This window comes from Anguilla anguilla, chromosome 9, assembly GCF_013347855.1.
Source record: "Anguilla anguilla isolate fAngAng1 chromosome 9, fAngAng1.pri, whole genome shotgun sequence".
NCBI classification, from domain to species: Eukaryota; Metazoa; Chordata; class Actinopteri; order Anguilliformes; family Anguillidae; genus Anguilla; species Anguilla anguilla.
In genome coordinates, this window is record NC_049209.1 from 18,024,887 (window position 1) to 18,244,576 (window position 219,690).

Here is a 219,690-nt window from a genome sequence, read left to right on the forward strand (position 1 = left end):
TAGGTCGGCCACTTCGGAAGTCTCTTCCATGAGACCCCTTTCATCCGATTGGTTTCTTGCCTATAGTTATTGAGGGGCTCTCTCAAAGGGGCACCCATGAGGACTGTGCTGCCTATTCAGCTGAAAGCCGCTTTGTTAATTAAACAGCAAGGAGTGGGTCAGCCTCACCTTGTCTGTGTTACCTTTGTCTGGAGAAAGATGCATAAATATACTAATGATTTGATGGCAATGTACTGCTCAATGTTAACCCATGATGGCTAGACAGGTAGACCTGTGAATACCCATGTGTATAACTGAAGATTGGGCAAATTACACCTAGATTTTTGTGTTTAGGTGTTTGCAGCATTGCTAGTCTGAATCATGCCTTTCCCCCCATTCCACATGTGCAAGCTTGTTGGCTTGTAAATATTATCAGGCATTGGGATCGGCAGCATATTGCGTAAACACAAGCTTTGAGATGTCTATCATTTTTATAGATGATATTTTACCTCAGAGGCAGAGGTTGAGTCCTTTCTACCAGGTGCCAGTGCAGAGAGGAGGGGGGCTCCAATTACTTTGTATCCTGAAAATACCTCTATTGGCAAAAATACTGTCGTTCTAGAGTTTCTCTGTTCAGATTAGGCAACAGATTGCATCTGCCCATGTTTGGTTGTGAATGGGGATCAAGATTTTTACAGATTAAAGGCCTCAGATGTATTTGTAGAAATGTTGAATACTAACCAGCTATGAAATACACCAGACTCAGTGAATTCTTACGTCAGACACCTATGTCACGCACCAAATCCTATCCGGTAAGAAAATACAAACCTGCCCTCAGATCGGTGCTCAGGGACCTACACCCATGAGCAGAAGCAGCCGAAGTTTACATTCTCACAAGAGCAACACAAGTAGGAGGATACTTTCAGGCACTCCAAGCATTCAATAGATTGCTGGGCAACTTCATTTCAGCTTTTTAAGCTGCTGATGTATTAAACCCATATATCTATCCTCAATGACTAATATGGCTATGGACATTTACAAAATGCCCAAGGTAGTGTTGGTACTATGTTTAGGGTCTACAGTATATGGGTGGTAGGAAAATACAATACAATGGATTGTAGGGCTTTTTCCCAGCAATGCTGGCTAAAACTGATTAAACTGTCTTTAAAATACAATGAGACCAACAACAAAAGAAGACGTGACACGACTTTACACAGCATTTTTTTAAAAATATAATTGCTATAAGTTACATGACATGCAGAATGCCAAGGTGCATTAAAGATGCTGTAATGAAACCAAGATACTGAAGCAAACATACAAAAGCCATTTTTTCTGAACCAAGAAAAACTGTCATTACAAGTAAACTCCTCAAACTTCTCAAACCTGCACGGCATGATAACTCTGCTGAAACAAAGTGTTCATCCTGGCTCCCAGGGCACAGTTAAGATGGATAAATAGAAAAGCAACATTTTTAGTGAACCCCATTCCCAACCCATTGTACATGTAAATCACAAAACCACTACACTACCCATAATTCAGATTTGCCTAGCCTTCCACAAACAAAACTTTATACAGTTTATGAAAGAAATTAAAGAAAAATGATAAAAAGGACATTATCCTCAAACACCCAAAAAACTGCAGATAAGCAAGCAATATCTTCCAGGACTAACATGTCAGAACAGATATCCGACATACAGATGAAGGCAGGCAAGTTCTCCACAGAACCGAGTGCTTCACTTTGGGTGCAGCCCAATGCAAAGCCTGCCAATGCCCATGGTGCACTGTCCTGTATAAGAGGGTCTTCCCAAAATAAAATAAAGCATGAAGTCTGCAAATGTGCCATGGGACAGGATCACCCAGCGTATTCCACATCTGATACTTCTCTCCTTCCTCTATGACTCTACAGAGAAGAGAAAGAGCACATGAACATAAAAACAATCCAAATAGACAATGACCTCACAGAGGCCACGTAATTCTCAAGTTGCTAAGAGGCAACTTTAGAATGGTGTGTGCATGTATTCCACTTGAGTAAGTGTGAGTATGTGTGTGAGCTGGTCAGTGTGCATGTGTCCTGTTTGAGTGAGTGAGTGTTAGTGGGTGTGAGTGAGCTGGTCAGTCTACATGCGTTCCGTTTGAGTGCGTGTTAGTGGATGTGTGTGAGCTCGTCAGTGTATGCGTGTTCTCTTAGAGTCAGTGAGTGAGTGAAGTTGTGTGAGCTTGACAGTGTACTGTATGTGTGAGCCATTTGAGTAAGTGTGAGTGTTAGTGGATGCGTGTGAGCTGGTCAATGTACATGTGTTCCGTTTGAGTGCGTGCGATTGGTGGAGTGTGAGCTGGTCAGTGTATGTGTGGAGTGAAGGTGTGTGTGAGCTGGTCAGTGTGTGTGGAGTGAAGGTGTGTGAGAGCTGGTCAGTGTATGTGTGGAGTGAAGGTGTGTGAGAGCTGGTCAGTGTATGTGTGGAGTGAGGGTGTGAGAGCTGGTCAGTGTATGTGTGGAGTGAAGGTGTGTGTGAGCTGGTCAGTGTATGTGTGGAGTGAAGGTGTGTGTGAGCTGGTCAGTGTATGTGTGGCGTGAGGGTGTGTGTGAGCTGGTCAGTGTATGTGTGGAGTGAGGGTGTGTGTGAGCTGGTCAGTGTATGTGTGGAGTGAGGGTGTGCTTGAGTTTGATTCGCGCGTATGAGGCCGAGCGGCGCACTCACAGCGGCGGTACGCGGGCCCTCGGTGGCGCAGCACCTGCAGGTGGCGGTACTTGGACATGATGCTCTGGCTCTTCCTGAACATCGGCTTCTGCTGGAAGGGAGGGCGTGGCACAAAGTTGGCCTGGTTTGGGGAGAGAGCACTTGTGAACACCACACCACAAGCAAATACAGCGCACCCAAGAACAGCAGTCTCCAGCTCTGATTCACACGGCAGCCGGGGCCGCGGCAAACGCGTACCATCAGCGGCCTCTTGAAGTATCCAAACCTCCCGAAATGTCCTGGGGGCTCCGTGAAGGGTCTACGCAGGAAGTACGGCGGTTTCCGACCGGGACTGGAGGGGCGGAAGCTGGGTCGCTATAATGAAGAGACACGAGTTAGCCTTCACTCAATCTACACGGGGTCACCATTGAATAACTAACAACCCTCTGTATAGAAGCCCATCCCATGAATGAGCAGTTTTGGCGTCGTCTTTGTTTAATGTAATGAAGCGTTTACTCTCTGTACTGCATGCACGGCACTGATGGCTTCTCACTCACTGTCCAAGCTCAAACATACATATAAGGTGCACTTCTTTACCTGGGGTGGTCCCATTATCTTGATTGGTTTGAAAGTCTTCTGGCTCAGCAAGGGCATATCAACCTGTCTAAAAAAATCAAACAAGCAAGACTGTGAAAGAGCAGTTGTCACATTGGAGTGTTCATATACAAACACACATGCAACTACATGACTGAGTCTCTGTGATATGTTAGGAATATGAACCACAAATGAAGAAATAAGACTACAGTACCCATACTAAAGGCAAATGTGTTCCCAGCTGTGGAGCCACATGCTGAGTACACAAGCAATGCAACAACTTACACAAGTGACTCATATTTTATATTCAATACATATTTCATATTCAGGTAGTAATATGCGTTTATGTATTAATTACCAGGTGAAAAGCAGTGCTGCCTGAAAGAGAAGCTTTAAACTATTAACTGCAAATCTGTAAACATCAAGGGTCTGATGGAAACACCCCTTTATCTGAGCATGAGTTTTCAGATAAAAGCAGGAGAGCTTTTATCTAAATTATGCATGCGTACATGAACAGAGCATTTGTGCAAATATGTGCAAGTTACTGTGAAAGCATACGAGTGAATGTCTTCTGACTGAGTGCCTAAATGCAGGCCTATATAATGCAGATGTGATGGTGAGAGCCAGAGTGAAAGCCTCGAAATAGAGCATACCTTGTCAGACCACTGTACCGACCACTCAGGTCACGTGATGAAGAGCAGGAGTTCTGCAGTTTTGAGAAGCGTTCGTTCAGCGTGAGGTTTCCGTGGGAACTAAAAAAGCTCTCTGGAGGACAGAAGAGAATTACAGTTCAATGGTTAAACTCATAAGCTATTGCATTTGGAGGAATGGTAAGATTGCTTTACTTGATTACAATGACATTACATAAACAAAGTTCTTCCACACAATAACTGTTACAGGAAATAAATGATAGAGGAAGACAAGGAAAAGCAATGTAATTCAGAGATGAAACACCACTGAAACACATAGTAGCACTGAGCCAAGGTAGGACCACATGCACTGAGAAAAATACAAAATGACATCATTTAGACACCATGTACAAATATTTGAATGTGAGTACATTGACTGCATTGAAGGTACTTTGTTCTGAACAACTTATCCTTCCTTATTAAGCACGCAAACCATGCAAACAAACACACCTTTCTCAATTTCGGAGCACAAACCTTTGACTTGGTGGACTAACGTGACGAGTTCCGGGCCAAAATCACCTGTTTGAGACTTTGTGTTTCCGTCCCTCCAGGGGGCACTGTTTGTTTCTTCCGGCCTGGAGCCCAGGCCCCGCCGGGACACCGTGACCAGATCCCGGGAGAGCTGCCGATCCGAGGGGGAGGAACTATGGCAAGGGCAGGGGTGTGGCAGAACACGACGGACAGATGAGATAACGCTTGCTAGATTTGGGTGAAGCGAAACAGGTATCCTATCCAGTTTTCTTTTTGCATAAATGACAGTGCTACAGACATGTTGGAATGAAGCATCTAACAGAGAAAACGCTTCTGAACTGTGTTCGCCTAAAGTTACAAGTAAGACAAAAAGGTAAATTTGTTTGCGCAGATCAAAAATTACATCAGACAGCGAACAAAGACAAAATGAACATTCTGGGCGTACTTACGAAGAGGTTCTATTGTCTCCATGCCTCTGTAAGTAACACGCAGCATTTCACACATAGCGGGCTGAAGGAGAGCAGTGGACCTCTTTCCTCTACTGTGGCTTTTGAGATATGCCAGCACGAGTAAACGACGAAGCCAGGAGTGAAATCATCGATTTGCGTTCAGGCGTCCAACACTGCACCAGGTCTGCGCTCTGCGCTTAAATGGTGTAGGACTGTAAGGCTATCCAGCATCTCCAATTTACTGGTGGACAATTTGACTGTGGTGTATGGAGCCAGAAAAACACTCACTTGATGCGCATTCTCATCTCATTTTGCATTGTCAATGACATTACAGAGGTCCTCCGAAAGAAATTCTTATCCTGAATGGATTGTGCCTCAGGTGAAGATTTAGAGATCTGCTGCAGTCAAATTTGATAATCCAAATTCCTTGGTACACTTAAGATATGTTAATGTGTTAATGACCTTTTGACTGCAATCCCGACAAATTCCCAAGACTATTTTTTAATAAGATTGACTCGATTCCTCAGTAGACATCTATAAAGGCACTTTTCTTCAACAGATTCAGTTAGATCTTCAGAATTATCCAACAAATTCCCAATTCTTCAGACAGTTCACAATTATCCAGTAAATTCCCAATTTGTTCTCGTCCTCATTCACGGACACCCACTTTAGTCACTTCGGTCAATAATTGAGATGCCTACTTGACACTGGCCTCAGGGGAGCAATAGTCCAGAGAACACTGACAGCAGCATGTGGCTTTGCAATTCACCCCCTGGTTCCTGTGTTAGGGGGCACGTAGGTGCTGTGTACTATATGGCAACTGGACAGCTGCTGTTCATCTTCTGCTAACGGAGAGTATCCAACGTCCAAACCGGTTCCAACTGGTCAGCAGTAAATTCTGAGTCAGCTGCTGCTGTCCTTGATATACACCATCTTCCATGTCTAAAGGACAAAAGCTTCACAGCTTGGCTGCTTTTAATGCCTTGACCTCCTGAGTGACTACACAGTTGAAAAAAATAAAACTGATCTTGGACAAATAAGACTGCTGCGCCAATCTCTTCAGCGATTCTCATCGAAAAATCTGGTCTGACGGGTTCAGCCATGCAGACAATCATCCACTGCGTTTTACAGGGCAGCACAGTCATGCTCTTTGTCATCCATTGCACATTTGGGCCCTTGTCAGGCTGATGAGCAGCCTGACATAGCTATAGGTCCTCATGCTACTGGGCACTTGAATCACATGCAAGCAGCTTTGTTCTCCTTCACTATGCTCATCCAGGGTAAGATATATTGATTTATGTTTCTTTAAATGGGTACTGTATGTTTTGTATGGCCATTTCTCTTTTCCCTGTTGTCCTATGCACCCTTGCTGTTGTCCTCAAATCTTTACTATAGCAGGAAGACCTGGATCTCAGAAAGGAAGGAGGATTCTGTTCCTCTTGATTCGTTTTCCCTGTTCCACACGGGAGTGTTCATCCAGTCAGTTTCTCTCACTGAGAAAGAAAAGCTCAAGCCTGCAGTCTTATTGTACTCTTCCTCTCCTCCTGGCTCAGGGTTCACATTCCCCCCCCCCTCAAAGTTTTGTTATTTTCCCCCAAAGAAAGAAAGTTTTCAATCTAAGTCTGTAGAGTGGCCTCCTTTTCATTTTAAAGCGGTTTTCTGAAGCAGAGGGCGAGGGTCGAAAGATCAAAGCACTTCTTTAACTGGGCTATGGGTCTTCCAGTACATTTCTCTCTGACGCTTAACGGACAAAAAAAACAAAAACTAACCCAATGGGATTAACATATTTATGCTGACTTGACCCCTCTTCCTTGTTTATAGCAATCACTTTTGCTGTAAAGCATGATGATGACTGGAATTTTTTTATCCCGCCTTGAGAGAGGGCTTGCACCATCTTCCTTTTTCTGGACACATCAAATAACGCAACAGGAAAAAGCTTGAGTTTCCTCAAGCCAGCCTCATGCCCCGTCCCCAACGCTATGGGAAATACCGTACCTGTGTGTGCTCAGGGTGTGGCGTGTGTCCACCTTGATGGTGAGTGTCTCCATCTCTCTGGGCGAACCAGCCGTGGAGTCCGGAGAACAGGATGTCTTGAGGGGCACCCTCTTCGGGTTGGTCTTCTTCAGGGCCCGGGCCTTAGCCGCATCGGGCTGCTCTGTCTGGAGCGTGACGGTCGACCGGGTTTTTCTGACGGACGGACACGGCTTCTCCTCCTCCTCCTCCTCCTCCTGCTCCTGCTCCTGCTCGTTCTCCTTCGGCGGCTGTATCTTGGGGTGCTTCGGCTTCAGGGCGAGCGCGGGCTTTTGCTCGTCCCCTGTTTCCGACGAAGCCCTCAGCTTCCTCCCTTTCAACAGGCGGCTCTTGTCTTTGAGCGAGAGGCCGCGGCCTCCGAAGCCCCGGGATCTGTGGAAGCGCTGGGGCGTCTCCCCCCGTGCCCGCTTGGCGCAATGCTCGAACCCAGGGCCCGCGGGCAGTGGCCTGCCTTCTGGGTGCTTCCTCTTCACTGGTCGCCTGGTGGGTCTCTCCTGGGGGTGGTGATGCTGGTGGAATCTGGGAGAGGAGGAGGGTGAACCTGCTTTCCATTTGGGGGATCTGTACGAGTGGTGGGGGCTGTTCTCCTCCCCCCACTCCATGCTCCTTCTGCTCCCCTCCATCTCCCTCTCACTCTCACTGTGCCTTCTGGCCTCTCGTTCAGTGGACAACCTACACATCCATCACAGAGAACACAAACATCTTGTTACACTGCAGCTCTGGCAGCCTGAGGACGTGCCACAGGGGGATATGCCCGTGCTAGCTCCTCCCCTTTCCCAAACATGCCAGAACATACTCCTCCCATGTATTGTACTGGCAGACCAGTAGGGTTTATCCCTTTATTAAGAACTCCCCAAAGCAGCAGGTAACTACTACACTGAGCTGCTGTGCACACTTTACCCACTCTTAAAGGTACTGCAACTGTAGCAGTAGACACTCTGCCCCCCGTGTGTGAAGCCTAGATGTCTGCCCTGTTCAGGTTTTGCTGTTTTTAATTTATTTTTCTTTTATTTTTACCCAGCCTGCACTGCAGCTTCACTCCTGTACCTCTCTGGATAGGAGCCCCTTCTGTGAAATTCTTGGGACTTCCTCTGGGGAGAGTTTGAGAACCTGCGCTCCCCAGATAGGGATCGAGGGAAGCCCCCGTTCCAGCGCTCTCCCCGTGGCAGCCGGTCAAAGAGCCTCTCTCCAGGGCTGTGGTCCCTGCAAGGGCCACGGTCCCGGCTCCTGTCCTCTCCTGTGGGTCCTGGACGCCGGTGAGGACCCCTGTAAGGACCATGGTGGGGTACAGGAGACAGCTGCCTCATGCTGCCGTGGAAGTGGTGAGGCGAGGGGGGTCTGTGCCCAGGGTGGGGCCCATGGAGGGGCAATCGTGGGGAAAGCCTCTTGTAGATTGGGGGTCCATTCCCAGGGGTATGCATGGGCAAACGGCGATGAGGTGGTGGGGAGTGGCTCGACCTGGGGGGAGATGACCTCCTGTGGGCACGGTGGGGTTCCGGGGAGAAGTGGTCAGGCTGGGAGGCATATCCATGGAAACGCCCCTGTGCTTGGGGACGCCACTGACCAGCGGGGCGATGGAAGTGATGCGCCGGATCTCTCCACTCATCCATAAGCCGCGGACCCTTGTTGAAATGGGGGGGCCTGCCCCGCATTGGGCCTCCGCCCCTGGGCTCCCTCCACTGCGGAGCTTTCATTTCACGGAACTCCCTCTGATCCCTGGAATGTGAACCATAGTGATCCGCACGCTGCAATCTTCCATGAGGCTCGTGGGACCCATAGGACTGGGAAAACAGCCTGCGCATCAAAAACAGACATCATTGAAAACACATCAACCTGAAACATCATTTACAGTTTAAAGTACAACTGTCCGCAACATGTTACAGTTGCTTGAAGTTATAAGCCTTAAGAACAGCACTCTTCTAGGAATATTTTAAGACAAGGGAGGGAGAAAATAAAAAAAGTTTAAAAAAAAACTTACGCCTTGTGTCAGTGTATAAGTTATAGTTGCATTATACTTTTAAAGAATGCTTGCTTGAGCAAAGCGCTGCCCACGACTATCAGGAACCATTTGTGATATTCAGTAACCAAGTGCTATCTTAGAATGAAATAGTGTCTGCACACTAAAAAAAAAGGTGCTAGAAATGCAAAGTAAGACTAGCTAACATAGGTTTGACGTGGTATTAAAAATAAGGTGCATATAATCAGGTGCAGCGCCTGATATATAACTTGCCATATATAACTTGCCTGATATATAACTTGCCAAAGCATCCTGGTACATTGTACCTTGCACGACATACTAATTTTTTGAGTTTCCATATTCATTTTGTGGCTTAACTTGTCATTTGAAAAGTATTCTTGAGAAACCTGTATTTCTGAATGCATTTAAATAAGTTTGCAAATAACCTGAACCTGTAGTAACCAGGTCTTACATAAAAACCATCAAAAGAAATACAACGGAGAAGCATGTCTGCATCAGATGAACAAATAATCGCTAAGTGATAACAGGCATTTAATATAGTTTTGTTCCAAATGCTTCATAACATGTTTCAAAAACTCACATTTCCATAAATACTGGGTACACCCTAAATTTCAAAGCAAGTGTGGTATGTCAACCCTAAAGCCTAACAATTCCATAGTATCCATCTTGCACACAGGCACAATTACTGTACTTAATTTTTTTTAAACCCACACTAGGCTTCAGAAATAATATGTACTAGAAGAGTTTGAAAAAGCTGTACTTGGTAACATACCTGATGAAATATGCTACAATTTGTCACACCAGCAAAAATGCCCTTCCACGCAGCCAAACTGAAATTGTATTATCACCAACAAGACTATTTCTGCTAGATGTCCACACGTTCTTAGGCAAATCTTGCTGTGGAACAATTCAACAATGCCACTCAGTATATCTGCACTTTCATCCTTTAATAACTAATAACTGAAAAAACAGACTGGCTACCCCCACGAATGAAAACAAAAAACATCCCCAAAGCCTACAGGTTTGCCATATATCATTGTTATACTGTAATAAAGATATCATTTACATATGGTTGTGACTTTCCAATAAAACTGTACTGATTATTTTATCTGGGCATGTAATTTGAATGCTACAGCCAATTGGTCCAATTGCAATTGTTCAAATGTCACTTTAAATGCTTAAAACCGCACTATGACGGTTTAGAATGAATTTTGCCATTTGTGATATAGGTGAAATGGCCTTCCATTAGATATTTCCGTATTAATACATTTTATGTTTTAAAGAAATAGTTACAATTAAACAACAAAAAAAGGAAATACTGATACTCAACATAGCCATTAACCCGATTTTTTATTTTTATTTTTTTAACCTAAGTGCTTGAGCAGCATCTTTAAGGTTGATGGTATAAGGTAGGTATTTAGCGACTAATTCTTGACGCACCAATTTTTAAATAAACGTAATATAGGCTAACATGCCATTTAGATTTTGAGATCCAAAAAGCAATTGACCTATTTCTGAGCATTAAACATTTTTTTAAAAGTTGCTGCTATTCAGAATAAATTATTGTTTTCATTCTATTGACAATTGCATTCAACCGATTGCTATTTGTATACGTTTTTCAATCACTTACCGAAGGGGTTAATTAGACGGGGTCAGAAGGGCTCTAGATTTTTTTCGAAGGACCACATGTGCTCTAAAGTTGAAAAATTTAGGAGCGCACTAACGCAGTGTAGAGCCCTGGCCGTAGCATTGATGTAAAGTTAACATCCTTAAGTGCCGCCCTGAAAAAATCTCACTCCCAGTCCGTCTCCTAAGCACACACACAACACATTGACTTACCGGTGTTTTAGGCGAGGAGATCCAGAATAAGGCCTGACCATCTTCGGCATTTGGCGAAAACCTATTCTAGGAGGGCGAAATGGTCAAACCGGTAACGGTTATGTTTTCAAAAACATTCAGAACTGACGTTGACGAATGTACTTGGCACTGCGTGCAACTTGATCAAAGCAAATACTAAAACGGTCTAGATGTGGAATTTGTCGAGTTTCCAAATCAACTCACAGTAGATTAAAAATAGATACCAACACACTCAAGTCAGAAGTGAACTAACGCGAGTTTTATCTATGTTTATCAGTTTCTCCAACGTTGCGGTCAACTGTAATAAAATTGGCGAGCGATCTTGGTTACCTAGCCTAACTCTGGAATTGTTTGAAAGCGACGGTAGCTAACGTTACTGCTAGTTGCCAAATAAACTCTAGGTGCTGGCTAGACTACCTAGCTAGTAACGTTACATTCAAAACAAACTCACTTCCTATCCAGAAGCTATCGATTAACTTAACGTCAATTAACAATTACCGACTACTCACAAATCGTGCGGCACAATTGAGTCAGTCAGTACTGCTTTGCCTGCCATCATCACCAGAAAACGAGCAAACTAGCTGGCAGTAGTTTTTATTATTAGCCAGCAAATCTGGCTAAACTAACAAACGCTTCGATTAACGTTAATTCAACTACACTGGAGACTACCGAACTCTATCTCTCTATCTACTCGTCTGATACGTTAGTCAATGTTGCAATAAAGACGTCAAAAATGCAAATAAACAGAACAAGTAAATCGTTACAAATTTCTAACCGAACGAACGTTACATAGCGAAGTCTCCATGTTGCAACAGAACAATCAACATTTCACGTTGGCCTACAAAATGTCTCCTTGGCTTAGCTACTGCGAGCAGGCCTCAAAATGCTATCACACGTAGCTGGTTAGCTTGGTTCCCCGTTTCGTCACAGCAAATATTTTCTAGCGAGATTATTTCAAACTAACGTAGTAATGTTCCTTCAAATTAAAATCACATGAAGTAACATCGCCTTACCTCAACACATCTAAAACATTCTCAAATACTGTAGATACGCAGGTTATTAGAATACTGAACAACAAATGGATATGTTAACGTTGTTACGAACTCGTCCAGCCAACACCTTCGGACCTGACCGGTAGAAGAAATAGCACACGTCCTGACGTATGTCGGGTTGGTAGCTGCTTCTTCTTCTTTGGTGTTTGATGGCAGTTTAAATCCTTTGTAGTTGCATTACCGCCTCCTTCTGGATCTAATCATGCATTGCTGTCTGGTTCTCTGTCCTTTTACTTATACCAGTTGTCCTCAAAAAAACTAAATATCCTCTTCTTTCCCTCCACCGTGTCCCCACATTCAAGCAGATCTGTAAACCTTGCCTCCACTTCTAGTCTCTGTAATACTGTAAACATTACCCTTCCGTCTTGATCATACTTCCTGCATTCAATCAGGACATGCTCCACTGTTTCTAACTCATGGCACTGATCGCATTAGCCAGTTGGATGTTTTCCTATAATAAATAGTATGCTATTCAAGTTGCTGTGACCAATTCTTAATCTACTCATGATTACTTGCTCTCTTCTATCGGTTCCACTGTTTCTTGCCATTCCTACTTTATTTTGTATTTTATATAAATGTCTTCCTTTTGTTGCACTATCCCAATGTTGTTGCCATTGTTTGATTACTCCCCTCCAAACTATGCTTTTCCCCTCTGATTTTGAAAGTTTAACATTAAGGGCCACATACTCTCTCCTGACCACCTCCTTTGCCAATTTATCTGCTTTCTCATTTCCCTGGATTCCTGAGTGTGCTGGTACCCACATGAACTCTATGTTTTTCCCTTGATTAGTTATCCTTGAATTATTAAACAACAGTTCATATATCTTGGTGATTATTTCCTGATCCTGTTTTAATGCTTGACATTGCTGATACAGAGTCACCTCAGATGAGTATATTATTTGCCGTCACTCCTTCCACCCACTCTAACGCTAACAGAACTGCAATTAGCTCAACAGCATATATGCTCAAATAATCTGATGTTCTCTTACTGATTCCAGTCTGGTGACTGGGAATCACCACTGCAGTCCCTATATATAATTTATCATGACTGAAAATAACGTAGGATTTACAACACTCCCCTGGGGCGTACCATTTTCTACAACATGGTTACCTGAGATCTTTGACCTTATCTTGACCTGAATTGACCTATCACTTAGAAAATCCCTAATCCAACTGAAGATGTTTCCCTCAATTCCCATTTTATGAAGCTTGATTAACAACCCTTCTTTCCATAGCGTATCATAAACCTTTTCTCGGGTTGGTAACAATCCGATTTCACAAATATGACGTGAGTAAAAAAAAAAAAAAAAAACTTCCGGTGACCAACGGGACGGAAAAATAGAAATAAAAGCAGATATTAATTCAGATGTTTCTATTTTCTACCGCACATATTAAAATACTGCAACATATTTAGTTACTGAGCAAGTGAATAAGCCTTATTAAATAATATCCTAAATACACTTACACCCTGTCTGATCATTAAATCAGGTGAGCTTCATCTTGGATTTAACCCCTATAAACCCCTATCAATATGGACAATATAATCAGTGGGCCAAGTGTTTTTTTTACTATAATCACATGTGGAGCACATACCTTACAAAAATGTACATCATACCACTGGATGAGGAGGTAGCAGTAAAAATATTTTAGGGAACAGCTAAGGGAATGTTTGCAACGTCATGAAGTAACTGGGTATTGAAAGCAGCCCAGTCTTCAATGTATAGGCAATCACTACTCACATTACAAGAAGAATGTCCACTTGCTCTGTTAATTGGGCTCACTTCAAATTTGTCACCTTGTCCAAAACAGACTAACAAACTGATGAAAGTGGAAATAAATGTAGAAGAAAGCAATCACTTATCCATGTAATATCCACTTAATTATCCCATCTGTGGGAGTAAAAATTTGAAACAGAATATAAAGAGATGCATGCAATTCTTAACTTTTTTCAGTAATGCATGTGCTTCCCCTTGGGTAGTGTAGCACAAGAATGGTCAGGCAGCAGGGTGTAGTTACAGGCAACAAATGGTTATGCCATCAGCTGTTCCTAATCCATTTCAATAATAAGGCTGTGTTTAGATCTTTCTTGGCCTCATTTTTCCCCTTCACATGATCTTGACTTTGCCTAAATGCTAATAATTTTTCCAAAAAACTGCAACATACTGCATGTTGCTGCTCATCTGTTACTTTCTGACGACGAAGTCGCTTATTTGCTAAGATGGTTAAAAATAATGTTGTAGAGTCTGTCTTCATTAGTTTCGGTTAGCCCTAACCGAAACTGTGAAGAACCCGGAAGTACACCTGTGCCTAGAGTTGCCAGATCTCGCGGGCCAGTGTCTTTTCTTCGTTCAGCACAAGTGGGCAGATCATCGGCTTGTTTGAGATTAGCTAGGGCTGCGCAGGTTTGACCACCGCCTTGCCAAGCGCATTGTATAATGGTGCTCTGGAAATCCGACTGCGCGAGCCGCGGAAATCTCACGTTAGCGAGGCGCTCGTAATTTTCAGGGCAAGGCTAGGCTAGTTTTACAGTCTCTGTAGGCGACGCAGTTGCTCTCCACCGACTCCACAACTTCATACATGATGGGAAACGACTTGCTCTGGTTTTACCGAAGCGCCTTTTGGCTCAGAAAAGCTGCCACCACCCACAAGGAAGTTATGAGACTTCTATCTTATCCATCATTATTCCAAGATAAACTTCATGAACTGTCAGACACCAAATTATTTTTATCAGAGTACTGACCAGAGACTGTAATCACAATTGAACGCTTTACACATTCGTGTCCGACTTTTTGACTCCTCCCCCGACTGCAATCGGCTACTCTCGACTGTTCTCGAGGCGAGCCGAAAGTCATCTCGTGCTTTCCTGCCCTTCCCAGTTCCCAGCATAGACATGTATACGTGTTTCTCGCGTTATCTGTTGTTTGCCGACGCCATTTTAGGTGGAGAGGAGAAGGCAACATAAAAGGTAACATAATTTGTAGAAAATATTATTTCGAGAAAAGTCAATTGCTAGCTGTTCACGGGGAGTTAGATGTTTGTACATAATTCTTTATGGTAGTTTAAAATGAACGTCGCCAAGTTAGCCAGTTAGCTGTTCATATCGATGTTGTAGCCTACATCGAAACCGAGTGAAAGCATGTCTACATATGTAGATCCCGCATATGAAAAAAAAGCATTTGACTTCTTTGACTATTCGGTTAATTAACCGCTTTACTGTTAAACAATGCTAACCAAACGTTGCGTTCACAACAAAATTTAGTCGGCAGGCTAAATTATTAATTAAGATAAACACGTCATTCTTTTTAGTTCAGTAGGCTAATAAATACTGAGACTACTTCCCTGTGTTTTTTCACAGCGGTATCCTACTGAGCAGGCAACTGAGAGCTTTCAGCAGGCATTTAGCTAGCAGATTATGTTATTCTTAGACTTTCGTTAATATGTAATTTTAATATCTTATTATCTTAGTCTCTTGTATTGTTTTGAAGCACGTTGTGTTCAGCTGGGAGGTGCTATACAAATAAATATATTATTATCATTATTTTTAATTTGTTGTATCATTAAGTATTATTTGTCACACGTCAGTCTGACCTTTTTGGTGCTGAAGCACAGACAGCAGTTTTAATGAAGCAACAAATTGGTAATATGATTACTTTAATGCACTATGGGTAACAATAACTGGGGTCCGTGCAGCTTTATTGTCAGCATCAGCTTGTATTTCCTATATTTAGCTCTATTTTGAATGTGAAGTTATGGTATTCAGGAGAACACTACAGTGTAGCCTACCCTTTATTCTGATGAATCCACACTAATGAATCCACACATTCCAACTGGCTGTCTTTAAATCATTTTTATACATTCACTCAAAGAATTCTTGTCCTTCCTTTTTGTCAGTGGTCTTACTTGCAAACCCCACATAACATTAAGGGCTTTTCAGAATTTTATTTCTCAGTTCAATCTATGACATGCTTTATTACCGTAGTTCTCATAAAATTCACACACGTCCATGCACAAGGCTGCTGGTGGCTCTCAACTGGCTGCTCGCTTGACAAACTTGTTTTCCCTTCTGGAATATTTTGTTTTGTTATGGGCATGTCAGAACATTTAATTGACTATCGGTTTTATGACACAGCTAAAGAAGATGATGGGTGTGCCTTAGCCTTCTGTTCCAACCAAACCTGTGAATGGGGATACTAAGATGAGTCTCCTTCATGATCACGAAGAGGGGTTGCCTGCTTCTGAAATGAGTTGGACTGGTGAGGAGGAAGGGGAAGTGGCACCTGAAAGGAATATCTTTCTGCTGCTCGGCGAAACTTCACCAGGAACTATGGGCCGTAAGAGGTGAGAAGAAATTAGTAATATTATGGGATGTACATGTCAAGTTGCATCGGTAGGTAAGGCCTGGTTGACAGAGTATGTTAACAGAGCTGGTGAAAATTCTTTTAAATGACTAGACTGAAACCCCCATTTTACCCAAGACATAGCTTACTTCTTTGAAGAAACCAAGTACTGAAAGTATTTCTGTAATGTTTTGTTAATTCAGATACATTTGTCCGTTCACTTGCTAATGTGGTGTTTGGACACTGACAGGAACCCGCCCATAAATAAGCACTATTTCCGAATTTCATTTTAAGACAAAGTGAAGTGCTCAAGGCCTAAAGTGTCCCGTTTCCTCTGTGCAGGCTCCTAGACGATAGACCTCCATCTCCGGCCCCTAGTTATGAGTCCATGAAGAGCGATGTAAGATCTGATGATGACATCAGTGATTACAGTGAAGAACTTTGTCCAACCGTTCCAAGGTACTGGTATACTTGTGTCAGAGAGACTAGCAATACCTTCATGTTGGATGATGAAATTCTTAATTTCATAATATGCAGATGGTCCCTTTTAAATCTTACTTTTACTGATACTCTTGTATTCTCCATATTTCATGCTGTTGCATAATTTCATGAAAATTCCCAGCACATTGTTTTCATCAGTATGGATGGGTCTTTATAAAAACATGCACATAACTCAGTCGTAGTAGTTATTAAGGGGATTGCACAGTCATGATGCGGAGCTGCAAACCCAGTGAATGGTCAAATCAAAGGCAAATAGTGTAAAATTACTCTTGTGGAAGAGTTGATTTTGATTTTTCTATTAACCTTTTGTTACCCTTTTTAGTAACTTTATGACCATTTCATACACTTTCTGTATGCTTTGAGTCTTGCTCAAAAATGGATAAATAACGTGAAGGGAATTAAATGTAACCATGTTTCTTCAGTACATGTATATTATAAAATATTAGAGGTTTTTGCAGCTAATGCTGCAATGTTTGTTTGTTGTCATCAGTGGATTAGCTGGGTGTTGTCTGTTTTTAGGATTCAGCTGGATAGGCCAGACTCCCGTGCATCCAGCTGTTCTGAGGAGAGTGATGTATCAGGGGAATGTCCAGTCGAACCCTTTTGGATGGGACCAAGGTGAAGTAAATTAAGAAGTAGCCTACATTATCTGTGTGGTGAAAAGTAATGTATATGCGGGGTTAGTTTACAATATCTGCTGCACTTTCTTTGCAAAGTAGTATTTAAGTGATTTTGAAGTAATTAACGGGGAATTCCACTGCAAAATAACATTTCGCTCATTTCATGGATCAAGGCGTTAACTGATTAATTATATCTGTGCCCATAGGGGCGAAGGGGGAGTTGGCTGAATTTGCATCATAGAGAGAATCAGGGTAACTAGCTGCTGTTCCTACTGTAAACAGTATTAGTTTGCAAGTTAACTGGTGTAGTGCACTTTTGTGCTCTCTGTGGCCCTTTCTTGATGAGGATCAACTGTCCCTGGATGAGATGGGGAACACGGATAGTATCCATAGTATGGATACAGGAGCACATTCGGGGGTAGACCAGAGACCGTGGTGAAATCACAGACCACTGAAAAATGTCAGCCAAACCCAACAGTACACATCAAAAAATAATAATAATAATAATTTGTACTGTGGTTTATTATACTGCAAACTAGAAAGCCTTCAGCATGTTTGATTCCACATTTTAATCAAACAGAGCAAAGCTAATGCTAGCTTACTGCTATTTGCATTTTGCTAGTGCTGCAATATGCCATGCTAGTTAACGAAATGACAACTGCATGCCACTGCTATGCTCCAGCATCATATCACTGCCACTATGCATTTACCATACACATATTATATAACCAGACTTCCGTTTACATATTACTACCAGTCATAAACAATATATTTATTACTGGCAGCAATGTATTATTTTAAGTGCATGTTTGTGTCTTTTGTTGTGGGTTAACTGCACAATCAATCTAACTGAAGTCATGTACTATTAATCTTAATTGCATTTGAGAAATATTAAAGAATCTCACAAGAGACTAAGCCAACATGCAAGAGAAATTTAGTTCTATAAAGAAAAGCAAAGTACGCCGATTTAAATTAAAATTCTGTCTGTACATAACCACTTGTGCCTTCATAATAAACGTTGGGTTATCTAGCTGTAGGCTCTGGTGTGATGGCTAACATTACTCAAACATCAGAAGCATGTTTTACAAAGAACAACACAGAAACTTGACAAACTGTTTACTGAAAACATTTAAATCCATGCTTGCAGTAGAATGACAGCGCAAATTGAGGTAATTGATCCAAATGTTGGAGACAGTGTAACTACACTTGAAGCGACTAAATCCTACTTTGAAAACATTTTATTTTTAACTGGCAGTGGAACTGTAATACTGCAAATTGATTTCTCAGGCTAATTCACATAGGCTACCTTTGTCTTTGTTCCACTAAAATGACAAGTCAAGCAGGTCATTTCGCTGTCGATGCATTGTTTAGAAAAGCAACAAAAAACAGCAATGAATGAACAAGAGACAAGCGAGATATTTTTGTCAGATAATTTATTGAAATGCATAGATGTGGAGAATATCCATATGAGCTCTCGTATGACGGAACATCAACAAATGTCAACCATACATTTCTCCTCGCCTGGCTTAACACCTTCATCTCCTTTCCCCTATTCTCTCTCACCACCGGTATTCTATAAAAATGTGGAATGTTTGGTTGACATAATATATTCGGACAAGTTGTGACCATATTCAAATTGGCATGCTGTGAGTCAACTACATAAATCACTGTTCTTCAAATTGTAGTTACGTTAAACCAATGCAGTTTGTCGCTCTGAAGTGGCATTTTCTTTTTGGTAGAACTTAAGCAGAAAAGTAAATTGAACACCCAGATTTAATAATAAAAAATTAGTAAAATAATAAACCTGGATTTTCTTTCTTTAGTAGCTAGCTTGCTACCGAGTAACATTATCCTCTCTCCCAGCCAAGTAGTAATGCCCAGCCCCTCCATTTGTATTCAATAAGAGTAGCAACCTGTGACTGGCGTTGTCTGACGCCCGCTTATAGACTGTAAGTGCCTACCCGTTGTAGTCTTTAGTAAAGTAGGTACCTGGAGCATGCACAGTAGTGTGGGGCTATATCTCTGCATTCAATGCCGGTAGAGAGCTGGCTGAGAGCTCATGTTAAGGAGGACAGCCAAAGTTCTACAAGTAAAAGTTAATTCTATGGTGGAATTCCCCTTTTAAACCATTTTGTTAATTTTGATTTTGTGACTGGTATTTTAAAAAGGAAACAATGTTTTGTAAATCTGTTGTACATTTTCCATAGTAATGAAAAATGTATTGAAAAAGTTAATTAGACAAGCAGTGCAGTGTGTGATGGGCAGTATTTTACCATGATTGAGTGAGTTGAGAGATTTGTATATTACTCAGGTCCTTGATCTGCTTTGGTCCAAAATGGCATTCTAGTAAGTTACTGCCACAGGTTTGTATCCTCATGCTCAAGAATACTCCTTCATCAGTCCTTTAGGTGAAAGTACCAGAATTGAATTCTGGTTTCTTATTTTGATTCTGGTTTCTTATTTCCCCAGACCAAAGGTGCGAAAAACAGAGGGCTCAAAGTGCAGCACCCTTTGGGTCCCTTTAGACAAAGCAGAGGTTAAGGTCCAGCTTGGTATCACTGAGCAGAGGCACCCTGCTATGAATTTGCCCTTCATGTCAAAGGTAAGCTCACTGTATGTGTAAACACAAGGTCTGGGCGATATAACAGTAGTATGGGATATCGACAGTGGTTAGAAGTGTTGCCTTGCCAGAAGGAGGTTCAAGTTCGGCCAGTTCCTCTGCGTAGGGCCTCCATGTGTTCGCGTGGGTTTTCTCCAGGTACTCTACTGCTCTTAAGAATGGGAGCTGGATATCGTGATTTACAGACGATGTCTATTTCACTTCACCAAGTTCACTTCCACCTGCAGGCACAGCACCTTAAAAGAGCATAGTCCGGCATGGCGGAATGCACCAAAAAGAGAAAAGAAGGCCTCTATTTGTCTCCACCTGGCTAATTCATGATCTATTTTGGTGTTTTAGGGCTTTTGCAATATCGTTTAATTCTATGTAACCCCTTCGCACAAGCCCCCTAATGGCCTGCATGCTGGCATCTTGAAATTGCACAACTGAGACATTCAGTGCTCCTGCAACCAAACTATGAGTGTAAACAACAAACAGTCTAACTTCTAACTTTATTAGTAGGTGATACATGACAACTATGCCAAATACAGAGTTTTTTAGTGCCACCATTGTAACATAGGTCATCCATTTAGCAAGAACCCCCTTCCTGCAGTCTCATCTGCAACTGCATGACGCACTGGACAATAACATCTATCTGGGAGTTCATAAAAATATTCTTCCACCTCCTAAAATTTGTATTCAATCATAGCAACAAGATAAAGCTAGCTAAAGCCTGAAGGTATGCCAATACAGTGGTGAAAAACACTGCACAGGAAGGCATTTTCATCAGCCACGTGCAAAACCTCACTTTGCAGCGTTGTAACTATTTTCCATACATTTCAGTTTAATTGATGACTCAGGGAGCCCTGAGCAACAGCATGAATGATTGCTTCAGCATAATGTTGCGCAGTCAGCCATAATGTTACGCAGCAATATGCAAGCACTTGTTCAGGTGAAATTCGTTTTTTTGTTTTTTTCCTTTAGTTTTGATGACCTCTCTGTAAATCTAATGTAAATAATGTTGTCATGTTTGCTTAATGACATGGCCTAATTATGTTGTAAGTTTCCTTTTGCTTTGTACTTTCTCCAGGCACTACATGCAACTCTGGAAAAATTAGAGGAAGATGAGCGGAGATATTTCAGGAAGTGTCTGGTGGGTCAGTACCCACAAATCTTTGAGAGTTCTTTGCTGGAATATAAGGTCTTGGACCTTGTTGATAAAATGCTTGAGAGGTGTGACATGGAAGGCTCTCTGAAAATCACCCTCCTCATCCTGGATTACATGAAACTAAAGGAAACTGCAAAATTCTTGCAGAGGATGTGCAAGAGAAGTAAGAGCTAGCTTCTGTTTTATCTGTCCATCAAGATACATGACATGGCCAAAAGTATGTGGACATCTGACATCCAACATCTCATCCAAAATTATGGACATTAATGAGGAGTTAGCCCACCCTTTGCTGCTATAACAGCCTGCACTCTTCTGAGAAGTCTTTATACAAGATGGTAGAGAGCATTGTTGCAAGAATGTGCTTCTAATAAGCCATAAAAACATTAGTGAGGTTGGACACTGATAGGGTGATTAGGCCTGGCTTGCAGTTGGCTTTCCAATTGATCCCAAATGTGTTGGGTGGAGTTGTGGTCAGGGCTCTGTTCGGACCAATGAAGTTCTTCCACACCGTTCTTGACAAAACTATTTCTGTATGGACCTCGCTGTGTGCCCAGGGATCTTGTCATTCTGAAACAGGAAAGGGCCTTCCCCAATCTGTTGGGGAAGCACAAAATCGTCTAGAATGTGACTATATGGTGTAGCATAAAGATTTTCCTTCATTGGAAAGGGGTCTAGCCCAAACCATGAAAAACAGCCAAAGACCAAGGGGTGTCCAGATACTTTTGGCCATATAGTGTATCTGAAGCTTCACTTTTGACACAAATATCTATGAAGAATCAACACACTGATTTTTGCATTGATTTATGTAATGCTTCACTGCTGAACTTCTTTTGTAAATGAAAAAAAAAACTTTTCAATTACACATACACTTAACCTGAACATGGCTAGTTATTCTTGTTCTGAATAACATTTATTATCAACTCCGACTCCTGTGACTATGGGAACATTCACAGTTTCTGTTTCCATGTTTTTATATTCAGTATTTATTATGGTTGATCAAATCATAAAGTAGAAGGTAGTTGGCCAGCTCATGAAAATATAATGGATCATGGTCAGTGTCATGTATCAGCTCTCAAATCACAAATTAATTTGTTTTGTTGTCTTTTGTGTTACAGATGAAATGCAGTATGAACTGAAGGCCAGCATGAAGAAGAAGTATACTTTCATATCTGAAGGGTTAGCTAAACAAGATAATTCAACCCTCTTAAACAGCATTTACACAGACCTTGTCATCACTGATGCGGGAAATGGGAGTATAAATACTGAACATGAGGTGAAGCAGATTGGGAAAATGGTAGAGACAAAATCTGAAGAGTTTCAGATCAAGTGTAGAGACCTATTTACCTCTTTGGGCGGTTACATGAAACACCATCGATTTCTGCTGATGAAGGGGATGGCTGGCACTGGAAAGTCAGTCTGTGTGCAGAAGTTCATTCTTGACTGGGCTGAAGGAGAGGGCCATCAGGATATGTATTTTGTCTTTCCTATTCCTTTTAATGAACTGAATTCCCTGAAGTCAGAAGAGTACAGTCTGATACAGCTCATTCACCACTTCTTTCCGGAAATGAAAGAGCTAGACACCATCAGCTGTCTTGATGACTACAAAGTGTTGTTCATCTTTGATGGCCTGGACGAGTGTGAACTTCCGTTGAACTTCTACCACAATGAGATGTGGTGCAATATAAATACGCCAACCTCGATGGACATGTTGCTGACGAACCTCTTTAAGGGGAATCTTCTTCCTTCTGCTTATATCTGGATCATCTCCCGGCCAGCAGCAGCCAGACGGATCTCTAATGATTGTGTCCATCGGGTGGCAGAGGTACAAGGGTTTAATGATGCACAGAAGGAGGAGTACTTCAAGAAGACAATCAATGACCAGGCCCTGGCAAACCGAATTATCACACACTTGCAGTCAGAAAGGAGCCTCTACATAATGTGTCACCTACCAATGTTCTGTTGGACTGCGTCGGATATGCTTCAGAACGTGTTTTGCACATCCAGTGGAGAAATCCCCAAAACTGTGACTGAAATGTTCACCCGGTTCCTACTCATTCAGTTGAATACCAAGCAACAGAAGTATCACAAGAAGGAGTTTGTGATTGTGGAAGGGAGAGAATTCCTGACGAAGCTTGGGAAACTGGCATTTCAAATGCTGGAACAGGACAAGCTCATTCTAAATGAAGAGCAGTGGGAACAGACTGGAATTTGTCACAGAGAAGCTGTTGTGTATTATGGGTTGTGCACAGAACTCTTCAAAGAACAGTATGCGTTGTATCGAGAGAAGATGTACTGCTTCATGCATTTATACATTCAGGAGTATCTGGCTGCTTTATATGTATTTATGTGCTGTAGAAACCACAACAAGAATGTACTTGAGAAACAAGCTGGCAGTACGTTCTCAAGGATATTCAAAACATCCTTGCTCGATGTGCTCAAGAGTGCAGTCGATAGGACCTTGCAGTGCCCGAATGGAAACTTTGACATGTTCCTCCGCTTCCTGCTTGGCCTTTCTCTGGAGTCCAATCAAGAACGCCTTCGAGGCATTGTGAAGGTGGAAGGAGGAACACATCTGAGAAACACATCTGAGAAAACAGCCCAGTACATCAGGAAGAAAATGAAAGAGAACCACTCTGAAGAAAGGCTCAACAATCTGGCCCACTGTCTTACTGAGATACAGCCACTTCACTCTACAGCATGAGATCATTTTCACTGATTGGTTTTAATATTCACCCCCTCTTTTTTTGTAGGGGGCTGGAGGGACACCCAGTTCGTAATGCTGAATTCTACAATAATTGCAAGCTTGCCTCTTTAATTTCCAAAAAGCAAACAGTTTTAAGCAAATCAGGCATTACTGTTTGAATGTTTGTTTTATAATTGTTATATGCTTCTGTACTCTTCAAAATTCATTCAAGCGAGCCAGTACCTGTGGCAGCGATACATGACAAAACCATAACACCTGTACCACCATTTTTCACAGATAAGGGGGTGCTTTGGATCTTGGGCAGTTCCTTTTGGCCTCCACCCTTTGCTATTGCCATCACTGATACAAGTGAATTCTGGTCTCATCGGACCACAATACCTTTTTCCAGAACTCTGCAGGGCCTTTTAGGTGGTACTTAGCAAATTGTGACTTTGCCATCCTGTTTTTGCTGCTAATTATTGGTTTGCATCTTGCAGTGTAGCCTCTGGTGTTCTGTTACGAAGTCTTCTGCGGAGAGTAGTCTCTGACACATCCATGCCTACCTCCTGAAGAATGTTTCTAATCTGTCAGACAGGTGTTCGGGTATTTTTCTTCATTATGTTATAGTGAATTCTTTGGTCATCAACTGAGATCTTCTTTGGTCTACCATCTCACCAGTGCCGTCTTCTTAATGATGATCCAAACAGTTGATTTTGGTAAGCCTTATTTTTAAAAGTTTCGATCTATGTCTGTGACTGTTTTTCTTATTTCTCAGCCTTGTAAGGGCTTCCATGATTTTCATTAGAACACCTCTGGTCCTCATGTTGACAAATGCCAGTAACAGACTCCAAAAGAAATAAAAAGTATAGAATCATGATGACTATATACTGATATTTATTATACCTGCAGTTAGGAAGCAATTGAACACACCTGTCTAATCAGAAACACCTGTCAAGCCTCTTGTCTCACACATTATGGTGCCCTAAAATGGGGGTACTATGTATAAAAACGCCACAAGAAAGGGTGTCCGGGTTTGGCAAAGTGTATATGGGTAAATTGATGATAATACCCTTAAATAAAAGCTGAGAATCAGTACTTTAACCATGTGAATTGTTTGATTACAAATCTAAAATTGATGAATACAAAGCCAAATCAAGATAGAACATCGTTGTCCCAAACATTATGGAGCTCATTGTATATATTTCTACGTGTAGATGAATAATGGCTTTACATTTTTTTTAGCCTGGCTAATTTAAAGCTAGCTAACTAGTTGAGTGTTCATTCAAGCATGCTTAAATTCACATTAGCTACAGTGTAAGGATCAACACCTGCATTTTTATTGCTCTTTTTCTGGCCCAAAGACAGTTTAAACCGATGTCGCCATCATGACCAGTAGGCTGTGCTATTTTCCCACTACCAAAAGTAACGCTGGTCTTCCAACATTGTGGCTGGCTTGGTTGCTACGTGATTTCAGAAGCAACTTGCAAGCTTTGATACAATCCCAATATACGATAATATCGGGGTTGTATCAGTATTGCCTAACAACAGTTTAAATTACATAGAATTTACAGCCTGGGTGTTTCCTATATGCAAACAATTAACCTATATGCATTTGTTTGCTAAACAGTTTAACTGTTGACAGTTCAACTCCATTTAAGCTGGGGCCACTTTAAGTGCATTGTTCTTCCATCTACCTTTCATAAGGAGGAGCTTTTCTAATTTAGTTGATTAATTAATCTTTATTTTTGTATAGCGTTATTTGCAAGCAGGTTGTCACACAATGCTTCACCATGAACATTTTCCAGAGGAAATGAAAGCGCTGAAAAACTGAGCCAATTTTGGAAAACTTCCTTTATCATTTAAAAGACAATTGAGCTGAACTGGTGAGATGCAGAAAGGCACAGCTCATTAAACAAACATACTGGAGAAAACAGGCCTGTATTTAATAACTAAGCATCTGTACCACACCAAAGAGCTTAAAATATTGCCAACTTTGTGCCATCAGTATGTTGAATAATTGAAGATATTTACGTCAACCTCCCTTTGTAATTATGTAGAAGATTTTTATTTCTAAATTAAGGAACAAACATGAACCTGTTAGATGGGGTAGAGGTCAGGGCTCTGTGCAGGTCAGTCAAGTTCTTCCCCACCAAACTCGTTTCTTTAAGGACCTTGCTTTGTGCACAGGGGTATTTTCATGCTGAAACAGGAAAGGGCCTTCCCCAAACCGTTTCCACAAAGTAGGAAGTACACAATTCTGTAGAATGTCATTGTATGCTGTAGTATATAGATTTCCCTTCATGGAACTTAGGGGCCTAGGCCAAACTATGAAAAACAGCCCCAGGCCATTATTCCTCCTCCATCAAACTTTACAGTGGGAGCTACAGTATAAATTCCACCATACAGATTCATCCGTGAAACAGCCAGATAGTAAAGCGTGATTCATCACTCCAGAGAACTTGTTTCTACTGCACCAGAGTCCAATGGCGGTGTGATTTACATCAGCCCAGCCGACACCTGGCACTGTGCATGGTGATCTTAGGCTTGTGTATGACTGCTCGGCCATGGAAACCCATTTCATGAAGCTCTTGACAAACAGTTCTTGTGCTGACGTTTCCAGAGGTAGGTTGGAACTCTGTAGTGAGTGTTGCAACGAGGACAGGTTTTTACTCGGTGGTGCCATTCTGTGAACTTGGGTAGCCTACTGCTTCACGGCTGGGCTGTTATTGCTCTTATATGTTTCCACTACAAAATAACAGTACTTGACTGGGGCAGCTCTAGCAGGGCTGAAATTTGACAAAATGATTGGTTGGAAAGGTGGCATCTTCAGCTCTTCAGTACAACCGATTCTACTGTCAATGTTTGTTGCATTGCTGTATGCTTGATTTTATGTACCCATTAGCAATGGGTGCAAATAAAATAGCCAAAGCACTACTTAGGAGGGGTGGCCATATACTTTTAGAAATGTAGTTTATCTTTTGTGTGGAGTTGTGGAACTTCATGATTTAGGCCTGTGTGGCTGGATTTATATGGTGTTTGGTCTGAAATGACAGGGCTGCCTAAGGGCTATTTTGTCGTCGTTTATTGTGATGTGAGCCTGTCCATTGTGAGTGGAAAAAATGTTTAAGGATTAAAGTCGTATTACAAGAGGAAATAAACATGCTTATGGCATACAAACGTGGTGAACTTTTTAGGTTTCTATGGATTGTCTGGTTAATCTCTGATGTGAGCCTTAAATGTACCATTTAAAGAATCATTCAAGACAATTTACACCTGTATAATTGGATATATATGAGCTATACTAAACTCCTGAGGAGTGGTTATTAAACACATAATGGGTGCTATAACTCATTTGGAAAGGGGAAATTATTTTGATTGTTTCATACAAGCTGAAGTGACAGAATATTGCAGCTCCACTCACAGACGTCATAACTCCTCTCAACTCCCAACGATACTTAAGATTGTTTCACGCACCTCCCAACATTTAAGACCTACACATTGAAAGACAAAACACTTGAACAATGTATAATGCCGCTGCACTGGAACTACCAAGAGAATTTCAATAAACACATTTTAGTACTAGTTCTAGAAGTGAACAAGGTAAATGAACTTCACATTCAAACATGCATACTGCAATAAAATAAAATGTATGGTTAGGATATTTATCTGCTGTATGTTTTCCCTTTAACACACCAAAAAAGTGCTTGCTTCTGCAGTGGCAATGTCCTTGAAACAGAACAGAAAGAACATAAGTATATTATACACAAAAATGAAAACAGTAGCTAAAACTGTTTTTTACAGCTGATAAATAAAATTTGAATGCCCATAGTGATAAGGTAACATTTGGCCTGAAATATTTTATGCTGCAAAATATTTGTATGACTGATCACCTTGGGATGTTGACCTTCAAATGGTCTCTTTGAATTTAGTGTTCTACCCAGACTCTGACCTGGACTTCTGACTTGTTCTTCACATGTTCTTTTGCTATGTTATGATATGTTCTTCTTTGTGTCGTGCAACTCAACTGGGATTAAGAGGGTGAAGCTTCAAAAGCACATCTCCACTGTCAGAGTCTGTAAGGCACAGTGACACTCCAGTACAGTACATACCCTTCGAAGTAAATGAATGGCTAAGGAGCAGGACTGATATCTCAAAGGTTGGAGGTCCCAGGGAGGCCTTGCTGCTATACTCTTAAATTGAACTTCTCCAGTACATAACCAGCTGTAAATGAAATTTAAAATTCATGTTTATTTTTGTTTTGTGAATGTGTCTGCTAATCTTTTTTTAATGTATAGACCATAACAGATGAAGGCCGAATGCCACATTAAAATACTCAGCTTGACAGTGCCTTCCTTTCATCACATTTCATAGCAAAGGCTACCTGAGGTTCAGAGTCACACCCTGTCCAAGCCAAGTCAATATAATACATGACTTCATGGACTGCCAATGTAATGAGAGGAGGATCAATCATGAGGCTGGGTTGAGGTTTGTGCCAACACTCTTTTCAGTCACTCTGCTGCCACTATATTTGATGGTTTACTCACGTGTAGAATATTCTCTCACTGCAGTCTCGCTTCAACCTTACTCTTGATGATAGGGGTTTGAGAAAGCCCCTCTCCACACACAACCATCCTTTATTGAATCATGAGGCACTTCTGAGTAAGGTGATGGGCACAATACCACTCTCACACACACACAGAACTGGATGTTGCATTGAATTATGCAATTTTGTTCATAACTTAAAAAAAGACATTCTGAACATTGTCGTAGCTTTATCAGTGCTTAAAAGTTTTGTTTGGTTTGGCCTTGTTGGCCATGAGCTTTAAAGAGTTTGGTTGACTGCTGTCCAGGATGGTGGGGAGAGAGATGGGGGATTATTTACAGATTATTTACAGTTAGAGTGTGGGAGGAACCATTTGAGAGAGGGAGAGGGAGAATATGAAAAGAGAGGACTATAGAGCACCCTCAGGGGATGGCAAACTGCACAACCAAATCTTCTTTTGCATCCACCTTTATCTGGGAAATTGCACTGTGTGCATAGGCTGCTATCTTTGAAACCTGAAAAATAAACAGGTCAACTGAATATATTAAACATTATTAAACACCTATCATTAAATGTTTTACAGAGTCCATTGAAACAACAGGTCCTTAACTAAGGCTAATTGGAGTCTGTGTAAAGCAACCAAAGGGCTTGAAAGGCACTCTCACTACTATCCTACTATCTTGCCCTTCAGTTGTCCAAGCTTTACTCAGATCCCAGTTAGCCTTAATCAAGAATCTAATTTTAGAGATGAAAAGATACTTTAACAAGGTCAGATTAGGTGTGTACAAAATCTTGAATATTTACCATACCTGCTGCAGGTCCAGATATGAAATAAGGTCGCTTGCGAGGACTTTGTGTGGCTGACTGGTGAGGGATGGGAGAGCTGCAGGCTTTTTCTGGGACAGCCCATCACCTACTACTGCCAGCCTGGTACTAGAACGCAAAGAAATGAAATTGGATTCTTGATATAGTCAAACACTATGAGCACAGGTTGGACCCTGTTGTTGCATGTTATAACCAAATGGAATTTGGGAGTGGAATACCAGCGCATCTGCGTCTTATAAGAAATGTGTACTGTGAGCTGCCCCCTTTCCTCTCCTCTCTGTAATCCGCCAGCTTAGCAACCCACACCCCTGCTCTGCAATGGGACACCCCCACCTGCTCTGCACCGGGACACCCCCACCTGCCTCACACAGGTACACACCCACCTGCTCTGCACAGGGACACATCCACCTGCTCTGTACAGGTACACCCCCACCTGCTCTGCACATGGATACCCCTGCACAAAGCAGATTCACCCTGGTAATGAAAAGGGATGAACCAAACCTGTACTGTCGGGTTTTATCCATGTATTCATGCTGTTCCATGCCCTGGGAGTCTGAAGCTGAGACATCAATTATATTCCTGGGGGGGGGGGGGGGGGGGGGGGGGCAGTAAACACACGGGAAGAGAGAAAGATGGGAAGAAAAGAAGTGGGTGTGATAAGTAGGCAGTGGACAGCTATATGCAGTGTTCAACAATGGCTATGAAGACATCAAAACTCACAGCGCTGTTTTTGTGAGGATGGACGAGAGGAGGGCTTGCTCATCAGTTGGGCAGGATGGGGGCTCCATGCTATCAATCGCTCTGCTGTCTGGGTTTGGATGCTGGATAAGAGGCTTCCTTAGCCCATCCTGGGAAAGGGGGTAGGAAATGTTACAGGACAGAGACCTACTGAGAGTAACCAGCTTACCACTGGCACTGTGTAATTCAGTGTTATACTCAACAGTCACAATCTTTATAATAAAAATAAAAAATGGCAATTAAAAAATGGAGCAAAAAAAAAACAGTTTTCTGAAAGCTTTACAGATTTTTAAAATGAATGCATTTAAACTTGCTCAAAGGTTTAAATACAACGAGACACAAAGAGATTGCTACACCTTTAATGCAGAACGAGTCTTCTGCCACTCGAGGAGGGGGACAGTATATTTCAGATGTCATATGACACAACACACAAATGTCATGGTCATGCGAATCGAAGCCATACGTACGTTCACACGCCGGGAAAATATTTTAAAGATGAAAACCTTCTATGCTAAAGATACAGATAGACACGAAGTTACTCACCTACAACTGTCTAACTTAACAGCAGTACATCAGTCTACCAGTCCAGCCTACTAGTATCAAGATAGCGAGCATCGCCTTGTTTACAAACTGTGCTAGAGTTGGTCAGACTGCGTTCTACAACTCGTGCGCCTTAACTAGACAGCACTTCATCTTCCTTATATCCTAAACATCGCAATAAAGTATTCACGTGACGCCACATTCACACGACCACGTAGCGAGCTAGCGTATGTTTCAGAACCTGAAAGTAAATAACTAGCTCGTTAGTATGCTCTCATCGCAAAACAGTAGCCTACCTGCTGCATAGACTCGGTCTCATTGCTGTAACAGCAACCCATGTCCGCTTGATTTTCGAGGCTATCAGCCAGAAGAATCAATTACAATCTCCAGCTTTCATTCTGTTAAACTAATGAATACAAAAGAAACACAGTTTTGAAATTAGAGGACGGTTCACCTCGAACCGTCTTGTATACCTTTACAAAGCTTCGCCAAACAAGGAATTCATGTCACGTGACCACGGCTCTGCAGCAATTACACACATCCGGCCAACACAAAGTCACATGACAAGGGAGATTTAAATCGAGACTAATCGTTTTATACAATGAACTACAGGAATGGCATATCCATCTTATGTGCTTTGTGCATCTGGTGACAAATATTACCTCATGCAAGACATTTAAATGAATGTATGAAACTGCTGGACCTAAAGAAAGGATGTTGGTTGTCAGGTTCATTTGACAAAATGTACAAGTTTGTTTATATATGTAACTTGAAATAAGAAGTTTATGTTTATGAACCTTTCATCATCTTTAAATGCAATTTACTTCACAAGTAGGTTTCATTTTCATTACATAGTTTCGAGACAGATTATCCTAATATGTGCAAAAGCCACAGTTGCTCATTTTCATCACTAGAGGTCCCATGTAATATGCCTTTATTCTCTACAGACAGTGCAGCTTCTAAGCTTCATTTTTCTTACACCTTGGAATTGTTTGGAGAACATTAATATAAACATTTTTCCTTCCCACCAGTGCTTTTTCCCCTTCATTTTCTGTTTTGTAGCCTTAAAAATCAAATATTTCAAAAGTTATAATTAATATATGGAATCTTTGGGATAGAACATACCATTACATTGGGTAGAATTCAAGTTTGTATAATATGAAAAATAAATGTTACTAGGTATTAATTATATTTGGAGAGGAAGTTATTCAGTTGAAAAAGATCCTGAGGGAAAGAAGTATTTTGTATGCTTTCAACAGCAAATTGAAAACAAAATAATTAAAATAAAAACTTTAGAGCCTGAATAAACAAGTTCTGCATAAGCCTCTATAAAATTCCACAAAATATGGGGTATTTGTCTTTTAACCATACAGAAAGATGTGTCGTAGAATGATTAAAAACAAAGTATATTTAAAATAGGAAAGAGATTAGTCTTTCTCTGGACCTCTCCTAAACACTTCTTCATTCCGCAAGGGCCAGGAAGAGAGTGGGTGTCCCCTCCCCCTTTAAAACACATACAATTGCGGCCTATTGGGATCACCCTATTCCTTTGCTCTTGTTTTAAGCTGCTCTTGTCTTTTCATGTTTGGCATTACAGGTTCTGCTGGTTTTTGGTCTTTTGTCTTCTTGCATTTTTGGAATTACCTTTGGAGACACAAACAGAAGTTATCTTCTTTCATTTATATCTTTTGTGACTGTACCAGCATTAGTGATTGTAGCATTTACTGTTTGTTAAGCTAATTGCTTTTAGATTAGATTTTTGAAAACGTAAATAAATCTCTTAATTTCAATGCGATTGCAAGTTGTACATTCCGATTAATGTTGATCCGCCAGGCTACACTGCATAGCAGCAAATCTGGAGATCTGATTGATAAGCAGTTTCTTATGTGATGTTTCGTTACATTTTTGGCTAGTCATTCAACACAGAGCTATAAAGGTGGAGTCTCAAGTCATTAACTGAAGGTTGCACAGCCCAGGTGGCACATCTCCCAGAAGTACTATTACTCTCTGCTTCCTCGTACTGAAGTTCAGTGCAAAGCTCTCCCTCGGTAATACTGATGACGGATATTTTCTTCTCAGACATTGTTCCAGAGCAACAGGTAAGTCACAAACTAGTAACAGGTGTTGGGAACTTCAGTCATCTGTGGGAAATGTGTCACAGACGGGCAGTTTCTACTTTGACCAATACCAATACCAATGACCAATAGTAACCTGTTACTCCTGTTAATGTGTTTTTGTTTTTGAACTGACTGTTTCTTTTCTGGTGAGATCATCAGTATTCCAGGAATGATTTAATCAAATGTATATCCTTTTTGCATGGAGTATGTCCACCAATGTATTCTCTGGCCTTTCTCGACAACTTTTTGTTCAAGATTATTTTCCACAAAAGAAAATGCCGTAAATATAATTTGTGGATTTTTTGCACTGGCAACAAAATACATATAACAAAAATTTAGTGGTAATTAAAGAGAGCTCGGTATAGGATTAGTCTTGTCCCAAACGGTGACACCAGCTCTTCAGTGAGTATACTGCTCTGGAAAACATGGGTGATCTCAGTTCAATTCCTTTTTGGTCATACTCTTTTCTTTGACATTCTTTTCTTTGTTTTTTTATCAGTATATGCCATTGCAGTCAAAATAAGGTAATTTTGACAGATTTTTCTATGCCATTCTTTTTTTTTTTGTTTTCTAGGCAACTAACTAGCTATAGCAATGTCTCAGGCGGTATTTCTGCTCTGCTCTTATCCGTGTAACCAGTGCTCTGACAGCACTGTGAATATACAACATATGCACAGCTGGTAGGAAAGCCCCCTTGCAGAGAGCACTCTTGATAGGTTATTAAGATTCAGAGGGTAGTCAGAGAGACTGTAAGGAAAATTTAACCAAATATGAACAAAAGTGTTCTACAAAACCTATTATACTGTACATTTAGGAAAAAACTGTACACCAAATCTACATTATAGCACAACTGTGTGCACGCTCTGTGTACTGGGCGCTGAAGCACTCAAGGATAGAAAGTATGCAAACGCAGGTGCTTCCAGCTGCGCAAAGTTCATTTCATGCGTTTGTTGCTTTCTAAAATGTGTCGCCTGAAAATCTTCACGCAACGCAAGTGCGAGCTGTAGTTTCAAGCATTGCAGAGAGGGCCATTATAGCAGAAAACAACAGAATGAAGCTGTCTTCTTCCATTTGTGCTTTCTTCCACTCAGTCTTTTGAGCAGTATATGGTAGGTTAATCCTGCTATAGCCTCATGGATGGTGTGTAAACTAAAAAAGCTCCTCTGGAAACGTTGAATTACAAAAAATAAATAAATAAATGATAGCATCTTAAATCAAGAATAACAGCGACTTGGTGGAAACAGGCAATCTGTGCAAGCATCTGTACATGAATGAAAATACACAGCACAGCAGCTGCTGAAGTACATGTGATTAGATAACGGCGCTGCAGATCCCAAACAGATGTGAAACGGTTGCATGAATTCATGTGGTACAATGGGACTCTCTGCGCTTTTGCCACATGCTTTTGCCACATCCTGTTTGATCATGATTTGAACAGAGAGGTCTCAATGTGGTACTGTGGTTTTGGAGGAGACCTATCCCCCTTTTCCCAGAAATGGCAGAGTCTTGTATCATTGGTCTTGTATACCACATTAGCAGGATGGGTTTCACAACATATACATTAGCTACATCCTATATATTTATCTATACTATTTACATATTTGCATATCCTTTCACAGTTTTGTGTTATATTCAGTAGTTTTCTGAAAATCTGCATGGGTTGTTTACCTAGCGCTATAAGAAACTTGCATTAGAAATTAGATTTGAACTGACTCTGTGTCAAAGATGTCTCATACATCTGAGCTCAGCTCCAAGCAGACAAATACAAATTTAAGGTTGAAATTGAAATTTAAAGAGAGAGAGAGAGAGAGTGAGAGAGAGAGTGACTAATGAATAGACTAATATTGCATTTCTCCTCCCCTTTGTCAGGATTTACCTTACTATAAGTCAATAAGGAGACTGACCTTGTAGACATGGCTGAGAAGGTGTGTATTCTGGACGTGTAAGCAGGTTTTATGTGTTTTCACCACAGTAACACCTACCCTAAGGGATATGAAATACACATAAAATGCATTCTTTAAAAATATGTTGCTGTGAAATATATATGTCATTATAGTTACCAAAAGTTCCCATATTAAAATGCATTTGCTGTACATTCAATTTTCCTAATGCCTATAACACTAGCTTTCAATCTAGTATGATTAAGATGACTATTGATTCTACAAGAGCAATGATCTGTAAATATATGTGCTTATGACAATCTGTTGCTTTTTATATAGGTATTCTTGGTTTCCACCAATGCTCAGTGAAAAATGTAGCCATCTAAGATCATATGAAGAGAAAAGGGTTTGGGTGCAGCTTATGAAAAAATGTCATACCCTGAATCTTGCAGCTGGTGATTAACAAATAATGTAACCATCAGGATGAGTCACAACCTGTGCAGAAGTTGGAACGGACGCGCTCTGATAGCACGAGCAGTGAATATGATGACAGCGATAACAAGAATCGCTCTAGAAACAGGTGAGTATGTGTGCATGCAAATACATATGAATATGTATGTGTTTATTTGTGTGTTTGTGTGTTTGCATGTTTATAGGTGTGCATGTGCATGTGTTTGTGTGTGTTTATAGGTCTTTGTGTATGTGCTTATAGGTCTCTGCATGTGCGTTCATAGATGTGTGTGTGTGTGCATGCACGTGTGTGTGTATGTGCACAGGTGCATGTGTATTTATATGTGTGTGTGTGTGTGTGTGCACGCATATATGTTATTGCACTTTTTCTGCTTGGACAGATCAAGCCCCTCCACCAGTGACAGCATCTCTTTGCTCTCCGGTGGATCACTGTCCTTACATGAGGCAGACCTCAATCCCCACACATCCCCTGTCATCAAGATGGGCTGGCTGGAGAAGACCCCGCCTCGAGGGTCAGTGAAGGTCAGGTCTCGGGGTTTCCAAAAGCGTTGGGTTAGGCTGGATGCAGATTACCTGAGATATTTCAAAAATGAAAAGGTAATTATAAATGATTCATGATCATCTTTTACGATTACAGCTTTGATTTTGGAGCTTGTTGAAGCAATTTACATGTGGTAGGACGCAGAGACAAATTCAAATAATACTAATATGTACTCTGGAGCCATTAACCTGCAAAATTCATTTTGGCATTATGATAGTATAGAATTTTGATGAAGCTTTTCAGTGTATGTATCACATAATGTGCTCAGTCAAAGAATATATGTCTCTGAATGTATCTGTCTGTCAGGAGAATTTCTCAAAGAAGATAATACCAATATCCTCAATCGATAATGTTGTTAGAGCTGGCAACCGGAAGATGGAGGTGGTAACACAGCACCGGACATTCCTTTTCCGAGCCCAGTGTGAATGTGAGTTTGGTGCTTTCTGGTCATCATCACTGCATAAGCCAGAACATATGTACATATATTCATGTGTTATATAAGACTTGCTGGTGTGTTTTGTTTATCCCTGAAAATAAGAGTTCAGGCCTAGTAAGGTCTATAAGATAGGGTAGGTTGCTGTTAATTATTCATAAACCTTCCAAAGTCATCCTATGGAACAAAATACTGAGCAGAGGTTGTGTAGCACTTCCTATATAAGTTGCAAGGGCTGTTGAGCTGCATTTTGTTTCGTTCCTCATCTATCCTTCCTTGCACGTCACAAATTTAGTCACAAAATAAAAAGAATATTTGAGGGAAGAGAGCAAGGGAAGGGAATGTGTTAAAGTGAACCTGAATCCAGCCACATCTAATTTGTTTAGTTGAAGAGTTTTCCAATTTTAACTGCATCTAAAGAATCTTAAGATTGCAAATGAGCCAGGTCTGATACCTGTGTGTTTTGGTTGCTGATTGTGTGGCAGCGGAGAGGGACATGTGGGCAACAGCCCTGGAGGAAACGATGTTGGAGAAGCGCAGTTCCTGGAGCATACCCCATTCCATCCTCATGCAGGGCCATCTGGAAATGCAAGGGCGCAAGTTATATGTGGTTGTCTGCATAGGCAAAGTCTTTCTCTACGAGAATGCTGAGGTTAGTTAGTCATGTGCTTCTTGCCATAGCAACACACTGGACCAAGACATCAGTTCTTGTCCTGCTGCAAACCAACAGCTTTCTTCATTTGCCTTCTCAGAACTAGAGAAGGAAACTGAATTAATGAAGTCAAGACAACAATTGCATAAATTTGGTGGTTAAGTACCTCCTGGATAGCTTCCTAAAGTCTTTTGTCCCTGGCAAGCAAGATTCAGTGGCCTTCAAGAACCTGGAGTAATACTTAATAATGTAATTAATAATAATTAATAAATGCAATTAATAATGTATTTCCTTAGTCTTGTACTTCAAGGTATTCCTGGTAAACAAAGAAAACATGTGTCTTCTTATTCTAGCTTGTGTACCTGTGTGTGCATGTGTCCTTATCTGATGAGTTGACCAGAAACTATCTTTTCTGGGGGCAGGAATTCGAAACAGGCATAGGCATTACCTCCATCGAGATGAATGTGGGGACTGTGAAGGACGCAGATCACCGGGCATTTGAGCTTATCACACCTTTCAAAACAATCCGGTGCGTATCCCCTACTGTGTAGAAATCCATACTCCTGCAGGAGCCTTGGAACACCACTAGCATCAGTAGATGAAGGAAACACGAAACGCAGAACCAAGAGTAGGCACAGCAGGCTAAGTGGCCCAGATGTCCAGATGTGTGGGTCTATATTTATCTGCTTCTCACTCTCTGTCTCTTTTCACAGTTTTGTAGCAGACCAAGCAAAGGAGGAGTGGCTGGCGGCCATGAAAAGCTCCACTGAGGAATCTTTCTCCAATCAGGAGGTGCTCACAAGGATATGGTCTGAGAACTCCAACAGGTTCTGTGCAGACTGTGGAGAGGCCCTACCTAAATGGGCATCCATCAACCTGTGTGTGGTGGTCTGCGAGCAATGTGCAGGTACAGTGTCAGGATAAAACTGCCTGGCCCATGAAGACTTTTTATGTATTAATTCAATTGAGCGTCCCATATTACACCCACTGGCTTCTCATCCAAGTTGTTGTCATCACATATAGTGCATTGTATGGTCAGGCACCTGTCTACATCAGTAAGCTACTTTGTTCTTGAATTTGTTCCTGAAAAGTAGCCTACTATATCAATAAACCTTTACTCACTTACAATATTGTACAGAACTCCTTTTCATTATGTGACCATCAGTTTGTGGGAGGTAATTTTACACTGGACCCTGGCTTTATTATACTGGCCCTTCTTTCATTACACTTTCAGGAATACACAGACGTCTTGGCTGTAATATCTCTAAAATACGGAGTCTGGAAATTGATGTAAAGGTGTGGACTGATGAGCTTATTCAGGTGAGTTTGTCAAAGACTCGGTAGGTCTCTGGGTTTAAAAATTAACCAGTGAATTTAAATGTGTGCTATTAGTAGACGCAATGTTTCCCATACAATTAATTTGAGCAGCCCGCCAAAATAGATTTCCCCCCGCCCAAAAAGATTTGGTATTTAGTTGCTTATTTCTATAAGCAACACACATTTTTTTGTATTCATTAGTCCTATTTGTTCTTTTGAATGTCAAAGTGACATTCAGCTATCTCTCCTTTCGCTATGTGAGCCCTCCCCCCCCCCGTCCCTCTAGTAGCCGGCGTATGTAGAAAAGGGCAGGGAGGACAGTGCCTGTACATGAACATAATTAGAAGGACAGGAACAAATCAATAAAATTTAGCCATTGTGTTAAGCATCATTATTTGACATCATTTCCTCTGCATTACCAAGGCATTAGCTAGCATTTGGCAAGCATCAGTGTTTACCCAGCTAATGTTAGCTTAGCTAATGAAAACGTTAACTTTTCACTTTTGACAGAAATGGGTGTAGAAATATTTTTCTTTAAAAAAAAATGCCTAGAGGAGGAGGAGGGAGAAACTGCACCACAGATAGGTTTCCATAAGATTACAGTTATAGTAACAGTTAGGGTTAACAGTTAGGCCTACTTACTTTAATTGAAATGGATGAAAATCATTGTGTTTAGAAATGAAGGACATTTGGTTTTAGTTTAGGTTGCTGAAATGCATTCTGTTTACTCTCTGTGTCACCAGTACAGCTTGACGCGAAGTGTCATACAGATTAAATTTTCATCTAGAGACTTGGCCAAAGTAACAATAAATAAATAAAATTGCCTACACAAAATATAAAGGTGCCTGAACACAAAATATAAACTCTGTCTGCACAGCAAAGCTTAATAACCTCTCAAGAGTGACAGTATAACTTAAAGGGGAATTACACTTTAAAACACATATGGGCTTATTTTATTTCTAATTTTCTCCTAATGAATGTGTCGACCTTCATTTTTTGATTAGTTATTTCATTTTGTTAATATTTTACAATGTTTTGTTGCTTACCTTTATAAATTCAGGAAGTAGACCTAGGCAGCATATCATTGCGCAACTTCAACGCTATGCTTTTCTTTGAAGAAGAAGAAAAAACCGGAAACTATGTGGACTTGCGCTAAAAAAAATAGGTCCTTGTTTCTAACGTTAGACATCTAAAATGAAATAACTAATCGAAAAATGAAGGTCGACACATTCATTAGAAGGACAATATAAACAAAATAAGCCCATATGTGTTTGAAAGTGCAATTCCCCTTTAAGAAACAGTACAAACAGCCTTTTCAAGGTCAGGTATGATAAACATGCTTTTCTAATGCTAATTAAATTCTCTGGTTACTTCCTGGTTGTGTTTTTCTGTTCCTCAGCTATTCTTGCTTCTTGGAAATGAACGGGCAAACCTGTTCTGGTCGTCAAATGTGCCTCCAGGAAATTTTCTGTCTTCGTCGAGCAGCAGCGAGCAGCGCATGCATTTTATCGCTGCTAAGTACCAGGAGGGCAGGTTCCGCTGCCGCCACAAACTGTTCGGTCATCAGGAGAAGCTCAACAATGTGAGATTTCCTGTCCAACTGACACAACAGTTTCCAGTCCAATACATTCCCCCTCTCACCTTTACCTGACATATACTTTCACTCTTCTGTTGCTTTGTATTTGTACTTATAAATCTCTCTCTCTCTCTCTCTCTCTTATTTCAGGCCCTATGTATAAATGTTCAGACAGATGATGTCTTTGAGACTCTGTGCTTGGTGTTCTGTGGTGCCAATGTACACTGTGACACACACTGCTCAGAATCTCCCACTCCCATCTCCCTGGCTAAGAGCCACAACCAGACACTTCAAGCTGAGTTTCTGTACCTGAACCAGAACACATGTGAGCCTGTCTACTGCCGCCTTCATCCCATTCCACTGATGGCAACTACTGGCTATTTTTTGTTACCTCAGGGTAACAGCATGTTTGCAGTCTGAACTGAATACTCAATCTAGCCCTTTTTGCAGCTGTCCCAAGCCCAGAAGTCAGACATATATTCAGCAAAACTCCCAGTGCAGCTTTTCCGTCCATCACACGGAAAGGTTATCTGTTCAAGATTGGCTCTGTGACACGGCCAGTCACAAGACGTAAAGCCAAAGAAGGTGAGGTAATTCATTTTTTTGTCAATGGCCGGTTGGTGCAATGGACAATTAAAAATATATATTGATAAGATAAAACTGAACTTGTTATTTCAGAGTTCCGCAGGCGCTGGTGCAGCCTTACTGGAGAGAGTTTTAGCTACTACGATAAAGAAACAAATTCCAACCTGAAGGGGGAGCTGAAGATAAAGGAGATTGCTTCCCTGGCAATCAATCCCCCAGAGACACATGGGTAAATAATATTTAAAACAGCCAAGGTCATGGTTTGATCTTGCTTGATCTTCTTGACAGTTGGTATTAGTATTCTGCGTTTCAAATTTAAAACGCTGGATTTCAGCAGCATGACAGTTGATTGGGTAGGTCTAACCTAACAGGGAGAGACCAGGTGATGGATGTTTCTGGTACTTTCTCTGACCCTGGGTGCATCAGCTATGGGGTCCCACAGGGTAGCATTTTGGGCCCCCTCCTTTTCTTGCTTTATATTAATGATATGTCAACAGCTTGCTCATGCAAATGTATTCAATATGCAGAAAGACTCTCTACAGAGTTAACCAGAATTAGTCAGCTTTCAGACAATAAAATCTCCCTTCACATGAGAAAAACTGAATCCATTATATTTTGGTATAGAATTAAGCTTTCTGCATCCCCTGGCTTTATGTGCCAGTAATGGCCATTCGGTGTCCATTCTCAAAAAAATGTTGGAGGTCACTGCAAATTAAATTGAAATCAAAGCACACAAGCATTGCAAGCAGAAAATAGCTTTGTCTATTCTTTCCATTCCACAGGCTGCACTTTGTTCATTGTCTCTAGTTGGATTGTCTATAGTTTCTGTTAGCTCCAGCTTTCAACATTCTCATTTCAGGTATGCTCACACATTTGAGATTTTCACCACCTCTGGGCGACTCTACCTTTTTGGAGCAGATGACGCCCACACAGCACAGGAATGGATCAAGTCTATCGCCAAGGTAACTATTTTGAGAGCATGGTATAGCCAACGTTGTTATAAATATCACCCTTTAAACTAGCACATAGGGAGAATGATTCGTTCAGCACAATAAATGGGTTATTACTGGTGAAAAGTCCATGAACATTATTAAGGTAAGAAGTACCAAGCTGCCAAAATGATTTGACTTTAAGGGAATAGAAAACAGAACAACAGCAATACCGAAGGTACGAATCAGAAAAATAATGTTATGATAGACAAATAATGATATGGTAAATAAGGTCCATAACGACATTTCATGCTGAATTAACATTTATTGAAAATCAATACTTATGTTTATCAGTAAATATAATGATTGACTGACACAGTGTCCCGATCATGCTACCATTATAAGAACCTCCAAACCTTTGGTTTCGCCTCTCCCACAGGCCATTGTCCCACCCAGTGCAGGTGATATGGCTGACCTGGACTTTAAGCGGATGGGGAAACTGCTTTGCAGGGACAGGCTGAATCTGCTGAATCCCCAGATGGGTTTCTTTGTCCTGGCGGGCACCATTCTCCATTTCTGCTTTGAGAATAGCGAGAGGGCAGACATTGACCTACGTAAGCTGAAGGAACTCTGTAAGTGAAGGTTCTGGGGAGTGTGGTCTTCTGTGGATGTTACGGAAAGCCACCGCTCATTTGCATTTGTATGGCAAATTGTATAAAGATCCACCGTATTATTCTTCCTTCTCAGCTGTCCGGCAGGAGAATGAGGTGATTGTATTGGTGGATAAATACAGGTGAGATTCAAATGCAATATGTGTATATTTTTACATCATAAAAATCATGATCAGGGATAATACATAGTTTGCATTCCTGTATCCAGCTGCAAAATATATGCTTACTGCATTAGGGTACTTTACTTTGATTCATGTTGGGAGATGCAGGGGCAGGTCTAAGCCTGTTGGTGTAGTTATGAATTTTTTAAATATGAAATATTTTGAGACAAGATGTGGCAAGCAGTTAATAGTACTGAAATACAAGGAAGATGAGAAAGGTATGGGTGATTGTGGATTAGACCTGTAGATTATTTGTGATACTATGATGATGTGGTGCCCTCCCTGGCAGGACTCTGCACTTTGAGATTGAGCAAAATCTTGAGTTCCTGGGTTGGTGCGCAGCCTTTAAGCAATCAGCACAGAGCACAGGGAACACGTTAAGCCAGCAGCAGCTGACCCATTTGGACATTCCTGTGATTGTGGACTGTTGCATCAACTACCTCACAAAGTATGGTGAGTTGCATGGCAAAGCGCAGATAACATACCATGGCTCAATTTACCCCAGTTTAACACAAACTACCAACGAGGTCCCATTGCACACAGTACAGCACAGAACAACACGGCAAAGTCTTGCACAGTGCAACCCTGCTCAAACCAGGATTAAAATGGATGTGATTTAGTGAATAATGGTAATGTAGCCTTACTAATGTATACATGTGTTTGTGCGTGTGTGTGTGTGCGTGTGTGTGGGGGGGTATGTGCGTTTGTGTGTGTGTGTGTGTGTGTGCATGTGTGTGTGTATGTGTGTGTTTTTCAGGACTAACCCTGGAGGGTATCTATCGTAAGAGTGGTGTGAACTCCAGCATCACTGCCCTACTGGAGGCCTTCCAGCAGGACGCGCGCACAGTGTGGCTGCAGGAGGATACGCACAGAGTGGAGAATGTGTCAAGTGTCCTGAAGAAGTTCTTCAGAGATTTGGAGGATAACATCTTCACCAACGCAGCATCAGTGCATTGGCTGGATGTTACTGGTGAGCCCTAATCCTGCAGGGTTACACTGCCCACAGAGCCAGACTTATGCCACAGTGTGGGGTTACTTCTGAGCCCTCAGAGTAAACCATGTGATCTGAGTCTAATTTATCAATTCACATTCCGTCGCCATAATAGGGTTGCCAGATGTCAGGATTTCAACTATAATTCTGGTTTTCAAGTGATGTGTACATGTCCAGTTTTCAGTCCCCACTGGGACTCCCAATCCATGATCCATTCTGACAAATGCCTACTGCCCCCCGGTCCATGAAATGTTCTGACAGCACCCCACGTCACTTCCAACTGTGCATATTGTCCAGTTTTGATAAATTCTAAATTCTAACTCTGGAAACCTTGCGCCCAGTGGGGCTCAACTGTGGCCTTCTTGGAAAAGGGTCTAGGATGCTTTGGTCATAATTTGTTCCAGGTCTCATTGCTGTGGAGTGAGGTCTTTATTTTCATGGTCACAGCTATCAGAGAGAAGAGCCAGAAGGTTGCACAGTACCAGTCTCTTTTATGCAGCCTGCCACCTGTCAACAAGGCCACTTTACAAGCGCTCATCAACCATCTCTACTGGTAAGGTTAGCCCCACAGTACTTACACATGTACTGTGTGTACTGTCAATGGTATCTGGTTTTTAGTATGCACTAAATGTGGATGAGATGTCATCTGCCATACAAGAATCTCCTTGGCAGAAAGATAAAGCCATTTGAATTCAACTGGAAGGAATGGGAATGGATTCCTCTCATTCATTTCTTTCAATTATAAATGTGTTCTTGCTAGAAGTAGATGTATGTAGATCTTCATTATTTTCATTCAGTTTTTATTCATATTTACAGTCCTCTTTGTGTTCGCCAGAGACTTACACAAAATGGCTTTGTAACATAACCAGAGTTTTGAATTATTTTGATTAGGGCTTTGTCAACTCTGGATATGTTTTTGATGCAGCGTCCAGCACTTTGTGAACATTAACCAGATGAGCCCGTACAACTTGGCCATAGTGTTCGGCCCCACTCTCTTCCAGACAGATGGCAGAGACAGCAGTGCCTGCCAGGTCATTGAAGAGCTCATTCAACACTACGTGGCCATTTTTAACGTGAGTCTTCTAGGATATAGTTTCAATAGTAGATACAGTATACCTTTATTCCAGGGTTCTCAAACACCTGTCCTGGAGGGGCACTGTTTTTGTGGTTTCCTTTAAATGAGAAGGTCTCAAAAAATGAAGTCAATCAAATAAATAAATCAAATAAATTAAGCACTTAAATTTAGTCCTGAAACACACCAAAAAGGTTGAGGTTGTAATTTGTGCTATACACTGTTATTTTCTGAATATAAATATGAACAATAAATACGTCAATATAAAGTTTATTTGCTATAGGAGGATAAGTGATGTAATCATTGGATTATTGCATGAGAATAGAATAACATTTTTTTAAAAGTGTAAAGCAATAGTTTTTGAAATGGCCATAATTTTGGGAATGGTGATGGTTTTCTGAATGGTCAGAAGATGGTAATAATTCTAAGAGGGAAGCAGCTATGATAGTAATGGTTCTGTGATGGGTATGTTTTGAGGCAATGTTCTGGGTTGGGAGAGTTTTGAGATAATGGTGTATCTGGGATGTTAATATTTTAGCACTGAATAACTATAATACGATAAATATGTGATGGTAATGATCCTGGGGTATTAAAGTTCTAGATGGTAATTGTTCTGGGGTGGGAATGTATGATGCAAAAAATGCTAAAAAGTCTGAATGAAAATGTTTTTAGATAGTAATGATTCTGGGATGCAAGTTTTGTTGATGGTTCTGGGATAGGGTTTATTAGATGGCCCTCTTTCTGTTCTGCAGGTGGATGAACAGCATCTGCAGACACAGCTCAATGAGATCAAACTCATCTCATTGAGCTGTGGGAGGATGGAGGTGTGGGAGGATGGAGTGACAAAGGTAAGAACAATGCTACAGAGCGTTTTACAGTGTTGTGAGAACAATACATTTCACTCCATGTATGACTGCTAACTGTACTTCCAGATTACTCCACACATTTTCTGCACTGTTTACCTGGAGGAGAAGGAAGAAAGGGAAGAACACCATATCAAGGTGGGTGCCCACTGACCGTTCAACTCATAAACTGAAACGTCTGGGTACAGATCTTGCACAATTGATACAGGAAGGCTGTTTGTACAGAGCATGAAGGGACGTGTGATTTACACGGATAAACTCCTCATTTTCAGATTTCAGTCGCCATGACAGCTGCCGAGCTTATTCTGGAGATCTTGGATAAGTGCAAAATCTGCTGGAATGAGCAAGAGTATTGGAGCTGTTTTGAAGTGAATGAAAGTGAAGGGACAGGTAAGCAAACACATTACCCATTAAGTGGTCTCACTTTTCAAGTACAGCCTCATTGCATTTCTAATACATCTGTGATAGTGACATTGGAAAAAGCCATTGCTAAACCATAACATCTCAATAAATATTCTTAGTAAACAACTCATTAAGAAATGGTTGAGCCCTGGATAAGAATATGTCAATGCTTTATTCTGTCACCCCTCCAGAGCGATTGCTGCACTATCAGGAGAAAGTGCTGCCTATCTGCTACTCCCTGGGGCCGGAGAGAATCCTGTTAGTTAAGAGAAACATATTTATGAAGGCAATGCTGAATTACCTGGGTATGTACAATCTACAAAGGCATGCTCATTTTATGTATGCATAGCTGTCTATTTTAAATACTTGGATACAATACTACTCTATTGTAAATGCACCAAGGTCTGTTTGGTGTATGTAGCAAGTGTATGTTGCAAGGGGAAACTAGCAGTGATCTTAATTGAATCTCATGTGAGATGCCTGTGGACCCATTGGACCCACAGCTCGTGGTGTACTATGGTTATGATCCAAATGAACTGGGCCACAATTAGTGGTTCTTCTTTCCTTTCCAATATCTATTATATTTCCTTAGCTAAAATGCAGCAGCAGCTACTGAGCTGAAAAAATTGAGAGATGGCTATATTGGATGGTATTGAGTATTTTGTGAATTAATCACTGTCAAAACCAATCAGTCTAAGGGAAAGTGTTCTGCCTCCTCAGTTTTCAGCTCAGTTTTCACCACTGCTGGGATGTATGTTGTTTTATAGTGTGTATATATCATTGAAATGGCAAAATTGAAACCAAACATTAAAAAAGGAACACACACAACAGGAGCAATGCAAATTAATAAACTGAAATACCATTAGAGGGGATATGAAAACGAGGGAAGACAAAGCAAGCAATATTATTTTTGAGGAAATGAAACATTGTGTGACCTGAAACAAGTGAAAAAAGGAAATAATCTCTGTTTGTGCTTTATTAATGAGGAAAAGTATAATGTGCCAATTAAAGAGTATATCATTGTTTAAGAAGTGAAGGGTACTGTGTCTTATAAAAGGTATCTCTGTAAATTGAAAGTCACTCTATAGACTATATATTTATTTATCACATTTTCTACTAAATTGTCATATAGACATGGGACATTAGGTCAAGATAAAAAGTCTGATTGTAGAAATAATGGTACAGCTGTGGTATCCCCAAGTGAAATGCTCTCAGTTGCTTCATAAAGACAGATTAGCTGTATAAGTGAGCAGGATATGTAGATGGATATTTCTGGTATTTATAAAAAAATATCTGATAACCTGCCATCTTTACAATAGGTTCAGTAAAGGGCATTTTGGGATTAGTGGTCCAAAGCAACACAAAAAAAAACCCTTAAAGTAACTCAAAATCAGCTTGTACAGTGACGTTTGATATTATGGCTCCAGAGGCTGTACATACTTAAAGTAACTATGTATGAAACTATTCTGTTTCCTATGATGCATACAACATAAGAACACTGTCATCAGGGAAAGATGTATCAGCATGGCATAAAACTGAAATGTATGCTTATAATTGTGAATAAATGCTATTAAATTAGTCTGTTCATATTCACTGCCTCTGGAAACCTAATGGCGTTATTTCAGGTGCATTTTGCTGCTTTAGACCACATGCCACTGAATGCCTTATATCTGCCATTGTAAAGCCAACAGGTCATCAGAAACCACTTTAAATATCTATAATATTGTTTGTTACACAGTAAAATTGTCTGGGCCAATCAAAATGAAGCTAAAACTGAAATAGTAACATAAATGCCACAAGAAATTGAACAACACATTTAACTGCTAATGATAACTGAATTTATACTAGATTGACTGCATAGTGACAGAACATGAAATACGAGTAATATTTCTTGGAATTTTCTACAGTTGCAAATGAGGAAATGAAAAAAAGTGGGGTGATGAAGTTTCGGGAGGAGCGGACTCTTCTAGGCTGGGGAAGCTTCCTTGCTCGCTTCTTTGTCCTCTTGGACACCTCTCTCATGCTCCTCAAGGAAGAACACGTAAGAGGGGGGCTAACAGTTTGATTTGTTTGTTGGATTGTGTTTTTACTTGAGCAGTCTGTTATAGAAGTCTCCTTTTTTAGTGCCCCTGAGTGATATGCAGGTGCCTGTAGGTGGTTAAATAGTGAGTATAGTGAGTAACGCTATCCTTTTGCAGGAGAGAGGGCAGTCTGCCCCCTATTTATGTATTTTTCTGAGTTACATGCTCAGAGTGTCTGTTTGTGTCTGTACTGCGAGGCACATATTGAGAGTGTCCAATAGTGTTGGTACTGTGAGACCAGGGCTGGTTCTAGGTATAGGTGACATAGGTGGTCGGCAAGGGCGACAGCTGTCCTGGGGGGGGGGGGCAAATGGGTCCGCAATCGCTTTCTACAGCACCAATCACTCCCCCACTCCCCAGTCTGCATTCCCACGTAGAGCAGCAAATATGCAAGGGATGTGCTTGTGTGAGACACATACTGAGAATGTCTGTTTGCGTCAGTACTGAGAGACACATACTGAGAGTGTCTGTGTCAGTACTGAGAGACGCATACTGAGAATGTCTGCTTTTGTCATACTGTGTGTTTTCTTTTGACATATCCTATGCAAGTGTGCTTGTGTGAGTGAAGTGAGACCAATGTTATGTGTTTACTTGTGTGAGTTCTGTAAGGTTTGTTGAGAGCCTTTGTCTGGGCTATATGTCACAGGATGTCGTCTCTTTCTCCTCACAGAGTATTCGGCCAGAGAAGGAGTGGCCTGTGAAGTCCCTCAGGGTCTGTCAGGGCATAAAGGCAAAGTTGCGACCACCCACAAGGTAAGACTCTGGCTTGGTTCTGCCCCCTTCATTGTCACCTCAGTGCTCGGGCTTTTGGGTGGCATGTTTTTTACAGATAACTTTGACTAGCCAATCTTAACATTGTATTCTCTGAGGTACATTTATGGCAGTCAAAAAAAAATAATTTGGCCTTTTAAGGATTAATAGCTATTGCCTCCTTGTGACAAATTGGAGAATACTTTATGTTACTTAATAATTCACGGTGAGATGCATTGCAAAAGTCTATAACTTTGACAGCAGAGGGCAGTCTAATTCTGTCAACCTGAGTGTCTGGTTCTGAGCAGATAGTTCACCGCATATTCCATCATAAGGAAATGGTAAATGGTAAATGGACTGCATTTATATAGCGCTTTTATCCAAAGCGCTTTACAATTGATGCCCCTCATTCGCCAGAGCAGTTAGGGGTTAGGTGTCTTGCTCAAGGACACTTCGACACGCCAAGGGCGGGGTTTGAACCGGCAACCCTCCGACTGCCAGACAATCAGTCTTACCTCCTGAGCTATTTCGCCGAAATAAACAACTGTCAGATAAACTAATCTTCAAGAACTTGTAGACACCTTGTGCTGCAGTACAACAAATCAAACATATTTTAAGCTGTATAATTCAGCAACATATCCTGTGCGCAGTTGCTCCAGTTCTCTCTGATGATCCAGTTAAAAAGCTTTGATCTGGTGACATCACTCTGACCTGATAATGAGCATTGCTCCTGTTTGGTGACAGCTGGGGGATGACCGTAGTATGTGAAGATGAGAAACAGCAGAATCAGCGATGGTGAGTGTCTGATTACTCCAGAAGGGAAGTGCACTGCTAATAATAATAATAATAATAATAATAATAATAATAATAATAATAATAATAAATAATAATAAATGTATAAATCAGAAACACAGGGCCAAAGTACCTGAATTTATTTATCTATTTATTTATTTATTTGGAATATTGTATTTTGATGATGGTGGTGGACAGCGCCGTCTAACACGTCGGTTCAAAAATAGGTGTTCAATTGGGTTGAGATCTGGTGACTGCAAGGGCTATAGTATATGATTCACAGCATTTTCATATTCATCGAACCATTCTCGGACCCCTCGTGTCCTGTGGATGGGGGCATTGTCGTCCTGGAAGAAAGCACTCCCATCAGGATAGAAATGTTTCACCACAGGATAAAGGTGATCACTCAGAATAACTTTGTATTGATCTGCAATGACCCGTCCCTCTAAGGAGACAAGTGGACCCAAATCATGCCAGGAAAATGCCCCCACAGCTCATAACAGAGCCACCAGACCCCCTCATTGTAGGGGTCAAGAATTTAGGCCTGTACCATTCTCTTGATGTATTTCATACATGCTCTCGCGCACTTGTTGAAAAAGACTCATCTGACCATACCACTTGTTTCCACATCTCTGTAGACCAGTGCCTATCGTTTCTGCACCACTGAACTCTCAAATGTGCATTCGTCTTTGTAATGTGGGGTTTATGCACTGTAACCCTACTATAATATCCCTCTCTATGTACCTGTAGACAGACTGTCATTGCTGACACAGTCGGATCACATCCTGCATTGACATTCAGTCACAATGAGTTGCTCTTCTGTTTTTCCTTAGATATTTAAACACTAGCCAGTTGCGCAGTCTTTGTGACTGAAGCTTCTGCCATTCGTGCCCCAATAATAAACCCTCTTTCAGGTCGCTTTGATCTTTTCCTCTTGCCATCTTGATCCAAAATCAAGGTAACCTGGGCCTGCTCAGCATTTTTCATACATGCTACAGAGCATGATGGGACGTTAATTACTTAATTGTATCATTCAGCACACCGGTATGGAAGCATTTGAATTTGTTATGTTTCTCCACTGATTTATTCAGGTTTTTCCTTTCATTTGTCATCCATCTTTGTATACCTCAGTAAATTCGCTTTTTTATACTTTAAATGTTTATATGGATGGATATTTTTCACGGTGTGTCCAAAATGACTGACTGTGAATTTAACACTCCCTTTTAGAATGTTGCTTTAAAAAGAATCTACACCATGCTTTCAATTCCAGCCATACCAGCTACACATCACAAAAATATGTTCCGCAAACAAAATAAACAACAGAGAAAATAAATGGGTGATGTTTAGTTTGTTGCTAGACAAAAGTGGTTGTTATGGGGCTAGCCATGCAGGTTCGGCTTTATTGTGTGCCAGAATTGCATCCATTGCCACATACGATCGGGAGGTGCACCAGTCCACACCCACTATAACTGTTGTGCTCCTTTAATTTATTATTAATTATTTATTATGTATTTTATTATTAATTATTATTTCTGTTCACAACACTACTTTGTCATGTGCGTGCGACTGTGTTTGCACCTGTAATTTCCATTGTGGAAAGAAGCTGTTCCTACACGCTGGCTTCTGCCTGCCATCGGCACCAATGTCTAGATCTTTCTCAAATTCCATGGCTGATTCTTGACAATATTTTGTCTTTAAATTCAAATTTGACAGAAAGAACACTCTACTTTTGCACACAGTCAAAACTAAAGGTAACAGACATTTTTATTTTATTAATATTTGCATGCCCCTCCAGAACCAGTCATGCTGGTTAGTAAGCTGAGTCATGTTGGGAAGACATGTGATGACGTCGGTATGACTTGGCTCAGCACAGCAATTTAAAATGGCCGTAAGGTACGGCTGCTTCTGGGAATACTGGAATATTCTCATTATATTTCTACTTCTTTGCTCAGGTACATATGCTGTGAGACAGAGACTGATATGATAGAGTGGATGGCCGCATTCCTGAGTGTTCAGGTGAGAGCAGAGAGAGAATTGTATTTTACAGCAAATGACCACTACAAACCTCATTTTAATTCATTATCTCTCTCTCTCTCTCTCTCTCTCTCTCTCTCTCTCTCTCTCTCTCTCTCTCTCTCTCTCTCTCTCTCTCTCTCTCTCTCTCTCTCTCTCTCTCTCTCTCTCTCTCTCTCTCTCTCTCTCTCTCTCTCTCTCTCTCTCTCTCTCTCTCTCTCTCTCTCTCTCTCTCTCTCTCTCAGCATAAGGGCAATGTGTGGCCAGTGGAGCACATGAAGGTAGAGTGAATCATCCTCCTATTTGGCTGTGGTCAGTGGAGCAACTATAAATCATACTAAAATGGAGTACAATTACACACAGCTAATAAAACATTGCAGTGCAGTCAGGCACATAGGATCATTAGCAAAATATTTATTTGTAAATGGATTTGAATTCAAATTATACTGCAATGAGAATAGATGTACTAGATACAGCAAAATAATATATACTCATTATTATAATTATAATAATGAGTACATGTATATCATTATTAACTTATCCCCAAAGGAAAATTAGTGAGGAAAATGAGGAAAAAATGAATGTATCCACAGAGAACTAGTGCTCCAGGGCAGCACATTTTGTTATGTGTAATGTGTGATACCCTCTCTGCTGTCACATTGTCCCTGCAGTGAGAAGCAGCCAGCAGGAGGCAGTGTGGAACCGGGCCAACATTCCCATTACCCCTGGGACACAGGATCTTCACACATCTCTTAAATAATATACAGTAGCAAGACATGAAATGAGCAAAACCTACATTAAATATGTATAACTACGTGTGTGATGTGAAAATTGTTTTATGTTCCTATAGTGGTGGTGTCATGTGAAGGAAATTTACTAGTCCTGATTCTAGCCTGGCTCAAGCTGTCACCATGGCATTGTAAGTTGCCATGACACCTGCCTCAGCAGCCAGCATTTCAGTGCACTTTTAATATAATTTTCATGTTTTTGTTAGGGTAGCATATCACAAAGTTAATGTTCCAAGTGTTTATCTTCTTTGTAAATTTAGTGGTGATCCATTTGTTAAAATTTTGCCCATTGGATCTGCGTTTCAGGATGTTTGCTTTGTGACAATGGGGCATACAGTAGAAATGCATTTGATAGGGGCAAATGTCAATGAAACAGCATCCTGCTATCAGTTAATAAAATATTTCTTTTCATCTGCCTTGCAATATGCCTAATTTTGCATATTTTCGCAAAGTTGGTCACATATAATTCTTGTGAGATGCACGCACTGCACGTGACATAATATATTTTATGGAATTTGAATTCATTGTCTACATCGGACCTCTGCGTGATTTGCAGTGTCTCTGAGATGCTCAGGATCATGGATGTCCTAAGCCTGGAAAAAACAACACTAATAGACACCTCAATTTATGCTAGAATGTTATGGCAAATATAACTAGAGAATTTTATGAATAATTTTTTCTATTTGTAAGCAAAACAGTTACCAAGACAGGTGTGTTGAAATGTTGTGTTGTGAGATTAAACAATAAGAATGTGGCACCAGGACTATTTAAGGAATGGATTTATCTTATTGGCAATTGCAGATATTTACAGTAGAACCTTAATACAACAATGCAATGTCAATAAATTAGTCAGGTTTTGCCTCCTTGAATGTTTGAGGATGACCTACTGTGTGTGAAGAGGCCAATATGCTCTGGGAATAGAACATGGTCATGGTGATTACAGAATTCAGGGACAGAGAGCAACAGGAAGGAGGCTACAATGCACCTTTTTGCTGGACTAAAATAGACCTGACCTTAGGGGTGTACTGTTCTAATAAAATGAGAAAAAGTCAATCTGTTGCAGCCTGAAGTGTAAATGAGTAACCCCATTGCACAGAATTTTTAAGTGAATAAAATGGATAATGAGATATACTTTCCATATATTTTCTAAAATTAATGACATGTCAGAGAGAGAAGGAGCGAAAAGTGTACAGGGGCTTCTCAGGACAACAGAACATAAAACTGGCAAGATGACTGGGTTGCCTAAGAATACACTAGAAAGAGCCAGCAGAATATCAGTTTTCCACCATGCACAAATCTGTTGTAGTGGCTTAGCATGCTTCTATTTATCAATATTCTTGAAACTGATTCCAAAAGAAAATATGTTATACTCTGCTTTAAAGCTGGAGAACCTTACATAAAGAGGCCTAGTCAGTAAAACACTAACCCTTGTACCTGTAATCACAATCAGTGTTTCTACTCACCTCTAAATCCACAGAAGCATACATTAATTCCATGCTCACTTCTTCCTGGCTGCAGTTACTGCTCTCAGTGCTCACATCATTTGTACCATTCCCATGGCAACCACATTTCAGCATGAAAAACCATCCCTGTAAATAGTAAGGAATTTTAAGAAAATCAATTTTCAGCATTGCCATTGCTGAAATAGCTCTCAGAAGCCTGAAGAGCATAAAGGAAGTCAGATTGAGAAATGAGTCGGGCCATTGTGGAGTGCGGTCGATCCTCATCAAAAGCATCACGCTTGCCGTCTCCCCACCGGGTTCTGTATTTTCAGGGCCTGATTCTATGAGCCGCTCGGGGGAGGTGCAGCCTGTCAAGGACCATCATTATGAGGAAGATGCTGGCAGCAATGCAGAGGAGCTGAGGACCTGAATGAACATTTAACAATCAGATGGCTGGGGAATAAATTACCGGACCTCTGTAAGAGGGCTGATTTTGGTTCCACTCAACCCTTCTGGCAGAATTTAGTCCATTTAGTCAATTAGCTGCATGCAATTAGAGTCATTTTTCAAAATGCACTGCAGTAAAATTACTAACTGAATGCAAGATGTGAATGTGACATTCAGATTTGATTTATCATTTGCATACAAGTTTATTTTTATTTTTTTTATAAAAGTGAAGGGTGTAATGATTGGCATATTGAAATAATAAGGCGCACAGTTTGGGTCTGAAACCAGCATACGTGAGTCCAACCTGTTTGTCCTTTTGACCACATTTTGATATAAAAACTGGGGCCGTCAGGCTGTTCTCTCCCATGTCAGGCCATTCACTCCACTCTACAATCCATCACTTGATCATAACTTGCCAGTCGCATTAAGGAATTTAATAGTGTCTGTGAACTGATCCAGATCCAGTGCATGTGAGCAGCATATTGACAGCTTTGTAAATTAAGGAGACCTGAAAAACTGGCTGGAACACAGCCCTCCGTGAATAGAGATGGACAGATTGAGTGTTTTTAGGCATTTCCTTTGTCACAAGATATTCATTTTTTGCAGGTAAAGTATTTTCAGTATTTTATTTTATACTGTTCTTGCCTCTGTGAAATGGTGGCGGTAGATCTACTCTCTAAACATCAGGCAATGTTTTAGTTGACGGCTCATATAGTCACTGATATGGCTCAGCATGCCTTTGACCAGATGCAGCATCTGTTGAACATGCTGCTGAGCTGCCGCCCAAAGACACCTGGAGAAATGTACGTAGACACATTTCCTTGAAATTTTATTCAGATACACACCTGAATAGATTTTGCATCTTGTTGCTGGAAAAAGCTTGGCTTTTAAGTAGACATTCATATTTTTAATGCAAACATTCTTCACGGTATGAAACTACGCATGACAAGTGAGAGGTTCATTATTGTTTCTAGCTTATCATTTTTGATTGGTCATTCTATAACAGGAAAGTGAATATCACTCAGCAACAGTGCGCAGAAGATTTGACATTCAATATTTACATTTTTATATTTAAATAAACTGATCTGGAAGTCCTGGCCATTGGATGTGTCCACATACACAACAAGTGTTAAATGTCTTAATTATGACTAGAGCCCGACCGATGCCAGATTTTTGGGTCCGATGCCGATCCCGATTTTGGAGAGTCCTAGCCCACCGATTACCAATGTTTTGACCGATATTTTGTCAAAAAGTGCAACATTTTCAAATCAATTTGAAAAACTTATATTTTATTAAAGTTTATATATTTAAGAACATTTAACTTATAAGCAAACAAATAAAAATAAAAATAAACACACAAAGAACTTTTTAGATAAAAAAATGTAAAAGATGATATTAAATTAAATATATATATATATATAAACACCATCTTTAAGTGTGTGAAATCAAAATAACTCCACACCTTGCTTTTACTCCTTTCTTTTCCGGCCATCTATAAAAAAATATTTTAAAAAAATCAGTTTTCCAGTTTCAAACATGTATTTTTATAAATATTATTGTTGTTGTTGTTATTGTTATGGGGCGACATAGCTCAGGAGGTAAGACCGATTGTCTGGCAGTCGGAGGGTTGCCGGTTCAAACCCCGCCCTGGGAGTGTCGAAGCGTCCTTGAGCAAGACACCTAACCCCTAACTGCTCTGGCGAATGAGAGGCATCGATTGTAAAGGGCTTTGGATAAAAGTGCTATATAAATGCAGTCCATTTATTAATTTGTTATTATTATTTCTTTGTATCTATTCTCAGTAAATTAATTATATTTTCTTATTTTATTCCTGCTACATGATCTCAAAGAGTAAGACTTTATCTAGCGAGCTTCCCTGTCCATAACAATTCGGTGGTGAAAATAACTACAATGCGCTCTGACGCGTGACTAGATGACACACTCGCTTGCAATAACGCATTCGCTATTGACACAGCCTCATTATTTCTTATTATATATCCTCAGTAAGTTAAATTAATTATATTTTCTTATTTTATTTCTACTACATGATCTCAAAGTTATCTAGCGGAACTAATGAGTGCATCAAGTGTAACGTTAGATGAAATTAAATTGACTGGATGAAATACGTGAAAAAAACTACAATGCGCTTTCGTGCAGGTTACCTGCGCTAACTGTTTTGATTTTGGTTGATTCACTTCTCCAACAGCAATCCTTCTCTCATGTTATCACGACAAAGCTAGATAAAATGGCTTAAAATGATCCACGTTAGAAGTGTTTTATCAGCGTTTTTACTGTCTGGTTATCTTGCTACGATGACGCCTGACTAGATGACACACTAGTCCGCTTGCAATAACGCGTTGTCTATCGACACAGCATCATATAGTAGCTAATATCATCTCAGATAAAAAAAACAAATGTGTGATGCATTCAATCACCATTTTATTTTGGCTGGTTATTTATTTGAAAATACAGCGATGCCCTCTGGAAATGTAGATCCTACGCTGCTTATGTGCTCACTGCCACTTCATAAAGGCTTGCTAGCCAGCTAGCTTGCTAAAGTGAACCAAATATGTTAGATAGCTCGCTCGCTTGATAATGAGGATTGATAAACATAGTGGTCGTATAAACGCATTTAATTAAAAACTTTCACTAAATATGCATACCTTTATTGTGGCAATCGAATCTGTGCAGACAAGTCTTGCAGTGGAGTATATTGGATGAGGCACGAGTGACAAACGTCTTATTACAGAAGTAGCGCGTCAGCTGCTGCAGTTCACACTTGTAAATAAATAATCAATGTTTTTTTTTTGTTGTTTATTATACTTATTTAAAAATCGGGACACATCGGCTGCATAACTGCCGATCCCGATATCGTCAAAAAGTCAAATAATGGCCGATATATCGGCCATACCGATATATCGGTCGGGCTCCAATTATGACTGCCTAAAGCATAATTAATTTGGATGCTACTATTCATACCAGAGTGCCTGAGCTGGGTCAGACACCAAGGAGTTGAATTTCACTGGGAAAATGAGTGCATTTCACTTCTGCCTCAGCCTGCCGTAGATGATACTTGGATCTGTAAGAATACTTGTTTTCCACCACAAGTGCACAGACAGCGTTCAGTGCCTAAATACTACTTTATGAAACAATGAAAAAACCATTATGTAAACTTAACTTTATTTAAACCTATCTACTCCAGAACTGAAGGAGCTAAAGCAGGATGAGTCATGGTTGATTATTTTTCCTTCTGAGGTACTGTTTTCACAGGCTCACTGAAATAATTGAATTTGCCCAGGAGCTAATGAATGTCTTCATTACAGGACAACAGGACCTGCCTTGGAGGTTACCAATGAGACTGGGCAACACAAACACAGGTTCATTTGAATTCTCCATAAAGCCCAGTCAAAGAAAATTGAAATCAGCTGTTGTATAGGACCATCAATAAACAGCAAACATCAATAAGGAGGCATTGGGGGTGATGATATTAGATAGATAGCAAGCTGTATGGAGCCACACTACTGGCGGAAAGAAGATAACCAAGTAAAACCGAGATAATAATAAATGAATCCTATTCCAGTGACACCAGGGACTACAGGTGTGTGACGGTACGGGTGCTGGGACCCAGGCGCAGAGTGGGAAAAAAAAACACGAAACTCAAAAAGGGGAAAATTAACAAAGACTTTACTAACGGGTAAACAAACAGGGAACAAACAAGGCCACAATGGGCAAAACCACAAACTCAAAAAATAACTAAACAAAGCAGAAAACAAGAGGGACTCACAAATACAGGCAGGGCAGAACACAGTCAGGGCAGAACGCAGGCAGGCAGAGCACAAGGGTAATACAAACAAACAGGTAGGTCAAACAAATACAAGTCAGAAACAAAACACAAACAGGTAAAAAACACAGGCAGGTACAAAGGGTCTGAAACATCGGAAACAAACACAGGAACAAGAAAATGAAAAAATCCAAAAACACCAGAACACCAGGGGATAGGCACGAACACATGGATTACGAACAAACAATCAGAACGAACCACAAACAGGTAAAAAACGCAGGCAGATACAAAGAGTTTGCAAACAGAGATTGGAAACAAACACAGGAACAAACACAAGGAAACCAGAACATAGACAGGAACGCATGGAGCAGATTTGAGGAGGGGAGCACAGAACAAGCAGACATACCGCAAGAATCCAGCACCTGAGTCAAGGAAGAGGGCAACTTAAATAGACCACACTGACGAGACACAGGAGGGCACCATGAACAATCAGGCCACGGAAGGGGAAGGGAAAACGAGACAGCCAGAAAACAATGATTAGACAATTGGAAACAATCATACAATTAACAGGGGGGGAGCAGGACACAAAACAGAAGTGCCGCCATCTGGCGGCCCAACAGGGGAAACACAGAGAGGAAAACAGGACCATGACAGTACCCCCCCCCCCAAGGGACGGCTCCTGACGTCCCAGGAGGTCGACCCGGGGAGGGAGTCAACAGAGGGTGGGGGCTAGAGACAGGACAAGACTCAGGGCTGGACTGGACAGGACAGGAACAAGACAAGAACAAGACTCGGGGCTGGACTGGGCAGGACAGGAACAAAACAAGAACAAGACTCGGGGCTGGAGGGGAACTCGGGGCTGGACGGGAACTCGGGGCTGGACGGGAACTCGGGGCTGGAAACAGACTCAGGGCAGAAACAGGACTGGACAGGAACAGGACTGGACACAGGACTCAGGGCAGAAACAGGACTGGACAGGAACAGGACTGGACACAGGACTGGAACGGGACGCAGGACTCGGGACTGGACTCGGACGGGGGAACAGGAGGACGGGGGAAAACAGAACACAGGAAAACTGGGACAAAACTCAGGAACTAGGAAAACAGGGCGACACGGGGAGACTCAGGGCTGGGCAGGACCCGGGCGACACAGGGAGACTCAGGGCTGGGCAGGACCCGGGCGACACGGGGGAAACTCAGGGCCCGCACATCGGGCGACTCGGGGGAAACTCAGGGCCCGCACATCGGGCGACTCGGGGGAAACTCAGGGCCCGCACATCGGGCGACTCGGGGGAAACTCAGGGCCCGCACATCGGGCGACTCGGGGGAAACTCAGGGCCCGCACATCGGGCGACTCGGGGGAAACTCAGGGCCCGCACATCGGGCGACTCGGGGGAAAATCAGGGCCCGCACTCGGGCGACAGGGGGACTCAGGAAACCAGGGGGAACTAGGACAGGGGCAAGGCAGACATACAGGACTGGACTGGGGCGAGGTGGACACAGGACAGCAACGAGACGGGGCACGACAACACTGGACTGGGTTGGACAAGACTGAGGGGGAAACAGACTGCCAGATACTGGCACAATAGGGAGACCTAAAAAGACAGACACAGGGACAAGCAGGCGGGGAGGCACACGGAGACACCGATGGACACACAAAGGGACAGGCAGACAGGGAAGGTGAGGGGGGAACCCAACAACTGACATAGGGACTGACACACAGGCAAACAAGACAAAACACACGCGGACTGGCACACAGACAGACAGGCAGACAGGCGGGCAAACACGTTGGCCGATGGGCTGACGGCCTGGGGGGCAGACAAACAGGCCAACAAACTGGCTGATACACATACGGGTAGACTAACAGACAAACAGGCGGGCAGACAATTAGACAGGGGGGCCGGGGAACACACGGACACACGGTTGGGAGGACAGACACCAAAGGGAGAATGGACACCAGGGGGAGCGACGAGACCGGGGGAGGGACGACCACTGGGGGGAGGACGGACTCCGGGGAAGAGACGATCACTGGGGGAAGGACCGACACCGGGGGAGAGGCGACCACTGGGGGGAGCGACGAGACCGGGGGAGGGACGACCACTGGGGGCAGGACAGACTCCGGGGAAGAGGCGACCACTGGGGGAAGTGACTACACCGGGGGAGGGGCGACCACTGGGGGAAGCGACGACACCGGGGGAGAGACGATCACTGGGGGAAGGGCGAACACTAGGGGAAGCGAGAACACTAGGGGAAGCACGAACGCCAGGGGGCAAGGTGTGGACACTAGGGAGAGCAAGAACACTAGGGGAAGAACGGACACTGGGGGGCGCGAGAACACTAGGGGGAGCACGAACGCCAGGGGGAGCACGAACGCCAGGGGGAGCACGAACGCCAGGGGGAGCACGAACGCCAGGGGGAGCACGAACGCCAGGGGGAGCACGAACGCTAGGGGGCAAGGCAGGCGGCTTAGCCTGCGGGGCGGCCAGAGCAGTCTGCGGCGGCCCCTGCGGGACAACAGATGGGACCGTTGTCCTCTCCGGGGCTCTGGACGGCTCTGGAGGCCTCTCCGGAGCTCTGGACGGCTCCGGAGGCCCCCCCGGGACTCGAGGCGGCTGCGGAGGCTCCCCTGGGGCTTGAGGCGGCTCCGGAGGCCCCCCCGGGGCTCGAGGCACAAGTACAGCCCGAAACTTGGGTGTAGCAGGCGGCCTCCGCGGAAGGGTCAGAGCAGGCGAGGCCTCCGGGGCTGGAGGCGGCTCTGGGGGCCTCTCCGGGGCTGGAGGCGGCTCTGGGGGCCTCTCCGGGGCCCGAGGCGGCTCTGGGGGCCTCTCCGGGGCCCGAGGCGGCTCTGGGGGCCTCTCCGGGGCCCTAGGCGGCTCTGGGGGCCTCTCCGGGGCCCGAGGCGGCTCTGGGGGCCTCTCCGGGGCCCGAGGCGGCTCTGGGGGCCTCTCCGGGGCCCGAGGCGGCTCTGGGGGCCTCTCCGGGGCCCGAGGCGGCTCTGGGGGCCTCTCCGGGGCCCGAGGCGGCTCTGGGGGCCTCTCCGGGGCCCGAGGCGGCTCTGGGGGCCTCTCCGGGGCTCGAGGCGGCTCTGGGGGCCTCTCCGGGGCTCGAGGCGGATCTGGGAGCCTCTCCGGGGCTCCAGGTGGCTCTGGGGGCCCCTCCGGGACTTGAGGCAGAGCAGGCCGTGATGACCGCTCCGGGACTTGAGGCAGAGCAGGCCGTGAAGGCCGCTCCGGGACTTGAGGCAGAGCAGGCCGTGAAGGCCGCTCCGGGACTTGAGGCAGAGCAGGCCGTGAAGGCCGCTCCGGGACTTGAGGCAGAGCAGGCCGTGAAGGCCGCTCCGGGACTTGAGGCAGAGCAGGCCGTGAAGGCCGCTCCGGGACTTGAGGCAGAGCAGGCCGTGAAGGCCGCTTCGGGACTTGAGGCAGAGCAGGCCGTGAAGGCCGCTCCGGGACTTGAGGCAGAGCAGGCCGTGATGGCCGCTCCGGGACTTGAGGCAGAGCAGGCCGTGAAGGCCGCTCCGGGACTTGAGGCAGAGCAGGCCGTGATGGCCGCTCCGGGACTGGAGGCAGAGCAGGCCGTGAAGGCCCCTCCGGCACTCGGGGCAGAGCAGGCCGTGAAGGTCCCTCCGGCACTCGGGGCAGAGCAGGCCGTGAAGGTCCCTCCGGCACTCGGGGCAGAGCAGGCCGTGAAGGTCCCTCTGGGACTTGGGGTGGAGCAGGCCGAGGGCCCTGCCATCTGGGCTGGGCAGGGGACAGGAACACAGACCACAGCTGTAGGGAACCCGGCTGGGCAGCCGGACGGGACCGGCGGGACCCCCGCAGGCCGGACCCTGGGAAGATCGCAAGCCGAGACCCCTCAAAAGGGTCAGGATCCGCCGGCTGATCAGCTGGAGGTCTGGCCGACCGGGAGGCAGCCCGACCACGGCGCCTCCGCGACCGCCCGCCCCGGGCACTGGGAGGTTCAAGCTCCCACCACCCCGATGGCATTTTAAACAAACAAAAAAAAAAAAAAAACCTCTGCTGGGTCCCAAACTGGCTGGTTCCTTCTGTGACGGTACGGGTGCTGGGACCCAGGCGCAGAGTGGGAAAAAAAAACACGAAACTCAAAAAGGGGAAAATTAACAAAGACTTTACTAACGGGTAAACAAACAGGGAACAAACAAGGCCACAATGGGCAAAACCACAAACTCAAAAAATAACTAAACAAAGCAGAAAACAAGAGGGACTCACAAATACAGGCAGGGCAGAACACAGTCAGGGCAGAACGCAGGCAGGCAGAGCACAAGGGTAATACAAACAAACAGGTAGGTCAAACAAATACAAGTCAGAAACAAAACACAAACAGGTAAAAAACACAGGCAGGTACAAAGGGTCTGAAACATCGGAAACAAACACAGGAACAAGAAAATGAAAAAATCCAAAAACACCAGAACACCAGGGGATAGGCACGAACACATGGATTACGAACAAACAATCAGAACGAACCACAAACAGGTAAAAAACGCAGGCAGATACAAAGAGTTTGCAAACAGAGATTGGAAACAAACACAGGAACAAACACAAGGAAACCAGAACATAGACAGGAACGCATGGAGCAGATTTGAGGAGGGGAGCACAGAACAAGCAGACATACCGCAAGAATCCAGCACCTGAGTCAAGGAAGAGGGCAACTTAAATAGACCACACTGACGAGACACAGGAGGGCACCATGAACAATCAGGCCACGGAAGGGGAAGGGAAAACGAGACAGCCAGAAAACAATGATTAGACAATTGGAAACAATCATACAATTAACAGGGGGGGAGCAGGACACAAAACAGAAGTGCCGCCATCTGGCGGCCCAACAGGGGAAACACAGAGAGGAAAACAGGACCATGACAAGGTGTTCCTTTGCCACTCAGATACTTCCTCTATTTGATGTGTTTCTGGGGATTCTTACACCATACATGAGGAATGTATTAGACAATCCCTCTATCTATTGTTGCTCAGCTTGTTAAGCTGATTTTTGCATCAGCATTCATTTAGAGCTGTCAGAGTACATAAGACTTATGTAATCAGCTTGACTCCATTTGATTTTATTTAAAGTATCTTTATACTTTTTTCACATGTTTTTGTGTAAAATGTGCAGAGTATGTTGTATTGATAACACGTTTTAGTCCCAAATGAAAGTGTCACAATTGAAAGATTCTAAAAAACAATATGGAAACTGTGCAAGTGGCTGTGTCATACATAAGAACATTTCAAACCTTATGTAAAATTTTAGCAAGGAAGCTTTCTGCAATTTGACTCAAGTGTTAAGCCATTTAACTCAGCCCTGAAAGCCCATATTCTTCGGGATGTATAGTTAAATGAAGACAAACAACTGTGCTACTTCTCTGTGCATGCCACAAGAGAAAAGCATGGAGAAAGTCCAATATTCCTTGTTTTTTTTTTTTTTTTTTTTTTTTACGGCATTGCTTCCACAGTTAAATCTCCAGTGTTAATTCAACTCTAATAGTGTTAATTAATCTCTTAACAGATAACATTTAGCCCCACTCTGTTAAGAGTTGAATTAATACTGTAAGAGTTGAATTAACACTGGACATTTCACTGTGTAGTGTTTTCTTCTGTCTCCTTGCTGATTACCATATACCAAGCCTGTAGCATATTTTCCCCTTATGCCAATTATAACTGTACTATTAGAGAGGTAACTCAAAATATAATAGATTATGATATAACTAACCCGTAAAATGGACAAGAGATGGTGGTGATTCCGATCGTCATTCTCCACAATGATGTCAATTAATATATTCACCACTGGAATGCTCACTGACCAATCAGCGTGCGCCAGAACTATCCGTTATGCTTAAATTTTGTTTTTTTTTAATTTATTGTATGTTATCAGTGCCTAAACTGTCGTAGAAACATGAGAGCAACACGATAAGTACATACAATTAAATTATTTCTTTCTTTCAACAAATATGTATGTATTTGCCACATATTTATTTACTATTGCATTAATAAAATGAGTGGCGTGTAAATGTTCACACCCGGCATAGGCTACTGGCGGGTAGTCCAGGCGGCGGGGAGTCTGTAGCTAGCGGCTCCAGTTATTGTAGGCTCTCCATCGATCGGGCGTCCAGCCGAGTCCCTTGAGGTTTACAAGGCTTTCACATACTCGTATCTGTCCGCGTGCTTTAGAGATGCTGCATTAGGCTTCGTTACAGCATCACGTCCAATCCACTCCAAGCATCATAAGCGAAGGAGAGAACAGTTGAAACAAGCGCACACCCACTCACTAAAAAACATCCGCGCTCTGCCTCTTCTGCCACTGTCAAATCTCGGAGACCCGGTGTTGGTTCGAAGTTGGAGCTTCGTTTTATTGAGTACAAACAGAACTCTTGGAAACGCTTCTGACAGACATCATGTGAGATGGGCCAGGCGTGCGGACACTCGCTGCTGTGCCGTAGCCAGCAGTACCGACCAGCAGCATCAGAGATGTAAGTGAGCTTTCGTCTGCTAAGGGTGGTGGGATGAACGAAAATTATAGCTACACTAACCAGCAGGTGGTGAGGGAGGACCAAAACAAAACCGTGATGAATACCTATATTCTAAACACGTAAAACTCGAGCACGGTTGGATATTTATTTTGAATAAATTAAGGTAAAAAGATAAGTATCACGACACTAACCATTGCCACATTATGCCTAGTTTTGATGAAGACTGTTCAGAAGTACTGTCGTAGCCTAATAGTATTTATAATGTTAACGAACATCATGCTACGTTGATAGCGTGCCCATGAGGTGTAGGGCATACCATTGCCAAGTCACCTGGACAACTTCCAACAACAGTGCGCAAGTGGCGGCGTTTTATCACATTGTAACTGTTAAGATTTCAAATAATGTAGCATAGGTTATGCGGCATGATGGCTCAGGGAGAGAGCGATTCTGTGTTAGTGTGTGTGTGTGTGTGTGTGGGGGGGGGGGGGGGGGGGGGGGGGGGCATTCGACTCTGAATCTGTTGCTGATAAAATTAAAGTAATAGATTTGTTGTATACTTTTCTGTGAATGTTACACTTCACTGTCACGTTGTTGTGATAAGTGGCTGGAGTCACATGCTCTCTGCTCGCCTCAGTTTATTTGCAGCACCTGGTCAAGTGCATTAGCATGTGTTCCATATTTAATCTAGACTTTTCCCATTGCAGTTTTATGGCAGCTGTTTTATATCAAATCAGTATTTTTGAATATTAACAGACACAATGGAGAAAAGTGCCTGGTTTTATCGCTGGCTTTTCTCACACAGAATTAAAATGTGAAAAGACAGGCTGTCCGCCTCACCCAGGGAAACTCATTACCAGGGTTGACACATTTTAAGTGAGCTTGTACTGCCCGTCTAATGAACACTGGCCAGCATCCCTGTCCCTTGAATCACTGGCCTGGCAGAATCACTGCTAATTGGCTGAGCAGCACTCTCAGAGGAGCCACTGTCTCAGTAAACCCTCAGCACCAGAAGACCCCCTCTCTTTGGAGGAACATGGGCTCCCAGGCTACACTGGGCATTTCTAATTTGGCGTGCTTGTATGCATTAAGTCCATGTATGCTGTCCCCATACATTTTCCCTGTGCGAAGTGCCATATTTACATTGTCCCTGATCTGGGAGGAGGGAATATTCTTTATGTTGTGGGCTGTTGTGATCCAGTGCAGAGATGCAATGCAGTGTGACTGCACAGACTAGTCTACGGTCCAGAGTTTACATTCTGTCGCTTAAAGCTGACATGAAGCAGCACAAAGTACCTGGGTACAGGATTTGGAATGTGTCGTTACTGATTCCCAGAGTCTGAGCCAAACACCGGAGGTACGGGTGACAGCCACAAGTGATTGGCAGCTAATCTTCTAAAGCTCTTTGTATGTGCCATGGCAGTCCCCTGAGCTGCTCCTGGAATGGAGCTGTGGTGTTGTTGTCTAAAATGACAATTTGTTCTCAGAGTGGCAGTCAGACCAGCTGCGTTTCTGCTCGCCGTTTGCCAGGGAAACCAGAAATTGCATATCGGCCATCTCAGAGAAACAGGTGGTCTTCTGTGGCTTGTTGTTAAAGTTGGGCAGTTTTCTGAGCTAATGAGAAGGGGCAGCGGTCAGTGGCTGGGAATGGGACATAAGTCACACTAACGTGCTCACTGTTGCAGGATATGAGGGTGACATACAACCCACATCCCAGCCAGACCTTTCTGTTCTGGGGACCTCTGGGCAGCTCACCCACCCTCCCTCTTGTTTGTTCTGGCCTCCCAGTGGTTGAATGTGCTTCCCATGGTGATCAGGATCAGCAGAAACCCCACCTGATACTCCACCTCTTCAGACTACACGTGGCCCCCCTGAACCTCTTTAGCTGCTATCCGTGGTCTTTCCTTTTCCTGGTCCAAGTCCCTTCCCTCCTCATTGTCAAGCAGAATAGTAGATTGTTTTCCCTGTTGATGCAGGCAGCTACCTTGCTTCAAGTTGAGGCAATTGTGTTAATTTTATCACAGAGCCTGCATGCCCTTTGCATTGTGTGCGTGTGCCTATGCGCGTGCATGTGTATGTGTGCCTGAAAGCTCCTCACTCCTTTTATATTACTTTAAAAAAATGTCATCATGATATCATTTATAAATGGAAATGGATATTAGTGTGTGTCTCAGAATGTCTGAAGTGTGTAACCATGACAATGAGATCCAGGGCTGCTGGCAACAGGTGTCTTTGTTCAGGAAAAAATATTTTAGCTGGTTATCTGTGCAGTGAGGTGATATTAGAATCTTTCTCATAATATTTATGTTCAGCTAGTGACTTTAAAGAGTATATCAGAGATGTGGACTCTATTGTAAAGGTAAGCATAGACAAAGCAGGATGGGTTACTGGTTGTTGGATGCCTGGAGAGTTTGTGGGATCAATTTGTTATCAGCGAGAACAGTGACCTTTTGGGCCATCAGCACTGATCAAGTTCACTTAAATTCAGTTCAACTTTATTGTCATTGTACATTGCACAGGTACAAGTACAATGAAAAATGGGCTTGTGATCTCCCAAGTACAGTGCCCTGACTCAGGGCTTGCAACAAATGAGAGAGTCCACACACAAATGAAAGGTGAAAAATGTATTTATTAAACTAAGCATAACAACTCATAAATAAATATGGGAGTGTTGGGCATCAGTGGTGTAAAGCGTGTGTGGATGAGTGAAATATGGGTTGTAGAATTAAAGGAAAATAACACAAAAGCAAACTAATCTAAAGTGAAGGCCATGTGGAAGGCATCCTGGCTGCTCAGCTGCTCAGCAAACAAGGAAGTGTTTACAGCTTTGATAGCTCTGACACTCTGCTTTTACTTTGACCCACACATGCATCTACCCGTACATTCATGCAAGTACAGTATTATCACATAATAGCTCAGCTTTGGGATTAATGCTAGTCAAAAAATAGAAAGAGAAAAAAGAACATATAATGTTGGTTTTCACACTTTCAGCAAATCTGTACTAAACCTGTCGATCTGCTGATTTAGATGATCATTTATTCCACTTTTATTGATAATATAAATTAAATTGCAAATATGAAATACATTTATATTATTTCCCCATGAGAACCTCAAACAATTAATCATAACTCCAGATTGATTTGTCACAACCTAATACGTGCTTTAATCATTAAATAAATTCTGTCTAATCCTTCCAAATGCATAGCTCATGTCCTTTAATTTAGCTGGAGTCCTTTGTTCCAGCGGAACATTAGACAGATAGATGCAATTTAAGCGGGATGAAAGATATCTGAATGCATTATCTTTAGGAACATTTAGAGAACAGTAGGCTACACATCGGTTGGGATGGTAGTGCCTCTGTAATCTCTGGAGAGAGTCACACTGCTGACAAGTCTACTTAAAAACACCAGTGGAAAAACACAGAAATCCATCTGACAACACAACAGGAAAATTCTGGGAAATAGAATGTGTCTGATGCTCCGGGGTGGGCTGTGTTAAGCAGCCTGGGATGGTATGGTGTCGGTGCAGCGTGTCTAGTGCTCTAATAGGTGTGTGGTGTTAGGGAACTGTGTTTACTGTAATTTCTCAGCAATATGTGGTGTTTGGGCTCTGTGTTTACTGTAATTTCCCTGGGGTGTGTGGTGTTAGGGCATTGTGTTTACTGTAATTATTCAGGAATGTGTGGTGTTTGGGCACTCCATTTACTGTAATTTTGCAGAGGTGCGGTGTTAGGGCATACCACTTACTGTAATTTTACAGGGATGTGATGTTAGGGAACTGTGTTTACTGTAATTTTACAGGGGTGTGGTGTTATGGCACTCCATTTACTGTAATTTTACAGGGGTGTGGTGTTAGGGCATTGTGTTTACTGTAATTATTCAGGAATGTGTGGTGTTTGGGCACTCCATTTACTGTAATTTTACAGAGATGCGATGTTAGGGCATACCATTTACTGTAATTTTACAGGGGTGTGATGTTAGGGAACTGTGTTCACTGTAATTTTACAGGGGTGTGGTGTTATGGCACTCCATTTACTGTAATTTTACAGAGGTGCGGTGTTAGGGCATACCATTTACTGTAATTTTACAGGGGTGTGGTGTTAGGGCACTGTGTTCACTGTAATTTTACAGGGGTGTGGTGTTAGGGAACTGTGTTCACTGTAATTTTACATGGGTGTGGTGTTAGGGAACTGTGTTCACTGTAATTTTACCGGGGTGTGGTGTTAGGGCACTGTGTTCACTGTAATTTTACAGGGGTGTGGTGTTAGGGCTCAGTGTTCACTGTAATTTTACAGGGGTGTGGTGTTAGGGCTCTGTGTTCACTGTAATTTTACAGGGGTGTGGTGTTAGGGCATTGTGTTTACTGTAATTTCATGGGGGTGTGTAGTGTTAGGGCATTGTGTTTACTGTAATGTCATGGGGGCGAGTGTTGTTAGGGCGCTGTGTTCACTGTAATTTTACAGGGGTGTGGTGTTAGGGAACTGTGTTCACTGTAATTTTACAGGGGTGTGGTGTTAGGGCACTGTGTTCACTGTAATTTTACAGGGGTGTGGTGTTAGGGCTCTGTGTTCACTGTAATTTTACAGGGGTGTGGTGTTAGGGCTCTGTGTTCACTGTAATTTTACAGGGGTGTGGTGTTAGGGCTCTGTGTTCACTGTAATTTTACAGGGGTGTGGTGTTAGGGCTCTGTGTTCACTGTAATTTTACAGGGGTGTGGTGTTAGGGCACTGTGTTTACTGTAATTTTACAGGGGTGTGGTGTTAGGGCTCTGTGTTCACTGTAATTTCATGGGGGCGTGTGTTGTTAGGGCTCTGTGTTCACTGTAATTTTACAGGGGTGTGGTGTTAGGGCTCTGTGTTCACTGTAATTTCATGGGGGCGTGTGGTGTTAGGGCTCTGTGTTCACTGTAATTTTACAGGGGTGTGGTGTTAGGGCATTGTGTTTACTGTAATTTCATGGGGGTGTGTGGTGTTAGGGCATTGTGTTTACTGTAATGTCATGGGGGCGAGTGTTGTTAGGGCTCTGAGTTCACTGTAATTTTACAGGGGTGTGGTGTCAGGGCACTGTGTTCATTGTGCGTTCTTACTCCCCCATACAAATGGCATAGCTGTTATGTAATAACTAGTATGGAAGAGGGTTATTTCTGTCAATCCTTCATGAATTAATTTTCTTATATGTTTTTGTCTAGGCTGTAAGAGTGAAATGTTTTTCAAATTTGAATCCGTTTTCAGTATCAAACACTACTAGCTAACACTGCTAAATTGCCATTTGGGGCTCAAATGCTCGTGTTTTACATATGGTATCATTGTTTTTGTTCTTATTTTGCCCTGATCTTCATTTTTTCTGCATGTACTACATTTTACCCTCTCTTTTGAAATTATATTGTAGCTCTAATGGGGCTAAATGCTCCTTGCTCCATAAAATCCAAATCTAATATCCTTTTTATTTGGCCACCCAGTCGGTGTGGGAGATGACATTTAGCGCCCTTGATAATAAATTAACATTTACATTTGCTCAAAATGTAATTAGATCCCTCTTCAATAATTTCCATGAATGAATATGTCTTGGGCGGCACAGTGTTAGATACTAAATAACTTAGAAAGGCCAATTTTTGCAATGTGATCATGCACACACACCCACACACACACACACACACACACAAACATGAATAAATAGACAATGCTTCATCCCATGTCTAGGTAAAAGCAGAAGGTTCCAGAACATCACCGAGGGAACCCCTCCACATAGTTATATAAAGCCTACCCATTTATTCTCACCACCTCTAATTGGCCCAATAATAATTATGATGAGTCATAAGTGTAGGAGATGCTTTTGTTTAGTTTTTTCCAATACCATATTCACATATGCCAGCTGGGAGTTATCAGGTGTCATTTAGATTGAAACCATTGTATCTTCATATGCACTGTCTGCAATAGCTGTGGGGATGAAATCAGTGGCATTTTATTTATGGTAAAATCCTGCTGATTTTCTTCTTTGCAGTATAATAATCAGTTAAGTACAGCCTGTCAGCCCTTCCCATCATGCTCTGCCTGCAGGGAGCTGGGTGACACTGTTCCATGTTGAAAAGCCCATGAGCAAAAGTAAATTGCAGCTCTTTTTCTGAATCAGATCAGCTAAAATTTGTTGAGGTTATAATAACTAAGAAATTAGTTCAGCCTCTGTCAAATACAATGCGACACTAATGCAAAATAAACAGAAAGCATGCCAGCCCTAGACAGGATTATTCAGCTGTTCATTTTTTTCAGCTGGTTCCATTTATTAGCATCATGGCGCCCGGCAGAGCAACGATAAGAAATCCCCCACAAACATAACCAGTGAGGACCCAACTCTCCCAGATTGATTAAACCAATTCTACAGCGAATTTGAAGCCCACACCCACAACAATCCTCTCTGCTACCCCTTCCTCACACCCTTCATCCTCCAACCCCAACAAGTGAGGACTATTTTCAAGAAAGTGGACTGAAGAAAAAGACCCGGGTAACCTCTCGTCCTCTGTTCTAAGCATGTGTGACATATTAATTCATATATTTAACACCGCCCTTATTCAATGCAGGGTCCTACAATGCTTCAAAGACCCCACAATATTACCGATTGCCGAATCATCCTGGCAGCATCACGCATGCCCAGACCATTGCATGAACACCACGCAATGGGTCTTACTTTAGTGTGGTCGGTCTTAATCTGAAAACACCATTCCACTTGGGATAACAGTAAAAGAGAGGAATATGCCTAGGAATTTATCCACAATCCCTGGGAACAGGAGAAAAGTTACATTTGGCCAATTTGCAGTGTATGTCTATGCTTTCTTTCTGCAACTGTCCTTTTTCTGCCTCCGATCAAATTACAGCACTTTGTTTTATTCAATTTCCTTTGTCCTCCATCAGATTATAAACAGAGATATTACAAGCAAACTGAAATTCTGGGGCTTGTTTCATGAAAGTTGCGAAGTGCAAGCTGAGATCTGTGAGTTGTGATAGATTTATTCTGTCCTTTTTGGAGTGTTTCGCATAGAAATCACAATTGCCTTTTCATTTCTTTTCTCTTTTTACCTTGCAATGAGTAAACAATAAAAATTTGTATTACAAAATTTTTAAAAAAGAAAATCTAAATTGGAAGCCATGAACACATGTCTCAAGTGCATTTATGTAGGCAACCAGTTAATGGGCTATTGTTCTCATCGGACTGCCTCATTTTGGTTTTGTACTGTACTTTTGCTGTAGTGCGCAGCATTGTAGTGATCCTCTGCTCTACGTGGACTGGCTTCAAGAGGTATCCGAGGGGTGGAAAGGGTAGGGTAGGACTGTAGGACAGAAGTTGCAATGTCTACGACGTCTTCCTCAGAGTCAAAAAAGGTATGTCATAGATGTCAAAACGTATGTCCTACCCTACTCTACCCTACCCTGCTGGCTTGAAGTGTGTTGGGCATCTTCTTTCATTACGCAAAAGAGAAAAATATGCCCAAAGTAAACTTTTTCTGAACTAAATCTCTGCATCGGCTAATTAAAGTATTTTCCAGAAGTAAACGGTTTTAAAGTAATTAAAGTATACCACTTTAGGATACAAATGTTATAATAAATGGCATAGCGTGAATACTGGTAAATTGGGACACTTTCTGAAAATTTGCCTTTGAGAAATAATTTATACGGCATCTCATTATTCATTCGAAGCCAGCCATTCCAACCATTCCAAATACCTCAAGATATCCTCTACACTATACAAAAGAAAAAAGAAAGAAATATCAAACACAGGCAACATGACCCTGCTTCGAACTCAAAGTGTCCCGACTCCAAATTTTGACATCCAGTAATGGCAAACTGAGACACATAACCTATTATTTTTTTTTAAATTCACAAAATGAAAAAAGTGTCAGTGTATAAATTACATGAATTAAAAAAATAACAAATTCAACATTTCATATTTAATCGATTACTACAGCATCACCAAGTGTTCAATCTGCACCATTATTTAAAGGATCAAAGAGTTCAGCCACCAAAACAAGCCTACCAAGTTTGGGCATTCTGGACCATTCCAGATCATCATTATCTGAGGTAAAGGAGGAGAAAAACTAAAGAATCCTAACAAAGCAACAACAACAACAATAATAATAATAATAATAATAATAAAATTGAAACACCATCTGTGCTTTTAAGTCTCTAGGTATAGAGAGTATTTCTAATAGAACTGTGTAAGAGGTGCTCCTGCTATAGTCACTGCTTCTTCTATCACAGTTGTGCTATTTTATTGTGTCACAGTCTCCACGACCATACAAGCCTCTTCATGAGGTCTGCACTGCTTTTACAGGGGTAATTTAACACCTGGAGAACAAGTCACTGGGGCGAATAAATGACTTCATTCCTACGAGGAGATTGTTTTGGAGTAAATTGGTTCTCACAGTCTGCTGTTAGCAAAAGCCAGATCAAGCAGAAGACTGAAAACAAAATGATAAATAACCATGGTAACAGATCAGAATGGACTGCACATCATTTGAAAGGGTCGTAGTGATAAATGAAGTGGTAGTGTCAAAGGGAAAGAAAAAAGTGAAACAAAGAAATAATCAAAATTGAAGTGTGGAAAGGACTCTCCAGACTTTCCTGCAACATCTTTGCATTTTTTAATTTAACCAGAAAGATATTCGACTAAAAAAAGACGCCTCCTTTCTTGAATCAATTAACACACATTCACCCACCATCAATATGAGCGCCAGTCTAAACCAAGCATTTAGCAGGCCAGCTGTTATGACAACAAGCCCATAACAGGCTGCTAGTCTGTATTGCGAAATAGCCCTATGGAAGTATCCCTTTCTGAGTAATGGGAGTTTGTTCATGCAGCTTATATTTAAATGCTGTTTTGAATCAGTAATGTGGGTAAGCTATTGCGTGAATGTGTGAAAGAGCTGCACACTATTATTCTCCTGGTGTAGCAAAGTTAAGCTGTTCTTTAAAATGTGACGATAATGTAAATACTTGCATAAATACTCAAATCTCAAAGCGTTGTCCTAAAAAGAGTATTAAGAGAGTTTCTGTGGTGTTTCAATGCACTAATTTTCTGCGTACATTACAGTATCTTCAATTTATTTCTTCTCTTTGTAAAAGCTTCCATAATTCCTTTTGTTCACATTATGTGCTTCTGTAGCAGGAATAATTATTTGCCAGAAATAGTTTCATTGTTTCAATTTTGAATACATCTAATAATTAAACAATTAAGATATTTATTGAAGGGTTACAGTGGCAGAATTGTGGGGATCATATAGCCAGTGCTGAAGGATTTACACATTGTAAGGGGGTCATTTTACAGAAATAGTGGTATTTGGAATTGTAATATGTCTTGAAATGTGTTTTTTATACTCAAAACTGAGAGTAAAATATTAATTAAACTTTTAAATATTAATTAGCCTTCTAACTTAAATCCAGACAAATGGCAGTTTACTGCATTGAAATAATTTTTAGACATTCACTCAAGGAATGCTTGCACCATCCTTTTTGTCACTGGTGTACCCTACAGAACATTAAAGTCTTTTCAGAATTCTATTTCTCAGTTAAATCTGCACAGACAGGAAAAAACAGGGTAGATTAATACCGCAGAATCCACTTAATTGCATATCGGATTATCGCATAATTTGGGTATTTGCATAGAATAGCAAAATCCCAAACCATTTCCTGTTCATTCCACTGTAAAGTGGTTGCATGTTTTCATAAACCATTAGTGCATATTTGTGATATTTTCATGGAATTATGTCCAATTACATTGCATAATGATCTGTAAATATTTGTTAAAAGTCAGCAGTTGTGGCATAAATAAACCAAAGATTGCTCTATAAAGACACAGAACAGCAAAAACTTCACAGAAAATCAGCAGAAAATCTCACCAATAGCAGATGCCTGAATGGCACACAAGGTCGTCAGCGCTCTGTCTTTTATGCAATTAAGCGGATTCTACTGTCACTCAGAGTGTGTCTGAGGTTTCACAAAAACTTGAAGGCAGTCAAAACTTTATAAACCTGAAGTGCAGTATTATACACCACACATTGTACCAATAAATTCACGGACAAAACCATTTATAATCGTTTTACAGTTTTTTTTATTTTTATTTCTCATGTTTTTCCTTTACGCAGCTTAGGCAGCTTGAAAAAGCACCTAGTATTGTCTGATTCCTAAGCTATTCATTTCCAAACTAGTAATGAAATATGAGGCATAGATCAGCGTACTCTGTGACACATTTGAGGAGGAAAAACCTGCAGAGAAGATGAAAATTTTCATAAACCCTGCAGGGATCATTTTCTGTAATTATTCCCATGTGTTGGTGTTTTGATTACACTGTGTGATGTATGGTAATGGTGATAAGACACTGGGCTGAGTTGAACTGTAATTATGTAATGGGGATGAGTGATTAGACTAAGCTGTAATTAGCTAACAGTGAAGAGATGTTGAAGCATATAGTGCTCATGTAACAGTGCTGAGATGTATCTGTATCTACAGAGATGATATGATGAATTGGATGGACAGTTGTTATGTCATGAGATGCAGTACAATAAGGGAATAATATGGGGCACAAGGAACTGCTGCATAGCTCCTGCTGAGACACCATTCCAGGGTGTGGATGGGCCTCATGATCTAGAATGGTATCCAGACTGTGCCAGGGTTGATTGTGCTTTGCAGTCCCGCAAAGTAGTGCACAGCTGGCTGCGGCGTTGCATTTCAGTCAGCAGTCAGCAAGTCTTATCACGTACCAACGACCCCCTCTGGCCCATGGGTTACCTACGGCCCACCTGCGCAAGCTGCACGTGAAGCGTCCTTCTCCAGCTCAGTGTCCTCCTCCAGCTCAGTGTCTATGCTAGCTCAGTTGGTGGAATGCCCAGTGAGAAGAAGAAGCAGCAGCAGCAGGCATTGTGTGTTTTACAGGGGAGCATCTCCTCAAATTGTCAGGGATTAAAAAAATGAGCTGGGTTGCAGTGGTCACTCTCTGTTAATTTTGGCTGGCTTGTGCAAGCAGGGAGTGATAAGAGGGAGAGCCTTGATGTCGAAGTTGCATCCACATTAATCTCAATGAATATCGCTTGATTCAATTGTGAGTTGTGTGTCTGAAATAGAATAATACAAAAATGGGGGCCACTGAACTGCAGTGAATGCAAAGGGTTGATGTTTTGCGGAATGTTTCTGACATGATTTAGGCTCGTGTGACTGATTCTCTCTACGGGAATGGGGGATAAATTAAATAAATTGTGAGATGTGTGTGTGTTGACATTCCATTTTTGTTCTGCCATTTGATATGCCTCTCCTCCAATCAGTGCTGTCTCTTCTGTAATGCCCTGTGGACCGTCGGGTGTAGAATTATCTCTGGTGTGCCGGTGGGCAGCTGCGGTACAGTACAGGTCTCAGCTGCTGTGCTCCTGCTGTTATGTGCTCAAAGGGGAGAATGGAAACTATGAGAGGCACCGTAAGAGTAGTGTGTTCTGATGCTCTCATTCAGAAGCCCTATATTTGTCAGAGAAATATGTTGAATTATCATCATAGAATCAATCAGGATATATCTGAATCAAGGACGTGGGAACTAGATTAGGATCATATAGGCTGTATATTTCTTGCTCAGAAGTAGAGTTGACTGAGGTGCATTCTGGGTGGACACAATTTAGTTTTAATTCAGTCAGGATTTCACAGTGGGCCACGAGAGCCACTTTGTGTCTTATTACTCATAAGACCATGCATGTGTGCTTCCTCAGACCTCTGGCATGTTTGGTACTCCTACTATATATAAAGTGCAGGATTAAATTGGGGGAAGCAAGACAGCATTTTTAACATGTAAGGTCAGCCTTTTTTTGTCCCTGTGCGCTCCCTGTGCTTTTCAAGCTGTCGGGCCCCGGGGGCTTACCCTGTTTAATGGGTGAAAAGTGGAGCGGCTCAATGCCCTGCTGTCGGCCTAGATCACTGAGTCAGCACAGAAAGCTTATTTACAGTCCAGCAATAAAGCGCTCGAGTGTGAGCTTGCTCAATCCACTTGAAAATGACACCATCTCTTCAACTGAGACAGGCTATGTTTGCATGAAGGGCAAACAAAGATAAATATGAGATATAGAAAGGCTGAGCACGAGTGGGAGATACTTCTGTTTTCCAGTAGTGTCACATTAAAAGGAAAAAAGCTAGAGGAAGGTGGATTATAATGCAGATTTTGGAAACAGGGAACTGAAATGCATTCTTTTAAATTTCATCTTGAATTTGTTGCATGGCTAATATTATGGATGACACAGTAATTTACAGAGAGAGCGAGAGACTCCAGTGCAATTCAACAAAGCCTTCATCAGGGAGTCACTCCATGCTGAGGACTTTGCCAGAACAGAATGTCAAAGTTTTAACTTTTTTTCATAATTTACTTGAACTTCAATTATTATTATTATTATTATTATAAATACATCAGTGCATGGAATTAAAGAAAAATAAGGTCATGGATTTTTATGGCATTATGGGATAAAATGGCAGTTGAAAAACAGTAAAAATGGCTATTCAAATTTGGCTTGAAATACTGGAATCCATAATGGAACCTATTGCCCTGTATAGCAGTGAAGCGTGCGGTCCACTTACAGAGCTAAATTTGAAAATATGTATTGACAGGGCGTAGGTTCACTGAGCACAGCATGGCCATTGAGACCACCTGATGCAAGAAGACTGTTGTCAGCCAGAGTCTGAGACAGAATATATATGGACAGAACTATGTTTCAAAAATAATGCAGATTTTTAAGTGTTTGCTTTAATTTTACTTATTTGTGATTTTTAATCCCCTATGAGAATTGCAACCGTAATCAGACATTCTGGGATATCAGAAAGCTTGCTTAAGCCCTGGTGCTGTCAGTTATAGTATGTTGAAATATCTGAACCACTGGAAGGTTCAGTGGTTTTCAGTGTTGGGGATGGGGAACAAATTACTTGAGTACAGTGACCCAGTGGCAAATGGAGGGCAAGTGCAGAACCTTTGTTTCTCTGTGTGAAAAGAGATTGATTTTGCTGGAGAGGATGCTGTGGGACACACAGGGAAAAAAACACAATTGACTCTATTTTCCGGGCGGAGCATGGCGTGTTGTGAGCTGTCGCATTGGCAAAGTGATAATTTCGCCATGGAATTTCATGCGGCTGAGCCGTTTGGTAGTTTCGTGGCTAGCCGTGTACCGAAGTAGGAGGAGAGTAGCTTCCGGGGTGTGTGTCAGTCAAAATCGCGCAGCGCTTTGCAGTTTTAGTGCAGCTCATTGCAATTTTTATTTTGGTCTAGTCGACGACTGGCACCCCCACCCCCTGCCTGCAGAGACCAGGTCTACAGCACAAAAATCGTAGCGCAGTGTAGGGTGGATTGCTAATTTTGGGCGTTTCCCTTGCAATGTGCTCATGATCATAGCCTATTCAAAAGCCAGTCAATGGGTTTTGTGGATCATATGCTGTCAAATTTATATCAAATTTGGCAATTTGATATAAATCCCAGAAGCAGGGAAAATGCATACTTATGCATTTTATACTTATGCACTCATTAATTTTTCATTGTCTTTTTTCTTTTTTATGAATTTAATTCCTCCTCCTTAAGTTCTATTTTTAATTACTTACGGCTGTTCTAATACTGCATTGTGATCCCTGGGGTACTGTATTTCGTTCTTTTGATTACACCTGTCTGTAATGAGAAGAGCAATCTTTTCATTTTAATTGACTGTAGTCAGACTGGATTTATAAACAAAGTTTGATGATTAATGCAATATTTGCAACAATCTCTCTTAATAATAAATGTAATATGCAATAAACATAATATCAACATAACACAAAAATTATGAAATAATTAGCATTTGTGTTAAACGGGCAATAATAATTGCAAATTCCTATATGTATTAGTTCATACCAACATGATTGAGAAGTGTAATGTACATGTCTTACTGTTGGAAATACTGTTTTTTCTACATGAAATGATAATTTTCGTGCAGCACAAAAAAAAGCAAAGTACGTGCAGCACAGTTGTAACAGAGGTGCGGTACAATTGTAACAATGGAAAATAGCTGCATAAATCGTTAATACCTGCAATATTTTAAGGACAAACAATATTACTGGTATGTTATTGGGAGGTACAAGAAAGCATCAGTACGCTGAGAATCTCCTGCCATTTATCTTCTTACCCCTGACTGGACAAGGCCTACTGAGATAGACTGGACAGTTTCTGGTTCTGGTTAAGAACGTTTGATATTTTGGCTACAGAGCTAAGCCTACACATAGGGCTAGTGTCCTTATAGATTGGGTTATAAAGATAAAGGTGTTCCATGCATTTAAAGGTTCCAGTGTAGCTCATTATGTATATAATAATATTATATTTACTATATCATATAAATAAAATGACATTTGTACTGGGTGGAATACGTTTCAGGTCAAGGTTATCTAAAGTTTTATGGTTTGATTTCACAAGAAATCGATGAGGGGAGCTCAATTCAATTTCATACAAGAGAGGCTCTGTGATTGGTTTCACCTTGGTGTGGGTGTGTGTGTGTGTGTGTGGCTCTGTGACTCATTTCCAAGGCTTAGACCCAAGTATTTTTCATTAACAACGACATAATTATGCTTTTTAAGTGAGAATCACTGTTATCTCACATCAGACTTACGATTCCATTTGTCTTGATTGTGTTTCATTGAATTAGATTCATTTAAATCCCTCTTCTGCTTTGCACTTTCCCTCATTCCAAGAAAGCAGTTTTAACAGGAATAACAGGACAATCCACCTACCTTTTGTATTTTGCCTTTATTTAGACAGGTAGAAAGCAGAGATAGTATAGAGAGGATACCACAGCTGAGAAAATGCAACGCAAGGGATCGAACCCCCGCACCCAAGCAGGGGGAAATTGCATGGCCGACAGACAGCTCCCCTGTGTACTGCACCACACGTATTGCTAGAAAATGTGTTCTTATCTAGAAATGAGAAAGATAGAGGGAGTTAGAGTTAGACAGGGAGAGAAGTATAGTGAAAAGGAGAGGGGTGAGAGGAGGAGGAGGGAGGGGGAGATGAAGAGCGAGGGAGTGACAGAAAAACCAGAGCAAGTGTCCACCGCTGCCCTCGCTGTCCTCTTCTCCTCGCTCACGCTTCTGTCAGAGAGCTCGCTTCACTGTTCCGGGTAGACGCAGGTGCAAGCAACACTTCAACCGCACAGAGAACGGGAGAACTGTCACAAAATGAGTCGCTAAAGCACACGTGCAAACACCCCACACATACACACCAACACTTACACACTCCACCCACAGATAGATAAAGAGAAAAAAAGAGCAGGGAAGAGAGTGAGATGCAGAAAGGGGAGGAGAGACACATAAATGGAAGGGTGGGGAGGGAGGAGGGACAAGGAAGGTGACAGAACATAGAAAAGAGAAGTGTGGAGTGCAGGTGTGCCTGTATGTCTGTGCATGTGTGTCTGGAGTCCACTGCCACTGTGGAGTAAGAGGGCAGCGCGAGAGGGAGGCAGGTAGCAGGGCAAGTGCAGCTCCAGGATGATTCTGATACTGCAGCAGATTCTGATTTCACTCGTTCACCTTTTCAGAAGGGGACAGCAGGTGTTCCTGAGGGTGGAGGAGCCACGGTCACATCCAGACTCTCTGCAGGTAGGCCAGCGGCTCTCTCTCTCTCTCTCTCTCTCTCTCTCACACTCCCTCCTTTCTTTCTCAGATCTGTCTGCTTGTCTGTTTGTGCTGCTAACCTTCTACAGTTAGTGGGAGGTGTGGACTTGTGTACACTTTCACAAGTGCGTGGACACTGCCTTCAAATCATGTCACGCCTCCCCACCACCCGCTGATTTACTGCAAAGCCTGTTAAGGAGCTGCTGTTTGTGATTGGTCTAAATCTGTAAAGGAGCTGGAGTGTGAGTGGTATAAAAACTGTCTGTATGGGAGCTGGTGTGTGTGAGTGGTATATAAACCTTCTGTATAGGACCTGGTGTCTGAGTGGTATATAAACTGCAGTCGAGCTGGTGTGTGTATAAACCTGTTGTGTGTGAGTGAGTGGTATATAGACTGTCTGTATAGGAGCTGGTGTGTGAGTGATATGTAAACTGGTCAGTAAATGTGCTGGTGTGAGTGAGTGGTATATAAACTGCCTGTAAAGGAGTTGTTGTGAGTGTGGGGCATATTAACCTGTTTGTAAAGGAGCTGGTCTTTGATTGGTATATATATATTGTCTCTAAAGGACCTGGTGTGTGTGAGTGGTATATATACATGGCATTAAAAGGTGCTAGTGCATGATTAGCATATGCACCAGGCACTGTTGATTGAGATATACCTGTGTTCATGCTTTCGGGGGTCAGTATTTTTAATTGACGTATACACGTCTTAATGAAGGGGCTGGTGAACTTTTTGATTTACATGTGAAACTACCTGTTAGCGGGCCAGAATGTGTGAATGGCATATACACCTATCAGTACAGGGACTGGTCTGTGGTCTGGCTCTGTTTTTACCCAAAGTCAAATGTATGTATTCATTAATGTATGTTTTACCACAGTAACAGTACAGTGGATGGCAGCACCTAATGGTGCTATGGATGTGTGCATTTAAGAGGACATTCAGTAGAACACAACCCCTCAAATGACCTGTTCATTAACTGCATGAGCCCTGGTGTACTAAGGATTGGAGCACGCCCTATTAGGTTGAACTTCGAGACTGAACTTTCCTGTATGACTGGACTGATGACATTTCTTCTTCCCTTCTCATAGCTGAAATCTGGGAGTGTTGCTCCTGCTTTGTAGTCCGTAGATATTCAGTTGAGTCATATTCCACTTCAGTCAAATCACAGTTTTTCCTCTTCACTGATAAACACAAAACAAATCTGCATTTGGCTAATGGCATGGATGTGGGGATGTCACCTGCCTTGTGGACGAAACAAGAGTTAGAACTCACTGTTGTCTTTTTTCTATTTGTTTATGTCAAGCAAGCCTTTTGACAAACAAGGAGCTTGCTTATATACCCTGCAAAAACCAAAAAATAAGTCAATCTCAAGTATTTTAGTCTTATATTTTGACTCAATTTTTGAAAAATTATTTTCTATTAATTTTTTGCTAAACAACATTGCCAATATAATGACACAAGTCGTCTCATTGTACGATTTGCCAATGGAGTAAGAAAATTTCACTTGTCAAACAAACAGCAACTTAAAACAATGAAATATTAAAATATACAATGCTTTCAGATATTGCTATATTTTTTAATAACAAATGGCAGTGAAGTATATAATATTTTCCAAAAGGTCCACATTTTAACAATACGGTGCAGTATATTCCATTTCCCTCTAGCAGTGTTTGAACAGCCTTGTGCTCTCGGTTCCTGTGTAATGTTGCAGCAGCCTACTATGCCACAGCTGGCTAGAATAAGTTCTATTTTCTACACAGTTTAAATGTACCACATTATGTTTACAGAAGTTGTCCCAATATGCTTATTGTGACTCATCACATGAACTTAAACCACGAAAGATATAGGGACCACTCTTCCATAAGTATAGTAACATATAGTAAAGTAACATATAAATACAATATGTGCCATCACAAAAAAATAAATGACAAAGCAACAAGATGTAAAACTGCTTAATTTAAAAAATAATTGTATTTAATCTCTGCTGGTTGGTCCTACCTACCACAGATCTGCATAATCTTGCAGGTAAGAAGTATCAAATATGATTGTTTCAAAAACTGTGGTGGACCTACTTTTCTTGTAATTCAAGTTAAATCTGCATCAGGGATACCTCAGCCTTAAGACATGGATTCAGAAATGGATTTAAAATATTCATCTATATTTGGCTACACTTGCATTCTTAAGTACAGTTACCTAGTACAGGGGAGACATAAAAAATTTTCATCATGTTATGAAAGTAGACATTCATAAAACAGTTTTATGCATGTGAATATATGTAGCCTATAGTTCTGCTAGTAGTTCTGTGTTAAAGCGCTGGAAGATCTGGGAATTTGTCTTGTTTGAATAACTGCAGCAAAATATTGATGTGACTGCACTGTTTACATACTGAACTCACTGTAATTAGTGTTGAATAGTTAATCTTCCTGGCAGTAATATCGCTGTCATACACCGGTTGACACCCCTGGGAGGGAGAACATTTCTGGGCACAGGAAGATCAGCAATTCTGGTTTTCACAACAGCATTTTATTTGCTAAGAGAGAGAGAGAGACAGAGAGAGAGAGAGAGAGAGAGAGAGAGAGAGAGAGAAAGTGAGGGAGAGAGAGAGAGAGAGCGCGCTTTCCCCCACATGGGTTCCAAGCACAGATAATAAAACTAGAACAACAAAGACAAAAACCAAACAGGAAAGCTTTTCAGCTTTCCACTTCTGCAGCTGTTCAATGTTTGAGCTGACCAGCTCCTCAACTTTTCAGCACCTTCCTCTTGTAGGCCTACTTGTTCGATGATGGACTCCCCTCTCCCTCTCTCCCTCTCCCTCTCTCAGGGCTTAAAGGTGTGCGCATCTTTAAGCCCCAGGCTGATTTGCCAATGCAACCCAGGTGTGTGTACCCACTTGATGAGTTTTCACTCCAACCCTAACAGAGCACACCTCATTCAACAGCTTGAGCTGCTAATTAGTAGAATCATCAGGTGTGCCAAAATAGGGTTGAAATGAAAACCTACCGAAAACATGCACAACCCTGTTTCTGGAGTAGATCTCCAGGAACAGGGTTCGGCAGCCTTGTTTCATGGAATAACCACAGAGATTAATTTTCATGAGATTTTTGTTTTGTTGTCATAACAATGTGTAATCTGCTTCAGTTTAGATGAATGATAACTCCAGTCAAAAAATTTAATTTGACATGTTTTATGGTATCTATCAAATCCATGCATGCATAATTGACCAAACCATATCCGCCAAGTCTAGAATCTTTGCTAGTAATTTGTATGAAATGGCCTTATCTTCCACATCTTTTTATTACATTAATTGAGTGACTAGGAAAATACAAATCCCTATGACAGCAGTTATTCTTGTGGGTAATGATGCATATTATGTATGGTAAGGATTTAATTACTTGGCAAGACACATACAATAAAAGTAAATAAAAACAATGAATAAAATAATAGAGGCTATAATATTAATTACAATGTGATATTGGTCCTGTTTAATGTTAGTTTTTTTTCATATAAATGGTTTCTCTAATAAACTGCAGAAACCACATCAGAATCTGGTGTAGTTGGAGCACTGGCACAAAAATCTCCTCTGAATGTTTGTAATCGGCCACATCTTTAAATAGTGCATAGACACATTTAAATTTGCTAGCATACAAGAGAAGATTACATTAACAATGTGAACAGAGAAAACAAAATCCACAACTCTACTCATCCATATCTTTGTCATTAACTCTGATTTGATCTGATGAAAGCATTTTCAAAAATACTGTATTAATTTTGCTTTTCATTTGTGAACTTTGTCAAAAGGCTTGCTTGACATAAACAAATAGAAAAAAGACAACAGTGAGTTCTAACTCTTGTTTCGTCCACAAAGCAGGTGACATCCCCACATCCATGCCATTAGCCAAATGCAGATTTGTTTTGTGTTTATCAGTGAAGAGGAAAAACTGTGATTTGACTGAAGTGGAATATGACTCAACTGAATATCTACGGACTACAAAGCAGGAGCAACACTCCCAGATTTCAGCTATGAGAAGGGAAGAAGAAATGTCATCAGTCCAGTCACACATGTCCTGCAGTAATTTTATATCCATTGAGCAATAAATATAGTAATAAATGGTCATGAAAACCCATGCAAATACGTGCCCTGAATTGATCTCTTCATTCTTAGGCTGGGGAATGGTTAAGTTAGAGAAATGACAGGCTGAGGCCACAGAGGAGGTACATACAACAAGTACATACAAGTACATAATAATAATAATAATAATAATAATAATAATACTTCCATACATACATGCATACATATTGTTATTGTTATTGTTGACAGCCGGTCGGGAAAAGTGTGACTTGTCTATAGTGTAGCATTGGCTGATGGGCATGAGTAGGGGGAAGAGCAGGGCTTCAAGCCCTGAGATAGGCCCATTTGTCACACCATTGAGCCCAGAAAAGGTCAATGGAAAAGCAAAGTGGGCTGTTGGCCTGAGTTCCGATGAGTTTGAGTTCTGATTGTGGAAATTCGGCAAAAAACGGACCGATTCTGGCCTGCTAGCAGCTGGCACCACCATGTGCTGCTGGTCTTCCGAGCGTGCTGCCACTCCAGAAGTGAGTCACGGTAAATTAAGAGTCAGCCGTTATCACTCACTGCCTGGGGCCAGTGTCAGTCCCCTGATGGCACTGTGTAAATGATGTAGGCTAGTGCACAGTCCGGGCTGTAGTCACTCTTCAGGGGAGCTGGAGGAGTGGGTTCATTGGAGAACAACATGTCCGCAGGGAAATTTCACAGGGGCGGGATTCAGAAACTGTGACTCTGGGATGAAGTGGTAGAAATAACAATATGTAAAATTCCTGCTCTGGATAATTGACAAAGAACATGAACGTGTGTGTGTACCTGTGCATAGTGATATGATGCTATTGGAATTCTTGTGCTGAAGGTATATTTCACCACTGAAGCCAGTTTCCGCACTAGTCAGGTTTTTCCAGCCTGGAGAATTTCCTCTGTTCATCATATTTTCAGCATCATGAAACTGAAAATACATCTTTGTGTTTTTAAGGACACAGATCACTTAATATGATGCACTCCACAGGTTTCATTAGCCTCTAATAAGACAGCAGTATTGCACAACTGGCTAAAGTAAACAGAGTTACAAAGAGTTCTGAATTTTAACTGGAGCTAATGATTGTTCCACTTTTCTGAAATATCAGGAGATCCAGTTGCAGTTTATAAAACTGCCAAATAAATAAATTAAAACCCAGTCCTTTTTCTTTCATACATCAAGTCAGTGTGGCATCCAAGTAGATGTGTGGTGACAGACAGTGCACAGGCATCATGGAGAAATGTGATTGAAGTTGACATTTAGGGATATATCAGATGAAAATCATTTTCTTTGAGTGTCAGACATAGTGTCACCCTACACTATTCCAGGAAAGAAAAGGGGGAAGGGGGGGGGGGTTCTCCAGAGATATATATATTTTGCTCAGTGATTTCATTTTTCAAAATGAATGCCTAGGCTTATCCTTCTTGATTCTTGATGGTCGATCATGTTAGTAATTACGTTTCTGTGACTCATTATTCCCAGATATTTCACTGGACATAGATTCAGTTTATCGTATGATACAGATTCAGGACTGGCTTTTGCTCTCCAAGCTTTTCAGAAGAAAGTTTGTACCATTTGGAAGAGGTCAACAAGGCTGAGTTTCGGCCCTGTGGTGAGAAGCAGGCTCTTGTACAACCTAGCTCCAGCAGAGGAGGCTAGAGGATTCCCAGGGTAGTACCTACCATTGCGTCACACATATGGCCTCTGAACTCTGAACTCTGACCTCTGGCATCCCTCAGGGCCTGGCTCACCTCCAGGTTAAGACTGTGAATTGCTCCACATTAGTCCTCTAGCTTCAGCTATTAAAGCCATGACCTTAACCATAGCCATTTTGTTCAAAAGAGCTGGGAGCAGTCCATGGTCAGTGTTTGAGGGTTCTGTCTGCTTGAGCCCTCTCTCCTTCTGTGCTCACCCATATGATTCAGAAATGCACCTTGGGAAATAGTAATCTCCCACAGACTTCAGCAGAACTGCAGATCGTATCCATGACTAAGCGCTCTCAGTCTTTGGGCTCAAGGAACTACAAAAAATAAGATTACTTAGTATGTTTCCAATGCACCATGCGATGATTCACTGATTTAGTTTTAAAGGCATTTTGTGTGTTCTTCAATGATCATGAAATGATCATGATATTATGAGACCTCTTTGAAAGATAGATGGCCTTGTTTCTCTGTGCCAAGCAAGGTCTCACACCTCAGTATTTTGCCCTGGAGCTCACTGGCAGGCAGAGAGGCACTGTAGGTTTAGAAAATGCTGTCGCTTTGCTCCATAAATCTACCATGAACAATCTAAACAAACAAGACTTCAGAGATGTGTTGTGATCACATCTCAAAAGAGTCATTGAGAAGCAGGTGTGATTTGTGTAATATAACTTAATCTATAGTCTATCATTTATTAACTAAGCAGCCTCTTTTATTATAGCAGGATTAGTAACATGCATATAAATGAGAGCTTCAAGAACAGTGAGTGGCGCATTAAGTAAATTAGCAAACTGAACAATGGCCATAAATGAATACAACCAATCACACACCAGCCTGTACTTAATTTCTTAACAATTGCACAAAACTCTTCCTAGTTACAGAGCAAAAGTTCTGAGTACAACATCTAATTTGATATGTACCTGGTGTGTCTGTCTCTATACAGTAAGCGCTGGTCACAGGAGGTAAGGCCAAGCAGTAACAGAGTCTTCAGATCTCTTGAAGTCTGTCTGTCTGTCTGGGTTCCAAGACAGCACATATATTATCGCTCACGTCACATAGTGAAATGTCCAAAGTTAAATTACTCTGACAGTGTACATTTGACACCTTTTGGTATATGAACTGTGATGGAGTTCAATTAACACCAAACATTTTACTGTGCGCATTTTTATATGAATCAAGCCCGATGGAGGCAAGCGTCTTACTCTTGAATTTGATGCATAATGTAGTCAGTGGAGAGAGCTGAGGGGTGAGACACGGGAGGCTTCTCAGGGTTGTACATCAGTCAAACAATTATGAGCGACTGCATTATGAATAATCTCAAGCGGACTGGTGGCACAGGCGGGGAGGGCCTCCAGCAGGGAGTTTCAGTTGCAATAAATGAAAAGATAATAATAAAACACGATGCGCTCGCTCGATGAAAGTAATTTGACATGTCAATTAAATTCATTTCTCTGAGAGGAATTTTGTCTCTGAATAACATTTATCGTTTGATCTTCTGGTGTTTTATGAGCCAGCATCCCTGAGGTTTTGAGGAACAGGCTTTAGATTTTTGCCAATAAAAACCTGGCTTACTTCAAGTTGAAATATAATAAATGATGTTACCGTTGTATGTCATGAATAATTGCTCATAATCCGTAAAGTTGTCGCCAAGCAATAAGTCCTATGGGTTTTTTTTTTTTTTTAACACGCCATTCAATTTGTTTCAGTTAATTGATGACACTGGAAAAATTTCACGGACAGTGTTCAGTGGAGTTTTCTTTTCATTTTGCGTTCGGTAGTTGAGAGGTGACCAAAATGGAGAGGCCATATTTACGGAGCATCTGCTGACTGCTGGAGGAGCCGCAGCTGCACTTGGAGTGGAGTTCTGCTGCTGCTGTGCCCTGCTTTTCTGAGCTTTGCTCCTGCACACAGGCCAGATTATCTGCTAGGAATAGAACTGTGAATCCTTTATCATAGATCTTTTACTAATCTCTTCATTTGCAGTGGGATATTAAGTACGGCGAAGAAACTGGGACTCTCTTGCCCGAAGGAAACTTATCTGCCGTTCCAACTGAGTATTTCACAAAACTGCCTATTCGAAGCTGTAAATTAAATCAAAATTTTGGACAAATTCACATATAGGAGATGTGATTTGGTAATGAATCAGAATCCCCAATCAATGACTAGGAATGATTCAATATAATATGAAATATATATAATATACACTTAATGTTCTAACATTTTTGTCCATGCTACTGTAGTAAAATTATCAAAGCGTTATGGTGGCATGACCAGTTCGCTGGGTGACATGACGTTCATCATAGTTGTCAAGTCACCTTCAGAATCAATGAGACAGGGACAAGTTTGTCATGTGTTTGTGGCCATATGAATGTGTATACTGTACTTGTTTTTGTGAAACAAATGCTCTTGGCTGGACATTGTGCTTTGTAACTAGTGCATTGTGAACCATGCTTGTGCCTGGACACCTCTTCACAAGCAGCACAAGGGAAAAGGATGTATGGGAAGTTAGAATGACTCACACGTTATATAAGAAAGAGTTACAAAAAAGAAAAATGTGTGTCAGAAACACTGCAGTATGTCCTCCAATGCCAGCCTTCAGGTATTGAAATAATTGAATGTATCTGCCCAAGGTTCATGACTTCTTTTTCTGTGCTTTATCTAATAAAAAGGTAATGTCGCTAGTTCAGTTCAGATCAAAGAGAAAAATTGAAAGACCAGGACTCAGCAACTCAATGACGAAGAAATGAAAAGAACACACAGAACTGCATTCATTTTCTGCTTCATTAAATTATGCTAGAACAAGGTCATTGGTCTGTATGGGACCATTCAAACATGGATGGATCTGCGATGCAAAATGATGATTTTATCTTTTTTTGCCCAATGGCTTAGTTGCCCTCATGAGGTGACTGGTAGTACTTTATATAGAATCCCAAAACAAGAATGTTTCTAATAAATGACGCACATTCTTGTTTCAGGTAAAGCAGTACATAAAAAATAACCAAATGCAGGAGTGCACATCCTAAATGAAACAGGCACTGCGCTTGCTTGCCTGGCTTTTTGGTGTGTTTTCCCCAAGATTTGGGGAGTCAGGATTGACTCTTCTGTTAACACACCTCCGTTACCACAGCCTGCCCTGTGTGCATTTCACTGGGTCGAGGTAGATACTTGAAAGGACCCCTGGCTTCCAGGGTATTATTATATTTGCCAGTTCTAATAGCTTCGAACAAAGCCTCTGCATGCAGCCTGTGAGAGGGATGGTCTGGCCTGCCACTCAGACGAGCTGTCAGACAGATTAAAGAAACCTCCACTGTGGGCAGATAAATATTTGAAAAAGAACTTAAAAGCAACTTTACAGAGTGCATAAAAAGACAATTCATGGAATATTATAGAAGTGAGAGACAATGTATGGTGAATGAGAACCAGCGAAGGGGTTGTGCTTTGTACCAAGAAATTGAATAATATGCCACTCAAAAGATTATTATTACTTGCATACATAAATATAATCAAAATAATAAAAAATACAAATAAAATACAACAAATCCGTTCTAGTCACCATATCGTAAAAATGTCTCCCATTTTTATGGAAATTTAAGTGTGTGCATGGACAGACGTGTTTCCTCACGTATGGGGAAGTATGAATGTTCTGATGACATGAGATTTTACTGAACTGATTCAAAAAGAAACATTTTTCACTTTTTCTGTGTCAAGCCCAGCAGCTTCAGTAGCCTGTGAATTATCATAATCACGTTCAGTCCGGGTGCTGGGTCACTACTGATTTATTCGACAAACTCTTGAGTGAAGTTGTATGAATGTTAATGGACATCCTGCAGAGGCACTTTAAAGAGCTTCCCATCTCTGTAGAATCTGCATCATCTCTGTGGAAGTGTCTCATTGACTTACCGTAAGAGCTGCTCTCTGTTTAACATCCTTGGCATGGAGCACTGTATGATCTCAGCTCCCTGGTTTCCCACAAGGGCAAAAAGGAGAGGGAGGAGAGGGAAAAGGATTTTGTTTCCTGTAACATGTGGCCGAACACCATCACACCACGAAAATAATTAGCCATAATCCTTGTTCTAGCCATCAGGTAGCAGTGCTTTCACAGGCAAATTACTGCTAGCAACATCTGTTGGATTTACCCACTAGTCCGTGGGAAATTTTCTGCAGCCGGTTAGCTTGGATTATATGAGTGTTTTACTAAACTACAGTGATTGCTGAGCTTGACTGGAGGACAAATGTTTAAGCTTATAATACAGTATGTTTTTAACAGTTCTGAATATCATCCAGAATCATTCATTTATGTACCACAGGAATAAAAATACACTTAAAAACCAAGCATGGATATTCCCCTGTATCACAGGTAATAACAATCAGGTCAAACAAGCTGTCGCTTTCCACAGCCACTTTTTTGTTCTCTTTCCTTTCATTGAAAAAAGAAATTGTTTATGACAATCATACTGATAAGGATGCATTTCATTATGTCATTAACAAACAAGGTTTTTCTTGTTTAACACACCTGTAAGTCAGCTCCCTTTTCATACATTGACTGACAGAAGAAGAGCAACGTATAGGACTGGATGATGGGAGAATATAAGAATATGTTAATATGTTACTGTAGTATTGGACCTGTTGCAGATCTGCAAGCTAATACATAGTCAGCTGGTTGGTGTATCATGTTAATGTGTTGCTAACTCACAAGTTAGAAGTCTTTTCAAGGAATTCCTTATAACCACCCATACATACACTGTTTTCCTGTAAATCCTGGTTTTGTCATATTGCGTGGATTTCACTGCATTCTGATTCACTGATTCACTGATTCTGAAGGTTTAAGTCTGCAATTTTTTGAATTGTGCATCTTCTGCCTCTGTGACTAGATAAAATAGGGAAAATACATATATTTTCAATATATGTATTTTCCCTATTATATAACAATATATAGTTGTCCTTATGGTAGCCATTATTGATTGAGGCCAGGTTTATAGTCATCATATGTGGTCATGTTCATTAATTTATATTATTATTATTATGTTTCCTGTATCTTATATCATAATAGTCATTATAATTACAACTGTGATCAAGGCTTAACGTTTTTGTTAAGTAGACTGCTAGATGTCATTAGGAATAAAAACCGCCAGAGGTGGAAAATGCAGGTTCAGAAAGTAGATCACCTGGATTTACTAATTAGCACAATTCTTCAGCCAGGAGACAGACCCTATTAGTGAAATCAGCTGGCTGAGTTCATGGGTGACAGAGACATGTGGCAGGACTTACTTCCTGACCCCTGGACTTTCCACTTCTGAAAATCAAAATATATACATATAAATATAAATATATATGTAGATGATTCCCAAGACCAGGTCTGGGAAACACTGAGTTCAGGAATTTTAAAACAGAGATTTCGCACTCTCACGCAAGCTGCACAAATAGATACAAACCAATACACTGAAGTAATACATGGTCATACACATGCATGTGTGTGCACATAAATGAATTTTGAATGTTTAGGTTACAGCCATGCATATTATGAAATATTGAACTCTTAATTACATTCTCACCTGGAAGCACAAAATCTGGAGCTGTAAATTTAAATATGGAACTTACGGACCTTGCCATGGTCCACTTTAAATTTTAATGGATAACCTGGAGGCAGGTGGCTTGCTTTTAAGGAAAAATTCAATGCCCAAGGTTCAGAGCAAGTATCTTTGTTTTGGAGTGCTGTGTATATAGATTTATGCGTGAAAGATTGTGTATGTTACAGGAAAGGCTTAAAGACAGGCTTCAATGGTTGTTATCTGTGGCTCCCCCTGTGTCCTTGAGGAATGAAAGGGAGAGGTTTTGAAAGGAGAGAAGAAGCCAAAAGAAGGTCATTTCAACATTGGTTGCTGTTCCTTTGTGATATTTAGCCAGCATGGAAACAGTGTGTTGAGGACATATTTGATCTATACCTCATACAGATGCTAATGGAGAACAGTCTTTGAAGCTTTCAGCTCTTGTAGCTTAACGGCTAATGAAGAGGTTGTGTAAATGTACTTTGTTCTGGATTAATGTAGTAATGATGGTGTGTGTGTGTGTGTGTGTGTGTGTGTGGGTGTTTGTGCTTGTGCTGGGTATAGTTTAAGTAATGATAAAAGCTTCCCTCTCATTGGGTCAAACAGGGGACTAATCACACTCAGAGCTGTAGCTGTCCTGCCTAGTGTACCTCATATCACTAACTATAGCACCATAGCACCATATCATCAACCTCAAATCATGCTGTCAGAGTGCACATTGTACAAAACTTGTACTTTAGTTTTCTTCTCATACTTATTTATAAAAGCTCTTTGTGATGAATGCATATATAGCCTAATTATTTTCCACAATTCTATCCTCAGTACTTGAAAATGAATGTATCATCCTTTTTGTTTATTATTCCTTTTTTATTTGGCCCACAAAGGCAAATAAACATTGATTCGAAAGGCTCTGGAATCTATGGTTTGTTGGAAAACAAAAACGAGGCTCTCTGAAATAGCTCTGGCTAGGATGACATTTCCAAATGCAAAACAGTCAATGATCCCAGCAGGTGTATGGAAATTCCATCTAAACATGTCAGGTTGTTATAGTTACATAAGCGGGCCGGCAGATTGTGTCTTATTGTGGATATTTTAGGCACTTGTTTTGACAGCAGAGCTGTGTGAAGAAATAGCTGTGAAAGAAACAATTTATATGAAAGAAAATCACAGAGAGCAACAAAAGTATGTTCGGTCTATTCAAAGTCCTTTCCCCAAAGGGACATCAAGTTGTGCATTTAGTTATGGCCTGATAAAGCAGCTATGAGCAACCATACCATCCCCTAGCACTTTGATTTCAAACTAATGAAGCTAAGCATCTTAGCTTGAGTTCTGCGAGTTGGTGTTGGTGTACCAGTAGGTGACACTTTTCTCACTGGACCATTTAATTGATTCAGTTCCAAAGCACAGAGAAAGGATGGGAACTCCGCGCTGGGGAAGGTGCTTCAGATTATATGGCAAACTGAAGTCCTGACTAGCTGCCCATTACCCTGGTGTCTAAGCTAGTTTTTTTCTAATTAAGATCTTCTGAGAAATTCATCCCATCCCTCAGGAAATGCAGTTTAAGGAATTTTAAAAATAATCTTCGATGTAACATTGTGAAATGGATTGCTAATGGCTATTTTCTTCATTTGCAAGCCTAATAATTCACTGTGTTGAAGTTCTGATCCTTTCAACATTTTTTCCCCTCAACATAATAAGTAAATGCGTCCAGTAAATGTTTATAAAAGGGCTCAGGAATCAGGGCAATCAGAGGACCATGCCTACTGGTTAAGTTGGCACACTAAGTTGCATAAAACAGTAAGCAGAGAGAGAGAGTGACACCAAGATAACCCAAAGCAAAAGTGGCTGAAATGTTTTTGTTGAGGTTTTCTTGGTCTTGTTTTCCAGTAAATATAGTTATTCTCCTCAATATAAAGCAACACGTTTAAAGGGTAACAAAAATACATTACGGCTTGTGAGCCAGTCGAGTTGAGGAGATCAGGCGGTTTATTCCCCTTGCGACTGAGCTCTGTGAGCCAGAGGTGTTCATGAACAAACGATGGTGAGAGAGTGATGGTGCGCGTGAGACGGCACCCGAGCCTTTTCTCTGATGCGTTTCCACACCCTCCGTTGAGCCGGCTGTGTTGCACACAGGCTTCAGCTGTGCAGAGCAGGGAGTGCAGCTGTGTTGTAAACAGGCTTCAGCTGTGGAGGGCAGGGATTGCAGCTGCGCTGGCTTTTCAGCACTGGACAGCGGCAACCCTACGCAGACCAGGCTGTTCCTTCTGTCTAGATATGTGTCTCTTACAGTTACAAATATATATTTTAACTCCTGAAGAATAGGGAGGAAGGCATGATTTTCAAGGAAAACGTGCTCACCTTCGACCATTTATTCCAGGGTCAATCCTAGATGAATAATGTTCTTGTTTGGCTGGCATCACTGTCTTGCAGTAAATGCCAAAGCAGTTAGGTACTGTCCACTTTTATAAACTGGTAAACAACTATGACTGCTTTTCTTGTAGGTTCATTTATGAACTCTCATGTCCTTAACCATAAGGAAGTTTGACATATATCAGATTTGATTTACTGTTCAAGTAAGTTGACAGCACTCGGTAATGTTAAATCTACCCTCACATTCCCCTTTCATTTCTAGCTTCATAGCCACCAAGAAACCTCATATGCCATCTTAAAAGCTTACTCATAAATGTGTAATCTCCTGTGCATACATTTCTGAGTCACCATGGAAACATTCAGGCCTCGCAATTTAAAGCTGGTAATTTTCTCCATTGTCAATATACAGTAGCTCGATAGCCTTAATCACTGCATTGCAGGGAGTGATCCCTTACAGCTCCTGGAGCATATTCTTGCAAAACAATTGATTCTTTTATTACAGTTATTCCAAGGGTGCAGCGTCAGGGAGTGATAAAATAGAGTGAACCAGTTTGAAAAGAACCTGTGTGCATTTTGCATGTACATTTTTATTGTATTATGCATATGTGTGTAAGCCAATTTAGAATGTGATTTATTCAACCCAATCTATTTCACAATCAAGTGATGCATATGCTGCATTTCAAGTAAATTGATTTTCATGGCAGTGAGCAGCTATTGTAGCAACATTATTTATTATTTATTATCTATTTATTAATTATTTATTTCTTTATCAGTAAATCCAGAATCCATCAAATATGAAGTACTGTAATTGCATTCACAATGAATTTCCCATAGAGCACTTTTTAAAAGTGCAACACATATATAAGTAAAATCAATTTAACTACCCCTCCACCTCCCTCCTACCCTCCATTTGCAAATGGTTGGATAGACTTCCCATATGTTTAAATGTATTTAAAGCCAAAGGAGGCTATTTTGAGGAAGGTCATGTCTAAGGTTATTTTTAAGTGTAGCTCATCTTTTTGTGTTATTTTAGGTTGAAATTGGGAAAAAATGTTTACACGTTGGTTTATTATTCAATAAATGTGCATACATTAACTAAAGTCTTCTCAAGTCTCCACAACACTCTCCATGTTATTTTAAATTGATGAGCAGCATGCACTGTTTACATTCTGGTAGATGAATGTCTGTTGTTGCTTTGAGCAGGCTATTCAGGGTAACTAAATAAATTTGCATCAGGAATATTAAATGTAGTGTCACAAAATATATTCTGTATGTGGGCAATAACAGCATTTTTATGTGAATTTTATGTGTGCAATATAAACAATCTTTTATTATTGACTAAAGTGTATATGGATCCAGTCAATATCAAGGCAAATGAAAAGACTGAATAGTCACAGTACTAAAATACTTCTGGAGAATTTCACAAAATCCTCCTTTGTAGTCCTAAGTTCCTTTTTAGCATCACTTTTACAAACTTTAGTCTTTACCCTGACCACTCAGTACAGTCACACTCAAGCTAATCTTCTCCACCTAATGATATGCGTATCAAATTATTTAATTATAACAGTTAATAATTTAGGCCTATATGTTTTTTGTGTGACTCTTACAGTATACAGTATCGGCATTTATTTAGAATTATATGTGTGGTACGTTGCAGGCATCTCTCTAGAGAAGCACAGAAGATGCACAGCAGGTTCTGTCTGCCGACAGCGTGGGCTCTCTCTAATTGTCTAATCAGGCTGCGCTGTGCTGTTAATAGGTTTTCTGATTCTCTTTGCCTTTTTGAAGCCAGATGTATCCATTCCCTCGTTCTCATAATAAGGTCTGTTAATCCTCATCATGATTGGATCCTGTGCTCCACACCTGCTCTGAAGATCTCATAAAAACCTGAAATTTCAGCCTTATCGTGTCTTTGAAAAGCCTCTAATAAATGCATATGTGAGCTTTTTGCAGAAATGGGAGTCTGTGAAAGATGACATCTCTGAACTCATCAAACCTTCACCAAATCACTGTATTGGCTGTTTAATGCTTGCACTCCTACTGGCCTTTTGTATGGTCTTCTAGCACCCCTTTATTATTAGTCCTAAACTATGTCTTCCTACATCACAGAGACCATGTTTCAGCTTAAGAAAATGGAAGAAGAGGTGTGACCATTTTCCTTAGAGGTGTATATTAGCTGTCAATGTAATGCTCCTGCACCTGCTGTAATACATTCTTCTCACAGTGGCCTTCCAGAAGGTTCTTTCACTGTTCATTTATTTATGTTACACTTTTTCAATACCAGCTGCTGTCCAGGCTGTTGAATTTATTCTACCCTGCCTTTTCTGGTTTAATTGATGCTCATTAGTGGCTAAACACAGAGAAAGTGATTAATTGAACCCTTGTACATATTGTATATATTACAATGTCCACAAACTGCTAGGGAGAGAGTCATGCAAAAATGTTGTTCACACAATGTATTTACAAATGCAAATGTGTGATAGAGTACAAAATATAAAATTATATAATCATAGAAGTTTTTCCCTTGAGGAAATAGGGCGTGCCTTATGGCAGTGAAAACTGAGGACTTGCGATGCCTGAATTTAAATATAGAGAATATGACTCACTAGTAAAGTAAACACACAGTTTGTTTAAACACAGAAAATCTGGCATATTTACTGCAATCTCTCTAAATGTAGTAAATTTAGCAACAGGTAAAATTACCTTTAAAACCTTTAAAGTATTCAAACATATTCTGACACATGCAATGTTGATTGCGATTGCTTTTAACATAACATAATTACATTGAATAACTTCACTGAAACAGTATAAATTAATAGGCATATTGAAGAGTGCTATTAAATGGTGAGTACTAGATGCAGGTGCAATGAGTAGATTCACAGGAGGCTTTCACATTCAAAATGTAATTCAGTTCAATGAAAACAGCCAAAACAAATATCTGTTCTCAACACAGTGATCTTACCACAGTGAAAATAATCACAGTGAGAACTGGCACAAAGGATGTGCTCTAAGAAGGTTTTCAGTTCCCTTGGTTAGACAAAGACCCTTTAGAATGAATTCAGGTTCATTTCAGAAAACATTTTGCTACATGCTAGAATTCTTTTTTTTATTCTTTTTGTGAATAAACTGCAAAGCAGATATATTTTGTTTAAAAATACTTTTCATTTAAAAATACATGTAAAGTGCAATTCAGATTGATACATTTTATGGTAAAATAGATGAAAGGAAACTATACAGTTATGTGATAAGTCCTGTGCAAATGTGAATTGTGAAGCATTGCTTGCAAATGTCAATGTGACCTTTCTTGAGAGATGTGAAAATATTGTAAATAACTAATAATAGTTGTTTGAATAAATACAGTGTGAATTTATTTGCAAAGAGACTTAAACATATTTGTAATTCCCCATTTGAAAATGACTTCTTTCCGGACTTATCTTCTTTGTGGGATTAGTCCAGACCATGAACAAAAAGTAGATTTTTATGAAAATGCATACATCAGAAAATGCACACACATAAAACAATACATGATAATTAATTCCCTGGCACAACATAGTTGAGGAATAATAAACTTGTAATGATAAAATGGTGCATCCTGTCTGATATTACTAACTAGTCTGTAGATATTGCCACATTTTTAAAAGTACAACATAGGAAATTGTGTGACTTTTGCGTTATTTATTATTGACGGAGTAGTAGTGCTGTTTTCATTGCATTTTTTGTGAGTTTTTGTGCTATAATGAAACTTGTAATTTAAATTTATTTCTATTTACGTAAGTCTTTGGGGATAGATACCATCAACCTAAGACTGCTTTCAAAATTTTCATAGTCCGACTTTACTTTGTGTACAGGTCTGTGTCTTTAGTGTTCATCCCCTAGCCACATCCTCCTCTTATTGATCTGTTATTCTTCTAAAGTACAACCAGAATCTAGAAGTTCTACTTTTTGTAGCCTAAAATGTCAGGCTAAGAGGTTAACGTGTTCATGGTCTGCTGCATTGTTCAGTGTGCAGCTACAGCTTTCACAGGAATTGGCAACAGTGTGAGTGTAGCATCTACAGTCTGACTGGGACTTGCAGGGTTCTTGGCCTAGCTGTATTCTACAGTGCATGTGTCTCCAGTGTTTATAAGCAACTGGAGAGACAGCCCTGTTGGAATAACATCCATGGCCCATACCTTCTCCTGCTTCTTTCCTACTTTTGCAGTCTTAAATCTTAATTTGTGATTGTATTGCTGCTGTGACGTTTATATTTTAAAGCAGTGAAAATATAGTCTTTGACAATTAAATGGTGTTTATTGTGAGATTTTCTGCAATTTGTACTCACACATCTTCCTCAGGAATATAGCACCTGCACTTACATATCACACAGTTAATTAGTAGCATTTCCCTTTTGTATTTCCACAGTAATAGGTTAATCAACCCTAGTGGGAAAGTAGAAGGGTTCACCAGTCTAGACCTTCATCCATGTAGGACGATGTTGTTCAGCTGCTTTGTAGTAATATTTTGTAGTCCCAAAAGTCTGTTAGACATTTAGTCTCCTCTCAGTTCATAGCTAGAACATATTCCGGGACAGAAAATATATTCAGCACATTTTGTTAAAGCATGAATTTCATTTATTAATCAACTACCATACTCAGTGATTGGTTCAGGGTTCAGGGTAGAGATCCTGCTTCACTGTTATTAAACATGTAGATTTTTTAGTATAAGCCATAAAATAAAATAAAACATTTTCTCAGGGAAAATCATTAAAGCACTTTCACAGAGCCGACCATTGCTTTTGCGCTAATATGTATGGCTGACACACAGGCAAACCGACCAATAGGCAGGAGCCATTCCACAGCCTCCACACTAATCACTAGTGTAAAAATAGATAGGTTACCATTAAAACGAAGCATATCATTCCTCTCAGTTGTTTGCACACACTCGTAATTTGCACCTTAACAGCAATCAAGCTGAAAGGAAATATCCACCCACTTGAATTATGCAAGAGGTCCTCATTAAAATTCTGCGCTGTACTGGCGATGGTCTCTCAGTAGTGCTCAATAGGATAATCACGAGTGCAAATAAGATTTTTGTCTGAAATCATTTTGCATCCAATCAATCAAATATCATATGTGATCATTAAATGTTTTTATACTTTTTCATAAAAAATGCAGGAGGTGCACTATAAGACCAGCAACCTGTGACACTCGGTTGATTGGGTTCAGTGCCAGATACACTGTGTTCTTTTCCCTTAAAAGTGCAGAATGTAATTTTTTAGAACACCTTTGTTCATATTTGGTTAAATTTCCTTCACATCTCACAGATATCAATATATTATATGTTTTAAGAAAAGAACTAGTCTCTCTGGTGGCAGGCTCTGAAATCAGCCATTCTAAATTTTGCCATGCCTGAATCTTAACTACCAATCAGGACAGCTCTCTGTAAGGAGGCCAATCGGGACAGGAAGAAAAATCTGCCAAAATTTCAATTTCCGTCTTTGACTACAATGGTGTATGCTGACAAAAAAAAAGAAAAGAAAAAAAGAAAAGAAACACTGTTGAAGAAAATATTATGACCAAAAAGGAATTGAACTGAATGAGAGGCAAGACTCGACTGAACATCAGTTAGAGTTTTTAGCAAGCACTCAGGGACTTGAAGAGCTTTAAAATTGATTCTGAGCTTGCAGTATTTCTGCTGGACAGGTATTTATCCTGTTTGTTCTATTTCTATTGGAATTTGATGTATGTATGCTGTACGTTAGGTGTTATCTTGTAGCTTATCTGTAAGCTAGTTAGCTATGTTTATTGCTACTTATGGTGTTCAAGTGAAAAAATAATAAAAGAAATCACACACTCCAGTTCCAGATGTGTTTAGTAATCAGGGCCGGCCCGTGGCATAAACGGTCTATGCGGTTGTTTAGGACCACAACCGCTGGGGGGGGGGGGGGGGGGGGGGGGGGGCACACGACCACGAGGGGTGCCACCCGATCCAATTTTTATCTAAGGTAAATAACGTTATTTTCGCAATTACGTTATTCATCCCCTATCGCGGAACTAGCGGTATTAATTTTAAACGGAATGGCAACCGAACATTCCATAACAATGTAATGTACGAAGGATTTTACCAAGCGAACCCAACCCGCTCCCACCCCCCCCCCCCGCTCGACGGAATCCAACGGCACCCCCCCCACCCCCCCCCCCCCCCCCCCCCCCTCCCACTGGAACAGATTTGCTTAGGGCCACCAAAATGCTAGGGCCAGCCCTGTTAGTAATGCTTATTTGACCGACAGTTCTCCTGTAACTTCATCTGGGTCTCATACAAGCTAAACCACCCTTTTCAGTGCTCTTGTCCTCTTTGCAGTACTCAGACGACAGGGAGCACACATGCTTGTGTTTGGAGGGCGGGGCTCCTGCGGGTGAGCTAAAAGGATGGAGGTAGAATGTTTTTTTGTTTTGTTTATCTAGCTCTATCTTACTCTTTTCACCAAACTTATATGCTGTACCTTTAATTTGTTCTTTGTGCTTGATAAAGAAGTTGATGACAGTTGGATTATCTGTGTGATTGGCTCTCTCTCTCAGTGTTGATGTGCATAAATGTTGGTACAGAGATGTGAAGAAAGCTTTCGGTTCTGAGCCGGCTCAGCTGGTCAGAAATCCAAACACAGTGCTTTTCCTGTCAAGTATCTGGAAAAATATGAGAGCTTTGCCTTTGATCCTGTGGATGTCTCACTGAAGCTCATAGGGTATTCCAAGTGCACTTTTCAAAGCCATTCAATTAATGTGTGCATGTGTTCGTATGCATGTATTACTAAACAAACAATGAACATGCTGTATACTAGCTGGAGTGCATGTTGTAGGATGCAAAAATGTAAATCCATAGAGGGGAAAAAGCATTTGAGCAGATTTGCTATTTTCAGGATGCTTTATATGGTCAGACACCATCATCATGTCCGGTTTAAAAGCGTGAGAGCTGAGGACGCCAAGCTCCCGCTAGTTATTACAGGATTGCATTTTATCTGTGGTAAACTTAGTACTCCACTGCATTAGGTTATGCTACCAGATAAATCAAAAAGAACTATAGTTGGCAGAAAAACAGCATACCAATTTAGCTGATAGAAGCTAAACAGAAGCTATGAGAAGTCATGCCATTACAGTCAACATGAATTGGCTACTATGATCTGGCCAAAATTATGGGCATTAATATGGAGTTGCTCCATCCTTTTTCTGCTGTAACAACCTCCACTCTGCTGGGAAGGCTTTTTACTAGATGTTGGTGCATTGGTGCTGGAATTTCAGCCAGAAGAGCATTAGTGAGGTCAGGCACTGATTTGGCGATTAGGCCTGGCTCGCAGATGGCTTTCAGAATTAATCCCAAAGGTGTTGGATGGGGTTGAGGTCAGGGCTCTGTACAGGGCAGTCAAGTTCTTTCACTGTTCTCAACAAAAACATTTCTATATGGACCTCACTGTGTACCTGGGTTCATTGTCATACCTGAACAGGAAAGGGATTCCCCAAACTGCTGGGGGAGCACAGAATTGTCTAGAATGTGATTGTATGGTGTAGCATTAAGATTTGCCTTTACTGGAACTAAGGGACCTAGCCCAAACCATGAATAACAGCCACAGACTAAGGGGTGTTCAGATACTTTTGGTCATGTAGTGTATATGGTCAAAGAGTGATTATAAAGATAGCAAAGAAGAAAGAAGGGTCACAGAATTCCATGACATGAAGCTGTGCGTTTTGCCTGATTTAACAGTGGACATGGCTAATAAAGAGCAAAGTTCCAAGATGTCAGAGGAAAGCGATGGGAAGCCTAAGTGAAGCATGGGATGATGCATCCAGCTGATAGTTACTTTCAACGAGGATCAAAAACCTTTACAGATCACTTGGATGCTGAGATTTTCTTCAAGCAGGTGATCAAACCAGCCTTGCTTATCAGAAGGTGGGCCTAAAGGTAGGCAGGCCTGTGCTTGGCAGTTCACCAATAAGACTATGGACTTGACTTTTTTGAATTGGCATGTTAACATGGAATGAATAAGGAATATTAATGAATATTAATTAGTGACTATGTTTGACTGAGTGAGCCATCTACAGAAAGTTTAACGAACAAGTTGGCTGTGTGTGTATTTGCTAATGCTGAATAGATTACAGACTGAATAAGATGGGAGTTTAACAAAAAGAAACAAAACTGCATTATCAATTTTGGGACAATGATAATGGTATTTAGAGTGGTATGGTATCAGAAATATTTATACTGTAGAGTGAAAATGAAGGCATAGGCTTGTGTTTTTAATTAGGTATTGAAAGAAGTGAGAAGGGTCTGAATACATCTCATCAGCTAGGCATGAGTGGTTTGGTGAGATGGCTGTGGAATGTGGGTGTGTGTATTTTGTGTGCACGTTTAATGTTGGAGTGTAAAATTGTTTGTAATTGTAATATCTCTGTGCTTGTGCACTTGTCTATGCGGGAGCATGAAAGGTGCTGTGTGTGTGTCTGCATTTGTATATTAATGGATGTTTGTATGCTGGTAGTTGTTTGGGTGTTCATTTATAGGGGGCGACATAGCTCAGGAGGTAAGACCGATTGTCTGGCAGTCGGAGGGTTGCCGGTTCAAACCCCGCCCTGGGCGTGTCGAAGTGTCCTTGAGCAAGACACCTAACCCCTAACCCCTAACTGCTCTGGCGAATGAGAGGCATCAATTGTAAAGCGCTTTGGATAAAAGCGCTATATAAATGCAGTCCATTTACCATTTACCATTTACCATATTGTTTTGTTGGACCAAATTTGATTAACCAAAGAATATAAAGATCATTTACCTATAATGTTACTAAATGCAGAATTACCAAAGAAGGGACTGAAGATGCTTATTGCTTATTGTATGCTGTTACAGACCACCAAATGCAAATGTGGCATATCCTGATCAGATATATTGAACTGTGTATGTGAATTGAATTATGAAATTTATTTTCTTGGGGATTTCAACATTGACTGATGCTTATGAAATTGTTAACTTAAAAAACTAATAGTTTTCTATTGCAGATGCATGTAATTTGTCAGTGGCCATTGAGATGCCCACAAGAATAAAACTCGGAAATGATGGCTCTAAGACTTTAAAATGTATTGATAAATGTTTACTAATGCTGCTGAGTTACAGTGAGCTCCATAATGTTTGGGGAAACAACATATTTTTTCTTGATTTGGCACTGTATTCCACAATTTTAGATTAATAGTAAAAAAAAATCTTGTGATTAAAGTGCACATTTTCAGCTTTTATTTAAGGGTATTGTTATACACTTTAGTTTCACCATGTAGAAATGACTTCGTTTTTATGCATAGCCCATGATTTCGGGGCACCATATTGTTTGGGACATATTAATGTTATGTCAAATTTAATTTAACACCATGCTAAAGGGAAATACGTGCTTGACTTGCAACCTAACCCAGTATAAAATACTGATGCCTAGCAGCATGATGTGATGACATTGGTCATTTTTGCACATTTTTCCCAGGATGCCCTGCTCAAGCTGGCCTCTGCGACGGAGAGCGGTTCTTTGCGAGACGCTATCAAAGATGCGCTTCAGGCTGTGCTTTCCAAAGTGGTATGACTCTCTTGTAATGATTCACATTTTCCTCTGGTGTTTACTACTAATATACTGATCAGTGTGCTTTGAAGTGAGTGTTTGTTTGTGTCATAGGGACTCAGCGAACTGATGAATGGCTGTAGCCCTCATCTACTCTTATTATAATCAGCCAACTTGGCTGTTGCTATTCCCTACACTGTGGGATGAATTACAAGTGGTTCAGAATTCAGCAGCCAAACTCCTCACCAACAAGTGACTTTTGCTGGCTCCTTGCCAAACACTGTTCTACCAAAATCCAATCTTCACAGTGTAGACAACAGATTTTGTTTCTTGGATGACACCCAGACTCTGGAACTTGTTCCCTCTTGCCATCCTGCTTTATAAGCCACCTCTTCAGGCTGGCCTATGTAATCTCCCCCCACGCACACATACATTTTTCTTTTCACCCACCTGCCCTCTTCTGTTCAATCTCAACTTTATTTCTGGCTGTCTTTGTGAATTCCCCTTTTGCAACATTGTAAAGCACCTGTTGGTCCTTTAAAAGATACTATATAAGTTGAATGTATTATTATTATTATTATTATTATTATTATTATTATTATTATTATTATTATTACCCCTTCGATAATGGTCCATGCCCCCACCATCTATATACAGAATTTGTATTTAGCCTGTGAAATACTTTTATGTTCCATTTGGCTGTTAAACAAGAGTTTACAAAAGTGATCTCCCTTCTGTTGCGCCAGAAAGTTTTTTTCTGGTATATTTCAGCACTCAATAGCGTAATTTAAGTCAATGATTGGCTGGCGATTTCACATCCTTTGTTTCCACCAGGTTAAACTGGGTGCTGATGCAGCGGAATCCACAAAAACCCGCAGACACTGCAGATTCCCATGACTGGAGTTAAATCACCCAAGTGATTAATTCCTCCAGATTTCATGTCATTGCAAGAATGACTCTGCGCATGACTCCTGGTAGTTTGCTTCTTGTTAATGACAGTGGGATGCAGCTAAGTGAGTCAGTTAGGGGAGAGTTGTTGACAAATTAAAGTAGCCTCACAAGATCCACCGTTCCCGCACTGTCTCACAGCACACCCACTCACAGCCTAACACCTCCGGCACCCACAACCCCTCAGCTGGAGGGTGGCTACATCCTTCTGTGCAGTGCCTTTAAACTCCACCCTGCTGATGACCCAGTCAGTGTATGACACCTTTGACAGTGTGCTGGAGTGCTGGAGCCGTCCATTACGTCTGTTTCTTATTGGTTGGACAGCTGAAAATGGCTGACTCAGCACAAAAACAGCCGCTCCTGTGGTAAAACATTTGCACATGTAAATACCATGACATAAAGGCTGATTATCTGTACTTTTTCTCATATTCATTGTTTCATCTCAAATCCAGATGTCTTAAGTGTGTAGCAAAAATAACTCTCTGCTTGGTTTATTCATGTTTTTTGTTGCTGATGTCATTTAATTTAATTCACTTAATCTAAAACCTGAATGCATATACCTTATACAGTGCATTTACCAAATGCTTTGACATATGCTGTTTCACATAACTCATTTCCATAAAGTGACTGGGGGATTTTGCAAAGGTAATATTTGAAGCATTTATTCCTTTATTTTAAGGACTTATCTGTTTAAACATTTAGAAAAAACATGTTGCAATAATTATTTTTTATTATTAAAAAAATGCAATAATAATATGTGAGATAATAGTAGTGTGATTGCCTAAGGCAACCACACTAATAATAATAATAATAATAATAATAATATTATTATACATGTACATGTGCAGACTGTAAATAGGATATAATATGTTACATTTACTTTGGTGGTGTACCACTTTTGTCAGGTAGTGATTTAAATGTATTTTTATCAATGTTAGAAACTACTAATACTTTAAAATGTAAATGTGAATATACTTGTAAATAGCCTGTCTTCTAAAGAGGAACTTTACTGGTCTCTCTTTACTGTCCTTCTCTCAGGAAGATGTTTTTATCTACCTTCTGAATGTGGAAAGTGGTCATCTGCTGTGTGAGTCCCTGCACCATGAGTTGCTTACTGAAGAAAAAGTCAGGTAAGGGGCGTGATCATGCTAATGGTGCATTCTTGGTCCCTGTTATGGTTAAAATAAATAATTTCAGTGTAATTATCAAGCTTAATTACATATTTGATCAGAAAGGCCACTGCTTACCTGAACACTCACCACGCTGAGATTTTAACACTCCTGAATATTTATCTACCTGAAAAGGTATAAACCTGAAACCGTAACAATTGAAACATTTACATAGGTAAAATAGATGCAAAGGTTCATAATTTGGTGCAACATTAGCTTTGCTACTTGGATGCATGAAATGGTAGTTATATGTAACATTACATTACTTATATGTGTCAATTTATACAATATCCATTTGGACCATTGATCATTTTGTAGTTAAATCTTCCCTCCCTTTGCCATTGCAATCAGTATTTGGTACTGATTGCATTGGCAACCTTGGCCAAGGTAGCTGAATTAGTAGTTAACATGTGCTTGTTTTCCTTCTTGTATGAATGCACAGATACACAACCCCTACAGGCCTCTCCCTCCCCTTGTCTGTCTTTGCCCCTCCCCCAGTCTCTCTGTCTCCCTTTCCTTTGCCTAGCATTTGTCCTTTCTTTTTCTTTTCTTACACACCATTCGTACTTGTGCTGTCCTTCCTAAAAATACACAGGGCCCATTTATTTTTCCTTTCACTGAATACAGCAGTCTGCATGTCTAAATAGCCTCCTTCATTATCTTTGGCCATTCCCATGGCTGTATCAGGGACAGAGTCACAGCCATACAGCATGTCTCAATGAATGTAGTGTGTTGCTGAAGGTGAAAGATGGGCAGCAGTTAGCTTTATACTCGCTCCATAATTCATAAACAATAACACTGCTGTAAGCTGCTGTATAGCATGCAGTTGAATGCTGTCCAGAAATATGATCTGCTCTGTGCCTTTGGGCTATGACAGTGTTACTAGTGTTTTGTGTGTTTTATTTTTCAGATGATGAACCATCAGTGTGATTTGTGCCTGATGACTTTGTTCAATTAATCATATTCATTTAAACTTCTGCACTGTGATTTCCTTTGGTCTGTAACATAAAATGCTGTTTGTGGTGTATTTTAGGACTATCACAGAGAAAGTTCTGATAATACATGTCTAGTGTTCTAAATTTGACTGTAAGAAGGGTATTGGCACAGAGAGGGGGATGGGTGATGTTAAGCGATGGAGGATCTTTAGACACTGTGACTGTGTAGTGTGTACTCAATGCGACATCCTGAGATTCTGACGTCTTAAAGTTCTGATCCTGAAGTTCTATTATTCCAGGATTCCTTTGTCCTCAAGCATTGATCTCCCGAAGTTCTGATATCCTAAGACTCTGACATCCTGAGGTCTAGCATTTTAAGGATATTATTAACCCCTCCCCCCTCAGGTTTGTTATCTCATGCTGAAACGATGTACTGAGTAAAAAATACACCCTTATTTAGTGGAAATGATAAGTCAATAATAATTAGTGTTAACATTTTTGTCCCATCTGGTGAAAAAATGTTAATGTTTTCACTGGGCCATTACTTAATTGCTCATGTTGTCATTTGGGTCATTGCTATTTTCATACCTCACCGTTAGTGTATATTTGTTTTTCTGCCCTTCATGTATGGATGAATAGGCTGGAGTGAAGTGTTATGATATCATCTTCATTGTAAACAGAGACAAAGGTTGTGCAATTTGAGTTGCCCACTGCTGGGAAGGTGGTTACATTATTGGTGGACCTCCTCCATTGTCTGAAGGATCTTGTTTACTGAACTCTTCTAAGTACATTTGAAAGGCAAAGACTGCATAACAAATAATACAAAGACGCCACCCATACAGAAATGAGGCATGGAGAGCCAGGTTGCTGCATATTACTCTCTGCATATTACTTGCAGTTCATGTCAGCGAGTAGCTGTAAACCCTGTTTGCTCATTGTCCTTCTGTTTGAAGCACTACGTATCCATTCTCGTGTGTCGTACTACACCTTGTGTTGGCATTGTTATTTACTCAACTTGAGAAAACAATAAGGAAAGCTGACTGAAACAAAAATGAACCCGAGGTGTGAAAAACATTTTTGCAGATGGAAATAAAAACAAAAGCAAGAATATGGGGGGAAAACTGAAACTTAACTGAAACTACTGTAGGGCTACATTGCGTCGTTCGAAACCTAACTAAAATAAAATAAAATATACCATCGATTATTTTGGATTTATTTTCTCATCCTGTCCTGATTGTGTTTGAGAGCATATATTGATATGAATAAAATGGTCCTTTCTCTGTTGAGTGTGATTATGTGATACTGAGGCTGGACCCTCTTCAACCCCTGTTGTTCTTAGCGCAGTAGCATAAAGCACCACCATTACAGCAAGTTCAGTTGCAAACTGGGAGAAAATGTTTAAGTCCTCTTTGGGAATATTCTGAGTGTCATGTGCATATAAAATTAACAAACACACTAAAAACCAACCAAAACAAAACTAAATTAGACAGTGGGCTTGAAAACAAAACTATATGAATCTTGGTGGAAAACTGTAGTCTCTAAATATAAAGCTGAAAACTGTAATTAATATTTTTAGTTTTGTTTCTAAATCACTCTTTCTCTCTTTCTCTCTCTCCCTCTGTCTCTCTCTCAGAGATGTTATCACGCTGCAGCAGAGGGTTCAGTGTGATGGTCTGTCTCCATTAAAGCTGCAGGATGGGGAGGGGAGTAGCCTGGCATCACCTCTGCCACCTGACAAACAAGGTTACTGTCTGTTTCTGTGTTCAGTTGCCTGTGTGCATGCCAATGCACATTAAAATGCCCATGTTGGTGCCCGACAGAGAGGGTTTAGAGTGAAATTAATGCCACTCACTTTGAGGGTGCATTAGAGACAGCAAGAAGGAGAATGAGGAAGAAGATGAAGAAGAGGGGGAGGATGAATGGTGCCATTAAGTATAAAGATGGGGTGAAACATACCGTTGCATGCAGGTATATTTTTTACCCTTAACCCAGCATGGAATACTGTGTGAATTCTTAATGATTTTGAGCCTTCCTCCTCTGTACTGCTGAATTCTAGTTCTGGGGAGCTCCACTTACTGCAGTATAGAATGTTTGGCAGGGCTTTGGGCGAGTTGATCAGTCCCAAAGCTGACAAGTTTTTTTAAAACCCTCTATGGAGTCCAGAATGAACATATTTACATTACATTTCCTTTTGGATTTAATTCCTCCAAACTCACCTGCTATTCCTCTCTTCCCAGTGCTGATTATTCCACTCATGGACCAGGACCAAAGCAAAGTCATTGCCCTGCTTTTGGTAAGCATACAGGTCTATTCTGCTTTTGGTAAGCATACAGGTCTATTCTGCTTTTGATAAGCATACAGGTCTGTTCTGCTTTTGGTAAGCATACAGGTCTATTCTTCTTTTGATAAGCATACAGGTCTATCCTTTACCACTTTGAGAGCCACCATGCCTTCCCTACAAGGGACAGTGTGAATCCCTTGGCAACTGAGGGGCCAAACCAAAGGCTCTAATGTCACACTACATCTGCCGCTAGAAACCCATGTGGTGCAGTGAGATGTAAGGCACTGAAGGAAACTGGAATGGAAATTATGAGATAAAATTCTGTCAGTTCAGCCCCTCCTCCAGGGATCCCTTTTTGGTAGTGGCTGATTAGCTGCTGCTCAAAATCAAATAGATTGTGTCTGTGGCTGGTACTAATGGGGCTGAGAGAGAGAGAGATAGAGTGAGATAGTGAGAGAGAGAGAGCAAGAGAGAGAGAGAGAGAGAGAGCGAGAAAGACGACATCTTACTCAGAAGTGCCTCATGATTCAATAAAGGATGGGTTTCTATGACAACACAGAGCCAGAGCAAAACAGAGTTGAAGATTGACATTTCTGCTGAAGACTTGTGGTCCCATGATAATACTCAGAGATAAGTACACTTATACTTTCTTTTTTCTGTGGCTCACAGGTGTGCTGCAAACATCTGACTGAAGTAGAGGAGCAAAAACTGGACATCCTGGAGAAACATGTAATGAGAGCAGTCCTTCTTCATTATTGTAAATGCATTCATGGCAAAATACATGGCTAACCTGAAACATGTTCTCCTTCTAAAATGCTTAGACAGTGTTATTGTGAAGAAAAGATATCACATTGTGTATTATCACAGTAAATGATATTGGGCTGCGTACATCTGCTGCATGTTCTCAGCTATGTAACACTTCTTAGGAAGTGGCCAGTGAATGATCTCATGCTTTCTTCACAGTATTTTAGTCGCAAGCAGGCAGCCATGCAGAGTTTCTCCAAATTGTGATGCAGCCTGGTTCACACATATATTTATTTATTCCACAGAGATAAAAAGGCTTAAAGGTGAGGTAAATTGTGGTGGTGTACAGAGCCTTGGACTCTGATCCTAAGGGTTTATTCTGTTCCCATATGTGACACCTCTTTATTAATTCACCGTTGTAAAATATCCACCTGGGTCACAGATGCAAAGGAAACAGGCAAGCAATGAGGCACTGCTAAACGAATACCAGTGCAATTTGTTGATTTACTAGAGTTCAAACGGTGGAATGACTCCATCCCTAGAGTTTCAATATTTATGATTCAATTTCAGTGATGTACAGCTGATAAACAAGCAGTGGAAATGCTAACATAAAGTATTGTAATAGGGTGTTGTGCCACCATTTGTGGGCAGTACGGCCTGTTATGCACTGTGTCCTGGAGTCTAGCACCGTCTGGAGTGCTGCAAGAGGAATACGATGGCACTCTTACATAAAATAAGCCAATCAACCTTTGCTTAGTTGATGGACAGGGCATTGTATAAAAAGTGCTGTTATTGTTACATATACCCTGAGAATCTACACTTTAACCGCATAGGCATTGTCAAATTTGTCCAAAGCATCATGGAGCACATTGTATATATATCTCACTTAGGGATTATGTGAATATTTGATCTATGCCAGTGGTGTCAAACTCGTTGCCATGGAGGGCCGTGTGTATGCAGGTTTTCATTCCAGCCTCAGATCTTGATTATATAATTAGTTAAATTATTTGCTGAATTAGGGATGCAGGATTGTGCACAATGGTGACCCGACGTCTATGGTGACCCGCATTGTCTAGATAAAAATTTTCTTATATTCTGTGCTTCAATGCAGTTAAACGCATATGGCTGAATGAGTAATTGGACTCAATTAAGGCAGCATTAATTGGTTGGAATGAAAACCTGCATACACACGGCCCTCCATGGCAACGAGTTTGACACCACTGATCTATGCCATTCTTTCCTGCTGCGACCTTTAAGTTGGGCCATTCTGAACTGTGACGTCTGTGTTTGTACCAGGTCACTGTGGCCTGCAGGAGGGTCCAGCAGTTGCAGAGGGGTGCTCAGACTCCACTCAGATCTCCCGGCCCATTCGTCAGGCAGTCCGAGAATTCCCTGACCACACCAGAGACAATCAAGCCTGATGGGAACTACAGCGAACTTGACTGCAAGATCCTGCAGCTGTGCGGTATGGCAGTATGGCAATTATTTTAATGGGCTAATCATGAAGCCATTTGTTTGCAACAGTCAATATCGTGGCATGTAGTGTTGATGGTTAATGTGTAGTGCCACCGTCTGTGGTGCTGACATCTGCATACTAAAGACAATGTTCTGTCTAAATTCAGCAAACGATGATGCTATTTTAATTTGATTTAATTAACAACAGCAATAATATCTAATATATGCGTGTCAGTGGGCTACATTCATACCAAATACTCAGTTCGGATAAGTGGTAATGACCATTTGTTTTTCCCAGGAGAGCTGTATGACCTGGATGCTTCCTCACTCCAGCTAAAGGTCATCCACTATGTAAGTGCTTCATCTCTACAGAAAAAGAGAAAGAGAATGAGAGAGTTAGGAAAGGAGAGAAGCCCATATCCCTACCAGTAGCTCCATATGAAATGCCATACTGTAGACAGACATGCTCGTCGTGACAGGCGGTTTGGAACTGTAACATTTCCATCCTTTTTTGGTACCATTTTTGTACTGTTGGCTCCTTTTGCCACTATGCCATTTTTCTCCTTTTGTTAATTGTAATAGTAAATAATCTTAATAACTGCTGCTTATATGTACATACAGTATATTTATATATACTGTATGTATATTCCTGTTTTACATTGTAGAATAGTTGCTTTATATAACATACTGCTGCTTTGTCCAAAGAGAGATAAAGTAGTTAAAGACAGACAGTAAACACCCAGCTCTTTGATGGAGTCCCAGGGTGCAGGGTCTGATTGACAGCTGCTAATGTGGTGCTGTTTCATCCCCCATCTGCCCCAGCACTCCAGATTTTCTCACCCTCATGATACCGCACATCTCCCCTGTGTGCAGATGGATTATTGAAGACATTTTCCAATATAAGCAGTCTATTAGATTATCAAGTCACTGATAATAATGCCATGGTAGTGTAAGACTCTTAGATGTGCTGTGAAATTTACAGATGAATATTCTGTGCTGTTCTGTCGGAAGTCGGATGCTTTTTGTCGGATGCATGTTCAACACATTGCTCTTCAACAACTATGTTAGCGCTTTTCAATCTGAGATGAGATTGGAGCAGGCAATGCAAACTGTGAAGCATGATGCAAACTCAAGAATCTGCTGAAGTCTGTGGTAATGATAAACTTTAATTTTGTAAAGACTAATGACTTTAGGATGTACATTGATTGTACCCTAGCTGAGGCGAAACAATCCAGTAAAACTGTGACAATACTTTGAGAATGTTGTAGGGATCTGCACAGTCAAATATGTTGGTTTTGATTTATCGTAAGAGCTGTTCCTTTGAGATCATATTTGCTTTAGCAGCATGGAGAGAGTATTAGTGTGTCACAGTGTGATAGGCTTCTATTCTCCCAGTGGGTCAGTGATTTTCCAGCAGTCAGCATCTGTGCGATCCTTTCCTATTGATTTTTCTCCCCTAAAAACATGAGAAGACTCTAATGGAAAGCCCTGGGCACGGGCAATTTACTGCTGTCCTGCTGAGCTCCGATCCATCCCATTTCAGCTGCCAGTTTGGCGTTTCTTGGCAAAGGCTTTTAACACCAATTGCCTCCTCTTGCATGTTCCCCGCCTCTGTTTCTCTCTTGTTGTGGTCTGGAGGGAAAGCAGTGGTGTATGAAGAGGGGCGCTCTCCAGAGGGAGGGAACTGTTGATGCTGTGCTTTCTGTTCATTTGAACTAATGACCTGCAGGGAACTGACATATGAGTACATCTCTCCCTGGGATCTCCCAGTCATCTGATATTGTGGTTTGTGTGCCTGTAAATCGCTGAAGCTCACTGTGAGATGATTGCTAAAGCTTGACTGCCCTGCACAGGCTAAACAATGGCATCTAGGACAATAGCTGCACTAGGGTGGCCTCCAAAATTATATATTAGATGACTGATTGAGCTATATAAACCATGCTATCTGAGTTTGAGTGGTTCACAGCCTTCCAAGACCAGGGTTGCACCATTCTGGACTGTCATTACGCCCCCCCCCCCCCACTCCCCACCCCCCCTTCCTCCTATAGACAGTCCAGTCTCCGCAGGTTTTCCCAGAGTCACTCTCTGGGGAGGAGCACAGTACATATGGTATAGGCCATTGAGTTCTGTTCAGACTAATGATGTCTGCTCAGCTCTGCAGATAAGATGCAAGCCTGCCTGCTGCTCCCTGCTCCAGCTGTGTGAGCATGGCTCCCGCTCCTCTGCTTTTTCATCTGACGAGGACCAATTGCAGTTATGACCGTTCCATCACCCATTATATTACCCGAAGCTACCCCATAATAGCAAAACCCAAACATGTTTTGTCATCCTGAGCAGGCCTTTTTGAGAGTACCTTGAGCAAAAAGAACATTAGGATGAATCATCAAAGCTCAGAATTCCCTTTTGTGCAGGATTTAGAAAAGGGCATGTTTGTGTTTGATGGTTTCAGTGTGGCATCACGACTAGCCCTTTTCCCTGTAGGTTTTTAAGAACATCATTAAATCATTAAAAAAAAAAACTCTTCTTTTTCGTATCGTCCCCCCTGTGTGTGTACCTGGAGGTGGTGTTTGTTTTCAGACAGCAGAACCCATGGTGTAACCATGACTCATGTTAGTTCAAGTGAATTTCCCACAGCTTGGCTACAGAGACTGCCAATCTTGCTCACCGTGGAACCCATTGCCTGTTTTCTGTTTACAATGATAAGGAGTTGGCCATTGCTGAAGGCAGACAGGATGTTTAAACTTATCAGTGAATCTTTGAATCGAGTATTTCAATTAAATTTGATTATGCAAGGGATTGATGGATTGACTGATTAATTAATTGAATAAGAAATCTCTTGGTCTATTTAATAATTGATTAATTAATTTAATAAATAATTGATCTCCACAGCTGCAACAGGAGACACAATCACTTTGCTGTTGTCTGCTGCTTGTGTCCGAGGACAACCAACAGCTCTTCTGTCAGGTACTGTAGCCATATGATAAAAATAAAACCAATTTTCAGTCACCCCAGGTTTCACTAATGACAGTGCTTTTTTGTCTCTCCTCATACTAATGGTAAAATATGAAATGTAACATATTCAGTGTCTTGATTTCTTTGTTTTTCCAGGTAGTGGGAGACAAGGTGCTGGAGGAAGAAATCTGCTTTCCTGTAAGTTGCCTCAGGTTGGAGCCAAGTGTTGAGATGTTCGCTCAAATGTAAACATCTTTTAATTTGTTTGAATGAGATGCGATTCACCAGCTTAACTTCCTCCACAGTGTGAGCACACTAGGACTGTCCTGTAATGTGCAGCCTTCCTGTGGTTTGGAATAGGGCAGTCACTGCCGTTTATGATGTGTTAATGGCTGATAATGGGCTACTGCCCCTGTCAGTCACTTGTGGATGACTTGTAATTGCATGGGTAGCTGGTTGCCCTGGCTGGGAGCCATGATGAGATTACTCTCTGTCAGCAGCTGCAAGCTAGGGGGCAGGTCGTGTGAGAACACAGTGGGATCGCTGATGGGTGACAGTTTTTTGTCAGTCTTTGACCTTCTTTGTCTCCCTTTCACAGCTGAGGACAGACAGACTGTGCAAAGTCAGAATGATGGGTGATTTCAAGAATGGAGCCAATTTCACAGAGTACACTCTTTCATTTGTGTTGTGTTCCCCAGTTAACATTTGGCCACCTCGGGCAGGCAGTGGAGAAGAAGAAATCCATCACTTTACAAGAAGTCAGTCCAGTAAGTCCATAAAAGCCAGTGCATCTCAAGATCTGTCTCCCTTTTCCTCTGGATTCCTTTTGTTCTTTCCCTCCAACTCTCCCACCCATTTCTCTGGCGCAAGTTACAGAGGGGAAAATTTAATTTAAATACAGTAATTGCTTCATTTAAACAGGTCTTCAGTTCAAAAGCAGGTCTGTGGTGGTGTAGTTGGGAAAGTAACATTCCTGTAACTGGTATAGGGAACAGAGTAAAATGACAATACCAACATCAGAGGTGCTTATGAAGAAAAGCACTCCAACAACCCAAGGAAACAATCTTGCAATAATGTAGAGGATATTGTGGGGAATAACTTTATGATTAACTTAAAATGATATTAATAATTGAACATATCTAATGTTGCTGTTCCTAGTAAAAGAAAATATTTTCAGACATTGTTCACAGTAGACAGATATAAGCATACTGCAATGTTGCAACTTTAGTGCACAGGGCCTGCTGTGAGCCCTCACTCTTATATCATCTTGTGTCCCAACCTCTTATATCATCTTTGTCTTCTTTTATGATAGGAGGAGCACCAGCAGCTGAACAGCATGCTGGGATTTGAGGCGAGCTTGATGCTGTGCGTGCCCGTCGTGAGCCGAGCCACCTCCCTGGTCGTGGCCCTCGCCTGTGCATTCAACAAGAGGGGTGGAGAGAAGTGAGTGAGGGAAGAGGAGGTGTCTTTCTCACACACTCACTTCCCTTCAGGCTACTGCCAATGAAGCTTGATGCAGTTGATGTAGAACTCATTATTGGGATGGGTAGTGCAGCAATGGGTGGATGGTTCCCGTGTGTGCAGTCCTGCCACTTGGGGGGGTGGGGTGAGGGGGGGTGGAAGGGGGTTGAATGTGGCAGTTTGACAGAGCCTCACGCCAGGCAGGGATTTTTTTTCCTTTAAAAGTAGACTCTGGGATGTACACCAGACACATGCAAACAAAGCAAAGATTGTATAGAGAGCAGGGGCAACGGAAACTTGCACCCATTTCACAGTGCTCCTTTGTCTGTCTGACAGCACATCACCATTCAAGTGCGAATCTTTACTTCCCTCCTTTGATATAACGTCTTGAGCATCCACACACATTACCGGAAGTAACCAAAGCTGGCTGTGTGGCAGGTGATAGCAAACTTCTGCATAGACAAAGCAAAATAAAATATAGCTAGTTTTATGTATTTTGTAGTATCTCTCAGAAGATAATACAGACGTTATTCAGGAGAGATATCAGCTCAACTGAAGAGGTAACTATTTTCTTTTCTGGTAAAAGTTTTATATCAGCATGATTTTAGGATTTTAACAAAGAATATATTCTACATCTAGCTAGCTTGCAATAATAAACATCATTTTCATTTATACAGTATGAAAAAGTATGGGAACAGTTGAGTGAAATTTGATATTTTTGCTATATACTTATGGAATTTTGATTTGAGGTCAAAAAAATGTATGTGAGACAAGAGTAAAACAGCTTTTATTTCATGGTATGGCATTTACTGCTGTGCTCAGTGACCCCCCCCCCCCCCCCCTTTCTAAGCTGTGCAAAAGTAAGTTAACAAATCAAGTCTACAACCCATTGACATCACCAATCATTTGCAATCGTCTTTGGAGATGCCTTTCCAGGTCTTCACTTTAAGTTTCGCTTTGCTTCAGGGTGTTTCTGTCTTCAGTCTCCTCTTCAGCAAGTTAAATGCATGCTCGATTGGATTTAAATCAGGTGACTGACCTCGCCAGTCCAAGACTGCACTTTCACATTGATGAATGTATTCATCCTACTGCTGTCATAGTCCATTACCATCATCAATAAAGACGAATAAGCCTGCTCTAGAAGCAGCCATACATGCCCAAACCATGAAACAACATCCTCCATTTTTTACAGATTGGGGGGCTTCGGATCATGAACTGTTCCTCCCTTTCTTCACAGTTTTGGCTTCTTTAGGTCTTATCTGTCCATAAAACTGTTCCAGATCTCTTCTGGCCTTTTAATTCTTGCAGCTGATGAGAGGTTTGTATCTTGCAGTGTAGCCTCTATAATTGTACTCTCAAAGTCTTCTGCATAGAGTGGCATATGATATTTTCACCTCAGCCCTCTGGAGACGGCTGGTGTTATCACTGACTGTTATTTTAGGGTTTTTCTTAGGATTCGTCTGTCATCACCTGCAGTTGTCTTCCTTGGTTGACCTGTATGGTGTTTATTTCTGAGTCCACCAATGGTTTCTTCTTTTTTTTAAAGACTTTCCAAACTGCTATACTTGATATACCCAGTTTCAGCGCTGGCTTTCTTAATGAATTCTTCTTCAGCTTACTGATTAGTTGTTTTGCAGCCATAGGTAGTGCTCTGGTCTTCATGGTGGCATATGCCTTCTAAATCAAAATGCAGTTACCACAGATGCAAATAAATTAGACAACCAAGACTAGACTAGACTCTTATGTGCAAACAATCAATACAAAAGGAAATCCCTGAGGAACAATTGACACCTGTTAGTTATCTGTTAACTTCCTTTTACACTGCTGAAAATGAGGGCACAAAAACAGCTATTTCTGTGAAATGGTAACATACACAGATGTTAATACCATGTAAAGAGCTGATTGTATGTACTTTTGTCTCATATTAATCTTTTGACCTCAAATCTAAATGCTACAAGTATTGTGACACCAGGTAGGTTTGAGTTTGAGCGCTGTCCACCAGGGGGCATCGCTGGCCCCACACACAGGTATGATAGCAGCTGTAGCTCATTGTAATCATTGCAGCTGCTGCTGCCCATGATCTCATTATTGGGCCTTATAAAAGAGGCCTGGTTTCTAGGCCTTGGTGGACTGACGTGTGGACTGACGTGCATGGTGGTCCCTGGTTCATTTGCGGCTGTTCTTTTGTGACTTTTTGTTTGTCTTTCTTCTTTGAGTTTTTAGTTGCTCGATTGGCCTTTTTCTTGGTCTTGGGAGGATTTGTCATGATTTTGAATCACCTACTGTTTTACTACCAAACAGCATGACATCAAAAAAATCATCTAATCAGTCAATATGAATGACTCTAATTCCTCATTCATTCTCAGATTATACAGTTTCACTGTCTAAATTCAGGATGATTCTAATGAACACATTTAAAGCAATAACATTTAGGCAATGGATATTGATTTGATCCTTGGAAATACTATGTGAGAGGAGAATTAGCAATTTTACAATGTATTGCTCTTTTTAGTTCACCAAGGTATCTTGCTCCTTTTTTGTTTTTTTCTTGGTTATTCACAATTTTCAATTCTCAGTGTGCTATATTTGTAACTGTAACTTCTGACTCAGTAGAGAAACATTGCCCTGTTATGGGTATAAAAAAAAGAGTTGGACAGTTTTAGAAGATCTGAACAAAAAACAATTGTGTTTTTCCTGAGTTCAGGTACTCTCAGATGGATGAGTGGAAGATCCAACACTGTTTTCGCTACACATCTTCAGTGCTAACCAGCACATTGGCCTTTCAGAAAGAGCAGAAACTCAAGTCGGAGTGCCAGGTAATAACAACCCTATCCTTCACCGCACTTCGCCCTTCTAAAATATAACTATAGCATTCGACCAAGTGATGGTGGTCCAGTCGATCCAATGGCACCAAGGTTGGATTCAGAATCAACGGTTGGATTCAGATCAGACTTGACTGCCATTTTTGTCAGTTACCATCTGGAAGTTGACACAATGAACTTGTGATTGATAAGTCATCTGTATCTCCTGTGTTTGTGCACTGTGCAATATGTAGAATTTTACTCCACCCAGGTACACCTCCATCTGTATTTTAATTCCACATTTCACCCAAAATCACTTCTGTTGATTCCAAGCTCCACCAATTTATCTCCAACTGTCCATCTCACAGTCCACCAAGATGCACCTTTGTCTGTGTGTTTACTGCATACTCAATTGAGATGCTTCAGTTTCTCTATACCCTTACACCCAGATGTGTAATAACTTCACCTGACTGTCTACCCTATGCTCTAGATACACACACCTATGCCTGCCTATCAGCCATGAGTCACCAGTTTTTGTTTGCATTTGTAGGCATTGCTGCAGGTTGCCAAAAACCTCTTCACACACCTTGGTATGTAAGGCATATGCATTATTCCCTGTCTGATCTCCCCTTCTCCCTTGCTCAGTTATACCTGCTTAAGCTGTGGCTGAGAGGTAAAACTTTAGAAGGTGATGTTTTGGGATCTTTATTTGTGTTTTCCTGCAGACGATGTGTCCGTGTTGCTGCAAGAGATCATTGTGGAAGCGCGAAACCTCAGCAATGCAGAGATGTGAGTGCAAACTTATCTCCTGTGAACCAGAAACTGTCACGGAAAGCGCAAGTGTCACAGATTCTATTATTTTTGCTTTTTTTTTTGGTAGTTCTCTTTCCCAATTTTATTTATTTATTTATTTGCCATTTCCGCGAATCACTCTGTTTCCATGATATTTCGACTGTTTTGGATGATAACTGTCAACCTTTACGTAGCCTACAGTGTTATTTGTATAGGCATGTGCATTTTTTCCTTGTTACTGTTGCTACAGTTGCACATGTTATTTCAATCATTTCCCCCTCTCTGATTTCTTCCGCTTTTTTACAGTTTACTGTGATTTTCAACAGCTCTGCCATGACTGCTCTATGAATTCAGCCATGTGATAAAGCATAATTATTCTTTCTGCTGGGCCCTTTCTTCCCTGATCAGTTGATTTTATCAGGAACTGGGGAATTTTAGATCCTTGTGTGGCATCTGTTTTGAGGGCAGAACTACTGATGTTATGACACAAACACCCCCTTCAAATGAAGCGTGCGTTAGCATGAATTAGAGCCAGGGCTAATTATTAATGGCTCTGCCTGGAGTCGTAGGGAGAGGAAGAGAGAAAAATGTACTTTTAAAAGACCTTGGAGATAGACTTGATTGATTTGTCACTGCACAAGTGATTGAACAAGAATTTTTTTTTTTTTTTTACCATTCCTGTGCCATTTATGTACAGTGTGTTTTAACCTAAAAGTAAACCTAAACTTCAAATAAAAGCTTCACAATGGTCTAAATGACTTTGTAGACATTCTGAAGTACCTAAAATAAATTTAATCAACAGAAAAATATCTCCCCACCTAAGAAAACACCCTAAAGGTTTTCACACACAATTTGCCTATTCAAATGTTCCAAATGTACAGAGATAAAAAAAAAAATTAACTATAAAATGGGCATTCCATGGCCAAATCAGGACCTGCAGACTGAAACCAGTTCACTTTATGTTTATAATACTGCTTCTTTGGTTCACTTAGGTAATGAAGGTGAGTATTTTACTGTTACTGACCTTTGGCTTAGCAGTAGTATTTTCATTCAATGTAATTATGTTGCTGAAGAATCAATTTTCATAAAATCACTATACAGTATATTGTTTTCAAGTCTGTAGGTACTTTTCCATGTGAAAATCTATTTTGTCTGTTTATAGTTGTAGCAGTTGGTGTAAAATGCTCATGGGACTTGTGGAGCATAATACTGAACTTTTACTGGAGGATTTATTTTTGGAAGAATGGCTTTGCCAGAACTTTCTCACGACACGTATTCTCAAATGAGTCACTAGTTATCTCGCATCCATTCCGTGCGATAAATTCTCCAATAAATGTTTTTACACTTTTTACTGCAATCAACAAAAGTGGAAGTGTTCTTTTATCTTAACAAATAGTCTTATGACCCACCCCCTTGGTTGGGGATGCTGTGGTATATGAGGTGACTCAGTAAAGGTCCTGATCTTTTCCAGAAGCAGTCTTAGTCTTCATCGTCTTCTCATAGCCACACTACCATACTGGATAAATTCCAAAATCATGAAATCTGGATCCCTTTGAACTAATTCCATTGTCTTAAGCGTCTCCTTACACTGCTGTCTCTGGGTAACTGAGGTACCTCACTCCAAGGTCTGACCAAAGTGCTCCAGCTGGGAATCAATCACCTTTACCGTTTAGCACTAGGTTTTTTATTTCAGCTCATCCATTGATTCAATCCAGCAATACTCATGGTTCAGATCCTGACTCACAGATTAATTGATTCTATCTGCAAATTAGTAGTAGTAGTAGTTGTAATAATAGTAGTAATATGAATCATTATTAAACAGTGTTCATCTCTTTTCTCTCAGCTGTTCCGTTTTCCTCCTGGACCGTGTCAGTCATGAGTTGGTCGCCAAGGTGTTTGATGGTGGTCTTGTGAATGAAGACGAGGTGTGTTCATTCGTTGAATTTAACCTTTATACCCTTCACTGACATGATGACATTATGTGCCATGCTGTCCATTTACAGACAAACATGCTATTCTTATGCCAGTTTATTTTTTTTTTAAGTCTCAAAAATCTCGAGCATATATTCCCAAGTTGTGTTATCAATGGTAATCATATTATTTTTATACCCTACAAATGAATTGGCCAGATGTGAACATAATTCTTCAATAACATCTCTAACGTTCCCTGTGTAGTACAATATTATATGTGTGTGTGGTGTGTGTGGTGTGTGTGTGTAAATACGAATGCAGGCATGGAAATACAGTATATTGTGCATGTGTGCATTGTGAGCCACCCAGCTGTGCAAGAGTGCAAGAACAAGACAGCTTGGAAACAGAGACACTGCACTGGAAACAGAGCTTCAAGTGAAATATCTTGGTGATTTTTATTTAGAGTAGACTTTAAGGTAGACTGGAGGAAAGAGCATTGGTGAAAAAGATCAAGGAAAATATAAGCAGGGCTGGAAAAAACTGCCAGAGCACTTTCTGCTCCACCTCTGCCGCGACTCAGCGTCTTCTAAATAAAAGGGAGAGAAAATGAAAGAAACCACCAACAAGGGTTCTGTGCTTTGGTTTTGGCTGCAGGAAGGTGCCCAGTGGTTAAGAGTTAGTCCCCTTCAAAAGTATGTCCACCCGTTCTCCTCTCTTTAAAAAACAGAGTACATGAAAGCCGGTCTTTTCCACTGATGGTGATTAAAGGCAATAAAGTCATCAGAACCTTTGTCAGCTCATTACGGCCTCCGCTGCTTACCACACTCACGGCCAGCGATTTCTCCTGCCTCTTCCGCCCCCGCACCTCTGCGCTGTATTTATTAAGAAGGCCGTCGGACATAATTATAATTGGAGACATAATTGCAGGTGGAATTTTCCCCCGTGCTACATGTGAGAACCTCTCCTGGGTGCCGTACCACCTTCCTTCAGCAGGTAGGGTCCTCCCCAGCTGAGGAAACATGTCACTGGGGAAACACCTGGCCTAAGGGTCTTTGTCAGGGGAGTGCCAAAACATCTGTGGAGGTTGGTGTGTCACGCAGTATGTATGTACAGTTTAATGGAAATGCATTGGGATAATTGTGTCAAATTGGTTGTTTTTTCTCTGTAGTCTCTACTAATGAAATTTTCATTTTCAAATCAAACAAAGACTAGGTAAAATTCAAAATGCCTTCGTTTATTTCATGTGGTTTTCTGAAACAGACATTGATTTAATTACTTGCAAGCCTAATCTTTCTTTCCATACCATTTACATTTGATGACTCCATAGAGTCTGTGGCTATGTTTTGGGTTATTGTCTTGCTGCATGATAAATCTCTGTGGAATTAATTTGGTGGCATTTCTCAGATGAAGTAGTATATCGAGGGTCGAGAGCAGTCCCTCTCTTTCTCCGCACTTTCACCTTCACATCACTCTGGTAAAGGGTTTTCTTTGTCTCATCTGTCCATAAGGCTTGTTTCCGAAATTCATCTGGCTCATATTTGTATTTTACTGCAAATTCCAATCTTTCCTTTCTGTTCTTGGTGCTGATGGGAGATTTTCGTCTGGAAGTATGGACTGTGTACAGTACATTGGCTCGCTCAGTCTTCTGTGCACAGTGTCCTGCAGTACCTTTACCCCAATGTATGGAGATCATTGGAAATTACTTAATGACAATAGGATTTTTTTCATATCTTTTATAATCATCATGTCATCACTTTCTGATATCTCCCACAGATGACCTGATCAATGGTGATTCCCAAGTCTTCCAGTAGTTAATTTCTTCTGTAGAACATTCCATATTGTTGACTTTGGAATACACAAACATTCTGCAATAGCTCTAATTGATTTTTTCTTTAGCTTTATCCTCACAGTATTTTTCTTGGTTGTTATATTCAGTTCACTGGCCCTCATCTGCAGTTTTCATGTCTTGCTTGTTAAGTAGACTTTACCAACACTTCCAAAGGATATAACCCATGCCCTGACACTCACTGCTTTCCATTTATAAATAATTACAGTAATGTAGTAAATCTGTGAAAATTGAAACAACTTTCCTAAATTTATGTTCATTTTGAATAAGGTGACTTGACACATTGAATGCCATTGTTGTAATACAATTCAATGTCAGTTTTTTTTTAAAAGAAACAAATACAGGCAATGTGAATTTGCCTCAGTCATTGTTTGATTTGAAAATACCAATTTGATTAGTACAGAGGAAGAATGACCAATTTGACACAACTGCCCCAATACTTTTGACTTTAACTGTACCTATGGATGTGCTTGTCTGTGGTGATGCTATAATGTTTTGTGCACATTCTTTCGTCTTACAGAAGGAGTTTCGGATCCCTGCCGACCAGGGAATCGCTGGACATGTGGCCACCACAGGGAAGATCCTAAACATAAAAGATGCCTACTCACACCCGCTCTTCTACCGGGGCGTGGATGACAGCACAGGGTTCCACACCCGGAACATTCTCTGTTTCCCTATAAAAGATGAGAACAATGGTGAGTCTATGTACTTACTGATATAATTTACAATTATCTCATTCCATGGCCTGCTTTGTGTCTGTCATTTAGGTAATACAGAGCTTCCCCTGTACTCTGACCACTGCTCCACACTGCTGCTCTGACCACTGCTCCACACTGCTTCTCTGACCACTGCTCCATGCTCTCTCTTCTTTTACTTGGTACAGAGGTCATTGGAGTGGCTGAGCTTGTCAACAAGACCAATGGTCCATGGTTTAACCGCTTTGATGAAGACTTGGCTACGGCCTTCTCCATATATTGTGGTATCAGTATTGCTCATGTACGTCTATAAAACCTATATTGATTTTACTGCCTTTACCTCTGACAATGGTTATATTAATAGAAATATTCTCAAAAATGAGTGGTTAATAAATGAGTACATCGATATGGGGTTCTTCTTCCTCCGAATCATTAAAAACAAATCTCAGACATCTGAAGCCTCTCTCAAAGCAGTGGCATGGCCTAGCATCCATTATTATAATAATCCAGTATTATGCGTTGATAGCAGTCTCCTCATTATTTGTTTTACTCAACAGTCTCTGTTGTACAAGAAGGTCCATGAGGCCCAGTTTCGAAGTCACCTTGCTAATGAAATGATGATGTACCACATGAAGGTAAAATCCTCTGTCAGTATTCCTCTCAAATCTCTGAATGTGTGCCATCGCCCACTTTGGCAAACAAATATTCAATACAGTCCTTACATTAAGGTAGAGCAGCACTTGTCTGCTAGCATTAAGTGTAGAACATTGGCACATGGCTGTCCTTCACAAGGCCTCCATCACATCAATAGAACTGCAGTTCATATCCACCAGTAAAACAACAAACCGAGAAACCACATAGCTTCATCAAAGCAACAAAGCATTTAGTAACTAATATTTTTTTGGTGCCATCTCTGAACATTTTCTTCCACCTTTCATGACAGCATGGATGAATGCAGGACACTTGCAGGTCTTGGTACAACCAACATGTCTATTATGATGGATTACTCACCTTGATCATGGTCTGCATTCCGCACAGACTCGCCCATCACTCACATTTCTCAGATAGTTTCTGAGAGTTAATAATGAGAGGTGAATTCTGTAGGCAAAGTTAAGCTCTCCAGACGTCTGCAAGACATCAATCAGACTTAGATATGGGGTGGGGGGTCAGACTGTCTCCTTGTCTGCTCATTGTGAGCATTAATGACCACAATGATGTGCCCCAGGTGTCAGAAGAGGAAGTGACCAAGCTGCTGTCCACTGGGTTTGAGATGCATCCCTGTTTTGCTGAGTTCAGCTACACGCCACGCTCACTGCCAGATGAGAGCACACCCCTGGTGAGTCCTGTCCCACATGTGCTGCTGGACATTGTGTTGCTGGACGTTGATTAGTCCGGGAGTGGTGTGTGTGTGTGTGTGTGTGTGTCCTCCCTAATCTCTCCCTCCTCTTCTCTCCAGGGTATTCTCAGCATGTTTGAGGACATGGGTTTCATCAGCACCTACAAGATCAACATGCACACTCTGGCCAGGTCAGGATCTGAAACAATCATACGCATATAAGCACACACACACACACACACACACACCCCCACTATGTAAACACACTTGCGCATACAATAGCGGGATATGTTTTGCTTCCCTCTGAATGCACATTACACAGTAGGTTCTTGGCTAAATGTTTTCCTTCTCTCTGGATCATACACTCGTGACAGGAAGACAGACTTCACCTTTGTCATCCCAGAATTATTTCTCCTTTAAATACCTGCTCTGATGCACTCTGCAGCTTCTACTATTTTCCTGTCTGACAATGAAGGGCGTTGGGAGCAAATCCTGCATATCGGATAACATTAGTGAATCCTTTAAGGCATTCTCATGAATTATATAGTGTGTCAATAACCTGACAAGATCTGTCAAATGCAAAATACATACTGCATTACTGGGAAATTACTTAACTCCCATACTGAAATATAAAACCATGCAAATTGGTGCCATTATAAGGTTACTTTGTGTATTCTATCATATTGTTGTTGAAGCCCAATAGTAATAAAACATGTAGATATGCAGTGCCGTACCAAGTTTTCTTCCATAGAATTATTTGGTTTGTGATTATTTGCATATGTTCGCTGTGGTATGTGATTATGTATCACATCTACAATGTATAGGGTTTGTTACAGTTATAACAGGTTACTGTGTTTGTAGAATGACACTGCTTGCATTTGGCTGATTGAGTGTTGCACGCAATGATGTCTGTAGTATTGTCGATTTAGTTGTGCCAGTTGTGCCTGTAGGTGCAAGTCTTAGGCAGTATTTTTCAGTTTTTCATGCTTGGTATAGTTCATCAGAATTCTCAACAGAGGACAGCAGAAACCCTTTGGGGCATTCAAAACAAGATGTGACAAAGTGCCAATCTATCTAGCCGATATGAAAAATAATGTGGTTGACAGGCTGAATGGCCCATTCTAATTATCAACAAACGTATTCACTTCTATATATGTCTATTTCCTGGAAGGTTCTGTCTGATGGTGAAGAAGGGCTACAGAGACCCCCCATACCACAACTGGATGCACGCCTTCTCTGTCTCACACTTCTGCTATCTGCTCTGCAAGAACCTGCAGCTCAGCAACTACCTGGAGTAAATACATTTACTAGATCTTCACTTTCATATTTCAACATGCACTGTCTTTTGTGACTCTCGGCAAATATCTTGACTGAGCACATTAATATGAAGCACAGTTGCACTATGCTTCCAATAAAAATGTGTCCTAAAAATGCTGACATCTTTTAAATGTATAGTGTTTATTACTATAAAATAATCTAAACTATTCATTTTTTAAAATGCCAGCAGTGCTATGTATCCAATGAGAATTGGTACTAAAAATGCTGGAATCTTTTAAATGTGAATCGTTGATTATTACACAATAGAAATGTGATCATGAGCAGTGTGACACCAACAAATGACACCATTAACTCAGTGTGATTGACAGTTCTCTGAGCTGCTGCACTTGATGTCATAACAACATTTATGGAAAATGTTTGGGTTTACTTTGTCCAAGTCAGAGATTGTACGCCAAACATTTTCAATAAATTTAGTTGTGGTTTCTCTGAGGATTGTAAAAATTAATTTGTTTGAGTGTAATAATTGGAATGTTTGTTTCCTGCAGTGACATTGAGATTTTTGCCCTCTTCGTGTCCTGCATGTGTCATGACCTGGATCACAGAGGAACCAACAACTCCTTTCAGGTGGCATCGGTGAGGACTCACCCCATCCGTTGTTTCCAGTGATATTATTCACAATTTATTAAAAAAAAGAGTTTGTTTTGAATTTTGTGTATTTCTCTCCTGTCTACTGCTCTTCAGCAATCTGTATTGGCTGGCCTGTATAGTTCAGAGGGTTCCGTCATGGAGGTAATGCTCCCACCTCCGACACAAATTGAGCCAATCACGTAACACGGTGCATTTGTCGCAAACATGTGTAGTAAATGGTTCTTTGTGTTCAATGGAGTGTGATAATGTTAAATCTACCGTTGCAAGTGAAAATAGAATTCAGATGTTCTTCCAGGTTTCACAGAATGCTGTGTTGCATACGCATATTTAACACCTGAAATAAAATCATGAATGCTGCATTTTGGTCTAGTCCAGAACTCATATTACATGCTTTTGCTGCAGAAAGGATCAGATTTCCTATTTGATTCTGCTGCCATCTAATGGATAGTTACCAAGCTACAGTTTTACTGTCTGACAAGATTTGTTTATCTTGGCAGAGACACCACTTTGCACAAGCAATTGCTATCCTCAACACCCAGGGCTGCAACATCTTTGACAAATTCTCAAGAAAGGTCAGTACAAGATGCAGGGCAGGTGATACAAAAGAGGGAAAAAGAAATAAACATTTATGCACAAACATGCACCATTTTACTGTGGTTCACATTTTTTATTGTGGTTCATTTGCCTTTGAAGGAATGTGAACAAGGCTGCCACTCTTCTTGTGTTGTTGTATTATCAGGATTACCAGAGAATGCTGGACTTAATGAGGGACATCATTCTGGCTACAGATCTTGCTCATCACCTGCGCATTTTCCAGGACCTGCAGAAAGTGGCTGAAGGTCAATTTCAGTAGCAACAAGGTTTTATCAAGACCAGAAACAAATGAACATACAGCTCAATCAAAATCACTAAAGCATTTCTTATTGGATGACGTGAAGATGTTAAATTAGTTCAGTTTCCCCAACATGTAACATGTCTGAATGCTCACAGATGTCATCTGAGATTGGGAGCAGAGAGAGGGATTTGTGCAGTCAGCTAAACAGGAAGTAGCTTTGAAGGTCATTTTTAGAACTACATATTGGTTATTACTCTGGGTCATTGGGGAACCACTTACTTTGCAATAGCCAATCATGAATGCATCAGGACCTCTGCTTAAGCTCTCATATGGGAAACATTGTGTAGTTTAATTCTAATAGACTTTATCTGTTGAGATTTTATAGAGCCGTTGTTACTTGAGTGTCTGATTTTAATATGATGCTGATATAACCCTTAGGAAGTAAAGATAGACTGGGACTCACAAAAATGTGAGAATCAAAATATCAGTGCATATTCTGAAGCTCGACCAGCAGAGATGTTGTATGTTGGAGGTAAGGTTGCGGAGATGTAAGCAGAGGGTCAGGAGGTCTGCACAGCCTAGAATAATTGTTTTATCCCCTCATAGATGTCCTTTCTCTGACATCTCTGTTTCTGTTTCATCGCAGAGGGCTACAACCCAAAGAACCGTCACCACCACAGCCTCCTGCTCTGCTTGCTCATGACCTCCTGCGACCTCTCCGACCAGACCAAGGACTGGAAGACGACCAGGAAGATTGCAGTAAGTGAGACTACGTCCTGGCCGCTGAGTCCTCAAAGCCCCTTCTGTATATTAGACATTGATTGATATTTATTTTTCATATATTCTTTTTGACAAACTTTACAGCCGTGATGACAGGACACATGAAAATCTTATTCCATTATAAATTTATGAGGCTAAGTGAATGAACCCCCTACTCTGCATGTGTCTGCATGTGGTCTTGGTCGTTATGCACCAAAATGTTTGACAGACATGATGCACCAAATCAGCTGGTATTGCACAAATAGTACAAGTAACACCACTTGGAGGAAGAGATGACACAAATTCTTAAAGAAACAACTGACAAGACACATGAGCCCATGAGCTTTTCTGAATGAGCACTGCTGCCATAATTCTGCCATAGCTCTTTGGTCCGTTACCATTTGCACACAAAAATGCATTAAAATGCATTAAAAGAACAAATGTAAATGCATACTGACATGGCTAATGGTATTGGCACATGACCTATAATTTGAAATAGCGTATATTCTAAATTTGTTTCCCAGTGGAATATCAATTGCACTAAATATCCTTCCATTTATTTGTTGCTGATGGGTCTGTCACCTAGATGCAGTCCATGTGAACTAAAATGCATTTTCTTTCTATAGGAACTTATTTACAAGGAATTCTTTTCTCAAGGGGACCTGGTGGGTACACTGTGCTTTTCTCAAAAGTCATTTTTAAGTAGAATTGAGTATTGTTCACATTATTCTTTTCGACCAAAAAACTGTAGTTTCCCAACATGGTGCAGTATTGCTTGAATCAACTGATAGATTAACTCAACCATCATCCTCTTTTCTGTTTTTGTTTTCTTACTGTAGTAGGAGTTCATGTATTTGGCAATTTTTTTAAAAAAATTTTCGGTTAACAGCAGCTTCCAACATAATTAGCATGGATCGCATGCAAATGACGTTCACGTAAATGATCATTTTATCCTAGTGTGTTGTTAATAAGTTAATATGTGTGCTTTCTTGTTCTTTGAAATCTGTGTGCTTGCATATGCAACTGCAGGAAAAGGCTATGGGGAACCGCCCCAGTGAGATGATGGACAGGGAGAAGGCATATATTCCTGAGCTGCAGACAAGCTTCATGGAGCATATTGCTATGCCCATCTACAAGTGAGAGGCCTACACCATGACATAGCCATCCAATGGATACACATTGTATTTAGGTGTATTTGGACGTCATAGTTACTGCTGAATAACTTTTGTCAATGACAGTGACAATCATTTAATGTAGTATAGCAAAGGAAGGGGAAAATGTAAGAATACTGTCTGTGGCTCAGTGCTGAGCAAATGAGGATGACCCTGATGATAATGGTGTTGCTGATGAGATTATGGTGCTTTCCTAAATGCAACCGCACATACAAATTTTATCTGTGCCTGCACTGTAAAATGTTTTGCGTTAAATCAGAGCACATTTTACACTGATAGAGTATACATTTAAACTCTGTTAGAGCTGACTTAGCACTGAACGTCTCTCTGCATCCCCGTCCCCTGTTCTTCTGAAAAAGGCTCCTCCAGGACATTTTCCCCAGGTCGGCAGAGCTTTACGAGAGGGTGGCGGCCAACTGCGAGCAGTGGACCAAGGTTTCCCACAAGTTCAACATTCGCGGATTGCCTAGCAACAACTCGCTGGATTTCCTGGATGAGGAGTGCGAGCAGATGCAGGAGCAGGAGGGCAGAGATGGTCCGCGGGCAAACGGCTTCACAGAGAATGAAGGGGACACACAGACCCCGTGACCAACATGCGCACAAAGACATCATAAAATATGTATGTGCAGCAATCTGTAGCGGCATACATTTGTGACAGAGAGAGAGACAGTTTCCATTAACCGCACAGACATTTTGGAGCCACAGTAGTGCTAATAGCAGAATGTTGTTGCAGTCATTGAAAGTGGGTTGCCTGGAGGCACTGCGCTAAGATACAGGCATCTGTGAAATATTTTCTACAAACACCCTGTGAATACTGTTCATCAATGTTTACTTTAACAGGAATAATTCTATGTGCTCTGACAAACTGTGGTGAAAACTTGTTGACTTTAATGCTAATTCTAGTGCGGTGAGTACAACCTGTTCAATATTTTAAATTAAGAAAATATGCTGCATGTAGGTTATTTGTATTTTATGTTTCATCTAGGGGATACATTTTGAACACCACCTTCTCATTTCATTTTACTTTTCATTAAGTTCTTTTGCAAAAAGTACATTTGTCAGTTTTGATATTGATCTAGTACTCTTAAAGGTATGGCATGTAAGTTTGTTTTAGAACACTTTTGTTCAGATTTGATTATATTTCCGTATATCTAGTCGGAAAGCCTCAGGCACTGAAATCGGCCATTCAAAATTTCACTGCGCCAGAATCTTAACAACCAATCAGGACAGCTCTCTGCAAGGAGGCTTCCCTACCTGCCTGTCAATCCTGTTGTGCAATCACAGTGCTGCCAGAGCAGGCAGGATGGGGCTACACAGATAAGAGCAGAGCAGAGATAGTGCAGAGATAGTGCTAAAGCTAGCTAGCTAGTAGAAAACGATAGATTGAGATATATCTGATGCAAACAGAAATAAATCTAGCTCTCTCTTGCCCATTTCTCTAAGCTTACACACTGCACCTTTTAAATGAGACAGTGTGACAATCAAGCATCTGTATTTCATTCTTTTTACTCCAACATTTGTGCTGCATGTGTAGGCCTACTTTTTCTCTCATGCCTATCATGCACACAAAAACCTATAAAATGCTGATACAAAGATGTTGGGATTTTGTTAATGGACAACCCTTGGCATTATAACTAGTTTAGTAAAGAACATTTCAACATGAAAGTACTCTACATCAATTTTATAAATCATTTTAAAGTGGATTGCTTTTTTTGTGATTACATAATCATACTGAAAGAATATGATTGTGACAGAATATGACTAAGTCCCTTTAAGAACATTGAATTATCATAATAACAACTTTGGGGTGTTTATGTAATGCCCACACTATTCTTTGACTGTTAAATACATTTAAAATACACACACAGTAAGACAGGATATCAGGGTGAGGAAATAGTGCTCTTATCTAGCAATGCAAATGTCTGTAGATTTGATGAAAGTGGTTGTAAATATATTTTTTGATGACGGCTGTAGGCTCTGTCATTCTGAAGTCAATCTTACATTATGTATGGAATATTGGCTTGCCTTACCATGTCTGACCTGCCTTTGGATTGAAAGACTCTGTGTTTGTATATATTTGCATTGGTACAGTATATGTTGTTTAACATTGACTGGAGAAAATACATACAAATGTTCTAAAAAAAAGCGCTTAAGAATAGAAAATTATATTTATTTTTTCTTATTTAAATCAACATGTTGGGAAGACTTATCAGTATGCAACACAGAAGAGACAAACAGTAATCAAGGCCTTTATCTATACAATTAATACAAGACAATACACAGATTACGGTGAGTCCAGTATTCTGGTGTTTAATTCCTATTGAGGAGTATACATAGATATTTGATAATATTGCACATGTAGTGGTCATGTTATTGTAAATTGTGGATAAGTCATGATGTTGCACCTGCTGTGCTCAGTGTGATCATAAGTGCATATGGGTATTTGACGATATTGCTCATGCCGTGTAACCATGAGTGCTCTTATAATTATGTGAAGATTAGTGTGTTTACACAGGCCATAGTCATTTAAGTAGTAATGTCAATATATGTTTCAATAAGAAATGCAAATACAAGAAATATATTTGATTATATGTAAAAAAATAAATAAAAAAACATTGTCAGATATTACATATATAAATTATTGCCACTTTCATAAACGTGGCTCTGCATGTACTAAAAACATATTTTATGCATCTGATCATATATGGAAGTGTCAATAATTATAATAATAATAATATATTAAATATATTCTGACATATATTAGATGTTACTTGTTTTCGTCTCAAATTTTGAGATATTTCTCTAAGGAATGTCTTCTGACACCTCTATAAATGCTAAAATTGCATCCATTAAATCATAAAATTACTTTCTTTATATTCAGGACCTGCCATGTATACTATTTAGTACAAGATATAAAAAGACATTCAGAACATTACAAGACACAGATATGAAAAAAACATCAATTAAATACATTTTCTATATCATGTATTCAGTAATCTTGTTGAGAGTTGGGAATGGGTAGGCCACTTCCTCTTGTGGCTACAAGAACAGATACATTACATGTTCCTGCATTGCCTTTCTTTGCTTTCAAGGGCAGCCATTCTTTTGGAAAACTTTAAATGGAGGGAATGTCTGGACTGGCATTGCATTTGTCAGCAAGTCAGCCTTATAATGCTTTGTAAATGTTGCAAAGTACAGTCTTGAAGCACTTTAACTGAGATTCCTTTTGAAATACTATGGGATTTAAACGTTTCCAGGTCCAGTTTGGTATTTTCCATGTGTTATAATGATAGGTATTTCCGAGAACAACCTTGGGTGTCCTTGAAATTAAACTCAGATACTTTGAACTAATCTTGCATATCCCTCCATGTGGTTTCAATCATTGTTTGAGGCTTATGCTACTTCCTGTCTTGTTTCCTTCTGCCTTTTCATTAATGCAAAATGCTAACTGCATTGGGCGTGACTTAACTGTGGATACTCCAGTATTTGTAATAGTCCATTTTAAATGTGCTCATTTGTACGTGTTTTTTTTATTAAATACATTTGGATTTGTTTCCCAGTCCTACCAGAAAGGGGAGGCCATTGCCAGTGCCAAATATGTGATATGTATTTAATTTCTCTTAGTCTTATCTCAATATATATCAGGGGTATATTGACATTTTTCAAATACTTTTTCATTTCTTCACAGGGCTTTTTCCTATGTGATTGCACTGCTGTACCTATATGGTTAGCATGTCGTTGTACCTACTGTTGTTTGATTTTTTCTGCTTGATTGGGTTTTACAGTTCACCAACATTCCAAAAGTGAAAGAGAAACGTTTTCAGGGATGTCCAAACATAATTTTTCAAGATCCGGAATTATAGCAATTCACACTAAATATAACATTTAATTGAAAAAACTTTGATGACTAACACTAAGGACTTTTCCAGACATGTAGAATGTTTTATTTCTCTTTGATATTGCAAATAAGTCTGATTGATGTCTCATTCTGTTATAATTTGTAAATGTTCTTTATGTTGATGCTGTACAGGGTGTGTGTATGAATATTTTGTGCTCAAACGGACAATGAACAAAGCAACTTAATAAAAAATTTCACAAATTGAATGATATTGCATGTATTTGGTCATCTAAATCTGCCATTGAAAGTATTGATATCAAAATGAGGCTAACAAACAATATTGGTTATCTTAGCTCACACAAATTAATCAAGCTCTCTTCAAAACAATGCTACCCAATGTTTCCTAAATAATTTAATGTAACTTGGCCCTGAGTTTTTTTTTTTTTTTTTTCATTTACCAAATGAAGGGAATGTGGTCATTCATAGTCCAGAGGTATATTCATATAGGCTAAGGATATAAAGTGGTCCATATATGTTATTATGTTTTCAGTGTTACTCACTCCTCTGTTATGATAAATTAATGTGTTTATGATTAGTGGCCCTGGGACAACCCATCCATTTCCACGACCGCCATCCTTTTAGTTAAGGACGATTAAGGTCATTTGCAAAGGAATTTGCATTAATACTTGAATGAGGAAAACAGGAAAAACCGTCCTCAGATTGCCTTTGATTAACCACCGTAACTACCTATCCCGAAAAGGGCTATTGATGGCTTTCTTTTATTGTGCCTAAACCAAAACGATACAAGATCTATTTGTACAGTCGCATCCGCTGTGCCCTAAGGCTGTGCCCCCTCTCAAAGCAGAGACAGGACGAAAACAAACCACACCCCTGTTAATATCGGGAACGCTGGGAAAAGATGGCAGCTTCCTGTACCCGATGAGACCAGTGTTCCGCAGTTTGGAGGCGAAACAACTTTTATACAGTTGCTGTCTATTCACACCGCAAATTACTGGGATACCTGAAACGGGAAACTGGACTTCAGTGTTAAAAAATGGAGAAGAGCGGAAGTATTGACAGTCTTGGGTCGAAACAGTCCTCTTCTAGACAGCCAAGTGTGGATTCGCTGTCCAGGTAGGGTTTAGCTAGCTTTATAGCACTAGCTCGCTAGTTGGCATAAAGTTGATCAACAACAGTTCGAAGACGCCGTCTTGATTACTTTCTTGAACTAGTGTCATGCTTAAGAAGAAAAACTAAATCTGCATACATAGTTTGTCGTGCATTCTGATTAGCTGGCTTCACATATGTCACAGATCCATCTCCCGGGCAGTTCAAAATTAATATAGCAAGCTAGCAGATGGCTTGGCTATCTTTTGGTTTTGCTATTCTGTCTTCTGAAATTCGTACGCCGTGAACACCATGACCACACAATCCTGACGTGGTTTCCAGTACCGAATAACTTAACGTACGTCAGTTAACTCGTGATGTATCATTAGCTGATGAGTTATATTATATGTAAAATTATCATCATTTTCGCAATAGGCTAAGTTTAGCTGTACTATAGTTTAACATTAGTCTGTAGCGTTGACTACTAGAGTTTAGAGTGGAAATGGTCTGTTGTAGGTTACTGATTGTCAAACTCATTAACTGTGTAACATTGTTCGCTAATCGTACCATATTGCTATATATATATATATATATATATATATATATATATATATATACATAGCTAATTGTTTTAGTTTACGATTAGACCATGGGTCTTATCCGAAAAGGACCGATGTGGGCGTAGGTTTTTGTGTTTACCCCAGTACTACTCCTGATTCAACTAATTAACGAGTCATAGTATTCAAGCAAGATGTAGAATCAGGTGTCTTAGTGGAATACGTGGAGTCCCACACGGACTAGGATACGATTGGACACCCCAGTACGAGACCAATGCTATTTTTTTCAGTGAGTGTGTGTTGGTGTTTGTAGACTATTGTTTACTGTCATGTTAGCTTCTGATGTGTGCTTGTTCCAATCGTCCGTTCCGTGTAGTACGTCCACCTCCCGATCTGACCGATCGTCGCACGCCAAGGCTCCCTCGGCTCTTTCATCAGACTCCGTGTCTACTTCTGCGGAGTTCTCCCCAGAGCTACGGGTGGGTACTACTTAGCCACAAGCATCAATTAACTTCCGTTGATCCAAGATGAGGGAAATGATGACATTAGTAAGGACAGCATTTAAATGCAGTCATAAAATGAATTGACATGTCATAATAAATCGTCGTGTTACTCTTATTTTATTGGTTATTTTGAATGTCAGACTGTTCTTTCTTCGTCCACAGAGCAGGACTAAAGTAGATGCCAAGGTAATATTTTATTGAATGTTATCTCCTGCAAAATGCATGTCAGTTTTTCTTTGATTAAAACAGGTATCACATGGTCTCATTTGTTAAGAAACAGACTCTTTTTAAAGGCCTGCAAGTATCTAAAATATTTGTTAATGCAGTCTGAAATTAAATTAATCTGTCAGCGTGAGTTGACAATCTCATATACAATTTCTTGATTAGATGTAACAATCTAATCTTATTTTTAATCTCAGTTTAAGGAGATGATTTCCTCTACAGCTAACTGTTAGCGGTCTAAGCAGAAATGAAAAATGAAAGTTGCTGTGTGTTCCTTTATAACTTTATAAATGGTTTTTACAAAGCGAGGTGCCTAAAGAGTGCTGTGCCTTAAAAGCTTTTCGGCGGCTCCTTCAGTGTGGTTATACAATGCTACTGTTAGGTGTAGAAGTGTGTGTACTGGCTTTATTGATGACTCAATACTTGTTCTCTGACACTAGTTGCTCAGGGATGCTAATAAACTTGCTCAAGAAGAACCACAATTGCTTCCAAAGGAGACTGTACAGGACACAGGTAGGTCATCAAATGGACACTTGGACTAATACCAGTGTGTTTTTCCCCTTATGTATATGCCTGTAATTGTATCAATATTTCGATACACACTGTTTGTTGTACAGATGTCATGTTTTGTCATTTGACAATGTAGCTGTAAGCCTTCAGGGTGCTACAGTTCTTAAAATGTATTGTTACCATACTATAATTTCAAAGCATCTGAGCAAAGGTTTGAAATTATGGACACTCAGTGCTGCAGAAAGGAACTTGGTTATTCATATCTACATTAAAAATGAGTGAAATTGCGCTACTATTTTCCAATCAATGTGATTTTTCCTTCTCGCTGCAGCCAAAGATGTTACTTACATCTGCCCCTTTCTCGGTGCCATTCGAGGGACAGTGACGGTCACCAATTACAGACTATTCTTCAAATGCACGGACAGGGTATACTCATTACAGTAGCTGTTTATATTTGGTCTAAAGGAGGTGATTGTTTTTTAAGAAACGGCTTCATGTATGGAGTGAATATTGACTCATTGTATTAGTATCAAAGGCAGGTTTTGATGAAAACCGTCTGGGTTCACAGGACCCAGCGTTTGTCCAGGATCTTCCTCTGGGTGTGATCAGTCGGGTGGAGAAGATTGGTGGTGCATCGAGCCGTGGTGAGGTGTCATACGGTCTGGTGTGCAAGGTGAGCGTGGGAAACAGTAGATTGTCTTTATATGGAGAACCTGTCAGTCATGCACGGTTACTTCAACTGTTTAATAAATGATTCAAGACAGACCAAAGATCTCAAATTTATGACTGATTCCAGGGCCTGAAACTTCATTGCTGCTAGTACTGTTATGTGGTCAAGAAGATTAAAACTCTCAAGTCACAATGTTAAACAAGACTCCTCACAGATGGACAGCATGTGCTGGTATATTTATTTTGTCATGTAACCAATCTAACTCTCTCTTCTCAGGACATCAGGAATCTTCGCTTTGCACACAAACAGCCAGAAGACTCACTAAAAAAGTCCATATTTGAGGTCTTGATGAAATATGCATTCCCTGTCTCCAATGGCATGGTAAGACACCTCCATGGCTGTTCCCTTGTGGCTGATGTTACCCCGTTGTGTACTGATACTCACTGTAGTTTTTGTTTGTGTTCCAGCAAATCTTTGCCTTTGAATATGGGCAGATTTTCCCAGAGAATGGCTGGAAAGTATATGATGCTCTCTCAGAATACAAGAGACAGGTGAGCAGACCTCTGAATTCCTCTCATTTTTCCTTCATGCTAAGTATGCTGCTTTTGTATAATCTGTGTACCATGGTGTGTTTGAGGGAGGTGTTTGTAGAGGTTTTCATCATCTGTCCTGAAGGTGTGTGTGTGTGCATTTTGAGGAATTGAATTGCTTGTGCCATGTGTGTGGTTGCTGTGGCAGGGCTTGCCCAATGAAAGCTGGAGAATCACAAAGGTAAATGACCAGTATGAGTTGTGTGACACCTACCCGGCCACCCTGGTGGTGCCTGTCAACATTCCTGATGAGGAGCTGAAGAGAGTGGCAGCCTTCAGAGCCAAGGGTAGAATTCCAGTAAGTGCCCACCCCCCAACATATTTCCATTAACCCTGTTATCCTGTTCGTACAGTGCCGTCCCTTCCTCCTGTAGAACTTGCTCTAGTGCAGTGGCTCCTCCCCTGTAATAAGGTATGTCAGTCATGTTACTGGGGTTTTGCCTGGTCCCCAGGTGCTCTCCTGGATCCACCCAGAGAGCCAGGCCACGGTGACACGCTGCAGCCAGCCCATGGTGGGCGTCAACGGCAAACGTAGCAAGGAGGATGAGAAGTACCTGCAAGCCATCATGGACGCCAATGCCCAGTCCCACAAACTCTTCATCTTTGATGCAAGACCCAGTGTCAATGCTGCAGCAAACAAGGCAAGCTCCCCACCACGCCTTTACTTGTTCTTACATTTTACTGAGAATATACAGTAGCACCTGCTGTCTGATTTTACTGTCATGTGTGTGTAAATCTGTTGCAGATGAAAGGGGGTGGGTATGAGAGCGAGGATGCGTATCAAAATGCAGAGCTGGTGTTTCTGGACATACACAACATCCATGTGATGCGTGAGTCCCTGCGCAAGCTAAAGGAGGTGGTATACCCCAATATTGAGGAATCTCATTGGCTGTCAAACCTGGAGTCCACCCATTGGTTGGAACACATAAAGGTGAGGGCACTTGGGCTTGGGAGTGCTATGAGGGAACAGGATGAACCAAAGGAAGAAAGAGTAAGAGATCAGTTCTGTTATTAGTGGCTGATTTTGTACTTGCCATGGAGGGAATATTTTCCGACATGGGCAAGCAACGCTTCAAAGTGAGGGACAGTTTTAGGCAAGTTTGAAAGAACTACTAAAAGATCCTCCCCAATTAGTTCTACCTCATTCACTGACCTGTCTGACCCTGTATAGCTGATCCTGGCGGGGGCGCTACGTATTGCAGACAAGGTGGAATCTGGGAAGACATCAGTGGTGGTTCACTGTAGTGATGGCTGGGACCGCACCGCACAGCTCACGTCCCTTGCTATGCTGATGCTGGACGGCTACTACCGCACTATCCGTGGCTTTCAAGTCCTCCTGGAAAAAGAGTGGCTGAGCTTTGGTCATCGCTTCCAGCTGGTATACTTCCCTTACACACGGCCTTGAACGGCCTGACACTTCCTGTTATAGGTCATGTTACCATACCCACCAGACCTTTGCAGCTCATGGCTTCCTGTTAGGGGTCACATGACCATGTCCATCAGTTATGGGGAGCTTCCCATTTCCTGTTACATGTTATTTGACCTTGTGCAACAGTCCTTGGCAGTCTCAGTTCCTTTTACAGGCAATGTAATAATCTGTTTGACACACTGAACACAGAGGTAATGAGATTTATTTTTTTCTGTGGGTTTGTGGTGTGTTTTTTCTTTTCCTTTTTACCTTTATAACCATGGTTATGATGCAGTGAATATGACAGATTATATGATTGTCCTATTCAAACCCTTCTTTTTCAAACCAAACCAGATCAAAACACATAATAGCAATACTTACTACAGTGTTTGTTAATTTTAATTGTGTTCATGGTCTTCGGGTTAATGTAATTTGAAATACTGTAGAAGGAATCCATTTGGTCTAATGATTCCCCCCTTCAGCAAATACTATCTAGCAATTAAGCAAGTGGTACCTTTTCAAAATTCTGTGAGTTTCAGGACAGCCACAGATCTGTCATGTGACCTTGTCCCTTGCAGAGGATTGGTCATGGGGATAAAAACCACACTGATGCAGACCGCTCGCCCATCTTTGTGCAGTTCATTGACTGTGTGTGGCAGATGACCAGACAGGTAAGGCACTATGACACAACTTGGGATGGCTTTGATAGGGTTGCATCTGTAAAAATACTTTATATGATATGCAACGTTATAAGCACTTTGTGTCTGGATGTTTTTGTATGTAGTTCCCGGCAGCCTTTGAATTCAACGAGTACTTCTTGGTCACCATCTTGGACCACCTCTACAGCTGCCTTTTTGGGACCTTCCTGTGTAACTGTGAGCAGCATAGAGTAAAGGATGTAAGAGCACCTTCCTGCTGTTATACATGTACATTACCTTGAGCTGTGGCTCAATTTGAGTGCTAATATTCATTGAGAGCATTGTTCCGAAAAGGAACTGTACCTGAAAGAAAGGTTTAGGATTACATCACCAGTTTTTGTCCACTATCACGCAATACTCTTAAAATAGATTAACTGGATTATGTATTATTAGTAATAATAATAATAATAATAACAACTTCTGGACTTGATGTCATTTAAAGATGTTGGCAGTTTTGGGTTGCATTTACTACATGGATAATGTGTGGTTGTGAGTGGTTGTGTTCAAAAATATACATCTGCTTTTGTAATCAGGAGCCTAACTAAAGTCTAAATGTTACATGTTGAACTCTTGGCGTGCTGTTCTAGATGTCACTAAATAACTGCATAATATAAAAGCATGTCCAGCATGTTTATAAGCCTACCATGAACTTTGTTCATGTTGTTTTCTTAAGCTGAAGTATTGTCTTTTAATGTCAATATTTTGTTTATCAGACACTGTAAAACGTATCTTTTACAGCCCTGTTTTAATGTTTTTTTCCAGGACCTGCCAAAGAGGACTGTCTCGCTGTGGTCTTACATAAACAGCCAGCTGGAAGATTTCACAAACCCCCTGTACGTCAACTACTCCAACCACGTGCTCTTTCCAGTGGTCAGCATGCGCCACCTGGAGCTGTGGGTGGGGTATTACATCCGCTGGAACCCTCGCATGAGGCCGCAGGTGAGCTGAAACCCTGGTCTGGGTGACAGTGGACAGGGAAAAATTATGTTCACTCACAACAAGCTGTTGTGTAATGCTGTGGTTTTAGGTGTGTTGTGTGCCTGTTTCTTTCTTTTTTCCCAGGAACCCCTGCACCAACGATACAAGGAGCTGCTGGCCAAGCGGGCGGAGTTGCAGAAGCGGGTGGAGGAGCTGCAGCGGGAGGTGACCAATCGCTCTGTCTCCTCCTCCTCGGAAAGGGCGGGGTCTCCTACACGCTCCGTCACGCCCGTGCAGACCTTCGTGTGATGGGATCAGGGGCGGGTGCTGGCACTCTGGGGACCTCCTCCACAAACTTGTTCTGAGCAGTAGGCTGCACTCTTCAAGAAGCCCCTCTGCCTATATTATGGAGATGGAATCCCGGTGCTCCGAGGGATCCTGCGTCCACTGCACACAGAACCCTGCTGCCGGAGCGGAAGAGGACCTGAGGTTCATTCGCTCAATGCCACAAATAGCCTCGCACTATAGCCATGTTTTCCTCCTGATAACTCTGTGGATGGGAGAGGTAGGACAAAGTCTTTACCCTCTGCCTTTATTACACAGTTATTATTGTTATCTTAACGAAATCCAATACTTGTTATTTATTCTTCCATAGTAATTGTGGAAGCTGGAACTAAAGGCTGAAAGCTGACGTTGTCAGACGTTTGTACGTGCGTGTGCTTTGTTCAGCTTGTTTAAAGTAAGTCTCAGGCCAGCACTCCTTGGTAGGTTAGTTTCAGCTGAACAGCACACTCCCTTTTAACGTATCAGATGGATATCGTCAACTACTGAAAAATTCCAGAATATTTATCCACAATCAAATAGGATTCTGTATATGATGGGAGTATGTTTCTCCTTACCTGTGAGATATTTCGATTTGAGGTTGACAGTATGCCAAACCTGAAGAAATTCTATTCCCATTCCCATTGAGTTCTGTACCTGCTTTGTACAGTACAGGTCTTGTGAAGGCAGGTGCTTATAAATATCCAATAGCACTGAGAAAGTCTCCTATTTCATTATATCCACTAGCAGTATGAGTAGAATCTTTGTAATGGTGAGTCTGTTCAGAATAGAAATGCATTCCAGGCCTGACTGCTCATGAATATATGCAAATTGTTATACAAAGAGCAAACTTCTTACAAATTATTTGGCGGAGACTGGAGGCAATAGAGTGCTGTGTCTTGTCAGTTAACAAAATGTCTTTGGCAAGCCCCCCTGTGACATCAGTGGGATGACTGACTGTACAGCGTGTTCAGAAATGCATCATGGGGAGAGAGGCATTTTTACACCCACGCCTGCCTTTTAAATGGACCATCATGGTCTGAGAGAATTACATTAGAAAAGGCTATTTTGATGTAAATGCTCTCGTTGAGTCTATGATGCATAGTTTAGCTGACTCCTCACTGTTCAGATTGTATTTAGTTCAAATGTTTTGTTTGCACTGAGGAAATTTGTAATTATAATTATTTACTAGAAGTTGCAAGCAATTTGGAACAGGGCAAGCAATATAAGGAACTGACTGCCATACCACATGACCTCTGGTCATCAATTTGGACCCCATACAACTCCGTATAGCTCAGTATAGTGTTAATATTATAGGTATATCTCAAAATTAAAAAATAATATAAAATGAATTAGGCTAATTAAAATTATGCTAGGATTTTATTTGCTCATGGTAGATATGTTGCTTAACATAAGTATTTTATTTGATTAAAGAACCCAGAGAAAACCAGTATAATGTTGATACACCACTTGGAACCTGCCACCATAATCAATTACACATTTTGCAGCAGTTTTCATTTAATTAACCCCAAAATGTTCTAAGAGTTGCCTGGCTGCAATCCTTGTATTGTAATGTATCAAAACTAAAAATTCAGGCCTTTCTCTGTATATTTAGTGTGTAAATCTGAACTGATTTCAAGCTCACAAATTAACAACATAACTACTTCTACATTAGAAAATGACTTGCATGTATGGCTGGGTCAGAAGAACCTTGTTCACAGTACTGTGTAAAAAATGTCACTGTTTACCATGTTCAGTTTCATAAACACTTTATATAATCTCAATATTTAAACTCTAATCTCATATTTATTCATGGATAGTTGGAAAGAGAGGTTATTTTATGTATGTTAGTCTGAGTAACCAGATATTAATTACACCTTTCAGTCTCAGTTAGACCAGTAAAATACAGCTTGCAGTCCCAGTATATTGTACCTGTAATTTACATTAAGAGTGTGACAATATAACTGATTAATATGGTTGCAAACATATGCTCAATGGTTAATCTTAATGTCAGACTAAACGTCAAACACTAATCTTAGAATAATTTCTATTATTTAAAAAAAACTACAATTTTCCACAATTAAAATGTTTCCCTCCTCCCTTTCAGACTGTTTAAATAAGTATATAAGCAAAGAATCATTGCTGTATAATTCCTGTTCTGAACGTGCATACTTTGGCAGGATTCATAAACTCTTTTTGATTTGTATTGTGCATCTTTGACTGAAGCCCACAGCTGGACAAAAAAAATTGGCCAAATTAGTATTCCACCCGCTTGACCAGAATTCATCAGGGAGGCGTTAAAAGCCTCCTCAGTGTTTGTCAACACAGCTTGCCATCCCTCCAGGTGCCAGGGAAACTTTGTCTGAATTCCTGAATTCTTCATTCCACTTAACATGTCCATTCCTAAAAGCTGTTGTTGAGTAGTCATTTTGTTCAGCATTAAACAAATAAAGACATTTTGAAAACATTTTCATTTGCGATGGATTCGTTTTCTTGGTTGGGCTGTTCAGTACAAACCTCTGTTGCTTCTTGATTGTTGTGTGTATTGTTTTATGATTCGAAATGATTCATTGTGATTTAGATTTTCGGTTTTCATCCTACACAGAGCTGAGTCCTGCGCTTAGAGTTAGATGTGGTTGTGCATTTACAGAGTAGTTGTGAAATATTTTGTGAGAAAGTCCTTTACTTTAATGAATGGCCTAGACTTTGTACGTACAGCATGCCTACACAGCTCTAACAATACAGCCTTCTCATACTTTAGAGCATCTCATTGGCTTGTCATGGGTTTGTCTTGAGTGTTGCAGTCAGTCGGAACAACATGCATCCAGTGCCATCCAGACATTCATTTTCAGTGTGCGCTTTTACCCACTGCACATTATGGGTGTATTGAACATTTCATGTTTTCATGGTCCCTCTTTTTTTCTGGGAGGAGTTTGAAGCCCAACCCATTGATTTAATTTCCTAATGACCATTATTTGTGGTGCAAACAGGAGAATACTTTTGGAGGACAGTGCAGAATTATACTTGGTGTATCACCAACTTTTTGGGATGGTGTTACAAATTAATTTCATGGAATATATTTAATAAACGGCACCTCAGTATTCAGTATGTATTACATTAAGCTGCATGTATTTATAACGATAGCTACAGTTCTATTCTATATCAGTGTATATACATACTGTGGCCTAGTAAAATTTCCAATACTTCTACATATTTAAAATATATATGCATGCTTTGTATGCATAAAAGTGCATTAATTTATACAGTACAATTTAATGGCATGTTTTAAAACAAACAAACAAAAAAAAACATGAAAGTAGAATTGATTATATTCCTAGTGTTGATTTGCAGTACTCTGACTTCCTTTGTCTGTATGGGGGTGGTCTTCAAACATGTCAGGAAGTATTTGTTTTTCATAAAAGGGTCAAGAATTTGTTTTTTTCCCAAAGAACTGTCCTGACCTCCACGTTGGCCAATTTATGTCAAGAATAAAAACCGGGCCGTACAATTCTTAAAGGGAGTATAGTTTATTCTGATTGGTGTGTATAATTCAAAAATGTAAATTCCCGCCTATCGGTCATGAGCTGTGGTTGGCTCTCAGCTGCTTCCTTCCGGTGCGATTAACGACGCGGAAACAAAAAGAAAAAAAGAAATAGAAAAAGGAAAGAAGAGGGGAAAGCAGAGAAGACCTGAAAACTCTTATTTTGTACACTGTATTTCGATTTTAATGGAATATATTGAGGATATGAGACAAATGTTTTTAGCCACATAACTTTAGATTGAAAGTGAATTATCCATCTACATTTTGATGATAAACATTTTTTGAATTTTGCCCTTTTAGCGTACACACATAGCTTGCTAGCTAGCTAGTTTGTTGGCTAGCCCTGGTTATTTTATTTTGTTTGATTGTCGATCAGAATGGCAACAACTGCCCTGTACGCCTGCACGAAGTGTAACCAGCGTTATCCGTTTGAGGAGCTATCACAAGGACAGCAGCTGTGCAAGGTTTGGAAATGAGTCGAAAGACAAAATCGTGTGATTGTTACTAGCTAGAACCTCCGTATCCGTTTCACGCGGCGCCGGGGATGCGTGTTTCCTCAAATACATCTGTGTACTCACGGTGCCCCACAGACACAACAACGTTAGCTATAGCCCACTAGCCGAGGGCTCCGGCAGGTTACATAATATTTTCACTTGAAGTGTGAATCCAGGAACACAAAAGCAGAGACCTGAAGTGCAAGTGTCATTCGACAGGAAATCAGTTCGATACAGTAGATTGTGCATGCGATTAACCGGTCTACTATTACTAAGCTCCGTGATTCACCGTCTACGATTGTACCTGTTGGAAACATCTATTATTGAATATCCTACTGTAGTCTACCTAGTAAGCTACGCACATTTACTGTTCGTGTTACCAGCTAGCTGGGTAGGTAGAAAACCTTCATGATGAACCGTTATTAACAAATTCAGCATAATAAATGTGCAGATAAATTGCTAATTTACAGTTTGCTTGAGCCATTTTAGTTACCCGAATATCTGTTTTGTAAGGGGCTGTGGTCCTTTGGCTATCTTATTGAGTCAGCCTATCTTCTAAACGTCACAGAAACAGGGTGAAAGTCGATTTTAATAGTGTGTGGGGTGTCCAATGTGAAGATATATCAAATATAATATATACTAGATGTAACGTTGTTGTCTGTCTAACCATACCTTCTTACCTTATTTAACCTCTGCTGTCTGATTAGCTGAGATATCGATAATGAAGCTACCGGTTGTAACTTTCATTAGGATTTCACAGCTCATTTTCCTGATTAAGCCAGTGATAGCTAGCCACACAATCTAAAAAGCAGACAATGCAGGCTCGGTAAAAAAAGGAATCGCAGCAAGTGATTCAAATCACTGTGAAGTACTGGTTAGGGATGGGAACGTGTGCTTCTTGTTTGGTGTGTTGTTGATACTCCGGGTGTAGCATTAAATTGTAACTTGTATAAATTAATTTCAACTCTACTCCGTTCTCTAAATGTAGCCTGTATTTCAGATGCTGCTTTGGTTGAGTGCTTTTGATGAACAGACAAACGGTAGCATTTTCGTTTGTTTTGTGTCAATACAGGAGTGTCGGATAGCACACCCTATGGTGAAGTGTACATACTGCCGATCAGAGTTCCAGCAAGAGAGGTAAGACTGGCTGTTCTGAATCCTCTCTGGCGTGGGTTTAGTTTGTCGATTTTCGAGCTGGCCTGAAATACTCTGTATTTTTCTGCTCCCTTTAAACAGCAAAACAAACACCATTTGCAAGAAGTGTGCTCTGAATGTCAAGCAGTTTGGAACGGTAAAATAAAATTGTATTTATTCCTTGCGTGATTTACAGCATTGGTAGTTTTGCTATTTTCTTCCACCATACATACAGTAGTGACATGCTGGTGGGAATGTTATTTCTTTCACCACTGGAAAATAAGACCTATGAAATTAAAACTAAATTACACAGCAGGGACAGGAATTTTAAAAGCTCCCCCAAGATTTTATGTCCAGTCTAGTAATTCAATTGACAGCCTCCCTGTCATGATTATGTTTGATATATTCCCTGTTGTTTTCCACAGCCCAAGCCGTGCCAGTACTGCAATATCATAGCAGCGTTCATTGGGACCAAGTGTCAGCGCTGCACCAACTCGGAGAAGAAATATGGGCCCCCACAAACCTGTGAGCAGTGCAAGCAGCAGTGTGCCTTCGACCGCAAGGAGGAGGGCAGGAGGAAGGTACCGTTGAACTTTGAATGGTCATCTGGATATACCGTTTGATATCTTTTAAAAATAAATTTGGCAGCTGGTGTGGGGCTGAGCATTGCGTCGCCCTGCAGTGCTACTGGCCGCAGTTGGCATTGGCACGGTCCAAATGTGGGGCTCATTCACGCACCAGTGTGGTGCCTTTACCCAATGAGCCACCCAGTAGCCTTACAGTTAGATACCTAATCCCAACAGACATGTTGTGCACGCTACAGTTTTATACATCGTCCTCCATAATTTCATATGCCTCTGTGTGGGTGTGTGCGCTGCACGCTGTGAGTTTCTCACAAGTCCGCTTTATTTTTTGTGTGTTAGGTGGATGGGAAGCTGCTGTGTTGGCTCTGCACACTGTCATATCGCCGTGTCCTGCAGAAGACCAAGGAGCAGAGGAAAGGACTGGGTTCTTCCCACTCCAACTCTTCCTCCCTCAGTGAGAAGGAGCACCACTCCAGACACCACCACCATCACAACCACCATCACCATAACCAACATCAACACCGGCACAGCAGCTCACAGAACAAGTACGCTTTTCTCCCATTTCCTGCAACCCTGGTCCTGGAGAGCCGCAAACTTTGCTGGTTTTTGTTCTCACCTTAAAATCAGTACCCGATTCAGACCCAAGTAACCAGGCGAAGTGAGAACTGTGTAATTCCTGTTTTAATCCATGTAAGTGCAGAGTAACTACAGAAACCAGAAGAGCCTATGGCTGTCCAGGACCAGGGTTGTAGACCCCTGCCCCTAGACCCTACTACGGTTCCATGATATGCTGGTACTAAAAAAAAAAAGTTTTAAATGGTGCAATGACAGCATTTTGCTAAATTTGATACTTTATGAAAATGCACCTGACACTGCTTTCTGTTGCAGAAAAATGATTATTCAGTGGAAAATGAATACTGTGTCTAAGAATTGAAGGGAACATTGACATAATGGGAGTGTCTAGTGGCCTGTTGGTCCTGTCTGTATGGGATACAGGAGATTTCATGAAATGGTATCTTATCCAATAGGTTCACCATGAGCACCACAAAGACTTAAATTGTGCCTTATTCCTCCTAGAGGGACATTTGACCTCATTTATTAGCCAAACTTGTTTCTTTCTGTCCAATCGTTTAGACGGATTTGGTATCGGTACCAAGGTTGGTACAAAGCTGGTTTTGGTATCAGTCAAAAATTTTGGTTTGGGCACAACACTAGTTCCCTACTATTATCTGCTGTTTCTCCAGTACTTTCTTTGTTTTATTTCAAACCCTGATGTGGGTGCTTTCATCGCTTAACCTTAGTGTTGACCCTACTTCATCTGTAAACCTGTGCTTCCTCTCTGTACTTGGGCAAATGTCTCATCTGAAATATTACATTTTTACGTTAAAGGTAAAAGCGTATGTCGAGACCCTGCTTTGTGTGTGCGTGTGTATACACACGTGTGTAATTGTTGTGCCTGGTTATGTTCTGTGTGCTACAGACTCAGCAGCAGCCTCAGCCCGGAGCAGGAACCAGGACTGTGGAAGCAGAGGTGAGACTTCTGCTGCAGATGTGTCAATAGTTACAGTTTGTCCACATTAGGTGTGGTTTTGTACCCCTGCTATAGTACTTTGGATGAGGTAAAAACTGACGTTTCAGAACAGTCCTCTCCCTGTCAGGTGTTTTCATCTTTCCCAATTCTTTTATGACCTAATATATCCACTTGTAGTTCCTTGTGAACTTGTGAAAAATAAGCACCACAGTAAAACCACTTAGAAATATTAAATCAGTGATTTATTAAATGCAGTGAAAAAAATGTCAAAATCAACTGAGAATTATTGAACATAATGTATACAAAAACAATTTCATCACTTGGATAAATCAAATTTCTTCATTTAACTTAATCATATTTTCTTAAGGGAGAGCCTTTATTTGTGTAGTCAGCAAGTAATCACCATGACAAATTATTGCAGTGTTTTGCCTTGATTTAAATAAAATAAAATAAAAATTTAAACATTGGAGACTGTTGGGGAAGTGGGGATAAAGTAAAATATGTGTTTAACAGCTAAGGCCCTATTTTACCATTCAGCACTGAATACCAAACACATGTGTATTAACAGTTAAAAACCTCAGTTGTCCAACGTGTAAAATTAATTTATTTGATTTAATTCTTAATGATCAAAGACATCAGTTATCATTTAAGTCGCTGAATTCATTGGTAGGCAGAGCAACATGTTGGATCAACCGTTATCAAAATGTACAACTTGCAATCAAATAAATTAAAGAAATTTATTTAGTGAAGTATTCAAAGATGAAAGTTTAGCTTCCTTAACAAATAACAAATGTTAGACATGGACAGGTTACTGTCACAAAATAAATAAATGAATGAAAATACCAAACTACAGCTTGTTTTGTTGGGGGGGGGGGGAGAACCCACCCTTCTCCTGGCCTGTTTATGCTTAATGAATGAAGACCAAACATCAATATGTTAGGAGGTAATCCCGCTGAGCTATTGAACACCTCTTTTAAAAAAAGTTTACTTTTGCTTCTAACAACAGAGGTGATAGTTGAAGACACATACTTGTAAAAGCCATCCAGTAGTAATCTACCATCAGCCAAAATATTTTCCATGTAACAAAACCAAATTTCACCGTGCTGGTTTCCACTTGAAACTGGAACTGCTTCTAAAAATGTGGATTTCAGTTGTTAGGCTTCAACAACCATTATCTATATAGACATTACGTTTTTCAGTCATTGATTCATTTAAAATGTCACATTGCTTCCAAACTTAAAATCAAAAGGTACATGTGGCATTCCCAATAGTTTGCATGTTCTGTGTTTCCACCAGTAGGTAATAAACTAATAAAACTTTCTAGGGTGAATTCCAGGACACCCTAGGTTTGTATGCATTTGCAATACCCTCAATGTAACTCTAATTGACCCAAAAATGTTTCCTTTGATGTTTGTGGAGGGGAAAACTGGGATAAAGAGAGAGCATTCCTATGGTCAAACAGAAACCGACTCAATCACAATGTAGACTATGATCAAGTTTGCCAAATAAAATTATATTGTGTCTTACAAAGGCAACAATCAAAACTCAATATCCGACAAGACATTTATTTGCAAAGAAGAAAAATAAGGAGCTATTTGCAAACTGGTTCATCATTGCATGGACATTGACATTTTAGCTGTTCTATAGTAGGGAGGTGACATTGACATCAGATGACATCAAATATTCCTGTTTGGCTGGTGAATGGGGGGGTCTGATATCTCCGATTATAATGCACAAACTGTTGTGCCAGTAACAAGTGCCAATATGGATTGTAAAGTGTCATATCTGTCAGGTTTTCAAGAAAAAGATCTGGTCTCAGGCCACGACATTGATAATAAGTCTGCAGACATAAATCGTGTGGGAGGATTCAGTTTTTTAAAAATGATTATGCAGGCTATAGTCCCAGCATCAACAACATGAAAGAAAATATTTTGTGCTTTGTTTACACTATAAATGCTGTTTTTGAAGTTCTGCAAGGTTTTCACATGTAAACCATGATCTTGTTATTCATGAAATGAATGTGGAAATTCATCTCCATTTCGGGGACCCTTTTGGTTGATCACTGGCATGTCTCTTTTTTCTTGATCAGCCATAAGTCATCTTCGATCCAGAACGACACCCCAAAGAAGAAACCCAAACTGGAATCAAAGCCGTCAAATGGAGACAGGTGTGTGTTTTCGCATGGGTCTGTTCAAGTGAAAATTGTTGCTTTGGCAGTAATGTTGTGAAGGTTTGGTATAAGCTCTGCATGAACAGTGTTTCTCCTCTCTGACTCCCTTCTTTCTCTCCATCATCCTTTTTTGATTGCTCTCCTTCACTTTCTTTATCTGTAGTAGCTCCATCACTCAGTCCATGGACTCTGGAGGAACAGACAACTTTATCCTGATAAGTCAGTTGAAGGAGGAAGTGATGTCATTAAAAAGACTTCTTCAGCAGAGGGATCAAACTATACTGGAGAAGGACAGGAAGGTATGTGAGAAATATTCTGGATAACACAGAATAATGCAGGCTCTGCCCCAGCACAATAAGATAAGACAGTCTCCCAAATAACTTCAATGCAGTGCAGGTAATCCCTTCCTTGTACAGCGTTTTTTCCTCGAAGGATTTCACGTTAAGCTCATTACCTCCACCAGTGCCTGGTGTGCGCCAGCTGAGCTCACACCTGTCACAGCAGAAAGCCACGTCCGGCAAAGTCATTAAAAACATGTTTGTTTCTCGGCACGCTTCCCAGCTGACGGAGCTGAAAGCCGACTTCCAGTACCAGGAGTCCAACATGAGAGTGAAGATGAACAACATGGAGAAAGCGCACAAAGAGGCCGTGGAGCAGCAGCAGGTCAGTGGGCGGAGCGTTCTCCCTGCACACAGCTGACGTAACCCGTTTGGGGTTACGGGCACGCGCTTGGGGTGGAAAGGGATCGGAGAAGGCACCCGGGGCCAGCCCTCCAGAGATTACTACTATTTGAGATTAAACTATTCGGCCAATCAGTCAGGGTGCAATAAGATGAAACGGGGAGAGGTCTTGCTCTTTCATTCAGTGTGCCTTCACTCCCAGCTGTGTGTGGTTCTCATCACTTTACACAGAAGCTTGGAGGACAGCGCAGCCTGAGGTTCCTAGGTTCCCTTCTGCTGCCTGTCCACAAAGCTTTGTTGGAGATAGGCTAGAAAGCCTTTATGATTTCTGCCCCTGCTGCTCGTAATAGCCTGCAGAATGATTTGAAGCTTAAATGACTTGATTCCTCTCACTGTGTTCTAAACTGTTGTTAGGGCTATGAAAGCTGCTTCAATTGGAAATGGTTACTGCTTTGAATAAGTTGTCTGTTTTTATTCCTGCTTTACTCTTACTCTGTCTCCATCTCATGCACTCTCTCTCACACACACACACACAGGTTTTTCTATATGTATATATATATATATAGAGAGAGAGAGAGAGAGAGAGAAAGAGAGCCCCTTAGTTCCAGTGAAGGCAAATCTTAAATCTACAGCATACAATCACAGTCTAGATGATTCTGTGCTTCCCCAACAGTTTGGGGAAGGCCCTTTCCTGTTTCAGCATGACAATGCCCTCGGGCACACATCAATGTCCATATAGGAATGTTTTTGTTGAGAACACTGACTTGACTGGCCTGCACAGAGCCCTGATGGTCTTTTGGCTGAATGGAAGCAAATCCCTACTGCAATGCTCCAACGTCTAGTATAAAGCCTTCCCAGAAGAATGGAGGTTGTTATAGCAGCAAAGGTTGGACCAAGCTCATATTAATAATGCCTATAATTTTGGATGAGATGTGAGGTGTCCACATACTTAAAAAAAAAAAAATAAATAAAAAATTTATATTACAGTGGCTGGGGTTGCTCTTCTGGTTCTGGCATATGTCATGGAAAAAACCACCAAGTAGGCAGGGTCAGTGTGTCTCAGAACAAATGTAATTTAAGTGGCGTTCGTCTGGAACGTGATTCTTCCCATTTCGGAGATCCTGTTCTAATGGTTTGTCAGCTGATGCGGTGTGGTGATGTGCTCCTTCTCTCTCTCTCTTCCTGCTGCAGGCCAAGAACAGGGAGCTGCTGAAGCAGGTGGCCGCCCTGTCTAAGGGCAAGAAGTTCGAGAAGTCAGGGAGCACCCTGCTGTCACCATGAACTCACTGGCGTCATCACCCACGGCTCTCCCCCCCACCCACACACTCCAAAACACCAACCTAGAATGGAGCAAAGACAGTTCTCCATTTAACACTGATTCCCTCTTGAGATCATATTTATTTTTTTACTGCTTTCCTTCCTTTGGATTCCTTTTGTTTTGTTTTTGAATTGGGGACAAAATTGCAGGAGACATCAGCTTGAATCATGAATACATTCAGCACCCTCATGTTCACCACAGGCGCATTCTTTTCACTTATGCACTTTCATCTCACACACACAATCACACACAGGCACACATACATTCATTCTGACACTCGCACATGTGGTCTCAAATACAGATGATCGCATAGGCACCTGCTCATATCTGCAGACGGAATCTGCATTACATCATGCCCAGTCGCACCATGACTGTAAAACCACAGTCTCAGAACGGAGCCTTCTGTAGTGTGACTGGTGTGTGAAAATCATATTTTGTTTGTCACTCTTTAAGAGGAGCGTGTGGTGAATTTTTGCTCCGTTCCCAGACTGCAGAAATGTTTGGTGCACTGTGAGGAAACTGCTTGTAGGAGCAGTTGGGGACACTGAACAATGAAAGTAAGGGGGGGAGGGGGGTGAATCTGTCAACACCCCAGGTTCCAGGACATTTTATTTTTATTGCTTACTATGCCGTTTTCGCATTTTAACAGACCTGCACATATCCTGCATGTTGATGCACATTTTTGTTTTATTTTTTTTTCCATTGTGTTTTCCACTGAACGTATTTTTTTAGTAGCTATTGTATACAATTCATTTTCTGATGGATATAACTGCGTGAGCGAACTCCGACTGGGGAGTAGAAAGAACCGCTATATGCTTCACGACCCTTCGCCGGAAGACTGACTTTGCGGTCTCATGTACTGTAACCTAATTTTTAGATGAATTTCAAGAATCAAGTGTGAAGGTTTCGACGGTTAAGGCCTTTGTGTATTTAAAACTTGTTACTTGTATCGGTTCCTAGTAAATATGTGTAAGGCGAATTATTATAACAAACAATATACTTTTAAAAACATCTACTTGACTTTTTACCGGTATGTGGAGAGTATGGGGCTGTACCTAAAGCTGGCTCGCACATCCACTTTTATACTTTTTTTTTTTGTTTGTTTTTTTTTTTTCTCAAAACTGTTTCAGAAATATTAAATCTGGTGAAATGCCCTCTCCAGCTGGTCTCTGTATTTGATGTTTTCTACCAGTAAAGATGGTCAGCATTATGTTCTCTTCTGCACTGTATATCTCCAGCAGAATTGACTGTGCCAATAGAGGGATCTGCTTTGTCTACTTAAAGAGGTGATTTAAATTATAGCATGAAGATTTATATTGAAATGTTCCCAAGCATTGCTTCATGAAAGTACCTTAAAAGCTGCCTTTTTATTTTCTATATGGATATGCTAAAGTAATTTCATTGTGTTTTGACTACTGGAACATATTCAATTTGGTATGGTTTGCTTGCCCCCTTCTGTAGAGCACCATTTCACAAAATGTTGAATTTTTTACCCTGGTTAACTGCTGTGTTTTTTATCCCTTTTCATTTAAAATACATTTTTAGCTTGCTTGCCCAGGTGTGAAACATGCTTCAAATGCACTCTGATGCCACTAATTAACACAATATTCTACCATTGGTACACTGGTGTTGGAGTAATGCAAATTGGGTTGTGCTTTTCTTGTCTACTTTGCTAGAGCCCTGTGGTAATGCCACTGCTAGGATTCATAGTGATGAAACCACAGCTTGCCTAGAGTGAACCTCAGACCTACAAACTACAAATGTTTTCTGTGTATATATTATGTAATTTGGCTGCACATTAACAGCTGTGTGCTTATTCATATCAAGGTTCATGTGCTTGTAAGGATGGCCCTCATGAGTCTTTGGTGACATGCTAAAAAAAAAAAAAAACATGTTGATACTGTCCAATTAACACCTTCCATATATGGGCCACTAGATGGCAAGATGACTCTAGATGACAAATGGTCAGTGGGCTAGAGCAAACCTTACTTTCCAGTGTACAGAGCTGTAACATGTTCTCCCTGACCGCATGCACACAGCACCAGTGTTGGCCCCTGATAGTCCCTGGTTCTTCACCCCTGGCATTATTTACAAAAAAAAGCGTTTTTGCAAGTTAATGAAAAACAAATATTCAACTGGTCCAGACATCATCTGAGTAATTATGTACAAATATATATATTTTTTTCTTGGCTTATAAAAATAGACTGCTTTACAAGTTTGTCAATTTGGCTGGCCACTTATGCAAATTTCCAGGTTGGGAACACTTGTGGTAATGTATTTGATGCCAGTACTTTAATAGCCATCTGAAAAGCACAGGTGTCAGAATCCAGACCTGGAAGACCATACTGTCTGTCGGTTTTTGGTGTGTTTCAGCACCAGTGATTAATTTAAGTTGTCGTTTGGCTAAAAATTGCATGTATTTTCATCTTAACTGGCTGCTGCTTGAAATAAAACCAGCTAATACCTGCTGACACTGCCTCCGTCCAGAACATGGGTTTGACACCCCTGACTTAAATATAGGCCAGCATTTCCAGTTAAACCGGAGATCTCAAACTTCCGTCCGGTAGGGCCACAGTGTCTGCTGGTTGTTGTGTTTTCCTTTCAGTCAGCAGCCAGTTTTGGCCTTGGAAACAAGGTGTGTGGACTCTAGCCATTCAGGGACAAACTAACTTGGATGCTTAAATGGACAGAAAACCAGAAGAATCTGCTGCCCCATGGAACATAACATCCCTGAATTAACTTTAAATTATTCAGGTAAGTTGTATAAGTTCATTTTAGCATTGCCATTATCATCCAGTCCTCACTCCTGCAGTGATATTCGTGCTCATGTAGGCTACATTCTCTACGATAACAGGCTCAAGGCCAGGCTCATTTATGAGGGTGAAGTGTAGAAAATATGGAATACAGACTATAAGCAAGCCGTGAGGGCAATGGGGGTGATTTAGGTCATTGTATGTGGGTCAGTCAAGGTTTTCTTTTAGCGGCTGTTAATCAATGGTGTTTCTACTGAGAAAAATACTTGTTAATCTTGTGTGGTGTGCATTCTGTATTTACCGTCAATACAGTCTATGTGGATAATGCTCCAGAAAAAAGAATGAAAACAACTTTATTGCGTCAGAGAATCTGTGTTCTGTGTCATACATACAAAGAAACATTCAGACATGGATGCCTGCTGTTAAAACAGACCCAACAGAGAATTGTACAAATACATTCATATGCCAAGCTACAGCTTAAGCACTGTCATTCTAGCTCACTCATAAATGTGAACAAATGTGGTCATTATTGATTTTTCATAAGAAAGGGAAAGATGCACACCCAAACTGACATGACACTGAGCAACGGAAAATACTTGTACTGAGAAAAAAGAAAGCCATGCATTTTAGGAGAGTAGGAAAATAATAATGTTTTACCTATTTCCTTCAGGGTGAAAAGACAAGACAGACTGGGCTATTTCACCGAAAGAAGGTAATTTCCAGTAAACATACATTTCCTTCTGAGAGAAGAGTGCAACTTTAAAAAAAAAAAAAAAAACAGAATATTCATTAGCAAACTGTTTGGCCCAGTCTTGTCATGATCAGATCACAATTGGCATGATCAACAAACTATAGCACATTGGCTATAGTACATCCAGTATGCACCAGACTTCGAACACTCGTTCAAAACTCAGACTCATTCACTTCGCATAATTTTATTCTGATCATTTTTATTGTCTGGAGTGGCAGATGGAAAAGCACACTATAGAAAAATGTGAATGCATCTTAAATTCCAGAAAGAATAGCCACACTTCCAATCAATATTTTACTTCTTCTCCTCATCATATCATATTTACATCTATGCCCATGCAGTGCAAATATATTACTGGCAAGATATTTTGTCACCCATAATTAGTGAGACAAAAGCTATAAAGTTATGCAAGTTTACAATAGGCTGTTGCTGATTAGGTGTTTGGGGGAGGTCTGAAGGTAAAGGTCCAAAGATAATTGGGGGGGGGGGGGGGGGGGGATCTGAAAGATATTCTTCATTGAGTTCATTAAATCTTTAACAAGCTTGATAAAAGGTCGTCAAGTCTTTTCCATCCACTGATAGTCCTAAATCCACCTGGATAACAAGCTGTCAGTTGGTCAACCTTCCATACTGTGTACTAAATAACTGAAACATACATCAAGTCCTTCCTTTTTTTCAAGGTAATGGCTCATGGATGCACTTTAATGAACACACGATTATTTTTATCGAAGGCATTCAAACCTTGCTCAAGGGCATAACAGTAGTGTCCAATATATGAGTTGATTCTATAACTTAGATGAGACTGCAGTGATCTGGTCATTTCTGCTTATCTTATATCTTCAATGCTGATATGAAAAATATGACAAAATTCTGGTATGCCCTGAAGAACATGTCCCCTGGTGAACAAAATGAACAACAGAGTACTAAATAAATAAAAATGAGAAAGATCACAATTTTACACAAACACAGCTTAATGTATGGATTTTTATAGATCCCATTGTTACACTTTATCTGCAGTATTTCATGTGGTACTCCTTGAGTCTTTTGAACAATTATTTTAGAATTATTTTTACTGTAGGAAGCCAAAGATTTCTGGTTGGCATGAGCCCACATCACCCCTGGTGAGAGTCCATTTGTGCCTTTCTACTCCAGACTCCCAATCATATTACGCTGCTGACTTAGTTCACACTTGAACCTGTGACTACAGGGCCCAGCCTGTGCTTCTGGTGAGTGCTTTTTCAAGTGGAGCATTTTAAGTGCATTTTAACTATTATTATTTTATGTTCATGCATTAAAGTAATAGTGTTGCTGGATATTCTTGGATTCTTTCATTTCTGTTGCTTTTTAAAACTATTTTGAGGGTTTTTAGACACATTTCATTTCAAAGTAATCAATCCAATTTTCAACCCAAATTTCACCTGAAGGACAGACATAAAAGCTGTTTCCATTCCTTCACTGATCTTCAAAAGGACAAAACACAACATGTGAAATAACTATGTTTGTATGTCAGGTAGACAGCTATAAGTAATAGGTACCTTTATTTTCAGTAAGACAATGTCAACTAAACTACTAGAATTGCAATGAAACGAGAAACATTTCTGTATTTTCATGGCGGAAAAGAGAGAAAAAGGGAGGAGTGTGTGTGTGCATGTGTCCGTGTGTGCATGTGTGCGTGCATGCGCGTATGTGTGTGTGACATATCTGATATCAAATGCATGATCAAATATCCCCCTGCACAATTATTGAACAGACAATTGACTTTTCAGTTTGTCTTTACATGAATTATAGCCTGCGACCGTAGCCTGTGGGTGGAAATAGAAGATTTTCTGGTGGCGAGAAAATAGAAATAGGATTGGTCATTAGAAGGGGTGATGTTAGAGGGGCGTGGCATTAACCATGAAAGGGGGGTTTGTTGCACAGTGAATTATTTGTTATGTATTTATAGCAAAGTGTGTAGGAGTGGTAGAGCTGAGAACAGTGCAGTGGTTTGTGTTACATTATTGTTTGAAATTATGTGCTTAGCAGATGCCCTTCATTTAAAATTTAGAGGGAACTTCATTGTGATATTGTGCACTAACACATATATTTTGTTGGGCCTTTCAGTGGACAGAACTATGGGAAAGTTCATTGCTTTAATGTGTAGCAGCAGTTCCCTGCCTAGTATTTAACCAAATAAGACTTGATATTGTAGATAATACTTGACAGAAAATGGTGAATAACAATCAAAAATGGGCCCTAAATGCTATGAGCCTGGATCACAAAGCAGGATTACTGAGTTAGCTGAATAACTGCACTAAGTAAAACCCGGAACCCTCCCAAATCTATAACACAGACTGAACTAAAAAACGCTGTTCCAGGTTTTACTCAGTGCACTTATTCGGCTAACTCTGTTATCCTGCTTTGTGATACAGGTCCCAGATATCTTAAGAATGTCAGGAAAATACACAATGTGAAAATCAACCTGGGTTGCAGAGGACGGCAAATGTTTCATGTAGCTGATTTGTTTTAATACCGGTTACCCATTTGTACTGTATTTTGTACTTTGTCTCTCATTGTATTATCATTGTTGTTGGTTGTGAATTTTGTAATCAGGGCTCTCTTGAAAAAGAGACTCTAGTCTCAATGAGACATCCCTGATAAAGGATTAAATAAATAAATAAATAAATAAATCACACCCTGGGTTTTGATATAAATGTTGGCAAACTGGAACACAGATTCATGCCTGAGTAATGAAATGTAAAGATATTGGTTCAAATGTGTTTAGTTCACTAACAATTTACTGTATGCCAGACATTTTCACCAGAATATTCACGGGTGTTTGAATTCACAAGAAAGGACAGCCGACAACTGCTGGGACAATTATCATTCAACAAGTGCAAGCAGCTGTTTTGAGCAAGAGCTTAAGAACTGTGTGCAGAAGATAGCCACAACAGCAATAAGACACAAATACCAAACCAAAACCACAACTGCACACTGGATTGAAGGTAAAGATGAGGATCTGTTAAACCTGGGTAGAGCACATTTGTATTTATCTGCAGAGTTCAAGCTCTTGTTCTAGAGGAGAAATCTATGAAGAAAAATAATAAAAATATGTATAATAACTAACCACATCTTAATGAGGTGACACCACAAATACTTACCATCCAGGTTAAATTGCAAATTTCTAAAACAATGTAGGCTACTCTAGAAATTTGTCCTAGATGTTTGTATCATAACTGACATCCAAGCTACAGCTACTACTGAATCCAATAAACGTAATGCGTCCAAACAAAATGTGTGACAGTTGACAATTGCTGTGAGCATATCTTTCCTGAGTTTTTAAACTTGCTTTCCCATACAAGCAGTCAAACTGATAAAAAAATGTTAAAAGCCAGTCAAATTCTGTCAAGACCACTTGACCTAACAAGCCTAACAAGACCACACCCCAACAATGGTCACCTCTGTCCTTTCATGCAACCCTGTTAAAAAGCAGTTTTCTAGTATCAACAAATTTCTGTTTTAGCAGGCAGTCGCACGTTTTTTTTTTTTTCTGTGTTCAACTCCCAACACAATCTAAAGCTGCTTAATGTTTCTTTAAGTATTAAAGCTCTATATTAAGGCTCTGAAAGAGATCAGTAGCTGACTTTGGCAGTGCTGTTCAGTAGCATTCACTACAGCCGACCACTTACAGTACATACCATGTCTTGCACTTCACTAAACTCAGGAAAGGGCACAGCGCACAGATAAACATGACAGCAGAAGTGCAGAGAAGGTTGTTTTGCTGATCAGCCATTGCTGAGAGATCAGACTGACTTCTCTACACAACAAACCCTGTGTTTGTTCCCACACTACATTTCTGCTGACATCATGCTGTTGCTGAGGGAAACATTCTGAGAGCAGAGATGCTTTTGAATTGTGCCTGTGAACTGTGAGGTTTGGACTGACAGCTTCAACTGTTCAAATTAGACTTTTATTCATTTTTCAGTTAATCATATTATATATACATAACCTGTTAATTGTCATTTTATTATTTTAAACAAAAAATACCACCAGCAGGTTTTTTTCTGAAATAAATAAGTAAACCTTTCTTCCTTTTGGAATCGTCAATTCTGCCTCTTCAAATACCACTGTCCCACGAGCACCTCTGTGCCAGAACCGGTGTATATCAAGTGCGTTCCTCCAATGCGCTACCCTGCAGAATTTTTCGTTTTACAGGCCACACAATTACAAGCCATCATCGAAAGATGTTATGGGTACCTGGTAATCTATGGGAGCCTGGAACGTTGTTGGGAGGAGTGTATCGATCAGACAAACCCGGGCTTACTCTACCCCTGGTGGGACAAGGGACACGAACTGCCGTCTCCACCTGAACCGCTCAAGACGAGCACTCACTTTTACGAACACGGCGGGGATTACGGCGAAAGGCCACAAAACACTGTAAGCACCGCCCTGAACGTTGGCTAGTGGGCGTGCCATGACCGAGCGAACTGAAGTTAGAAACTCACTCTCGAAAAAATGCTGTTGTGTGGGGAGCGAGAGCGAAGGAAGAACATCTCTGGTTATCAGCAATTACCTTCGTTCTCAGCAACTACACAATCTCCCCACCACCAAACAGCCACAACCCCAACTAACAGCCAATAATGCAATTTAATTCATCTTAATTTTGTTCAGCTATCTTCATTAAAAAAAAAATCGTCACGTATCAAAATGAATGGCAGTACCAACTCCGAGTCTTCCAGCCCGTACCGCATCTGTAACGCCTGTCGGAAAGTGAGCGCAAAAAAGGTATTATACTTAAATTTATATTCCACTAGCTTCCTGTTGTATGTTTTTTTTTCTAATTATTGTGAATTGAATTGTGCAGTAGAACAAAAAAAAAATTACAGAGACTGCGGTGTTGCGTCACAGTCTAATCAATTGTCCTGTTGCTTGTAAGGGAAGATAAGTTATATCTTAACTTACCAGGCTGCATGACAGCCGTTTAAATAGTTTGCGTATGCTCTGTGAACGCATCCGTTCAACTACTCGGCAGTAGAATTGTGTAATTTAGTAAGTGCCATTGTCAGAATTAATGCGAATACCCTGTAGGCACCAGTGCTAGCGGTTGAAGTCCCGTTTAGCCTCTCTAATAATGTCATATTATGTAGCTGTATTGCGCCTGGTATTAATGCCCTATTCATCTACGCCCGTCTCGGGCAAGTAGAGCGCATTAATGTTGAAAATACCAGAAGCATTTATCCATGCTACATGATAAACTGAAGATTAATGATATGGACTGTGGAAACACGGGCTCGGACAACGAAACTACTGCCCTCCTTAGAAACTGTTTTTGTGTGTTTTATTTGCCTTGAGTATTAAAAGCTTGAAGCAATTGACAGAAGGGCCTTTGTCATCTGATTTTATCATGGGGTGAATATTTTGCTAATTGGCCCATGATGAAGGCAAATGTGCAGCTATATATATTCATATAATATATATAACACTGACAATTTAAATTTTAATTTGCAGTTTTGACCCCCTCACTTTGACCCACCAATCATTGTGTTTTGTTGTAGACAGCAAAACTCCTGATTGGTTGAAACAATTCAATAATTGAATTTCATTCATTGATTCACTGATAGCTTATTCATTAACCCTTACTCTCATTAGAAGGTCAGAGTCAGTTAAGTAATATCAACCATTTGGGAAGTCTTAAGGTATGAATCACAGTGGTCAATTGGCACTACAGATAAATAGGCTTACTGTGGGACATGACACCCAGCTTGGCTATCTGGAAGAATGCGATAAACTGCACATTTATTTCCACAAGCTGTGTGAAGTGGGACATCACAAAGTTTAATTTCATATCTGTGTTCTTTGGGTCAGTAATGGAATATAGACAGACCAACACATGAGCATTTGTACTTTAGGAACAGCGATCTGTTTGAATTTGAGAAAACATAAAACCCATTGATTTGCCTGATGTTGGACAGGAGAAAAGAGTGTATTTCAGTGTTACGTAAGGCCTTGCAGTTCACAATACCTTCATACAGACACAGTCAAAGTGGACAAGGTTAAGAGAATGCCTTACTGCAGTTCTATTTTGTGGTCTGCTTCCATTGAACAACAAAGGGAAGTAACAAAAGTAACGGTCAGAGCAGCGACAGCTTTCAATGTTCATCTGAGACTGTGAAACCAGCAAATGTCTAGGTCAAGTTATTAAACTGAAAGTAAAATATATTGGTACTCATTCAGAATACATAAAGTTTTAATGTACTAAGTAGGTCAAACAAACAAGTGGTTTGAACACAGTTTAGTTTGAATAATTATTAAGTTATCATTCTTGTGATGTGTTTTGAATATATAAAATAAAATACATAAAATAATTAAGAATTTGCTTTTATGTGTTAGGAGATAATGAGAAATGTTTGGCATTCATTTGGTTCATCTGTGGGTGCTTGTGGTACACTCACTTCTTTATCCATGCTGTCAATCATGCTCAGATTCTATGAGAATCATATGTTTTCATTTTTTTCTCACTTCCCCTTCCCTTTTCTCCAGTCCAAAACTTACCAAAAAGATCAAATTAAAAAGAAAAGCAGCCAACTCTTGATTAGAATTGTTGATTTTCACTAGTGTTGGATCTTTACTCGCTGATCTAGGAATGGTACTAGCCGAGTCTGACCATTTTTTTCATACGAATCAGGTAGATGCGTTTCTTTTTCTTCTAGTGTAAGTCACTCAACATAAAAGCAACTGGCAAATGAGTACAATTCAATGTAGCATGCAAGTCCTACAGTCTACTTGTTGTACTATGCCCTCGTTCTAGCCCCAGCAATTTTGTTTTGAAAATTTTGAAAATGTTTTGTCTCTCAAACTTTTGAGAACTATGCTCAAGAATGGCTGTGGTGATGGTGTCTTGGTCTGGAAATCCTGCCTGGTGAAGTTATACGAGTTTCCAAGTTAATTCATAGACATAGCTAATTTGTTTTTGTAGCTAATTGCTGTGTTGTCGATAAGACACCCGCAGTCTTCATCCACCTGTTCTCAGCAGCACAGTTCTCCCCTCTTGTTGGTATGGGAGCACAGCCAGCTGAGTGAAATGCTGAAAAGAAGCTTTCCCCTTCAGCGTGGATTCAGACTAATTTTCTTTCCTTTTGCATTTGTATCCAGTGTATTTAACAGTGGTGATACACTATGAATACATTACAGTTAAAGGCATTACATTGCTTAAGGCTAATTAGAGACCGTTTATGTGCAACGCTTACATGCTAGTTTGGTTTTAGTGCAGTTTTAGGAGTTAACTGATAACTCCTGTAGTACTGCATGGTCTGTGCATTGTAGCAGAGCACATACGTCAGCAGTGGTGCTCTTTGCAGAAGTGCACGTAACAGAGCAGTGGCTCATTACGTCTTTATGGGCATGTGTGGTGACCCATTAAAGGTGACCCACTAGGGCATCGAAAAGCACAGCCGTGTGGTGAGGTACTTTCCATTCTCCTTCGCCAAGAGGAGATGCAGAGTCACAGGGAATATTTGGCTGCTTGGCTGAAAGTAGAAACAGAGGTAATTTTTGCAGGAAAAAGGGTGGGAGCACAAACAGTAATTACACAGCCGGTTCCCTCCTCATGGCCTTTCTATCCTGCAGCAGCTCCACCCCGACCACAGCCATCTAACACAACACTCCCTGTCTTGGGTCTCACAGCCGTGGTACTTCCTGACCCGGCTTAGCTGAATTCAAAGCCGCTGGTTCTAAGTGTAACTAACAGTAGTTCCATTTTAAATGGTAGTCAGTGGCTGTTTTGATCGCTGCTTGTTATCTCTTTGTTGCCTCACAGGTCAAATAATGAGTAATCAATAGTTGTCCACCTGATGAACAGATCAATCATCTACATGGAGGGCTTGAAGGATTGTTTAATCAACCACTGACATAATTGACTGAAGAGTTAATGGACAACTGAGGGAATCAACAAATGAATTAGTGAATAGCTAATGAAGAAGTGGAGGGGGGTATTTTTCAGCACAAAGGGCGCTCTATAAATAAGCACATGATAACAGGGTTGTGTAACTGGCTGTAGTCGCTGACACCAAGCTGGAGGCTTTTCTGAGCTGCACAGTGCATGTCGCAATGTCTGCTCTCCCACTGATGTGTGCCAGGAAAGAAAGCATCTCAGCGATGCTTTGCTAAAACAGGCACCATCCCACTCATTTACTCTCCTTACGTTTTTGCTGCTCTTGTCCTTTTGAGCGTGACCGGGGCTCCCACAAACCCCCGTCCTGCACCCAGCATGGTGCTTGACATCACCCTCACGCTTTTTCCCTCTGTCATGTTATTACCTGGCCCTGCTTCACATTTTCAAACATGTCCTGTTTCATAAAGATGTTAGTTCCTTTCTTATAGAGAAATTTGAATTATAATTATAAGGTCCTTAACTCATAGCAATCTACCGCAAGCTAAAATGTCACAGGCTGGACAGGAAATGGGTGGGGTGTTGATAGAGGGGAGAAAAAAGGGCAGGTCTGGCTGTCAATGTTGTCTAGAGAACAGTGGAGAAAAATAACAAGAGAGGCAAATAAAATAGATTTCAAGACAAATTGATTACTCTTTTTTTTCTTTTTTTATAACCATCAATAAATAAATAAATAAAATTTAAAAAAAACAAGAGCCATGCAATAAAGGTTTTACTTGAATATATTTGTTTATCACTTTGAGATATATTAATATTTTTCTAGTATTCAACGTGAATAATAATTAAACGTGGACATTGTCTTGCATGGGAAATTGGGAGTGTGACCCAGCGCTACTCAGTGATGTCACAGCTTGGATACGTTGTGTGCACAGAGCACCCAGGTCAGGGACTGGAACGGGACCTCCAGCCTCCTCTTGCCCCCAGAGCCGAAGATCGCTTTGTGAAACGCAAACCCTTTGTATCTGCTACGTGTAGACAGTGGTCTCCCTTCCTGTGTCCCTCCTGAGTGTGGAGTAGGCTGTGTTGTGTCGTACGCGACTTTCAGGCCGTGTTTTGACAGATTGTCTCCTGTCCCTTGTCTGAAACAGGAAAAGGGACTGAGAGCGCGGTGTTCCTCCAGCGGTCCCAGCGCCTTCATTCCAGAGGATGAGGTCAGTGGGAAGTGGCGACGCTCTCTCGCCGAGCGACTTGCTGACTCGGCTCGGCTATAAAAGTTCAAGCCTCCTTTAAACGAGGGCAAAGATCGCATGCGTCTGAACATTTGCGTTTGCTTTCACGCAGTTAGTAGATGTTTTTTATCCAGAGGAACTGTGACTGCGCAGAAATATGCGTTTAAGACTTTTCAGTTTCACATTGAGGTATTCCTCCCTAGGTCCTCCCTGTGTTATTTCCATGGCCATTATCGTCCCTCTGAGATTTCCTTTTCCTTGCTGTTAGGGTACAGTTAGCAAACCATGACCCCCTTCTCCCATAATTGCCCCTCTGCAACAGATCTTGGAGGCCCTCCCCATCGATGCCTGCACTGAGCTGCTGTTAGCGGAGGCATACTCCCCGAGCGGGGGGTTGGACCACCTGACCCAGGTGATGGGCCTGCACCCCCAATACCTGCAGTCCTTCCTGCAGAGCCAGTTCTACCTTCTGTGGATGGACGGGCCCCTGCCCTTGCACTGCCGCCAGTACATCGCTATCATGGTGAGTCCCTTTTGTTTTAGCTTATGCACTAGCAGCAACGCGGTGTTTATTTTAACCTTTCCGATCAGTCTGACACCCCCTTTCGAATGCCAGCGGAAATCTGCTGTGTGCTCCATGGTTTAAGCGCATTTAGTATAAGGGATACAGCAGTAGCCAGGTGAGGTTCTGAAACATTGCTTATTTGACAATATTTGGCTTTCATCAACCGGGCTAATGTGAAGGGAAGAACAGGCAACAAATTGCAGTTGTGTAAAACTGGGTTGGATTTGGGAAAGGAGAAGGCAAAGAGTGAGGTTTAGTTTTGGGATATAGATATGGTCTGTTTTTTTTTAAGAAAGGCTTTATTCAAGTGTTTTTTTCCCAGAAGTGCACCAGCGTTTTAAAGTGCATTTTAACAGCAAAATGAGAATTTTACAATGAAAGCAACTCAGTGTACAACAAATGTACATATGAGAGAGGAGACATAACACTGCACAAGAATTGATCAAATGTGCATACGATGTATAAGCAGTGTGTACAGTATAGGTGAATGTTACAAATGTAAGCATTATGTGAATCTCTACCACGTAATTTAGTAATATAAAGTATACGACAAATGTGGCCAACCCAGGTCCTAGAGAGCTGCAGGGTATTCTGGTTTTTGTTGTCAGTGTATTCTGTTGATCCGGTAAAGCTGTCGATTACACAGTTAACTTGCCTCACCTGAATTCTTGGATCTAAAGAGGTTGTATTTAAGTTGAAAACAAAAACCAGCAGTCCCTGCGGCTCCTCAGGACCAGGGTTGCCCAGTCCTGGTGAAAGGCCTGAGGTTTGTGGCACAGTGTGGTAGTTCTCCCCGCATACATGGTCCTGCTGTGGTCCTGACCACTCATCTTCCCACACCAGGCGGCGGCCCGGCACCAGTGCTCCTTCCTGGTGAAGATGCACGTGCAGGAGTTCTACCAGATAGGCGGGCCGGTGGAGTGGCTGAGGGGCCTGCAGTACGCCCCTGAGAGGATGAGGAAGCTCAACGACATCAACAAGATCCTAGCACACAGACCATGGCTTATCACCAAGGACCACATACAGGTAACACACACACACAAACTTAGACATGCATACACACACACACTCATATACACACACACACACACACACACACATAAGCTTACGCAGGCATACACACACACGCACACACAAACACCTACACACACACACACACACACGTACACTCAGATACACAGGCTTACACACGCACACTATCTTACACACACACACACACACTTACACATACACACACACACACAAACACACTCACACAAAGACGCACAAGCTGACGCATTTGCATACACACACGAGCTTACACATACACACACACGCACACCCACAAACAATCACATAAACACACGCACATAAAAGCTTACGCACACACATCAACAATGTAGTGCAACAATTTAGCATAAATACACGTGTGCACACTTACATGCACACTTACATCTCCTTGTTCGTGTCTTTCCCACTGTCAGAGTCTGGTGAAAACTGGGGAGAACAGCTGGTCCCTGGCAGAGCTGGTCCATGCTGTGGTCCTGCTGGCCCACTTCCATGCCTTGGCCAGCTTTGTGTTCAGCAGCGGCATCAACCCGGATGGGGAGGAGGACATAGATGAGCGGAGCTTCCAGTCTATGTGCAATTGCTCCTGTGACCTCACTGATAACTGCAGCCTGGAGCCAGAGGGCATCTTTCGTGGCAGCCTTGAGGTGAGATAGTGATATGGGGTCTGGGGAAGGGAGCAATAACTGGCGACTGGGGTCTTGGAACTACCTGGCATTCTCACAGATGAACTTCCATATCACTGTTGCTGTCACGTCACCCCCAGTGTAGCTGACGGGTGTTACTGGTTCCCATGCCAAAGACCTTTGTCGTTTGACGCAGGGACTTACGACAGCCCCAGTGGGGATGTTGCGTACTATAAGGTTGGATGCCCTGCAACTCTGGCGTAATCATTTCTTACCTCATTCGATGAAGTCAAAGTGCAGGTGGCACAGTTTTGAGAGTATAATGCAGTATAAATGATTGTACTGATTGCTGATAACATAGGGACAGTGTTAATGATTCAGTGGGGCAGTATACAGGGAAGTATATAGTGGGGGATAATTTAGCTATATGGACCTAACGGTTGCTGTTGGCAACGTGTTTCAGATGACGGACTCAGTCAGTGAACTGGAGGCCTTAATGGAAAGAATGAAGAGACTCCAAGAAGAGCAGGAGGAGGAGGAGGCCTCCCAGGAGGAGATGGCCACTCGCTTTGAGAGGGAGAAGAAAGAGAGCCTTCTAGTGGGCTCAGGAGGTACTGCAGGCTTGACCTAATTTTTGCCCAACTCTGCAGAAGACAGGTTTAATGGAACGTCTATTTTAAATGTCCTTAGAACCCAAAGATCATGTTTTGTTCACCAGCAGATAGAAGGTACTAAAACTGGGAATGTGGTACTAGTAATTCATATAGTTTGCAAAGAAATATTTAAATTAATTTTTCATTCTCCATGGGTACCTTCAGTTTTCAAGGAAGAGGTGGTGCCAAAATCAAAAGTCTCCCAGTTTGTGGAGGATTCCACCTTCCGGTATCAGGACTTTGCCAGACGTGCGGAAGACGACCTGCCCACTTTCCGAGCTCAGGTGAGGCAGTTTTGTAACTGAATCAGAGGAATCAGTGCTCCACAATGCTGCCCTGACCACTGCTCCACACTGCTGCTCTAACCACTGCCCCACACTGCTGCTCTGACCACTGCTCCATACTACTAATCTGACCACTGCTGCATGCTCCACACTGCTACTCCGACTACTGTTTTACGCTCCACACTACTGCTCTGACCACTGCCCTACTGCTGCTCTAACCACTGCTCTTCACTGCTGCCCTGAGCACTGCTCTACTGCTGCTCTAACCACTGCTCCACACTGCTGCACTGACCACTGCTCCACGCTGCTGCTTTGACCACGGCTCCACTCTGCTGCTCTAACCACTGCTCCACGCTGCTGGTCAGACCACTGCTTCACACTGCTGGTCTGAAGACTGCTCTATATTGCTACCCTGACCACAGCTTTTCTCACACACACACACACACACACACTCACTCTTTTTCTCTTGCAGGATTACTCCTGGGAAGACCACGGTTTCTCTCTGGTAAACCGGCTGTACTCTGACATTGGGCTCCTGCTGGACGAGAAGTTCCGCACAGTGTGCAACCTGACGTACTACAACATGGCAACCCACGAGGACGTGGACACCACCATGCTCCGCCGTGCCATCTTCAACTACGTGCACTGCATGTACGGCATCAGGTAAGAAAATGTCTCATCTTTCTGCATCCATTCATCCAGCATCTCTGCTGTCCTTGACATTGCAGTATTCATTATTACCCTCTTGCTCCTTATGACATAGCATTTTAACCCAGGACCGCCATTTGTTTGTGACATCACACGTTTATCCAGTCTCACAATCCACTTGTTGTGTATACGTATCTTCTGTGTATACTGTACACTATTGCTTTAGCCTTATTAAATGCTTATATCTGTTAGGCACTCCAGATGAGAGAGTCTAAATGGATAAATGATTGTACAGTCTGGTACCCTCACATGACACCATTCTTGTTCACCTCTGCATTGTCCATGCTCTGAGTGTGTAATTGGTATAGATTTGGTCCCCAGAGTTTGCTGTGTCTTCTTTGAGCCCATGGGTGTTGTAGACTTCCCATGATTCTCCTCATTCATGCGTGCTGTTTCCATGCCATTGGGGGGAAACTGGTTGAGTAAATGTCATGGCATCACCTTCCTGATCCAGGTATGATGACTACAACTATGGGGAGGTGAACCAACTGTTGGAACGCAGTCTGAAGGTCTACATCAAGACTGTGACCTGCTACCCAGAGAGGACCACCTGTCACATGTACCACAGCTACTGGCGCCAGTTCCGTCATTCCGAAAAGGTGAAGGCATGGTGTGTGTGTGAGTGTGTATGTGTGTGCGCGTGTGCGTGTGTGCGTGTGCATTGAACACCTGTGTTTGCATGCCTTTTCGTAATCCCGGTCCTTATTTCAGGATTAAATGACTGCTTCATGTTTTAACCCATGTGAGTTCTTCAGTCCATAGAGCTTGATGTTTAACAGTTTGTTCCTCGCTGGGTTTTAGAGCTCTGACCTTGTTACAGCGCTATCCTCTGTGGCTGGCCAGTTTGACCATCTATCAGGACATTTAAAAGAACGAGCCTTGATGCAGATGCTTTGTGTTAATCTATTCTTCATATGCTCTGGTTAAGGGTGTGCTAAAAGTATACAATCTAGTATCTCCGTCTCACAATCGTTGAACCCTTTTTCCTCTGGGTTGCCAGGTCCATGTGAACCTGCTGCTCATGGAGGCCCGGATGCAGGCGGAGCTTCTGTATGCCCTGCGAGCCATCACTCATCACATGACCTGAGGGGACGCACTTCGCCTGCTGGCCCACACTAAACCTCCATATACCTATCCCTGCTGTGGGCCTAGCTGGAATAAATGATGGGTTTAAAGTGGATAGGGTTAACTTCATTCCCAAAAAATCTATATTTTAGTTCCCCTTTCTATTTACTCCAGAGTGGACCACAGCACTCAGCACTATTCTAAAAGAAAGTTGAAACAAAAACAACACAGTTGTGGAGGAGACGTATCTGGGGTAATGACAAAAAGTTTCTTCCTTCTTCTCTTATTTTTATGTACTGTATTCTGATAAGATTCTTTTTTTTACCATTTAGACAAAACTGGCTGCATATAAGAGTAGTGCAGTTTGTTGATGCACTGACAGTTGACTTGTCATGCTGAACCTATTAGAGCTGAGTATGCTTTTAAAGAGCATAATTACTGTAGTACATATTTCCACCATAAGATCAAATGGCTTATGCAGAATGATATAAATCTGTGGTCAGGATTCAATTAGAGCAGTAAATACATTGCTCGCTAATCTTTTTCATAACATGAGATGTATCAGTCATGTACCTTGTGTTTCCAATTCAACATCTGGCTAGCCAGGAAATAGGGATTTTGCAGTATGCCTTGGAATGAAAATAAATATTGTTTTAAATACTTAAATGGAAGGGGGGAGGGGGGATTCTCACACAATTAGTAATGTACTGTTCACTGGCTGTTTTCTCTGCTGTTTTACCAAAAGCAGAATTGTCTCATTTATCAAGTGTCACCAAGTTGCCTTTTCCTTTGTTTGATCACCTGACTTACACTTTGGCTGCTTTGGGGTGAAAGGCCTCATTCCTGAAAGATACAGCTGAAACATTGGCACAGAAAAGTGGCAAAGTGCAGACACACTGCTTTAAGATCTATTGTAAAAGCCAGAGCCGGATAAGACTAAGTATAGTTGGACTGGATGGAAGACAGAACCAAGTACATAATAGTGAATAATCTAGAACTGAAATGAGAGACTGAAGCAAGTGTTTTTGATCAGAGTAGGAATAAGACTGAACCAAACAATAGTCAACAAAGTAGAACTAGACAGAATAGAATTTAACCAAGGAATACTGAACAAAGTACAGAGTGAGATTGGTGAGACTGTACAGTTTTGTTCTTTTTGTGGAAACACAGGATGCTCTTTTCTTTCTGTATAAGGTACTGTCTGTTTGAATGTGCAATATACATTATTCCTTATTTTTGTCTTATGTTTTAGAGCTAGCAAGACTGCATTAAAGGAAAAAACTAAGCTGAGATTAAAATCTCAAAAAATATATATTTTTTACATTTTGCACATATGTAAAGGTCCCATTTGAGATGGGATTCAGTTTGACAGAGAGGGATACCTGTTTTCCTCAACATTGGTTTCACTTGATGGATATTATGCCTCATATGAATCAATGCATGTACCACTGACGACTAAAAAAATGTGAAAGAAATCTATGTGAAAGAAACCAAATTTGTTGGTTTCTGTACTTTCTTGTCTCCGATGTATATCATTTAAACCATTTATAGCATGTTGTTGTAATGATAGCATACTATGAACAGTGCTTTTTGCCTTTTCACATTTCAAAGCATTTTAAAGCATTTTCAGTATTACCATCGTGGCTGGTTGAATTCTTAACCAGTTGTTGTGAAGCTGTGATCCCCTGCAATGTCATCTAATTAGGTGGTATGATTTATTGCAGTGCTTGTTTTTGCAACAGAAGGGTGCATATTCATTTTTCCATTGACTTGCAAATGACAGTCATGTCTTATATGTGATTGTTGACTCAATACTTAACACTGGCATAGGAAAACATGAAATCAATCTACATATCACATCTTACTAACATTTTACTGACAGTTCTTTTTGGTGCAACCAGTTCTCTTGTCTGTCTATGACACATAAAGTGAATGCAAAAGTTTAAAGTTGCCAAAGTTTGAATCATTCAACGTACTGTCCAAGAAAACCTTAATATGATATATTGATGAGTTCATATGGTAATATGCCATTCTATTCCCCTTTTAAGCTGTAGGGATATGAATATTGTTAAAGATTCATTTAAACAGGTATAACATTTTCATAATCATACTTTACTTTTTTTCCCTGAAAGATTTCAGCATCCATCCAGGGAAGGAGCATATCTTGTATTTCACAAGTGGAGGTGAAGTCACTATTAATTTTTTGTTGTTGTTGTAAATCTGCTCCAAAAATATTTTTCCTTGCTTATTTTGTAACACATTTTGTTCTCGACAAATACAACAGCATAAATAAATTTACTTTCTTGAGGTGCTTGTGTTTCCTGTTCTTATCAGAAAAAAATAAACATCATCACAACAATTTAATAGATGAGTAAAACCAGAAGAGCTGAAAGACACAGCCAAATCATATTTGACAGCTTTAGAAACTCCATTCTTTTGATGCAGGACAATGAAATCAGCATTCAGGTTTATGACTGTTTATGTACTGGAACAGAGGAATTGTCCCTACAAGGTTCCATAGGTGCACAATATCAAGGTAATATTTTAACTAATAAAACCCACAATTCCAGGAATCACAAAGGAATCGCCATCTGGTTTGTCCAAAGAAATGGTGAGGCACAGCAATAATACAAAATCAAATAGTTTCATAGGATTGTATTCAATAAATATTACATTAGTATTGTCTTAATCAAATCTGTATAGCAGACTGACAATCCACATTAATATGGACAGGGAGATATTGGGAGGGTCAGCGAAACTGAGCAGGGATAGAGTAGATGTGGGATATTAGGGAAGGAAAGGGGAAAGAGGAGATGGGTAAGGCTCTTCTTAGTTTTCTTGGAGGAACAGGTTTAGGGAAAATAATTGAATGTAGTTAGACAGTGACCGGCTTTACACTCCAGCACAGTAGATGGCGGTGTATAAACTTGGATGCGATTTAAACCAAACCCAAAGAGGAAGAAGAAGACAATCCGCGTTTCAAAAGTACCATTTTACTCTTTTGTCCAAAGTAGCTTTCCCTTGGCACTGTATCGTCGCAACTTCTCGCAAGGGTTGTTGGGATGTTTTAGTTCATCACGGCCGCATAAGAAGGTAATGTAAAGATCTCTGAAATTATGCGCAAATTTCCGTCTTATTTACAAAATATATCGATGAAACTTAAACAAGCATGTGAACGTTGTGTCTTGCGGTTCTCGAATTCATTTTTTTTTAACTAGCGAACAATATTCTGTTGCGAAGGGGCAATCAAACGAATAATAACGCTAGCAACAAACATAGCTAGCTAGCAGCTAGTGTGATAGCCAGCTTGTAGTGTTCATTTCGTTTTAGGTAGATTTCCTGGATTTTCGCCGGAAATGGGAGTACATTTAAAATTTTATCAAATCTCCGTAACCAAAGTAACATTATCTTGCCCTTGGATGATGAAGTTTCAACAACATCCTGCTTCATATTCAGTGCTGCGAGTGGAAGGTTTGCGCCGTTGTCAATCGCTTGTAATACATGTTGTAACTAATTTATTTCAGTTTGTGGAAGGATGACCACAGCGGCGAGACCAACGTTCGAGCCCGCGAGGGGCGGGAGGGGAAAGGGAGAAGGGGACCTCAGCGCCCTCTCTAAACAATACTCCAGCCGAGATCTACCGGGCCACACTAAGATTAAATACAGGTGATGACAAAACCAGTCGGGATTTATTTGTTGTGCGAATATGTCTATTAGTATTAGACTCTTAGAAGATACTTTGTCAAACCACCCCCTTAGATTCATGTTGTCTGGTATGTTCCCGGCTGTTGGGCTTTGAAATGAATGACTAATCAGCCGTTAAAAAAATGCTTAATAAATGCAAAAAACTCTACCTGTGTACCTGTGCATCCTACTGTTGTGTATTAAGTCAATTTTAATCATTGATCCTCAGACAACCCACCCAGGATGCCCCTGAGGAGGTGCGTGCCCGTGACTTTCGTCGTGAGCTGGAGGAGAGGGAGCGTGTTGCAGTTAGGGAGAAGACCAGGGAGAGGGGGCCCAGGGGTGAGTTTCCTCACTGCCTATTTTCTGAAGCACTTTTACTGAAGCTGTGTCCTTATGGGTCATAACTGATTTCTCTCTCACACACTGAAGAGGCAATGGAACTTTTCATTTGTCTCTAGTGTCAGTTATCTATATTGAGTTTGCACTTGATCACAGTTGTTCCATGCATTTAAAATGGTGTGTGGAGAAAATTCTTGTGCAGAATGTCATTTGTACTCTTGAATGCTGGAATTCCATTTTTGTGGGGTGAGGTGAGGATTCAACAAAAGTGTTAACACATGTTGGCAGATTTGGAGTTATTAGGCATATTTTGAGTCTCGCCCCATTTTTAATTACATGATATTGGTGGTAATGAATGTGTTCAATTGTTAATTTTGCTGCTCAATTTAGGGTTCTCTGTTTTAAATTGAATCGACTTTTATGAATTGTCTTCTGTCCCCAGAACACACCACATCATCTTCATCCTCTTCTTCCTCAAAAAGGCCCCGCCTGGACCAGATTCCTGCCGCTAACCTGGATGCAGATGATCCCCTCACTGACGTAGGTGGCCTCATTGCATTGCAGTTTAGGCAGTCTGTCACAGCATAAGGAAACCTTTACTGTGGGAGGGGAGGGGAGGTGGAGGGGGTGAACAAAATAGACATACAGATATTTTTTCATTAAAAAAATTCCAGTTGCTTTAGAGGAAATTTTTAAGATTAAAAAAAAATATTACCTAGGCCTAAATAAGGATCAGCTAAAGGTCCAATCTAAGAAATATAGGCTCACAAACAGGGGTGATGTAAGTCTTATCTCTTTTCGCTGACCTGTTGCTTTATGTGACAGGACGACGACGAGGACGACTCTGACGAGGACAGCGATGATGATGACACCGCCGCCCTGCTGGCGGAACTTGAAAAGATTAAGAAAGAGCGGGCTGAAGAACATGAGCGCAAGGTGAGCGGCAGCGTACCGGCCCCCGATGGGGGGCGACTACGAAAAAACAGGGCCCTGATCCCGAGCAGATAAACCAACCGCCAGGCCTAGGAAGCGCCTGCTGTGTTGTGAATGATAACGCCTCTCCTGGCAGAGTCACTGTGGCTTTTTAACCATGATCCAAATCTGAACGTGGGGTGAACAGTTAACACGCGTTCCCAAGCTAGGGGCTCACGTGGGATGGGTGCTGTGTTGCGCAGGAGAGGGAGCAGAAGGCGGAGGAGGAGCGCATTCGCATGGAGAACATTCTGAGCGGGAACCCGCTCCTCAACCTGGCCGGGCAGCAGCAGCAGCAGGTGGTTGTGCAGACCCAGACGGCCTTCAGCGTCAAGAGGAGGTAATGCAGTACGCACACCTGCATACCTTACACACGTAATACTGCGACCTCTCTGGGCTATCGTACAGGGTTTTTCTCCTGTGTTATGTAGTCCAGGGAGGATAAGCATGGTGATCTTTCATCTTTGTGCATCACACGGTTTACGTTCTAGGCATGTGTAAGTGCACTGAATATACACACAGGGTGTGTTGCAGGGAACCATTTAAAAACTGATCTCAAGGTGATTTATTTAGTGGGATCCTCTGAAGAAAAACCAGATCATATGGAATGATCCTCAGTAATTCTAAGTGAAATTTGCTTTATGAGTGCATGGTGCACCCAAAATCAGATTAGTGCTAGCAGAACCGTTAGCCTGAAAGTAATGCGGTGTCTCTCTCAGGTGGGACGATGACGTGGTGTTCAAGAACTGTGCGAAGGGCGTAGACGACTCGAGGAAAGAGAAGCGCTTTGTCAACGATACGCTGCGGTCCGAGTTTCACAAGAAGTTCATGGAGAAATACGTCAAATAAAGATCTAGAATACGCTCAATTGTGGTGATATCACACCTTGTCTGGTCAGTGGGTAGAGTCGGACGAAAGGGGGCTTGTACTTCACGGTCAGAATTGAGGATAGAAAAGGATGGGCTTCTGCCTTTCACAAAAGAAATTGCTCTGGTGTACAGTAAGCACCACAACAGTCACAACTGGATTTTTATCTGTCATAATTGGAATTTGGATGCAATTCAGTTCTGCATGTACTGGGCAGGTGAGCCACTAATACATGATGAATGGAAGTGCAGCCATATAAAATGAGATTTTGACCACGTCTCCTGACGAACCATGCTTTTTTTTTTTTTTTTTTTTTTTTTAAAAGAAAAGAAAAGCATGGTTGGTTTTGCCGTAGCTCTACTAAAAATGAATTTTCTGTTGTTTCTTTTGTTTTGGAAAGATTCTCCCATCAGAAAAGAATTTCCCTGAATTTGACCAGATTGCGCTGTAAAAATATATTTGCTTTGCTTATAAGTTTACTCGAATTTCTGTTATTTGTGGAAAATTGTTAAAAACATGGTAATACAATGTCTTCTTAGTAAAATCCTTGCATTGTTATTTTGTCTTTTTTTGTAGTTTTAAAGCAGATTATTAAAGAAGTAAAGTTTTTCAGAGCACTCATTCCTGCCCTATTGTCATGTCAAGCCTTGGGGGGCAACAAAACACCCAGTCTTAAATTTCATTTTCTACCATTTATTTTCAGTGAGAGGCAGACGCTGCTTATTCTCCATTCTCTGATTAGACACAGGGATTCCCCCAGGTATCAATAGCAGAGGCAATGCACCTCTGCTGAATTCACAAGCACCTCTGCAAAGATGAGAGAAAAATCTAGAAAACCTCAGACAGATTTCCATGGAAGGGGGAAAAAGGCACAATGTTTAACAAAATTGGCAATGTGTAGTCATGTTCTCACTATTTTGGCTATGCGAGACAGTCTGGATAAGATTATCTGCCAATGAACAAGTAATATATATTTTTTTAAAAAGACTTCTGTAATTTGTACAGTTTCAACGTTCATTTTATGTTGGCTAGTTAACATTCCAAAGACACTTCTTACAAGTAACCAATCCAAAATGACAAAGCAAATACAAGTAACATTTATTTTGGATAACATATTGGCCAGTTCACTAAGTGCAGAGATGCCCTGGAGGCCTATTTGGTGTGCTGAAAAGACACTGTCCTTGTTGTAAAACCTTTTTCTAAAAGGTAAGGACAGAAAAAACTATTTCTTATAAACAGACACCGAACCTCTGTAGGTGGGATGATGTGCTAACATACATCCAGCTGGGGACCACCCCTTCTCTAATGCAAATCGAATGCAAATGCTAGTTCCATCAATAGCGCAGTGCCTCCAGAAGTAAATGTACTCGCACTGAGTGCAGCTGGGTTCTTCTCTAAAGTCGTCTATTCATGTTCTAACCAGGCCAGCACAAGGAGGTTACAGGGTGGTACAGCTGCTCAGCTCTGCATAATGATATGCTGGCTAACATCCTTACTTTCAAAATACCTTGGAGAAGAGGACATCTGTAATATTACCATGGTTGCAAGTTCAACTGAATTTCATAGCTGAAGAAAATAAATACCTATCTTCATTTATCAGTCACATAATTTATGAAAATTAGTTTAAAAAATACTATTGGAAACTCAGTTTGAAAAAGATGTCTTTCACCAGCATGGCCATTCAATTCCATCAGTTACGTGAGAGCTAAATATTTTCCCACACTACCTGAGTACGGCCTTAGAACTGAAGGAATATACAGATGGAATTTCATACATTTTGGCTAGCAAGAGTCAATGATGTGGTCATTTACTTGTGTCAACAATCCTTACTAACCATTTTCACATCCAGACTGAGTAAATGTACAATTTTGACTCTTTGCTGATGCCTTAAAAAAATCTTCCCACATTCAGTAAAACTTAGGAAATAACACACTTATTTTGATATTTTGACAAGCTTTAGAATGAAAGTCCAGTTGGATGTATATGGTTGATATGATTGAAAACAAATGCCAGTAAGACATTAGTGTACAGCATACATTAAGACAAAAGTCTCAATTAATCAGGAATACAAATACAAATAAACACAAAGCTACACCTTCAATCAATGCAATGCATACTTTATTTTATGATGCAACCATAGTCATACATGTAAAAATATACATCATTTTGTCAGTACACCCACAGACACTACATCACATAGATGGGACATTCTATTATAATTATGAACCTGCGAAAACATATTTTCATGCAGAACTTTGAAATGGACAATAAGTACATTAATATTATGATATACATACTATGTGCTGTTACTAAAAGTGGAATGACCTACTGAATGACCTTGTGGAATGACCTTGCTCTACAGAAATATACCCTGCCTGCACTATCTACACACCCGAGTGGTGGGTGTCTGGGAAGAGACCCACAATTTGTATCATTAGCCTTCCAGTGCTAGTACAGAGTGATGGAAATCTTAGTTTGCTTACAGATGAGCATGCTCAAAATACATGATCAAAATGTTTCAATTGTTCATTATTGAAACATTAACATACAAATCAGATAGCGTTAAGCCTAAAGCACTGAGGTATTTAAAAATTGGGGAAAACTGGAACATCATGAATATGTTGCCAATTAAAATGTAAAAAAGCATAAAAGAGATTACAGGCAAAAGCACAAATCCCAGTCTTTGTTTTTAACTGACTGCCCACAGTTTAGGGACACGATTATATAATTACATTACGAAGCAAAACTGAACCCAAGTCTGAAATGTCACCGTGCCATTAGCTGTTATGCAAGCGCCTGACAATATTGATTGAATGAGTTCCACTGAGAACCGGAACAGTCACACAGGAGGGAAACATTCCTGATCAGTTCCTTTTCATTCCTCATCTTGTTCAGTAGTACATAGTCTGGAGCATCAGGGGAACCATGGGAATATTAATTATAATTATTAATTATAATTAACAATTGCAAACGTTGCAGAGTACACAAAGACAACAACACATACCTTGAAATGCCAAATAATAATTACAGGAATGAAGGGCCATGACTATCAATTTGAAGATGGATGCCCAAGGGCCTCTCATTTGCTCAAGGAGAATTAGGAGAACAGTCTACTTGAATTGTAAACCTTGAACACAATTTGGCTAATTTGGAAGAAATGTAGTATAGGAACAATCTCAGTCTAGTCGGCATTCCTGAGGGTAAGATACGTGTTAATGCAGTTTTCCAATTCTCTCTTCCCAAGTGGTTCACTGTTCTTGTAACTTAAGTAGCTTAAACAAAAGAGTTTTTAAGCACAAAATCTTTTTGAGCACATTTTGGTTTTTTTTGTAATTATCTTTGAACCATGATAGAATGCAGAGCCAGCCTTGTGAGGAAAATGCTATTTAATCAATGGCACAATAGAGAAAATATTCCTTTATCTTTAAAAATACAAGTAGGCATGTTTGTGTTCTCATCCATTGTTTATACAAGATACACATTCTTACTTTCACTTTCTGTGAGGTCATGGTTTTTCTAGAAACAGGCCTTGGAAGTAGACTACATATTTTTAACTATGTTGAAAATTATTACATCCATTATGTTACAGGTAAAATTGACCTGATCTGTGAAAATGTAAAATGAAGTATAAAACAGTCAAACAGCCCTTTAGCAGTGAAAATGTTTGTCTCATGTAATTCAGAAATAATAAATACAATTTTACAATTTACAAACCTTTTTTTCCAAACACTATATTTAAAAGGTTTATTGAACATATTTCCTTTAAAATAAATAGTTCAACCAACTTGACATAACCTTTTTCAGTGACCAAACAGTATTTAGTAAGTATTTTTTTGCACTTCATTACGGTATATACCATATAACACCCAAGTGTGTTGCAAGCTGGATGAATTAAAAATTTCCTTGGTTCAGATTTATTTCTGGCCCAAGCCAAGAAGTTATTTCAGAATATCAAAAACAGCAGGGCCCAGCTAAATATGGAGTAAAATAATTGTTTTAAAGTACCCCTCCAGATGTATTTTAAAATGTTAAAAATATTCTATATTGAATAATAATTTGTTTAATATGGGTTTTTTTTTTTCATTAAAAAAACTGCTGAAAATGGCATAGAATCATCTCTACACTTTCACCCTCATTGAGAATACCCGAATCTATGAATATGCAAATTGGCAATGCTTGCTGCTTTGGTTCTGGGATATATAGTAGGCACAGCATCTGGATTAAAAATCAATTTTTTTGCAAAAAGCCACTGACTTCTGGAAGCAGTTAAACTGTAAAATGTGCACTAAGAACATGGATTCCCTCTATGCTGGCAGATACAACCACGTGATTTAAAAAAAAACAAATTCCACCTGTTTTTGTTTAAGAATGGGCTCCTTTGGTAACAAGTGGAATGTCATGTTCAATCCACCAACGGTGTCACTAACTAGTCAGCCTTTCAGTTTACCACATCACTCTCCTGGAATTAGCATATCTTTGCATATCTTTGCTTGATAGGTTTGAAATATTTGTGACGTCACAAATTTTGCTCATACGTGCACGTTTCCAACTCAGATTTCAGGGAGGTATGGAGATGCTCTCTACAGGTGAAGAATGTGGAAAAGGCGCTCTGGTGACAAGTTCTGCACAAAAATCTACCTGTATAGTGAAATTCATGCTTCCAAGAGGAGTTAACCATCTAAAAAAAGAAATTTTTTGAGTGGAGGGTATCTTTAAATATCTCTCTATGAAAGAGCTCGGGGTTTAATTGAACAAAAAATAGACTTCTATTACCTGGGTTACCACCAAAAAAAGGACAGGGAAAGTCTAATTACTAACAATCTTCAGCAGGTTTTCTATAACATTTAATAAAATAAATACAAAAAACAAAACACTATGCTGTACATGTAAACATTCAGCTTTCTGAAACAATTATAGAATTCAGACTATGAATTTTCCTAAGACACAATAAATACATACCGTGCATGGACTACAGTAATGCAAAAGTGCCAAGCTATTATGAGGAAGAAAATGGCTTGGATTCCAATGCATTTAACCTTGCAAAGACAGTTCCGTGAACACCTGAATGTGTGGCTGCCGTAAGATACTACTGCAGTGCATTTTAAAAACAAAAATACTGGTAACCTCGTCAATAACAATTTAAATATAAGATCTATGCTCAGTTACAAGCCAGTGTTTCTGAAATATATTCAACACTTTCATGTAAACAATTAATTGCACAAACTATGGACAGAAATTACAGACAGAATATATGTATTGTTAGGCTTCAGTGCATTTAACCGGTCTCTTTTTAAACTCTTTATTGGCCTTGTCCACCAATTTTTTAAAGGAGAGTGGACAGGCCTTCTTTCATGTTTTTTTTTTTTTCTTTATTCAAGCAGGAAGAAAGGGTAACACATAGGAGGGACCAGCGACTGGCATATGGCTTGAGATTCAGGCACCCTACAGACTGCATCAAATCTCTCGCCTGCCCTTGCCAATTCTAATAAATATCCAGCAACACCCCCATCCTAAAAACAGGCAAATACAATATGCCTAATATCACCCTTGAAAAATGTAAGGACTGGCATTAATAAAAGCATAATTATGCCATATATAGAGAATGGTGGATACAGTGGTGATACACTTCCATGAGGCTGCAGCATTTAAGCCCATTATTGCTTAAAGAAAACAGTAGAGGTTCAACTACAAATGTCCTCTAATGTCTCCCATCCTGGATCAGCAACTTCCCACACAAACCATCTTTCATCTGATGTGGAGTTCAGCCTGTCATGTCGTCATGGCAACTGGCGTAACCCGGGGACAGTTAGATCACTCTTTGGCGCACCGCCTTCTCGTCACAGCATTTCCCGCCTTTGTTTTTTCCATCCTCCAGTAAAAGGGTGGAGACGTCTGGGGTGGGACAGAAGAGCACATGTATTTTTGATGTTCCATTCTACACAGTGCATCTGAATATCTGAACGTATGTGTTGCACGTATGTGTTGCACATTCTGTTTTCAAACATGCAAATGGCTGTCTTTCTGTGTTGTTTTTTTAATGCCACCGTTTCTTGTCACAAAGCAGTTCACAACTCAGAAGTCTGTGTAGCAGAACATGTGGACCTGTGGTGCTTGATCAATTGGCAGAAGCTTTTGTATAAATATCTGACAGATCAATGGGGCTAATTTATCTAGAAATAAAATGTCAGTGAATTAAAATCAGGTTTTGCACTACTAGGAGGCACATAGGTAGGCAGCTTCTTGTTAAACAATTTGCTCCCCTGCTTAATTAGCTCCATGTATTCACATATATTGCCTTCCCATAACGCATTGTAGTAAAAGAAATGGAGCAAAAAGCACAATTGCCTCATAGTTTTCAGCTGAAATCTTACGTTTGGAACATTCAAACTGGGTTCATGATTTAATATGCACTACTGTGCTGTGCTGTTGCTAGGTAACACTAAGCCTGTTGGAGGAAGTATAGTCACCTTTTAGCTCCATGGAGCTGTCCTGCTCCCCGGCTTCTGCTTTCAGTGAGGCCCCAGTCTTCCCATCCACAACATCCGTCTTGACCTGGCCCAGAGTGCGAAGCAGGCACATGGTGTCCAGGGCCTCACCTCCGCTCTCCTGGATCAGCTGCAGCACCTGCAGGCACCTGTAGGACTTCAGTTCGCTCAGATTCTCTTCCAGGAAGAGGAGGTAGATGCTGAGGTCATCGTAGAGGGAGGTGGTCAGGTCCAGGATACTGAACGTCGGCAGCGCCTCGTAGGGTCTGAGGAAGGCGGTGCTCTGCCTCACGGGTACGAGGGCAGTGTACGCGATGACAGGCGCCAGCAGGGCGTAGACCACCAGGTTGATGTAGCTGAGCAGCTGGAAGACGCCCACGGCCACCAGCTTGCACTGCATGGCGGCAGGGATGGACGTCATGTTATGGAGGATGCCCGTGCGAATGTTGCAGGTGAATTCGTCCGTGACGGATGCCAGGTTGATGTAGTAGCCCAGGTAAAGGCAGGCGAGCAGGAGGGTGACCAGAGTCAGACTTCGACAGATGAGATACTTGATGACAAGGCCTCGGGAGCCCCTCTTGGTCTTGAGGTACTGCTCCACTAAGGGGTACTTGAAGCACCCTTCTGCCAGGTCCAAGACACTGCTGTGGCACACAGAAACCATGAATAAACACTGGCTGTGTGAATCATTCAGGCAGAGCATGGGGCAACTGCGTCGGGGCCTACCTTTGGGAGTCTGCAGGGGCATCACTGGTGTCCAGGTTGGACGCCAGGCTCTTGGCCAGCTTTATGGCTCGGTTGTAAGAGCGGTCCAGCTCCTCCATGATGAAGGTCAGGTCAGAGAAGAGATGAGGTGCGGCGGTGAAACGCCAGAACAAGGCAGGGATGTACATGAGGATGGCCACCAGCAGAAGGATGTAAGGGAAGAACTAGAGATGAAGGAGGAGAGGGGAAAGAAAAAAGAAAATATTTTGAAATACATCTGTAGCTTTATCTTGATCTATCCCTGCACTCAAATGGTTGTAATTGTGTATTATGTGAAAAATAGCTTAATAGAAATTATTTTTAAAATGAATACACACTGCATATATTTCTCAACAGTGTTGTTGCTGGTAAATACACTGAACTACACAGGTACCCTGATACAAAGACTGAATCATATTATAAACATTGATGATAAATAGATGTCACAGCAATATATAAACATTATTTTGTGGAAAAATGTCTCATTAGAGTCTATAAAAGCCCAACAAATCCTTAGTAAATATGGCCCTTTGTTTTAAGACATTTTCATTATTTGCAATTTCTGTAAGTTTTAACAGGAGCTATGTGATTTAAAATGGAGTGGGGAAAAGGCTTTTCAAACAAATGTAATTCAGTCATACTTAACCATTATTTATTGCATAGCTACTGTACAACTTCCACTGCTGGATAATTAATGAAGCAATTAAAGCTAAGTGCCTTATTAAAACAAACAATGTGAACAATTAAATGCATGTGTCCCACCTGGATTTTAAAGCCTTACTGTTGTTTCTCAAGTCATTTTTGTGAAGAACATGCAGATTCCACAGCTACAATAATTATTTCACTCTTTGTCTGCAAGGATCTAGTGACACCCGTTGCCTTTTTATTGCACTTCACCTACCTAAACTATCATGGTTATGGGGTCCCAGAGCTTGTGTGATAACAATGAGATCATTGAAATAGTGCTCACAAAAGTAAAATATCAGTTTAAACATGAATTATTACAATTCAAGAACTATGTAGGCTATGTCTTGTAGCAAGAAGCATTTGTCAGAGCCAGATTTTCAGGAGTGCTTTTGGATTGCATGTTGGTGCTGAAGCTACATTACAACTATGTCACGTTCTGCAAGCCCCTTTGACATCTTATTATTTTAATCTATATAAATAATCCATTAAATCGTATGATATTATTCATGAGCATAATAATTTCATTAAAAATAAGATCAAATAAAAGGTGTATGAGCCAATGCGGCCATGGGACTGTGTGATCTCCTTCAGGGGAAATCAAACTTAACAGAGAGTGTACAAACAATACCATTTTAAAAATAAAATATGGCTGTCTTGATGGCTTATCTCTCCTAAGCAGCTGATAGAAACAATGCATTCATTAACCAAACTGTTCATACCTCATGCCTTTATTACAGCAGTCGCTTTTAAAATGATCAGTCAGATAACCAAACAACAGTACAGGCTCCCTGTTCCCTTTGCATTCACTATCACAAAATCCACGTATAAGTATGTGTAGAACTTCCCTGCAGTTGAGTTGATACACTAACCACATTTTCTTTTATAATTGGCAACAGCCAATGCAATCAGCTGAAATGAGGTCATACTCAGACAAGAAATTCATTGTATTTCTGAATTCCTGATGTCAGTCTCGATTCTGGCGTGTCTGGCCTGATGGCAGGACTCGGTCGTAAACACAGTCTACAGTAGTCGGTTGCTGAAGACCACAGCGGGTCCAGAAAGAAATAGGCCAGTTACCAAGCAACAGATGAATTGCGAATAAACTCAATGATCTCTAGCCAGATGTACATAATGTGCAGAAATCCATTAACCTGAATATACAGCAGCTTATGATGACTGACTGCACTTCAAATGTCCTGGTATGCAGCTCCACAAATCGGTTATGGTTTCATGGAACATCAAGGCCTAACTATCTGGTTCTGGTCTTAATGTTTCATTTACTTACATGTTTTTCATTTTAATATACTTTGCAAAACAAGACGTTTTTTTCAGGTCTGCAACTGTATCTTAGAACAGTTAAGGCAACACAACCAAACAAAAATATCCACATATACTGTATGAAATTGAAAGATTATTTTGGATAGCAGGGTAAAATAATGGACAAAAAATTAAGACAAAATAAGTTATACCGAAGAGGTTGCAAGTTACGTATGTGATGGTGACCTCAGGAACGCTAAAACCATTTTAAGCCCACTTTAACGAGATACAGCTAATTGCATCCCGCCCCTCAAACTCCCAGCCATAGCCAGCTAATGACACCACCTACACTCAAATGAGCGATGTCCAGGGTACAAGCTAAGCTTTCACGTGTGGTGAAGCCTTTTACTTCTCCTTGAGCCGTGAACCTATTTATTAATAATTCAGATTAGTTTGTCTTGTGACCACTAGTACAGATGGACACCAATTGCATGCAGTACTTAGATTAAGGCCTACTGGCATGTATTATCTGACCAATATATATTCAAACACCCATGGTCTTGCCACAGTTCTAAAAATTTCTCCCTATCTATAATATTATAATGTGGTAAAAAAAACATATTCAAACCCTTTCATACCTCAGTGAAGAATATTGATGACTTACTATGAATATTTTGTTAGTTATATTAGTTATATAAGATTTCTGATTATTTATTATATTAAGATGTTTTCATGTCTTAAATTGGGCTTTTACATATAAAATAAAAGTATAAAAAGATAATGCAACTACAGGACATGTTCCTTTTGTCCCTGAAAATATAGTTTTTTTATTGTTGTTAAAAATATATTACTTATAAAAGTGACACTACTGCCCATATAGGAATGGGTTAAAAATACCATTTAATTAAAGTTATTTGACGTCTGTGTGAATACCACTAAAACATGCTTGTCACATATTTGAGCTCACAGATACAAAGGGGTGCCAATGGGTGTCTACATTACAGATAGTTAAGCTGATTATTTATGGCTCTGGGGCATGCCTGGACTGGACGGTAAAACTCATGCTTTTGACAGCTGCCTGGTCTAATTTAATCGCATCCGTGCCTGAGCCAAGAGAGTTATGGGAACAGGCCTAACAACCGAAAACTGAAACAGACTGCAGTAAATGTCCAGGGTCTGTCCATCTGCCAACATACCATACCATACCAGTCTGCGTTTTACTTTGTACTAGTAATGAGTACAACAGCAGATATAAAATGAGTATAAATATTGCAGCTTTTTCTTACACTTGGATGTTTCTACTGCTTTATTTTTGTTGGAAAGATTTCACTAAGTCAGTTTGTGTCTACAATTTCTGCAAATAACTGCAGCAGTTTTGTAAATCCGAATTCAAATGAAAATATGCTTTACTGGCATAACCACACAAAGGTACAAGCATTGCCAAAGCAATCATTCCCACATAATTGTGATAATCAACAATACCAATAACAAGAGCAACAAAGAACAACAATTATTATTGTAGTGTCACATCTTGTGTCCTGTCCCTGGGAGGAAGATGCGGCAAAATGCGGTTTTCACCACGATTTGCAACATAGACACAGAGCACAACCACACAGACATAAACACAAAAAACGTAAATGTTCCCCCTTCCCCCTCACTGGTTCCTGTAAAATAATGAACTAAAACAACAAAAACAAACCCAGCAAAACCTTTTCTGCTTTGTCTTTTTCCATCTGGCTCCTCAACTTCTCAGCTGTTAGTTTTGTTTTGATTCTCTGACAGAGATACTTGCTTTCTCTCAGCGGTATCTGAATCTTTTGAGATCAGTTTACTCACTGTCCCTCAGGTTATGGCATGCTAAGACATACTGAGCTGCAAGAGGTGCCATTTCTCCCTCTCCCAGAAGAATTTGTATTTTCTCTCCTTAGTCCAAAAGCAGATAGCTGGGAATTATGTTGAGTTATTTAGTAATAAACAAAAGAAAGATGAAAGAAAGGCAGTACATGACAAAGACAGCTCACACCCTGTAAAACCAGCGCCAAATACAGTTGTAAATAGATCAAAGCAGAGGTGGCATGAACTGGGATATAGTATAAGGTAGCACTATGTGGTATAGCATGGTGTGTAATTCTGTGAATATGGATGCAGAGGGGAGCAGGGCCAGCCTGTACCTTGTGCAGCCAGAGCGGAGCGTGGTCGTTCTCATCGCCGGACAGGTCCTGCCGCTGCACAGCTGCCCAGCAGAAGGAGTCCACATAGGCCGCCTGGCGCCAGGAGAAGTTGGTGGGAGAGAAGCAGGTGATCTGTGTTCCTATGGCAATGAGGGGACAGAAGACAGTCGAATCAGTACAGGCGCACAAAGTGCACAATTATGGTCCCAGGGCACTGACAACAAAAGAAATACAATTTCAAAATTACAATCCTCAGGTTACATGGAAAAATGTTATGTTATTCTTCACCTTTGGTCAGTCTGCATGGAGAAATGTGCAGACAGACCAAAGATCTGACCAAATCCACTGGTGAAGGAGGTTGTCATTTGACCCAAGTCTGACGCTCAGTTACATCAGACTGTTCATCACCCAATTGATTGCACAGCTAGTTGCAATGCAGGTGGGCTAGGACTCCAGTATTTCAGTATTTGTAATCAGTCTAAACTTAATTTGAAGTTAACCTGCACATATATACAGTGAGTGCCATGTTTAGGACAAAGACATATTTGTTATTGATTTGGATATGTACTCCACAATTTTAGATTTGTAAGCAAACAATTCACATGTGGTTGAAGTGCATATTCTCAGCTTTTATTTAAGGGTATTTTCTATATATATTGGTATCATGTAGAGCTTACAGCACTTTTCATTAAACGAAGGCCGTTTCATTAAACGAAGGCTAAGTGCACATTCACTGCATGACTGGCAGTCAGCTGAGACTGCTTTAGACCGTTTCAATTACAAGAGAAGCGCTGTCTGTGCTCTGACCACACGCAGAGGGTCATATTGCAGAGGTAGAAAGACCATTTATAAATTGGTTTACTGATAATTGAAGTTATAATGACATTGCGACACTGTATCATGTGACATCAAAAACAAGTCTCATCACAGTAAAGAGGCTTTTGTTTCAGATTGTTGAAGTCATCGAAAAGGGAGTCAGCGAGTGAAGGATTAGGGCGTGTTTACCACATGCTCTATACCGCCTATACTGCAAAACAAGAACCATCGATCACCGTTGATTCACATGAATGAACAAGTATTAAGAAATAAGTAAAAAAAAATCCAGGGTTAAAACCTACCATTACATTGTTATTGTAACCATTAGCAAAACACCTGCAGGGTTTTGCTATATGGAATGAGTTTATATAATTACTAGCGCTCTAGTAATAGCTGAATCAGTCATTTCAATGTAAAGTGAATTTTCACACTAAGAATACTGAGGATGCCGCCGCGACAACCGTGTTTGTTACCTATCAAGTTATAACATTAGCTATATACTCACCTACTGACACCTCCTGAGCAAACGCGAGAGAAATAAGCAACAAAGGCAACCCGACCGCAATAAACGTGACTATTTTATCCACAGCCAAATCTAGACGCACTCCTTTGTACTTTGTCTCCGATGGTTCTTTGAGCAAAAAATCTGAAAAAACATATTCCGTGGCAACGTGTGCAATTGCCATAGTTTAATAACAAACCAAGCTATAGACTTGGCTGTCAACAGATCCAGGGATGTTTCTCAATGAAACTGTTAGCCTGTTTAACCGATATCTCTTTGAAACTAAACCAAAGTTTGAAATTTGTATTTTAAATTCCACCTGCATACGATACAGGAATGTATATTTGAAAAATATTTAATTAAATATTTTTTGCAACAGTTCGATAAGCGACTCCAGTCACACAAACAATAAATATAACGACAGTAATGTCCCGCCTTTCTTTGTGCTCATCATCCGGCAGCAAACGGAATTGGCTTGGGTTCTTCCCACAGGGGCGGGGTAATCTATATGACGCTATTAGTTGGGCGGTGTTTCAGCAAAACCCTGGAACTACGAGACTTCTTTTCACGTTTAGCATGCCGAATAAAACACTTCAAGAGAGTGAAGACAATAAACTCTACTTTCATCAAAATGTGTTTCACAAATGGGTTCAAAATGGTATAATATCCTAAAATAAATAGTTTCTTAGCAGAAAAAAGGCTGCTTATTGGATTACCATTATTGTGTTCCATCAGTTTATTTTACAGCAATGGTATATTTCAACTTCATTCCATAGGTTCTCTGATGATCTACAGCCATATTCAGTGCTATAAAATGCTTTTGACTTGAAACAAAACAAAATCATAAATCATAAACATTTTCATGTGTACATAAAAAATCATCCACTATATATATATATATATATATATCTTTTTTTTTTTTCGTAAAGGCATATTTTTTAATGTTTTGCTTTTGGACGATTAATAGGCCATAATCATTGGCCTTTATGAGACTAGAGAGAAGCATCACTGTTAATCACCAAATAAAAGGCAGTTAGAAAACAACAGTAGAAGGCAAATAAAATAAAATAAATAAATAAATAAATGTAACCAGTATGGTTATGATTAACATCAAGGTGAACAGCAACCAAGATCTGATGTTGTCTCAGAAAATACCAGAGCATGCTGTGGAGAGCTTTTTAGCATTTTTTGGTTATACTTCTTTCAGACCAGAACAGCTGGATTGATAATCCTATAACCTGAAGAGATGAACTTCAGCCATAATCATGATATCATATCAAGTGTGTACACTGGATCACCCTACAGGAGTAGCATAAATGGAAACAATCAATTGGGCAATGTGGGTGGAAGTGAATGTATGTCAACAGCAAGGGTGCCCAAAAACAAGAATGGGGATACTTTTCTTGTGACTGAATACATTTTCAATGGAATGAAAACATTTGTCAACTTCAAACAAATGTGCTAATATTTTAATTCTGCCAACTCTTTGTAAATCTATTACTATGTGCTATATAATGCCAATTCTAGACATCAACAATGAAAATGAAAATCCTCCTCTTTCTACAAAAGTGTAGAAAGTATCAGACGGAGGCCAATAAGGATCGTCAGGGTCACCATAAAACCCCTGTCCTCTGACCGGAGGCCAAGCAGGGAGATTTTCAGTACAGAACCTGCTGGAGAAAGAAACAAAAAAACACAGACAAGCCTGTCAATATAAAAATCGCAAGAAGTAGTTATGAAGTACATTTCTTCTCAGTTTCACATTCACATCAAACAGCCTAATTAAACATAACTGTAGTCTTACCATTATTAGAGAAATTATCATCTGGAAAACAGAAGAAAAAAAAATTATTCAGTCATACGAAACAAGGTTGAATCCTTTACAGACAGAGATACACAGACTGAAAAAAAGACATACAAAATGGATGCTCAAACACTTTATGAAAAATGGCTGATCAAATGAAACCTGGATTTAGTGAGAACCCCTTTCCCCTTTATTTCAGCAATCTGTTCCTGTGATTGGTGGAATAGTGTCATAGGTACATTTTCAGAAGAAAGGGTTCCAAAAGGCTCCTCTGTGTCTCCATAGAGGAACCTCATCTATTTAAAGGGTTCTATTTTGGGAAAAATGGTTCAATCAGGGAGCTTCTACACTTTTCACACCTACCATAGGGGGTTCCATTAAGACGTATGGTTCCCATGTGAAGACAAGAACCCTGGAGGCTCAGAACCCTTTTCTCAAAGTGTGTACTCCATTCCTACAGCAACTGCCAGCACTGACCATAATACACCCAGTGCTTTTGCTGCCCGGGCCCTTACCTGTACCTGCCCTGCTCTTGATAGTGAATACAGCCTCCATGCCAGCATAAACATGGTCAGCTATATGACAGTGCAGCAGCCAGGTCCCAGGGTTCTCTGCGATCATCTCCACCGTTTGAGACGTTCCCGGGAACAGTTCATAGACATCCGCTCGGTGAGCCAGGTCTGTCTGCGGTAAGAATGTCAATGCAACAGAAAACAAAAGGATAGTGCGAGCTGCACGAGCTGAAATTATGACCCATATACAGCCTGCACCACCTTGAGGATTTAATCGTTTTAAATTCTAAGGACAATCAAAACCAAACATCATAATCATCTCTATATTATTCCATAAGAATCTATCTTCCAGTGTAAAGCTTTTTTTAGTGAACACTGTTAGTGAACACTTTCATAAGATCTATGTAACTCCATTATAAGCACTACCCAGATATCCAGTCAATGACTGATTTGAAGTTGACAATCTAGAACCTAGATCCCATAGGTGAGGGACCGAGTTTGATTTGATGCAATAACTCACTTTTGCACATTGCATATATCTGTAGTGTCTTTCCCTGCATAAACTTCAGACAGTTTACAGCCTCTTCATCCTATTGGTCTATTCCAAATTGGAATGTTGCATAGTGCGCAACAGATTTGCACATAGCTAACTGAATTACCACACAAATTAAAATGAGAGAAAATAAACCAGAAACAAACTGGTTAAAAATAAGGAATTTAACATTTTTAGCTTACATGAGTTAACCATATATCACCAAATAGTAACATAAATATACATGCATGACACCCTCCAACACCCTTCACCTTCCAAGTCACTGAAGTTCACTAGGTATTGTGAATATAGTTGTTTACCAGGAACTTAATCACATGCATAATCATATATGAAGCATTACATGGAAATGCCTACGGTATGTGTGGAAATGAGCTCATTTAGATCGGTATGTGCATGGAATCCGGCCAATGAAAAGTACCCTGTAAATGAAAACCTGTCCATGGAAATGGACAGTGTGTAGATCCACTTCATTCCCCATTCCAAGAAGATACCAGTCTGTCTTCTCCCCTTGCACCACTGTCAACCCTTGAAGATTACAATAGAGTTTTCCATTGATGGCTATGAGGGGAGAAGAGGAACAACATCCATTACGGTATATATCAGATATACCACAGTCTGCAGCAAAATAAAATAATGAATTTTAAATGCCAGTGTTAGATCACAAGCAGTCTTCTGCAGCGTCACACCATGCATTTGATTTCCCTCCACAAACTCATCGGTCATGGGGAAAGTGCTGGGGTCCTCGTCCAGGTAGGTTTGGGTGTTGTCTTTCAGGTACCAGGAGAGATTTTCATTGAAAATCATGAAGAGCAAGGCAAACTCCCTGTCCACATCCCTCCTCTTCCTGTTCTGGTCCAGCGTCCCCTTCCTACAGACCACCAAAGGCCCAAATAACCCGCTGGCTGTGTCCTATATCAGAAATTAAGTTTCTATCAGTAACAGTGGTCTGGTCATGTTGTAAACAAAAAAAAACCTATAGGGTCTTGATTTTACTCACATTTCCATTGACCAGAGAAGGTATAAAACCAGCTGTCCAGTCAGAACCAATCTTGAACAGTGTACCGAATGCTCAAATAGTACAAACATGTCCATTTGAGTTTCTTGTTCTGTAACACTACATATTCCCACTACTACCAGTTTTCTTTCACACATTTCACAATTTGTCAACTGCATGACACCCCAGCACCCTTGTGTCAAACAAAAATGGAACCATACTGTGTAATCAGTTTTAAAATACTAATTATAACTGCCAATGCTTTTATATTGATTACTAACCTTTATAAAGTCAACAGAGGAGTAATAGGCAAATGAGATGCAGTTGGGGTCTAAACTTCCAGGACCAGATCTTTCTGGAAAGTCCCATTGGTATTGTTGTATTCCACCTTGTGCACGTAATTGATGAGAGAGAGAGAGAGAGAGAGAGAGAGAGAGATAGATAGATAGATAGATAGATGAAGAGAGATTTCACAGTCTTATGGTGACTATGTGAGAAGCACTATATACAGCCATGTTTTTTGAGAATGTGATTGACATCAACCCTCACCCTGCTCTCACCTGGTTGGACAGGAAATAGCTGACCAGCAGGGGTCTTTACTCCATGGGCATGTATGGAGAATGGGCGGGTAGCCATGTTCTTGAAATGGACCAGAACTTGTTCTCCAACCTCTGCCCTGATTATGGGACCTTCAAGAGACACATATACACACAAACAACTTAAGATTTTCATTCATAAAATTTTAAACTAGAGATATTTGTTAAGAGTCAGTATTTTTCTTTTCTCCATACATCTGATTGGCTCAGATGAAGCACAACATTTCTTATGTTGAGAATGTGCATGCACTTAATTCATCTTCACTTCATTAATAAATGTTTCTTGACAATGAAATGAAAAGGAGACCTACCCAAAATCTGAAGATGTTCTTCTTGCGGTAACCTTGGTTTCCTCGTCATGAAGGTGGTGTCAGTATATTCCCTGTAAACCACCTTTTTATACCTGGAGCCGATGCGATTCTCACCTCTCTCCACAAAAATGCTCCCAGGACTGAAAGTGAAATGAACTGTGTTTTTTATAATGTTCCCACTCTGAGGGAATGTGAGTGGCAGATGAAATGTAAGTTCTTTCATTGAAAGTTATGTTCAATTCAATTTAATTCAATTTTATTTGTATAGCGCTTTTTACATAGTCACAAAGACACTTTACAGAGTAGCAAGGCAAGAGACAGAGCAGAAAGAGCAAACAGAGCAAACACGTGTTACAGGTTAAATTAAAAGCCGGGGTGAAAATCGAACCAATATAAATGTGCCAGGTCTGGTGAACCTCCAATAGAGGTACACAAGTAACGTGGCTCAACGTGAGGTGGATGGGACAGCAGACGGTGCACCTGTACAATATACCTGCTCAGGTGAGGCTCGAGTGAGACAGGGGGAGGAGTAAGGGTGAGCAGTACCTGCTCTCCTCAGTGCCACCGTGTATCTGTAGTTCACATTTTCTGCTGGGGGCGTAGTCCCACTCGATCTCCTCAGCAGCGATGAAGTACTGCACCAGTGGAGGCGGGGCCGCAGCCTGTGGAACATTTCGTCCTCTGCATTGTGACACTGAGTACTGCTGCCTCATCCCAGCCAGGTAGTGATCAGTGGTAATGCAGTTCACCTCAAATGTCCCTGCCAATCAGAGGTCAGAGTACACAGTCACAGGTAATATGTACCAAAATCACAGAACTTATGCAACATGCGCTGTTGTCCTCTCGGTACTGCATGCATAACTATGATTCACAGACTGGTTTCAAACTGCAGTATATCTGACTGGCAAAAATGAATACCGCAATTCTACTTCACTAATAAATCATGTTAGTAACTTACAAGCATGTAATATTCATTCAGAAATTACAACAGGTTTGTGTGAAACAGACAGTAGGCCTCCCATAGGTGGCAGCTCCACTCCTGGGATGGGCCGTGGCCACCTTTTCTCCTTGCTCATTTGTGACAGGGAAACCCACCTGTTGAGTCTGGTTGCATGGAAACAGTCACCCTGGTGTGGGGGAACAGGCTGAAGGTATCCCTGTTCATGCCCTCCTGCTGGAAGGTGTTGCCATTGAAGTAAATCCCATGCACGTCCACTTCTGTGCCCAGGCCAAGGGAATGCCAGGACACCCGATCCCCAACACAGAGATTCAGACCCTGCAGGTTCCCATACATCAGTCCATTCACCCCTGTGTGGCACACACACATAGACATACACACACACACACACACACACACAAACAGACTTACTAATGCTTCATTCAACACAATCAGTGCAAAACTAACACAAAACCAAGGTCATAAAATACTACTCTACATGTATAATCTATAATATTACCCAATACAAAAACATTACTTGAAACATTAGGGTACAAAACAAATTATTTATCTGGAGGGTACTTGGTTAGAGCTTGGTGGAGGAATGTGTCTGAGCCAAGAACATATGTTTAAAAACAAGTTTGAAGAAACATTACTTAATAAAGTAAAAATAATATTTACTTAATATTTACTTAAGGTCATGATAATGAATTATGTGATACTGGTAAAGGAGAATTCATGTAAGTACCATGCATTTTATTGTTCTCCATAAAGTCCTCACTCTCCACATCTGATTCGCTGGTCCCAAACATGCGGATATTGTCCTCCAGATACCAGCTGAGGTTTTCATCCATCACAGAGAAGAGCAGGAAGAATTCCTTGTCCACGCCCATCTGAAACACATCATGCAACACACATATCTCATGGTCTACACTTCCTGCACACAATCACAGACAAACATTTCAATACTAGATGTTATATCTAATGTACACTGTTAGCTGTTTCCAATATGGTGTTCTGAAAGAGAGCCAGCAGTCCAGAATCTCCTCTTAAACTGAAGAAGCTGCTAACAAAGGTTTAGAGTCATTCCTATATAATGGCTTCCACAGCCCACACACAGCTTTTTGTTTCAAGAAAATATGAATGCACATACTAGATACAATATCACCAGATACCAGGGTGTTAAGTAGATTTATGCCCTGTACACCTTACAAACCTTGAATTTTGAAGCTGTTATGTGCTTTAATAAAGTAAGTTGCTAACATTTAATTATATTGAAACTACACAAGGTTGCATTCCACCAATGTTACGTCACCACCACTCAAGTTTCATACTAGTCTGCCTGCACAAGACTTTGGGTAGTTATAGGCTGCACAGTTGGCGTTCTCCGGTAGAAGAAGTAGTCTGATGAAACCATGCAGAAATTAAGCTCTGTGGATGTTCGTGAGTAACCGTGAGATTATTTTTGGAAAGGGACGTCGCTGCTGCGTTTATCAAATGTTAATTTTTGGCACTTTGAGGCCACACGAAGATAGACCCGCCAGGTGCATTTTATTAGAGTGAGCTACAGCAAATATCCAGAAAATTCATCACATTTCAGTGAAACTATCTGGATGGACAGATACTACTCCAGGCAAGTGAAAACACGCCTTCATTTTATTTTTGGGTGAACTACCCCTATAAGTTTCAACCAAACAGTTCCACAAAACCAAGACTTATTGCCATCCTGCTAATGTGCCCTCTGGTGAAGTGAAGTGGCAGAAGAAATTACCTGAGACCCACTCTCATTCAGTGCACCCCTTCTACACACCAGCAGAGGGCCCATCAGTCCAGAGTTGGTGTCTTGGACTGGGTCACTGGATGAGTAGTACAGGTAGGAGATGCATGCTGGGTCACTGGGGGAGGGGCCTTCCTTCACTCTCCAGCTGTATGTGAATTTGCCACCCGGACGCACGTGAGCTCCATCATTGGGAACACCTGAGACGCATCCATACAAGCAAAGTTCAATCACAATACTGTCACAGAGACAAAATCTCAGCATTTCTATATCATTGCCGTAACATTTTAATGATAAAAGAAAGTCATTAATGAAAAATGGGGTGGATGTTAAGAGAAGATAAAAATGAATGATAAAAAACATAAACAGGAGGAGATTTCTTTAACACATTCAAATTTAAGACTTTATTTTAGTATTTCTGATTGTTTTCGTTTAATACCTTTAATTAGAACACAATAAAACATTCTCTGATACCACAGAAGGGGTCTGGGGCCTCACCGTCCTGGTAGCTGGTGCCTTCAAAAGCCTTGTCATACTGAAGACCGTGAGGCCGGATGCTGTAGTTTCTGCTGGCCTTGTTCATAAATGTAACCAGAAGGTGGTCACCGACTTCAGCTCGGATCACTGGGCCTGGGGGAGTGAGTCAGCATTATATTGGTATCCAGTGGATTCCACATCCATTTGCCCCCTCATTGCATAATATTAGGGGGCAGAAAAACAATAATCAAAACTTACACTTTGACCATAATTTAGTCTTAAATGAATGGTGATGGAAAACAGTATGTGCAATGATTTCCTAGTATCAACATCTTAAAATGTCATAAGTGCATGTGTGTGTATGCTTGAAACAGGTATTCATGTAAAAGTGGAAAATCAAATGAAACAAAATAAATAATTATATATATATATATATGAATATATAACAATGGGTCAACTCAGTTCATACAAGTATTAAGAACATATCTTTTACTGTAACTAGCGGTATCTAGCAGGTTTACCTAGAATTCCAAGGTGTCTTTCTGCAGAACTCTGCTCCACCTTGGTGGTGAAATTTCCATTGGTGTAGGCCACATAACGGGCCTTCTTATACACCCCTCCCAGCCGACCCCCTTGCCTTCCAAAAAAAATCTCCGACTGACTGTCAAGGGAGCACAGACAAACAGATACCGGTAAAAACCTATGCAGCATAATTCCTACATCACTATGTATTTATATGCAGGGAAAACAGAGACTGGGGGGCAATCGCCTTTGAGTTAAAAATGCATTTAAAAAAAGACTTTTACACCACACCTGCCAGAATCAACCAAGGACAGATTATTTGAAGTGTCAGTTCTTAATGGGGCATAATTCCACAACTGTTCCTCAGCAGCTATGTAATACCGCCTTATTCTGCCATCAGGAGATGCTTCAGTAGTGTTCTTTCCTCCACATCTCAAAACTTGGTAAAAGGCTTGCATCCCCGCTATGGATAGAAAAACAGACAATCAACCACCAGGGGAAGACATTACACAATGTACAGGACATTCGCTGAAAATTCCTGTGTAAGGTTCAAGTCCTTGAAAGCCTGCCTCCACACAGTGATCTAAGTAAATTAAAAATTTTCAATGAAACCATATGTACATATGCCCAAAAAAATATTTTTAAGTGTTTAAAAAAAATAAAAAAATAAAAAAAACACTTAAAAAGGGTGAAAGCATAAAATGCATTCCTAAATGTGTTCATTAAAAAAATATTTAGATTTATTTCCAAGTTACTATGAATTATGTGACCTGGCATTAATTGTAATGTTGTAATGTAATGACAAGTCACACTATTCATTGTGACTTGGAAATAAATCTAAATATTTTTTTAATGAACACATTTAGGAATGCATTTTATGCTTTCATTATTTTATCCATTTATGTTAAAACGATTCTATTTAAATGGGAATTTTTTATTTTTTTATTTTTTATTCTAAATGACCATTTTACTAAAAAAAAACAGTTTTACTAAAAGTTAGGTGTTAAGGGTACAAAGGTATTGTTCTACCTGTGCTTAAAAACCTCCTGGTTAGCAGTCAAGTCCTGAAATAACTACAATGAATCTTTGCTTTTGTTGCCTCTACCTCGTATGTGGTCATTGACCAGGCAGCCCATCAGCCATTTTCCTGGGGTGATGGGGACCATGTCTGCGGCAATAAAGGTTGCCGGGAACAGGCTGAGGACATCAGTACGGTGACCCCGGTTAAGCAGTGTGTGCCCCTGGAAGTCGACAGAGTGGATGTCCACCTCACTGCCCATGCCAAAGAGGTGCCAGGCCACCGTCTGGTTCAGGCACACCTCCACACCTGGCAGGTTCCCATACAGGTACCCATTTATGGCTGTGGTTGAGGAAAGAACAATGTCAATGAGCAGAGTGATGGAGAAAGAAGAAGCTTCTACAGTATGTACCACCTTCCTTCAATCTGATGGTGGGATTCCTTTGGAGGGGAGGGGATCTGCATGTTGAAAGAAGAGAGCTAGTTGTAAATGGAGGCGAGATATACCTTTCTGTTTTCACAACTCATGGCCTGTGGCCACCTGGTGTGTAGCTAGTAGGAACTAATGTCATAGTGACCCAAGGAACTGTAGCAGTAACCAGCCTAAACCCATCCTACCCCTGGTAAGAAAAAAACTGTTATGTTCCACCATTGCAGGGCAAAAGGTGATGGCATTTTTAGAGTGTGATAGGGGTCAGACCTTAAACTGACCATCTACTTAATGGACACCATCAAAAGGAGTGATTAGGAGGCTGGCACCACCCACCATGCATTTTGTTGGACTCCTGAAAGTCCTCGTCATCAGGGTCCACGCCTTTGGGATCTGAGCAGAAGGTCTGGATGTTCTCCTCTAGGTACCAACTGAGGTTCTCTTCTATTACAGTGAATAATAAGACAAAGTCCTGGTCCACGTCTCTCCGCTTCAGCATGGTCCGTTTGCTGGGTACCTGCAGCAGGGTGCCTGGAAAAAGCAGAGGTAGGGGAACACATAAAAGAAGGGAGTGGCACACAATTATGGAGCAGTAGTCAGTGTTTAATCTGTTATTTTATTTGACTCCAGTAAAATACGAAGATATGCTAAAGATAAATGTTTTTAGCTAATAGTCAAATAATAACTCCATGGGCTAGCTGGTACAGAACTTTTCCAGGGCATGGACCTAAGATTTGGACTATGCCAATACCAACTGTGGTTGGGAGCCCTGCAGGGTGACACACAATTGGTGCTAGACCAGGAAGAGAGGACTTCAGCCAGCCAGGAAGAAGGTATCTCATCATGCACCAGCGACCCCTGCTGGTCAATTGAGTACTCTCAGTTTGCCTATTGAACTGCACATAAATTCATATTACAGGCTTTTGTGGAGGCTGTGATGAGTATCATAGTGTGAACATTATTGGGAATACCATATTGCGAAGAAAAAGCATAAAAATACTAAGAATAATAATTGCATTAATAATAGTAAAATTTAAAATACTTTGAGAACGAGTGTGACCTGCCACTTTGTTTTGACTATCAGCCATAAAGGGCATGATATGGAGACAGTCATAATTAACATATTTTTTGCTATTACATGAAAGCACTGCAATGAATGTGACTCATGAATTCCTTAAAGGATGGCAGTTCACCCTGCAAGGGAACCAAATAGCCAGAGCACTGAGTAGCAGCTTGTTTGAATGGGGTAAATACTAATAGCTATGACGCTGACATCTCATGACCTCATGATGTGATGTGTGTGTAGATGGCTTGGGACCTTTCTTGCAGGTAAGGAGAGCCCCAATAAGACCAGAGTAGATGTCCCGAGGGGGATCGACATGTGAGTGGTACGCCCAGGTCAGGCAGTTAGCGTCCCCCTCCGCGGGGGCAAATTCGGGCTTGATAGTCCAGATGTAGGTGTGCTTTCCTCCCGGGGGGACAGCATCATCCAGCTTCAGCTTTCCAGATGTCCCATCAGGATACAGAGCCCCTGGAACAAACCGTACTATTACATAATCAACACAAAATTGCACAGGGAGGCACAGACCCATAGAGGACTGACGCACTCAAGTCTCAAACGCATATGTCATTATGTCATCATCAAGACACTACCTTGGACAAACAGATTATCATTACAATTACATAATAAAAATGTTTTTAAAAATAAATTAAAATAATAATAATAATAATAATACTAATAATAATAACAATAATAATTGCATTGTGAATACTGCTAGGAGATAAAATGAATTTTTTATACTGCCACTTGATATCCTCTCAAATCATTTCAAAATTGCTGCATGATAAATGTTAAATTACTCCTCTTTTCTTTTCCCACCCATTTCATGACAAATCTGTGCACCTGAACATGACTTCAGTTACTTCTCTGAAATGCACTCAGTGAAGTGCATTTCTTTGACTACACATTTACAAAGTGTACGGAATAAAATATAATCGTCTGACTGACACAGTATACAGTTGGATCTCTTCAACAGATGTCCAACAGATGTACATAGACAATATAGTGCAGTAATGAAGTAATAGGCTAGATTAAAGACATTCAAAGACATGCACACCAATTTATGTCTGTTTATAGCACAACATTCAGAAACAACAACGAAAAATAAATAAATGGCTGCTTTGGGGGCAGTTTTCTTTTTGAATAAAATAACAGGCTAAACATAATAATGAGATTTTCTTCTGCAAGGTTCCTTCCCCATTTTATTAATGATGAATAAGGAGGATAATGTTGTCACTTACTCATTCAAGGGACTGGTCATTGGCATCTAAAGATCAAATCTGTCGAAACACTTTGTAAGCATTGTGTGTAAGTGTGGTATAGTAAGTGTTAATATTGGTGTAAATAGGTGGAATGTGGGTGACAGATGTAAACTTAGGTGTCAGGGCATAAATAAACAGCCAAGTAAAAGACACCTACATTCACTTGGCTGTAATCTTTCTTTACACATTAGAGCCATTTACTCTGTATATTTTAGTAGATTTCCTGCCAACTTTGCCATTGGGCAACTTTGTCATTGCTATCACAATGTTCTACTGCCAAGAAAACAATAAAATGGAGTTTATGTTCAAAGGCAAAAAGAATAAAAAATAATATCATATTGGAGATCAGACATTGGAAGGAAAGGCATTGAAATGTTAAGAGGAATAAATGCTAAAAGACAATGAAAATGTTATACTCTTGATCTTTTCTCGAAAAATGTACACTAGCAAGGTAGTTTTCTCTTGCCAGTGTTGTACTAGATGTGTAATATGTGGGTTCATGCTCAGATCTCAGAAGAGGTGCTTTGTGATAAAGGCCTTTGTAAAAAGGTTATACAAATTGAATTGAATTCAATACTCTTACATTCTTAAATATAAGCCAAGATTCTAGATATAGTTCATTTTCAACACTTTTCTGAAAAAGAGTATGTAGGTAGTAGGTGTGATCCCAGCTCACGTTTAGTTCCACTATGTTCCATTTCTGGTATGTTAGGGTAAATGTTTTCAAGGTGTGAAGCTGTTTATATAATACTTGAATATTATTTTGAAGTTATAAGGAACATTGCCATAGTAGTCTTTAAATACTATTCAGCTTTGCCACTCTATTTAGAAAATAAACAGTGGGCAGCTATCCATGTTAATTTCACTGGGAAAGTTAGCAATGTTCAATGAACCTGATATTCCAATACTTACTGGAACATTCCTAAAATCTTATTAACAAACTTTTTAAATAACTGACTGACAATCTAACATCTAAAATCAAGACAACATAACAAGTACATTTATCTGTGACATGGCTAGAAATGTATTTCTGTGCCTGAAAGTACTCCCCGTGTGTGTGTTCATGCATGCATGTGTCTACCTTCAGAGTCTTTTTCATAGGACATGCCATGTGGATGCAACGAATATGGCCTTGAGGCAAAGTTCTTCATGTGGACAACCAGGACGTCGCCCACCTCTCCCCTCAGAACTGGGCCCAGGAACCCCAGCCAGTTAGGTTTAGGTACCTCTTTGGAATAGGTTTGGTCCGTGTACTCCCTGTACATTGCTTTCATGTACACAGATCCAATTCTGCGTGGGCCTTGTTGTAAAAACACAGAGGCAAGCCTGGGCGATATTGGGGAGAAGGACAAAACATGCAGAAGAGAGCATTGACTTGGGAACATATTTTCACAAGATAAACACATTTAATGTAAGCTTCACAAAGTATTAAGCAGCACTGTAAATCTGCCTTATTACAATACATCCATGTAATAAATGTTCTTTGGGTTCCTGAATTATATTGATTATTATGTGAAATAAACAATATAAATGTCATACTGTAACTCACTCATCTTCAGCGAAGTCTTTCCCAGTTATTAGATTGCGGCCACTCGGAGCATAGTTCCACCTGTCTTCTTTAATTCCGATGTAGTATGTTCTGGTGATGCTATCAACTGCAGAGAATGAGACACAAAGTGTGCAAATAAGCAAAAGCCAAGTGTCTCGCAGCCAGCCCATGGTTAATGGCAAAGAACAGGTACAGTCAAGTGTCGTGTACTTGTGTAGGGAATAATGTGTTTGTCCCCTCCCTTTTCCCAAAAGGATATATTTTGTGAAACTTAGCCATGCAGTGCAATCAAAAAGGAAGGACGGATGCGTTGCTATCCCTGGATGCTGTTAATGATAATCTCTTATAAAACTTCTTCAAATAGGCTGCTTCATAGACTTCTGCGGTACAATGCTTGTGGCTGCATTCTGGTGCTGCATAAAGGGATTTGTAACATTAATGCCACAGAATGGTTGCATGGCTGGGACCTGCAGCTCCCTGCCATGGAACCATTCCTTTCTAAATTTCTAAATTTATATGTACTGAGGTGTGCAGCACATGTAGGGCCTACTCAGCTGCAGTCTGTGGCTCCATCTTCGCTAGGTTTCTACAAACCCAACTCCATCACCATGCATCTGTCTATATCTACAATCTGGGCAGAGAAAATTATAAAACTGAGATTCAGAGATATTTGGAACTGTTCTATTTTTATTCTTTAATCTTACTTTATTACATGCTGGGTTTGTTCTGAGAACAGGACATGGGATTTCATGCAAGACTAACAAATGTCCATGTTGTGTGTGTATGTACAAATTTCAGAAGGGAAATGTCGAGAAAAGTCCATCTGATTGGTAGGTTTGAGTGTTGTTTGGGGTTCTGTGCTTTACGGAAACATCTAGAAGTTCAAATCCCACGAGTGACAACACTGCGGTATCCACTGGTGACTGAGCTTCTTCACTAGCTCAATTAAGATTTACATAAATAAATGAGCAATGTGTGTCATTGGCATGTTCCTTTCCTTGCTTCTGCTTCATTGTAGGTACACAATGGACTACTTATCTTGCATTATCAACTGCACTATTTAACAACCTCCCAAAAGGGGACCATGGCATATGGTTGCATTTAATTGATAAATTACTTAATTATTGCCTTCCAATTAATTATAGTCACGGTTGTACTAGTGTTTGCATGTGTTATACGCAGATTCTTTTAAAAAGAACTAAAAGATAAGGCAGTTTCTAAGCATTACAAGTGTCCCATAATAACCCGAAAACGACCTTTCCTCCAATTTCCCTCTCAGTGCAGCGCGGGGCTTGTGCCGTGATCGCGCTTTCACGGGTTCAGCACAAGCCAACATGGCTGCCTTCAGTAAGTCAATTCCACACAACTGCTACGAAATTGGACATACCTGGAACCCTTCGTGCACGGTTTCGACACTGCAGGTTACCGCAGGAGCACTTGAAGCGTCCTTTAAAATATACGCACCCTTGTATCTTGTAAGTCAAAGGTTTCTACGCCGTCAAGAAACTTCCATGAATTTAAGCTAGGGCCCGAGTACAACTAACTAATGATAATCAATGTATGAGTGCTATTCTGAAAGTTTGTTGGCTCGCTCGATGCGATCTTACGTTTAGCTAGTTAGCACGTTTAGTATACAGTCGCTTGTTAGCCAACATTAACAAACACTTGCATATTTGGTATGTTTTATTAACGTTACATATCGAATTTTCTGTCATCTATTATTGGCAAGCTTTTGCAGTTTAAACTGAAATTTCCAATCCCTAGCCAGGAAGCTTGTAACTTCGCTTGCTGTCGAATGTTGCTCAGTTTAACTAGTCTAGTCTGTTACAAATACTACGCATGTTGTGCTATCATCTGTAGGTTAGTTGGCTGTAACATTAGATAATTAGCTATCTTTACGAGAACGTCTTCCATTTACCTGTAACGTTCGCGTCTCTAGTGTGGATAGAATTAGACAGCTTCTGATATTTCCTAAACGGAGCCGCTTGCAAAGTGATTTGCACCGCTGAATACACCTAACTAACTGTAATGTATAGCTAGCGTGCTTAAGTGACGTATTGTCTATGCATTTAGATTTATTTTGGAATATGGCTTCCATTGTCCCTTGTTGCAGAAGTAATACCAAGGTCACTAAGCAGATGGTCGTGTAGCATACTATGTCACGAATTACGTGGCAGCTGTGTATATGTTGGATATGTGTGGTGCGTAGCATGTGCATGGTTGCTCACCCTTCCTTTAGGGAATATGCAAAGGTAGGTTTAGGTCTCTAAAATTTATTTATTTATTTATTCCATCTCATCCAAAATCGGTCTAATGCAACAATTGGTGTATTACAGATTGCTGCTATCCTCCGGAGGAGAAAAAAGGATTACTATTTGAAAAGACTGATACCTGAAATTATACAGTCAACGTCATTTCTGACTGCCAATGGGGGACTATACATCGCGTTCTTCTGCATTCTCAGGTAGGAATTGTTCACTGTAAGCAGTGCTCTTAAACAGCTATTCGGCCATTGCAACTCATGGATTGCTTTATTGATTGTTTAAAGTCCACAGATAAGAGCAGTCTGCAATGCTTGGAAAGCTGAAGGATAAATCCATAAAGGCGACAATTTAGATAACAAGAGTAAACATAAATAGGCCTGCAATGCTCCTGAGTATCAGTTTTATAAACTGTCTGCATTATTGAAATCGTACAAACGCTACAGATAGGTGAAATCACACAAACCATCTATGCACAAGTTAAATCACACAAAATTATGATACTGCAATACACTGACACTATTGCCCCTTAAAGTGTGGTATAGCTGTGTAAAGATAGGTAGGGCCTAATTTGTCTAGTGACTTTTACTTTTAATGCTATACAAGCTATTGGTTTTTAGGTTAACATTACACTTATTAATTATAAATGGTCTTTCTGTGCCTTCTTGGTGATGTTGCACTTTTGTATTCCTGAGAATAACATTCATGTTTTCCACTTTTGTAAGTTTCTCTGTATAAGAATGTCTGCTAAATGATTGTAACATAATGCAATGTACTGTTTATGCTTTAACTGAATACCAAGGGTGTGGTCCAGTGTATTTCTAGTCAACAGAGGAACTATCAAAACTGTCCATTGTGTTGTGTGATATTGCAAAAGAAACACCATTTATGATCAATATTTACATCCTATATAGGCAGTAGGCAGGAGCCTCAGAGTCATGTATTTACACCTGTTACCAGAGGATTTATGGCTTTTCAGTCAAACCAAAATGTGTCCTATTGTATTGACTGATATGGTACATGTGATGCTGATGTTTGGGAAATCAGTCTGTACTATAACTGACCCTTCAGCTACTGCTGTATATTTGTTGCCCCTGCAGCAGCAACAGCACCTGTGGCAGCCATTTTTACAGCTCTCCTGTATGTAGAGAAGCTGCTGTGGTTATCTGTAGCCATAAATAAAAATACTGACATTGTGGAACAGTAAATCGGAACAATATGAGGTAATCAGTTTGCCCTGTCATTTTATTGCATGTGACCTATGCTATAAATGGCAAGTAACACTGGGGTCAAAGTCAGCACAGGTATTTTAAAATGTCTGATTTCCAACGTTTGTGAGTGTGCGTAACTGTAGATGGTTCTCAGTCTCCTCTCGCTGTTTTGTGTGCTCAGGAGACTTCTTGGCAGGTTCTATTCATGGTCCACAGGATTCGGAGCGGCTCTGCCAGCTTCGTACATCGCCATCCTGATTGAACGGAAAAGCAGGTCAGCCTCATTTCCATGGCGGTCTGTCCGTGGTGGTCCTATCGCCTGCACATGCATGGCCACACTACTGCTCTGATTGCTGCTCCACATGGCTGCTCTGAGCACTCCTCCACGTGGCTGCTCTGAGCACTCCTCCACACTGCTGCTCTGAGCACTGCTCCACACTGCTGCTCTGATCACTGCTCCACACTGTTGCTCTGAGCACTGCTCCACACTGCTGCTCTGAGCACTCCTCCACACTGCTGCTCTGAGCACTGCTCCACACTGCTGCTCTGAGCACTGCTCCACACTGCTGCTCTGAGCACTGCTGTACACTGCTGCTCTGAGCACTACTCCACACTGCTGCGCACCACTGCTACATATTACTGTGCTGACTCCTCCTCCACATTTCTGCCTTGATTACTACTAGTTTAGCATAATAGACAAATTATCATTTTTGTGCCAAATGACGTTTTGAATTTTTGTTTTATCTTGGGACAAATGCACAGACATCTTTTGAATTAATATTAGTTTAATAGGAAACAAACAGGGACAGTGTTTGGTCACTGTCAGTATAGTCTTCTCTGGTTTAAAGAGAGCTAAATACCCTACCCAATTACTTCCGTCATTGTAGAAAATGTGTTTAAATGGATTGACATATGGATTTATGGGCTGATGCTTCCCAAACAGGAAAAAAAAAAATCACTGTTGGAACAAAGTCTCTTCAGTCTATTGACTGTTTGTTTTGTCTAATTACTTTGCATAAACCATTTAAACATGTATAATTAAATCCTTGAATGTTTTGTGGTTTATCAGTCTTTCAGCTTCAATAGGTACCCTAACATGATTTATTAGGTGTACACAAAGCTCCTTGCATTCAGAATTGATACATTTGAGAGAAGATTTCTATTTAGGAAATTCCCCCTGCTTTAGACTGATGCGAAGAGTGTTGTGTAGCTAGAAGCTACATACATTTAGAAATCACTCGGGTAGATCTAGTTGATGTCTGTTTTCTACTGTGTGTAATGGGTTCATCTGACTGACTGCTGGTTGCTTTGAAGATTTTGCCACAGTGCATTTCTTCATTATTTGCATCTGATATTTCGATTTCTCGCTCTCTGCAGGAGAGGACTGCTGACCATATACATGGCAAATCTGGTATGTTGTCCCAACACTATAACATTCTATTCTTCAAATATAATGCACAGTCAAATACCCTTTTTTTGGAATGTTGTTCTTAAAATTGGTAACGATAAAATTTGCACCAATTTTTACACGTCACCCCATTGTTGCGGGCGGAAGTGTGATGTAGCTCACAGCATGTCTATTGTGGAAAGAGTGCTGTGTGTACTTGGTGCCCCCCCAATCACTGGTCCTGGATCAGCCATGCCCCCCCCCCCTCCCCCCCCCATAAATGCAACTGTAACCGTTATGTGGTAAAAGCTGAAATCAATCCAGAGCAAATGCACCTTGAATGGCCTGTTGCCCTGCTGCCATCGGTTTAAATTAATCAACTATTAACTTATCTGCAGGGAACTGGGAAACTGCAAAGGGGTCCATCTGCAGTTTCACAATTTCTGGCTGCTGATACAGTATTTTGGTGTGTGATTGTGATTTAAACCAATACGATGTCTGAGCATTTTCCTGGTCACATGGCATGATTTTAAGTACTGGTCGCATGTGCAGGGGCTCCTGGTTGGTGAATGCTGCCAAAGAACCTGTCTTGTTTCTGTATGAGAAAACCACGCTGCTATCACAGGACTGACGCAGTAAAACGGAAAAGCCTTTTGCTTTGGAACCTTCAAAAGTAAAAAAACTTAAAGATGTGCATGGTAGGATTATGCCTAGCCAAAACAGTCTAAGCTTTGACTAGGCTATTGACATTGAGTGAGTGTGAACCCTTTTAGTGTACAATGCGTAATATTGCCACAAGGTACTGTACAGTGGTTAATGGCTAATGAAATTGTCAGATTTAAAATGTTTGCTAGCAGGATTTGAACCCAAGCAATTGTGATTGTGAATCAGGTGTTTAATCAGTGGAGAACCAAAGCCATATATAGCTGCTATGGGGAAAACAAAATAGTCCAACGGCTGGTATTGCACATAATCTGCTTGTGCAAGATGGCCTACTTTTTCAACTCTTACCTCCCTTGGCTATCTATAACTGATGATAGCAAAATAACATGAAGTAATTAAAGTATCTTATTTTGATCTTATGTATGGAAAAGGGTGCATTATTGGAACTGTATTCTTGCAACCTTCAGGTTACAAGCATAGAATAATGACCACACCAAGAGGAGCCCTCCCAGAATGCAGGTTTGAGTAGTTCTTTGCATGCCTGTCTGTGCCGTCTGTTCAGCAGTACAGACAGGGATCCTCCAGCCTTAGGAAAATCATGGGGCTGAGTAATAAAGCGAAACCTTTGTCACCATGGAAATGGGCGCTCACCAGTCCTGTAGTCAGCGTTCCATGCAGTTCCCTGACCGTTGCCATGTGAACAGAGGGAGCGCCGTGTAGTAAAGAATGTGTTAAAATTGTGCTGAATGCCACTTTCACCAGCCCCGCATGTCTCTGTGTCATTCTAGGCGACAGAAACTATATTTCGGATGGCAGTCAGAAGAGGAATGGTTAGCCCCATCAAACACGGAGAGGTGAGTTCTGCAGGGACTCTCAGTTCAAGGCATGCGGAGTCAGTAATCCTGAACCAGGGATGTTCCCTTCTAGTCTTGTAAATCCACAGTGTGTTTAAACCAGCAGCAGACGTGCATCAGGATCAGCTGTTATGCAAACAATGGCCTGATATGACCTGCACTGGAGAGAAACTGAGAAGTGTGTGTCTTTGCAGTGGCCTCTATTATAGTCACAATAACACAATCAGTTTTTTATATATGTATTGGCAGATACTAATGGTTTGCTAATATGGCATACCAAGTGCTAATAACTTGGACAACAGTTCAAGTAGGCATTAATACTATCAATAATTTGTCTAAAGCAGATCAGACTGAACCAATAGACAGCGTATTAAATGTATCAAATGCACAATTACTTAAGAAGATTTCAAATGATGACTGACTCAACACAGAGGATGAACTTTAAAGTAGTATTGAAGTTTAAAAAAAAAATAATTAAAAGGAGCCTAATTGCTTTGATGGATAAGGATCAGGAATTTGCTATCAGTCTATTTAACACACGTCATTTTAAGTATACTATGAGTAGGTGTGGTTTTAGATTTGGAGATTCTGTAGAAACTGTTTCTTTAGTCCTGGTGGCCCCAGGACCGAAGGTCATTCCACCACAGTGGGGGGCTGGGACAAGATGGAGTAGATTGATTCATTGCTTCTCTTCTCTACATAGATACTGCTGTTCTGCTTGACTGCGTCAATCTACATGTTCTTTTTCCGGTAAGGTAGCAGATGACGGCAGAGCACCACTCCCATCTGTGAAACCGTAGTTCACAGTTCCATAGCTCTTGAATGATGTTGATCTTCAGAGCGTATAGCCAGTGGAGGATGACCCATGAGTCATTGTTGAGTAGATGTATTTTCTGTGTTCTACACAGCTTATAAACAGCTTTTATGAATCAGAATTTTGAATGTTAATTAAACTGTAGGAATTTTCTTGGGGGGGTGGGGAGGGAGGTTTTACTTTTTTTTAGAATAGAATTGCAAGAAGAATTTTAATAACGTGCTTTATAATTATGGCCAGTCTTGTCAACATACTCTTTGAAAATTGCCATTAAGGTCAATTTTATTTATTTTTTAGCAGCAAAGATGGCCTCCAGGGATTTGCATTTTCTGCTCTCAAGTAAGTATGTATTACTAAACATGCATGTACAGTATATATTAACACTATCTGTTGGTACTGTATGTCTGTACACATGTATTTTGTAAATAATGGTCAGTGATCTGTGTGGGATGAACTTATCACACACCTAAGGGCCCCCCAGGCCTGGTGGGTGGGTGGGTGGGGGGGGGGCAGGGGGGGATATACAAAGCGCTGTATCTGGAGGGCTGCCTTATTCCTTTTTTTTTTCATTTTTATTTCTTACTTGAGCTGCATTCTTTTATATCCTGCTTTTCCCTATCTGTGGCAGTCTGTTGTAGTTTACAGTGCCTGCTGTTGAGTAGGCTTGTGGCGAGGTACCATCACGTGTTGTTCCTCAATCCAAAGATGAAGGCGATTTTGTTCTTCCTTGTCAGGTTCATTGTGGGAAAAGAGGAGCTCCCCACACATTCGCTACAGGCAGAAAACGCATACAAGGGGGCACCAGAGAGGGGCGCCATCGAATCAGAGAGCGAGAGGAGAGAGAGACCACAGTCCCAGCCTGCCTCCTGCAGAACGTCCATCGCTGCCCTGACCCGGAGACTGCTGGAGTCTGTGTGAGAAGTGCTTTCGGATATACACCCACACACCCACGCATGAAAACCAACACATGCACGTATATAAATGTAATATCCTTGTCAGATGTAAGCCTTGCATTGCAATGTAGAATGGATTTTCCCATTTTGGTATAGGGGCCACTTTATCATTGTTATATTATCAACGTAAAGCATTTTTTGGTTACTTTACTGCATGAAAGGTGCTGTATAAATAAAGTTCATTATTAGTATTGTGTGAAGTGGTTGACTTAGTGCAATTCGTAATTTGTTTTCTTTATTGGTTCCAGGTGCAAGCGTGGGCCCAGACACAGATGTTGTAAACATTACCATGACAACTGCATCTCATATTGTGTCAAAGTAAGACTTCTGTCCACGCTCTGATACATATGAGATGCTCGTTTGGCTAAACCTGCTCATTGTGCATTTACAGTGGCACTTACTTATGAATAGTCTATAAGCCATTGGTATTGTTGACTTTCAGCTGTGCACAGTTCTCCAGTTAATATTCACCATTCTGCCATAAGAAATCTCACTGCATAAAGGTCAATATTAATTTGAGAACTGTGAATATTCACATTGGTTCTGGGTACCGTGTGGACATTGCTGGGTGCTAGATCTGTCGTTTTGCTTTCTGTTGCAGGGGTTTATTCGGATGTTCAGTGTGGGTTACCTGATCCAGTGCTGTCTGAAGGTTCCCTCAACGTTTCGGCAGGCCTTTACCAAACCCTCCCGTCTGCTCTCTCTGCTCTACCACAAGGAGAACTTCCAGCTGGGGGCGTTCCTGGGCTCCTTTGTTAGCATATACAAGGTAACCTTCCACCCCGATCGAAACCTAGACAATGACCTCTTTACCCTGATGTTTTCCTGCCCTGTATATATAAGGGGGTAACTGAGTCCAAATATGTTTCTTTGTGTGTGGACAGTCACTAGCCCTTCTGCTGTGTCAGGTCTGGGTTCCATTGGCCCGCAGTATGTGGGGTGTTTTGTGACCCAATATGGCTGTTTCCTTTCCCCTGCCAAAGCTCTGATGTCCCCAGAACATCTTTAGAGTTGGTCCTCCCTCGCCCAGCCCATGTCTGCCTTTTGTATTGCTGTATTGGATAGAACATGGCTTGTCAGTGTGCTCGCTTTATTTGGATAATTACATTAGATTATTATTCTAGCTTCATAAAGGATCCAACGGAAGTGAACATTTTCCGAGAATGCTACCGATTGGGTACATATTATGACTATGGTCCTGGAATTTTCAGGTCTATCTTGGATTATTGATATTGAAAACATTTTGTGCTCTTTCTCCACTTGACATATGTCCACTTGATGTAACTTGACCCTGGGATAATCTACTGTCATAGACAGGGTTGGCCAATATACTGTTGTCCAGAATCATATTTCTTTTGAAAGACCTGACTTGCCTCAGTTATAGCTATCAAGGCAGGGCATAAGACATGTAGTTCTGTCCTCTTGATACTATGGGTTCGTTCCAATCACTTTTTTTTTTTTCTGTGCTTGTTTCCTCGGCCCTTGCGTGACCTGGAAATTGATTGAGGTCCACCCTCTTTAAGGGCATTCCAGTATCTTAAATGCTCCTTGGTGTAGCGAGGAGGCTTCCAGAGGATACTTCAGTGAGGTGCACAAGTGGCGCCTATGCAGAAGTATTTTTTTTGGAACGTGTGACATCCTGTGGACCCAGCTCTCCGCATCTACCATGTCTGTAATTTACGTTGCTTAAAACTGACGCTTGACTCAGCTAGGATGTTCCAGTTGCCTAATGCATGTTGCCTTGATTCCCCCGTCCTCATATCTCATCCCTGCATCGCTTCCTCTCGTCCTCCGTTGGGTGGAGCTAAGGAGCAAGGAAAGGACATGAGGAAGAGATACAATAAGTGATTGGAATGAACCATATGTCATCATTGTCAGTGGATCCTGGTGCCCAGTCCCAGTGGTGTGTTGATCTGTGCCAGGCTGTGCTAAAAATGCATGATATACCATGTCATATGATCTCTCTCTCAGGGGACGAGCTGTTTCCTGCGGTGGGTACGTAACCTAGACGATGAGCTCCACGCCCTTGTCGCTGGTAAGGTACACTTCTCGCCTGCCACCATTCTTCAGTCTGGTAAATCTTCGTGTTTCCAACCCCCTCTAACAGAGACTCTCCCAACCCCTTTCTTCCTAGGTTTCCTGGCAGGCATCTCCATGTTCTTTTACAAGAGCACCTCCATCTCCATGTACCTGTTTTCCAAATTGGTGGAGGTAATTCTGTTCACAACTGCTGATCGCCTGCAATAAAAAAAAAACGATAGGCTAGTTCATTGGCTTCTTGGACTTATGAGAGCACTGGCAGTTACTGTAGTGCTCCTGTTAAACACTGTTCATGGTTTGCTGCTTGTCATCATTTCCCCAATAACGTGGCTGTTGGATTTCCTTTTGTCTTTTTCAGCAGCTTGGTAAATGGTTTAGTAATTAAATTTTTATACTTAAGATAAAAGTGTTGACTTTAAACTGAGGTCCTGGAGTGCTGCTGTGTCTACTGGTTTCCTTTCAGTCAGTCAGTCAGTCAGTCAGTCAGTCAGTCAGTCAGTCAGTCAGTGTGGACTCTCTAACCTTTCAGTGACAGAGAAGAATCACTGGTGCTGAAATACCAAAAACCCAGTCGACACTAATGGCCTCCAGGACTGAAGTTTGACCTCCCCTCAGAAGTTACGGAGTCTCAGAAGTGACGGCCAGTGTTTGTGTATTCCTCAGACCATGTACTTCAAAGGCATTGAGGCCGGGAGATTACCCTATTTTCCTTACGCGGACACCCTGATCTATGCTGTTTCTACAGCCATCTGCTTCCAGGCGGTAAGTTGACCAACGTTGTCTTTGCTGACAGATCACTGTATGCAGTGACTGTAACACGCACACGACCACTCGCCCAATGCAGGTAGATTATGTCAGTGCCAGGTGAACCGGACCAATTTACCAGACATGTTGTTGTGTAGAAATAAAGCTGTCGAAAAAATCCTCAAAACATACATGGAAGTTCACAGTTACAGTATTCACTAATATAGTTTCAGAATATGAGACTTCAACTCCCATAAATCCGTGTGTTCTTTTGGCTACTCTGATTGGACGTGTCTGCGTTTTGAGTTTGTCACCAGTCCTAACACCTGCCGGAGGGGTATCGAGTGGTAACCTAATGTTAGTCAACTCTTTTCTGTGAAAATCAGCCAGAATCATCTTAACGTTAATCAGTTAGCAGAATTTTTCCAAAGTGAAATGAAGGAAAGACAGAGATTCTACTTGGAGGATTAAAAGTGAAATGAGACAAACTGCTCTCAAAGCTCTGCTGTCTGGCCATACAGTCTATATCAGAAGTAAGGGACCTGGGTGTGATTTTAAATAAATGCAGATAGATAAACCATTGATTACTGCTTTAATGTTTAAGCTGGTTAAATCGGGTTCCCTATTTTCCTCCAAAACATGGGTGTTCCTCACCCCAAGCTGATGCCTAATTGATCAAGCAGAGAGTTTATTGCAGGGTCACTAGATGAAGGGGACAGGCACTTAATTATGCCTTGGTTGGCCAGAAAGTCCCGTGGTCAGGAGGCCACAAACATTCTTGTGTACAGTTATACATCCTTACACCTGTATCTTTTAGAATTGATTTTAAACTCCTTTTACTTTTTAAAGCACTTAACTGCCTCACACCTTCATATATCTCAGATTGCTTATCAGTTTATGTCCCTGGCAGAGCTCTTAGCTCCTCCAGTACTTTTTTTATTGAATGTACCAAAGGTCTCATGCAAGGGAAAGCTGGTGAAGCCACCATCTGTTTTTACGCCCTTAAATTGTGGAACACCCTCCCACAAGACCTCAAGAATGGCAAGCTTAGCTGGTATTTAATAAGAAAAAAAGACTAAAAGTCTGTCTGTTTAAGCTGGGTTTTTTTCTGGGTGGTGTCTGGTTTAATGCACCAGATACAGTGGGTGGATCAACAACACGTTAGTTTCAGAGTCTGTGTATGGGTTCCTACTGCAGCCAGGTGAACAGTTTTCACAGTTCTGTAGATTGAATCAGACTGCACACAGTGAATCACAGGATTCTGAAGGCTGAGTTCATAGTGGAAGCCCTTGCCTGACTGACTGACTGACTTCATAGCATGATGCGTTTGTATCCAGCTGCACAAGATCACGGCTCTGACATGCTGCGTGTATGTGTGTGCGTGCGCGTTTGTGTGTGCATGTGTGCACTCATTTTATATCTGTGTGTGTGTGTGTGTATTGAATGCTTAGTGACTCCATGCTCCTCCTGTTCTCCAGGCAGTGATGGAGGTGCAGAATCTGCGGCCCTCATACTGGAAGTTCCTGCTTCGGCTCACCAAGGGCAGGTAATTGAAATGAACGCACAATTCCATTCTGCAGTTCTAAGGGGCACATGATTGTCTGCTGTGTTCACAGCGTTAAGGAATGTCATGTGACCTTATTTTGGTGTTTAATGCGTGATTCCCGTGAGCTAAGCAAGACTAACCTGTGCTTTTGATTTATCGGGAGAAATCAGCTGACTTTTGTTGATGAATTGTCAGGCTGTCCTGTCTCACTGACGAGGCTGTTCCTTAATGTACATTACTGTCTGACAGGAATTAAAAAGACGTTTTGTGTCGTGGTGAATCAACACTGTAGTCACAAAGGTAGCCGACTTCAACTCTTTTTAATCATACAATTGTGCCTTTTTCCTAGGGTCTATATCTGGACAATCACACTGAGTGTACATTATAAGAACTTTTCCATGCATCTTCAGTGTTTTTCATTTAAAAGAATGTTCTGAGAACTTGAAACTTGTACTTGCATTTAGAAAAAATCAAGAATATCCTCACATGTACATATGTATGTTTCTCCTCTGTGTGCCCAGATTTTTATTGATGAACCGGGAAGTTCTAGACATTTTTGAAACTGGCGCATCGCAGGAATTCCAAGGCTTCCGCCCCAAACTGGATCCTAAGTACACGCTGTTCCCACCTGCTGTGGATGTCCAGCTGGACTGAGGAGTGCGAGGGGCATGGGGTGTCTGGCTAGGGTCGCCATTCGACCCGGTCCAAATCGAGTGCGGGACCCTCACACAAATCAGTGTCACTTCCACTTGAAGCAAATTGCAGCGCTGATATAAAAGTGCCTATGATGAAATGGACGTAATTCTGCATAATGTCTTCGTAAACATTTACAACAATTTATGATATCAGCCTAAGGTCCAGTAGTGATGATAATATTTTAACGGTTGTCCAGTGTTATTGCAGGTTTTACGTGGGATGCCTTGTAGATGCTCCAAGGAAAGAGGCACCATAATGGTACATGTGAGCGTTCAGGGATGTGAGAGAGTAGGTGGTGATGGAGGCTAAAGTTGGGGTGCTACCAAAATATTTCATTTCATTTATTTCTCACTTTAGTTGAGTGGTTCAGCATTAAGAAATGGCCTGAACATGTGTTCAATGATTAACGTAAATAACCTTGAATTTACAGAAAATATACTGATGAAACCTATTATTGTTTGTGGAGTCTGTAGTTGCAGAGCACCCCTCCTATTTTTGTAGCAGATTAAACACGGAAGACACATGAAGACCAACCTTGAATTTGTTTTTGGAAAGGCTGCAGATGATGTTATATATACTGTGATTTTCTTTTGGCCACGTTGTTGTTCAGCAGGCTTTCTTTAAAATGTCGTTAATGAACAGCTTATTTTGGATCCTAAAAATGGTACTTGGGTACTTGGCAATTCATTGAATTATTTTTCAAACTTGCTGTCTATCTTTAGTAATCAGTATCTTCCCATAGTGAAAGCGGTTTGGGGAGAACAGACCAAGGATATGGCAGAACTTGGTTCCAAGTGTGTATGTATGGGTGAGTTCACAAGTTATTCTTAGCTGCACTTTTTGGATTAGCATGAATACATTGAGGGCAACACTGCTGTCTGTTTACGGAAGGGGGAGGGAGGGGGCGGGTGGGGTCTTGTTTTATTTCAAATGCAGAATCATCAAAAGGGAAAAAAATGCTGACAGTTCACGGTATTAGGCCTGTCTGGTTCTGACTTCTTGTACTGATGGCAGGCAAGATGTCTTAAGTTACAAGACTTATGCAGAAATTACCTGAATAAATGGCTTTCAGTAATGTTTTGCTCGACTCACGACTGGTACTCATGAAACTGTATTCAGAAACCCTTAAAGTTTTTTTTTAAAGAACTTTAATTTTAATTTGTAGGAAGTTTACATCACTGGTGCCTTTTAAGGTGCAATGGCTTTTACACTGAAAGGTTTGCCTCCAGCTTCAATGTGATTGTACAAAGCTGATGATAAGTGAAATGATTTAATTCAGTCTACAGAGATTTAATATGTAACAATAAATATGATAATGCTGTGTATGCCCTGCGATGGACTGGCGACCTGTTGTATTCCTGCCTTTTGCCCAAAGCATGCTGGGATAAGGCTCCAGCCTGTGACCCTGACCAGGAATAAGCAGGTTAGATGATGTAAGGATGGATAGGTGGATGGATTTACAATGAATATGACGTTTAGTAATACAGGACAGTGTAATTGACCATAAATGAAACTGTAATTTATGTAAAAATGAAGCTATATGTTTGTTTTTTGGGACGGTGCAAGAGCTTTCTTATAAAATTTGCTGAATTTAGCCATGAACTGTGTTTCTGTTATGGTTATTTTAAGATATTAAAATAATTCAGACTAACTTGGAAGAGACCAAATGTGATTAATAGGTACACTTTGTACATCTATGCCAGACTGTATATATTTGTTGATAAGAAGTAGTACCTTCTCCATATACACTTCTCTTGTTCTGAGTGCTTGTGATTTATTGCCTTGCACCTGTAAACTTATTTGAAGTGGAAACACCTTGCCTTGCTCTGTTGTATTACAGATATTAATTGTCTCTGAATTTTCCACACATAACTTTTTATATCAGCATTTTTATCAGAGCCCAGTGGCTGCTATATGTTACCTGTGAAGGTATTGAATCATATTTTTACTTGCATGTCAAAAATTGTGTGTGTATTTAATACAGTGTTTTCAAAACCAAGTGGATGTATTTGACCTCTTGTTTTCACTAAATACTTTAAAGACCCTGTGCAATCAAAATCGTCATTTTTAAAATAGTTATATTGTAGGTAAAGAACTAAAGAAATAAAAACTATGGTATTAAGCACTTGTCATTCTGTTGCAATTTTGAATTTTTTAAATAGTTTTTTATTCTGAATGCAAATGCAAGAAAAGTTATTCTCCTGCCCACTGTTGGAGGACTTCTGCAATGGTTTACTAACCAAGATGGCTAGCTACCCAGACAGCTGAATGTTGGATGCTATTTTGAGTAACGTTTTACAGCTTCAGATCCCTCTATGGAGCTGGTACTGCAATATGCCCATCATAGAAATTGAGGCTGAGTTGCTTTTATCCAATCGCTGATTTGGATTTTGATGTCCTCTGTCACATATTGGTGTCATTTTCCACATAGTTCTGTGTTCTGTAAGTTAGCTAACTACATGCTAGTGTGAGTCAGTTTAGTGGGCTGTCTATCAAAAAGGAACTTTTGAATGGCATTGCAGAAGAAACACCCTCTTAGTCCTCCTGCTGTCCTGTTTAGAAAAAAGTATATTTCATGTCAAAAGAAAATTTACACTTGGAAAAGGTAAGTATGTATTTACTTACATTATGACGTAATGAACACCAAGTGATTGCACAGGGTCTTTAATGTGTAACACTTTTCATGAGACAAATCCCTTGGTTAAGAGAAATTATAATATAACTCAACTTTCATTTTATTTTGGGAGAATTTTGGGTGAACAAAATGTTCAACATAACGGGTATTTTGATTTCAGAAAGGCACTGGCCTGCTATAAGCTTATGGCTTGTTTGCCAGCTGTGTCACAGTAATACTAGGTATTTCTCTTTTACACCGTCCTATAGTTGGAGATTAAGTGACAGAATGGAAATCTAAGCTGTTCTTCTCTGCCAGGCTGAAATCCAGTGCCTTATACTGGTGGATGCAGGATGGGAGTGCTGTTCCTCCTGGTGCTTGTACAATGGATGTGATATTCTATTAGCAGAGACAGAAGGGGAGTGCTGTTCTACTGGTGCAAACAATGTATGTGCAAGTCAGTGGGTTGGAGTTAATAGTCAGTATTTAGCCATAAGCAGGATTTCCTGTGTTGAATGGCCAATTTAGAATGTTTCATTATGTCAAAGATGCTACTCTTTCTTTAAATTAATATTTGTTACAGGGTGCTGCAGAAAGCATACTTCAAAAGAGTATTTCCTCAGGAACTCTGGTAATTTGAAGAAGTTCAATTGGAAAAAGCACAATTAGTAATTGGTACAATTTGAGTAATTCTAGTTTCTGTAGACCTGTAGGTCTATACCTGAGGCAAATACTTGAGTCTTTAATGAAAGTCATTTGAGGTGCAGGGGAGTGTGTGACTGTCAATCTTTTCTGGTTCATACTGTGTCTCTATTTTATAAAATACTTAATCTGTGTCAATCATATTGAGCACTGCAGAAAATTTGGTGGTATACAGTCCTGCACAAAAGGAATGGAATGAGTCATTTTATTCATCTGCATATTTATTTGTAGAAGTAAGAGAACGTGTTACTGACGTCATGGACAAGGTCATATTTGTAATTTGGCTGCAAATTGATTTGTGGCTTTCTCCACTAGGGGCTGCTCTTTCCTTGGGGTTTTGTACATTTACTGAACTAAACCTTGTGGGTTTGGGCATGCAAGAAGAAAATATTTATCCATGATATCGGTGCTGAACTAAACCGAAATGTACAATTAATATATATGCTATCATCATTCTGTGGTGTGTTGAAAGCTATAGTGCTGTGGCCTGTTAAACCAATAACATTGGACCTGGACATAAATTTTCACGATTACATTGAAAATATTGAATGTCAGATTAAGGTAAGGATTATCTTTAGACGGCAGCTACATTCTCTGTGGTCTTTGGCTGGTAACAACCTCTCATCTGATCATGAGACAGCTGACAACTCTTTGTCAGAAACCTACCTGCCCACTGACCCTGCAGTTACTTCCAGGGGAACTGGCTGCTCAGGTTGCTGGGGAGAGTTGCAGAGAAGGCAGTGACCTTCCCAAATCTGAACTGTAAGGAAAACTGGAGATGGTAGTTCCAGCATGGAGAAGAGAGATGGGTCGGGTTTTGGGGCACAGCATTTAATTCAGATTTAATTGCGCACAAACCAGATATGATAATTACTTGATTTAGAATTTCTTTTTAAAAATGTTTTTACTGATGTCAGTGATTTCCTCTCGGTTTGCAGTGGAGGAGATGGGTATGGACGATTGGGAGTTTGCAGGAGATGTTAAAGATACCTGTAACCTGTGTTGGAATGGGAAGGCATGATGTGATTGCTATAATTCTGTACAGCAGGTGCTGGAATCCAAGTGAAAGACTAAAAAACTGTCCTCTACAATCAAATGAATCCAAAGCCGGTGGAACTTTCCAGAATTAAGCATCTACGTAACTTTTGAAGCTGATACTTATGTCCTGATGTGACTAATGCGATGCCTGGCGAGACACATTATTAATGTTCTTGGTCTCCTTACAGACCTGAGAAAGTCAATCGATCAGAGTGGTCTGAGAAATGCTTTTGTGTTCCTCATTACAATAAATCCTCATTTTCTATTAATAAATAATGAAGTGTGGTGATTAAGGGTTGTTCAGGACATGAATATGAGCTTCACTTTATCACTGTCCACTTTACTGTGTATGAGAGAGGCTGCAAGTCTCAGAATTTGGAGCACATTTTGAGCACTCCCCAAAAGGTACGCAAAAAACTTGAACCGTTCTGCAATAGCTGCTAAATGATTTTCCCCTTTGTTTTCCTGTGAGAACTGCTGCCATTCCAAATGGCTGACGTTCTGATTGCACTGTAACAGGCTGAATTTAGAACGCACACATTTGCTCCTGGCACATGCTGACTTTCAGCTACAGGCAGATGGGGGAGGGGGTGGTGGCAGAGGACGGTTTGTTCTGAAAATGGGCTGCTTTTATTCTGCTCTTGAGAGGAAAAAGCTTGGAAGCTCTGAGTGTGCGCGCGTCTGTGCGTGCGTGCGTGTATATGTTTGTCTCTCTGTCTGCGTGTGCACGTTTGTTTTCGTGCATTCTGGATGTTTTCAGGTGAGGCGCAGTGGAAGGTCGCGGCATCTTCATCTCATCCTCCCACCACCCGCAGCATTGAGTATGAAAAGAGCCCCCACCCTTCGTCTCCCCCGCCCCCCACATATCTACACCCACGCCTTTGACCCCTGACCTGTATCTCTCTCCACCCCACACATCAGGGCTGTGTTAGCACAGCACAGAGAGGATGGGAGGAGGTTGAGAGGAAGGGAGCGAAAGGTACGGTTCTCATTCCGTAGCTTGTTCGGCTTGGTTGAGCTGCC

General features: G+C 40.8%; 12 protein-coding genes across 23 annotated transcripts; 8 read left to right on the plus strand and 4 right to left on the minus strand.

Moving 5' to 3' along the window:
- Window positions 1-1,187: 1,187 nt before the first annotated feature.
- On the minus strand, window positions 1,188-12,106 carry LOC118235457 (serine/arginine repetitive matrix protein 1-like). 5 transcript variants are annotated; one of them, XM_035432856.1, is made up of 10 exons: window positions 11,740-12,106; window positions 10,709-10,769; window positions 7,909-8,685; window positions 6,856-7,563; window positions 4,415-4,584; window positions 3,905-4,016; window positions 3,255-3,321; window positions 2,916-3,032; window positions 2,679-2,799; window positions 1,188-1,879 (listed from the first exon to the last, which is right to left on the minus strand). In XM_035432856.1, coding segments are annotated over exons 2-10 (2,124 nt in total). In that variant the 5' UTR covers window positions 10,759-10,769; window positions 11,740-12,106; the 3' UTR covers window positions 1,188-1,877. The 5 variants fall into 5 exon arrangements, with proteins under 5 accessions (XP_035288747.1, XP_035288744.1, XP_035288748.1 ...); XM_035432853.1 differs by having other exon boundaries at window positions 10,709-10,774; window positions 11,740-12,105; XM_035432857.1 differs by having other exon boundaries at window positions 7,939-8,685; window positions 10,709-10,774; window positions 11,740-12,097.
- Window positions 12,107-14,111: 2,005 nt separating this feature from the next.
- LOC118235456 (NLR family CARD domain-containing protein 3-like) lies at window positions 14,112-24,787 on the plus strand. Of its 2 annotated transcripts, none has more exons than XM_035432851.1 (7): window positions 14,112-14,743; window positions 15,908-16,116; window positions 16,458-16,574; window positions 17,115-17,234; window positions 19,706-19,838; window positions 20,926-21,166; window positions 22,119-24,787. In XM_035432851.1, exons 2-7 carry the CDS (start codon window positions 15,974-15,976, stop codon window positions 23,702-23,704), a joined length of 2,340 nt encoding a protein of 779 aa, XP_035288742.1. In that variant the 5' UTR covers window positions 14,112-14,743; window positions 15,908-15,973; the 3' UTR covers window positions 23,705-24,787. The 2 variants fall into 2 exon arrangements, with proteins under 2 accessions (XP_035288742.1, XP_035288743.1); XM_035432852.1 differs by having other exon boundaries at window positions 14,120-14,743; window positions 17,136-17,234.
- A 623-nt stretch (window positions 24,788-25,410) lies between these two features.
- Window positions 25,411-30,849, minus strand: LOC118235459 (ragulator complex protein LAMTOR1-like). 2 transcript variants are annotated; one of them, XR_004766844.1, is made up of 6 exons: window positions 30,629-30,849; window positions 29,775-29,902; window positions 29,556-29,633; window positions 29,039-29,162; window positions 27,796-28,744; window positions 25,411-27,412 (listed from the first exon to the last, which is right to left on the minus strand). XR_004766844.1 is itself a non-coding variant. In XM_035432860.1 (5 exons), the coding sequence occupies exons 1-5, from the start codon at window positions 30,668-30,670 to the stop codon at window positions 28,652-28,654; spliced, it is 465 nt and encodes a 154-aa protein (XP_035288751.1). In that variant the 5' UTR covers window positions 30,671-30,849; the 3' UTR covers window positions 25,411-28,651. The 2 variants fall into 2 exon arrangements, 1 of the variants encoding a protein (XP_035288751.1); XM_035432860.1 differs by having other exon boundaries at window positions 25,411-28,744.
- A 1,110-nt stretch (window positions 30,850-31,959) lies between these two features.
- Window positions 31,960-51,840, plus strand: LOC118235452 (arf-GAP with Rho-GAP domain, ANK repeat and PH domain-containing protein 1-like). Its single transcript, XM_035432847.1, has 30 exons — window positions 31,960-32,431; window positions 34,319-34,374; window positions 34,812-34,909; window positions 35,181-35,397; window positions 35,648-35,768; window positions 36,260-36,426; window positions 36,849-36,955; window positions 37,140-37,333; window positions 37,661-37,746; window positions 39,143-39,325; window positions 39,470-39,644; window positions 39,770-39,904; window positions 39,998-40,133; window positions 40,764-40,866; window positions 41,273-41,465; window positions 41,581-41,626; window positions 41,955-42,118; window positions 42,423-42,635; window positions 43,104-43,209; window positions 43,582-43,729; window positions 44,481-44,576; window positions 44,661-44,729; window positions 44,864-44,981; window positions 45,185-45,298; window positions 46,901-47,034; window positions 47,745-47,827; window positions 48,569-48,619; window positions 50,569-50,632; window positions 50,875-50,910; window positions 51,301-51,840. The coding sequence occupies exons 2-30, from the start codon at window positions 34,363-34,365 to the stop codon at window positions 51,301-51,303; spliced, it is 3,372 nt and encodes a 1,123-aa protein (XP_035288738.1). The 5' UTR covers window positions 31,960-32,431; window positions 34,319-34,362; the 3' UTR covers window positions 51,304-51,840.
- Window positions 51,841-63,003: 11,163 nt separating this feature from the next.
- LOC118236738 (cGMP-dependent 3',5'-cyclic phosphodiesterase-like) lies at window positions 63,004-132,577 on the plus strand. The gene is made up of 31 exons (XM_035435337.1): window positions 63,004-63,564; window positions 79,120-79,180; window positions 102,384-102,473; window positions 104,442-104,533; window positions 107,141-107,250; window positions 107,745-107,800; window positions 108,458-108,517; window positions 109,829-109,997; window positions 110,286-110,338; window positions 112,877-112,951; window positions 113,096-113,137; window positions 113,638-113,706; window positions 114,252-114,382; window positions 117,105-117,216; window positions 117,752-117,791; window positions 117,927-117,990; window positions 119,837-119,918; window positions 122,271-122,445; window positions 122,634-122,746; window positions 123,003-123,080; window positions 123,671-123,781; window positions 123,902-123,972; window positions 124,953-125,075; window positions 125,605-125,692; window positions 125,801-125,848; window positions 126,205-126,279; window positions 126,447-126,546; window positions 127,189-127,301; window positions 127,928-127,966; window positions 128,331-128,437; window positions 128,833-132,577. Exons 1-31 carry the CDS (start codon window positions 63,497-63,499, stop codon window positions 129,059-129,061), a joined length of 2,844 nt encoding a protein of 947 aa, XP_035291228.1. The 5' UTR covers window positions 63,004-63,496; the 3' UTR covers window positions 129,062-132,577.
- A 613-nt stretch (window positions 132,578-133,190) lies between these two features.
- mtmr2 (myotubularin related protein 2) lies at window positions 133,191-142,282 on the plus strand. The gene is made up of 16 exons (XM_035433486.1): window positions 133,191-133,445; window positions 134,352-134,454; window positions 134,641-134,664; window positions 135,141-135,213; window positions 135,542-135,636; window positions 135,779-135,883; window positions 136,157-136,261; window positions 136,348-136,431; window positions 136,619-136,768; window positions 136,923-137,111; window positions 137,216-137,401; window positions 137,642-137,848; window positions 138,457-138,549; window positions 138,663-138,776; window positions 139,339-139,515; window positions 139,639-142,282. The coding sequence occupies exons 1-16, from the start codon at window positions 133,366-133,368 to the stop codon at window positions 139,801-139,803; spliced, it is 1,950 nt and encodes a 649-aa protein (XP_035289377.1). The 5' UTR covers window positions 133,191-133,365; the 3' UTR covers window positions 139,804-142,282.
- An 879-nt stretch (window positions 142,283-143,161) lies between these two features.
- LOC118235745 (protein FAM76B-like) lies at window positions 143,162-153,125 on the plus strand. 2 transcript variants are annotated; one of them, XM_035433488.1, is made up of 10 exons: window positions 143,162-143,820; window positions 144,923-144,987; window positions 145,087-145,141; window positions 145,410-145,565; window positions 145,908-146,113; window positions 147,049-147,099; window positions 149,189-149,266; window positions 149,436-149,568; window positions 149,831-149,932; window positions 151,141-153,125. In XM_035433488.1, exons 1-10 carry the CDS (start codon window positions 143,734-143,736, stop codon window positions 151,228-151,230), a joined length of 1,023 nt encoding a protein of 340 aa, XP_035289379.1. In that variant the 5' UTR covers window positions 143,162-143,733; the 3' UTR covers window positions 151,231-153,125. The 2 variants fall into 2 exon arrangements, with proteins under 2 accessions (XP_035289379.1, XP_035289378.1); XM_035433487.1 differs by having other exon boundaries at window positions 143,181-143,820; window positions 149,433-149,568.
- Window positions 153,126-159,248: 6,123 nt separating this feature from the next.
- Window positions 159,249-171,122, plus strand: LOC118236525 (sestrin-3-like). Its single transcript, XM_035434980.1, has 10 exons — window positions 159,249-159,535; window positions 163,787-163,849; window positions 164,190-164,390; window positions 165,276-165,458; window positions 165,896-166,126; window positions 166,569-166,716; window positions 166,924-167,042; window positions 167,515-167,705; window positions 168,205-168,349; window positions 168,751-171,122. The coding sequence occupies exons 1-10, from the start codon at window positions 159,458-159,460 to the stop codon at window positions 168,835-168,837; spliced, it is 1,446 nt and encodes a 481-aa protein (XP_035290871.1). The 5' UTR covers window positions 159,249-159,457; the 3' UTR covers window positions 168,838-171,122.
- A 676-nt stretch (window positions 171,123-171,798) lies between these two features.
- cwc15 (CWC15 spliceosome associated protein homolog) lies at window positions 171,799-175,301 on the plus strand. The gene is made up of 7 exons (XM_035434986.1): window positions 171,799-171,908; window positions 172,340-172,481; window positions 172,729-172,841; window positions 173,284-173,381; window positions 173,667-173,777; window positions 174,017-174,153; window positions 174,533-175,301. The coding sequence occupies exons 2-7, from the start codon at window positions 172,351-172,353 to the stop codon at window positions 174,660-174,662; spliced, it is 720 nt and encodes a 239-aa protein (XP_035290877.1). The 5' UTR covers window positions 171,799-171,908; window positions 172,340-172,350; the 3' UTR covers window positions 174,663-175,301.
- A 1,479-nt stretch (window positions 175,302-176,780) lies between these two features.
- On the minus strand, window positions 176,781-187,814 carry panx1a (pannexin 1a). Of its 2 annotated transcripts, none has more exons than XM_035434985.1 (5): window positions 187,346-187,814; window positions 186,025-186,164; window positions 181,892-182,094; window positions 181,148-181,806; window positions 176,781-180,572 (listed from the first exon to the last, which is right to left on the minus strand). In XM_035434985.1, the coding sequence occupies exons 1-5, from the start codon at window positions 187,524-187,526 to the stop codon at window positions 180,487-180,489; spliced, it is 1,269 nt and encodes a 422-aa protein (XP_035290876.1). In that variant the 5' UTR covers window positions 187,527-187,814; the 3' UTR covers window positions 176,781-180,486. The 2 variants fall into 2 exon arrangements, with proteins under 2 accessions (XP_035290876.1, XP_035290875.1); XM_035434984.1 differs by having other exon boundaries at window positions 181,148-181,809.
- Window positions 187,815-188,240: 426 nt separating this feature from the next.
- LOC118236524 (ferroxidase HEPHL1-like) lies at window positions 188,241-203,264 on the minus strand. Of its 2 annotated transcripts, XM_035434978.1 has the most exons (21): window positions 203,063-203,264; window positions 201,135-201,250; window positions 200,677-200,921; window positions 198,592-198,804; window positions 197,610-197,804; window positions 196,931-197,185; window positions 196,117-196,288; window positions 195,825-195,964; window positions 195,325-195,456; window positions 194,821-195,026; window positions 193,798-193,942; window positions 193,208-193,420; window positions 192,659-192,872; window positions 192,113-192,252; window positions 191,766-191,894; window positions 191,487-191,593; window positions 190,898-191,120; window positions 190,630-190,769; window positions 189,662-189,830; window positions 189,147-189,167; window positions 188,241-189,015 (listed from the first exon to the last, which is right to left on the minus strand). In XM_035434978.1, exons 2-21 carry the CDS (start codon window positions 201,146-201,148, stop codon window positions 188,903-188,905), a joined length of 3,186 nt encoding a protein of 1,061 aa, XP_035290869.1. In that variant the 5' UTR covers window positions 201,149-201,250; window positions 203,063-203,264; the 3' UTR covers window positions 188,241-188,902. The 2 variants fall into 2 exon arrangements, with proteins under 2 accessions (XP_035290869.1, XP_035290870.1); XM_035434979.1 differs by lacking the exons at window positions 201,135-201,250; window positions 203,063-203,264 and having other exon boundaries at window positions 200,822-200,903.
- LOC118236526 (transmembrane protein 135-like) lies at window positions 202,434-216,312 on the plus strand. Of its 3 annotated transcripts, none has more exons than XM_035434982.1 (15): window positions 202,434-202,619; window positions 203,481-203,608; window positions 204,798-204,890; window positions 205,994-206,027; window positions 207,455-207,520; window positions 208,224-208,270; window positions 208,635-208,673; window positions 209,069-209,248; window positions 209,536-209,605; window positions 209,889-210,056; window positions 211,259-211,322; window positions 211,422-211,498; window positions 211,991-212,089; window positions 213,550-213,617; window positions 214,139-216,312. In XM_035434982.1, the coding sequence occupies exons 1-15, from the start codon at window positions 202,479-202,481 to the stop codon at window positions 214,269-214,271; spliced, it is 1,407 nt and encodes a 468-aa protein (XP_035290873.1). In that variant the 5' UTR covers window positions 202,434-202,478; the 3' UTR covers window positions 214,272-216,312. The 3 variants fall into 3 exon arrangements, with proteins under 3 accessions (XP_035290873.1, XP_035290872.1, XP_035290874.1); XM_035434981.1 differs by having other exon boundaries at window positions 202,435-202,619; window positions 208,632-208,673; XM_035434983.1 differs by lacking the exon at window positions 202,434-202,619 and adding an exon at window positions 203,258-203,396 and having other exon boundaries at window positions 208,632-208,673.
- The last annotated feature ends 3,378 nt before the right edge of the window (window positions 216,313-219,690 follow it).

Excerpts from the sequence above, each read along its gene's own strand:
- LOC118235457 (XM_035432856.1), bottom strand. The coding sequence starts at position 10,758 with ATGCCGAAGATGGTCAGGCCTTATTCTGGATCTCCTCGCCTAAAACAC. Across the intron at positions 3,322-3,904 it reads CGGTACAGTGGTCTGACAAG|ACAGGTTGATATGCCCTTGC; the intron begins GTATGCTCTATT and ends TGATTTTTTTAG. Across the intron at positions 3,033-3,254 it reads AGATAATGGGACCACCCCAG|CGACCCAGCTTCCGCCCCTC; the intron begins GTAAAGAAGTGC and ends TCTTCATTATAG.
- LOC118235456 (XM_035432851.1), top strand. The coding sequence starts at position 15,974 with ATGAGTCTCCTTCATGATCACGAAGAGGGGTTGCCTGCTTCTGAAATG. Across the intron at positions 16,575-17,114 it reads CTTTGTCCAACCGTTCCAAG|CTGGGTGTTGTCTGTTTTTA; the intron begins GTACTGGTATAC and ends TCAGTGGATTAG. Across the intron at positions 17,235-19,705 it reads CCCTTTTGGATGGGACCAAG|ACCAAAGGTGCGAAAAACAG; the intron begins GTGAAGTAAATT and ends TTATTTCCCCAG.
- LOC118235459 (XM_035432860.1), bottom strand. The coding sequence starts at position 30,670 with ATGGGTTGCTGTTACAGCAATGAGACCGAGTCTATGCAGCAG. Across the intron at positions 29,903-30,628 it reads AGACCGAGTCTATGCAGCAG|GATGGGCTAAGGAAGCCTCT; the intron begins GTAGGCTACTGT and ends CCCCTTTCCCAG. Across the intron at positions 28,745-29,038 it reads CATATCTGGACCTGCAGCAG|GTTTCAAAGATAGCAGCCTA; the intron begins GTATGGTAAATA and ends TTTATTTTTCAG.
- LOC118235452 (XM_035432847.1), top strand. Across the intron at positions 37,747-39,142 it reads GGACTGATGAGCTTATTCAG|CTATTCTTGCTTCTTGGAAA; the intron begins GTGAGTTTGTCA and ends TCTGTTCCTCAG. Across the intron at positions 42,636-43,103 it reads GCATTGGCTGGATGTTACTG|CTATCAGAGAGAAGAGCCAG; the intron begins GTGAGCCCTAAT and ends TCATGGTCACAG.
- LOC118236738 (XM_035435337.1), top strand. The coding sequence starts at position 63,497 with ATGGGCCAGGCGTGCGGACACTCGCTGCTGTGCCGTAGCCAGCAGTAC. Across the intron at positions 109,998-110,285 it reads CAAGATCCTGCAGCTGTGCG|GAGAGCTGTATGACCTGGAT; the intron begins GTATGGCAGTAT and ends TGTTTTTCCCAG. Across the intron at positions 125,693-125,800 it reads ACTCCTTTCAGGTGGCATCG|CAATCTGTATTGGCTGGCCT; the intron begins GTGAGGACTCAC and ends ACTGCTCTTCAG.
- mtmr2 (XM_035433486.1), top strand. The coding sequence starts at position 133,366 with ATGGAGAAGAGCGGAAGTATTGACAGTCTTGGGTCGAAACAGTCCTCT. Across the intron at positions 135,637-135,778 it reads TCTTCAAATGCACGGACAGG|GACCCAGCGTTTGTCCAGGA; the intron begins GTATACTCATTA and ends CTGGGTTCACAG. Across the intron at positions 137,849-138,456 it reads TTGGTCATCGCTTCCAGCTG|AGGATTGGTCATGGGGATAA; the intron begins GTATACTTCCCT and ends TGTCCCTTGCAG.
- LOC118235745 (XM_035433487.1), top strand. The coding sequence starts at position 143,734 with ATGGCAACAACTGCCCTGTACGCCTGCACGAAGTGTAACCAGCGTTAT. Across the intron at positions 144,988-145,086 it reads TCAGAGTTCCAGCAAGAGAG|CAAAACAAACACCATTTGCA; the intron begins GTAAGACTGGCT and ends CCCTTTAAACAG. Across the intron at positions 149,569-149,830 it reads TACTGGAGAAGGACAGGAAG|CTGACGGAGCTGAAAGCCGA; the intron begins GTATGTGAGAAA and ends CACGCTTCCCAG.
- LOC118236525 (XM_035434980.1), top strand. The coding sequence starts at position 159,458 with ATGAATGGCAGTACCAACTCCGAGTCTTCCAGCCCGTACCGCATCTGT. Across the intron at positions 163,850-164,189 it reads CCTTCATTCCAGAGGATGAG|ATCTTGGAGGCCCTCCCCAT; the intron begins GTCAGTGGGAAG and ends CCTCTGCAACAG. Across the intron at positions 166,717-166,923 it reads CCTTCTAGTGGGCTCAGGAG|TTTTCAAGGAAGAGGTGGTG; the intron begins GTACTGCAGGCT and ends GGGTACCTTCAG.
- cwc15 (XM_035434986.1), top strand. The coding sequence starts at position 172,351 with ATGACCACAGCGGCGAGACCAACGTTCGAGCCCGCGAGGGGCGGGAGG. Across the intron at positions 173,382-173,666 it reads CAGATGATCCCCTCACTGAC|GACGACGACGAGGACGACTC; the intron begins GTAGGTGGCCTC and ends TTTATGTGACAG. Across the intron at positions 173,778-174,016 it reads CTGAAGAACATGAGCGCAAG|GAGAGGGAGCAGAAGGCGGA; the intron begins GTGAGCGGCAGC and ends TGTGTTGCGCAG.
- panx1a (XM_035434984.1), bottom strand. The coding sequence starts at position 187,526 with ATGGCAATTGCACACGTTGCCACGGAATATGTTTTTTCAGATTTTTTG. Across the intron at positions 186,165-187,345 it reads TGCTCAGGAGGTGTCAGTAG|GAACACAGATCACCTGCTTC; the intron begins GTGAGTATATAG and ends TCATTGCCATAG. Across the intron at positions 182,095-186,024 it reads CTCCGCTCTGGCTGCACAAG|TTCTTCCCTTACATCCTTCT; the intron begins GTACAGGCTGGC and ends CTTCATCTCTAG.
- LOC118236524 (XM_035434978.1), bottom strand. Across the intron at positions 197,805-198,591 it reads TCTCCTTACCTGCAAGAAAG|GCACCCTGCTGCAGGTACCC; the intron begins GTCCCAAGCCAT and ends TGCTTTTTCCAG. Across the intron at positions 189,016-189,146 it reads TGATAATTTCTCTAATAATG|CAGGTTCTGTACTGAAAATC; the intron begins GTAAGACTACAG and ends TTCTTTCTCCAG.
- LOC118236526 (XM_035434981.1), top strand. The coding sequence starts at position 202,479 with ATGGCTGCCTTCAGTAAGTCAATTCCACACAACTGCTACGAAATTGGA. Across the intron at positions 202,620-203,480 it reads TATACGCACCCTTGTATCTT|ATTGCTGCTATCCTCCGGAG; the intron begins GTAAGTCAAAGG and ends GGTGTATTACAG. Across the intron at positions 204,891-205,993 it reads CTGATTGAACGGAAAAGCAG|GAGAGGACTGCTGACCATAT; the intron begins GTCAGCCTCATT and ends CGCTCTCTGCAG.